The 288,358-nt window shown below is 41.9% G+C and overlaps 7 protein-coding genes, 1 long non-coding RNA gene, 1 other non-coding gene and 2 pseudogenes across 14 annotated transcripts; 5 read left to right on the plus strand and 6 right to left on the minus strand.

Moving 5' to 3' along the window:
• Window positions 1–19,342: 19,342 nt before the first annotated feature.
• MRS2 (magnesium transporter MRS2) lies at window positions 19,343–57,967 on the plus strand. Its single transcript, XM_070361467.1, has 11 exons — window positions 19,343–19,660; window positions 24,149–24,222; window positions 26,936–26,972; window positions 28,714–28,826; window positions 30,502–30,675; window positions 33,549–33,679; window positions 34,725–34,841; window positions 45,146–45,298; window positions 45,552–45,669; window positions 54,969–55,082; window positions 55,607–57,967. Exons 1-11 carry the CDS (start codon window positions 19,471–19,473, stop codon window positions 55,715–55,717), a joined length of 1,332 nt encoding a protein of 443 aa, XP_070217568.1. The 5' UTR covers window positions 19,343–19,470; the 3' UTR covers window positions 55,718–57,967.
• On the minus strand, window positions 49,208–49,318 carry LOC138985143 (U6 spliceosomal RNA). The gene has a single exon (XR_011462401.1). It is a non-coding gene; the product is annotated as a U6 spliceosomal RNA (small nuclear RNA).
• Window positions 57,968–59,567: 1,600 nt separating the features above from the next.
• GPLD1 (glycosylphosphatidylinositol specific phospholipase D1) lies at window positions 59,568–112,123 on the minus strand. 2 transcript variants are annotated; one of them, XM_070361465.1, is made up of 26 exons: window positions 111,902–112,123; window positions 111,355–111,437; window positions 108,807–108,862; window positions 98,675–98,753; window positions 96,860–96,957; window positions 96,261–96,371; window positions 95,165–95,213; window positions 94,247–94,301; window positions 87,762–87,869; window positions 87,507–87,534; window positions 87,259–87,398; window positions 85,386–85,451; window positions 83,502–83,622; window positions 80,182–80,318; window positions 76,761–76,947; window positions 71,665–71,775; window positions 70,245–70,319; window positions 69,986–70,142; window positions 69,156–69,297; window positions 68,267–68,372; window positions 68,086–68,179; window positions 65,487–65,663; window positions 65,001–65,161; window positions 63,403–63,429; window positions 63,256–63,306; window positions 59,568–60,588 (listed from the first exon to the last, which is right to left on the minus strand). In XM_070361465.1, the coding sequence occupies exons 1-26, from the start codon at window positions 111,925–111,927 to the stop codon at window positions 60,502–60,504; spliced, it is 2,532 nt and encodes an 843-aa protein (XP_070217566.1). In that variant the 5' UTR covers window positions 111,928–112,123; the 3' UTR covers window positions 59,568–60,501. The 2 variants fall into 2 exon arrangements, with proteins under 2 accessions (XP_070217566.1, XP_070217567.1); XM_070361466.1 differs by lacking the exon at window positions 111,902–112,123 and having other exon boundaries at window positions 111,355–111,538.
• Window positions 112,124–119,379: 7,256 nt separating this feature from the next.
• On the plus strand, window positions 119,380–147,238 carry ALDH5A1 (aldehyde dehydrogenase 5 family member A1). Its single transcript, XM_070361358.1, has 10 exons — window positions 119,380–119,764; window positions 126,936–127,019; window positions 128,726–128,896; window positions 130,641–130,757; window positions 132,794–132,937; window positions 135,950–136,093; window positions 137,675–137,833; window positions 139,494–139,663; window positions 141,991–142,049; window positions 143,660–147,238. The coding sequence occupies exons 1-10, from the start codon at window positions 119,438–119,440 to the stop codon at window positions 143,863–143,865; spliced, it is 1,581 nt and encodes a 526-aa protein (XP_070217459.1). The 5' UTR covers window positions 119,380–119,437; the 3' UTR covers window positions 143,866–147,238.
• LOC102285653 (putative ribosome-binding factor A, mitochondrial) lies at window positions 124,273–126,047 on the plus strand (annotated as a pseudogene).
• Window positions 127,135–128,641, plus strand: LOC138985085 (transcription factor BTF3 homolog 4 pseudogene; annotated as a pseudogene).
• LOC138985086 (uncharacterized) lies at window positions 137,840–149,350 on the minus strand. Of its 2 annotated transcripts, none has more exons than XR_011462348.1 (4): window positions 149,327–149,350; window positions 148,887–149,013; window positions 144,890–144,961; window positions 137,840–138,149 (listed from the first exon to the last, which is right to left on the minus strand). It is a non-coding gene; the product is annotated as an uncharacterized lncRNA (long non-coding RNA). The 2 variants fall into 2 exon arrangements; XR_011462349.1 differs by lacking the exon at window positions 137,840–138,149 and adding an exon at window positions 143,731–143,869.
• Window positions 149,351–150,706: 1,356 nt separating this feature from the next.
• KIAA0319 (KIAA0319 ortholog) lies at window positions 150,707–226,818 on the minus strand. 2 transcript variants are annotated; one of them, XM_070360987.1, is made up of 21 exons: window positions 226,494–226,818; window positions 194,585–194,742; window positions 189,369–190,111; window positions 186,846–187,023; window positions 184,431–184,529; window positions 182,256–182,353; window positions 181,229–181,316; window positions 179,978–180,070; window positions 178,453–178,585; window positions 175,026–175,254; window positions 171,776–171,899; window positions 170,997–171,129; window positions 169,718–169,866; window positions 166,869–167,020; window positions 164,546–164,684; window positions 163,699–163,858; window positions 161,551–161,693; window positions 158,824–158,946; window positions 157,539–157,629; window positions 154,057–154,148; window positions 150,707–153,770 (listed from the first exon to the last, which is right to left on the minus strand). In XM_070360987.1, exons 2-21 carry the CDS (start codon window positions 194,637–194,639, stop codon window positions 153,592–153,594), a joined length of 3,201 nt encoding a protein of 1,066 aa, XP_070217088.1. In that variant the 5' UTR covers window positions 194,640–194,742; window positions 226,494–226,818; the 3' UTR covers window positions 150,707–153,591. The 2 variants fall into 2 exon arrangements, with proteins under 2 accessions (XP_070217088.1, XP_070217089.1); XM_070360988.1 differs by lacking the exon at window positions 226,494–226,818 and adding an exon at window positions 224,657–224,725.
• An 8,232-nt stretch (window positions 226,819–235,050) lies between these two features.
• TDP2 (tyrosyl-DNA phosphodiesterase 2) lies at window positions 235,051–246,271 on the minus strand. The gene is made up of 8 exons (XM_070361064.1): window positions 246,154–246,271; window positions 245,834–246,029; window positions 245,664–245,749; window positions 241,685–241,864; window positions 240,852–240,943; window positions 239,018–239,136; window positions 237,519–237,689; window positions 235,051–235,717 (listed from the first exon to the last, which is right to left on the minus strand). The coding sequence occupies exons 2-8, from the start codon at window positions 245,996–245,998 to the stop codon at window positions 235,436–235,438; spliced, it is 1,095 nt and encodes a 364-aa protein (XP_070217165.1). The 5' UTR covers window positions 245,999–246,029; window positions 246,154–246,271; the 3' UTR covers window positions 235,051–235,435.
• Window positions 246,272–246,288: 17 nt separating this feature from the next.
• Window positions 246,289–259,810, plus strand: ACOT13 (acyl-CoA thioesterase 13). 2 transcript variants are annotated; one of them, XM_070361065.1, is made up of 4 exons: window positions 246,289–246,530; window positions 249,285–249,380; window positions 256,144–256,328; window positions 258,622–259,810. In XM_070361065.1, exons 1-4 carry the CDS (start codon window positions 246,444–246,446, stop codon window positions 258,815–258,817), a joined length of 564 nt encoding a protein of 187 aa, XP_070217166.1. In that variant the 5' UTR covers window positions 246,289–246,443; the 3' UTR covers window positions 258,818–259,810. The 2 variants fall into 2 exon arrangements, with proteins under 2 accessions (XP_070217166.1, XP_070217167.1); XM_070361066.1 differs by lacking the exon at window positions 249,285–249,380 and having other exon boundaries at window positions 246,298–246,530.
• Window positions 259,811–260,824: 1,014 nt separating this feature from the next.
• Window positions 260,825–274,635, minus strand: C23H6orf62 (chromosome 23 C6orf62 homolog). 2 transcript variants are annotated; one of them, XM_014480598.2, is made up of 5 exons: window positions 273,593–274,635; window positions 270,383–270,559; window positions 269,189–269,311; window positions 265,130–265,264; window positions 260,825–262,175 (listed from the first exon to the last, which is right to left on the minus strand). In XM_014480598.2, exons 1-5 carry the CDS (start codon window positions 273,632–273,634, stop codon window positions 262,050–262,052), a joined length of 603 nt encoding a protein of 200 aa, XP_014336084.1. In that variant the 5' UTR covers window positions 273,635–274,635; the 3' UTR covers window positions 260,825–262,049. The 2 variants fall into 2 exon arrangements, with proteins under 2 accessions (XP_014336084.1, XP_005903209.1); XM_005903147.2 differs by lacking the exon at window positions 273,593–274,635 and adding an exon at window positions 272,251–273,572.
• Window positions 274,636–288,358: the final 13,723 nt, after the last annotated feature.

Consider the following 288,358-nt stretch of genomic DNA (forward strand, 5'->3'; position numbering starts at 1 on the left):
AAACAATTAATAGAACCTAGTAATGCCGAAAAAGGCAAGAGAGTAACTTTTAAATTTCAGTGTGGAATTTTTTTTAAAGATAAGTGAAAGTCGCTCAGTCATGTCCGACTCTTTGCAACCCCATGGACTATACATTCCATGGAATTCTCCAGACCAGAATCCTGGACTGGGTAGCCTTTTCCTTCTCCAGGGGATCTTCCTAAGCCAAGGATCAAGGATAAACAACTCTCTATTAGAGAGTTTCATGTGGAGATTCTGAGATGCAGATCACATCTGATTTATGATTGCTTCACACATGCCACTTCTGGAAATCTCATTCTAAGGGGTATGATTAATGAGATTCTTTGGCCAATAAGGCCACTTGTAAACTACAGAAATCCTCAGAGGGATTCATCAATGCCCTGTATGCCTTCTGGAGGCATTTAACTAGCCACCTGGAGGATTCCCGTGTCTCTGGACAATTATTTCACAGCAAGAAAGAAAAAAATCATGTGAGGTTTCCAACCAGTCAAATTCACTGGAGTCAATAAACATGTCAGATTTAGGAAAGAGTTGTATCTATTTCACAGGGATGGTCTCAAGATGGATTTTAACTTGCTTCACTGAAAATGCCAATATATTTCAAAGTAGATTGGTTGTATAGTTTTATTTATACATGATACTTAAAATCCGGTTTTGAATCTTGGCTCCATCACTTAGTAGCTATGTCACCAGGGCTCTGGTGACAGAAGCTCTGTTACTTTACTTTTCTAAGTCTTAGTTTCCTCATCTATAAAATGAACAACCAAACACTACCCATATAGGATTAAGAGAGATAATGATGAATCCCTAGTGTTTACAGAAGTGTCTGACACTTTGTGTCCGACTCTTTGAGACCCCACGGACTGTGGCCCGCCAGGCTATGGGATTCTCCAGGCAAGAATACTGGAGTGGATTGCCATTCCATTCTCCAGAGGAACTTCCCAACCCAGGGATCAAATCCTGGTTTCCTGCATCGCAGGCAGGTTCTTTACTGTTTGAGCTACAGGAAAGACATATAGTATGCACCAAATAAATATCTCATTTTTTTAAGATAAATCTTTATTCTTCTCATGTGCAAATGAGTGTGGACAATTTTAGATATTACACATACAAAGTTTGGCCAAACTCAGTAGAATCTAACAGTCAAGTCGGTGGTGCTAGTGGTAAAGAACCCGCCTGCCAATTCAGGAAACATAAGAGATGCAGGTTCGATCCCTCGGGCAGGAAGATCCCCTGCAGTAGTATATGGCAACCCACTCCAGTATTCTTGTCCAGAGAATCTCATGGGCTGGTGGGTTGCAGTCCATAGGGTCACAAAGAGTCAGACAAAGTAAAGCGACTTAGCACGCATGCAGTAGAATATAACAGACCAGAGAGAAACAGTCCTGCTTAGGGTTTAGTCTCGAAGCCACTTGCTTCACTACCCTAAGACAGATAGTATCAGCACTCAGCCCAGTTCCTCTCGGATCCCTGTGACTCCATATGTCCTACCCCTGACTTCTATGTGCCACGCCTGTGACTCCTTTGCAGGCAACCTTGGGGTCCTGAAGCAGCAGCATTTGGACTGTTGAGAGCTGGAATGCCTGAGAGTTTACCCTTCCCCACCCCCACCTCCATCTGTCACCTACCACCACCCCACACATACCCTTAACCTGTGACTGACCAGTGCAAGAGTATGAAACCCCACCTCCCTTGCTTTAGGTCAAGTTAATCCTAAAGCATAAAGTACACTTCACGGCTCCCCTGTGGAATCAACTTGAAGCCACTCTCAGTGGGATATTGCCTGAAATCACACCCTTACCTGGCTTCTTACCAGTTACTTTAAATGACACTGCCCATTCTGACTCTTAAATCTCTGACCTGGACCTTAGCTGCCTAACGCATTCATTCACTCATTATCAAATACTAGCTCAGAACCTACTCTGGGCAAAGCTCTGTTTCTCACTTATGTAGTCAATATTCTGTCCTTTCTCCACATTCAGTGCACTAATTTCCTCTTCTTCAAAGTATCCCAAACATATTGGATTAGGACTCACCCTAATGATAATTACCTCTTTTGTTGTTGTGTTCTTTAGTCAGTCAGTCATGACCAACTCTTATTCAACCCCGTGGACTGTAGCCTGCCAATCTCCAGCCCATGGGATTTCCCAGGCAAGAATATTCGAGTGGGTTGCCATTTCCTTCTCCAGGGGATCTTCCCAATCCAGGGATCTTGAACCCAGGTCTCCTGCATTGGCAGACAGATTCTGAGCCACCAGGGAAGCCCCAATTATCTCTTTCAATTCAGTTCAGTTCAGTCGCTCAGTCGTGTCTGACTCTTTGCGACCCCATAAATCGCAGCACGCCAGGCCTCCCTGTCCATCACCAACTCCCGGAGTTCACTCAGACTCACATCCATCGAGTCAGTGATGCCATCCAGCCGTCTCATCCTCTGTCGTCCCCTTCTCCTCCTGCCCGCAATCCCTTCCAGCATCAGAGTCTTTTCCAATGAGTCAACTCCTCACATGAGGTGGCCAAAGTACTGGAGTTTCAGCTTGAGCATCATTCCTTCCAAAGAAATCCCAGGGCTGATCTCCTTTAGAATGGACTGGTTGGATCTCCTTGCAGTCCAAGGGACTCTTAAGAATCTTCTCCAACACCACAGTTCAAAAGCATCAATTCTTCGGCGCTCAGCCTTCTTCACAGTCCAACTCTCACATCCATACATGACCACTGGAAAAAACATAGCCTTGACTAGATGGACCTTTGTTGGCAATGTCTCTGCTTTTCAATATGCTATCTAGGTTGGTCATAACTTTTCTTCCAAGGAGTAGCATCTTTTAATTTCATGGCTGCAGTCACCATCTGCAGTGATTTTGGAGCCCAAAAAATAAAGTCTGACACTGTTTCCACTGTTTACCCATCTATTTCCCATGAAGTGATGGGACCAGACCATGACCTTCATTTTCTGAATGTTGAGTTTTAAGCCAACTTTTTCACTCTCCTCTTTCACCTTCATCAAGAGGCTTTTTAGTTCCTCTTCACTTTCTGCCATAAGGGTGGTGTCATCTGCATATCTGAGATTATTCATATTTCTCCTGGAAATCTTGATTCCAGCTTGTGCTTCTTCCAGCCCAGCGTTTCTCATGATGTACTCTGCATAGAAGTTAAATAAGCAGGGTGACAATATACAGACTTGACATACTCCTTTTCCTAATTGGAACCAGTCTGTTGTTCCATGTCCAGTTCTAACTGTTGTTTCCTGACCTGCATACAGATTTCTCAAGAGGCAGGTCAGGTGGTCTGGTATTCCCATCTCCTTCAGAATTTTCCACAGTTTATTGTGATCCACACAGTCAAAGGCTTTGGCATAGTCAATAAAGCAGAAATAGATGTTTTTCTGGAACTCTCTTGCTTTTTCCATGATCCAGCAGATGTTGGCAATTTGGTCTCTGGTTCCTCTGCCTTTTTAAAACCAGCTTGAACATCAGGAAGTTCACGGTTCACGTTTTGCTGAAGCCTGGCTTGGAGAATTTTGAGCATTACTTTACTAGCATGTGGGATGAGTGCAATTGTGCGGTAGTTTGAGCATTCTTTGGCATTGCCTTTCTTTGGGATTGGAATGAAAACTGACCTTTTCCAGTCCTGTGGCCACTGCTGAGTTTTCCAAATTTGCTGGCATATTGAGTGCAGCACTTTCACAGCATCATCTTTCAGGATTTGAAAGAGCTCAACTGGAATTCCATCACCTCCACTAGCTTTGTTTGTAGTGATGCTTTCTAAGGCCCGCTTGACTTCACATTTCAGGATGTCTGGCTCTAGGTCAGTGATCACACCATCATGATTATCTGGGTCATGAAGATCTCTTTTGTACAGTTCTTCTGTGTATTCTTGCCATCTCTTCTTAATATCTTCTGCTTCTGTTAGGTCCATACCATTTCTGTCCTTTATCGAGCCCATCTTTGCATGAAATATTCCCTTGGTATCTCTAATTCTCTTGAAGAGATCTCTAATCTTTCCCATTCTGTTGTTTTCCTCTATTTCTTTGCATTGATCCCTGAAGAAAGCTTTCTTATCTCTTCTTGCTATTCTATGGAACTCTGCATTCAGATGCTTATATCTTTCCTTTTCTCCTTTGCTTTTTGCTTCTCTTCTTTTCACAGCTATTTGTAAGGCCTCCCAGACAGCCATTTTGCTTTTTTGCATTTCTTTTCCTTGAGGATGGTCTTGATCCCTGTCTCCTATACAATGTCACGAACCTCATTCCATAGTTCATCAGGCACTCTATCTATCAGATGTAGTCCCTTAAATCTATTTCTCACTTCCACTGTGTAATCATAAGGGATTTGATTTAGGTCATACATGAATGGTCTAGTGGTTTTCCCTACTTTCTTCAATTTAAGTCTGAATTTGGCAATAAGGAGTTCATGATCTGAGCCACAGTCAGCTCCTCATCTTGTTTTTGTTGACTGTATACAGCTTCTCCATCTTTGGCTGCAAAGAATATAATCAATCTGATTTCGGTGTTGACCATCTGGTGATGTCCATGTGTAGAGTCTTCTCTTGTGTTGTTGGAAGAGGGTGTTTGTTATGACCAGTGCATTTTCTTGGCAAAACTCTTCATCTTTGCCCTGCTTCATTCCTTATTCCAAGGCCAAATTTGCCTGTTACTCCAGGTGTTTCTTGACTTCCTACTTTTACATTCCAGTCCCCTATAATGACAAGGACATCTTTTTTGGGTGTTAGTTCTAAAAGGTCTTGTAGGTCTTCCTAGAACCATTCAACTTCAGCTTCTTCAGCATTACTGGTTGGGGCATAGACTTGAATTACTGTGATATTGAATGGTTTGCCTTGGAAACGAACAGAGATCATTCTGTCATTTTTGAGATTGCATCCAAGTACTGCATTTCACATTCTTTTGTTGACCATGATGGCTACTCCATTTCTTCTGAGGGATTCCTGCCCGCAGTAGTAGATATAATGGTCATCTGAGTTAAAGTCACCCATTCCAGTCCATTTTAGTTTGCTGATTCCTAGAATGTCAACGTTCACTCTTGCCATCTCTTGTTTGATCACTTCCAAAATGCCTTGATTTATGGACCTGACATTCCAGGTTCCTATGCAATATTGCTCTTTACAACATCGGACCTTGCTTCTATCACCAGTCACATCCACAACTGGGTATTGTTTTTACTTTGGCTCCATCCCTTCATTCTCTCGAGTTATTTCTCCACTGATCTCTAGTAGCATATTGGGCACCTCCTGACCTGGGGAGTTCCCCTTTCAGTATCCTATCATTTTGCCTTTTTATACTATTCATGGGGTTCTCAAAGCAAGAATACTGAAGTGGTTTGCCATTCCCTTCTCCAGTGGACCACATTTTGTCAAATCTCTCCACCATGACCCACCTGTCTTGGGTGGCCCCACGGGCATGGCTTAGTTTCATTGAGTTAGACAAGGCTGTGGTCCTAGTGTGATTAGATTGACTAGTTTTCTGTGAGTATTGTTCCAGTGTGTCTACCCTCTGATGCCCTCTTGCAACACCTACTGTCTTACTTGGGTTTCTCTTACCTTGGGCATGGGGTATCTCTTCACGGCTGCTCCAGCAAAGCGCAGCCACTGCTCCTTACCTTGGACAAGGGGTAGAGCCACTATTTGGAATGGGGCTTAGGACTTCAACATATGACTTCCTAAGGAAGTATACAATTAAGCTCATAACATACATTATTTGTAATTCGAGTAGTGCTAATTCTAGCAAATCATCACTCTATTTTACACATTGTTCTAAAGAACGTCTAGTTCACATCTATTGGGCTTTCCAGGTGGCACTAGTGGTAAAGAACCCACTTGCCATTGCTGGAGATGTAAAAGACGTGGGTTCAATCCCTGGGTTGGAAAGATTCCCCTGGAGGAGGACACAGAAACCCACTCCAGTATTCTTGCCTAGAGAATCCCATGGACAGAGAAGGCTGGCAGGCTACAGTTCATAGGGTCGCGAGTCAGTCACGACTAAAGTGATTTAGCACACACAGGTCTTAGTTTAAACTCAAGCTGAGTTTAAAGCTGATGATGAATGGAAAACACTAACCATCAAATGTGTCAACAAGCCTTTAAATACTAGTTCAGCAGCATGAGGTACCAGTGAGGGATACCACACAATTGGAACTACAGTGATTTCCAATTCATTCAGTCAAGTCATTACCAAATTTACTCACGCTTTGATCTGTTTCAGTGTATCTGTTGGCAATATACATCATTTGTATCATCGATTTGTTTTGTTCTTATACACTAGAGTTTCTGGAGGTACTACACTATTTTACAGAAAACCAGAACCCCTTTTAGACTTGATCGGTTATGACAACTGAGGATGAGAGCAAAGAGCTTCGCTTTTGAAAGGATTTCTGCCTCAGTGGGAGGTGTAAGAAGCTGCTAGCCTGACTCTGTTTGTCTGTAGGACAGCTGGGAGCAGATATAATGTTGATACTTTTAAGTAATTCCACTTACAACACAATCTACTCTCTCCTACAAGGAGTCTGTTGTGATACTTTGATTCTTAGAACAGAAAAGCTGTTTAAACAAAGCACTTTCTCTTCCATGGTGATTTAACTGTCCAACTATGGGGAGAAAAATAAAGCTTTCACAAACCCAGGTAACTTAAGCTCAAAATCCTTTCAACACTTCAGGCAATTCTCCATTCCCTTCAACTTAAATGATTTTTGTCACTCTCAACAGGAGTAAGACTCCCTTTGATGCCAAGTTAATAAAAATTGTTAACTCATTTTCTTCAGCTTGATGCTACAAACTAGCAAATACTTGAAGAATGGTTTAACTATGCCAAACTAAGTTCGTTTTTCTATTTCCCAGTCCTCAATTATCTATATGCATAATCATTAAGTAACTGGGTATAACTATCTTATTTACATAAGTCAGAAGTAATATTTTTAAAATAAATGTGTGTGTGCTAAGTCACTTCAGTCATGTCTGACTCTTTGTAACTCCATGGACTGTAGCCCATCAGGCTCCTCTGTCCATGGGATTCTCCAGGCAAGAGTACTGGAGTGGGTTGTCATGCCCTCCTCCAGGGGATCTTCCCCATCTGTATCTCTTATGTCTCTTATATTGGCAGGTGGGTTCTTTAGCACTAGCGCCACCTGGGAAGCCCCAAATAAACCAATTTAAATATAAAGAAATAAATTTAAAATAAGTATATTTATATTTGAACATAAAGAAATAAATTAAAAATAAATAAAGCCAAACTTAGTAATCAGTTAATGTCTTCCCCCAGACCCCCACACCCCAAGGAATTCAAAGTACTCTGGTCTCTGACTAGCTTACTGTCTCTCCAAGTGATTATTAGATTTCATTAAAGTGAAAAGTAGAATAATGCTCACCTAAGGTTGACTTTTTTGTTGGTCAACCATGCTAATCCTTTTATAACTCAGATTTGGAGCACTACAAGAACAATGAAAGTCGGTTAGTTCTGTCTCCAACATTCCAGGGGTTTCTTTCATATTTTCACACTACTAACAGACTACATTTCTCCACAGATCGTAATTCTACACAAACTCAGAACAGTTCTCTTTTCTTTCCTTTTTCTTCATAACAAAATGAAAATCGCTGTCCTTTAACAACAACAAGTGAGCTTCAGTGGCTAAGTGCCTGCCTCTCTGGTCATTAAAAGGTTACTGCTGGGGAAATCTTAGATGTCTAGTTTGAACTAACAACTTTTTCGGTATTTTAAAGGATTTTCCTCAGGTTGCTGATAATTACTGAGGTAAAACAGTACTATCTCTTAGTACCTGGGGAGGGTTTTGTTTTGTTTTAGGATCAAATGTGGTATTTATAATAAATAGAAGATTTTGATGAAGGAAAACTACCCCCTGCTGTGAACAAGCAAGAGAGAAGTTAACCATTACAAAGGAACAATTTTGCAGGAAATTATGTCACTAATACAGAAGTTACTGGTTAACTGCAGTTTGGTTTCCGAATTAGTGGAAACAGCTGCATTAGGGAACTATGATGTTCTGATGTTATTTAAAGTTTGGGAATTCTAACTTAAAATTTTTTTATCGCTCACTAAGACCATGACTAGCATAAAAGCCAGGTGGCTCAGCGGTAAAGAATCCACCTGCCAATGCAGGAGACGTGGGTCAGGAGGATCTAAAGAAGGAAATGGCAACCCACTTCTGTATTCTTGCCTGGAGAATCCCATGGACAGAGGAATCTAGCAGGCTGCAGTCCATGGGGTCACAGAAGAGTCGGACACAACTTAGCGCACACACCACGCCATAGAGGATAGCATTATTAAAGCTAGATGCCCTAATGTTTTTTATTCACATATATCAATTTCTAACTTAGTTATAAACTACTGAGGTTTCAGTGATTGCACAATGTAACATTTTTTCAACTCTCCATTTTATGACCTATTTGATCACTTCCCAATGACATGTTCAAATAGTGGAACAAAACCGTACTAAGGGCAGATTTGAAAAGCACTTAAACATCCGTGTGAACGGAGGACAAGATTTAAATACCATTTAAATTAAAATGCAGTAAAAACTTTTCCTAAGAAGACCCCAGGGAATTTCCTGGTGGTCCAGTGGTTAGAGCTGTGCACTCTTGGTGCTGAGGGTCCAGGTTCACTCTCTGGTTGGAGAACTAGGATCTTTTGAGCCTTGTAGACAGCACAGTGTCTAAAAACAAGGATGAAAGAACCCAGCACACCCTGTGCTGTGCTTAGTCACTCAGTCATGTCCGACTCTTTGTGACCCCCATGGACTGTAGCCCTCCAGGCTCCTCTGTTTCCAGGCAAGAATACAAAGTGGGTTGCCATGCCCTTCTCAGCACACCCTGAACCCTGCCTAACTAATTTTTTCCCATGATTAACTTAAATTTAGTCTGAAAGAGATAAATGACAAAACAAGTTCAAAATTTTACTCAGGCCAGAAGGGAGAGGAAAAAAGAAACAAAAACCACCATACGACTTGTATTTAAGATGCATGTTTTTTCCCCCACCATCTTTTGTTTTTTCCCCCACCATCTTTGCATCTGTGAAATGAGGATGAAACAAAAATGGGGTTTAGCCAATTCACCATCAGCTAAATCTGAAAGCCATTCCCTACACTTTCTGGTAAACTTCAATTATGCTGTTCTGTATTATAAGCTGGATCCTGGGAGACCTTTCCCTGGGCATTAGGGTTATATTAAAAATGTCTGGATGCATGTCTATCAGTTTCAGAACTTCACTTCCAGGTCTGGTAAACTGGGAAAGGTCTAGAACATGCCCAGCCTTCCTGAAAAAGTGTGCTTAAGTTCTAACATCTTCCTAGATGATTCCTACCCGAACATGGCTTCCCTTAGTACTGGCAGAGGGTGTAAGAAGTGCAAGCTCAGTTCTTTAAAAGAATAAAATGGTAAAGTTTAACAAATTATACACCATGTCATGCAAGGTTTTAACTCTACTTAACTCTATCTCCTACTTTTAAATTTCTTGAGAGTAAATTTTCACCAAATTTGCCATATCATTCTTGTCTATTGCCTGGAGCCAATTCAAGCACACGACAGTATGAAGTACATTTATTTATGAAAGAATACAGAATAAGGTGTATTACCTTCACAAGCCAAAAGTGTAAACATTTTGACAGATGCTGAATGTTTATACAATTTTTTTAACTGTTGCTTTATATTAAATACCTTTTCAATACACCTGTAGTTAGTACTGGAGAAGGCAATGGCACCCCACTCCAGTACTCTTGCCTGGAAGATCCCATGGGCGGAGGAGCCTGGTAGGCTACAGTCCATGGGGTCGCTAAGAGTCGGACATGACTGAGCGACTTCACTTTCACTTTTCACTTTCCTGAATTGGAGAAGGACATGGCAACCCACTCCAGTGTTCTTGCCTGGAGAATCCCAGGGACGGGGGAGCCTGGTGGGCTGCCGTCTATGGGGTCGAACAGAGTCGGACATGACTAAAGCGACTTGGCGGCGGCAGCAGAAGCATAGTTAGTACATCAAGGTGGAGACTGCACCAGTTATCAGACGTTCACTATGTGTTTTCTCCAAAGATGGAAGTTCTAGCACTTTTATTCTGAGAAATCCTTTAAAACGTCTGTGTGGTGCCACAATCTTTCATCTACAGGGGTGCATGGACAGGCCACTCAAGATGGCTGTTCTCTTGCTCTCTGGCCCCACCGGGGCCTGCTTCTGCTGCTGCTAAGTTGCTTCAGTCGTGTCCAACTCTGTGCGACCCTGAGAGCTGCAGCCTGCCAGGCTCCTCTGTCCATAGGATTCTCTAGGCAAGAACACTGGAGTGGGTTGCCATGCCCTCCTCCAGGGGATCTTCTGGACCCAGGATCAAACCCAGGTCTCCTGCATTGCAGGCAGATTCTCTACTGCTGGGCCAGCAGGGAAGTCCCACCTACACCCTATTCACATGACTGACCTTCCTAGGAATTTAGCCCAGGCCCCAGCTACTGATAGCTTATCAAAAGGGCAGTGAGGGGCATGCCCTCTCCTGATTTCCCTGGTAACTAATAAGCCCAACTGGTAATAACTAATAACCCCTATAACTAGTAATCTCCCCTTCCCCCGACCAGATCCTGTCCCCCTTCCACAACACACAGTGGGATGCAGCTTTAGGACCTTGCTTCAGTCACATAAGCTACCCCATCCTGTAAACCTCTGATATCTCTGATTGCTGACATGGCTGTTTCTTAGGTCCTGAAGCTGGGCTAGCACAGACATTCTAGTGCTATCTTACACTACTGGTTTCAAAAAGTATAACTGAAAAAATAATTGAAATGGCAAGAGGGTCTGAGCTTAGATTTTAAAACTACAGATGTGGTTAGATTCTTGATGTGTAAACTAGTCATGGTGGTTGATTTTATTTGCCAACTTGAAACAGGCCATGCAAGTTAAACATTATTTCTGGGGATCTTCAAAGGTGCTTCCAAATGAAACTAACATTTGAATCAATGAACTCAGTAAATTGTTCTCCCCAGTGTGGGTGGATGTCACTCAATCCACTGAGGGCCTGATTAGAAAAAAAAAAAAGAATTCACCTTCCCCCGCCGCCGCCCCCCGCCTGCCTTACTATTCGAGCGGAACGTCTACTCTCATCTTCTCCTGCCCTTAGACGGGCATTTATAGCATTGGCTCCCCTGTTCTCAGGCCTCAGACTCAGACTGAACTGTCTCCCCAGCTTTCCAGGGTCTCCAGCCTGCAGATGGCGGTTCATGAGACTTCTCAGGCCTCATTATTGTGTGGGACAATTCCTCATAATAAATCTCCTTTTATCCTTTTGGTTCTAATTCTCTGAAAAATCCTAACTAGTATACCAGCTGTGTTTCTGATTTCTGTATTAGGAATTCCCTGCATCGCTGAACTCTGTGGGACAAACATGCATTAAAATAGTTAATAAATAAGCAAGCATAGGAATAGTGCTCCCTCTTGTGGCCGAATTTCTTGAAAAATTTCCAGCAAGGGAACGCGCGCCCTCTTGCAGACACCAGGTGTGTTGTGGACCCAGCCCTCAGAGAAGCCCACTTCCCATTATAGGTGCTAGATGTATACAGGAATGTGATTTTAAAAGCTGGGATTTGGATTTGGGATAATGGACACAAATCAGGACACACCTTTAAGTCATAAAAACAAGGAAAAAATGTAATTCAGTGCTGGAGTCTGATGACATTATATTTTCACTTTTTAATTTCTACCATATGTGAAGAATATGTCTGCTGCTGCTGAGTCACTTCAGTTGTGTCCGACTTCGTGCGACCCCATAGACGGCAGCCCACCAGGCTCCCCCGTCCCTGGGATTCTCCAGGCAAGAACACTGGAGTAGGTTGCCATTTCCTTCTCCAATGCATGAAAGTGAAAAGTGAAAGTGAAGTTGCTCAGTCGTGTCCGACCCTCAGCCACCCCATGGACTGCAGCCTTCCAGGATCCTCCATCCATGGGATTTTCCAGGCAAAAGTACTGGAGTGGGGTGCCATTGCCTTCTCCGAAGAACAGGTCTAGAAACATCAAAAAGGACATATCTTCTAAAGGCAAGAACAGTCTTGGGGTTTTTGGATTCTTCTCCTTATTATAAAATACAGTAAGTAGCTCTCAATGAGGAGTGATTTTTGTCCCCCAGGAGAGTGGTGATGTCTGGAGACTGGAACCTACTGGGTAGAGGATAAGGATGCTACTAAACATTCCACAAAATACAGGACAGCCCTCACCCACAAACTATCTGGTTCAATATATCAATAAAGTTGAGATTTAAAAAAAAAACTGAAATAAGAATATTCTTATGAACTCAGTCTCATATCTGACTACATACTTTTGGATTATGCATTTTGTCTTATAATCTAATATATTTACAATGTTTAGCCATTGTTCTTCAAAACAGAAAATATATTTGGACATGTTGGTTGCTAGCGATGGTGAGATCGAAATTCAGATATTCTTTTCTCAGCAAAATGCTTGGAGAGTGAAGTTTTTAAATTAATTCCAGGTGGGCCTGAAATATTTTCATTAGAAAAACTTCCCTGCTAGCAACAGATGCATTGAGAGCTGGAGAAAAGAGAGAGAAAAGATTGACTGCAACATGGTTAGCTACCCCTCTGGCAACCAAGGAAAAACAATTCGTTTAGGACCAGGAGCCCCAGTCTGGGATCCCTGAATCCTTAGGCGCTCTGAAAATAAGAAGAGTCTGAAAGCTATTTTCAACATTTTAAAAATGCTCTAATAACAGTTGAACATGTATAGGAAAATGCCAGACTAAAATGAAAACAGTATATAGATGCTTATCATACATACAAGTTCATCTCAGATATCTGACATGATATTGTAGGAATTTCAAGATCCTTGGGGACCAAATAATATAAGGAGTCCTTTGTGGTTAACAGAAAGTTAGAAACTACTGCCTAAGGAAACCTAGCAGTTGAGATAAGTGTGAAGAAGTAAAATCCTAATACAATATTGCACTGGTTTTTTTCCCTCTAGTTTACTATTTGCAGGGCTTAATCACAGTGCTCGGTTGTCGTTTAGTTGCTCCATCGTGTCCGACTCTTTGCAACCCCATGGACTGTAGCCCACCAGGCTTCTCTGTCCATGGGATTCTCCAGGCAAGAATACTGGAGTGGGTTGCCATTTCCTTCTCCAGGGGATCTTCTCAACCTAGGGATCGAACCTGCATCTCTTGCATTGGATTCTTTACCACTGAGCCACCAGGGAAGCCCAGTACAGTGCTTGGTATATAACGATAAATTCAAATATTCTGGCTTAAGCCATGACTTTAAAAAGAAGTAGAGCCACCTCAACTTCAGAATGGTGGTGATGGCAGTAAGAAAACTCCAAGGGAAACAACAGAGGGATGACGGAACTGACTCCTAAACCCATCACAGAGAACCCTGCTCTCACATCGACCCTGAGGATCTGCATTTGTTTTTAATCAAGGACCTATGGGTTGTTCCCTTGTGGAGCTTTAGTGAAATTTAGAGCTCTAGTAACTTCTAGGCCCTCACCATCACTGCTCCACCACCATAGTCAAAAACAGTGTGCTTTCAGGGTAACTCCACTGTTTTATTTGGGGTCACAACTGTTTAGGCCAGTACATGCTAAGAACAGGCACAGAATCCACCCTCAGTCTCCTTTGCTGACTCTTCCTCTGTCCCTCCAGTGTTGGCTGATGTGCCTTGGAGACTGTGATCTGGACACTTTTCTCCCCTCTTTATTATACCCACCACCCCCAGGCAATCTCCTGCCCTCCCACAGCCTCACTTACTACCCATGTGCCAAAGCCCTCTCATTTATTCATCTAGCCTAGACATTCTTCTTAGCTCCACACCAACAATCTATTAATAACTCTTTATTCAGTTGGATATTTACTTGGCATTCTCAACCAGTCCAATGTAGAATTCCCGATCTTTGCTCTAAACTATCTATTTCTCTAGGTTGCCGTCACTCAGTATTGCTGCTGCTGCTGCTGCTAAGTCGCTTCAGTTGTGTCCGACTCTGTGGGACCCCATAGACGGCAGCCCATCAGGCTCCCCCGTCCCTGGGATTCTCAAGGCAAGAACACTGGAGTGGGTTGCCATGTTCTTCACCAATGCATGAAAGTGAAAGTGAACTTGCTCAGTAGTGTCCGACTCTTAGCGACCCCATGGACTGCAGCCTACCAGGCTCCTCCGCCCATGGGATCTTCCAGGCAAGAGTACTGGAGTGGGTTGCCATTGCCTTCTCCGGTCACTCAGTACACAGCACTGTAATTCACTATTTTACTTCTCCCAGAATCAAGGATAATGGTTTAATTAAACACGTAGTTTATGCTCAATAAATATTTGTGAGATAAACGAATGCATAAGTAAGTAAATAAAAGAGGTACAACAGAGTCAGAGGTGCTGGGGATCACAGGCGCTTCACAGAGGTGCCAAGACAGGGTATCTGCAGCAGAGCCGGCCACCAGATGGCTCGTCAGATGCAGATTCCCCAGGGAACAGTCTGAGCCGCTGTCCTAGAGCTCTTCCACCTCCCATCCAGATGGAGGCTACAGAAGGATGGAAAGACTAAGGACGTAGGCACAGGTATCATATGGAAGATTTGCAAAAAGCTGTGCTTGGGAAATCCCACCACTATCATGACCATCAGGAGAGAGGGGTAGGGAGGGTGTTGTCCTCTCACTCCAAATCTAGTGAGAGGAACCTCTTTAGAGCACTCCAACAGCCTGAAGAGATCCTAGACTCACACCCGGGCAAGGGAGACCAACTCTGCAGAGAAGTAACTGCATTCCCTCTAAAGGTGCATAAAATCCTGCATGCAGACCTGACAACAGGAAGGCCAATCTGGGTGTTTTTTGTTTTTTTTTTATCTTTCTTTTCATTTTATTTTTTTAATATAATTTATTTTAATTGGAGGCTAATTACTTTACAATATTGTATTGGTTTTGCCATACATCAACATGAATCCGCCATGGGTGTACACGTTTTTAAAAGGATCCTGCCCCCCAAGAGCAGCATGGCCAGAAGAGGGGAACCTACTTGAGGCAAGAAGGGGCAGAAACTGAAAGTGATCAGGAGGGTCACTGCCCACATCAAAGGAATGCCAATCAGATGTGTCTGGGTGGTGGTGGGGAGGAGGGAGGGGGTGGGGGAGAGAGAGGGAGGTGGTCCTCTGAGATCTTGAATATGCCCACAAGGAAATCAGCTTAAAATCTGCCCTGCCTAGAGATAGCATGGAGCCATCATTCAATGAACACTTTTGGTTCATTCCTACTTTGCTTCACTGCCCAGCAGAGTCAGAAACAGCAGCCATAGAGTATGAAAGGTAGTGGGAAAGGGGTAGGGGGAGCTTCCCAGAATCTCTACCTATACCTCAATTTCCTGTTTGTCCCCAGGCCTGACAAGGAGTGTAGAATCGTCTTTCCTTTGAATGAAGAGTGAAGCAGCGATTAGTATACTGGCTCTGACAGTGTAAATTACTGGTTTATATACAGAGTGGATGTTTTATTTTTATTGAGGTAGAGTTGATTTACAATATATTAGATTCAGGTGCACAGCATAGTGATGCAAAATTTTTATAGATCATACTCCATTTATGGATATCATAAAATATTTGTTATATTCCCAGTACTGTATCCTGGTAGCTCATTTATTTTATACATAGGTGTTTGTACCTCTTAATCCCCTCTGCTTGACCTGCCCCTTCCTGCTCCCCTCTCTCCATTTTTTGTTCTTTGTATCTATGAGTCTGCTTCCATCTTGTTATACTCATTTATTTTTTTAGATTCCACAGTAAGTGGAAACACACAGTATTTGTCTTTCTCTGTCTCACCTATTTCACCAAATACGATAGGGAGTGGATGTTTTAAATTGCTGAATTGAGATTATAATGAACATAAGGACTGAGAGACCGGAGAAGTCATGGAACCTGCTCAAGTTTTCAAGAGGCAGGAGAAAGACCAGACCCACTCAGCAGAATTAAAGAGACAAAAAATAAAGTGGCTCCTGTGATTACATCCCATGAGGGCAACGTGCTCCAAGTACAAGTCACAGTGGTTTCAGGGATCAGTTACATAAACTGGGTTGGGCAGAGAAGGGAAAAAGGCCAGGAAGGCTCTGCTGGGAGAATATAATCATTGTGGGTGTAGAGTCTCCAGGAGGCTATGGTGTGCATAACTGGGATAACATTTCTGAGGTGAAACAGTTCTGGGTGAGAACCCAGTGTGAGCCTGGGATTAGATCACCGACCTGCTTTGAAGTTCAAGAGGTAAGAAAGGGGCTTCCCTGGTGGCTCAGTGGTTAAGAATTCACCTTCCAATGCAGGAGACTTGGGTTCAATCCCTAGTCTGGGAAGATTTCACATGCCAGGGAGCAACTAAGCTCATGCATTATAACTACTGAGCCAACGTGCCCCAATCACCGAAGCCCATGCGCCCGGAGCCTGTGCTCCGCAACAAGAGGAGCCATCACAATGAGAAGCCCTCACACCAAAATGAAGAGCAGCCCCCATTCTCTGCAACTGGCAAAAGCTAGCAGCAAAGAAGATCCAGTACAGTCAAAAGAAATAAATCTTAAAAAAAAAAAAAAAGATTACAGGATCTTAAAATCAAATTGTTATATAGATGCAGAAATCTTCTGGGATCCTTTCATAGCTTAGGATGAAAAGAAAGATGATGCTCAATTCCTCTGTGTGTGTACTCAGTCGTAACTATAGCCTACCAGGCTCCTCGGTCCATGGGATTTTCCAGGCAAGAATACTGGAGTGGGTTGCCATTTCCTTCTCCAGGGGATCTTCCTGACTCAGGGATGGAACCCGCGTCTCGTGTCACCTGCATTGGCAGGCAGATTCTTTACCACTGAGCCACCTGGGCGGCCTACCACCCTGTGAAAACTGCTCTTATCAAGATGACCAGTGAGCTCCACAGCATCATATCCTATGCAGGCAATTCTCATTTCTCACCTAGCAGTAGCATTTGATGTAACTGAGCACTTCATTTTTTAAACACTTTCTTCATTTGATTTCATGGATCCCACCCTCTCTAATTTTATTCCTCTTTCCTGGCCATGCCCTCTCATATTCTTCTGCTGGATTCATCTTCTCTTCTTAACCATTTAATGTTAGAAGACCTAGAACTGAATCACAGGAACTTTTCTCTTTGAGAGAAAACTTTTCTCCTAAGAGGAGACACATGGCTTTAAATATTTCTCTATAGTCCCAAATGTGTATATCTAGCTTCAAAATCTCCCCCAAATTCCAACCGCTTACTTGGTGTCTGTGCTCAGATATCTATCTGGTAGAGCTCTCAAATTTAATATGTCCAGAAACAGATGCCAAGCCACAGTCTGCTCTACATCTAAATTTGCCCCTCACCAAAATTCCCTATCTTGGTAAATGGCATCATGATGGCCCAGTTGTTTGAGCCAAAAAAATTTGAAGTTGACTTCTGTGCCTCTTTATTTACATCCCATCTACCAATCTTGTCAACTCAGCCTTCAGTTTATTGCACCAAACCCAGCCAATCTCCCCTCCTCCATCACCCCCACCTTAACCCAAACCATCACCATCTCTCTGCTTCCACATTTACCTTTCTATAGTCCCACACAGCCAAAACAATCCATTTAAGTGTAAATCAGATTTACATCTTTGCTCCCCTCCCATAGCTCCCACCCTCTCAGATTAAATTCCCAATCCTTGACATGAATTACAAGGCCATGTGTCTGGCCACATCCCAGAGTTTTTCTAAGGTTTTGTAAAGGTCACCTTAAACAGAGCTGTCTCATCATGCTGGTGACTTAAGTTTTAAGAGTTATCACATACCGTTTCAAGAAATGTCTCTGATGGCATGCACTGTTTTTGAATTTCATCATCTTGTATTTCATCATTGTCGCCTTAGTTAAATGAAAATTCTACCAGCCATGTACTATATACTTTCCAGAGTTTCTAAACCGCACTCCACCCCACCCCGCTGCCAAGGAAGCAGTGCTTCAAGTCCTCCTTTGCCCTCCATGCTCAAGTCGATCATCCCCTGTTAGGTGAAGCCTCTGTCTACTGGCCTCCTAATCACCTTCAGTCTCAGTACCCTACAGGGAGAAAAAAAAAAGATTCTCTCTTATATTTCTTTAGTTCTGTGTTCATACATAGTGATTGAACGGAAATCTGTGAAATTTGTGTCTACTGTGCATTTCTACTTGGAAGGGCAAGTCTATTAACTCACACTTTAAAAATATGCATATATGTTGTATTTAATCAATTCTAAGCCTCACTTTTTCTCATATTTTCAAGGCTGAAAATGAGGGCACTCTTAAATGATACAATTAGAGAGCAAAGTTTTTCAGCGACTTTTCCTTCTTGGTGGTATATAAAATAATGGCACCTTGAAATTGATACTAGCTGGGGGCTCAGAGGTTAAAGCGTCTGCCTCCAATGCGGGAGACCCGGGTTCGATACATGGGTCGGGAGGCTCGCCTGGATAAAGAAATGGTAACCCACTCCAATATTCTTGCCTGGAGAATCCCATGGACAGAGGAGCCTGGCGGGCTACAGTCCACGGGGTCGTAAAGAGTCGGACACGACTGAGCGACTTCACTTCACTTATATTTGATTAAATACAGAATATAAATCCTCCGCGTTTATGTTCCTCTGTCTTCACTAGCAAAAGTTTAATATATCATTCCATATGAAAGTTTATTTTTGTTGCATTAAACTTAATTATAAGTTTAGTTGGGAATGGGTAATAACTTCTCACTTCCAAATTGTAGATTGCATCTGTATGAAAATTCTCCAGAAATTGTAAAACATTATATATATCCTGCGTATTTTTTCACATTTAATGATTACTATTTAATAGACCGGAGAGGCAATGGCACCCCACTCCAGTACTCTTGCCTGGAGAATCCCATGGACGGAGGAGCCTGGTAGGCTGCAGTCCATGAGGTCGCTAAGAGTCGGACACGACTGAGCGACTTCACTTTTACTTTTCACTTTCATGCATTGGAGAAGGATGGCAACCCACTCCAGTGTTCTTGCCTGGAGAATCCCAGGGACAGAGGAGCCTGGTAGGAGGCCGTCTATGGGGTCGCACAGAGTCGGACACGACTGAAGCGACTTAGCAGCAGCAGCAGCAGCAGTTAATAGAAGTAATCAACACTTTCCGCGCCGACCAGACGATCCTAGGTCACGCAGTTCAACTCACGCAGGTACACGCGCCCCACCCACCCCGGAGCCGGTCCATACACGCTTTACAAGTACACACACAGGTGCAGAAGGCAAAGCTCTGATTGGCCGAGCGTCACGGGACGCGCACGCAGAGGCCCCTTCGGAGCATGCGCGGGAAATTAGACGCAGGCGCGGCGCCCCTGGCGCATGCTCAGTATGCCTCGGTCGCAGCTTGGGCGCCGGCGCGGGGTCGCGAAGTGCCGGCCGCCCCGCCACTGTCCGGCATGAAGGGCTGGGGTCTCGCAGCTCTCTCCTCCCCGCTCCAGCGCCATGGAATGCCTGCGGAGCCTGACCCAGCTCCTGCCCCGTGCGGTGGGGCTGCCCCGGCGTACCCTGTGTGCTCTGGCCTTGGGCCTGACCCCCGGCACTCGCCCCGTCGTCGCCTACGGCCGCGCCACCGAATTGCTCGGAAGGAGGCGGGCCGCGCCGCTGTGCTGGTCCCGCCGGCTCCCAGTGACAGGTACCGTTGTCCCTGCCCTGCAGTCCCGGGACGCCAGGCTTGCGGTGATCCCAGGGCCAGACCCGACCGCCCGAGCCCACGTGGCTGTGGCTGCCTGCCCCGCGGCCTGCTCAGTCCTCGGCCTCTGGGTCGGCCCTGGGCGCCAAGGGCCTGCCCTCTTGCACAGGTCTGCGGGAGGAGCTGTGTGCACCAGCTCCGAACTCGACTGAGCACCGTCCCCTGGGCCCTGCTAGAGTCCCGCCAGCCCTCTGTCCTCCCCACCGGTCCAGCTGCAAACAGGGCTGAGTGCGCTTGTGAGGTTTTTGAGAGTTTCGCCCCCATCCATCGTAATAGTGCTGAAACCAAGATTAGGCTTATCTACCTGGAATGTTTTTTATAAGTACTTCTCCTGTCTGTCTCTTTCTTTTGAACGGACACATTTAGACATTTGTCCAGTTGCTCAGGAAAAGGATAGTGAGGCTGAAGACTTCAGAAACTGCTTCTGAGAAAGATCTGACTTTTCTTCAAGTACTGTATAACCAGATAGAAGGGGATGGAGGTAGAAGTCTGAGGTGTTCCCCCCTCCCCCCCAAATGATAAACCACGATGCTACCTTGACATTTTCAGAAATGTGACAATGTGGGTGCTGATGCTAAGTCGCTTCAGTCATGTCTGACTCTGTGCAACCCCATAGACGGCAGCCCACGAGGCTCCCCCATCCCTGGGATTCTCCAGGCAAGAACACTGGAGTGGGTTGCCATTTCCTTCTCCAATGCATGAAAGTGAAAAGTGAAAGTGAAGTCGCTCAGTCGTGTCTGACTCCTAGCGACCCCATGGACTACAGCCCACCAGGCACTCCGTCCATGGGATTTTCCAGGCAAGAGTACTGAAGTGGGGTGCCATTGCCTTCTCCGAATGTGGGTGCTAATACTGCTCAAAAACCCAAGTCATGTATGGCTTCTCAAAAATGTTCTCAAACAAGTTTTCGCGATTGTACTCTAAAAACGCTCCTGAAGTAGCTCACTATCTCCACCTGCTTCCTCATGCTCATTAGGAGAGTCTTTCCAAATTGGGTTACATTTCACAGTCCCTTCCTTTGGTAACTGCCTGAGAAACCAGGCTTAGCCGATCTAACCTTTTAGGACAAGCATTGAGATTCAGAATCTCCCTCTGATACCTTAGGGTGAACGATGTCAGATTTGTGATCTCTGAAGAAGATTTAGTTTTGGGATCAGAGACCAGGCTTGACCCCTCAGGGCTCTTGTGTGGCAGTTTTATTAAAGTGAAAAAGAGACAGAGAAAGCTGACATAGACATCAGAAAGGGGCAAAGAGTGCCCCATTTGCTAGTCTTAGCAAGGGAGCTGTATACTGTTTTAATTCATTATTACAATAAGTCAAAAGACTGTCTCAAGGTTGTAAAGATCTTACCAGACCCACTCCCACAATTTACATTTTACGATAACGGGATTCAGTTCAGTTGCTCAGTCGTGTGGGACTCTTCGGGACCAATGGACTGCAGCATGCCAGGCCTCCCTGTCCATCACCAACTCCCGGAGTTCACTCAAACTCATGTCCATTGAGTCAGTGATGCCATCCAACTATCTCATCCTCTGTTGTCCCCTTCTCCTGCCTTCAGTCTTTCCCAGCATCAGGGTCTTTTCAAATGAGTTGGTTCTTCACATCAAAGGTGGCCAAAGTATTGGAGTTTCAGCTTCAGTATTAGTCGTTCCAATGAATATTCAGGACTGATTTCCTTTAGGATGGACTGGTTGGAATAACAGGATTAGAATTTAACAATAGAAAGATCTTACCAGACCCACTCCCATAATATACGTTTTAAGATAAAAGTATTAGTCAGAAGGTTTTCAGGAAGAAGAAACTGTCCTCAAGCAGGATATGTTGTTGTTATATAATCCTTAGTACAGAGCTTAAACTGAGTTGTTTTGTTTTGTAATCATCAGTTCCAGGCTTAAAGAAAAAAAATGTTTTATGTGACTAATACTAAGGAATGTAGAGCAGAAAAAAAAGACCTTTGTCCTTTCCTCCTCCTTGAGAACTCCAGACCCCTATCTCCTCTTCAGGAACCCCAGACCTGTCTCTCCTCCTTGGGGACCGTGGACTTCTTATCAATCTCCCTAGAAATTGACTTTCTCACCTCAGGTAACACTTGATCTAACTTGTGATGTATTAGCAAATGCTGATTTGTGGCGCTGTAACTTTTAGTCTATCTATCAGATCTAGTCCCTTAAATCTATTTCTCACTTGTATAATCATAAGGGATTTGATTTAGGTCATACCTGAATGGCCTAGTGGTTTTCCCTACTTTCTTCAATTTAAGTCTATATTTGGCAATAAGGAGTTCATGATCTGAGCCACAGTCAGCTCTTGGTTTTGTTTTTGTTGACTGTATAGAGCTTCTCCATCTTTGGCTGCAAAGAATATAATCAATCTGATTTCGGTGTTGACCATCTGGTGATGTCCATGTGTAGAGTCTTCTCTTGTGTTGTTGGAAGAGGGTGTTTGCTATGACCAGTGCATTTTCTTGGCAAAACTCTATTAGTCTTTGCCCTGCTTCATTCCATATTCCAAGGCCAAATTTGCCTGTTACTCCAGGTGTTTTTCTTGACTTCCTACTTTTGCATTCCAGTCCTCTGTAATGAAAAGGACATCTTTCTTGGGTGTTAGTTCTAAAAGGTCTTGTAGGTCTTCATAGAACCGTTCAACTTCAGCTTCTTCAGCATTACTAGTTGGGGCATAGACTTGGATTACTGTGATACTGAATGGTTTGCCTTGGAAACGAACAGAGATAATTCTGTCATTTTTGAGATTGCATCCAAGTACTGCATTTTGGACTGTTTTGTTGACCATGATGGCTACTCCATTTCTTCTAAGGGATTCCTGCCCACAGTAGTAGATATAATGGTCATCTGAATTAAATTCACCCAGAGGAATTGGGGGCAGGAGGAGAAGGGGACAACAGAGGATGAGATGGCTGGATGGCATCACTGACTCGATGGACGTGAGTCTGAGTGAACTCCGGGAGTTGGTGATGGACAGGGAGGCCTGGAGTGCTACGATTCATGGGGTCGCAAAGAGTTGGACGCGACTGAACTGAACTGAACTTTTATTCAGCTGACCCTCATAAGGTGGTTTGTACAGGGGAACCAACAAACCTCAGGTGGTAACAAATTATGTCTTTGAATGTATAGGAAAGAATAAGATCAGAAATGAGAATATAGCTTCATATTCTATGGATAGGAATTCTGCCCATGCTTCTTGTGTTTAGTACTGTGAACAGGGTCCTTTCTCAGGCATTAAATTTACTTGGTTATACTTGAGAGCTTTTCTTCAACTTAGTCTAATCACATTTTCAGGTAAAGGTTTGCCTTTATTCCAGTTCACCGGGGTCTTTATTCCAGTGCAGTGAAATATTTCACAAGTATTCACTCTAAAGTATATCAGTGGATGTAGAAAATGGACTTGTGAAAATGCTGGGTAAGGAGAGGGTGGGATGAATTGAGAGAGGAGCATCGACGTATACACACCATGTGTAAAATGCATAGTTAGTGGGGAGCTGCTGTATAGCACAGGGAGCTCAGCTCGGTGTTCTGTGATGACCGAAAGGGGTGGGACCGGGGCAGGGAGGCTCAAGAGGGAAGGGATGGATATGTACACATAGCTGATTCACCTACAGCAGAAACCAAGACAACATTGTGAAGCAGTTATGCTCCCATTTTTAAAAATAATTAAAAAAGCATATCAGTGGGGAAGAAATTAAATATAGAGTTAAAATCTGTAGGTGTCATAATTTATAGATTAATCAAATAGTCCTGATATTTGAAATGCTGAGAGGTCAGGTAGTTCTTGGAATGTATGTTTTCTAAACTATGTCTTCCAATGTAACTTTCATGAAAAACCCTTCTACATTGTATGAAAAGGAATAGGCGTTTTACTTTCATCTCAGAACATTGTTAACACATTTGATGTCCAACTACAAGATATAATAATTAGAAAGGAAAAGGGGCGATTGGAATCCATAAATTTTTCTAATGCCTCACCTAAACTATTACTTTTTAAAAACCATGTTTTGCCAAACCTAACATCAGATCAGATCAGTCGCTCAGTCGTATCCGACTCTTTGCGACCCCATGAATCGTAGCACGCCAGGCCTCCCTGTCCATCACCAACTCCTGGAGTTCACTCAGACTCACGTCCATCGAGTCAGTGATGCCATCCAGCCATCTCACCCTCTGTCGTCCCCTTCTCCTCCTGCCCCCAGTCCCTCCCAGCATCAGAGTCTTTGCCAATGAGTCAACTCTTCACATGAGGTGGCCAAAGTACTGGAGTTTCAGCTAAATGTTAAAAGTGTTTCTTATTTTCCTTCTGGGAAAAAAATTCAAAACATAGTGAAATAGTTTGAAGACCTCTACAGACTATGAGAGTTGTATCTTAGCTATATGTGAAAACCAATCGTATGCTCACAAGGAATTCTCTAATTCACTCTTCAGGTGAAATTTACCGGAATAGAACTTCGGATGTGTCTCAAGCCACTTTAGCCAGTGTATCCCCGGTGTTCACTGTGGTGAGTATGTGTGATCCATTTGATGACTTACAGAGAGTACGTACTTATTAAGTTAACTGGGCTGGACTGATCAGCCATGAAACTACTTACTTAGTTTCATAATGTATAAGTCATTGTCTTTTGTTTAGCCAATGACTTGAGTGCCAGCTAGATTTGCTGCATAGCACTCTTGAGTCTTTGCTAATATCTGCAGAGCTTGTCTTAGTACTAGAACGAGTGGCTCAAATCACAATTCAGAGCTTCCTAGTTGAAACTCAAGATTTCTCCAGAAATCTGTTCAGAAGTCCTTGAAGGCTATTAGCCACAAAATGGCTTGAACCTGTGCTATGCAACATAATACATGCAGAAGCATTTTGGAGGCAGCACAGGGTATTACTTAAAACTGCAAGCTTTGTTGGATCTTGATCTCTGCAACGTTCTCTAGAATGGTTCAGAGAAAAAAATTGAATAAAACAACATAAATGGTGTGTATCTACACACATATTTAGAGAGAGAAAAATAAGGCCATTGGGGCACATATTAACAAAGGGAGACTCTAGGTCAAGGTTACATGGAAATTGGTTGTAATATTCTTGTAACATTTTTGTAGGCTTTTAATTTTTTTAAATCTTAATTTTTAGAGAAAGTGCTTGCTCTGAGCCGGAGTTTGTAAATTCAGATCTCAACTGTGTCTCTTACTAACTAGACGGACTTGGACAAGTTACAATAATATCTTTGTGCCTTGGTTTTCTCATCTGTATAGGCTGGGAAAGATTGAGGGCAGGAGGAGAAGGGGATGACAGAGCATGAGATGGTTGGATGGCATCATCAACTCAGTGGACATGGGTTTGGGTGGACTCCGGGAGTTGGTGATGGACAGGGAGGCCGGCGTGCTGCGGTTCATGGGGTCGCAGGGAGTCAGACACGACTGAGCGACTGAACTGAAACTAGGAGTAATAGTACCTACCTTGTAGAATTATGAGATTTAAATGAATTTAAATATGTAAAACCCTTAAAAATAATACCTCACACATGGTAAGCGTTCAGTGTATATATTAGCCATTATATATTGTCATTATTATTTAGGCTTTTTAACATAGCTTTTCTTTATGAACTATACAGAACAAGACAACTCCCAGAACTGCATGGAGAAATTGTCACTGTTATTCACTCTTCTGGGAGTTAGCCAGTTTAATTAATTAAACAATACAAAGTCAGATGTTAACATTGAAAGAAGGTTCTTTGCAGGTGAACTCATTGTCTACCAAGAACACTTAAAATCAGTTGATGCTATTTGAAATAATGTGAGTTCCTTTACAAGGTAAACATTTTTTAAAAAACCAGTTTGTATGATCTCATTTTTTAATTAAAAAATCCCATTAAAAATGATACAGATAAATACAAAGATGCAAAAATTTTCATCATACATTGTTCAGTTGAAAGGAGAGGAGAGACTGCAAGGAAGTGTATGTAGCGTGAATGTATTTAGTAAGAATAAGTCTGGAAGGGCATTTAGTAAAATATTAGCATGGTTTTCTCTAAAATTTGTGACCAAATAGTTTTATTTGCGAATTTTCTGCAGCAGATGTATGTATTTGAAATAAGCTTAAGGAGGAAAGCTAGTATATATTACACAAAACAAAACTTTCCTTGATGTAGGTTTCCCTTTAACTCTGATGTTTTATGGTACTTATATATTCCTATTGATGTTATCTTTGCTCACAAGAAGCGAGCTGAAATATACTATGCAGTTTTATTGTGGTATTATTAACATAGCATTCATATTTAGGACTTTTGTCTTAGAGTGTGTCTTCTGAAAATACATATTTAAATAGTAATTAATGAAGCCCAGCACACAGTGATTCATTTAACATTATTTTGACATCTTCAGACTTGACTTGTGGACAAGTGTTACAGGAAAATGTTCCCTCTGCTTTATAGGAAGTAAATACAGTTTCTGCATTGTGTCCTCTCTGCACTATCAGAAGAGGTCTTTTCTGTAAATATTTATTGATTCTGCAGCACCCACCAGAGAGACCTCTTAGCATCCCACAGATATTAATACTTAGATTCTCAAGATAAGCCACGTTTGGTCCCAGTCTATTTAGAAAGCAAAAGGATAGGAAATTCACAAGGGCAGTATTTGGTGTTTTCTCTTCAAAAGAAGTCCTTCCAGCCATCCAGGGGGTGCTGTGGCCCCCTGTGTGACGCTCAGTACGAGGAGAGGATATTCTCAAAGGTGGGTGCGAGATCCACCTTGGCTTAGACCCCCTGAGGCCCTCTAGTGCCAGTATCTCTTGTCACTATCCCAGGGGCACATCCCAGGCTCCTGCAAGGAGCAGTCAGTTCCAAGAGCCACTGTCTTCGGCAAAGGCAGAACTGTGGCTCCCCTCCAGGTATCACGATCCATTCCCAGTCTCTCCAGTGCAGCCTGTTGAGCAGTGATGGGGCATTGTTACCATGAACGATATGGCCTAGTAACACAGCTGACACTCCTTTATCAGATCTTCTGAGGAACCAAGGTAGATGGTTAATCCAAGGTCAGATTTGTCCTGGCAAAGTAAAGGGGACTTTTTGTTTTAATCCTGAACTCATAACTGAATTTAACTTAAGAACAGCAGATATAGTTTATATCTTCATTATTTTAGAGTTATTTTCATCATACCATATGATATGATACCACAAATCATGTGCTGATATGGGAGAAAATAATGCTTTTATTATCTGTCTCCAGACAAAATTTGACAAAGAAGGAAAGGTGACTTCTTTTGGTGAGTATCTGTAATTTTCTTTTAAATCAACCCACTGGAAGTAAAGAAACTATTATATTTTGAGTAGAATATTGTTTGCCTATATGGATGTGTTGAAGATGATCTTTCTTAAGCATTTGTCCATTAGGCCTAATTACTGGCAGCATTTGACCTGTACTGTAATTTTTGGGGGTTGGGGGTGGGGGCTTAGAAGCCACTCACTCTAACAGAATGTTAAAGGAAGAGTTTTGGCTGGTATGCAGCCAAGAGAAAAACACTTTTCCCTCTTGTTTCTCTTCATTAGTCTCCCTTTCACTGCCCTGGTCCTCATGTTCATTTCCTCCTGCGCCATGTTGAAGGCAGAATCGAGTAATACCACTGCCGTTGCAGTTGCAGTGGGTGACAGCAGACAGGAGGGACAGGGAACTGGATGATAGTTATTGAAGCTCTGCCAGCCATGGCTCTTGTGGACGGTTACTTTTTAAAATGAAACTCAGCATTACTTTACTGTCTGACCTCAGGTGCAGGTTTGGGTCTCCCTGTCCTTCCTACCCTGTAGTCCTGTTCCTACTGTTGCTGAAATCCTAGTGGGGTATATTGGATATTTTTTGGCTCAGTATCACCTCAAAAAGTTGTTCTACTTAGAGCTCTATCACAGGTGTGGCTTGATACTATAAGAATAGATGCTCCCATTACCAGCATGATTTCTTGAGTTTCTTCATCTATTTTGCCTTTTCTTAGGTGATAAATTTAGTTTTCAGGTAGGAGAATCTAGTGATTTTATTTTCTCATTTTGTATTAGTCTAAGAACAAAGACAATTGGACTATCTGTTCATAGATTTAAAATACTGAACTTAATAATGTAGTAAGGAAAAAATAGAAAATGTAGTTCTGTACAGTTCATATTTAAAAATCCATGCATCTAGAGCTAGGAATTGTTACTGTAAGTTCTAATGATATATAACTATGGTTTTTATACTGGTCCCAAGGGGTGTCTCTAAGTGCAGAGAAATTTTAGGAAGTATGGTTAAGAGAAGAAAAGAAAAATTAGTTTGACTAGATTTAGCCTGAATATGTTTTTGAGGTAGAAATGGGTGTTAAAAAAGACCCATTTTGATTACTTAGCCATTAAAAAGAATGAAATAATGGCATTTGCAGCAACATGGATATAGAGATTGTCATACTGAGTTAAGTAAGTCAGACAGAAAAGGAGAATTATCGTGTGATATCCTTTATATGTGGACTCTAAAAAGAAAAGATACAAATGAACTTACAAAATAAAGACTCACAGACTTAAAGAACAAACTTACGGTTGTAGGGGGAGTGGGGAAAGTCAGGGGAAGGGATAATTAGGGAGTTTGGGATGAACATGTACACACTGCTATATTTAAAATGGATAACCAACAAGGACCCACCATATAGCATATGGAACTCTGCTCAGTGTTATGTGGCAGCCTGGATGGGAGGGGAGTTTGGGGGAGAATGGATACATGTGTATCTATATGGCTGAGTCCCTTCACTCTTCACCTGAAATTGTCACAACATTGTTAATTGGCTATACCCCAATGCAAAATTAAAAGTAAAAAAAAAGTGCAGTGGCATAAATTGCAAAAAAAAGCAAAAAGACCCATTTTAGCTCTTGTTTCTGGTAGTAATAGAAGATTATCTCAATGGTGTTGAGAGGGGTACTCTGACATAAAAATCTAAACTTTTTGGTTCATAAGTTTACCCACTCTTTTTATTGAACACATTTCTTTTTTAGAAAGGAAGAAAACTGACTTATATCAAGAATTAGGTCTTCAAGCCAGAGATTTGAGGTTTCAGCATTTAATGAGCATCACAACCAGAAACAATAGGATTATCATGCGAATGGAGGTAAAGGATTTTATTTCATTTATATTTCTCCCCTGCAGTCTTAAAGTTCCTTCCTCACTATCTTGATCAGTAGTTTAAAAGTAATTTGTAATAAAAAAATAGATGTGTGAAACTATTGTGTAATATAACGTGGTGTTAGGAGTAGAACTCCTTTTACGTGAATTGTATACCTGTGCTCAGCAGGTGTAGCACTGCTCTGTTAATAATGGAAAAGGTCTGACTGCGGTCTCCTTTCTCACTGTTTGAATTTAGTCTCTAGTTTCTGAAATAAGAGAAAGATTCTTGATTTATACCAGACTTTTTCAGTCATATACAGTATATATGTAATTGCATTGTAACTTCAGCTACTAAGAATATATTCTGGTTTTCAAAATAGCCTAGAAATAGCCTTTATATTTTATCATCTTTTGTTTTTTAAATATTTGTTTATTTGACTGCTGGATGTTAGTTGCTGCATGTGGGATCTAGTTCCCTGACCCGGGATTGAACTGGGGGCCCCCTGCATTGGGAGCACAGAATCTTAGCCACTGGACCACCAGGAAAGTCCCTAAAGTTTATAACTAGCATCTTTCAAAACTTTTTAAAAAGTGCCTCTTTAATAGAGAAGTATGTGATAAAGCAAACTATTTTATAATATAACATGTTAGGAGTAGAACTCATTTTACATGGATTATAGAAGAACGTTAATATAGCATCTAATTGGTATGTGTATAGGTATTCACTGTATAATTTTTCAACTTTTCTGAATAAAAATGTTCATATTACAGTTGACCTTTGAGCCTCATGGGGGTGGGGGCACCGAACCTCCAAGCAGTAAAAAATACATGTATACGTTAGAGTTCCTCCATCCCTGCTGTCCTCAGATTCAGCCACCGCAGATCATGTATTTGTGTGGTATTTACTGCTGAAAAACATCTGCATGTAAAGTGACCCAAACAGAATATGTTAGCCTTTCTCTTCAGAATAAATTTTTAACTTCATAGTGTTCTAAATTAGAGCACTAAGGCTACATTTTATCTTTATGATTTCAAATTAGCCTAGTATGTTTTGGTGATATTTTAAAAAGGAAACTTCCGCACTTCAGCCAAACCAATCATGATTAAACTAATATTTTCTAAAAGTCTGCTGAATGCTTGACTTTTAAAAAGACCTTCTCTTGTTTCCTTTGTTCTCTATATTTCTCTTGATTTCCTGGAAATCCTAGTAAATGCATAATTTGCTTAATTCTAGTTCTGTTGAGAGTGAGTTAGAGGTATTAAGACTTGCATTTATTTTAGGCTTCCTTTCTTTAAAAAAAAAATCTTGGTTTTTTGTTTTTGTTGATTTGTTTTTGAAAAACCAAATGAACAGTGATTTGATTTAGGCTTAGTCCAAAATTAATAGAGTATTGGGACTTCCTGGTGATCCAGTGGCTAAGATTCCTTGCTCCCAATGCAGGGCCTGGGTTCGATCCCTGGTCAGGGAACGAGGTCCCACGTGCTGCAGCTAAGACTCAGTGCAGCCAAATAAATAGTTTTTAAAAATTAATGGAGTATTAAATCCTAAATATTTTATGACTGTTACTTTTCCTCTACAACTTACATATATGCCTGTGTACATATATCTATCTACAGATATGTGTGCGTGTGTGTGTCTGTGTATATATATATATATTTTTTTTTTTTTTTTTAAACAGTATTTGAAAGCTGTGATAACTCCGGAGTGTCTTCTGATACTAGATTATCGTAATTTAAATTTGGAACAGTGGCTTTTCCGGGAACTCCCTTCACAGTTGGCTGGAGAGGGTCAACTTGTCACATACCCTTTACCTTTTGAGTTTAGAGCTATAGAAGCACTCTTGCAATATCGGGTAAGCCTGTGTTTGTCTAGCTTCTTGAATGTTTCCTGATTTTACAGTGCTATGGAGGAGGAAGACACTCTGGTTTTTTCTTTTTTTGGCTGTGCTGGGTCTTTGTTGCTGTGTGGGCTTTTCTCTAGTTGTAGCAAGCGGGGCCTTCTCTCTAGCTGTGGTGCACAGGCTTCTAATTGCCGTGGCTTCTCTTGTTGCTCAGGGTTTCCCTGGTGGCTCAGATGGTAAAGAATCTGCCTGCAACGCAGGAGACTTGGGTTCGATACCTGGGTCGGGAAGATCCCCTGGAGAAGGAAATGGCTATCCACTCCAGTATTCTTTCCTAGGAAATCTTATGGACAGAGGAGTCTGGTGGGCTACAGTCCATGGGATTGCAGAGTCGGACATGACTTAGCCACTAAACAAGACTCTTGTTTCTGAGCACAGGCTCCAGAGTGCTAGGGCTTCAGTATCAGTAATTGTGACTCCTGGGCTCAGTAGTTATGACTCCTGGGCTCTAGAGAACAGGCTCAGCAGTTGTGGTGCACAGGCTGAGTTGCCTCCCAGCATATAGGATCTTCCCAGCTCTGGGATCAAACCCATGTCTCCTGCATTGGCAGGTGGATTCTTTACGATTGAGCCACCAGGGAAGCACTGGTATTGTTTTAATGGCACTTGCCGTAACCACACCCTCCCCCCAGATAGAAGCATCTCAGGGTCTTATATGCGGAAAGTACTTAATTCTTAAACTTTATGACTCAAATAGATCTAAAGTCTCTAGGTATAGCATACAGAGTCTCTTTAACAGTCATGTTATGACATTGAGTGAAACACATCTCAGGTTGTCTATCCTGACATCCTGTTTAAGGATGCTAATTCAAAATACTTATCTTAAATATATAAATGAACATACCAAAAGGTTTTAGCTGTATGCCATTTTATTCTCTAACTAAATTGTATGTTGGGTAACTGTTTACACATGATAAAGTGAAGTGAAGTCACTCAGTCTTGTCCAACTCTTTGTGACCCAATGGACTGTAGCCCACCAGGCTTCTCCATGCATGGAATTTTCTAGGCAAGAATACTGGAGTGGGTTGCCATTTCCTTCTCCAGGGGATCTTCCCGACCCAGGGATCGAACCTGGGTCTCCCGCAATTCGGGCAGACGCTTTACCGTCTGAGCCACCAGGGAAGTCCTACACATGATAAATATAATACAAATATTTCATCAGATCATTCTGATACTTACCAACCATTCTTTGTACAATCCTTTGTCGAGGTAGCTAAATGATGCCTCTGTTTGAGACCTAGTTTGACGTAGGAATTGTGTACACTTCTCACAGCGCTTGTATTGATAATCACTGAGGGTCTGGGGATCCTGTCAAGCTCCAAACAAGGATGGTCACTGCTTTCTTGGCTGTGACAAATCTTTCATCATCTATTCTTCCCCCATCAGTCAGGATAGTACTGTTCAGGACCTGGCTACAAGCAAGAGCCAGTGCCATGAGCATCCTAACCAGAGTGGGAGAAGAGGAGAGAAGAGGGGAGAGTAAAGGGGGCATGAGGTGGGTGGGGGGTTGGTGGTACCTGGCACCCTTCTCTTTGTCTGCCTTGCTCTATTGAGGTAGTAGGAGATGGCTCCATTCCTTACTGGGGTTAATGAGGCAATAGCACCGGCTAGTACCAGCCATGGAGAAGGCAATAGCATCCCACTCCAGTACTCTTGCCTGGAAAATCCCATGGATGGAGGAGCCTGGTAGGCTGCAGTCCATGGGGTCGCTGAGGGTCAGACACGACTGAGCAACTTCACTTTCACTTTTCACTTTCATGCATTGGAGAAGGAAATGGCAACCCACTCCAGTGTTCTTGCCTGGAGAATCCCAGGGACGGGGGAGCCTGGTGGGCTGCCGTCTATGGGGTCACACAGAGTCGGACACAACTGAAGTGACTTAGCAGCAGCAGCAGTATCAGCCAGTGAGATGGTGGCTAGTTGAAGCCTACTCAGTAAGCAGGGAAATAATAGAAAGAAAGGAATGAAGGTACATGAACAGTGGTCAGCGGTGAAGCTACGCAGACTGAGTCAGCTCTCAGGAGCCCATGCTGGGGTGGAGAGTGTGTTGGAATTTACACTATTAATTAATTTCACTACTTAATTCAGCTACTGTTATGCTGTGTACTAACAGTTATTGGAAGTATTTTAATATTTTAACAGTATTTCTATATCATGGAGAAGGGCAACCCACTCCACTATTCTTGCCTGGAAAATCCCATGGACAGAGGGCTGTGGTCCGTAGGGTTGCCGAGAGTCTAACACAACTGAAGCGACTTAGCGTGCACATAAACATGTCTGTATCAGTGCATACCTGCTGATTAATCCTGCTGTGCCTATATTAACATGAATAATAAATATACATCCGACTTTTCAACTTTACTTTTTAGAGTTTAAGATATGTTTTGTTTTTTAAGAGCTTTTTTATTTTTTCCAAAAGAACTTTATTCATAGGAGTTTTGAACTACATCCTATTCTGTTACAAAGAACATAGGTGTTGTTTACCAGATGTGAAGTTCGTTTTAACCAGGGAATGGCAGCTTTTCTTTTAATCACTCTTCCATTCCTTTCATACTAAGTGTCTATAGGGGGAGGACTCTTACAGGAATTAATTTCCTGTCACCCAAATGGGAGCCTGGCAACAACATTATGCATGATTATCTTTTAACCTAGGAGATCCAGTTTTTTAATCATCTGGGATAGGCATTCCGACAGTAACCATGTTCTGAAATGTTACCAGCCTTCCTAGCTGTTTTCGATTTCTGTATTTAATCAGAGGATTCACTGACCCCGAGTATTCTAAAAAGATTGTTTTAATTCTTATGAAAGGTCATGTTGTTATCTAGATCAACACCCTTCAGGGGAAACTTAGCGTTTTACAACCACTGATCCTTGAGACGTTGGACGCTTTAGTGGATCCCAAACATTCTTCCGTAGACAGAAGCAAACTGCACATCTTGCTACAAAATGGCAAAAGGTAAATATGGGTGATTTACCAAGTTGGGAATTAGACACAGATGTCTTAAACTTCTCTTTCAGTAGTCTTAAGAGTGAAATGTTTAATGTAAATTCAGGTCCAAAATTAGTGTAATTATTAACTATCTTAAAAATACCAACTAGTCTTGCAAATGGTAATGACATTATTTACTTTGAAACTTACTCTCAAGGCCTTCATTGCCATATCTGGTTTTCATTATTGTTAAAAATCTGTCTTTCATAACTTTTAAGTAGGAAAGTAGCCTAGGTGGGAAGTTGAGCTAAAGGAGGAACACAAACTAATGTTTATTGAAAAGCTGTTTTCAATGAAATGCTGTATCTGTCTCTTTTATATGTGTGATCTCATCTCAACCTGTCATCAGTCAGGTGACAGGTCACCATGTCATCGACATGGTCCTCATTTTGAAGATAAGAAAATCGAGGTCTAAGTAACTTGTCTAAACTTTAAGAGCTACTAAATGACAGGTCTATATTCAAATCGTATTTTTTTTCCCTCCAAAGTTCATGAGGTTTTTGTTTGTTGATGATAATGCATTCCAGAATTTAATATATTAATTTGTATTACAGATTGAATGATCAGTCCCTCAGGATTTGTACCCCCTAAAATCCCTTCAAGAGTTAACAGTTAAAATTCCTGAGTCAATTTTTTGTCCAAAAATATTAGGATGTTCTTATCAAATAAAAGTAAATGGTCTCTTCTTGTATTATCACTGCCATAATTAAGAATAAAAGTAAATTTCTGGCCCCAAAAGCTTACATCACAGTGGTTGTATGTTTCTGAGATAAAGAACATATGCTGAAAATTATATTGTTGTTTAATTTTATCACTTAATATATTAACAGTCTTGTATTGGGAATTGATTCTCAAACTGCGTAGTAAATACCAAAAATTTTTTACAAGTCAGTGTTTATCATGAATGTATAAGGGAGTCTGCTTGATAAGACATTAGAAAGGTACTACTCCTGTAGGGAAATTTTTTTACGGGTTTATGTTATTGATCATTTCTATACAATTATTCTTACAGCCTGTCAGAGTTAGAAACAGATATTAAAATCTTCAAAGAGTCCATCTTAGAGATCTTGGATGAAGAAGAGCTGCTGGAAGACCTCTGTCTGACAAAGTGGAGTGACCCACAAGTCTTGTAAGTGAACAGTGATGCTTTGTTAGTTTTTCCCTTAGAATCAGTTGTCTTCTTCAGAGAACTTTTTATAAAGAAGAACATTTTTCTGGAATAGAGGGTGCACTTTTCATCCCCAGTTTCATTATTTCCTTTTCCGTATTGCATCTAACTGAATTTAATGAAGACTTATTAAGTGCTTGCTCTGTATACAACAACTATAAAGATAAACACGCCATTGCCTTTATCTTCAAATGCCTGACCAGCAGAGTGACATACACAGCTAACTGCTGGAGAGGTCAGCGGGAGAGATGGGGAAAAGGGTGGATGGAGTGCAGGGAGGCAAGTGAGACACTGGCACAGATTCTGTAAGTCTGGTTAATATAAAAACACTCACCTTACTGACCTTTCATCTCTTATGAACTTAAAAATCATGTATGCTTGTGTATATGCAAGTTTAAGTGCTGCCTTTTCGAATGTTTTTGTTCTTTGTGACTATCAGTATCAGAGATAATACAGGCACCTTTGTAATGTGCATAGTTTCTGTAGTGTGTACAGGTATTTTAATTGAGAGATTAGTTACCTATATCTTAATAGGGACGCAAAATAAAAAGGGCTTTATAACCCTTGATATTCTAACAGATAGATACAGTAGCAGAAACTCAAACACTTGAACCAGAGTGTTTCATTCCTGCTTATCCTCTTTGGTAGGATTGGGGTATAACTAAAGAGGGGGAAAAAACTATTAATTTTTTTTTTTACTGAAGTATAATTGGTTTACAGTTTTGTGCGAATTTGTGTTATACAGCAGAGTGACTCAGTTGCACACCTGTGTATATTCCTTTTTTAGATTCTCTTCCGTTGTGGTTTCTCCCAGGAGATCGGTTATAGTTCCCTGTTGTGTACAGTAGGGCCTGGTGTCAGCCATTCCATATGTAAGAGTTTGCATCCACTACAGACTCCCGGTCCAGCCCTCTCTGTCGCCTCCTCCCCCTTGGTAATCACAAGCCTGTTCTCTGTGTCTGTTTTGTGGATAGGTTCATTTATGCCACATTTTAGATTCCACGTGTAAACGATACCATGTATTTGTTTTTCTGACTTCACGTAGTATGATAATCTCTAGTTGTATCCACGTTGCTGCCAAAATGGCATTAGTTCATTCTTTTTATGGCTGAGAAGTATTCCATTGTACACACATACCACATCTTTATTCATCTGTCCGCAGACGTTGAGGTTGTTGCAATGTCTCGGCTGTTGTAAATAGTGCTGCTACACTATGCATATGCTACGTTGGAGTCCATATAGCTTTTTGAATTATAGCTTTGTCCAGGTATATGCCCTGGACTAGGATTGCTGGATTATACAGTAATTTTATTTTTAGTTTTCTATGGAATCCCCATAGAATACTGTTTTCCATAGTGGCCACACTAATTTTAGTTTTCTATGGAATCCCCATAGAATACTGTTTTCCATAGTGGCCACACTAATTTACTTCCCCACTAACAGAATAGGAGGATTCTCTTTTCTCCACACCCTCTCTAGCTTTTGCTATTTGTAGAGTTTCTGATGATGGCTGTTCTGACTAGTGTGAAGTGGTACCTCATTGTAGTTTTGATTTGTATTTCTCTAATAATTAGTGATGTTGAGCATCTTTTCATGTGCCTACTGGCCATTTCATGTCTTTGGAGAAATGTCTGTTAAGGTCTTCAGCCCATTTCTCGATTGGGTTATGTGGTTTTGGGTTTTTGTTGTTGTGTTGTATGAGCTGTTTGTATATTTTGAAAATTAAGCCCTTGTCAGTTGCATCATTTGCAAATATTTTCTTCCAGTCTGTAGGTTGTCTTTTGGGTTTTTTTTTTTTTTTAATTGTTCCTTTGGTGGCTCAGAGGTTAAAGCGTCTGCCTGGAATGTGGGAGACCCGGGTTCAATCCCTGGGTGGGAAGATCCCCTGGAGAAGGAAATGGCAACCCACTCCAGTACTCTTGCCTGGAGAATCCCATGGAAGAAGGAACCTGGTAGGCTACAGTCTGTGGGGTCACAAAGAGTCGGACACGACTGAGCAACTTCACTTTCACTTTTGCAGTGCAAAGCTTCTAAGTTTGCTTAGGTACCGCTTTTTTATCAATATTTCTGTTGCCTTGGGAGACTGACCTAAAAATACTGGTATGATTAACATCAGGTTATGTTTTGCTTTTGCTGTCTTATGTTTAATGATATCATGTCTTACGTTTGAAGTCTTTAAGCCATTTTGAGTTTATTTTTGTGTAGGGTGTGAGGGTGTATTCTAACTTCATTGTCTTACATGCAGCCGTCCAAATTTCCCAGCACTGCTTACTGAAGAGACTGTCTTTTTCCCGTTGTATATTCTTGCCTCCTTTGTCAAAGATTAATTGATGATAGGTGTGTGGGTTTGTTTCTGGGTTCTCTATTCTGTTCCATTGATCCCTAGTCTTCATTTTGTACCAGTTACCACATTGTTTTACTGTAGCTTCCTGGTATTGTCTGAGGTCTGAGAGAGTTTATGCCTCCTGTTTTGTTTCTGTTTCCTCGGGATTGCTTTGGCAGTTCTGGGCTTTTTATGGTTCCCTATAAATTTTTGGATTATTTATTCTAATTCTGTGAAAATGTCATGGGTAATTAGATAGGGATCTCATTAAATTTGTATATTACTTTGGGTAGTATTGCCATTTAAACAATATTCTTTCAATCCAAGAGCATGGAATATCTTTCCATTTCTTTGAATCCTCTTTAATTTTAACATTCCCTTTTCTGTATTTCATCGTTAGTGTAAAACTGATTTCTAAATGTTAATCTTATATTCTGCTACTTTGCCAAATTCATTTATAGATCTAGTAGGTTTATTTCCTGCAGTCCTTAAGGTTTTCTATGCATTTTCATGTCTTCTGCATATGATGGCAATTTTCTCTCTTCCTTTCCAATTTGAATACCTTTTCTTGCCATGGTTAGGACTTCCATTACTACACTGAATAGAAGTAGTAAGGGTGGGCCTCCTTGTTCTCTTATTCCAGATATAGTGGGAAGACTTTCAGCTTTTCACTGTTGAATATTATATTGGCTTTGGGTTTGTCATAAGTGGCTTTTACTGTGTTTTTATTATGAATGGATTGAATTTTGTCAGATGCTTTTTCTGTATCTGTTGAGACGATCATATGGTTTTTGACTTTTATTTACATGGTGTATTACATTGGGGACTCCCAGGTAGCACTAGTGGTAAAGAACCCACCTGCCAATGCAGAAGATGTAAGAGACTCAAGTTTGATTCCTGGGCTGAGAAAATCCCTTGAAAGGTATGACAACCCACTCCAGTATTCTTGCCCCGTGAATTCCCATGGACAGAGGAGCCTAGCAAGCTACAGTCCATGGGGTTGTAACTGACTGAGCACTGATTGATTGATTTTGCATATGTTGAAGCATCCTTGTGAATTTGTGATAAATCCCTCTTGGTTTTGGTACATGATCTTTTTTATATGTTGTTGGATTCAGTTTGCTAATATTTTGTTGAGAATTTTTATATCTATATTCATTGAAGGTATTTGCCCTATGGTTTTCTGTTTTGGTGGTATTTGTTTAGTTTTGTTATCAGGTGATTGATGGTGGCTTCATGGCAATCCACTCCGGTATTCTTGCCTGGAGAATTCCACGGACAGAGCATGGTGTCACAGAATCAGACACGACTGAGTGACTAACACACTTTCCTATTACTAGATAGAATGTCTTTGGGAGTGATCCCCCCTCTCCAGTCTTAGAATAGTTTAACAAGGATGAGTTTAAGAAGTTCTTTGTACGTTTGGAAGAATTCACCTGTAAAGCCACCTGGTCCTGTACTTTTGTTTGTAGGGAGTTTTTGTTTGTTTTTTTAAATTACAGATTCTATTTCACTTCTAGTGATCAGTCTGTTCAGATTATCTTGTCTCCTTGATTTAGTTTTGGTGGACTATATCTTTCTAGAAAGTTGTCCATTTCTTCTAAGTTGTCAAATTTGTTGGCATACAATTGTTCATAGTATTCTCTGAAGGGTTTTTTGTATTTCTGCAGTATCAGTTGAAATTTCTCCTTTTTCATTTCCTAATTTATTTGGATTCTATCTTTTTTCTTCTTGGTGAGACTGGCCAGAGGTTTGTCAATTTTATTTATCCTTTCAAAGACCCAGTTCTTGATTTTACTGAATTTTTTTTTTTAATTTTATTTATTTTGGGCTGTGCTGGGTCTTCATTGTTGCATGGACTTTCTCTGGTTCTGGCAAGTGGGGATTACTCCAGTAGCAGTGCACAGGCTTCTCATTGGAGTGACTTCTCCTATTTCGGAGCACAGGCTCCCAGGCACTCGGGACTTCAGCAGTTGCAGCTCCTGGGCTCTAGAGCACAGTTGTGGCATGCGGGTTTAGTTGCTCTGAAGCATGTGGGATCTTCCCAAACCAAGGATCAAACCCATGTTGTGTCTCCTACAGTGGGAGTTGGGTTCTTTACCACTGAGCCATGAGGGAAGCCTGGTGTTGGGGTGTTTTTTCTATTTTTTTTTAATCTCCGTTTATTTCCTTCCTGATCTTTATTATTTCCCTCCTACTGACTTAAGGTTTTGTTTTTTGTTTTTTTTCTGATTCTTTTAGGTGGTATGTTAGGTTGTTAATTTGAGATTTTTTTTCTTGTTTTTTGAGGGAGGTGTGTAATTTCCTTTTTGATTTCCTCATTGACCTGTTGGGTAGTAACATATGGATTTCTTTTCCTTTTGTTGATTTCTAGCTTCGTCCTGTTGTGAGGAAAAATGCTTGAAATAATTTCTTTACTCTTACGGTTGTTGAGGTTAGTTTTGTATCCTAGTATGTGGTCAGCCCTAGAGAATGCTCCATGTGCACTTGAAAAGAGTGTGTGTTCTGGGTGTTTTGGAAATAATGTCCTGAAAATACCAGTTAAGTCTTAACTGTTTTATCATTTAGGATCTCTGTTGCCTTAGTGATTTTTCTGTCTAGAGGATCTGCCCATTGATGTGAATGGGGTGATAAAGTCTTCTTATCAGTTTCTTCTTTTTTAGCTGTTAGTATTTTATGTGTTTGGGGCAATATATGTTGACAAGTGTAAAATCCTCTTCTTGTATTGATCCTTTTACCATTATATGTTTTCCTTCTTTTCCTTTATGGCTTTTGTTTTAATGTCTATATGTCTGGTAAGATTATTGTAACTCCTGTTTTCTTGTCATTTCCATTTGCATGAAATACGTTTTTCCTTCCGCTCACTCTGAATCTGTGTGTGTCCTTTGCCCTAAGGTGGCTGTCTTGTAGGCAGCATATCGTAGGCTCTTATTTGTTTATCCAGTTTGCCATTCTGTTTTGATTTGAGTGTTCAGTCCATTGACATTCAAAGTAGTTATTGATACTTACATATTTACTGCCAGTTTAAACCTTTTTTCCCAGTCTATTCTGTTTCCTTTTTGTTCCTTTGTCTTTCTCTGTTTTCTTTTTGTGGTTTGATGATTTCCTTTTCTCTTACCCTTGTATTCTCTTTGGTTTTTTTTTTAAACTATTGTATGTTTTTGATTTGTGGGTACCCTGTTTTTCAGGTATGTTAACCGTTTCCTATATCTGCTTGCTTTAGGCTGATAGTCATATTAGGCTCACACACATTCTAAAAAATAAGAATCCACATTTTCGTACTCTCCTTCCCCACATTTTATGATTTTGACGTCCTTTTTTACATCACGTCTTGTTTATCCTTTTACTGTTCCTTGTGTTTATCTTCCTTTCGTAAATAGGTTTTTTTCCTATTTGACCTCTATACTGGCTAACTTAAGTGATTTATTTTCCAACTGTGAGTTCCTCTTTACTGTATCTTTCTTTTCTATTTAGAGAAGACCTTTCAATATTTCTTTAAAATAGGTTTCATATTGCTGTATTCTTCATTTTTTGCTTATCTGAGAAATTCTTTATTTCCCCATCCTTAATGGTATTCTTGCTGGGTAGCGGACTTCGTGTTGCAGATTTTTCCCTTTTTAAACTTTGAACATAGTTTGCCACTCCCTTCTGGCTTGCATCATTTCTGTAGAGCAATCAACTGATAGCCTTCTGGCAGTTCCCTTGTAATTAACTCTGTCTTTCTCTTGCTACCTTTAGAATCCTCTCTAACTTCTGCTGTTTTTATAATATGTCTTGGTGTGGATTTGTTTCTTGTTTGGAACCCTCTGTGCTTTCTGTATCTGGATGTCTGATTCCTTCTTTAGGTTTGGATAGTTTTCAGCTATAATTTCATCACATTTTTCCAGCTACAGTTTCATCAAATACATATTTAATCCCCTTTTCTCCTTCTGGAATCACGTTTATGTGTAGATTGGCACACTTTATTCTGTTATCCCATTGGTCTCTTATATTGCTTTTTTTTTTTTCCAGTCTGGCTTTCTGTCTACTGCTTTGATTGGGTAATTTTCATGATGACACCTGAGCCTCAACACCCAGCCTCCACTTGTCCCATCGAAGGAACATCTGAGTCTGGGGAGTGCCAAGCACCCATACCAACCGACTATGTGGGTCTTTCCACTTTGCCCTCCACAAACCTGTTGCTGCGCTCTCTTCCAAGGCTCCCCACCTGCCTCTCCCCCATCCCAGCTGATCTCTCCACCAGTGAGGTGCCTTCCCCAGGGATGAAAACCTTTTCTTTTTCACTGTTCCCTCCCAGGAGCAGTCCCATCCAGTTCCCTTCTCTTTATCTTTTTCCCTTTTTCTTTTGTCCTACCCAGTTATGTGAAGGTTTTCTTACCGTTTTGGAAGTCTGAGATCTGCGGTGTTCAGTAGATGTTCCGCGAGAATTGTCCCAGGTGGATGTATCTTGATGTATTTGTGGGAGAACGTGAGAGCCACATACCGCTCCTCTGCTGTCTTGAGCTGTTTTGACTGTATTTACATTTTTCAGAACCAGTTTTCTTCCTCTATGGAAGTGATACTTTACATTTACCTTGGAAAGGACATGCTCATTATGTTTGTTTTTACTTTTTGGTTGTGTTTTACCTGATAGTGATCTGGACTTTGCACTAATTTGTCAGCATTCACATGTCTGGATTTTCCTGTAAATGGTAGTGTGTGTATTTGCATGAGTGTCCCTGGGTTCAGGGATGTGGAATACAGTAAAGCCTGTGTAGGGATAAACTCGTGTCCTTAACTTATCTGTGCCATGTTTAGGATCAGTTAGCAAAGCCACTCAGACTGGCCTCAATCACAATAATAGAAAAGGCAGAGGCTACTTTTTTGTGTGTGATACCTGAATTACTGTTGTTGTTCACTCACCAAGTTGTGTCTGACTCTGTTGTCACCCCATGAACTGCAGCATGCCAGGCTTCCCTGTCCTTCACTATCTGCCTGAGTTCACTCAAACCCATGTCCATCCAGTTGGTGATGCCATCCAACCATCCCATTCTCTGTCACCCCTTCTCCTTTTGCCCTCAATCTTTCCCAGCATCAGGGTCTTTTCCAGTGAATCAGGTCTTCGCATCAGGTGGCCAGAGGATTGGAGCTTCAGCTTCAGTATCAGTCCTTCCAATGAATATTCAGGGTTGATTTCATTTACAATTGGTTTGATCTCCTTGCAGTCCAAGGGACTCTCAAGAGTCTTCTCCAAGACCACATTTCAAAAGTGTCAATTCTTTAGCACTCCGCCTTCTTTATGGTCCAACTCTCACATCCACACATGACTACTGGAGAAACTATAGCTTTGACTGTTCAGAGTTTTGTCAGTAAAGTGATGTTTCTACTTTTTAATACATTGTCTAGGTTTGTCATAGCTTTTCCTCCAAGGAGCAAACGTCTTTTAATTTCAGACTGCAGTCACCATCCACAGTGATTGTGGAGCCCAAGAAAAGAAAATCTGTCACTGTTTCCATTTTCTCATCTGTTTGTTATGAAGTGATGAGACCGAATGCCGTGATCTTTGTTTTTTGAACATTGAGTTGTAAACCAACTTTTTCACTCTCCTGTTTCACTTTCATCGAGAGACTCTTTAGTTCCTCTTCACTTTCTGCCTTTAAAGTGCTATCATCTGCATATCTGTGGTTGTTGGTATTTCTCCCAGCAATCTTGATTCTTGCTTATGATTCTTCCAGCCCTGCATTTCACATGATGTACTCTGCCTAAAAGTTAAATAAGCAGATGACCGTAATACAGCCTTGATGTTCTCCTTTCACAATTTGGAACCAGTCTGTTGTTCCATGTCCATTTCTAACTGTTGCTTCTTGAGCTGCATACAGATTTCTCAGGAGGCAGGTAAGGTGATCTGACATTCCCATTCTCTTTAAGAATTTCCCACAGTTTGTTGTGATTCACACAGTCAAAGGCTTTAGCGTAGTCAGTGAAGCAGAAGTAGATGTTTTTCTGGAATTCTCTTACTTTTTCTGTGATCCAACGGATGTTGGCAATTTGATCTCTGGTTCTTTACCTTTTCTAAATCTATATGAAAGTTCTTGGTTCACATACTGTTGAAGGGTAGCTTGGAGGATTTTGAACATAATCATGCTAGCATGTGAAATGAGTGCAGTTGTATTGTAATTTGAACATTCTTTGGCATTGAAATGAAAACTGACCTTTTCCAGTTCTGTGGCCACTACTGAGTTTTCCAGATTTGCTGGCATATTGAGTGCAGCACTTTAACAGCATCATCTTTTAGGATTTGAGAGAGTTCACTTGGAATTCCATCACCTCCAGTAGCTTTGTAGTAATGCTTCCTAAGGCCTACTTGACTTCACACTCCAGCATGTCTGGCTCAGGTGAGTGACCACACACCATCATGGTTATCTGGGTTGTAAGATCTTTTTTATATAGTTCTTCTGTGTTTTGTTGCTATCTCTTCTTAATCAATGCTGCTTCTGTTGGGTCCTTTCCATTTCTGTGCTTTATTGTGCCCATCTTTGCATGAAATGTTCTATCTCTAATTTTCTTGAAGAAATCTCGTAGTCTTTCCCATTCTTTTGTTTTCCTCTATTTCTTTGCATTGTTCACTTAAGAAGGCTTTCTGTCTCTCCTTGATACTCTTTAGAACTCTGCATTCAGTTGGGTATATCTTTCCATTTCTCCTTTTTCTTTTGCTTCTTTTCTTTTCTCAGCTATTTGTAAGGCCTTCTCAGAAACCACTACACCTTCTTGCATTTTTCTTGGGGATGGTTTTGGTCACTAGGTCCTGTATAGATTCACGAACCTTTCTTTGTCCATAGTTTTTCAGGCACTCTGTCTACCAGATCTAATCCCTTGAATCTATTCGTCACTTCCACTGTATAATCGTAAGGGATTTGATTTAGGTCATACCTGAATGGCATAGTGGTTTTCCCTACTTAGTTTGAGCCTTAGCTGATTATCTGAGCCGTAGTCAATTCCAGGTCTTGTTTTTGCTGACTGTATAGTTTCTTCATCTTTGGCTGCAAAGAATAAATCATTCTGATTTCAGTATTGACCATCTGGTGATGTCCATGTGTTGAGTCATCTCTTGTGTTGTTGGAGGAGGGTGTTTGCTATGACCAGTTCATTCTCTTGGCAAAACTGTTAGCCTTTGCCCAGCTTCATTTTGTAATCTAGGACCATCTGAATTAAGTTTACCCTTTCCCGTCCATTTTAGTTCACTGATTGCTAAAATGTTGTTGTTCATTTTTGCCATCCCCTGTTTGGCCGTATCCAATTTACCATGATTCATGAACCTAACATTCCAGGTTCCTGTGCAATATTGTTCTTTATAGCATCAGACATTATTTACACCACCAGACACAACTGGGCATCATTTCCGCTTTGTCTCAGCCTCTTCATTCTTTCTGGAGCTAAGTCTCTGCTCTTCCCCAGTGGCATATTAGACACCTTCTGCCCTGGGGGGGCTCATCTTTCAATGTCATATCTTTTTGCCTTTTTATACTGTTCTTAGGATTCTCACTGCATGAATACTAAAGTGGTGTGCCGTTCCCTTCTCCAGTGGACCATGTTTTGTTAGGTCCTGACTAGCAAGAACATGCCCTCCATCTGTTCCACGTAGCCTGGCGCCCTGGTTGTCCCATTGCTGGTCCTCTTGAGTGTGTAAACCTTTACTGGCTGCTGGGTGTTGGTCAGCATACCGCCTGGGGACCTGGGCAAGATCCCTGAGTTGCTGGGAAGGGGGGCCCAGGAGCAGAGGGCTCCAGAGGGCTCCCTGGCCTCTCTGCTGCCGCTGGCCACCCTGGGGCCAATCTTCCACCCAGGAGCCACAAGGAGCCGAGGATAACTGAATATTGTATACTGATTCAGGAAGCTTTGTGGTACTAAATGTTTAACACATGTATCGAGGGCATGTTAGTCATGTGAACTCTTTTAATTAAAGTGAAAAGAGCAGCGCTGGGATTGACCATGCAGAGGAGATGGAGTTGCTGTTGGAAAACTACTACCGATTAGCTGAGGATCTTTCCAACGCAGCTCGGGAACTCAGGGCACTGATCGATGATTCACAGAGTATCATATTCATCAATCTGGACAGGTAAGAGGGTGTCATAGAAAACTATCCATGTTTTTTTAATAAAGTAGTTATTGCACAGTATAAAGTGTTTAAGGCTGGCTTTGTTTTTCCATTTTGGAAAGAATTATCCCATTTATCCCATCATTATCATTTATAACTACTACACGGGAGTGTCTTTTTAAGGTGTACGTTTAGCCCCTGTGATCTTTAATAGTGAATTTGTGGTGCTCGGTTGGTGGGCCCTTCTGATCTAAGCAGTTGTTCTCCTCCCCAGCCACCGTAATGTGATGATGAGGTTGAACCTACAGTTGACCATGGGAACCTTCTCCCTTTCACTCTTTGGGCTAATGGGAGTTGCTTTCGGAATGAATTTGGAATCTTCCCTTGAGGAGGTGAGAATGTATTATTTCAATAATCTAGGGATGGTTTTTAATGTTTTGAAGATCATTTCTTTTTCATGGATTTTGTTTTGTTTTCATTATTTACTTTACTCGGTCAGTTTTTAGCTGTGGCACTCGAAATCTTCATTTTTGCATGCTGGATCTTCTATTGTAGTGCATGGACTCTGTAGATCTGACTTGGAGGCTCCAGAGCGCATCAGCTCAGTAACTGAGACACACAGGCTTAGTTGCTCCAAGTCATGTGGGATCTTAGTTCCTGGACCAGGGATTGAACCCACGTACCCTGCATTGCACAGTGGATTCTTAACCCCTGGACTACTTTAATGGATTTTAAAAAGAAAGTTCTAACCTCTATAGTTGCTTATTGGGATAAAATATGTACTGTAAATCATTTGAAATTCAAACAGTATTGTTAGACCCTGTAATGTAGAATGGCCTAGGTTTGAACAAACCAGAGCCTGTGCTGGGATTCAGGAAACTGTCACATAGGGCAGTTTAGGACTACCTTATGTTTCTTATAACAGATAACTACACATGGGAGAGATTTGACAATAGTATTATACTGTGAGGCAGTGTTAATGAGGGATTTTTTTTTTTAACTTATATGTCAGGCAATGTGCCATGCAGTTGCATGCTTTGATTCAGTCATCAAAAGTCTGAAAATGAATGTATTTTCCCTGCTTTTTTTTTTTTCCTGAATATTTATAATTTTTATTTGTCAAAAACACTATGTGACTATGAATTTATACCCTCTATCAGTAATTCTCAATTTAGCCCTAAATATATGTATTACATATATATTTGCCTTGAGAAACAGGATCCATTATCCCTTATCTGACACCATTGGGGCAGATGAGCGCAGAATTCAGAATTTCTCAATTTAGAGTTTTGTATATTACTGCAGCACCTGTGCCTGATATTACTAACACTCCCCGCACAGCATCTCATAACCACATATAACATTTCTGCAGAGAAACTCATAAACATTCACACTAAGTAGGATAAATGAAGATCGCAGATAATCATTTTTGACATTATCCTGTTCCTATAAATTAGTATGTACATGTTTAAGGTCCTAAGACATATTTGGAAAAACAGACAAACATATCAAACCCATTTTCCCTTTTCAAAAGGAACTAATGGGAAATTCATTGTGCATCAGTGAGTCACAGCTCGTGGGCTCAATGCGGGGGCGGGGAGGGTTCCTGAATGATGCCATTTGGCAACAAGGACAGTCTTTACTGGTCAGGGCCAGCAATTTAAATGGAAAATGAAAAGAACTTGATTTATTCATTAACTTTTATACTAGAAACACAAAGGCACTGAGTTTCCATCACTAGCATAAATTTCATCGACCAGCCAAGCAGAGCCCTGCTGGGTGGCCACACACAGACAGAGAATCTGAGGTTTCCAGGATCGTTTAGCCCCTCAAGGTTCTCCTTCCAGCCCTATTGCCCAATTGTGTCTAGTGGCTGCAGCCCCAGAGGGAACCCTGAGCACCCTCAGCCTGGACACAGAGCTCTACTCCCTGTTCTGCCCACCCCCCACCCCAGGGTCTTCCCTCTGCTGCTGGGAGGGACTCAGTCTTTAGACACCAGTGGAGGAGTCAGCGGGAAGCCCCACAGCTGGGAGAACGAACCAACGTGGAGACCTCCTGCTCCCAAGGTCTTTCATCAAGTGGCCTGAACTCCTTTGCCTGGCCATGGTTTGTTTCCATTGTGTGTGTGCTCAGTCGCTCAGTCATGTCTGACTCTTTGCAACCCCATGGACTGTAGACCACCAGACTCCTCTGTCCATAGGATTTCCCAAGCAAGAATACTGGAGTGGGTTGCCATTTCCTTCTCCTTCCCTGCTTTTTTTAATAGGTAGAAAAACTGAGGCTCAGAAAATATAATTTGCCCAAGAGCACAGAGCTAGGAAACAACAAAACTAGGATTTAGACTCCAAGATTTGCATCCTTCACTTTGCTCCATATTTAACACTGACTGGCAGAGTTTTCATGTCCTTGTAGCCTGTACTTTCAGAAGATGTCCTACTGTGAGATTTTTTTCTTTTTTTTTTTTTTTTTTATTGAAGGTTAATTGCTTTACAGAATTTTGTTGTTTTCTGTCAAACCTCCACATGAATCAGCCATGAGTATACATATATTCCCTCCCTTTTGAACCTCCCTCCCCATCCCACCCCTCTAGTTCGATACAGAGCCCCTGTTTGAGTTTCCTGAGACTTACAGCTAATTCCCATTGGCTATCTATTTTGCATATGGTAATATAAGTTTCCATGTTACTCTCTCCATACATCTCATCCTCTCCTCCCCCTCCCCATGTCCATCAGTCTATTCTTTATGTCTGTTTCTCTGTTGTTGCCCTGTAAATAAATTCTTCAGTAACATTTTTCTGGATTCCATACATATGCTTTAGAATACGGTATTTATATTTCTGACTTAATTCACTCCATATAATAGGTTCTAGGTTCATCCACCTCATCAGAACTGACTCAAATGCATTCCTTTTTATGGCTGAGTAATATTCCATTGTGTATATGTACCACAACTTCTTTATCCATTTATCTGTCAGTGGACATCTAGGTTGCTTTCACGTTCTAGCTATTGTAAATAGTGCTGCAGTGAACATTGAGGTACATGTGTCTTGTTCAATTTTGGTTTCCTCAGGATATATGCCTAGGAGTGGGATTGCTGGGTCATATGGTGGTTTTATTCCTAGATTTTTAAGGAATCTCCATACCGTCTTCCATAGTGGCTGTATCAATTTACATTCCCCCCAATAGTGCAAGAGCGTTCCCTTTTCTCCACACCCTCTCCAGCATTTGTTGTTAGTAGACTTTTTGATGATGGCCATTTTGACTGGTGTGAGGTGATCTCATTGTAGTTTTGATTTGCATTTCTCTAACAATGAGCGATGTTGAGCATCTTTTCATGTGTTTGTTAGCCATCTGTATGTCATCTGGAGAAATGTCTGTTTAGGTCTTTTTCCCACTTTTTGATTGGGTTGTTTGTTTTTCTGATATTGAGTTGTATGAGCTGCTTGTATGTTTTGGAAATTAATCCTTTGTCAGTTGTTTCATTTGCTGTTATTTTCTCCCATTCTGAGGGTTGTCTTTTCACCTTGCTTATAGCTTCCTTTGCTGTGCCAAAGCTTTAAAGTTTTATCAGGTCCCACTTGTTTTTGTTTTTATTTCCGTTACTCTAGAAGGTGGGTCATAGAGGATCTTGCTTTGATTTATGTCATAGAGTGTTCTGCCTATGTTTTCCTCTAAGAGTTTTATAGTTTCTGGTCTTACATTTAGGTCTTTACTCCATTTTGAGTTTATCTTTGTGTATGGTGTTAGGAAGTGTTCTAATTTCATTCTTTTCCATGTAGCTGTCAAGTTTTCCCAACACCATTTATTAAAGAGGCTATCTTTGCCCCATTGTATATTCTTGCCTCCTTTGTCAAAAATAAGGTACCCATAGGGGCATGGGTTTATTTCTGGGCTTTCTCTCTTGTTCCGTTGGTCTACATTTCTGTTTTAGAAAAATATGGAATGCTTCACGAAGTTGCATGTATGTCATCCTTGTACAGGGGCCATGCTAATCTTCTCTGTATTGTTCCACTTTTAGTATATGTGGTGCTAAAGTGAGCACCTACTGTGAGATTTCTTTAGAAATGAATTTGCATTTGCGTTCAGCAGGCACACTCTGGTGCTAAATTTTGTGTCCTGATTAACAGGTGTGTGCTCTATGTCTGTTTTAAAGTGGTCCCTTTTAAAAAGTGGTCTTTAAAAGAAGCAGTTCTAATGGTCACTCTTCTGTGTAAAACTATTTGGGTGTAGGGGGGTGGTGTTGATTCTCCTTAAGATAGAAATCCAAACTCCCTGGCCGGTAAGGCTTTTCCTGGCCTGCTGTGCCCACATCCCCATCTTGTCTGCAGCCATCTTGTCCTCACTGTCCGTTGATTCATCAGTATTCTTACACTGCTTCCACACATCTCTTCTTACGTCCCACCTTTTTTTGCCTGGTCTGGTCTGTAGTTGCTAAGTCATTTGCAACCCTATGGATTGTAGCCCACCAGGCTCCTCTGTCCATGGAATTTCCCAGACAAGAATACTGGTGTGGATTGCCATTTCCTTCTCCAGGGGATCTTCCTGACCCAGGGATTGAACTTGCATCTTCCACGTTGGCAGGAGGATTCTGTACCACTGAGCCACCAGGGACCCCCCCTTTTTTTTGCCTAGTTAATGTCTATTTGTCTCCCAGGTTTCAACTGTTGTGTTATTTCCAAGGAGACTCTTCACTGACCACACCCCCAACCCACCTGAGTAAAATTACTCTTCTAGTTATTTATGCCAAAATAATCCTACACTTCCCTTTGCCATGATCCTCAGACTTGGAATTGCTTGTCTGCAAAAGATCATAGGTGGCTCAAGTGGTAAAGAATCTGCCTGCAGTGCAGGAGACCTGGGTTTGATCCCTGGGTTGGGAAGATCCCCTGGAGAAGGGAACGGCTACCAACTTCAGTATTCTGGCCTGGAGAATTCCATGGACACTACTGAACAACTTTCACTCACACACACCTGAGAAAGGTCATAAGCTCCCTGCAGCAGTGTTTGTCACCTCCTTATAAGATGTGAAAGGAAAGTAAATGCAGTACATTGATTCATTCATCTTACAGATACGGTGTTTGGTGCCTATTACACACTAAACACTGCTTTTAGCTGTGGGGGTGTAGCAGTGAATCCCTGCCCTTATGGTGTCTGTTTCAGTGGGGGAGAGAGAAGAAACAGATTCATGGTAGGTTAGGCGATAAGTACCATAAAGAAAATTTTCTAAAGGAAATCAGTCCTGAATATTCATTGGAAGGACTGATGCTTTGGCCAATACTTTGGCCATCTGATGCAAAGAACTGACTCTTTGGAAAAGACCTGATGCTGGAAAAGAGTGAAGGCAGGAGAAGAAGGGGACAACAGAGGATGAGATGGTTGGATGGCATCACCGACTCAATGGACATGAGTTTGAGCAAGCTCCAGGAGTTGGTGATGGACAGGGAGGCCTGGAGTGCTACAGTCCATGCGGTTGCAGAGAGTCAAACATGACTAAGTGACTGCATAAAGAAAATTAAAGCTAGGTAGAGGGAGAGAGACTGTTAGCAGGAGGAGAGACAAGGGGCATTGTAGAGATGGCGTGGTTGAGGAAGGTCTTTCTGTGAAGGTGACCCTAGAGCAGAGCCTGAATGAAAAGAGAACGTGGAAAGACCTGGGAGAAAGGGTGGTCTAAGCAGAGGGAACCACACATGTGAAGACTGAGGCAAGGGTGCACTGAGCTTGTTGAAGGAGCAGCAGGAAGGCCAGAGTGGTCAGAGGAGGGGTGTCAAGTGGAGGAAAGTGGTAGTGAGAGGTCAGAAGGACAGAAGAGGGAGAGCATGTTGATTTGGAGCTTGGTAAGGGTTCAGGCTTATACGAGGTATGATAGGAATCTCTTAGAGGCTTTTAAGCCCAAATCTAGTAAAAAGTCCAGTAGTTACCAAACTATCTTGTGCAACATAAACCAGCCCTGGACATCCTCAGAAGGTCCTTCCGAAGACCTTTGCCAGTTTCCCAGCTCGTGAGTGTGTAACTCTGTACAAGTTCCTGTCCTTCTCCCAAGTCATTCTGTTTATGTACATGCACTCTTTCTGCAGGCTAACTCCATCTTATACGCGTTCTAATGTTTTTTTCTAAATGCCTGTTGTTGTTGTTGTTAATTTTTTAAAAGAATTTTTAGAAATTCCTTTCTGATAGTTTCTTGTTTAAGATAATATCAAACTATTTCAAGAATAGTAAAAGAATTCCCATACAGCCTTTACCCAGATTCTTGAAACAGCAACATTTTATCATATTTATCATTCTGTCAGTATATATATACTTTTTCCTAAATCATTTGAGAATAAACAACACATATGAAACTCCTGATGTCTAGATATTTCAGTATATATTTTCTAAAAACACTGACATTCTCTTACATAACCACAGCTCACTTGTGAAAATCAGAAAACAGCATTGAAACAACACTGTTTTTCTGATCTGTGGACCCTGGTCAGGTTTCACCACTTAGCACAGTAGAGCCGTTTACCTCATAGAAAATCTTAAATGGTGTGTTGCGTGTATTAATAGTCATTGTGTCTCCTTAGGTTCCTTTAACCTAGGCCAGTTTTTCTGACTGTCTTTCATGGCCTTGATGCTCACAAAGAATGTAGGTCAGTTGTTTGGCTCTTGATTACTCTTCGTTACTAGAGTCTGGTTGTGACACGTTTTTGTCAGTGTTCTTCACATTGAATCCCATCAGGAGACCTTGGTGTCAGTTTGTCTCATTACTGGTGATACTAACTCTGATCATTTGGTTAAGGTGGTGTCTGCTGATTTTCTGTCCTATGAAGTTACTTTCTCTGTGGAATTAAGTATATTCTAAGAACCCTGCCATTCATCAAATTTGCACCCTCTAGTTTTTTTTTTTTTAATTAAATATAGTTGATTGTGTTAATTTCTGCTGTACAGCAAAGCGATTCAGTTATACATATAATACATTTTTTAATGTTCTTTTCCATTGTGGTTTGTAATGGGATATTGAATGCAGTTTTCTGTGCTGTACAGTAGAACCTTGTTATCCATTCTGTATATAATAGTTTACATCTGCTAACCCCAAACTCCACTCCAGTCTCCCCCAAGCCCCTGGCGAGCTCAAGCCTGTTCTGTATGTCTGTTTTGTAGACAGGTGCATTTGTGTCATATTTTATTTATTATTTTTTTATTTAAATTTATTTATTTTAATTAGAGGTTAATTACTTTACAGTATTGCATTGGTTTTGCCATACATCAACATGAATCCGCCATGGGTGTACACGTGTTAGATTCCACATATCAGTGACATCATATGTCTTTTTCTTTCTGACTTAGTGTGATAATCTCTGGGTCCATCTGTGTTGCTGCAAGTGGTGTTATTTCATTCTTTTTGTGGCTGAGTAGTACTCCACTGTATGTAGGCGCCACATCTGTATCCAGTCATGGGTCCGTGGATACTTGGCTTGTTCTCGTGTCTTGGGGCTGTCATGAGTAGTGCTGCAGTGAACACTGGGGTGCATGTGTCTTTTTGAATTATGGTTTTCTCTGGATATATGCCACGGAGTGGGATTTCTGGATCATATGGCAGTTCTGCTTTTAGGTTTTTAAGGAACTGCCCTCCTGATTTCCATAGAGGCTGCACCAACTTACACTCCTCCAGCAGTGTAGGAGGGTTCCCTTTTCTCCACACCTTTTCCAGCATTTGTTAATTGTACATTTTTTAATGTGGCCATTCTGACCAGTGCAGGATGGCATCTAATTGTAGTTTTGATGTGCATTTCTTTAATAATTTGCACCCTCTAGTTTTAGTATCTGCTGTTGATCCAAAAAATGCTTCATGCCTGAATCAGATACTACAGGGATGATTATCAATGGTCATTGCTAATTCCATCATTCTTCCTACTTTTGTTCTTTGTCAGATAGAGCCTTCCTTCTCTCCCAATTATTTATTCATTTGTGTCAGTATGGACTCATGGGATCTTATTTAATCAATGAGTTACAATCTGTCACACTGCCCTCATTATTTATCTTGATATTCAAATTGTTCCTTTCATACCATCTTCTAAGTACTTTTGACATGTCCCCATCAGTTTAGGGCTTTTTTAGTAGCCTTTGGCATACCAGGATGCTGTAGGTGTCTTATTTCTAAGGAGTAGATAGGCTAGACGGTGGAGATGAAGAGCTCAAAACACAGGTACTTATGCATGCCGTAATACTATAGGGAATACCCAAAGCGGGGGGCGGGCATTGAAAATCCAACTTTCAGACACATTCCCCTCCCTTAATTTCCTAGAGGTCTCACACTCTGCTCTGTGTATATTTTAATGACACATGGAATTTTTAACTTGCTTACCTCTCAAGTTCATCATATTTTAGCAATCCCAGGCTTCATTTATAGAGCATTACAGAACCAGTCTACAGGAAAGAACAGTAATCTGGGTATGCTAAATCTTATTTAAACATAATTTTTACTTAATAAATTAGGGTCTTTTTTAGAATAACTGGAAATGTATTCATCCAGGCAGTTAACTGACATTAGCACTTGTCTTCTTGATAAATGATGTCTAACATCTAACTTCATGTTAAAAGGAAGCAGATTTCTGCATCGTATATGGCTTGAATTTCCATCAGTGGTTATTGGTCATTTATGCAATGGCTATCTTGGAGGAAATTGGGCTCCCAATCATTGGAGACCAAGCCATTGTTGATAATAAATAATGGCATTTCTATAGCTTAGGCTCCTAACATGTGAGAGATTAAATTCTGTGATTCTGTATATTCACACATGAACTTGAAAGCCCTGCACTGCAAAAAATACAATTTTGAAAATGACATGGGAATTCCCTGGCAGAAACTAAGATCCTACAAGCCATGTTGCATGGCCACAAAGAAAGAAAATGACAGGGAAAATGTTTACTATAACTTTGAGGTTTCCAAACTTTCTTGGTTCATGATGCTTTTAGTGTTTGGGGCTTCCCTGGTGGCTCAGTGGTAAAAAAAATCCGCCTGCCAATGTCGGAGACGCAGGTTTGATCCGTGGGTTGGAAGATCCCCTGGAGAAGGAAATGGCAACCCACTCCAGTATTCTTGCCTGGGAAATCCTATGGACAGAGGAGCCTGGTGGGCTACAGTCCATGGGGTTGCTAGAGAGTTGGACGTGACTGAATAGCAACAACAGTTGTTTTACAGCATCCCAGGCCAAAAGTTCCTTTTATTATATTAGAGTTTCTGTCGTGTTACCTAAGAGTTTCTTTTATGAAAAACAGTTTAAGAGTAGCAGTTGTCACCGTGTTGCACAGATGACACTTGTGTTTTCCTTGAAAATTTAAAATACTCTTGAGGTGGCTGTAAGGCCAGGATACCTCACAGTTTAGCAAGGGTGGCCATAAGCAGAAATTTCAAGTTGTATGTCCTATATATTAAAATCTGTGAATGTAAACAAAGACTGGAAGGAAACAGAGTAAAAGCAGTTACATTGGTTCATTGATGATCATAAAATAACTCTTAAATCATGTTTTCCTTCCAGTTTATGTTCTGACTCTTGGTCTGAGTGCTGTTAGGGCACTTGTTCTTAGTTCCTATAGGAAAGAACAGCACAAAGTTTGAAAATTCCTTTTAAACTCGGGCAGTGACAAGTTCGGGAAGTTTTATCACGAAGGAACCTAGCCTTTGTGGTTGAAATTGACTGTGTTCTCTTCTAGGACCATAGAGTGTTCTGGCTGATCACAGGAATTATGTTTATGGGAAGCGGCCTCATCTGGAGGCGCTTGCTGTCATTCCTCGGACGACAGCTGGAAGCTCCCCTGCCTCCTCTGGTATGAAGGGTCAGACTCAGCGCAGTACGCAGACGGGCTGCAGTCCCCAGCACGAAGTCCTGTGGCCTGGGTTTAAGTTGTCACAGGCTTTGAGACACTGAGCAGGTTTTTTAATGTCTTTAAGCCTTGCCCAGCTTTCCCACTTAAGTCAGTGCCTCCTGCTTCATGTAGTTAAAAGGAGAATTAGATGTTATGTGGAAAGCAGTGGCGGAGTAAGTTAGAAGTTTATGGTGGAACGCTGTGACAGGCACTGTACATTTAGACAGGTGTTAGTAATTCCGGTGCAGGTTTGTCATGATCAAAATTGAAATGTAGACAGTATTTATCGTGTTAGGAAAAGATACAGTTTCTCTCTTTTTCATAGCCTTCTACTTGTAGTTTATACCCCTGGAGCAAGTACTCAAGACATTGATACATGGCTGGCAGTCCTTCCCTCATTTAGTGGTTAATGTATTGTTTTTATTGGTGGTTTTTCTTTTAAACCCACACAACTAAAATTATGAATTTTTTCTGCTTTTATTTAGATGGCCTCTTTACCTAAGAAGACACTGCAGGCCGACAGAAGGCTGGAAATGAAACACAGCTTCAGGCCGGATGGACTTGGATCAAGCAGGGGTATCCTAACAAATCGTTAGGAATAACCTGATGGAAACTGAACTATTTTTTTATGGTAGTTACAGGGAAATTCTAGTATCTTTTTATTATTTTATGGAGTCAGAGACTTGAAAGAAAATCACTGACACTTAAATTATAATGTCTGATGATAAAAATATTATGGCAGCCATAGTACTAGAACTTAACTGTATTGTCGTGCTTGCTTTGTAAAAGGCCAGAATTCTATTTCCTACAAACTTAAAAGGCTGTTTTTATAGATGTAAGACATGGAGAGATTAACTTAATCCAGGATTAGATTGTGGTATTGATTTTATTTAATTTATACATGTTAACAAAACTGCAGCCTCATGCCAAATGAAGCCTGGAAACTTGCCAAACCCATAGTTGTGAGATTAGGTAACCACAGTTCTTACTGTAAGGAATCATGTTCTTGTGAATTTCCTGACTCTCAGGTGACTAAAAAGCCAGCATAATATATATTAACCTTAGAACAAACTTTAAATCAGTCTTTGACATAACTGTATTTTCTTATATTTGTGCCCCACCCCCACCTTTTTTTTTTTTTTCCTTCTTCTATTCTTTGGCTGCATGCAGGCTCTTAGTTCCCTGACCAGGGGGAACTAGTTCCCATGGGAACATAGTTTCCATGCCCCCTGCAGTGGAAGTGTGATATTTCAACCTCTTAACTGCCAAGGAAGTCCCTGCCCCTATTTTTATATAAGGAATACAAAAAGGAAATGAGACATTAATATCAGCTTTGTATAGATTGCAATTATTCAGAATTTTACTTCCTCAACCTATGAAACTATTTTTCTTTGCAAGCCTTTGGAAATAGTTGAAAGTATTTCCATTCTGTTACTGTTTTATAGCTGTTTTGATCATTCCTTGGTTTTTAGGACAGACATGTAACACCAAAACGGAAAATGTGTAGCAGGATTAACTAGGCTACACATTTTTCAGCTGTTTGGCTACACCCAAGAGGCTGACTGATGGGCTTCCTAAAACAAGAGGGTAGATAAATTTTTAAATTGTGTTACCTTTTTGTTTTCACAGAGTTGAGTTTAAAACAAATGGCTAATATTTTTAGGTCTCAAGCACCTATGCTACCTGATATCTTCTATGTTTTTTATATTTTCTGGAGGTTAAAAAGTTACACAGTAGAATATTACAGTTACATTTGTCTCCAAAAGCAACATACATAGACAATTCTAGAGTCTAAAGCAGCTCTTACACTACAAAATTAGTCAATAGAGTCCATTTGCCAGGTGGGTAAAAATGAATTAAAATGCTTTTTCCAGTTGCTGATCTGAAAGAGACAAATGAAGTTTCCCATTTCCATGTGTGGTTAAGAAAGGACATTAGAACAGCATGAAACCCGCTGGGCTTGTCTTGGCGCGTGCTTTATGGTGTGGCTGTGGAATGTAAATGCCATCATGGATCTGTTTGATTTTTAAGATAAAGTATCTTTGACAATGTTTATATTTCACAGGGCACTCTTCTTTGGTATACCTCAGAGTACTATGCTGTTTTTGATCTTCAGGTTATCACTGTAAAATAGGTAATATTAATAAATATTACTTAACTGTGATGAAAACTTGGAAGTCCAAGAGGCAAAATGTGATTTGGTTTAAGGTCAGGTACAGGATAGAATTTTGGTCTTTTCTTTCTGATGTTACTTAGCTAAGTATCATCATTTGAGGGCTTAGCTAAAATAATTTTGAGTCAGTGTCTCATCAGTAAAAGGGGAAGTAAGGGCAACTACCTCATAAGTCTGATGTAGGGAAGGTACTAATGGTTTATAAAGTTCTTGAACATGGTTCAATCAAGTTAATTTCTAGATGTCTGCTGCCTCTGCTTTGGTGATAGCTCTTTAATGTAAGAAGCAGCCTGCTATCTATCAAATAATAAAACAGCCTGTGCCAAAAAAAAAAGTTCAGTTTTAAATATTGAATTTAAATAGACAGAGTATATAAATTATTTGTAAATAAGGTGAAAGAATACGAAATATTCAGTTATGAGTAAGCAGGCAATCGTATCCTCTTTAACATGTACAGGGAATGATATTCTTAACATGTCATTGTAAGACCTCTAAGAAAGTGTAGCAAAAATAAGTGTCATTTTAAGATACTATTAATACTTGCTTTACTCTTGATAGACTGATAACCAGTATATAATCATTAAAAAGCCGTATATTTTGGTGAGTTATTCCAAGATTTGTACACAGCTTTATGTTTTGGAAAATTAATATTAAATATTAAACTCACTTTAAATTCAGGATTTACTGTCATTACTTTGGTAATAGTTATGTAGTTGGAGCATGGAATAGGGAATTCAGAGACCTGAATTTATTCCCAAACTCACTTCAAATCTCTCTAGCTCTGTGATACAAAGGCATAAATCAATTCCAGTCTTGAAGCCTGTAAGACAAGACAGTCTTTGCATATACAGGTAATAGACAAAAATTGCAAATATGTAAATGTGTTCTGATATCATAAAGGTAATTTTGAATTAAATTGTTGTATAAGTTCAGATTTGTGTTCCTGAGAGATTTAAACCCTATAAAGTATTAAGTATGTCAGAATCAATTCAAAAGCGTCAATTGATGCTTTTGAACTGTGGTGTTGGAGAAGACTCTTGAGAGTCCCTTGGACTGCAAGGAGATCCAACCAGTCCATCCTAAAGGAGATCAATCCTGGGTGTTCATTGGAAGGACTGATGCTGAAACTCCAATACTTTGGCCACCTGATGCAAAGAGCTGACTCATTTGAAAAGACCCTGATGCTGGGAGAGATTGAGGGCAGGAGGAGAAGGGGACAACAGAGGATGAGATGGTTGGATGGCATCACTGACTCAATGGACATGAGTTTGAGTAAACTCCAGGAGTTGGTGATGGACAGGGAGGCCTGGCGTGGCACAGTCCATGGGGTCACAATGAGTTGGACCCGACTGAGCAACTGACCTGAAGTCAGACCAGTGCTTAGAATTAATTTAGTGTAGAATGGAAACTTAATCCACCTGTTAAGATAATACATTAGTCTGTTGGATATTAGATTTTTTTTTCTGTATGCCAGGTTTTTACATATTTTCCATATATGCAGTAGGATACAATTTATATAATTTCTTGATACAGGTTAGCATGGTTAAATATCCTATATGAAGATCTGCTTCTAACTTAGTAAATTTTAACCGTCTCCTCTTGCTGGTTGCTGTTATGTTTAGGCATTAAGAAAAATATAACTCCTCAGGTAAAGAACAGTCATGTTTAAACACTGGCCCGATCATTTAGTAAAGCGTAACACTTTGTTTAGCAGCCCAATGAAGGTACGCATCCTTCTAAATGAAGAGACGCAGTACGAGAGCATGCCTTTACTGAAATGCAGCATCATCAGCTTGGTCTTCACTCAGAATAAGGGAATATGAGTAAGGCGTTTCTGGTCCCCTAAAAATAAACTTTAATAAAAACAATTCTTCAAACAGGTTGAGCAGCCAATAGTTGTTAACCGAAAAGCAAGTGGTGTTTCTGTGCTTTGTGCTGCGCCGTAGGGAACCATGCGGCTAGTATACCTCTTTCAGAAAGATGAGATGGTCCTGGGAGTGAGCCAGAGGTCCCGTCTAGGTGTGAGCCTGGTTATGCTGTTCTCCTATATACACATTCACTATATCCTCACAGTTGTAATTCTACTGGTTTTTCCTTTGATTTCGAATTCAACTTAACTCTTCAGCCGAAACCCTGTGTCCTTTGACCAGTCTCTTTACTGCCCCAAGAGAAGCTAAGAGAAGGGCTCTGGTCATTTTAATTTTTTCCTGGTTTTAGAATCATTTCATTAGTGTCAGAAGAAAAGAGGTTCTACCCTGATAGAGAATCAACTAGTTACAGTTTACGGATAACAGTGCCCGCAGATTTTTAGTGAAGCTGAAATCCTGTGGTCCGTTCCTTCCCCTAAACGTGCCACCGTCCAGGCCTGGCAGATGAGACCTGCCCACTGAGACCAGCCCCGGAAGTAGGGAGGCCAAGCCTGCCTCACTCCTTTTGGTCCCACACAGTCACCTTCAGCTCAAGACAGGTCTCTCTCCTTCCTGTTCTGGTTCTGTTGGTGAGGCCTGTGGCAGCCTCGCGCTGCCTGAGGCTTCCTGAGATGACTTCAGATACGCAGATCACTAGGTGCATCGGCTGTTGGAACAATCATTTCTCCAAAAGCATCTGAGGGCACAGTCAGGTGATGTTTTACTCTTTATATTTGCCCTTCACTGTATGAAACACTGAAAATACAATAGTCCTCCTAAGAAAGGACCACATCATTTACAACGTGATTTTGGAGTTGTGAGGTTATGCCTCACCCCCCATATTGTCTCCTCGTTCTCTCCTCATGCTTTTTTCCTGTTTATTGTGCTTTCTGTTTCACTTTGATTGGAATGGGTCACCAGTTTTAAGAGGACATTTTTAGCAAGAATTGTGCTATAGGCATCAGAAAGACACAGGTGCTCAAGTGGAAGAGGAAACGGGTTTTGCAGCAGGTCTGAGCACAGGAAGCCAGTTAGGAATTAAGTTCAGGTGCACAGGAAACAAGTTTTGCAAAGGGACATGGCTAACCAGAGCGTCCACTGTTCCACGTGCTTCGGGTGCTGTCACCACTTCTGTGGCCTGTTGGCAGCCAGACTGTGTGTGTCTCCACCCCAGGAGCCCCCACCTGTCGTAGGGCTACCAGGGCTCCCCTGGATACGCCACTTTGTCCCCCAGAATGCTCACCCGGAAGATGACTCAGCATGAGAGAGGGGGACAGGTGAGGAAAATGGAGTGAAACCTTTAATCTTGGCCGAGCCTATAGATATGAAGCACCCCAGAGAGTCGGGCTCCCAGAGAACTCCTTCCAGCAGCAATGATGACTTGATTCTGTAGGAGACACAAAACAGGATTCATTCCAACCTGTGTCATGTTCCTGCTGTAGTCCAGGCATCATGTTATGCTCTGAGCTAGAAAAAGCAAGCTAGACATTGGCCAGACAAGGGCTTGAGCTTAAATGCCTTTTTCCCTGGGTTTAAATACCCTCTCTCAGCTCTGTAGGTTCAGAAAACCATAGCTGAGGAAGTTCTCGCTAATTCCTTCTCAGGTACACAAGAGAAAAGGACATCTGTGTGTGTCTGTTCAGCATGCTAGCTTGGTGCAGTGTAGACAGCATATCTGGAGTAATCTGGCTTTGTCAGTGTGTTCACACCACCTCTGCCCCTGCTGCTTTCAAAGTTGCCTTCAAAGCTTATACAAGTTTTTAAACATTTTTGGAAGTGGATTTTAGTTTTGAAACTACCAAGAGTATTTCTGGACCATGGCTGATAGGTGAGGTGTGGCTGATCAGACTGACTGACGGGTACAGCAGGGTGTGACCAAACCTGTGAAGTTTTTCACTGACTTAATTTTGAAACCTCCCAATGGAATCCAGATGTGTCAGGTACTATGCATAACCCTTTGCGTGTATCTTTTTAAATACCACAGTGTCAATTAAGAGGGGAAGAACAAAGCTGTAAACTCTTACTTGTGGAATTGCTCATTTACTGGATACATCTGTAGTTTGGCCACAAGCTGCCTCCTGTTTTCCTGGTTAAACCATCTTCATTCCTAAAATCAAATCTTCCCCTGCTCTTGCCCTCTCTCTGCCCAGTCAGCCTCCTCTGATTTCGGATCCACTCAGGCCCCAGGGGCGCTGCAAGGCCTTCCCCGACTCCCCCAGCCAATTTCCACTGATCTCTGACTGCCTTGGGATTTGGGTCATCATAAATGGGCCTGGATGGGCTCATGGGCATGTTTCATTTTTCCACTTAGATTCTAAGCACCTGGGGGGCAGGGGGCATGTCTCAGGTTTCTTTGTCTACAACACTGTTCCACCAGGGCTGGCAGGCTGGCTGAAGGCAGCCCCACAGGAGGTTCCAGAGACCTGGTGGCAATACCACAGAAGTAAGCGGTCCTCCTAATTCTAGTTGGTTACTTAATGCTCACACAGAGAAAGGAAGAGAGGAGTCTTCAAAATCGTAACTTTTACTCATGTCTTGGTGAGAGGCCATCCACTCATCATTCTCAGGTTGTGTCCATTTTTAAAACATAACCTTTGATTTATCTTCACACTCAAAAGAGTTCTTCAGGGCCCCCAGCCTCAGGTATGTGTTGGGAAAGTGGAGTAATTTTAATATCGACTCATGAACTGTAATTAGGGAGATGAATTTGCAGTGTTAAACAGAAAGGAATCAAATTATCTACACGACCCCCTTCAGTTGGTATAAACAATGGTTCATTATTTGTATACAGTTCATGGGTTCTTAGTAACGTCTGATTCTTGGAAAGTGAATAAAATTTAAAATGCAAACCAAATTTATGATATTCTTATGATCATGTCTTTTGAGAAGCCCCCCATAAGCTTATAATCCATCTCTCTTTTTGTTGTGGTTAAGCTTGCCTATAAATGAGTTAAAGGGCTACTTGCACTGTTGGCCAGTAGAGGGCAGTTTCACCACAGTGCCTTCAAGTCCAAGCCACAGCGCCTACCAAGCCCTGTAGACCTGGTTCTGTACTCAAAAATCTGACGGCTTCCCTAGCCTTTCATAGCACAGTTCACACTTCCAGTTAGCATGTATTACTATACTTGCTTGCCATTTAACTTCCCACATGTTAAATAAAATAAATCTTAGTTTTCCTCAAGAGCAGACACTTGGTCTCTTTCTCTCTCGTAGCCTAGCACAGATCTGTACAATGTCATGTCCTTAAATAAATGAGTGAAATCAGTGGTTTAGCTGTATGTTTTCAGATAAAATCCTTTAAATGTGTCATGGCTATTAAAATTCAAAGTGTGCATATCCTTTGACCTAGTTGTCTTCCAGAAATCTAGCCAGCAGAGATATTTGCACAATTATTCTAAAGTCATACAAAAAGAAACAAATACATAACAAATATATTGTTAGTATGTATTTGGTTCATTCCTAAAGAACCAAAATATATTGACAGTGCTTAGCCATTATGGCAAGGGTTGGCAGACTTTTTAACAGTGAAGGACCAGGATAATTTAGGCTTTGTGGGACATCAGTCAGCTGCAGTTGTGGTGGAGTATCAGAGGTAACTGCAGTCCATGGGGTTACAAAGAGTCGGACACGACTGAGCAACTGAACAAGCAGCAGAGGAAGAGAAAAGAATGAACGTGGCTATCTATATTCCAGTAAAGCTTGTTAGAGACACTGCAGTTTGAATTCTTATAAATATCTTGTGTCACAAAATATTCTCATTTTTTCCAGTCATTTAAACATGTCAATCATTTTTAGTTTGTAGATTACACAAAAACAGGCAGCCAGCTAGAGTTGGCCAACAGGCTGTAATTTGCCAACCCCTATTGGAGAGGATGAAATTGGAGGGGTAGGAAGGAGAATCTTTCACCAAAAAATTATGGGATTGTGTGTTTTCTTTTTTGTGAGTCCCTGTTTTTCAAATGAAATCTAAAATACATGCAAAATGAGAGCACTCTCAAATCCCAACCTTAGAACAAACTCATAAACACCAAAGCTGTACAGTCTTGGCACTTACCTTTTCCTTCGACCTCACAGTGATCACAGAGCTCCCAAACCTTGAGCCTGCCTGTGAAACACACGGTCTGTTAATGGCCTTTGAAAACATACCATATGATTTTATCAACTTGGGAAAGGGCATTTTTTTCTTTTAGAAGATACTTACTTCAGGAGAAATTAGTACATATTGGGCCTGAAAGAGAGTGATAAGAAAGGGAGACAGTGTTATTGCTGTTCACGGATTTTTTCTTTAACCGGTTTTAATTATACTCATTCAAATTTCTACATCTTAGAGAAGCCCTTTGTCACCAGAAATTCTTACAGGAATTTAGCTCAGAAAAATAGATGTATAAATATGTTTATGTGAATATTTATCTTACTATAACAGCAAAAATTTGAAATAGACTAAGTGACTAACAGTAGTCACTTAAATGGTTTATCTACAGATAAACTGCTAGGTATCTGGTAGATATATTGTGTAAGAATATAGAAAGCATAGAAGACTTATTACATTGATAGGTAGAACAAGATAAAGTTATAAAATTGTATACAAAATCATGTACAATAGGATCATATCCATTAATATATACACACAGACACGGTGTAACGGTTTAAGGGTGTGCTTCAGAATCAGCTCTTGGTTCAAGTCCCTGTTCTACCGTTTCCTAGCAGTGTGACCTGTAACAACTTCCTTCTCTGATCTTCAGTTTCTTTATAATGAACAAAATGCCAAGTTAATAACTTTGATGTGAATTAGATTTTATATGTTTATATAAAGCGCTAGGCATAGTGCTAGGCACTTCTTCAGTCCTGCCCAATTCTTTGACTGTAGCCTGCCAGTCCATAGGATTCTCCAGGCAAGAATACTGGAGTGGGTTGCCATGATCCAGGGATCAAACCCACATCTCATGCATTGGCAGGCAAATTCTTTACCACTAGTGCCACCTGGGAAGCCCAGGCACAGAGAGTAAATTCACAATGCTGCTACTAAGTCGCTTCAGTCGAGTCCAACTCTGTGTGACCCCATAGACGGCAGCCCACCAGGCTTCCCCATCCCTGGGATTCTCCAGGCAAGAACACTGGAGTGGGTTGTCATTTCCTTCTCCAATGCGTGAAAATGAAGTCGCTTAGTCATTTCCGACTCTTAGCGACCCCATGGACTGCAGCCTACCAGGCTCCTCCATCCATGGAATTTTCCAGGCAAGAGTACTGGAGTGGGTTGCCATTGTACATAAATGGTAGTAATTAAGTTCACAGAAAAAAATACTAGCAGGACACACATCAAAAGGTTACTACACATCTCTGCAGAGTGGAATTCTAGGTAGATTTTCATTTTCTTAGTACTGCATTTTCTAATAGTTTTACAATAAACTTTCCTTTTTCCAATTTGAAAATTAAATTTTAAGTTTAAAATAACAGCCAAGTGTTTTAGATCCAGGGAACTTAAGCAATGAAAGATGAAATAAAAAGAGCTGGAGTCTTCATGAAACTCCAGTGGCTATAGCCTGTTTTTTGCTGTGGGCTCCTAACCAAGAACCAGTAAGACACCACATCCAGCTGAACTTCAGCTCTGGGGGCAAACACTGCAGAACTGCAGGAAAGCAGGCGGCTTTCAAGCCAGCGACTGTGTTCTGACCTTAGGTATGGGTCAGGTTACCTGAGTCCAAGTAGAAAGTAAGTGTTCTAGAGTGGACATAATTTACCAAAGCATCAGCAAGTAGCCGTCCTTTCCCAGTTTGGTGTGGAAGTGTGTACAACACTTACCTTTTCTTCTGGACATGGAGTTACCCATGATTTGCATTTGCCTGTCACGTCACCCACGGTGATCTGTTTGCCATTAAACACATAAACACGGCCATCCTCTTCCCCCATCAGTCCCGCAGTTGCGTCTGTGATCCTCAGCGGGGCTGCTACGATGATTTCATCTGTGAACAATGAAAACCAGCAGAAGGAAGTGTCTTATTCCTTGCTGTCATCCTTTCCATTGTTCCACTGCTGGATCCTCACCCAGCCTCCCACTAATAATAATGCATCCTTCACTGGTCTACCCTGATTTCTTTCCAACGCAGTCAGAGGCTTTTGTTTTCTGTTTCATCATTCCTTGATGTGGGTAGCTCTCATGTCACCATGTTCAAGAAATACAACTCACTCTTGTACATCCGGCTCTGGTCTTGATTCATGAGGCTAGAACAGGGGTGATCCTATGAGGGGGACCCATCTTCTTGGCCAGAGCCACTGTTCCTTTCCTACCTAAGCCATCATTATCCAAGTCACTCAAGTGCAGAACGCCACCAAATCGGGAGAAGCGGCGGTTTCCACTGAAGGTGCTGAGCAGAGAAGGCTGTGAGTCAGGTGTCAGTTCATACATCCGAGTGCTCCCACCTTGGTGCAGGGTCATGGTCAGGAATGATACCTTAGACACGACATCTGAAATAAACCACGAAACAGTAGCTACCACCATCACAAGAACGAAGCGAGGACACAGACTTGCAGTGACACAGGAGAGACTATGTCAGATTTGTGAATGCCAAGACTTTACATATGATCATTGCAAAAGGTGTGGAAAACACCCAAAAAGAGTATAAAGAAGAAAATGTATATAATGCATATATTTGTTTCTGGAGAGTGATATATATGTACATATACACACACACACATTTTAATGGGGTTTTTTGCAGATTACAAAATTCCTTTTACAAAGTTTTGGTTTTGTAATTAATACTAAGATAAATGATATTTATGAATTACTATGATCCCTCCCCCTTTATTAAAATAAAATTTCATTTTCTGAGAGCAGATTTTTTAGAAGGGACCCATCTAGCATTGGATTTGGGGAATGAATATTAGTTTTAAGGCTCTTGCCATTTTGCCAAACCTCTTACTAGAGAAAGCACATCAGTTTACATTTCACCAGCAGTGTGTGAGTTCCCAGTCTCACCACCTTGCCATTGAGTATTCTTTTTCATACCATAAATACTTTGTAGCTTTTAATGAGTACCGTAAAAGCTCCACTGAATATTTAAACGGCTGTGCGTCATGGCCACAGTCGGACCCAGAGATCCTGCCGAGCCAGAGGCTGTGGGGAGAGTGAGGAGGATAGGCCTAACCCTAATTATTCGTTTACTCGAACTCACCCTGCAAGTGGGTCAGATTTTTCACATTTCACTCAATCTGTCCATAGAGCTGTGATTCCCCAACTCTACACGGAAACATTTCAGTGAACTCATGGGTATACTCAATTGTCTTTAATCTTTGCTGGTGAGACAGTGACATCTGTCTGATGCCACATGGCCCACCTGCTGGGGAAGGTCACAGTTTCCACACTAGATCCCTTCCCTACAGTCCTTTCAATGATGTCATATCTTTGCAAAATTGGAGTTTTATCATAACGGGTTGTTATGATAAAATGCAGGCACCACTGGAAAAGCAGTGCAGGTCAAAAGGATGATCCGATTCCAGGGTTTGGGAAGCGGCACAGTGCCCCAGAGGAGCTGTTAGGACAGAAACACACAGCACGCAACCTGTTCAGTCACTCGGGGCCCTGTGCTGAGAGGCCCTGTGTGTGGCTTTAGGCTTGTTCAGTTCAGTTCAGTCGCTCGGTCGTGTCAGACTCTTTGCGACCCCATGACTGACCTGCAATTCTGGATAATTTACTAGGTTTTTATTTTCCCTGGGCCCCTCAAATTACATGGGCAAAATACAAGTAAAAAGAGGAACATCTGAACAAGGTTGGTGGGTTATATCTATGTTGATAACATGCTTGTGACACTGGTTGTGGTTTGCAAGATGCCATTGGGGAAAGCTGGATAAAATGTAACGTGACCTATTATTTCTTACAGCTGCAGGTGAATTTATATGACTATCTCAAAAAGCATCATTTATATATCACATATATCATGATATATATAATTAACCTTTCTGTTTTACATTTTATACAGTATTTTATAATAGAGAAAATTACTAAGGCAGTAAAGGGGCCAAAACTAAGAAAATTTGGGATGCTCTAATTCACAGCACTCTGACACCAACAGTGGTGAGACAAAATTAGTAATGTGTGTTGCAGGAGTTTAACTAGACTCTGTAGCAAAAAAAAAAAAAAAAAAAAATTGCAGAGTTAGGACACAGCTTTATAACAAGTTGCTGACTTAACTCGTGAATTGAAAAATTTAACCATTCCTTTGCCCAATTCACTTATGCTTATTATTCAAGTACATTGTATGAAACAAAAATATTTCTGAAAAATAATTTGACAGTATGTATTAAGAGCCTTAAGACTGGGCCATCCGACAGTAAATGTTGGCATGTACATATGCAAAAAAAAAGTGATACAGGTATACTTAATATGAGAACATGCTCAAGATATAATATTAGGTGTGAAAATATATTTCCTTATATTTTCACAAATTTCTACAATAAGCATAATCCACTTTTATACTCTTGGAGAGAATCATTTTTTGCTTGTTTTGTTTCTAACTTTCCCATAAAGTAAACAAAATACTGTTTTATTAACAATAAACTCTCAGAGTGGACCTGTTCCCGGTGAACTGGTTTATAAAATTTGCTGTGTCTCCAAGCTCAGTGGGATAGGAGTTTTAAAAACACACCAAGTTACTTTCATGTGTGATTTTCAACAAATCTCTGAATGTGGATACTGTAAGCTGTATTTTGCATTCAGGGAGTTTAAAAGCAACTTCCCCCAAGGTAACCCAGGTTGCTATTAATGAGAAAAACAAATATTCAAACTCAGGTCCATCTGCCTCCAGAGCTCATAACTTTCCCTCAGTATGACATGGTCAAGGAGTGACACAGCTATTCATGAAAAAGTGAAGTTTCATGGCGGGTGACCTACCTTGAGTCGGGGCCCCCACCAGCAGCACTTGGGTCCGGGTCCCGTTCACCATCACGTGGCCACTAGACAGGGAGGTACCCAGTTTCCCCATTGCCTGTGAAATGCAGTAAGTCACTACAGTACAGCTGAGAAACTTTCTCTGTGGTGTCCACTTCGCTGGGGAGGGAGGGGGCCACCATACCTTGTCTCCGGAAATGGTAAACCAGCTTTGACAGATTGGCGGGAAATAGCCGTACACCCGTCCAGGGCTCTGTTTCTCATCACGAGTGCGGAACAAGTGGCCCTGACTGGAAGCAAGCACACTGGGCTTGGGTGCTGGGACACAGGATACCGCCCTGGGCAGGTGCTCAGGTCCAAGGAAAGATGACCCACATCTTCCCCACTCACGGCGCCCCCTCCACCCCATGCTACTGGTCCTTGTCATCGCTGTAGGGGAGCTTTCAGAATGAACCCCAATATCAAGGCTCTCCAGGTTAAGAGGTTCACATTCTACTTTCCAAATGACAAAATGGGGGGGGTACCTCCTGTTATGGGCTGGATTGTGTTCCCCAAAATTCGTATGTTCAAATCCTAACCGCCAGTACCTCAGAATGTGATAGCATTTGGAGACAGGGTCTTTAAAGAGGTAATTAATTATGCTAAAATGAGGTCATCGTGGTGGGGCCCAGATCCAATATGACTAGTGTCCTCATAAGAAGAGGGAGAGACACCAGGGATCAATGCACAGAAAAGAGGCTGCATGAGACGCAGGGAGAAGGTTGTAAGTGACAGAGAGGCACCCTGGAAGATAGCAACCCCCTCACACCTTGATCTCAGATCTCTAATCTCCGAAACTGTGAGATCATCGATTCCTGCTGCTTAAGCCATCCAGACCACCCTAGCAAAATAACAGAGCTCTCTCGCTCAAACTTCTAAAAAGGAACATTTGCAACTTGACCCAGTCTTTGCTTTTCCTTGAAGGGTAGGACTTTCAGAGCCACTTCCTGTGAACCCCACATTCAGTGGGCTCCCCGGGCTTCAGGCACCCGGCTCCTGTGTCACTGGTCCCTGCACCCCACATCAGGTCTCACCTACTGGTGTCCTTCCAGGTCGGGCTTCCAGCCAGGAGCAAAGTCCTGTTGTTGACATTGACACCGTGAAGGGAGTACCCCAACCAAGCAAAGTCCTCCTCGCCTTTCACCATCCAGTTGGCAGCCTCCACATTCAGCTTTTCTGCACAAGACAAGCAGTGCCTTCTACTTTACGTGGAAAGACTACAGGAATGGGAAGAGTGGCCCTTTGTGCAGGATAATGAGAAATGGGTTCAGTGGGCTGTTTTTGCCACAACTCTTATGTGCCCCCCACACCTGTCCCCAGCGCCCCAGCATCAGAAATGGGACTCACACTTCATACGAAAAATACATTTCTAGAGCTAGCCTCTGTGGAATGGAGGGTGCTGTTTAAAAAGAGGACCTGTTGGGAATTTTTTTGGCAGTCCAGTGGTTAGGATGCTGTGTTCTCACCGCCGAGGATCTGGGTTCAATCCCTGGCTGAGGATTCCACAAACTGCGTGCACCCCACCCCACCAAAAAAGGCCTGTTGGACAGCTGGAGCATCACTGGGATGCTTGAGTGATACTTTTGAAGAATGCTTTTCATCCTTCCATTGAGACACTATGAGGGTAACTATTGCCCACCCCCCTCCCCCTGCTTTGGATCCAGGTCGACATACTGGATCCTTCTGTATAGTCAGTAACTCTGTCCACATCACTTGCTGGAACATCTGGAAGAGTGTTAGAGATTTCAGGTGAAACCACACACAACAAGGAAAATAGGACCAAAATCCATATGCAAGAGAAGGCACCACAGACTAGAGCAGTGGGGATCTCCACCCACCCCACCCCAACCCTAGCAAGCACTACCTCGGTTGCTGTAACTGGAGCCAGAGTAAAATGCAGCCACAATTCCCTTCTGTTTCCCTCCACCTGGAGCAAAAGGGGAGCCAATCACCAGGTCCGGTTCACTATCTCCATTCACATCTGCCGCCAGGAGGGTCCAGCCCAAGTTACAGTAGGTATCCTGAAGAGAAAACGGGAACCCAACCACCTTTAATTCAGCCTTGAGGCAATTAGGATGTGGTGAGCTCTTGTTTTCTGTACCTGGTGAAGGTGGTCAACATACCTGGCAAGAGATGGTGACGTTGGGGGAAGAAGATAGTTGTCCTTGTTTGGAACCGAAGTAGACATACACTGCACCCTAGAAAAGGACAAACCACAGCGTGATCGTGAGACCCGGGAATCTTAAATAAGAGCAAGACAAAGATGACTGAGGATGAAAGAAATCACTGTCAGAGCCCTGTAGGGTCAGGAGCTCAGTTACTGACTGAAGTCAGTGTCCAGTCCATTGCATCAGTCTCTTCCATCAGATTATTAAGAGTCAGTCCCCAAAGCAGAAACCGTCATTTTCATCATGGTCTCCCCCACATCTTGCTCTGGGTCTGCCATCCATAATTGTTCACCATATTTGCAGAATGAGCTACTCAACTGCCCATGACCCTATCAAAGCCCAGCTCAGCTTCTGGCTCTTCCACGAAGCTCCACCACCACCACAACCCAGCCCATTACTTCTCTCAACACCAGTACATCTTGTCAGTATCACTCACTTGCCTTGGGACACAGGCCGTGCTGTTACTGTGTGATGAACCTGTTCCCATCTTACAACTTGCCTCTCTCCATCCCTCCTCCTTCTAGAATCATTTCCTTTCCATGGTGAGCTGAGGACTGAGTACACAGTGATGGATAAGACTAATCTCTACCCTCCCCAAAAGCTGGCCAAGGGGCAACTGTGACACTGCAGTGTGAGGAGCTACAAAGGGGCAGCGAGCACAGGACAATAGAGTCCCCTGAACCAAGGTTTAGATCACACTTCCTCCAGGAAGTGATGCGTTACCTGCTACAGGGGGGGAAAATGGAAAAGGGGTTTTCCAGGTAGAAGGAACTAGATGAGCATGAGTCCTAACATGAGGGCGCCCGATGGGTCTGGATGACAAATTGTTCCCACGACTCAAGAGTTGACGAGACAGGGAAGAGGTGAACCCGGTGGGAGAGGGTGACGAAGGGCTTTTGACTCCACAGCCACTCACGGTGCTCGGCTACGGTGAGGACTCAGGGGAGGAGAGCCCTGTGGGCCAGGACCCAGGATCTCTGCTCTCAGGGAGAAAAAGAGGGAATGTGCTGGATTCCATGCCTGAGAGGAAGGATCCAGGGACTCACCTCCCTGCCCCATGACAGGAAGCTGTGGATTAGCTGGAATTTCTGCCTCCCTTCACCATCTCTCAGCATCCCCGGGGGAGGAATGGAGGGAAGGAGAATGCAGGACCTGGTGGAATTGGAAAATCCCACCTGTGAAGCCAAACTGAGGCCAGGGAGGCAGGAACAGGATCTGCCAGGTAACCTGAGGTCACAGCAAGGGCCTGAATGGAGGGCCGGGATCATCTCCCCTCAAACACTGCCTGGCACCCCTTCTGCCTGCTTCTCTCCGGAGGCTCCATGGGCACCAGCCTCCACTCCCACTATCCTCCCCTCCCCACCAGCCTCCTTACTGTGTATGTGAGCTTCTCGGAGCCCACCGAGGGGGCTCCCACCGCCAGGTCAGGCACGCCATCCATGTTAAAGTCTAGCACAGCCACAGCCGAGCCAAATCGACCTGAGGGCTGAAGAGACACCAGTTACTCCCCCTGGGCCGAGCCACAACCTTCTGAAGAGCACACCTCACTCCCTGGGGACCCCATCGAGCACCCAGGACCGAGGAACAAGACTGTAGCCTGCTCGTAACACATCCATGACCCTCCAGATGGCTAGCTCACCCTAAAGATGTTTCTGGCACATCTGTCTGCCTCAAGGAGAAGAAAAGGTGCCGGAGAGAAGACTGTAGGTCCAAAAGATACACAAATGTAAAGAACAGACTGTTGGACTCTGTGGAAGAAGGCGAGGGTAGGATGATTTGAGAGAATAGCATTGAAACATGTATATTAACATATGTGAAATAGATCGCCAGTCCAGGTTTGATGCATGAGGCAGGGTGCTCAGGGCTGGTGCACTGGGATGACCCTGAGAGATGATGGGGAACACATGTACACCCATGGCTGATTCATGTGAATGTATAGCAAAGCCACCACAATATTATAAAGTAATTAGCCTCCAATTAAAATTAAAAAAAAAAAAGAGTATAGGTCCTTAAAAGTTCTAGGTTTTCAGAAAATGGTCTTGTGTATCCTTATTAAGGACTAGACTCCTCTTGGAAAGTACCCAAAATGATAATCACTTAACAGCAACTAATGTCTGTCTAATATTCAAGATGTTCTAGAGCTGTACTGACCAGTGCAGTATTCACTAGATAAATGTGGCTGTAACATTTAAATTACTTAAGTCAATTTTTCAGTTTCACTGGCCACATTCAAATGTTGAGAAATCAAAACACTTAGTAGCTCCTATACTGAACAGCACAGCTTTAAAGCATCTCCATCATTACCGAAGGGTCTATTGATTCTGCTGTAGACACTGTTCAAGCATTTTACATGGAATATTAGCCTCTAATTTCATGTTTTACAGATGGAAAATTCAGCCCATTCAGGTACCATTTTCTTCCAAGGTGGGTTTTCTAGATCTTCTATCTCCTGCTGTCTGGAATCAGCCTAGACATAAAGGTAACTGATGAGGTTCTCCTATCCTTTCACAGCTTATCTAGCAATGAAGAGTCTTGCACAAATGATGCTTGCTACATCACACACACACCCCAGAACCCACATCTCTTATTTGTTGGTTAATCTCTCTCTTATTTGTTGGTTAATCTCAGATGTGCAATGGCATCTGAGAACACAGCCCCTTTCTACCAGGAAGGGGGAGGTGTGGTGGGTACTTAATAAACGAGAAAGGATTGCCTGGAGATAGAAGCAAGCTGGGGCAGGTTGGGGACCCATAAGAAGGGGCCCCTGCCAGCTGAAAATAGGTTCATTTCATCAACACCAGCTCTACTAGCAAGCCCTCCTGCAGGGTAACTCATTCCAAGAAAAAGCATAGCATTCTAAAATAGGCAGATGCTTGATGGAATTCCAGCTGAGCTATTTCAAGTTCTAAAAGACGATGCTATTAAATTTTTTACTGCACTCAATATGCTAGCAAATTTGGAAAACTCAGTGCAGGCCACAGGACTGGAAAAGGTCAGTTTTCATTCCAATCCCAAAGAAAGGCAATGCCAAAGAATGTTCAAAATACCACACAGTTGCACTCATCTCACACACTAGCAAAGTAATGCTCAAATTCTCCAAGTGAGGCTTCAATAGTACATGAACCGTGAACTTCTAGATGTTCAATCTGGGTTTAGCAAAGGCAGAGGAACCAGAGATCAATTGCCAACATCCACTGGATCATAGAAAAAGCAAGACAGTTCCAGAAAAACATTTACTTCTGCTTTATTGATTATGCCAAAGCCTTTGACTGTGTGGATCACAACAAATTGGAAAATTCTTAAAGAAATAGGAATACCAGACCACCTTACTTGCCTCCTGAGAAATCCGTATGCAAGTCAAAAAGCAACATTTAGGACTCAACATGGAACAATGGACAGGTTCCAAATTGGGAAAGGAGTACATCAAGGCTGTATATTGTCACCCTGATTATTTAACTTATATGCAGAGTACATCATGCGAAATGCCAGGCTGGATGAAGCACAATCTGGAATCAAGACTGCCAGGAGGAATATTAATAACTTCAGATATGCAGACGACACCACCCTTATGGCAGAAAGCGAAGAACTGAAGAGCCTCTTGATGAAAGTGAAAGAGAAGAATGAAAAAGTTGGCTTAAAACTCAACATTCAAAAAACAAAGATCATGGCATCTGGTCCCTTCACTTCCTGGCAAATAGATGGGGAAAAAAATGGAAACAATGACAGACTATTTTCTTGGTCTCCAAAATTACTGCAGATGGTGACTGCAGCCATGAAATTAAAAGACTCTTGCTCCTTGGAAGAAAAGCTACGACCAACCTAGACAGCATATTAAAAAGCAGAAACATTACTTTGCTGACAAAGGTCCATTTAGTCAAAGCTATGGTTTTTCCAGTAGTCATGTATGGATGTGAGAGCTGGACCATAATGAAAGCTGAGCTCCAAAAACTGATGCTTTTGAAGTGTGGTGTTGTGGAAGATGCTTGAGAGTCCCTTGAACTGCAAGGTGATCAAACCAGTCAATCCTAAAGGAAATCAACCCTGAATATTCATTGGAAGGACTGATGCTGAAATTGAAACTCCAATACTTTGGCCACCTGATGCAAAAAACAGACTCATTGGGGAAGGCCCTGATGCTGGGAAAGATTGAAGGCAGGAGGAGAAGGGGACAACAGAGGATGAGATTGGTTGGATGGCATCACCAACTCAATGGTCATGAGTTGAAGCAAGCTCTAGGAGTTGGTGATGGACAGGGAGGCCTGGTGTGCTGTAGTCCATTGGGTCACAAAGAGTCAGATACAACTGAGCAACTGAACTGAATTTGAGATATCTATCTTAATCTTCCATTTTATAGATAAGGACCAGAAAGGTTAACTGCAGACCAAGAATGATGGCTACAAGATTCCCATCTTGTAATTCCCATCTCGCATGCCATATGTGGCATCTTCCCCATTACTTAAGGACACTGGGAGACAAAGGCATGGAGTTACCTCCTTCCTCACTCCAAGGATCTTGGATGGAGTTTCCCATCCACAGGAAGCAGCTGCTTCTCTTACTCCTTGTCTACAGGAGCCCAAAGGATTATACTTTACACCACAGTCTGACAGGGGAATGGCTTGGTGAAGAAGAAAGAAGTAACAGGAATGGGTTAATTTATTTTGGACCTTTTTCATGTGGTGTCAGAAGGGCCCAGAAAATGCTGTCCCTGTCCCTCTGGGACTGTGTGATCACGTATTCTGCCATCAACTTAGTAACACCTCTTGGACTCAGGGGCTCCTTCCATCAGAGCTTAAAGTGAAAGTGAAGTCGCTCAGTCCTGTCCAACTCTTTGCAACCCCATAGACTGTAGCCTGCCAGGCTCTTCCATGCATGGGATTTTCCAGGCAAGAATACTGGAGTGGGTCGCTGTTTCCTTCTCCAGGGGATCTTCTCAACCCAGGGATTGAACCTGGGTCTCCTATACTGCAGGCAGACTCTTTACCATCTGAGCCACCAGGGAAGACCTATCAGAGCTTAAACTAGATTATAAACCACTGGACTTTTCATTATTTAAAGTATGTTCAGGAGCACCATCCTATTTTTTCACACCATTAACTCCACAATGAAAGGTTTAGTGGGGTGTCTGGGACAAGTAAAAGTCTGACCCCCAACTCCCCTGATGCTTGACATTTGGAGTCTGCAGTGCCACCAAAGACCCCACACTCATCTGTGGTGGGTAACAGGGCTCAATCAGCCCCTCCTTACTTATCCCTCACGTAAGGACGAATACCAATCATGTCCAGGAGGAAAACTCTCCAGGTCTCTAGTGCTTCCAAGAGGAACTCATGCTGCCTTCATGTGGAACATCTATCTGTACAGTCACTGTGGGATTTTTCTGGTAATGAATAACCACTTAACACAAAGGAATAAAATCTGACCAAAGTCTAGAGTTTAGTTAATAGTAATTGACCAGTGTTGGTCTCCTAATTTGGACAAGAATGCCATAATTATGTAAGATGTTAACACAGGGAAAACTGGGTCGAGGGTACATGGGGACTCTCTGGACTGTCTTTACAACTTTTCTGTGAATTTAAAATTCTTCCAAGAGGACTTCCCTGGTGGTCCAGTGGTTAAGAATCCACCTGCCAATACAGGAGACATGGGTTCAATTTCTGCTCCAAGAAGATTCCACATGCTGTGAAGCAACATGTTGCTTAGTTGAGAAGATCCCTTGGAGAAGGAAACAGCAACACGTGTAACCCACCTGCTACAACTACTGCAGCTCGTGCCCCCCAGAGCCTGTCTCTCCAACAAGAGACACATGTGTCTGCCTCTTTGCAATCGCATGGATTATAGCCCATGAGACTCCTCTGTCTATGGAATTTTCCAGGTAAGAATACTGGAGTGGGTTGCCATTTCTTCCTTCAGGGGATCTTCCCAACCCAAGGATTGAACCCACGTCTCCTGCAATGGCAGGCAGATTCTTTACCACTGAGCTACCTGGGAAGCTCCACAATGAGAAGTCCACACACCTCACCTAGAGAGTAGACACCTCTCACTGCAACTAGAGGAAGCCCATCCACAGCAATGAAGCTCCAGCACAACCAAAAATAAATGTTTTTAAAATTTTTTAAATAAAATTCTTACAAGATAAAAAAACAATTTATATTAAAAAAAAACACCCCAACAAAACAAAACAAGGTTTTGTATTATCATATTATCAAGACATCACATCCTGATTGGTTATTCAAAGGCACTCGATAGTATGGGTGTTTAGGAAGGTGTCGGACAAACCATTAAAAGATAGAGAGACAATGAGATCAATGAAGTGAACATGCTTTTCAAAATAAAAGTCACTACACAGATGCAGGCCCCTGGCTGTTTGTTACTATCATTGTTCTCGCCATTGGACATTTATCCTGGAGAGTGTGCCGGGAAAGGCTGGCAGTGGCTTATCAACTTTGAAAGGGAAAATGTGAGATGCGGCCTCACCTGGAAACCCTCCAGGATCCCGTGGGCCTCCTTGTCCAGGTCCAGGTCGACAGGGGGCAAGCCCAGGTCATTGCCATAGATGAGGTACACGCGCCCCACGTGAATGCGGCCTGGGTGGCTGTAGCCAGGGGCACCCACCACCAGGTCACCATATCCATCCTGGTTGAGATCAGCTGAAGTCATTGCCCTGTAAGAAGAAGAGAGAACCCACGGCAGTGCTACTGAGAGCTCTGGGCAGAACTGTCTCCTGTTCCTTTCTAGATTTTAGAATTTAACTTCCTCTCATTGGTTTTTCCATCCAAAAATATTCAGAGGTTATATTCACTTCTGAGGTTATATTGTTTGTGGGATTCAGTCTTGTTCTCCGGAGGAAAAAAACAAAAGACGAAATTGGACAAATCAAGGCCTCGGAGCATTTCTGGACCATAGAACCTGAACACACAAAAAACACCCTCACAAAGCTTCTTGTTCTACATGCAAAACCCAGAGCAGACAAAGCACAATTCCAGGCTCCACCTGAGAACAGAGAGGAAACTCACCTCGAGCCAGTGACACAGATCGTTTTACAATTGGCTCGATGCAGCTCAGTTTGTCAGCTGATCAAAGACAAGCTTGTGGTAAGTAGACCATTTTATTTCTACCATAGCTACACAGAGTGCCTTATATTGGAAAAAATTAAAGAGACTTAGTGGATGTTTCTAAATAAGAGTCTATGACCTGCTGGTTAAAGAGAGGGACAAACTGAGTCAATTGTTCAAATGTCTCATTTGGGGCTGGAATGACCAAGTCATGTATTTATTTTGGCTCTGATGGCCACATAAAGAATAAATAGCAGGGACTGCTCTGGTGGTTCAGTGTTTAGGACTCCACCTGCCAATGCAGGGGACATGAGTTCGATCCCTGGTCCCAGAAGATTCCATGTGCTGCAGGCAACTAAGCCAGTGCACCACAACTACTAAGCCTGCGTGCTGCAACCACTGAAGCTCCCGTGCCTAGAGCCCCTGCTCTGCAACAAGAGAAGCCAGTGTGATGAGAAGCCCACACGCCACAACAAAGCAGCAGCCCCACTTGCCGCAACTAGAGAAAGCCTATGAAGACCGAGTGCAGCCAAAAATAATTTTTTTAAAAACAAGAAACAGCAGAACAGAGGAAAAAGAGAAGAGCAGTTTCTAACGGGTGTGACGCCTGTTGGATGGGGTCAGACACACACCATGGAGACACTGCTGGTCTGTATTCTCAAGGTGGGACCCTGGCCAGTAATGGCCCCCGAGAAGGAGCTCTGTGCTGCACCCCTGTCCATGTGGCAAACAGCCCAGCAGAAGGCCCTCATTTGGATTTTCAGGAAGGCGGCCAAGAAGAACCATTCATTATTCACAAATGAACAGCCAGTTAAGATAGCACTCACCCCCCATTCCTTGGGCTGGAGCTGAATACATTAGCAGCCTGAAGAGGAAGGGCTGTTGGTTTATTGTTCCAAGGAAATTGCAATGTTATTTGTATTTTAAAAGTGTGATTTTTTAAAATACATTTTATAAAAACCTCCAAAAAAAACACTTTTACATCCTTGGGCTGTTTGGTTGTGAAACAGAGTCCCCCTAAAACAAAGCTCCCTTATCAAGTTTATGATTAATCTCTCTATCCAAACCTTTATTCCCTTTCTTGTGCCCTCTGACCTCAATCCTGTGCTAACTGAACACTAATCAACCAGAGTAAGATGACTAAAACTACTATTGTCCATAACACTGTTAATGTACTGTAATTGATGTTGTAGATGTCATCATTAACGTACAAACACAGCTTGTTTCTTCAGGGCAGGATAAGCTAACAGATCCCCAAACCATGGACCACCTGGCCAGAGAATTGCAAACCAGAAACATCCTAACCCCTGAAATTATGATTAAGAAATGTCACAGGCTGTTGATCCCAGCTTCCTTGGTCTTCCCCTTTAAAACACTCTAACTCAGAGACCAAATTGGAGTGGACCTGAGGCTTATCCCCATCGCCCTTGCTTGGTGCCCTGCAATAAACGCTGTGCTTTCCTTCACCACCACCTGCTGTCAGTACACTGACTTTGCTATGCAGCAGGTGATGGAAACCTAAGTTGAGTTTGGTAACAGTTGTTCTTTAAAAATCAGAGGAATCCCTAAAATTCTCTTTATTATTGTGGTGTCCCAGGCTTTTGCCTTATGAAGTTATAATAGTCCTGTCAGTATAATAGCCACCCACTTTTATCCTAATGTCATTAGATGCCCAAAAACGTGTAATAATCTATCTCCAAAAAACACTGAAGTTTTAAAAATATTCTATAATGTAATAGTTTATTGCTGTGGTTATTTAATAAAGTCAAACTTCCTTATATTTAAACATGTTTTTTGGTCAGAATGACAATCATCAAAAAGTCTACAAATAATAAATGCTGGAGAGGGTGTGGAGAAAAGGGAACCCTCTTACACTGTTGATGGGAATGTAAATTGATACAGCCACTATGGAAGACAGTATGGAGATTCCTTAAAAAACTAGGAATAAAACCACCATATGACCCAGTAATCCCACTCCTAGGCATATATCCTGAGGAAACCAAAACTGAAAAAACATGTACCCCAATGTTCATTGCAGCACTATGTAATAGCTAGAACATGGAAGCAACCTAGATGTCCATAGACAGATGAATGGATAAAGAAGTTGTGGTACATATGCACAATAGAATATTACCCAGCCATAAAAAGGAATGCATTTGAGTCAGTTTTAATGAAGTGGATGAACCTATTATACATTAGATAGGATGAGCCTATTATACAGAGTAAGTCAGAAAGAGAAAGATAAATATCGTATACTAACACATACATACAGACTCTAGAAAGATGGCACCAAAGAATTTTTTGCAGGGCAGCAATGGAGAAACAGACATAGAAAACAGACCTATGGACACGGGGAGAGGGGAGGAAAGGGTGAGATGTATGGAGAGAGTAACATGGAAACTTACATTACCATATGTAAAATAGATAGCCAATGGGAATTTCCTGTATGTCTCAGGGAACTCAAACAGAGGCTTTGTATCAACCTAGAGGGGTGGGATGCGGAGGGAGATGGGAGGGAGGTTCAAGAAGGAGGGGACATATGTATACCTAAGGCTGATTCATGTAGAGGTTTGACAGAAAACAATAAAATTCTGTAAAGCAATTACCCTCAATTAAAAAATAAATAATTTTTTTTAAATCAAGGTTTAACAAAAAAACATTTTTTGAGCAATTTTAAGGAGATAGTTTTATCTTTACCATAAATTAAGCAATAAATTCATGTTTTTGTTGATAAACTGATTGGAAAATGAAGTGTTAACAGGCACCATGTTAAATACTTGCGAGTGACTGCTTGAAATTAATAGTGATGAAAACGTTCAGGAATTAGATACACTCATACCTACCAACCAAGCCTTGTGTAGGGAAATGACAAGTAGTAAGATGCTGAGGGGCTAGAAACATGTGTCAGTGGCTGAGAGCTGCCAATAAACATCTCCCGTATACTCCTCTCCAAAGACTTGTACATGAAGGATAAGGAATCCTGAAATTAAATGATTACAGACAGAAAAAGACATAGCATAATCAACAAAGCTACCACTTCATGTCAAAGGCATTAGACTTTAAGAAATAAGTTTGAGGTTTTTTTAACATCTATTTATTTATTTGGCTGCACTGGGTCCCAGTTGGGGCACACAGGATCTTCAGTCTTCATTGCAGCATGTGGGTCCTTTAGTTGCATCATCTGAACTCTTAGTTGTGGTATGTGGGACCCAGCCCCCTGACTAGGGATCAAGCCCAGGCCCCTGGGAGCACAGAGTCCCAGCCACTGGACCACCAGGGAAGTCCTAAGAAACAAGTTTTCACAAGTGCTGAAAAATAACTTATTGACTCCTATCAACATGTAAGGAGACTTAAGACTGGAAATTAGGAGAGTGAAATCATACCCGCAATATATGCTCAGGGATGGGAGTTCTAGCCTAAAGGTCAGGACCATCACGAGAAGAAAGAGTCAGTTGAGATTAACCTGAACCAACCAAGTTAGGATAGTCTATTAATGTGCAGGATGTAACCAAACAAAATAATTGTTAAAAAATTAAAATTTTTAGAAGGTAAGTCCACTCAAATCTAGAACTATAAATATATTTGTGTATATATATATCCACCTTTTCTCCCCACAAACAAATGAACTGGAATGCCACCACGATGCCAGAAACCCTCCCAACCATATTCAGATTGAGAGGCTGCTAGATTTGCTTTGAGTCCCAAGAAGCTGGGAAGGCATGAGGGGCTGGAAGCTGTGTGCAAGAGAAATGGGGGGACAGCAAGGCCCCCAGCTTAGGGTGCCGAATTGTTCTTAGTGTGGTTACTGCAGACACACACAGACAAGAGTGGGCCCAAGCAAACTGGCCAGGCACTAGATCCATCCAAGTTCAGGGAACACAACTCAAAATCCACCCCAGGTGACATAAGATCAAATGAGAACTGTCGGCTGCCCCAGAGCAGGTTCAGCTCAGAGCCGTGGGGAGCCCTGGACGCCCAGGCTCCAGAGAAGCACAGCTTAGAAGAGCCCTGCAGGAAGGGACTCAGCCTTCTGTTTTTCCAGTCTAACCTCTCTGGCAGGTCGCCCCCGGATTGCTCACCTGAGGCCCACTTTTGGCTTCCTCTTTCATTCAGAAATAGCCATACCAGGCATCACGCCAGGCCTTGGGAATGTAAACTCCTTCTCTTACACAACTTTTCCTTTCGTGAAGGAGACAGATACAAATAATTGCAGCATGCGTGATGTGTGTTTGGACAGAGCTTCCTGGTCTACGTCTCGGTACATCATTTGCAGAACTCATTGCAAAATGAAAATGCAGAGCTGCTTGTTCAAAAGTTATTAAGAATTTGACCCTCCTCCACTGCTGGTGAGAATGAAAATTGATACAACCACTATGGAGATGAGTATGCAGTTTCCTCAGAAAACTAAAAATGGGATTTATTATATGATCCAGTAATCCCACTCCTGGGCAAATATCCAGAGAAAACCATGAATTCAGAAAAATACATGCACACCAATGTTCATTGCAGCGCTATTTACAATAGCCAAGATATGGAAGTAACCTAAATGTCCATCAACAGAAGAATGAACAAAGAAGATGTGGTGTGTGTGTGTATATCTATTTACACACACACACACACACACACCAGAATACTACTCAGCCATAAAAAAGAACAATATAATGTTATTTGCAGCCAGATGGATGGACCTAGAGATTATCATACAAAGTGAAATAAATCAGACAGAGAAAAACAAATATCATATCATAAGCGGAATCTTCAAAAAATGATACAGGGAACTTATTTACAAAACAGAGACTAACAGACTTTGAAAACAAACTTACGGTTACCAGAGGGGAAACAGTGTGGGAGAGAAAATTAAGAGTTTGGAATCAACCCATACCCACTGCTATGTATAAAATAGATCATCAACAAGGACCTACTCTAGAGCACAGGGAACTCAATACTCTGTAACAATCTACACAGGAAAAGAATTTGAAAAAGAAGGGCTATATATGTACATGTATAACTAAATCACTTAGCCATACACCTGAAAGGAGCACAGCATTGTAAGTCAACTACACTTCAGTATAAAATAAAATTTAAATTTAAAAAAGGTAAGAATGTTAAGGCAATAACAGCAGAACATTAAACCAAATATGGGGAGGGACTCCTGGTAGTCCAGTAGCTAAGACTCCATGATCCCAATGTAGGGGCATCAGTTCAACCCCTGGTCAGGGAACTAGATCCCACATGCTGCAATTAAGATCGAGTGCAGCCAAATAAACAAATATTTTAAAACTTTAAAATGAGTAAATAAACCAAGTAGGCGGCCCTTCTAAGCACGACGAAGGGGACCTTCTACATGACTGCACAGGCGGCGCACCGTGAAGCGGGCTCTATGGGGCCCTCACCCAGGTCACAAAATCGTTTAAACCCTTCTCTACAATCTGATGCCGATTCCCCTTCCCGACTCTCGCAAGTACTTTGATTCCTTGTCTTGTGTTCCGGGCAAATAAGACTGCTCAAATTTCCAAACATCCTGAAACTTTCCTAACCCATTACCAGAAATACATGCTCAGTGACGAAAAACTATTAGTTGGCTACTATTTAAGGCCTAACTCAGATTCCAGCTTCTGCATGAAACCTTCTCTGATGACAGTTACATAATATTTTTTTAATCTGAGAGGCTGTGTCTCTCCTCCCACCAACCATGGTATAGTTGCATCTTACTCAGAAATGGTTAATTTTGTATTTATCACCCCATTAGACTAAAATTTTCTAAACATCAGAGACTATTTCCCTTTCATCTTCTATCGCCCCAGCAGAATGGCTGACACTTAAGATGATCTCATGGAGGAACTGGATAGGCAGTGGCATTCCCTTGGTGTGGGGCTTTGCACTATGAGCCTGCAATACTGCTGACACATTTTGCACCAAGGACAGAGCAGGAGTGACCCAAGGGCCACCTTGAGCTCCACTGGGCTTTCCAAAGGCCACTGAGGTTCAGACCTTCGACATAGGATGTCTCCAGAACAAACCAGACTTGAAGACCAAGGATACTTGTGAGCCTGGCTCATGCCCAGATGACTTTCACTGAACGATTAAACAGCCAGTGATCCTACAAAATGCAGTATCACAGGAAGCAGAATGTACCTCTCCATTAAAAGCAGAAAATTCTTACCATGGTCCAGGAATCCACACTAAAGAACACTCCTCTTTTGGTATAGTTTATATGCTTTCCAATATTTTTAGTTAGGGCTGCAGTCACATTTTTATGAAAACCATTTTTCTGTACTTTTGAGCTGTTAGAAAGAGAGAGGAATGAAATAGTTAAGACTGAGGAAATAGCAACTCACCCTTATTCAGGGTGAATTGAAGATGTAATCAAGTTAACCCCAGGTTAAAATGTCATAAAATTTTAACATCTGCAAGTTGAAGAAACAGCAACACAAAAAGCAAAATTTTAGAAAAACTTCTATAGGATATTCCACAACACCTTTTAATAAACCCATTTCCAAGGTTGAAAAAGCCAGTCCTTACAAAAATATTTTCTGTAGCCTCAAAGTTCTATAAGTGTATGAGTTTGAATTCTTTCCAGATTACTAAAAAAAAAAATCAGAAGTTAAATCAACATTTCATATTAATGGCCCAGAAATGGTCATAGCTATTCAGGAAACTGGTATGCAAGTGGACTGATTTTGCTTTAAAGACATGGGAGAATTAATTATACAATAAAAATACATTTTTAAATCCTATGTTTTCACAAGTCTACATATCAGATCCCTAAAAAGCCAGGCAGGTTTCAGAAATGCTTACAGATGGGCCACAGATGAACAAAGAGGGCCTAAGACATCAGCCAGTGTAGGGACCCCAACAATCTAGAGTTCTTAAACCCAACCTAAAGACATTCAGTTATATTAAAACAAAACTTGCCTGATTCGAATAACTTAAACAGTATGGGCTTCCCTGAACTGTTTTTTGTACACTTTCAATTCTCTTGAAGCTCTGAACTCTCTCCTTAGCATCTTTTATGGCAATGATTTTCTTTTTGAGTATCTAACACTTGCTCACCCTTAAATATCTTGGCCGAAGCATCAACTCTTCACAGGAAGTCTCCTGTGACTGAGTTAGGACACTCTGTGGTACATCATGAGAGCCCAGTGCTTGCCCTTCCTAACGCTCAAGGGTACTGACAAGTTCTCGTTCAGTGACCATCTGGCCACCCGCCAGGCCATCCATCCTCTGAGAGCAGAAGCTGTTTCTGTCTTGTTCACAATGAGGTCTCTAAATGCCTAAACTAGTTCCTGGTACCTAATGATGAGGAAATATTATAATTTGTACTATCTTATTAGTAATATAGTATCTATAGGATTAATATAGTTATTAAATGCATGAATAAATGGTTGGTACCCAACTCCAGCAGGGAGTACCACCTCATAGAATACAAATCAGACCCTCTGGCTCTTTTCCTCAGAAACTAACTGAAAGGGCTTCTCCCCACCAGTATCATTGATGGGAAGAATATGGTCACTAATGGCAATAATGGTGAAGATGATAATATGATTAGCTATCATTTACTAGTTAGTGAGCAGCTTAGTAATGTGGTTTGCTAAGTTGTGTCCAGCTCTTTTGCAACCCCATGGATTGTAGCCCGTCAGCCTCTTCTGTCCGTGGGATTTCCCAGGCAAAAATACTGGAGTGGGTTGCCATTTCCTTCTCCAAGGGATCTTCCTGATCCAGGGCTCAAACCCACATCTCCTGCACCTCCTGCACTGGCATGCAGGTTCTTCACCACTGGCACCACCTCGGAAGCCCTACTAAGGTGGTAATTGCTTTCTATCCATTCATGCACATACCACAACTCTGGGAGTATGGATATGTATTTTTTCCAGTTTTCCAGAGGAAGCTGAAGCTCAAAAAATAATTAGGCAACTTGTTTAAAAATCACACAATGGCAGCCCCGGAGCTGGAACCTCTGTCTACAAAGCCCATGTTTTCAGAGTCTACTGAGCACCTCTCTGAGTGAGATGCTCTTTTTCTGTGAGTCATTTGGGAGTCCACTTACCCATGGGTGTTGTTTTGTTGACCGCCACATGTGATGAACAGAGGGTTCTCAGGGAGGTTGCAGTTACTGGGGAAAATAGTCAAACGAGTTAGGTGTTTTTCTACCTTCTGTTCAAGCATGAATTTTTCTGAGAATCAGTGTCACATTTCAAGCCATCTCCCCAAAGTCTTAGTGTAGAGGTGTTTATGACTTAGCCAGACAGGACTGGTGAAGGGCCTGAGTCCTACTTGATAAGGGTAGATAAGCAGGTGGTGCCATGGTAACACAGGCCACCCCAAACCACTGGTCACCCCCAGACTCAGCTTCCCCTTCCTCCCAATTCCATCTGCTGAGTTCTCCCTGCTGACAGGAACCATCTCAGAGTTAGAGACTGAAAGAAAATCACTCCCAACTGTGTCACCTTCTGCCCATTGATGTTTGGTGTTATAATTTCTCAGTCTCATTCCTTTCAAAGCTAAAATTTTTTAAATTGCCTGGTGGGGATTTCCCTGGCTAACACTTCACAGTCCCTGTGCAGGGGGCCTGGGGTCGATCCCTGGTTGGGGAACTAGATCCCACACGCTGCAACTATGATCAAAGATCCTGAGTGCCACAACTAAGACCAGTGCAGCCAAATAAATGTTTTTTTTAATTTTTAAAATAAAATTCCCTGGTGTTCCAGTGGCTAGGACTCTGCACTTTCACTGCCATGGGCCCAGGTTCCATCCCTGGTTGGGGAACTAAGATACCATAAAGCCACTGGGCACAGCCAAAAAAACAAATAAAAATAGCTGCAGCGCTTCTAACCTTTGCTTTAATAAAAATTAAAAACAAAAATTTACAAACTCAATAATTAAGTAGGTAACTAAGTCTGCCTTTTTACAAGTAAAAAGGCTCTGATAGAATGTAAGACGTGAACTTTCTTCCTAACACTGAACAGACACACTAAGAGAGCGGGGATTACATAAGAGTTTATTCTAGGATGAAGACTATTTGGAGGGAGAGGAAGACTGGAAAATCCCCTGGACAGAGGAGCTGCCACAGACCCTCTTTCCCCCTGCTGGCTGATGCTTAAGCTGTCCTTTCCCTGCAGGAGTTCTGTCTACGGTAGTCCCTATCCAGACCCGGCCCTACCCTGCCCAGTTCAGCAGCATGGGAGGGGCTCCATCCTGAGTGGTGTGGTTGGAAATGGGTTCTGAGAGAACCTCGGCTCCCTCAGACCATGAACAGATCCTGTGAGAGCCAAAATGTCTAATGTTGCAGTTGGAACTGGGGACAAGACCCGTCTACCCTGGTCTGCATCTGAATCTCTGGTTGACATTCATCCTGGGTGTGCTGGGACAGAGCAGAAAAGGAGCTGGAGGTTGAGATGCTCTCCCATTGGGGCTGCATGTCAGATTCCAACAGAAGGCTGCGCCTTACAAATGCCTTCATTTCCGACTTTCTTTTGGAGTATGGGGCTTAAGTGAAATGCCCTCTGAAACCCTGGAGCCCTGAGTGCTCAATCAGTGTGGAGAGGAAGATGGCCGTATCCACTGCTGGAGCATGGGGAGGTGGGCACCCCAGCCCACAGCATGAGGTCTCCCAAAAGAAACAGATGTTGCACAGCTGGGGAAGCAGATTCCTTCTCACCTGAGCCATTTCTCCCAGGTCATGAACTTAGCAAAATCTACCTCTCCATCCCTAGGACAGGAGAGACAGCAGCAAACCCAACCAGATGGGAGTAAGTTGGAGTTTTGAAGTGACAGTTTCCATTCTTTCCCTGCTTCATTAGGACATGACAACACTTCCTGAGACTTTGTCCTCATTTGATCAACTGAAAAACCTGGGAGTTATGATGGGGATGGAACAGCAATACAGGGAGTGATTGGTAGGAGAAAGAGTAAGAATTCACCTGGTCCCGTTCTTTAACATGTAACTTGTCAGATGGTAAATATTAGTAGACCAAAACGCCATATCTTCCAGCCCTCCTAGGAAGTATTCTTGAAATTGTTCCACCAAAAATGGGGATTTTACAGAATAAGTGGGATAAAGCTATGGCAAAGAGAAAGAAAAATAATCTAATAAATAACTGAATCAAGTGCTTCTCATGGTATCTTTATAACACTTTCAATTCAGATTTTGAAGAATAAATGCCTTTACCTTGGAAATAGCTAACATCTCCGCATACCTGCAACATAAGCAATAATTTAGACTGTGAGTTGTGATTTCCACAAAGAAATGAAACAAATGAATGAAGAAAAAGTTCCAGCAACAGGTATCCACTATCACGCAACTGACTTTGAACAAGCAAAATCCATAAATCCAATACCCACACTCAGGCAGCTAAAGCATCGGAAAGTGTGTTAAGGAAGTCACAATAAAATCACTTGCAAATATTCCTCCAGTTACACTTACATTTCCAAGAACTGAAGGTATGAACAGTCAACAATGGCTTTTTTGGTGATGACTATTCGGCCGTAGAGTTCTCTATAAATTCCCAGGAGATCTTCAGCAGGCACATACCTGAGAAAAGCATTAGAATAAAATAAGGGCTGTTTTGATTCTGAAGTTGAAGATAACAACAGCAGTCACAGCAGCTACCAGTGATTCCAGGATTAATAGGTGCCAGACACCATGCAAAGGACTTTACATGCATTATTCATTTAATCTTGCCAACAACCCTGGGTGGTTGATACTATCACAGTCCTACTTCACGTACAGGAAACTAAGGCACAGAAAAATTCAATAATTTGCCCAAGGCTGCAGAGCAAACGACTGGCACCCTAATCAAATATTTATACAAAGATAAGAAACTATGAGTAGCTCTCACAGTCAACAAAAGGGTCTGAAATGTGGTACTTGAGTGCAATCTCAGAAATGACAGAATGATCTCAGTTCATTTTCAAGGCAAATCATTCAACATCACAGTAATCCAAGTCTATGCTCCAAACATTAATGCCAAAGAAGCCGAACAGTTCCATGAAGACCTATAGAACTAACACCTGTTCAGAACTAACACCAAAAAAAGATGTCCTTTTCATCATAGGGGACTGGAATGCAAAAGTAGGAAGTCAAGAGATACCTGGAGTAACAGGCAACTTTGACCTTGGAGACAAAATGAAGCAGAATAAAGACTAACAGTTTTGTCAAGAGAACACACTGGTCATAGCAAACACCCTTTTCCAGAAATACAAGAAAAGCCTCTATACATGGACATCACCAGATGGTCAATACTGAAATCAGATTGATTATATCTTTGCAGCTGAAGATGGAGAAGCTCTATATAGTCAGCAAAAATAAGACTAGGAGCTGATTGTGGCTCAGATCATGAGCTCCTTATTGCAAAATTCACGCTGAAATTGAAGGAAGTAGGGAAAATCACTAGACCATACAGGTATGACCGAAAGCAAATCCCTTATGATTATACAGTGGAGGTGATGAATAGATTCAAAGGATTAGATCTGGTAGACAGAGCGCCTGAAGAACTATGAATGGAGGTTCATAACACTGTACAGGAGGCAGTGACCAAAACCATCCCCAAGAAAAAGAAATATAAGAAGGCAAAGTGGTTGTCTGAGAAGGCTTTACAAATAGCCAAGGAAAGAAGAGAAGCAGGAGAAATATCAACAACCTCAGATACCACTCTGATGGCAGAAAGTCAAGAGGAACTAAAGAGCCTCTTGATGAGGGTGAAAGAGAAGAGTAAAAAAGCCATCTTAAAACTCAGCATCCAAAAAAACTAAGATCATGGCATCTGGTCCCATCACTTCATGGCAAATAGAAGTGGGGAAAGTGGAAGTAGTAACAGATTTTATTTTCTTGGGCTCAAAAAATCACTGCAGATGGTGACTGCAGCCATGAAATTAAAAGATGATTGCTCCTTTCCTCCTGTAAGGAAAGCTGTGACAAACCTAGACAGCATATTAATAAGCAGAGATATCACTTTGCTGACAAAGGTGCATATAGTCAAAGCTATGGTTTTTCCAGTAGTCATGTACAGATGTGAGAGGTGGATCACAAAGAAGGCTGAGTGCTGAAGAATTGATGTTTTTGAATTGTGGTGGTGGTGGAGAAGACTCTTGAGAATCCCTTGGACAGCAAGGAGATCCAACCAGTCAATCCTAAAGGAAATCAACCCTCAATATTCATTGGAAGGACTGATGCTGAAACAGAAGCTCCAATACTTTGGCCACATGATGCGAAGAGCTGACTCACCGGAAAATACCCTGATGCTGGGAAAGACTGAAGGCAAAAGGAGAGGAGGGTGGCAGAAGATGAGATGTTTAGATAGCATCACCGACTCAATGGCCATGAATTTGAGCAAACTCCAGGAGACAGTGAAGGTCAGGGGAGCCTAGCATGCTGCAGTCCATGGGGTCACCAAGAGTCAGACAGGACTTAGCGACTGAACAAGAAAAAATAAAAGGAATGTTTAGTTTTGTGAATTCAAAGAGCAATAAAAGATATTTTTATTCTTTTGAGTTGAATCATTCTCAGGAATCATTTTTCAAAAACGCTCCAAAATAACTCCTCACCCCAACATCCTACTTTCAGAATACACAGTGGTAGGCAGTAAAAGAGAATTCTAAGTCAAGTTTTTGATTCAAAGGTATTAGTCATTTCAGTTGGAGGAAGAGCCACATTTTAAAAACTAGGTTTATACTGTTATCTTTTATCTTTAAGAAACCTTAGATTATACCAGACATAAATATAAATACAAACAAAACCTAATTTAGTGTATCTATAAGAAGGAATCTATTGAAATGTCCATTTTTTACTTTACAAGCACACCAGAATGGTCTTCTCCATAAATATAGCTTAAAAGTTTAGCAAAAGGCCTAACAAAAATATTTTTTTAGATGAATCACCAAGTTAGCAAGAAAGTGAAACTTTGCCATGGCCCAAAATAAGTTGGAGCTGGAAACTTTGGCAGGTAAGTGAGTGGGAAAGCCAGTTTTTGCCCTGAAGACATCTGCTAAACCTGGAACTTAGGTGGTTTTTTTTTTTTTTTTTTCCCCCCTCAGGTAGTTGTATGGCATACAAGAGACAAGAGCTAAAGTATAGGAATCAACCAAAGTGGGCCATTTCCCACATGAAACTCCTCATTAAAGGCTATACCTTCTGCATGAATATTAGCCAGAAATAAATCCAACATACTAACAAAGACAGCAAAGAAACCTCTGTCTTCATCTTGGAAATGGAAGGAGAGAGGGAAAGCTATCTCGCCACTAAAATCGGTATCCACTACCCAACCCTATAAATGTTTGGTCTTGCATTCATGCTATCTGCGTAGTCAGAAAAACTTCTAGGGTTGAATATCATTTAAATGTGGTCCCAGTTAATGGTGCCTTGAGGTAGCCTGCAGAATGCAAGACAAGTCTTCCCTGGAGAAATGCAACTGTAACTTAAGCCTTGAGGAATTCAAGCACCACTGAATAAAACTGAAAGAAGACCAGATCCCGGATGATGTGCAATGTGAAATGGGCATCTCATCCAGGGCAGAGCACCCTGTGTGGAGAGTCGGTGGGGAACCTCAGGTCCCTGCTGCCGCCACCTCTTCCTGCGGCATCCAAAGGCCAGTTGTCCTCAACTGCCTTGAGAGTGACCTATTGGTTCTGGGTCTCCCTTAGTTCTGAGGCAGCTGGACCAGGAATGGGAACGGGCAACTTGCCAGGCCCCCAGCTCTAGTTCTTTGTTCTGTAAGCATTCCTCCCTGCTTCCAGCTCTCCATACTCAGAGACTAAGACTGAGGGACAGAGTCATGTCACCTCCCATCTGCTTAGTAAACATGTGAAGAAAAACAACAAAAAGAACAGTGTATCCAACAGTAATATCTGATAAATCGGACTTGAAGGCAGTAAGTATTGTAAAATATGAAGACAGCCACCAGATAGAAAATTCGATTCACCAGAAAGACATGAGATTTGAAAACGTAATACATGTAACAACATATGTTCAAACACATGTATAGCAAACTTTGACCTAACTACAAGGAGAAACTGAAAAATTTCATCATCATAGAAGGAGATTTTTAAATGAATTTCTCAGTAATTGTGAGACTGTCCAGATAAAAGTAGTAAGATTATATTATTTAAAACTTATGAATCTTCTGATTTGAGCAGTACATTTAAAAAGCTTGAGCTAATACATATATATATAATGTTAAACCACAAATTGGAGAATTAACATTCTTTTCAAGTTCAGATGAAAAATAAATAATAGATAATTAAATAAATGTTAATAGATAAAAATTAATCATTTGGTAGACCTTAAAGTCAAGACTCAAATTTCACAGGAACCAAAGAAGAGTAGAAGGAAAAAAATAAATATAAGAAAAAGTAATGAAAGAGAAAAAGAACATATAGTATTAATAGAAAGGATCAATAAAGCCAAAAGTTTTTTTCAATAATAAAACTGAAAATATTAGACATGATTAATTGTTTAAAAATATAAGAGAAGGCACAATAAATAACATTATAGATGCCAAACGAACAGAAGTACAAGTAAAATGAGAGGGAAAAATGAGGATATTATGAACTCCCTTATGCCAAAATGTTTAAACACTCAGACAAAATAGAAAAGTCCTAGAAAAATAATAAAACTCTTTAAGAAGAAACTGCAAAACAATACAGTCCTAAAACCAAAAGTCACTACTTTTTAAAACATCTGGCTTTATAGACGAGTTCTACCAAACATTCAAGAAATCAAAGTTACAATCTTACACAAACTTCCAGAAAACAGCGAAGGAAGGTATATTCCCACCTGATTTCACGAATCAAGTGAGGAGTATACCTTTGAAGAAAGGTACCTTTCTTCAAAGGTACATTTCTTCAAGGTACATTTGAAGAAAAAGGACAGGTTGGGAAATCAGCCCTGACAGATGTCAAAATGCATTAAAGCTGTCTTAGTTTTAAAACTCAGTATTGTTCAGGAAGAGTCGATTAGACCAATGGAACATGATAGAAAGCCCAGAAACTGACCCACATACACATGGAATTTTACGTTAGAGAGAACATTACAGATCAGTGAAGAAAATTAGACTATTGATAAATGGTTCTGAGACAATCAGTTATCTCTGTAGGAAAAAAATAAAATTTATATCACAGAATATACAAAAAATTAACTCCAGGTAAATTAAAGACATAAAGTTAATAAAGGAAACTATACTGTGATAACCTAGAAGGGTGGGAAGGGGTGGGAGAGAGGTTCAAGAGGGAGGGGATATATGCACACCTATGGCTGATTCATACTGATATATGATAGAAACCAACAACACTGCAAAGCAAGTATCCTACAATTTAGAAAATAAATTAGAAAAAAGAAAGAAAATGAAACTATAAACTATTTAGAAGGCTATGTAGGAGAATAACCTCATGCCCTCAAGGTAGGAAAGGATTTCTTAAATAAGATGTTAAAAGTACAAATTACAAAGGAAGAGACTGCTACATTCAACTACATTAAAATTAATAAACTCTATTTATCAAGATATACCATAAGTAAAAAGACATGCCACAAACTATTAAAAGATATGTATAACAAATAATTGATAAACTGACAAAAGATTAGAACTCAGAATATACCAAGAATACTCAGAAATAAAAAGGAAAGCCCAACAGAAAAATAGGCTAAAAACCAAACAAGGTTCTCACTTAAAATGAAATGCAATCAATAAAATAGGAAAGAATACTCAACCTTATTATAACAGTAACCTGGGAAATGCGAATTAAAACTTTAAGGAGATATCATTTTATACCAAATAGGTTAGAAAAATTTTAAAGCTGGACAATACCAAGTATTAGAGAATGCAGAAGAGGGAGAACAAAGCTGATGGGAGTATAAATTGGGAAGACCATTCTAAATGACAGCCAGGGATTATTTATTTAGGTTAAACATGCCGAAGTCCTATGGCCCAACAGTTCCACTTCTGGTGCCATTTACTTGAAAGAGATTCACCTCTAGTGCAAAAATGCATGTACAAAAATGTACATAGCAACATGATATATAAAGCAAAAACACTTAACACTACTTACACATCCGTCAACACTAGAATCAAGTCATTTTGGCAGATTTACATAAGGGAGGACCATACGGCGGTGAAAACCAATGCACTATCCCCGAACATATCAATATGATTAAATGTCAGGGAAATAATTTTAAACAAGAAACATTTTTAAATTAAATTCTAATTTAAAATTTCATTTTAAGCCAAATGCATGATGTAGAATTCTATTTAAAGTAAAAACCCAAATAATATTTTGCATACAGATATGACTGTGCTTATGTGCTCAGTTGTATCTGACTCTTTGCAACCACACGGACAGCAACCCACCAGGCTCCTCTGTTACTGGAATGTCCCAGGCAAGAATTCTGGAGTGGGTTGCCATTTCCTACTCCAGGGGATCTTCCCAACCCAGGGATTGAACCCACATCTCTTATGTCTCCTGCATTGACAGGCGGGTTATTTACCACTGGTACTACTTGGAAGCCCATGGATACGCCTACATGTAGTAAAACTCATGTAAGGGAAAAACAACTAAGTGATTAAGTGAACCTAAGGTTGTGGTTATACCTAGTGGGAGAAAACGTGATATGACAGAAGGAAAGGCAGGGAGCCTCTACATTCCAGCTATGGTCTACTTCTTAAGGTAGCTGGCAGCTATACAGTATGGATCATCTTATTTTTTATTTATAAAAAATACATTATTTTACATGTTTGGCATAATTCATAGATTTTTTCAAAGAATCTACTTAGACTAGTCTAATCTTTAGTTATACTTTCCAACATGTACAAATGTAGAAGGCTCCTTATTACATTGTAGGTTTTATTTTCTAAGGAAAAAAAGAGTCAAGCTCCTAACTGCCACTTGGGTATCACATATTTAAATGTACATTGCTCTTACCAGTGCCGTGAGAGGTAATTAAATTTAAACTCGAACTGGCTCAACACGTCTCCTCCTATGATATGAGAAAAATATTTGCTTTTGGAGAATTAATGACAATATATAGCAAGCTTCTTTGAACATAAATTTGCATGATCCAGTTTATTAGTTCTTCACACTGTTATAGGTTTCTGTTCATTATTTTAGTTGCATAAGCACATCTTTAAGAAAAAATGACCTTTTAAAATCTTAGTGAAACACATGAATTAAGAAAGAGAAGTAATTCAGAGAATAAAGAAACTCATATAACCAAAAGGTTTTTCACTTTAAGATGGACCATAAAGATTCTTCTATTTAAATAAACACTACTCACCAATACTGTGCATATTTAAAGGTAATTAAATATAGAAAAAGATGGAGTTTATCCATTTAAAGCTAAAGTATTAGGAGACACTAGGCAATGAATTTAAATCTGATTTTAAAAGTAATGCTTTTCTAAAATAATGGCACAAGTCAATGATAAAATATAATGGTGTTTTTTTGGTTGTTTTGTCCTTTTTTTTGGCTACACCTTAAGGCAAATGGAATTTCCCTGACCAGGGATTGAACCTGAGCTCGCTGCAGTGGAAGCACAGAGACTTCTTTACCACTGAACCACCAGGGAAAATCCCATTTTTTGTTTGGTTTTTACAAAATACATATATAATATTATATATTATATACATATATACATATATAACGCATTCATATATTTATAATCTTTGCAGATGTGCATCTCTATATTAAATGAAGAATTCCTGTACTCTAAACAATTGCAATGTTAAAATAGAAAGCTAGTGGCAAGAAACTAAAAGCATACATACATAGGGTTCAATAGTGACTACAGGTGAAATATAACTACCACGAAAGAAACTCTGGCAATATGTAAACAAGTAGTACCGAAATCACCAGCCGGATGTGCCTCGGGATAGGAGTTGTGAAAATCAATCTGAGGGAAAAAAGAGAACCATCTAGTATATATCACAAATTGAAGCCCACACTCCTACCCCGCAATGAAGCAAGGCGTGGGGAGATGATAGCCTAACCCAACGACTGCTGAGGACGCGTAGTGGTGACTGGACTCACTTTTCAAAGAAACATTTACTTTTATCATTTGTTAAAAAAAAAAAAATGATCCTGGCAGCTGAGTTGTATGCTTCATGTTTTAACAGATAAAGCTGCTGCAAACATTTGTATCTAATAGGATACATGAACAATCTCTAAGTGCAAGTTTATATTTTTTACAGGATAGTATTAACATCAATGAATAACCAGAGGGGACTTTCATCAGGTAAGGTCACAGTTTTCAGTGGGGATATGGCATCTTCACATAGAAAAGAAAAAAGGAAAAAAAAAAAAACAAAAAAACAAAAGCATGCTAACTTACTTTTAAATAGAAACAGATAGTAGGGCTTTATACCTCTGCTATTAAGATGCACAGCTTGAATAAAACATAAAATGCCTCAAATACTGTTTGTGACTAAACAGAATATGACATCTATGGCTGTTTTCAGGGCACATTAGTCAATCTGCCCACGTGGATGAATTTACCCGGGTAGCAAATGTGTAAGAGCAATGAACAAGAAGAGATGGAAATCTAATGAATACTACATTGGGCAAAGAGTCTTATTTCCATGTGAATCTGAATAACCTAAGTTTTTCTTTTCCTAAAATAGTCAGGTTTTAATAAATTTTTTTTAATTTCATTTTTTTAGCACTGAAAACATTTTGTATTTAGGTATAGCCAATTAACAATGTTGTGATAATTTCAGCTGAACAGCGAAGGAACTCAGTCATACATATACATGTATCCATTCTCCCCTCAACCCCTCTCCCATCCAGACTGGCACATAACATTGTTGATTATCCATTTTAAATATAGCAGTGTGTACATAACCTTTCCAAAGTCCCTAACTATCCTAAAAGAGTCACTTCTCAATCTTGGGTAGGACAATATCATTCCCACAAAGTCATTAACCTGAAGCTATGTACTCACGGCAGCCATCGTCCTAAGGAATCCTTGTTCAATACCCAGGCTATGCCAGTTGACATCAGCCACCATGTGAGACGTAATTCCAAACAAGAAAGCTACCAATTTCTCTGTGTCCTGCCAAATAAGCAAATTAGAGTTGGGGTTAGGGGGAAGGTAGTAATTTTATAACAATCTTATTAAAAGGATTAACAAATATGAATTCATTTCCATTACTGAGACTTAACAAAACATCAGAGACAGGTATGTTGTAGTTACCCGCGAACCACAAAGGACTTTTTTTTGAAATGTTTCTGAGTGCCTTGAAACTGCTTTCAGATTTATTTACTAGGGGAGCAAAATGACCACGTGACATGCCCCAAATTTTAAAAACATTGTTTATTGAAAATAAAACTGAAGATGTAAATTTTGAAAAATCATTTGTTTAACTGTTGACTAGCTATTTACTATGTCCCATATGCTGTGTTTGGTATTGAGGCAGAAGGGTGAGTAGCCCTCAGAGCCTGGATTAAGGGTTGGGGTTAGAAATGGAGTTACTGCAGGTGCAACAATAGTACTTGGCAAGTCTGGAACGAAGTATTTTTAGGGTTACAGGCTGTGCCTACCTCATCCCAGGGAAGAGGATAGTTCTTCCGGATATAATGAACACTTGCGTTAAGAAATGGAGTCCAGTGAGTGCTCTCTGACACGTCATGGAATTGTCCTGACAAAACAGAGGCAACCGTCAGAGCTCCTTCTTAAAAGGTTGGAGGTTCTCTTGTTTATACACACCACATCTTTGTTCATCCATTCATCTGTCAGTGGGCACTTAGGTTATTTCCATGTCTTTGCTAATGTTAATAGTGCTTCAACAAACACTGGGGTACTTGTGTCTATTTAAACAATGGAATATTACTCAGTCATAAAAAGGAATGAAAGTGGGTCATTAGTAGAGATGTGGACGAACCTAAAGACTATCACACAAAGTAAGTCAGAGAAAAATGTTGTATATTAATACATAAACATGCAATCTAGAAAAATGGTACACATGAACCTGTTTGCAAGGCAGAAATAGAGACAGAGATGTAGGGAACAAACATATGGATACCAAGAGAGAAGCAGGGGATGAACTGTGAGATTGGGACTGACATATGGACGCTAATATGCACAAAAGAGACAACTAATGAGAACTTGCTATATAGCACAAGGAACTCTACTCAGTGTTCTATGGTAACCTAAATGGAAAGGAAATACAAAAAAGGGGATATACGTATACAAATAGCTGGTTCACTTCAACGTACAACAGAAACCAACACAACATTGTAAAGCAACTATACCCCAATTTTTTTTTAAAGTTGGAGCTTCTCAATGAAATATTCTACCACCACCTGCTGTGTTGCTGCGTTCCTTCGCCTTCCCTCCAAACCTCTTAGTTTCCTGAGTCAATATTCAAAGGAAGCCTCTAGGAAGAACGGCCAGCCAAAAGAAAAAGGAGCCTTAACTGCTCATAGAATCTAGAAATAGCTGGGCTGCAAGAGAAGCTGGAAGTGTTAAGTTCTGTACCCTAAAGCTAAAGAAATAAGCTGTCCCTGTTTTTTTTTTTAATTTGGGTTTTTTTTTTAAATCTTCTTTTCCATCACAGTCAGCCTCCCTAATAGCACAAAAGAAAAAAGCAGATATTTCAACAGCTTTCAAGTATTTGAATTTATAATATTTTTAAATGGGGTGTGCTATATGCCTCTTTATTCCCACAGGAGGCAGGAGGAGTAAGTGAAAAAAAACAGGAACTGACATCTATTCTAAACCTTCAAGTGCCAGATTCTTCATGGAGTGTCACGTGACATAGAAGCAATCAAAAGCAAAATCCCAGAGTTCAGATCCCTCAAGTCAAATTTTTTATATCATTATTAAACTAAAAATAGCCTAACCACTTTTGTTTAAAGCATAACTGAAGCACATTTAACTTAATATTATCTTGGGTTTGCATAACACTTGACAAAATAAATAACATACGTTAATGCCAACAGCAATTCAGTATAGCAGCCAGGCCTGCGTTAATTATTACTATTAAATAGTAATTAATTTAGATATGGCTATGTTGCAGACATGGAAACTGAGACTCAGCATGGAAGGCGCTTTTTCAAGGTCACACGCTAACAGATAACATCCAAGGAATAAAAACTCGAACCTTTTGATTTCCTTCAAAATGTTCTCTCTTCTGCCACGAAGCAGGAGAGTAATTCAGAGTGCTTAGAATAAAGCTTTCAGAATTTTTACCCTTAAGCAAGTGAGTTTCGGTTAAATGGAAAACACAACCGAACTAAGTCATTGATCAACAACAGTGGAAAATATAATGTGTTGTTTGTTATTTTTTCGAGTCTGAGCTATTCCTATCAACCAAGGAAAAGCAACATCATCTGGTCTGTAAGTCTCCATCTTACCTCTCTCACAGATGCTAGGGTAAAATGAGTCAGGAAACACGGATCCAGCCTGATATGCATCCTGGTGCCTAAGTAACAGCTGGGGAGCAGGAAAATACAGAGGTTAGAGGGCAAGAGTCAACAGCCTGAGAAAAGCAGGCCCAGGTGTGGGAAGTTAGAATGATGTGATGGTAGGGGAGAAGTGATGGAAGGAAGAAGTGAAGGAAGGCAGGCATAAATAAATAACTCTTATATCAATATAATTCAAACAGCACCCTACCAAATGTAATTTCAGGTTCTTCCCTACCAAAAACAAACAAGCTGATTAAGTAGTAGTAAAAAAAAAAAAAAAAAAAATCACCTATTTAAATTAAATCTCTTGCTTTTGTTCTGTCCACCCAGAAGAATAAGATTTCTCCAAGACTATTTCACTGACCCAGAACTGGTGTGTGGTAAGTTTTTTGATGACCTAGTGACAACCAGTAAAATGAGAAAAATACAGACAGGTATACATATATATTTATTGGGGCTTCCCAGGCGGCGCTAGTGGTAAAGAACCCACCTGCCAATGCAGGAGGCATAGGAGATGCAGGTTTGATCCCTGAGTCAGGAAGATCCTCTAGAGAAGGAAATGGCAACCCACTCCAGTATTGTTGCCTGGAGAATCCCATGGACAGAGGAGCCTGGTGAGCTACATACAGTCCATGGAGTCACGAAGAGTCAGACACGACTGGGCAACTAACACACACATATATATATTCATACACATATACATGTATCAGTTCATATCTATTTGTGTGTGTGTATGTTTATAGTTGCTACCTGTGCTTTAGAGTAAGATGATATCCTTTATAGATTAAAGGTTAAGATTATAACCTTTTGGAGGGTTACAAAAATACCCTTTCCCATTTCCAAAAATGATGTGTAAGTCGATGGTAGAGGTTTTCTTCCCAGCATTCTTCCTTGGTGGCCTGGCTCACTCCATCCCATTCCAACCCCCTTATGGCTACACCCAGATGAGTGCTAGGGCCTAGAAAATGAAGACTACATTCCCCAGCCACTACTGAGGAGCCACTTCTCCCTTGTTTATTCCCAGCCAGCAGGAAGTGTTTGGCCTTTTGGCAGCAGCAGTAGAGGGGGCCCAGGTGATCACAGGCAGAGTAGAGGGCATCTATTTTGTTACTAAGGAACGTGGCTGAGGTGATGAGGTCCTGGAGCCAGCAGTCAATATGGCGGCTTCTTACTTTTCAAATCACACAGGAGACAGTTGGACATGGAGCTCGTGAATGGAACAGTGTCTGTTTGACTGCTTAGTGGCTCTGGCAGGCCAGTTCTGTGTGTTGTTCTGGGAGTCCTTTCTGGATACTCAACTCAATGGAGGAGGCTGCTCCTCCATTTCTCACAGTTTGTCAGCACTGAATCCCCTAATACGTGGTCTTGTACCCCTCTCCGCATAAGAGGGCTTTCCTCTTATGGAAACCCAGAGGGGTTTCCACTATCTGCAAATGAGCTCTGACCCAGTGGGCAAAGGAAAAGTCTGGCAATCCAACTTTTTAATTTTTCAATAGGGACTTACTAATAACATAGGCTAGATGTAGAAGCAACAAAGTATCTCAAATAACTTGAAACAGAAGGAAATACAGTATCACCTACTTTTTGTTTTTGCTTTTTCAAGCAATGTCTCATCCCCAGTCTTCTAAAGACAGAATCACTTCCATACTGAGCAGGTGAGGCAGACTGACCACAAGGGCAGTATATCCATTCCCACTACAGTATTTGGCTCAGAGATGTTTGCTTAACAAAAGCTACTTCAGCTAGAACGTCCCCCAAGACTTCTCAGCTAGAGCTGTGGGGAGAAGAAAGAAGATGCTTTCTTCTCCTCAGAGTTTTTGCTTGTTAGTTTAAGACATTCTTTTGTTTTTAAGATGATGCTCTCTCTCCGTCTTAATTTATTTATTTTTGGCCACATCTTGCAGGTAACTGGTATCTTAGTTCCCCGACCAAGGATGGTTGAACCTGTGCCCCCTGCAGAGACAGCGCAGATTCTTAACCACTGGACTGCCAGGGAAGTCTTCAACTCTCCAGGGATTTTAGACTAAGAAACTGAGTTCTGGATGGCCAGTGTCTTCCAGTGTCTAGGAGAGAGAGTACCACTTAGACCTCTCAGTCCAGCTGTGCCCCAGGCTTATCAGTTACATGAACCCTTAAAGTCTTTTTTCTAAAGACAGTTGGAGTTGGACTTTTGCCACTTAAAAGTAATAATTAACTTTGCTGAACATTTACCTTAGCAGCCACTGTAATGGTCACTTCATATGTATTAAGACTTGTTGAATCTGAATCTCCTGGTGAGATAGTGTTATTTAACAGGGGAAAATAATGCTAAAGCAAATTTTAAATAATTCTAAAGCAAATTTTAGAAAGTAAGGGTGTCGGGTGGGAGGGAAGCTCAAGAGGAGAGGATACACATATACATATAGCTGATTCATGCTGTTGTATAGCAGAAATGAACAACATTGTAAAGCAATTAAAATCCAGTTAAAAATAAATTTTAAGAAAAGGTGTCAGAAAAAAAAATCAGGAAACTGCTAGAGAGAAAAGAGTACAGAAGGAGGATATGTCCTTCAGATATAAAAATGCACCAAAAGACACAGATCAATGAAACAGAATAAAGAGTAAAGAAATAGATTCAACCATAATGCGTGATAGAGATGAATGAAGGATGGAGTAATTGACAATTGTGTTGGCACAACCCCACTGCAATGAACACTCCATTCTTGCAGGGAATCCATACTTAACCTATGTGACACTGACTTGAAATTGACATTATCAGTAACAGGTCACTGGATCCCTATCATGCTTTATGCGAAAATTAAGTACAAGATGAATTAGAGAGTTAAATGTCAAAAACAGAGCCATGAAAATAACAAGACACATTTTAAGTGAATAATTGTATAATCTCAGAATGGAAATGATGTTTCTAAGCAAAACATACAGGCAGAAACCATTAAAGAGAAGATTGATGCACTTAACTACACAACAATTTTAATGCTGTGCATGGTAAAAAGAACCAGACCGTGGCGGATGCATGTTGATGTATGGCAATACCAATACAATATTGTAAAGTAAAAAAATAAAAATAAATAAATAAATAAAAAGAACCAGAAACAAATTTAAGAGAAAAATAAATAACCATGAGAATCATTTGACACATGATAAGATGCTGTCTTTAGTAAAACAAAAAGTCATTCTTCACATCAAGATTAATATCCTAATAGAAAAATTAGCAACGACACAGGCAATTCATAGAAGAAGCAATAGAAATAGTCAATAAACACTTGAAAATATATTTAACCTCATTAATAATAAATTAATTATTTGTCAATATAACCTATAACAAAATACCATTTTCACATATTGGCAAAAATGAAAAAAATAATAAGAACAGACTTCTAAAAGTGAATCTGTTTCCAGAGCTGAAGATAAAGAAATTTCAATGAACTACAGGAACAATTAAGGATATTAATCCTTTCTTGGTCCCGTATGTCTTCCCTGTTCTGTTTTCGTTTTTCATTTGTTTCTGGGCCAAGGGGATTCAACTAGCAGTACCAGAGCTAAAGGGACTTGCTCCTTGGATTACCTACAAGGAGATCAAGCATGTCAGAACCAGAACTTGTATTAAGGATAATGGAGGTCAGGGTTCACTGTTGCAGAAAGGAGTTACAGATAAGAACCTGGAGAAGATTAGATTAGATCCTGTGCTGATGGATTGGAATTGGAGATGTTTTCCTGTGAATCCAGGGTTTTAAACAGACACAAAAGCCAACTTGAAATGAATTCTGGGACAATTGGAGCATCAGAATAAATAATATTAGTAATGTGATATAGGGCTTCCCTGGTGGTTCAGACGGTAAAGAATCTGCCTGCAATGTGGGAGACCTGGGTTTGATCTCTGGGTTGGGAAGATCCCTGGAGGAAGGCATGGCAACTCCAGTATTCTTGCCTGGAGGATCCCATGGACAGAGGAGCCTGGATGGCTACCGTCCTTGGGGTCACAAAGAGTCAGATATGACTGGGTGACTAAGCACTGCACATAATGTGATATAAACCATTGAATAAAAGAGGAATCCATGAATATATAATATAAAGAGATAGATAAATGGGGAAGAAGAGTCTTTACCTTATAGCAGAATCCAAATTTATAAATGTATAAGGAATGATAGAATCAGATGAACATTTGGCAAACATCAAAATTATTTCAGGCAAGAATCAATGGATGCTAAAAAGTTTAATGAGAAACAGAATATTTGCATTACCTCAATATATCTCCCTACAAAATATTTACTACTTAAAGAAGTAGAAAATATTTATTAACTTTCCAATGTAAAATGCGGCAGACTCCATCTTAACCAAAATTATCATCGATAGCAATAGGACTTCTGCTTCCAGGAAGATGGAGTGGGTGTACTTATCCCTGTTCTTTTTGCTAAATACAGCTGAAACCCTGGACATTGTCTAAGAAAAGAATATAACTTATGACTCAAAGGTGGATAAAAGTATGCACATTGAACAGGAGCTGAAGAGTAACACTGTGGTGAGTTCTGTGGATTTTCTTTTTGCTTCATGTAGTCCAAACTGGATATTGGAAAAGCCAGCTGCCTAGAAACTCCAATGGGTGTAGACAAAACAAAAGCCTGCAAACTCTCAGGCCACAAAACCAGGCATGGGACAGCCTAGCAAGACAGAACTTCTGCACAGTAACCTCTCTGCTCTAGACAAACACCAAAGAAGAAAACACAGACTCACGCTTCCTCACCACTAGCTAAGGTCTCGTGGGGAGCCTCGGCTTGCCCTCTCACCAGGCTGCAATGAGGTGCCCTGGCTCCCCCACTGCAGTGGTATCAGAGAGCGCTAAGGAGGGAGCCAGAACTTTCATCCCTGCCATCCTGTCCCCTACCCTATGGTATCAGTGAGACCATGAGGAGAGCCTGGACATCCAATCCCAACTGGAACAAGGGATTTCTCCCCTTCCCTGCTGTGGGAAGGGGGCAGTATAAGAAGAGGCCCAGGGGAGATCAGGACATCCACCTCCACCCAGGTAAGAGGCCACCTCTGCCTTCTGACATCAGTAAAGACCATGGTGAGGAGCAGCCATTAGGTATTCTTACCTATGCTAGCCAGGGAGGCATCAAGAGAGGCCCAGTGAGGAACCTTGAATTCTAACCCCCGTTGGCAGTTAGGAAGGAGTGTCCCCTGACTCCTTCCACTACCTGAGTGGTATCAGAAGAACACAACTAGAACAGGAAGTTTAAAGAAGATCCAGTCTCGTAACCTAATACCTAAAAAGTCCAGGCTACAATCAAAGATCACTCGTCATACCAAGAACTAGAAAGATGTAAAAAGGAATGAAAAAAGACAGTCATCAGGTGCCCACCAAGAGATGGCAGGAATTTCTGAATTATCTGACAAATATTTTATAGCAACCCTCAGAAAAATGCTTCACTGAACAATTGCAAACACATCTGAAACCAAAAAAAAAAAGAAGAAAGAAAAAAGTTCTCTCAAATAGAAGACATAAAGAACTGAATGAAAAATACAACAGCTGAAATAAAAGTTACATCACCAGAAATGGTTCAAGTTGACATTACGGGCCTTTTGGTAAAACACAATGAGAAGAGTACAGCGTCACTTCAGTGGTCTATCCTATTTCTGCCCAAAACTAACCTGCAGGAGAATCTAATCATGAGGAAACATCAAACAAAACCAAATGAAGGTGCGTTCCACAGAGTTACTGGGTTGTACTTTTTCAAACTATTGAGGACAATAAAGAGAAGGTAGGCCTAAGGAACTGTTCCAGGTTGAAGAAGCTCAGAGGGAACCAAACACATGCTTCCGTATCAGCCCTGAAACGATGAAGTATGTTGAGTTAACTGTTGAAATCTGTAAGAGCCTGGGATTGGGCAATAGTGTTATTTCTATGTTGATTTCCTGATTGTCATTATTATCATACTGTAGTTATATACACGTATATAGTAGTGTGTGTATATGTACACACACACATATATATAGTCCTTGTTTTTAGGAAATATAGTCCCTCCTTAACTACGGTTTTGCTTTCCTTGGTTTAGTGACCCAAGTCCAAAAATATTAAATGGGGCTTCCCTGGTGTTCCAGTGGTTAAGAATCTGCCTTGCAATGCAGAGGACACCCCGTTTGATCCCTGGTCCAGGAAGATCCCACATGCCATGGAGCAACGAAGCCTGTGTGCCACAGCTACTGAGCCAGCTCTCTCTGAGCCACAACTGCTGAGCCGTGTGCCACAACTATTGAAGCCCACGAGCTTAGAACCCATGCCCCACAACAAGAGAAGCCACTGCAGTGAGAAGCCTGTGCGCCACAAGAGTAGCCCCCATTCCTCATAGGTAGAGAAAGCCCATGCGCACCAGTGAAGACTCAGCCCAGCCAAAAATAGATCATCCCAGACGGAAAATTCCAGAAATAAGCAATTCCTGATTTTTAAACTGGCCACCATTCTGAGTATGATGATGAAAGCTCGCACCATCCTGTTCTATCAAGCCTCCCTTTGTCCACTATATCCTGCCTGTTAGTCTCCATCATTAGACCTGCGATTTAGGTAGTACAGTGCTTGTGTTCGAGTAGATCTTACCTTACTCAGTAATGGCCCCAAAGCACAAGAGGAGTGGTGCTGGCCATTTGGACATACCAAAGAGAAACTGTAAAGGGCTTTCTTTAAGTGAAAAGGTGAATGCTGTAGATAAGGAAAGAAATATCCTAGCTATGAAATTGTGAAGGAAAAGGAAATTTGTGCTAGTATTGCTGCAGCACCTCAAACTGCAAAAGTACAGCCACAGTATACAATTAAGTGCTTAGATAAAATGGAAAAGACAATAAATTTGTTCACTAAGTTATTTTGATAGGAAGACCATAGTTACATAATTTTTATTACATATATTGTTATACTTGTTCTATTTTTTAGTCACTGTTGTTTCTCTTACTGTGCCTAATTCATAAATTAAGCTTTATCATAAGTATGTACATATGTGTAGGAAAATATGGTATATATGAGGAACTTTTCCGGTAGTCATGTACGGATGTGAGAGGTGGACTATAAAGAAAGCTGAGCGCCAAAGAATTGATACTTTTGAACTGTGGTGTTGAAGAAGACTCTTGAGAGTCCCTTGGACTTCAAGGAGATCCAACCAGTCCATCTTAGAGGAGATCAGTCCTGAATATTCATTGGAAGGACTGATGCTGAAGCTGAAACTCCAATACTTTGGTCACTGATGTGAAGAGCTGACTCATTTGAAAAGACCCTGATGCTGGGAAAGATTAAGGGCAGGAGGAGAAGGGGACGACAGAGGATGAGATGGTTGGATGGCATCACCAACTCAATGGACATGAGTTTGGGTAAACTCTGGGAGTTGGTGATGGACAGGAAGGTCTGGCGTGCTGTGATCCATGGGGTCGCAAAGAGTCAGACAAGACTGAGCAACCCAACTGAACTGAACTGTCCACAGTTGCAGGCATCCACTGAGGGTCTTGGGACATATCCCCTGAGGGTAAAGGGAATTACTGTACACAAGGGTGCATTGAAGGGTAATTACAACCACTTCAGCAGTTAACTCTCAAATGGCTCAGGGGAAAATCATATGTATACATAGGCTCAGAAGGCAAATAGGATAAGTTATCAACAATTGGGGGAATTGGGTAAAAGTCATACAGAAAGTATTTGTCTAATTTTTTTCAACTTCTCTATCAGTTTTAAATTATTTCAAAATAAAAAGTTAACATAGGAAACTGGCTAAATAAATTATGGTACAAAGAATTATGTAATTGTTAAAAATTATTCTAAAGACTTCTATTAATATGGACATGAACAAATATATGATCTCTCTGATATAGTAAATTACCAAAAAGGCAAGTTTACAAAATAACGTAACTTTAAATTTTTTTAATGATCAGTTTCTATTAGTTCTATGATCAGAAAAGACCAAACCTATTCTACAGGCAGTGAGGGAGGAGCAGAGCAAAGAAAAGACAGCAACCAACCGAACACCATTGTTCTGATTTCCTGGTTAATACACCATATTTATTTATTTATCTAATAAATTATATTTATTCTTATAGAAGGACTAAAATCAGGGCAATAATGACCACCAAACTCTGGGAGATTGTGAAGGACAGGGAAGCCCACTGCAGACCATGGGGTCATAAAGAGTCAGACACGACTTAGCGACTGGACAACAACAAAATTACCACCAGTGTGAGATATGTTTGGTTTTTACAGTTCTTATACATTAATAAACTGACTTTCTCAGCTTTATGCATTAGTCTCTTATTAACTTGATTATGGTAAGTTAGCAGTGAAAGACGCTCAGTCGTGTCCAACTCTTTGCAACCCATGGACTGTATAGTCCATGGAATTCTCCAGGCCTGGGTTGGGAAGATCCCCTGGAGATGGGAAAGGCTATCCACTCCAGTATTCTGGCCTGGAGAATTCCATGGACTGTATAGTCCATGGGGTGGCAAAGAGTCGGACACAAGTGAGCAACTTTCACTTTCTTAATACTGGAGTGGGTAGCCTTTCCCTTCTCCAGGGGATCTTCCCAACCCAGGGATCGGACCCAGGTCTCCCGCATTGTGAGAGGATTCTTTATCAGCTGAGCCACAAGGGAAGCCCAAGAATACTGGAGTGGGTAGCCTATCCCTTCTCTAGGGGATCTTCCCGACCCAGGAATTGAGCCGTGGTCTCCTGCATTGCAGGTAGATTCTTTACCAACTGAGCTATCAGAGAAGCCATGGTAAGTTAAAGTCACTACAAATGCAGTCACCTCTGGATGGATCAGCAAAAGATAATCCCAGAACCAAAAGAACCCAGACCCTAAATGTGCAGGGCTTGCTGAGCACCACCAGCCTGTGGGATCTGTCTAGCATCCTTGGGGTAGCCTCCCTCTGGATCCTTTCACCAGACTGGACCAATGAGTCCAGCACTCACCAGAGAGCAGGTTTTAGTATAGAGAAGGAGAAACTTCAAAGCCCCACATACGAAGTTATAAAACAGATCCTCAATCTTTGAAAAGAGGTTTTCTGATAACATGAGAAAAGCTAACATAATCCCTGTCTTCATGAGTTAAAAGGGGGAGGTGTGTGTTCTCAGGGCACTCAAGCCGTTTCCAGTGACGACATCCGTATACGGATTAGGACCAGTGCTGAGGGGAAGGATGTGTGTCCATTTAACATGTTTTAAGTTAGTGATGCAAGCTTGAATACCTCTACAAGAAAATCACCCTGGGCACGCTCAGGATTGATTGTTCACACCATGAATGAGGCAGATTCTTGCTTCTCCTCTTTCCTACCACTTTCTATCAGGGTCAATGAAGACAACAGATATAAACGCTGTTTTTTTCCTAGCGGGCCTGTTAAATTGGTGAATAAGGAAGTTGAAACTAATGACAAAAAGCAGTTTATGAACAATGCTAGATTTCAGTTTTTGTATCATCCTGCGTTCCATACTGGATTACCAACACTCACAGGTAAATAATTTGATCCAATTCTGAAGTCATAGAGAATTTAACCACTCTTCTCAAAGGTAATATTTAAGAATCATCTTTGTCACAGTTTTATTTAGCTATAGAATTAGAAAGAGTGTATAGTGCCAGAATGGTTTCAACTAATTTGAAGATGGATAAAGGTGAGTCATCAGCTAGTTGTACTAAGAGCACAGTAGGCAGAAAAGTCTTAATCTCAAAGCACACTTCTCAATAAATACTTACTTCTTCCCATGATGATGCAGTTTTTACATAACACAGAGAGATAAGAAGTGGGAAAAAGTGGCTTACGTATAACTTTTCTTTACAAAAAGAAATAAAGTGTACCATTTTAAGAAATTCTCTCAAACACTGCTTTCAAATGTTTTTCGCACTATAATTTATATAAAATATTTCATTATTATATATATTCAAGTAGTGCTAAAGGAGATATACATTTTAACCCCAAATATTAATATTTTATAAAGACATAAAAAGGACTCATCTTTTTAATTGAAACTAAATATTTCAATATCTGTTAGGATTTTTGTCACCTATGAGAGGAAGCTAATGCCCAAGGAATAAAAGAAAAAAATCAAACTTTTTACCTCTTTGTAGTTAATACTCCCATCCTGAAGGTGGAGAAACTCCAGAGCTCTGTGTCCTGAAAGAATGAGTATATAAATGAATTAAATCCAACTATAACTGAAAACAGAACTGCCTGAAGATCATTTTAAAAGGAAAAGATAAAATTTTGTGCTTGTAACTGTCAAGGAAGTGGGATGTGAAAATTTAATTTGTACTAGTAATTTTCATTAGCTGATAGTTAGATTCAAACAATATTTATATTGTTATGATACAAATCAAAATTACAGTTTCTGCTTAACTAGCTCTTATGACCTTGGGTAAGTTACATTACCTCTCTAGGCTTCAGTTCCCCCCTATGTAAAATTAAGTAAATAACATCCACCTCATAGGTTTGGTGAGAGAATCACACAAAAAAAGAAAAAGGGCTAAGTGATGAGCTAATGACTGACACATGTCAAAAACTCAAACAGAAGTTATATTTTGCTTCAACAATTCACAACAAACCAAGTTTATCTGTACAATACACGGTGTAAACCATGGACTGAATTAATGACCCACAAGTGTTTTCTCATCATTGGACTATTTTAGAAGGAGAAAAAAAGTCTCAAAAAGCCATGTGCTCCACCTACACACCCACACCCATAAGATATGCACACCCACATCCTCAATCTTCTTAGTATCAATAACAGGAACACTCCTTGTGAAGAGACAGTCAAAGGTGACACCTTATTTCTATTGTAAGTCACATACACAAAAATGTAGCCACTACCATATTATAAGCATTTATATCATAAAGAGACAAAGTCGTAGCAGTCAGAAATAACAGGTAATAGGATTATAGAGGTTTACAGACTGAAACCAATGAAGGAGGCCAATTCTAATTAACTCACAAAAATGTCAATCATCCACACAGGCCTTATATAAGAAGTGAAAACAAGAACCAAGATATTTATTAAATCATGTAAGTTACTGGCAAATAATTATCAAAGTTTTAATCTCTTTGTATAAGAATCCTCACAATCTGTGCAGATTTGGAATTGCCTTCAATTATGTCCACATAAACATGTTATATTTATATTAACATATTAATTATTAGGGCCCTTGTTTGGCACCTACTGAAGAAAGGCAAGCAATTATCTGAATTTTAAAAATTTTGAAATTTCATCTGTCTTGCTAATTTTTTAACTCTTAACATTAAAAAGTTGAATATCCCCACTTATATTTGTTCCTCTTTGGCCCACTGCTAAAGTTTTTAGCAATTTCAGTTTCACAGAACTTAGATGTGCAAGATAATTTAGAATTCATTAAGAAGTTCAGCCCCCTCATTTTGCAAAAGAGAAAGAGAAAGTGAGTTGCCCAGAGTCACTCATGTAGTTTATAGCAGAGCTGGTATTAAAACCTACGCCTGAGTCTCTTTTCCACTGTCTCCTGACTTTAACATCTAACATTTTAGATGTTAAATGACTCTAACATTTTAGCATAGATGTTTCATGAAAGAATACTGGACCAACTGTTAGGATATGTAATTCTAGACTAGGTCACTAATGAGTTAGCTGTGAAAACTCTCTGCGATCAATTTCCTCTGTTGTAAAATAAAGGAACTATACTCAGTGACCTCTAGTATTCCTTCAAATCATAATTCTGTGATCATATAGTTCCTGCCCAGCAGAGCTCAATATTCTGTTTTGCACTGATAAATTTTCATATGTTCTTTAAATTGGGGAATAGTTGCTTTACAATGCTGTGTTAGTTTCTGCTGTACAACAACATGAGTCAGTCATAAATATGCATATATCCCCTCCCTCTTAAGCCTCCCTGCCCCCTTTCCAAATTTTCATTTTTCATTCATAATCTTGTTCTGCTTTGAACCTTCTAGAGGCAGCATAACTAAAACATTGTTACCGTTTTTATCCAAAGAGTAAAAAAACATTACGAATACATTTCATCCAAGAACCAACCTTTTGTGCTACCATCTACCTTTATCCAGATCACTCAGCCTTTGCCCCGAGCTCACAGGCATCAGCTTATTATATCCCCAGGCTCCCCAAATCCTGCCATCATTCTGGGTATCTCTAATACCAGGGACCATTCAAATTCCCCCACTTCCTTGCTCTCCCTGAAGCCAACCATCTTTAAAGCCGTTTGACTCAGGGGACCCAGTCCTGTGGCTACATGTGGTCCTTCACGTATACTTGAAAATGTAAAAACAAAAATAGATCCCTCTACTCCTACCACACTACCCCCATTTTTCTCTTCTCCTATTCTATCAGTTCTTCTGCTTCATGGGACGCCCCCCCGCCAAGTTTACCCAGTTCCTATTTCCCCATGCAGAGAAACAGCCCGAGACACAGTGATCAAAGCACCTTCCTGCTTCTCCATGGACTTCACTCCGATAGTCAGTCCCCAGCCCTGGACGACTCCAGCCTGGGCTTTCTCCCTTTCGCTGCCGCATGGCTCAGGGCAGCAGGGGAACTTGTTGTCAACAAGTGGGATAGATTTTAAATCCCCTCCTTAACGTTTCTGACAGATACACTGTCCTTCATACCACGACAAGAGGCTGCCACTTACCTATTTCTATGTGTGTCGAAATGCCACATGGTGAACTTCTAGGGCAGAGGAAGCCCAGTAGCATCAGCAGTCCTGACCAGAATCTGAAAGCAGACATGCTCTCATTACTCCCCGCTCCTATGGTGACGAGCAATGCTCAGAGCTGCGGCAGCACGGAGTCTAGAAGCCTGGCCCAGACCAGCTGCTCTCCCTCTAACCAGGTCACTGACACGGGAAACCCTGCCTCATTTCAAAATAATATCATTTCCCAGTGAAGTCAACTGTTTAACTACTGTTTAACTTCACCAGGACAGCAAACAAACTCCACCTGGGAGAGGAAAGGAGAAAAAAAAAAAAGGGATAAACTGAAATCTCAATGCCTCCTGGTATGAGCATTCCCATCACCGGACCCTGGTTTCTCCTGGATTTCTTTTTAATATGACATTTGGACGGAGATGCAAAGTGGTCTCCAAATATTCTTTGCTTTCTTTAAAAAAAAAAATATTGATAACCTTTATCTTTAAAAGTTATTGATTGTATTGATAATCCATATATTGGACCACCTCACCTCACAAGAGTCGATTTCTCTTGCATTTTTTCCGCACATATATCTGGTTGCCCTGCTTCCTCGGCCTCTGCAGCCACAAGTGCTGGGAAAGGTTTTATGATGATCAGTTGGAACCAGCTTCTCTTTCAGTATTTGGCAACAGATAATGACACTTGCATGGGATTACACAACAGCAACTTCTCCTGGTCTCTTTCTCCCCGGCTGTTCTTATAGCACTTATCCAGAACCTGCTGCCTGGTCAGATTCCTGCAAGCAAAGATGCTGATAACACTTTCAGTGGGGGAGAGGGGAGTGTGAGTGGAGAGCGACAGATTTTGGACCAAGAAAGAAGGATTCAGAAAATGAGAGGTTCAGAATACACCTGACGTTACAAGTATGCAATCTATTGCACTTAATCAATGGGAGAACTTAGGTATAACTCTTTGTAGAAGTGATGGTGATCTTAAAGCTCGAATGACGCATAACATTAGAAGCAGGAAAGTTGATTTTGAAAGAGGGGGAGGACACAGTGTTCATTCAGGTTAGCCAAATGGAAGAGAAGAAGAGAAGACGGGATGGTCTGAGACCCTCGGGTGTCTGCCAAGTTTCCTTTGCTCCTGCAAATCCCCAAGGAAAACAATGCTAACAGCTCTTCCCCAACCCCGATGGCATGAGGCCCTGCTGCTCCTGACTGTAGGTCAGAGGCCAGAAACTGAGTGTTTTGTTTGGCAAATGGATTGTTTTATAAACTTACATTTTTTTTTTTTAAAAAAACAGGAAAAATCTGCATATAAATCTAGATTTCTGGGAATTTGCTGCTGGTCCACTGGCTACGACTCTGTGCTTTCACTAGCTGAGAGCCCCAGGTTCAATTCCTGGTGTGGGAAATAAGATCCCAAAAGCTGTGCAGCACAACCTAAAACACAAACAAAAAACCTGACTTCTAGCTGTTTTTAAAAAACAAACAAACAAAGAACTGGCTTCATGAACTGATGCCCCCATGTGTGAGGACCATCAGCTGGACTCCATCCAGCTGGCAGGTCTCTGTCCCCAGCCAGAGGTACCCTCCCCACGTTCCCCCGTCCCCACCAGCCACACGATATGTGCAGACTACCGGACCCTTCTGGCCACCAGAGGCCATGGAATTTGCTCCCTTCTCACTCTGAGTTTTCTGAAGCCTGCATGTGAGAGGCTGGTGATTACAATTTAGGGCTCTGGTAAGCCCAGAAGAACTTTCCCTGGTGGCTCAGACAGTAAAGAGTCTGCCTGCCGTGCGGGAGACCCAGGTTCGATCCCTGGCTCAGGAAGATCCCCTGGAGAAGGAAATGGCAACCCACTCCAGGATTCTTGCCTGGAAAATCCCACAGACAGAAGAGTCTGGTGGGCTACAATCCATGGGGTCAAAAAGAGTTGGACATGACTGAGCAACTTCACTTCACAAGCCCAGAAGACTCAGGAGTATTCAGTGACTGACAAAGTAAGAGGTCTGCAAAGGGTCAACAGGGAAGATGAAGCACTGCCTGAAAACGATATCTAATCAGATTTAATAAGACAAATCCATCCACAAAGCTCCAGAGAAAGAAACAGGTTCAGGGATCCGTAACTAAGCAATACTGATCCCGAGTTTCTCATTACATATAATTTTCGTGTTTACGGTTCAGAATGACTTAATTTTATGTATGCAACAGAACGAGAGGTAATTACTTGCTTAGGCAGTCTAGTGTGATAAGTTATGAGATAGGGCCTTTACAGGACAATACTGCTTGAGCTTTTGTGAAGTTTGTATTACCTTTGTAACCATGAAAACAAAGATACGACTTTTAAAGGAAAGTTAAAATACAGTTTGCAATATTAAGAAAACTATCTGACAAATGTGTATGGAATTATTTTTCTTTCCACCCCCTGCCCTCTTTCCTAATACAGGTGGCTTCGTCATAAAATAGAGACCATGAGTCTACCATTCAGAGCTTTTCTATAAATAGAGATGCAAGTTGAGAAGTAAACAAGCAGGTCCATTAAGGAATGGGGGCAGGAAGTATAAGCTTGAGCACAAGGCCTTGGGTTTCATTTGGGTCCTTGTTCTACTGCCTTCTATTGGGGTGACATTGGACAAAGTTACTAGAAGTTTATTTGTCTCAGTTTCCTTACTTATAAAATTATCCATAAAAAATGGGAATAATAATACTGCCCACCACATAGGGTCGTCATGAAGATCAGATGATTAAATACAGTAACATGCTTAGAATAAAGACTGGTACACAGTTTAAGTGTTCAATACACGTTGGCTTCCCCAGGGGCTCAGTGGTAAAGAATCCATCTGCCAATGCAGGAGATGCTGGTTCTATCCCTCAGTCAGGAAGATCCCCTAGACAGGGACATGGCAAGCCACTCCAGTATATTTTGCCTGGTAAATCCCATGAGCAGAGGAGCCTGGCGGGCTACAGTCCGTGGCATGGCAAAGAGTCGGAAATGAGTTAGCAACTAAACAACAACATCGTCGTTCAAAAGAATTTGAATTTTGCCTTTCTAAAAGATATACCTAAGACTTCTATTGAGGGAATTCCCTGGTGATCCAGTGGCTGGGACCCAGCGCTTTCACTGTCGGGGCCCAGCTCGATCCCTGGTCAGAAACTAAGATCCCACAAGCCCCTCTCTCCCCCAAAAGACTTCTACTGTGTAACTATATTTCTTATTGAATTCAAAAATAAGAAAAATAATTTTACAGTCAACATATACAGCAATACATTTTTAATAACAATATAGATTTGTGTATAAATCCAGCACTGGGTAGGGCGTTTAAAGTGAAGCCGGATCTCCTTGTGTAGATAAATGAAATACAATTTTAAGGTCCAGAAACGTTTGAGATAAAGCAGACACTTTCAGCTCACATCTACACATTCTAATATGCTGCTGTCATCATAGTGTCCTTAGAGTGAAAGGAAGAGAGGATGGAGAAAGGTAAAAGCTAGGAGGTGGAGGTGCTCAGGACAGGGGAAAGCCAAGGGGAAAGGAAGAAAAGTCCCTGTCACTAGGTGGCCTTATCCTTTCAAGCACTGGTGAACACACCTGGCCAGCTCTGGGAGGTGTCAGAGCAGCCTAGAAGCAAGATGGGAGTCAGGAGGGAATCATTCCTGCTCTGAATGGGAGTTTGCAAAGAGCACAGAATAGTGGGGGAGTCAGGCAAGGGACATGGTGAATTTCCTAGGCCCTAGGCACTTTTGCCTTGGTGGGGCCTCCTCTTTCATAAGAATAAACATTTTTCTTTTTTAAAAAAATCACCTTTTACATCTGCATTGGTATCAAGGTTAATATCTTAATACTTAAAATCTTATTTTTTAATTCTGACTTTATAAGAAGGGAAACATTTTTGTGTTCCCATAAAAATACTATGGGCCCTATGCAGAGTGGACACCGTTTGAAATAGAACCTTGGAAAAATAAGAGTTATTTCAGATCAAGAGAAGCAACAAAGCCGACGTCATTATTCTGGGCCTTAGTTTGCTCAACAAAACAGATTTCCCCAAACCTTAGAAATCAACCATCCGTAGAGCTTCCTCTGCAGGCAGAAGATGGAAACACACCAGTTCCCCAGGCCAGTTCAGTTCATCTGCTCAATCATGTTCGACTCTTTGCAATTCCATGGACTGCAGCATGCCAGGCTTCCCTGTCCCAACTCCCCATCACCAACTCCTGGAGCCTACTCAAACTCAGCACTGCCTCTCATCCACAATTCCTTCAATAGAATACAAGATTAAACTCTGTTTGAAAGTGCAAGTAGCTCAGTTGTGCCCAGCTCTTTGAAACCCCATGGACTGTAGCCCGCCAGACTTTTCTGTCCATGAAATTCTCCAGGCCAGAATACTGGAGTGGGTAGGTGTTCCCTTCTCCAGGGGATCTTCCCGGCCCAGGGATTGAACCAAGGTCTTCCTCATTATAGGCGGATTTTTTTAACCATCTGAGCCACCAGGGAACCCAATGCTATTGCCATTTCTGCTACAAATGTGACCGACTCAAGAATGAATGACAGTAACTCAGCAAAAACCAAAGTCAAAATATAAAGTACAACCTCGGCCTTTCACAAAAAAAATCTAGAAAAAGTTGAAGAGCCCACTGTTCAGTTCAGTTCAGTCGCTCAGTCGTGTCCGACTCTTTGCGACCCCATGAATCACAGCACACCAGGCCTCCCTGTCCATCACCAACTCCCGGAATTCACTCAAACTCACGTCCATCAAGTCGGTGATGCCATCCAGCCATCTCATCCTCTGTCGCCCCCTTTTCCTCCTGCCCCAATCCTCCCAGCATCAGAGTCTTTTCCAATGAGTCAACTCTTCGCATGAGGTGGCCAAAGTACTGGAGTTTCAGCTTGAGCATCATTCCTTCCAAAGAACACCCAGGGGTGATCTCCTTTAGAATGGACTGGTTGGATCTCCTTGCAGTCCAAGGGACTCTCAAGAGTCTTCTCAAAACCACAGTTCAAAAGCATCAATTCTTTGGTGCTCAGCCTTCTTCACAGTCCAACTCTCACATCCATACATGACCACTGGACAAACTGTAGCCTTGACTAGATGGACCTTTGTTGGCAAAGTAATATCTCTGCTTTTGAATATGCTATCTAGGTTGGTCATAACTTTCCTTCCAAGGAGTAAGCGTCTTTTAATTTCATGGCTGCAGTCACCATCTGCAGTGATTTGCCCACTGTTAGGGAAACTAAATAGTCTTTAGATTTCAGAGACAAAGCAGGGAAGGCTTCTGACCTTGCTTCTAACCTACCTGGACACTACCTTGACTCTGAGTGCAAGATTTCATAGATAAGCCCCATACATAAGATAGGGGACCTACCTTCCCTGGAGGGGATTAGGCCAACCAAGCCCCAGGCTTAACAAAATTCCAAGTTTTACAGGACAAAACAAACAGCCTTAACATGAAATCAGAGCTGCAATTTGCTCACAGATTGATGATGATATCAGTTTATGTTCTGGGATTATAAGCAGGAGCCTTGAACTGTGAAATTAAAAAGAAATTTAATGAAATTAAGACACTTGCTCCTTGGAAGAAAAGCTATGACAAACCTAGACAGCATATTAAAAAGCAGAGACAATGCCAACAAAGGTCTGAATAGTCAAAGATATGTTTTTTCCAGTAGTCACGTATGGATCTGAGAGTTGGACCATAAAGAAGGCTGAGCACTGAAGAATTGATGCCTTGAAACTGTGGTGTTGGAGAATATTCTTGAGAGTCCCATGGACAGCAAGGAGATCAAACCAGTCAATCCTAAAGAAAATCAGCCTTGAATATTCATTGGAAAGACTGATGCTAAAGCTCCAATATCTTGGCCACCTGATACAAACAGTCAGTTCATTGGAAAAGACCCTGATGCTGGGAAAGATTGAAGGCAGGAGGAGAAGGGGACCACAGAGGATGAGATGGTTGGATAGCATCACTGACTTGATGGACATGAGTTTGAGCAAGCTCTAGGAGATGGTGAAGAACAGGGAAGACTGGCAGTTTGCAGTCCATGCGGTTGCAAAGAGCCAGATATGCGTGAGCAACTGAACGACTACTGAACTGTAATTTTTCACCCACAGAGCAGACTCACTTCCTGGGACATTTTCCCAATTGGGACTCCAGATGAGCTGTGTCATGGGACTTCCCAGTGCTAAGTCTGGATGTTGGTCAAAACCCAATTTGATGATGTATCCTCTGCTGTTTCTATTTCTTTTTTAATGTTAGTATATTGAAAGTAAGCTGGATAATTCTCTAATAAATATTGGTATTATTTGTTTGTATATAACGAGTGGCTTGTTAACAAATCCTTTGAACCTGAGAAGGGAAAACTTTCTGTGAAACACCACAGGCTCTATCTACCAAAGCCAGCAAGAGCCTCTCCTCTTAGTAGAAATATAGGGAGTTTTTTGGGACTAGTGATCCTAAATCAACTCAGAGAGTTAGGTTTCATTTGAACCCACAGACTCTGAGTATAGGCCTGCTATTTATATCCTCATCAAAGTTGAGGCTTCCTTGCTACTTCCAGAGTTTTAGGCAAAGTCTAATTGTGATCATACCTTGGTTGCTTGATTTTGACAAAAGGGTCCTGTTGACTCCCTGGTAGCCTAACTTTTGTCAGCTACAAATTGGCACTTGCCAAGAGCATTGTTAGCCACCAAACAAAAGCATTTGCCATGTGCCTCTGCAGAGATTGAACCCTCTGGTGCTACAGCTGTTGAACTTCAACACTCCCTGAGGGAATTCAGGGTGGAGGGAGGCACTCTGTGCTCCAGGGAATCTGGTGGGACAGGTCTTTAGACAGTTGGACATTTTCAGGAACTGATTTCATGATTCTAATACTTGCATCTCCTCATATCTAGAAAGGCGCTAAAAGCATTAAATCTCTTCATGGTGACATCAGAGCCTCCTGACCAGCAGTAAAGTGAAAGTCAAAGTCGCTCAGTTGTGTCCGGCTCTTTGCGACCCCCTGGACTCTCTAGGCCAAAATACTGGAGTGGGTAGCCTTTCCCTTCTCCAGGGGATCTTCCCAACCCAGAGATCGAACCCAGGTCTCCTGCACTGCAGGAGGATTCTTTACCAGCTGAGCCACAAGGGAAGCCCGACTAGCAGAAAACCTTTTGTAAAATGAGCACTTAATTGTATTGAACTCCCTCCTTCACCAAAATCTTATATACTGACCTCCCCCCTCTGCCTCTTTGGAGCAGTCTCTTAGAGCTGAGGTGCTGCCTCCCGGGCTGCAGTCCTCATTTTGCCCCAAATAAAACTAGAAACTCTCAAATTGTGCATCTTTTTAGTGGACATTTTAATCTCACTAGTTGTTTGACCCAGGTCAGCTAGCATGGATTTTAACACTGAGCTGAATTTAAGGTAGCAACTGTACCGAGCCTTATACCTTCTCCCACAACAAACCTATGGGGCAGGTTATCATTCCATCCCGCAAAGCAGCGGACCCAGGGTAAAGGACTTGTGGAAGGTCACACGGCTTGTCAACAAGAGATTCTGAGTTTGATCCAAGTCTGTTCCTCTCCAAAGGCGCTTATATCAAGGGCATCCCTGCTCCCAGTTAACGCAGAAATAGACAAGCATCCAGGCAGCAGAACGCTGGGCCACACTGCACCCCCTCCGAGAACACTTGCCCCAGATTCTAAATGCACAGGAGCTACGACAGTGAAGCATGCTGCTCACGTCCTAAGAAACTGGGGCTGACATCGGCACATCCATGGACCAAGCACTAATTCCAGCGGCGGGGAAAGCTGGTTGCTGGATTGGTGGTGAGAGGGAGCGGCGGAGGGGCTAAGGAATAGTTACAAAGCTGACGCGGGTCCGCAGGCGCCGCTACCAGCGAGCTTTCCCATTCGCATCCGCGATCCTTCCCCGGTCGCGCAGGAAGCCAAGCCTGCTGGCGCCCTCGGTCAAACAAGGTCTAAAGTTCGCGGCTGTGCGGCGCTAAAGGCGCTGCTCCGCGTCCCCGCCGCCCGGCGCGCCCCCGCCGCAGCCTGGGTCCTGGGTGCGCACGCTCGCTCGCCTGCTTCCTGCCGCCACCGCCAGGGCCATGGCGACCTGCCTGCGCCTGCGGAGCTGCGCGGCTCCGCACCTCCGGCGGGCACCTCCCAGCCGGATCTGCCGCCCCCGTGCCGACTGCCCGGTGGCCCCGATCCGCGGCTACGCCCGAGGCCCGGCGGGCCTCTCCTCGGCCCTGCTGCGCACCGACGGCTTCGTGGGCGGCCTCTGGGTCTCGGCAGCCGCCACCTTCCCGGTGCACGACCCGGCCAGCGGCGCCGAGCTGGGCTTGGTGGCCGACTGCGGGGTGCCCGAGGCCCGCGCCGCCGTGCGCGCTGCCTACGAGGCTTTCTGCAGCTGGAGGGGGGTCTCGGCCAAGGTGAGTGCGCGCAGGATCCAGGGGCGATAGGGGCTTTGTACCCTAGTGAAACCAGCTGTGTCACCTCTCCCCTCCCCAGTGCTCCAGGATACACCTTGTGGAAAGACAACAAAGAAGTTTGGTGCGGGCGTTAGGGAGCATGGCCCGGCTCTCGAGCCTCATAAAAGGTCGGGTAGAGGAGGAAGGTTTCCTGGTGGCTCAGACGTTAAAGCGTCTGCCTGCAATGCGGGAGCCCCAGGTTCGATCCCTGGGTCGGGAAGATCCCCTGGAGAAGGAAATGGCAACCCACTCCAGTATCCTTGCCGGGAGAATCCCATGGACGGAGGAGCCTGGTAGGCAGCAGTCCACGGGGGTTGCAAAGAGTCGGACACGACTGAGCTACTTCACTTTCACTGTCAGGGGAGCAGAACACGAACCTGCAATTATAAGCGAACAGACCGCTGGGGGAGGGTGGTTGGTTTCGGGAAAGGTGAGAGCACGTATGATTTCAGAGCATCTGAAGTACCTGCCTGGCTGCAGGAAAACCACGCAGGAGGCTAACAGGGTGGTTTACACGGAGGCTGGTAGTGAGTGCTCGGGCCAAGTCATGAACTGGGGAGTGAAGAGAACTGGGGGAAAAAATCGGGGGCTTTGGGCAAGGGAAGAGACAAGCCCAGAACCACCCTCCAGGTTTGGGGCCTGAATAGGGAGATACATCCATTAACTGACATAGGCAGAAGTAGAGAATTGGGGGTGGGGGGTGTCAGAGGGGGAGAGACTGTGGAGGATGTTGAGGCAGGGAGATTTCCTTTCTCCTTCATTTAGTTTATGACAGGTAGTCAGCCCAGAGGTCATTTTCTACCCTGCCCTTCAGCATTCTTCGTCTGAAGAAGACAATCCAGCAATGAGGTCCAAGTACCAAGGGAATCTAACACTGATTCATCCATCAGACATTTTCTGAGCACCTGTTATGCTCCGCACTGTGGGAGGTTCTGGGATACAGCAGTTCCACAAAAGAAACATTCCTGCCCTCATGGAGTTCACTTGGAGGTGAGGGGAGGGAGGAGATTTAAGCTGTGACAAATAGCATAGCTAAACAAGTCACTGCTCCTTTCCCCTGGGTCCTGGTGCACACAAGATGTGCTTGCTCCTTGGAAGAAAAGCTATGACAAACCTAAACAGTATAAAAAAGCAGAGATGTCACTTTGCCAACAAAGGTCCCTGTAGTCAAAGCTGTGGTTTTTCCAGTAGTCATGTGCAGGTACCAGAGCTGGAGCGTAAAGAAGGCTGAGTGCCGAGCAACTGTTGCTTTCGAATTGTGGTGCTGGAGAAGACTCTTGAGTCCTGTGGACAGCAAGGAGATCAAACCAGTCAATCCTAAAGGAAATCAATGCTGAATATTCTTTGGAAGGACTGATGCTGAAGCTCCAATACTTTGGCCACCTGATGCAAAGAATTGACTCATTGGAAAAGACCTTGATGCTGGGAAAGATTGAAGGCAGGAGGAGAAGGGGACAACAGAGAATGAGATGGTTGGATGGTATCACCAACTCAGTGGACATAAGTTTGATCAAACTCTGGGAGATGGTGAAGGACAGGGAAGTCTGGCGTGCTGCAGTCCATGGGGTCACAAAGAGTCAGACACGACTTAGTGACTGAACAACAAACAAATAAGTATGTTAGAAGTAATGAATGCTATGAGAAAAAGTAGAGAAGGCTAACAGAATCAGAGGCCAGAGAAAAGGGGCAAAATGTAAAGTAAATAGTGTGGGCAACTGTATTAATTTGCTAGGGCTGCCATAACAGAGTATCACAGACTCAGTGACTTAAATAGGAATTTCTTGTCTCAGGGTTCTGGAAGCTACAAGCCTGCTCTCAAGACATGAGGGCAGGGCTGGTTTGTCCTGAGGCCCCTCTCACCCGGGCTTGTGGGTGGCCATCTTCCCCATTGTCACATGCTCCTCCCTCTGAACTTGTCAGTGTCCAAATCTCTTCTTGAGAATACACTAGTTATACTGGGTTAGGATCCACTCTTATGACCTCATTTAATCTTAATGACCTCTTTCCAGAACCTATATCCAAATGCAGTCACATTCAGAGGTACTGGGGAGTTATGTGAATTTGGGGGGAACTGAATTCAGGCTGTAACCTCAGGGTAGGTCTCATTGAGGACATGAGAAGCAAAGACCAAAGGGGGTGAGAGAATTCAGCTGGAGCAAATACCGAGTCAGGAGAGTGCCTGACACACGTGTAGATCAGCAAGAGCCCTTGTGCTGAGGAGACTGACGCAGAATTAGGAGGAGAGGGCTGGATGGAGTGGGGTGTATAGCCATTCTAAGGACTAAGTGGGGTCTTACTCTAAGTGAGGCGGGGCTTCATTTCAGGGTTTTCAGAGAGATCTAACTTGCCTGCGGAAAGGATGCTCTGGCTACAGTGCTGAGAATAGATTGTAGTGGGGGCAATGGTGGAAGTCCAGGGACCGCTAGGAGGTGGTGATTTACATGGGAGATGCTGGTGGCCGGCACTAGAGTTAGTGGTGGGGGCGGTGAGGAGTGTTCTGATAAAGGATATGTTTTGAAGGTGGAAGACAGCTGGTTTCCCCAACAGACTGTTACAGGAGAGAGAGAGAGAGATGAAAGACAAGACTGAGGGAGGGGGAGGAAGGTGAAAGACAGGACTGAAGGATGACTCCAGGGCTTTCGGCCAGAGCCACTGGAGGGAGAAGGAAAAACCATACACTGGGATGGGGAAGGGGTGAGAGGAGCATGGGGCAAGAAACTGGAGCTCAGTTTTGGCCCCACTGAGTCTGAGATGTCTGTTAGATGCGAAGTGAGGGTGTAAGGGGGACGTTGAGAGGAGCGGAACTGGAGAGATAACGCACAGGAGTGCTAACAGCTGTGGGAGACACGAGCTTGCAGGAAGCGTGTGCAAAGCGTGTGCATCGAGGTGAGCCCTGGGCCCTCTGAAGTCCTTTGGGAGCTCCCCGACCCCCACCGGGGCCTGCAGCCTCAGCCTGCCCCGCTGGGGTGTTTCAGGGGCTCAGGAGCAATTCCAGGTTCAGTCAGACGGTTCTCTGGGGCCTTTCAGGGAACCCTTCCCGAGAAGACCTCGGAGCGACTTACTAAGGAAGTAGTGGGGTCAGCTTCCCACCTCTGCCGTCTGGATGGCGGGGTGCAAGCACAGCTTGTAAGGCAGCTCTCTTGTCCCCCCACCTCCGGCTATTTTCCACTCTCCTCTCTAGGCCCGTTCACGTCCCGGGTTCCTCACGGGTGGTGGCTCCTATATTACTTCTGCCAGGGAGCCCGTCGGCCCGCACAGCCTGCCGTCACTCTCGCTTCTCTGAGCCCGTGGCGTGGCCCCCACCTCCTTCCCCACCTTGTGCACCCCTGGAGGGGCTGAGAGAAGAGAAGGGAGCTGACGCTTGCTGACCGCCTTCTCACCTGGCGCATTCGCTTCCTCTGGCCGCTGGGACGAATCATCCCCAGCCTGAGGGATTTAACAGGACGCAACAACGTAAATACGCCCTGGAGGTCCGAAGTCCAAGAGGGGTTTGCAGGGCTACATTTCCTGGAGAAGCTCTGGGGTTTCCTGGGCTTTTCCAGCAGCAGCAGCAGCAGAGCCCTCCCTGGGGCTTCCCTTATAGCTCAGTTGGTAAAGAATCTGGCTGCAATGTGGGAGACCCAGGTTTGATCCCTGGGTCGGGAAGATCCCCTGGCGAACCCGGACATGACTTAGCGACTAAACCACCACCACCCCCTCCAGAGGCCTCCCTGAGTTGGTGGTCTGTGGCTCTGCACCACACCAACCTCTGCTTCTGGAATCACCCCACCTGCCCCGCCTCCGACCCTCCCCCTCCCTTTGGTAGCCCTCCTAGTGATTATATGGAGCCCACCTAGAAAACTCAGGCTCCGCTCTCACCTGACCTTAATCACGTGGGCAGAATCCCTTTTGCCTTGTGAAGTAATACATGTAGTCACAGGTTCTAGGGATTAGGAGGGGAATGCTCTCAAGGGCCACTCTTGTGCCCTCCACAGCTGAGCACAGTTCTTGGAGCTTCTCGTCCTTTCAGTGGCTGGCTTCCTTGGTGGCTCAGATGGTAAAGAATCCGCCTGCTATGCAGGAGACCTGGGTTTGACCTCTGGATTGGGAAGATCCCCTGGAGAAGGGCATGGCAACCCACTCCAGTATTGCGGCCTGGAGAATTCCACAGAGGCTACAGTCCATGGGGTCACCAGGGTCCAACTAGACTTAGCAACTACACCACCACCACCACTCTACAGAGAGGGTGAAATGACTGTAGTAATATTAAGAGCTGTCGATACCTCTTCTCTGGGGGTTTGAGATTCAGAAGATTCAACAACACCCTTGAGAGCTAAGATAACAAAGCATGTTAGCTTATCCAAAATAGGGAGGGGAAAGAACCCAGAGAGACAGTTGGCAGTGTTTCCACAGTCTCAGACTCTCGGCTCATGAGAGGTATGAGAAAATAATTTAAATCTTACACCTACTAAATGGATTAGAATGACAGAATGACAAACCAGGTTTGCTCGTTGCTATTGGCAGCCTCTCAGGCAGGTAGGAATAAACCACAGAGTCTCCTTTGCTTCATGTACACCTGTTAGATGCAGGAGACCAGAGCTCTGGGGACACCTTCCTTCAGGGCACCTCTGTGGTCTGCTTGACCTGGGTTCTCTGGGCTCTCTCTTTTGAATATAAATGAATTCTTTTTTCAAAAAAATATTTAAGAAATCATTTCTTCTACAATATACTTAATCTAGTTTATTCGTCCATCCTTTTATTTTTGAAAATTTTTAAAATTGTGGTAAAATGCACATAATGTAAAATTTACCATTTTAGCTCTTTGCAAGTGTACAGTTCGCTGGCATTAAGTACATCCACAGGGTTGTGCCTGGCCTCTCTTCTGAAGTGTGCAAAACCCTTTCCTAAGCGTCACAGACCCCACACCCTCCACCCCAGTCTATGGGACAACTTGCCAGGGAGTCATTAAAATAAAGACCTGGCCATTTGTCAGCGGTCACTGAGCAAAGGTGTGGGAGCTCTCAGGGGTCTGTGGGGGGCTCCATTCAGGGCTCCTGAGCGGTGCCCGAGGTCTACACAGCTCGCCTGTGTCCTGTGGCAAGAACCTGCTCAAGAAATTTGCTTCGAAAACCAAGTAATGTTCCCGAGTGGGGGGTCCTGCAAAGGGTGGGGGCTCCACCTGGGCGTTAGCCGGGCGCCCAAGCCCGCAGCCAAGTCTGTAAGCGCAGTCTCCGCTTGTGAAAGCCCACCCGTCACCGTTATCGTTTGCGGTTTTTCCACCCAGCCTTTTTTCTGTACTTGTATACAGTTGTGATGGTTTTAATTCTGCTAAAAGCAAAGTGAACTTTTAAAGCAAAGTGATGTTTACATTCCACCGTGGGTCCGAGGTTCCAAATCCTCGGATTCAACCAACCTTGGACTGAAAATGTTCTGCAAAAATTCCATGAAGTTCTAAAAACACAAAACTTGAATTTGCCTCACTGGCAATTGTTTTTGTAGCATTTACATTGTATTACGTATGGAGAAAGTTTTGGTATGAAGGTCCTTCCTTGGGCTCTCACTTGACCCACAAGCCATCCCAGTTGGAGTTCTTGATGAAGAGCACCACCAGGAGAACCCGAAGGAAGACCAGGGCGCCTGAAGGCGCTGAACATTCTCCTCTACAAAGCGCTCACAGGCTTGCTATGCACCCCGGAAGTGAGCCAGGAGCTGTGCAACCTGAACGCGGAGCTCAGCAAGGTCTCTCTGGCTTCAGGCTTCTCTGCCTGCCGCATCTTCTGGAGGGCGACCCTCTCTGAGGCCCAGAACGCACACCGGAGGCCGTCCTGCAGAGGAGCGCTGCGCACATGGGGCATCTTCTGATGTCCCAGCAGACCCCGAGGAACGTGCCGCCCAGAGTGTGTGTTCAGGACAAAAAATACGTAGCTATGGTGGAGATTGATCGGCTACTGGCAATTGCTGATTTTGGACCCCGGGATGACAAGACTTTGCACACAAAGTGATTTCAGCGACCCCGAGGCCCTGGACACTGCTTCGCCAAGTGATACCCAGGGCCCTGCGGCACACTCGAATCTGAGTGGGATTGACCACTAGGCACTCAACAAGCAGATCCTGGAGTACAAGAGGAGAGAGAAAGGGCACGGGACCGTGGGCCCCCTGTGGCCAGAGCACATGGCTGAGCTCAGGAAGCAGACGAGGAAGAGGAAGGCCAGACCCTGTGTAGATGATGATCTCTCCCAAGAACTACCTGCAGGGCGGGGAGTGATGACCGAGGGGGCCGCCTGAGGAGCGTTCCCCAGGCTCCAAGTGGGGCTCCAAGAAGCAGAGCAGGAACTGAGGTGGAGAGAAAGGATCAGAAGGGAGTGGATCGTGACCCAGCTCCGGGTGCCTGCGCACTGCTGGTGCCACCAGCGCCCTCCTGCAGCTGCAGGTGGTGTCTGCATCCTTTGTGCTGTGTTGCAGGAGAGGTGGCAAGGCCTGCGGGAAGGGTGTAAAACCCTTAGTGGAAAAAAATGTAAAAATAAAGAACTATACTTGAGGACACTGAAATAAGCCAGTCACAAAAGGACAGAGGCTGTATGATTCTACCTGTATCAAGTTCCTAGGGTAGTTAGATTCATAGAGACAGAAAGTATTAATAGAATGGTGGTTGTCAAGGCTGGGAGGAATGGAGAGACAGGTCCAGACTCTCAGTTTTGCGAGATGAAAAGGTGGTGATGGAGGGTGGTGATGGCCGCAAGACCATGTGAAGTGTTGTACTTAATGCCACTGAACTGTGTACTGAAAAGTGTTTGAGATGGTAAATGCTGTGTTCCGTGTATGTTACTGCAAAAAGTAAGGAACTATACCTTTGTGTGGTGAAATTCATTATTCGCATTTACTGTAAATAGTAACAGTCGTTCCACAAAACTTTTTTTCGATTTTACAATTTATGACTCAGCACACCCAATCTTTTGATATTACTCACTGAAGAAAGGTCTGTACCCCTGGAACAAATACAATATTGCATGTCAGTTATACCTCAATTTTTAAAAACAGGTCAATATATGTTTCCCCAAGAATGAGACTGCACAGCAAATATTTTAGGAAACTGAAGACTATTTAATAGTCTCTCTTACACTTGGCATTTTACTATTTTGTATTTCTTTTTCAGGAGAGGAGTTCTTTACTTCGCAAGTGGTATGACTTAATGATACAAAATAAGGATGACCTTGCCAAGATAATTACAGCTGAAAGTGTAAGTTCGGGACCTAACTTAGTACTTGAAGAAACTGTCCAAGAGTTCTTAGAAGAAAGCTTGGAGGAGTCTCTAACTTCACTGTTGTTAGGTAGCTAAAGAAAATGTGAATTCTAAAAAAAAAAAAGAAAATGTGAATTCTTTACTTCATGATCAGATATCAGTTATTATTTTCGGCACAAATTTTATGATTAAATCAGGCACACATATTTGCTAAATCAAAATTTCTATGTTGTAACTTACTCTTTAATAATATGCAAGAAATCGATTTTGAGTGGACTATGTGAATACTGCTTTTCCACCATTCTAGGTTTTTTTTTTCCCCCACATGACTGCTTTGATTTTTTATGTTGTTTTTGTACATTTGCAAAGGTACCAGCCTTTTGGTCACTCTGATAAATTACTTTCCACTGTTCACAACATTTAGAAATATCAGAAGGAAAAAAAATTTGAAGAGGCCATTCTAGGCACCTCCTCCTGATTGTAAACCTGTTAAGGAGACAAATGACGACTGTGGCTCAAGGTGACCTGGCAGGCTTCCTTCCATCACCATTTGTGATTCTGCTTTCAAAGACTCACACTGAGGCTAGAAATTTCTCCACTGCCCAGTGGGTTTTGTAATGGGAGACTTTGTACTCTGCTTGCAGCTTTGAAGAATTGAGAAACACAGAATTGCGCTTTTGTTATTAGAAGGTAATGAGTGGCTCGACTGAGGCAGCCGTCTTGCTCTTGCCGTGTGCTGGTGTTGGAGGACCCTCCCTGCTTCAGATTTACCAACAGCATGAATCAAGAAAAGTTAGCCAAACTTCAGGCTCAGGTCCGGATAGGGGGCAAGGGTACAGCTCGCAGAAAGAAGAAGGTGGTACATAGAACAGCTACAAGCTGATGACAAAAAACTTCAGAGTTCTCTAAAAAAACTGGCTGTGAATAATATAGCTGGTATTGAAGAGGTGAACATGATTAAAGATGATGGGACAGTTATTCATTTCAACAATCCTAAAGTCCAAGCTTCCCTTTCTGCCAACACCTTTGCAATTACCGGCCACGCAGAAGCCAAACCAATCACAGAAATGCTTCCTGGAATATTAAGTCAGCTTGGTGCTGACAGCTTAACAAGTCTTAGGAAGTTAGCTGAACAGTTCCCTCGGCAAGTGCTGGATAGCAAAACCCCAAAACCAGAAGACATTGATGAGGAGGAGGAGGATGTTCCAGATCTCGTAGAAAATTTTGATGAGGCATCAAAGAATGAAGCTAACTAAGATCTTTTCTGATTTTTGGAAGCTGGCATGGACTAGATTTAACAAATCAGCTATGTGGTTCCAAAGTTTTACAGACACAGAGAACATCAACTGTTACTAGTTCAGTAATATAAATATTTTGTATATTGATAATGCTGTTTGTTCAGCATTTTTTGGTCATTAATTTTGCATTTTGCACTTCCTCCCAGGATCTATTCTTTTGGACAAAATACGAAGTGTTGGTGCAGTTTGAGGGTCTTTGGGGTTTTAATTCTTGTTTTTTTTTGTTTTTTGTTGGGGTATTTTAGGTGTGTGTATGTGTGTGTGTGGGTATGTATGTATACAGTGGAGAGCAAATTGGAAACCAGTTTTATTTATCCTCCTCCTTACCCCAGTAGAAATATAGCAAATCTTTACATTTGTTAAAAAAAAAAGGTAATGAGTGTGTCCTCTTCTGATTTAATTTAGGGAAAGCCACTGAAGGAGGCACAGGGAGAAATTCTCTATTCTGCCAACTTCCTGGAGTGGTTTTCAGAGGAAGCCCGCCGTGTTTATGGAGACATTATCTCCACCCCAGCAAAAGAAAGGCGGGCTCTGGTCCTCAAGCAGCCCGTCGGTGTGGCCGCAGTCATCACCCCGGTATGTGGCAGGATCAGCGAGATCTGGGGGAGGCTGAATGGGGCTGGAGCAGCTGGGCTCATCCTGTTCTCTCTGCCACCTGTTCCTGGCTTCCTGATGCTGCTCCTGGAGGCGGGGGCGTGTTTCCTGGTCCTCTGTGATAATGAGAGGTGTGGTGGTGGCCAGTGTTTCCTAACGCCTGCAGGAGGGGGATGACCCACAGGAGGACCCTGGGGGCTTCTCTGTCTTGGCATTAAAGGCTTCTTGGCGTTGTCTATGCTATGCTAAGTCACTTCAGTCGTGTCGGACTCTGTGCAACCCCATAGACGGCAGCCCACCAGGCTCCCCCGTCCCTGGGATTCTCCAGGCAGGAACACTGAAGTGGGCTGCCATTTCCTTCTCCAATGCATGAAAGTGAAAAATGAAAGTGAAGTCGCTCAGTCGTGTCTGACTCTTAGCGACCCCATGGATTGCAGCCTAACAGGCTCCTCCGTCCATGGTATTTTCCAAGCAAGAGTACTGGAGTGGGGTGCCAACGATCTTCTGGTGTTTATCATTTTTAAAAAAAGACTTAAGATGTGACACTTTCAAAGTATTTTTGTGCCCTCCAGCAGGCACTGGGCCACATTCTGAAAGTTAAAAGGCTGAGAAATAAGATACTGCATCTGCCTGGATAGGACTGCAGTATCCTTGTGGGGCAACCAGCTTTCTCTACATGAGTTGCTTCTCTTGGGTCCATCTTCGGCTAGTTACCATATTAACTTCTCTACGGTGTCTGCCAGCTGGTCTCAAGACTGCTAGTCTTTCCCTGCTCACTACAGTCACAGAAACATTCCCCTCGCTGTCTAGACTGACTAGGCTTGACCCAGAACTCAGTCTCCACTAGCTGTGTGACCTTGAGGAGGTTTCTTAACTGCTCTTGCTGTCTCCAAACCTGCAAATGAGAAAAATACCAACCTCATTGGGTTGTGATGAGGGTTTAATTATAATAGTATAAAAGTACTTACAACAGTGGGCTTCCCTGGTGGCTCAGAGGTTAAAGCGTCTGCCTCCAATGCGGGAGACCTGGGTTCGATCCCTGGGTCGGGAAGATCCCCTGGAGAAGGAAATGGCAACCCACTCCAGTATTCTTGCCTGGAGAATCCCATGGACGGAGGAGCCTGGTGGGCTACAGTCCATGGGGTCGCAAAGAGTCGGACACGACTGAACGACTTGACCTCACCTCACGTACACAGTGCCTAGGTCAGAATAAGCACTATACATGGTTTTGTTGAAACAAAATATTACTATAAATATCCACAGAGAGCTATCTATGAATATCTAGAGAGGGAAGTAATATATCATATACCATCTTCAAAATCACCTTTGCTACTATTTTTCCCCAGAGGGTCACCAAACTACAGCCCTCAGGCCTGTTTGTAAATAAAGTTTCACTGGGACAGAGCCACTCCCATCTGTATACATGTTGTCTAGTTGTGACAGAAACTGGACGTCCCACAAAACCTAAACTATTCACTACCCAGCCCTTTACAGGGAGAGTTGGCTGTCACCCAGTGTAGATAATTTTATAGTGTTTTAAACCCTGAAGGTGTTTTTGTCTCTGTGAGCCCTTGTCTCCACAGTCCCTGGAGCCAGCAGGTGCCAGATGTTCTGAGCTCCCGTGTGTAAGAACACCTCTGCCAGGCAGAACTTGCAGGCTGGTGTCTCGACCCGCCTGCCTTTGGACCAGCCCTTCCTCTCACTCGCCTCCTCTCTTCTGATCCAGTGGAATTTCCCCAGTGCCATGATCACACGGAAGGTGGGGGCCGCCCTGGCAGCCGGCTGCACTGTGGTGGTGAAACCTGCCGAGGACACGCCCTTCTCCGCCCTGGCCTTAGCTGAGGTGAGCCGCTGCACTGGGTCCAAAAAACGATGTTATCTATCTGGGACACAAAGAAGCATTGTCGAAGCCTCTTCCTTTGCCTGCATCTCTTGTTTGGTGGTGCTGTGATTTAATTCACTAGTCATTATTTTAAGTCAGATGTTCCTCTTTTTAGAAAAAGTAATGGGAATTTTCTGACATCATTGTTTAGGCTACCCTAACAATGATATCTTGGAGAAGGCAATGGCAACCCACTCCAGTACTCTTGCCTGGAAAATCCCATGGATGGAGGAGCCTGGTGGGCTACAGTCCATGGAGTCATGAAGAGTCGGACACGACTGAGCGACTTCACTTTCACTTTTCACTTTCATGCATTGGAGAAGGAAATGGCAACCCACTTCAGTGTTCTTGCCTGGAGAATCCCAGGGACGGGGAAGCCTGGTGGGCTGTCGTCTATGGGGTCGCACAGAGTCAGACATGACTGAAGCGACTTAGCAGCAGCAGCAATGTGACTAAAAGCTGGGCATTTCTCACGTTGAGGGCACCTCTTATTAACCACTCCCTTCTCCAACTCAATCTGCGTTCAGTCAGATCTTGTTCTTCTGTTTAAAACCCTCTAATGGCTTCTCATGTCACGCAGAGTAGGATTGATCCAGACTTCCTGCAGTGGCCTCCACTTGTTAAAATTTTGAATATCTGATGAGTTCCTTCTATTGGGCAGATTCCCCTCCATCCTTTTCTTTCCAATATAATCTGTCTTTTGAGGAAGCTGGACATCTGACCGGTAGAGCTCCCCATCAACCAGGCTTTGCAGACGGCACATGAGGGACCACGTTCTTGTCTCCTGTGCTTTCCAAACTGGCAGGTGTATCCGCACACCTCATCAGACTCGGGTTCGATCCCATCTTGCGTCCTTTTGTCAGAGGGGGAATAAGGTCTGGGTGTCTGTTTTCACGTCTGCACTCACTGCTGTACGATGCTGCTCGGTCTGTTAATTCATTAGGAGTTGCCCAAATGGTAATATTTGAATTCTTTCCTTTTTCATTCATTTATTCACCAGACCACTTCTATAAATCAAAGCTTCCCATCAACTCTGTGGTTACCTGGCGGCGAATTCACAGAGGAAAGGCAGTATATTTGATTCTTTTTATTTCCCAGTTTTTCAAATAAATGAATCTATTCCTGTCATCTGCCAAAGGTTCCCAATTAGTTTGTTTTTTTAAGGAGCATTATGTGCCAATAGATTTTAATGTGCTGGTATTTGATGAGTTTCACTTTCTTGTGGTTATTATCCTTGATGAAGCTCCCACTGCTCCCACTTTTGGCCGATGGCAGCCTCTTGGAGTTGGCTCTTTTATCTTCTAACTCTAACAGTTTTTGAGACCTTCTTTGCTATCTAGTATGACAAGATGTTTTAGACTTATCATACGTATTTCTTGTCCCAGACCTGGGATTAACCATTTCTGCAGAAAGCCTTTATTTCCTCTGGTAAGAAATGATATTTTAAGGCTACATTTAGGGCACCAGGGATGGTCATTGCTACTGGCTGGTCACTGTTTCTAGGCCTTATTAGTGGCACAGCTGGGAAATATACATACATGTGTGTACACACACATGCATATGATAAAATACTGCTTAAAACTCATGCAGAAACTTGCAATATATTAATACCACATTGTCGCTCAGTCGTGTCTGACTCTCTGCAACCTCATGGAGTGCTGCCCGCCAGGCTCCTCTGTCCATGTGATTTTCTCAGCAAGAAATGCACTGGAGTGCATTGCCATTTCCTTCTCTAGATCTTCCTGACCCAGGGATCAAAGCCGGGTCTCCTCCATTGCAGGCAGACTCTTTACCATCTGAGCTACCAGAGAAGCCTTAATACCACATTAGCACTAGTAAGAATCTTATTTCGGTTCTAAATGTATTCTGTCCCCAAAGTCAGCCTATGGGTTTTTTTTTTTTTTTGCCATTACTTTCTGGGTTAAAACATTTATTTCTCTTTTCTGTTTTTCCAGTTTGATCATTTGCTGCCACATGTTTGCTGTTTCTCTTTATAGCTTGCAAACCAGGCTGGAATTCCCCCAGGTGTGTACAACGTGATTCCTTGCTCTCAAAAGAAGGCCAAGGAAGTAGGGGAAGCACTTTGTACAGATCCTCTCGTATCTAAAATTTCCTTTACTGGTTCGACAGCCACTGGAAAGGTATGTGACTTAAGTCTCAAAGGAAACAAGTGTCATTCTAATAACTTCTCTTTATACAGTATCAAAAATACTACTTCATCTCAGTCACCATTTGGAGGAAGGTTTCCAGCAGAGTGTTAGAAGCTCTGTCCCATATTGTAATGTCTGATCATCTTTCAGAAATATTTGGATGGTGTTCCTCATTGTGACATGATCTAGGTTCCTGTTTGACAAAACTGAAGGTTTAAGGGTAGACAAGGTTCCCATTATTTGTTGCATGTGAAGTAGCTGAAAGTCGTCCATCATATATTCCCATAACACTCAAGTGTGTGTTTCTTTCATAATCTAGAATTAAAGAAATGGATGCCTTAGAACAAAAATGTGTTTAGTATAAAGGTACTTACAGAAACAGAAAGGTCTTTTTTTTTTCTAGCTTTCTTCTCCCTTATATGTTGAAAAGTTCTTTCCCCAAAACCTCATTTGTGTGCCTATGACTGCATTTTTATTTATCCTTTTAAATGTTTAAAACAGGAAAAAGGCAGACTAGAACAAAAGTTCCTAATTATGGTGTTTCTCACCAGATAGTACACATTTTTCCTGCTAGTATTTATATACATACATGCATATGCTCATATTAGAGAAGTACATAAACGTATCAGATTAAAATAATAAAAATCTAATCTGAAAGTTCTGGTTAAACTGGTCATTTTTTGGATACCATGAGAAGCAGGAGAAAATAAACCAATTTTAGTAACTCCCAGCCGTAACCATGATTGTTATGCTGCAAACTCATACTTGGGAAGCCTGCCACTCATTCATTCATTTCAGAAGCGTGAATTTTTAGATCCATAAAGTGCTACCACCCTGATCCAGGGATCTTGCAGACAAACTTATTCTCAGTGGGTTTCAAAGTCGTTAGAGAAAAAGAGACCTGGGAGAAGAAAGGTTATAAACCTTTGCCACTGAAGCCAGAGAAGTACCCAGATACTGGGCAAAGACCAGCCACTCACTGCTTAATCTTACTTTGCTCAGCAAACTGTCCCCAACGGACAGACCCCTAGGAAAATGCTGACCGCGTTCCTGCCAAGTCCAACTGTCCTTTTAAGTTATTTACATGGGACAGTGCTTCGCTTCAAGTGGTTTAAAGGGAAGAGTGATAGAAATCCCTGATAAGTAGCCATTCTCCATACCAATAGCCTCTTCTGAGCTGGTCTTTGCAGAGAATCAGTGGCTCAGCTCTGGATCTTGGCACATAGAATCTTGCCTCTAACTGAACCCCCGTCGGTCAGCCTCTTCTGGAGATGCGGCCCTGCCCTTACCCCTCCTGGGGAGACCGCCCCTCCCGGGGCCTGTGGAGGGGACAGAGTACTCATCTGCTCCCCACAGAGAATTCAGCCATGAATGGACATTTGACCTGAGGAAAACAGATTCAGAGGCTGGCCAGTGACCAAGGGCCGGTGTCTCATAGAAAGGTAAGCTGGGCAGTCATGCTCCCTTTCTAAGGCTTTGGAGGCTGAAGTCCCGAGAAGTTCATCAGGGGGAATGGGAGCAGAAAAGAGTCCTTAGGACATAGCAGGATTGTAGGCGGCAAGGGCCATGCAGCCAGAGTCGGGTTCAAGCTCTCATCATGGGTGCTGAGTGGGAAGAAGACTCAGTCAGAGGACACAGGTGGAGGCAAGCAACCCAAGAGCAAGCCCAGTCGGAAAAACCAATGGCCTGGCAAAGAGCATTTCTTTAAAGTTCAAAAAAAAAAAAAATAGGTATCTTGAGTCCAATAAAGAAATAGGTTTACTCACACCAGTCAGAATGGTCATCATTAAAAAGTCTACAAACAATAAATGCTGGAGAAGGTATGGAGAAAAGGGAATCTTCGTACACTGTCGGTGGGAATGAAAACTGGTACAGCTACTATGGAAAACAGTATGCAGGTTCCTTAAAAAACTAAAAAATAGAGTTGCCATATGATTTAGCAATGCCACTCCTGGGCATTCATCCAGACCAAACTATAATTTGAAAAGATACACACACCCCTGTGTTCATAGTAGCACTATTTACACTAGGCAAAACATGGAAGTAACCTAAATGTCCATCAACAAATAAATGGATAAAGCAGATGTGGTACATATATACAATGGAATATAACTCAGCCACTAAAATGAATGAAATAATGCTATTTGCAGCAACATGGATGGATTTAAGAGATTGTCATACTGAGTGAAGTCAGAGAAACATTGTATGACATCCCTTATATGAGGAATCTAAAAAGAAATGATATAAATGAACTTATTTACAAAATAGAAACAGACTCACAGACCTAGGGAAAGGGATACTTAGGGACTTTGGGATGGACATGTACACACTGCTGGATTTAAAATGGATAACCAGCAAGGTCCTACTGTCTAGCACAGGGAACTCTGGTCAACGTTATGTGGCAACCTGGGTGGGAGGGGAGTTTGGGGGGAGAATGGATACATGTATGTGTATGGCTGAGTCCTTTTGCTGTCCACCTGAAACTATCACATTATTAATCAGCTATACTTCAATATAAAATACAAAGTTGCTTTTTAAAAAAGGTACATATCCCTCTGTGTATATAGCCAAATTCTGGATAGATATACCTTAGGATTTTATCAGTGGTAAACTAGGGGTTCTGGGTGATTTTATTATCCTATCTCTGTGATTGTTAAGCCTGTTTGTAATTTTCTGAGTAGGTCAGACATTGACATGGTTCAAAAATCAAGGCATTATAAACATGTTTATATTCAGAAGTTTCACCCTTACCCCATCCCTGGTTTCCTCCCTTTTATACATAATTATTTTTAGTTTCTTGTCATCTTCTCCATGTTTATCAAATATAAGCAAGTATGAATATATATATAATATATATCATTTCCCCTGTTTCTTATGCAAACTGTCATCCCGTATACACTACCGTGTACTTGGCTTCCTCCTCTATTGGGGACTTTTTTGAAACGAAGCCTTACTGGTTCCTGTTGTTGACTGGCGCTCATAGCATCCTCTGTCTGCTCCCAGGTCCTGTTGCACCACGCAGCAAACTCTGTGAAGAGGGTGTCCATGGAGCTGGGTGGCCATGCCCCTTTCATCGTCTTCGACAGTGCCAACGTGGACCAGGCTGTCGCCGGGGCCATGGCCTCCAAATTCAGGAACTCTGGACAGGTGAGTCCCGGAGCATTTTTCTGGGTTGTGTGCTTTACAAAGATCCTACCCCCTCACCTCCTGGGAGAAAGGGCACTTCTGGGTTCCTTCATTCTTCGTGCGTGTCCTCTTTCATCGGATGTTTAGCGAGTGCCCTCTCTTTGTCTGGGACTCTGCTAGGCTCAGAGGGTAGGAAGGGAAATAAGGTGTCTTCATCCCTGGCTTCGAGGAAAATTTGCTGAGCAGCAGATGCCTTTTGATCAAATCGTTCTCTTCTTTCATCTCCTCTTTGAATCTGGTTATTTTCATAGTTTCCCTTGCTGGGCTTTTCTCTGCTGAACAGGTTTAAACATCTCCTCAGATACAAAATAGCCTGACAGCTAGGGTCTGGAGCCCACAGTCTTAAGGAAAAGAAGGTTGGAAAATGTTGAGATGGTGCCTTGAAAAACTCAAAACCCTACTGCCTGGGTCTCACTCTTTGCGAGATGAGGAGGGCAGGACAGGCCTCCACTAGAGGGCCACACACACCACAGTGGGCCAAGGAGGGTCCAGCTTGTCCTAGGGAGAGTGGTGGCCTCCGCTCACACCTTCTAGGGAATCCCAGAGCATTAGATCCAGCAGGGACCTTTCAAGTTATTTCATACAAGGTAAGCACTTCATCTTAGAGTACCATCAATAAGCGATTTTAAATGCGTTCCAGAAATGGAATAAAAACTGGAAAGCTATCTAGGAGGAAAAAGGTGAAGTGTATAATATTCTTTATTAAATAGTTTTCATCCTGTTTTGACCATTGGTAATTAATTTTTCTCCTTTCACATAACCTAAATTAGCTTGGTTGTTTCTGAAATAGGTGTGTTTGCTTTTAGAAACACAAAATGCAAAGGTGTATAACCTTCAGAATTACATTTACAAAGCTACAACTTTGGGGTATGTTGCTTTAAGCCAATAAAAATGCACAGGGTACAAAATTATCTACAAACTGTTTCTACTAGAAAATACACAATTAAGAAAAAAGCCAAGAAGAAAATGTATCAAGGATAGCCTCATTTCCAATAATGTGTTTATATTTTATAACTTGAAAATATTAGGTCTAAACTAGAAAATATAATAAACAAAGGGCTTTTCAATAATTTAGACTGAAAGAATGGTCTTGTGTCCATTTTCAAAATGTTGGATTCTGCCAAGCTCTTGAAAAGTTCACTAAGCTAGAGGACATAAATTAGCCTTTGAATCCTTTTCCTTCTAGCTCTGCTCTCTGTCGCTGAGTATCACGTCTCAAGGAGCTAATTTCTTGTGTTGGTTTTCTGGTTCCAATATGAGCCATTTGAAAAAAACCTGGGTTAGTGGCTTTTCGCTCACAGATTATTTATGCTTGCTTACCTGTTTAACTACAGAGGTGTGGTGGCTGTGGAGGGGCCTGGAGAAGTACATGCTCTTGGCATGTTTCTCTTTAGGGCCAAGCTTGAGTATGGAGGTGGGACCCAGGACAGGGACCATCTGGGAAGTACATTTACATTCAGAGGTAGCAGCGATCATAGCTTTACTGGTTGGGTCAGTAGCTTCTGATGAACTGTCGACATGAGTTTGTTTCTTTCTGTCTAGACTTGTGTGTGCTCCAACCGTTTCTTGGTGCAAAGCGGTATCCATGACTCCTTTGTGAAAAAATTTGCTGAGGCAATTAAAACAAACCTGCATGTGGGTAATGGATTTGACGAGAGAACTACTCAAGGCCCGTTAATTAATGCGAAAGCTGTAGAAAAGGTAAGTTGGTCTTAGTATCTGTTCAGTGTCCTGGTTTCAGTATCAAAAACCACTCTGGTAAGGTGCCCAGCAAGGTGGTTTTGGAAACATGGAGAAATTAGAAACACTAGTGAATTTCTGCCAGTTTGTATGAATCAAGTGGCATCATCAGGTTATAAGCTTTTCCAGCTCTGTCATTTCGCTGAGCTCCCATGAGATCTGCCTCTTGCATTCTACTGCTGTCCCTAAATCTTCTCTTGCGGTGGTGATAATTCTGTCTCCTGCTGCTTCGGGAATTACCATCTTGAAATACAAAGTTTTTTCATCTTTGGAACACCTAAAAGGAGAGGAAAAAGGCTTTTTGTTTTTGCGATCAGACATTTCTAGGAATCTAATACCTTCCTCCGAGAGTTTTGAGAAGACAGGACATACTCTTGCCTGGAAAATCCTATGGACAGAGGAGCCTGGCAGGCTACAGTCCATGGGAGTCACAAAGAGTCAGACACGACTGAACATGCACACACCCACACAGGGGTGTATCCATTTTAGTGATAGAAGCTCTAGAAAGACTTGAAGTGGAAGAAACAGGTCTATCAAACAAATGCTAGAGGAAAACTTACCAGAGCTAGGGGGCAATAATTTAATTCTTCAGATTGAAAGGCTTTGCCAATTGCCAAGTATATAGAGTTAGAGTAAAGAGAAAACCCAGGTGTGTTTTGCTAAAATTTTAGAATGTTAGGAACATACAAAGAAGATTCAAGCAGCTTCTAGAGTGGGGGAAATCGACCCATAAAGGACTGAGAACTATTTCTGAGTTAGAATGTTCATTGTCAGCACCAGAAGTAGAGAAATATACTCAACACTCTGAAGGAAAATTATTTGGGGTCCAAATTCCATTACCAGCCAGTGCAAGAGAAAACAACCCGACCTGCAGTTATCAGAACATTCTGAATATAAACCATCTTCAGTGCACCTTTTTCAAAATAACTAGTACTCGAGGAGAAAATATTAGAACAAAGTGAAAGAGAAGTCCAGGGACAAGAACAGCGTGGGATCCAAGAGCCTGGAACTAACCCAGGAAGGCAAGGAGAGCAAATCCCAGAAAGGCAGCTGAGCATCAGGCCTGGAAAGACACAAGTGTATGTGTATTAGGCCATTCAGCAAACAGAAAGACCAAATAGCCAGAAACTCACAGAGCAGGGTTGCTGTCATTCAGTCACTAAGTCATGTCTGACTGTTTGCGACCCCATAGACTGCAGCACGCCAGGTTTCCTTGTCCATCACCAGCTCCCAGAGTTTGCTCAAGCTCATGTCCATTGAGTTGGTGATGCCATCCAACCATCTCATCCTCTGTTGTTCCCTTCTCCTACTGCCCTCAACCCTTCCCAGTGTCAGGGTCTTTTCCGAGGAGTCAGCTCTTCGCATCAGGTGGCCAAAGTATTGGCGCTTCAGCTTCAGTCCTTCCAACGAGTGGGGAGGAAGTAGCATTGTATATACGACCCTCCCTCTTGACTCCATATCTGTGTATTTGGTTCTTCCTACCTAGAAGGAACTGGGGCGTATGGTTTCAAACCTATTTGAAAAAGAAAGAAAAGCCCAGTTATAGTTTTTGACAGTTTAAACATTTTCCAAGTATCCTGGATTCCCTTTCCCAAAGGCTCTTCCTTTTCTCCTCACACAGGTAGAGAAACACGTGAGTGATGCCATTTCCAAAGGGGCCACCGTTGTGACAGGTGGGAAGCGACACCACGTTGGGAAAAATTTCTTCGAGCCCACCCTGCTCAGCAACGTCACCCGAGACATGCTCTGCTCTCAGGAAGAGACTTTTGGGCCTGTGGCACCTGTTATCAAGTAAGGCCATCCAGCGTGTAGGAAGACGGGAGGAAGAGTAGGAAAGGAAAAGGAAGGCTGGCGAGTAATCCAGTTCCTGTGTCGTTCGCGGCCGGCGGGAGAGGGAGAGGAGCAGAGAGTGGGGCTGTGTCAGGGGAAGGGCCAGGTCCAAGGCATGGTTTTTTAAACACTGGTTTTTGTTATTGCCAGTTTAGACCACAAAATTTACCAAATTCTCTACTTTGCTCCCTGCCAAACTCATTTTTCTTCATAACAGAGTACATCCTTCAAGACTTCTTTCAAGGGTGTCTGTGGGAAATGAACTATGTTCATATGGGACCGTTTATCCCACACTCACAAGTTAATAATCTACCTGTGTAAAAATCGAGCTTCACAAGATAGCACTCCTTGGTCTGCTTATTTTCAGGGTTGTTATTGAGAAAGCTGTCTGGTTCTTGTTCCTGTGAAGGGATCTTTTTCTCTTCAGAGATTCATGGCCTTTGATGTTCTTAAATTTTACCATGGTAGCTTAGGTACTGGAGAAGGCAATGGCACCCCACTCTAGTACTCTTGCCTGGAAAATCCCATGGATGGAGGAGCCTGGTAGGCTGCAGTCCATGGGGTCGCTAAGAGTTGGACACGACTGAGCGACTTCACTTTCACTTTTCACTTTCATGCATTAGAGAAGGAAATGGCAACCCATTCCAGTGTTCTTGCCTGGAGAAGCCCAGGGACGGGGGAGCCTGGTGGCTGCCGTCTATGGGGTCACACAGAGTCGGACACGACTGAAGTGACTTAGCAGCAGCAGGAGTAGCAGCTAGGTACGGCATACTGTGAGCTTTTTTCAATCTGAGATCCCAAGGCCTTTATTTAAAATCTAAGGTGTTTGTTTAGTCCTCGGAAATTCTTGGTCATTATTTCTCCAAATATTTCTCTCTCCTCCATTGCTAATGAAATTAATAGATTAATCTGACATTGGGAGAATGGACCACTTGGAGAATTTTCATCTTTTAGTAAAAAAATTTTTACCTAGAATATGAACTTGACATTTTCCAAAAGGATGCAGGGGTTAGGAATGTAGGCTTTGCTACTTTATACCTGTGTCCCCTTGAATGAGTTAACTTCTCTGAGCCCCAGGGTCCTTGATGGGAAAAGGACTAAAAACTAGTACTTGCCTCATGGCTTCCCAGGTGGAACAGTGGTAAAGATTCTGCCTGCCAATGCAGAAGACCTGAGAGACCCAGGTTCAGTCCCTGGAGTAGGAAATGGCAACCCACTCCAATATTCCTGCCTGGAGAATTCCACGGACAGAGAAGCCTGGTGGGCCATAGTCCATGAGGTTGCAAAGAGTCAGACATGACTTAGTAACTAAACAACAACAAAAAAACTTGCCTCACAGGACAGTTGTAAGGTTTAAATGATGTAATATACATAAAGCACATCACCTAATATCAGTGTGGTTGTTATTGTGTAAATAGTTCACACTCAAAAGGTGAAATCGTCGAGGATGTCCCACCTGATACTGTGATGAGTGCATTTTCGAGGGACACATAGGCAGTGAGGATATGGGTGATGCCCTGGTTTTTATTCTCTGGCAGATAGAACGGCTTGCTCTCTACAGTGGAGAGATAAGAACTGCTCGTCCTTGGAACAAGTGATTCTCTTGAGGCCCCCCTCCTCTCTCTCCCACACGTCCTCTCGCACTGACCGGGGTCTGCCAGCTCTGCCCGAGCCTTCAGAGGGCTGGCTGCTGCTGGGTCTCTGATTTGAGGAGCTGGGATACATAGAATGTTCTGCCCCCCATTTACAGTTCTGGGGCAATAGAAAAAGGCCTCTGAAATCTAGTTTCAGAAATAAGATCATCAAGCTGGAAGAGACTGCATTAGGCTTCCGCACTAGTAGTCTCATTTCCAAAGGGAACAGACCCCCAGCACCGTCACACTGCTCAGAGCATAAGCAGCGGGACCGACACTGGAACCCTGGGCCCCACCAGGCCCTGGCTGTTGTCTTTCTCCCACGTCATGGCTGCTTCTCAAGTAGTTATGATTGGCACACGTCTTAAGAGGGAACAAGAACAGTAACCCTTTTCTTAGGCATTTTATTCAACATTCTGAATACATTGTAGTTCCCTGCATGTCTCCTGTTCTCCTAGAAGAGATGAACTGGTGTTGATCCAAGCTCCCTAGCCTTGAACTCAGCGTGTGCAGTGAATGAAGGTGTTTTCCTCTTTGCTCCTTGCAAAACTCTGATTGACCCCTGGCTCTTACTTGGGAAACAGAGCAGAAGGAAAACAGCTGGTTTCCCTTCCCCTGTGGGATTTTGCTGATGACCCACCCTGACTTTCGCAGGTTCAACACAGAGGAGGAGGCAGTGGCGATCGCTAACACAGCCAACGTCGGGCTGGCAGGTGGGTGTCTGTCCTCGCTTAGCGACAATCACAGTCACTTCTCCAGCTGTGCCTTTTAAATGTCGCTCGGGGTTTTGAGAAGTCAGCTTCATTGCAGCACGTGTTTCATTGCTTTCCAAGGGGCGAGGGTGGGTTTGTGCCAGTCCAGGTTCTTTGCCGTGTCCCCAGGATGTGGGATGAGAGCTCCCTGGTTGGAGCTGGGCATGGTGGAGGGAAAAACAGCAGTGCCGACTGTTCTGGGGAGAACCACCCACACCCCTTAAGTCCCTGTTCCCAGAGGCTCGATGCCTGGAAATTCCAAGTGCTTCTCCTCGCATCCCTCCTGGAAGCGTGAACAAGAGAGATAGCGCTTGACTTCACAGAGAGCTTCAGGGCGATGAAGGAAGGGAAGACAGCACAGGCAGAGGGAGCCTCAGGGAGTGGCTCTGTTCTTGCAGTTTGGACATGGTCAAGGCGGCCTTAGTATGTACCCTGTGTCCCTGACAAAACTGTATGTGCATAAAGACACTCAACAAATCCATCTTTAGCATCCACTAGATTGGAGAAGGCAATGGCACCCCACTCCAGTACTCTTGCCTGGAAAATCCCATGGATGGAGGAGCCTGGTAGGCTGCAGTCCATGGGGTTGCTAAGAGTCGGGCATGACTTAGCAACTTCACTTTCACTTTTCACTTTCATGCATTGGAGAAGGAAATGGCAACCTACTCCAGTGTTCTTATCACACAGAGTCGGACACGACTGAAGCAACTTAGCAGCAGCAGCAGCAACAGTGAATGAAGTGTTGGCAAAGATACAAAGACATAAAGATACAGCCGTAGCTCTACAGGCGCTTCTCTGGGTGGACAAGAACTACTGATAACCAGAGGAAGGATGTGCACCCTGTAGAGTCCCTTATTCTACTACAAGGACTCGGAGTTGCTGACTCAGAGGGCCTAACGCTGGAGTAAGATGTGTGCACGAGTGCCCCTGTAACGCTGAGCCCAGCATTCCTCTTGTCCCTTCTTGATGGGATGATGGTGGAGGAAGCCAGGCCCTGGAGCAGGGCATCCATGCTGGGCAAGACTCTGATGGTGCAGATTGAAGGAGAGAGGTTCTGGGCAGAGGGGGACCTAGGGAGTTAAGTGAAAATAGGACAAGGAGAACTGGGTGGACGAGTTTGGTGGAGATGGTCGGTGACTGGAAATAATGGAAGATAAAGCTGGACATGTTGTTCGAAACCACATTAGGGAGAGTTCGAATACCCACCAGGAACTTAACCTTATTTATGGGTAACAAGGAGTTGCTGGAAGGTCTGGGTAAAAACATCACATGGATAACCTAACAGATGTGTGCAGGGTGAATTGATTAGGAGGCCATAGGAGCCGGGTTCATTGTTGTTACAGCCCTAGCTGGAGATGGTGAGAGTGCTAGCGAGAGTGGAACAGAAGCAACAAGATGATTTCTAAAGGTTGTGAGATGGAGACATGCACAGAACCAACTAGGGGCTCCACTTGGAAGCAGGGAGGTTCCAGCCCACGTGACTAGGCGGCTGGTCATCCATGGCACCCTCAACTGTGGACATGATGTCTTTAATGACTATTCTACATCTGTGTCCTTTATCCCCATGACAGGTTATTTTTACTCTCAAGACCCGGCCCAGATCTGGAGGGTGGCAGAGCGGCTGGAGGTCGGCATGGTTGGCGTTAACGAAGGACTGATCTCCTCCGTGGAGTGCCCTTTCGGGGGCGTGAAGCAGTCCGGCCTTGGGCGAGAGGGCTCCAAGTACGGCATTGACGAGTATCTTGAGCTCAAGTATGTGTGCTTCGGAGGCTTATAGGATTCTTCAAAAAATAAAAAGGGAGGCTTACCTATGTATGGGGACATGCCATCCATTATTTTAAATAAACCCATCGGGTAGCTGAACTAGGAATTTTAAAAAACAAATCATCCAATCCTTATAAGCAGATACAAATCCTGCCCCTTCTCCTAGCTGACCTGGGACCAATACATGCCACAAACCTGTGGCCACAGATCCCTGAGAACCAGCAGTGGGTTTATAGGATAAGGCCCCGGATCACCAGCCTCCACCCACCCCCCACCCCCCTGCCCACCCAACCCACGACCTCATCCGCCTCAGAGCAAAGTGCAACAAGCTGGTCCTGAAGCCCCCTCACCACAGTGGGACCACAGCCTGGGCAATGACATAGCCAGCACCCACGTGGCTCCAGAGCTAAGACCCAGAGGGCTGCGGGGGACATCTCTTGAGTGTGACTGACAGTCTGGGCAGGATGCCGCTGCATGCCTGGTGACCGCCAGCTGGGCATTCAGAGGTGTTGCTGCAGCGGCTGTATCAGTGGGTTTTTTTTTTTTTTTTTTAAAGAACTTTAGACACAGCACAGAATTGCCTGAATTTCTTTGAGAAATGAAAGAACCCCTCTCTCTTTTTTGACTAGTTTTTAAACTGAAGGCTCCATCATCCTCAACCGCTTAAAGATTCTGTGTTCAATTCTTTGCTGTTTTTCCACATCATGTTTCTGAGAGAAAATAAGCATAAAACAGAGTGTGGCAGCAGCGGCTTGGTGGGAGGATGACCGAGGTGTAACAGCCTGGCTGGGCTTTATCTGCACAGACATGCTATCTACCCCCAACACCCACCCCTCAGTACAGTGGAGATTCTGTTCATGCCTTACTTAGCTCCATGGGATACTGTGAACCTAAGAGAAAGCAAACATATAATATTTGCCAAAAAGTGAAAATTCGATGTTAAGTGCGGGAGTCATTGTTATTATGGGTAGCACCTCCCAGCCCGGCTTGGGTCTCCAGCAGTGGCTTTGCCAAGGTGAGGGGAGGCTGGTACCCACCTGCTCGGCATCTGAGCCCGAGGGCAGGCTGGTCTCCCACAGCCTGCTCTTTATGAGACGCTGCTCCTTCACCTGTAAGAGAGCGCAAAAGCACTTTGAGTACAGTGATCTCAAAAGGGAAAAGAATTTCCATAGTTGCCCGTTGGAAGAGGCACTTTTTATCCAATGAGTTTTTATAGTTCTTCTTTTAAGAACAAAAAGCCCAACAATCACTGTTTCCTGTTGCTCTGAAAGAAAATCTCTGACTAAGAAAACAGTAGGCTTTTCTGTACTGTGTCTCTAAACGTCCTGATATATGAGGAAAGGGGAGGCTGGTCCTGGTGGAACAGACAGGGACGAAGCTCCCCCTTTTCCCCTGTGTGTGTGTGTGTGTGTGTGTGTGTGTGCGTGCGCGTGCACGCACACTCCACTGACATCCTCTGGATGTTTTGGGGAGCAGAAGGAAAACGTGCTGGAGGCAGTTGCTCCTGGACCAGCCAGGACATAGCACCCCTCACTGAGCCATGGGCGCTGAGCAGCTAAAGGAAGGTCTGAGATGTCCCTGTGCACAGAGGTACCAAGGCCAGTCCCAGAGCTGCCTTCTGTTTGCCCTGGGTTACATCAGCCGTCCCCCTGAGGCCCAGCTAAGCAATCAGCTGAAGTCCACTCCTAGTGACAGGCACTGCTCAGACCCTGTCCACAGTCACATATACATCATATTGACTGTGAATTTGCTCTTACTAGTTCTGGGGTTGTTTCACGTAACATTTTAATTACTTAATGTTTGGATGTGTCCATCTGTTTTCTATTAACAATAAAAATGCTCTAAATAGTTTTAGAAGTCCAGAATACTAGTGCTTGTAACTTTGTAACTCAGTAGACACTTTGGCTTGATGGTAGATTTTGAGTTTTCTAGTATATCTGGTTGACCAGGTACATAAATTGAGGGCCAGAAACTCACTGCCATATCCTTGATTAATTCTGGAATTAAAATAATTTGAAAAGGAAATAGCTTACTGTTTAGTAAAATTGATCTGGGTTATGGGGAAAGACGTATTTTTAAATGAATGTTTTTGGGGGTTATTGTTCAGTAAGGTGATCAATTATGTGATGGAATATGTGATGGATTTGTTAAAAATGTGTGTTTTAACGTTAAATAGAAAAGGACCCTTAGACCAGGGATTGGTTCACAGGCCAAATCTTGCCTGATTTTGTACAACCCAGAACTAAGAATGGTATTTATATTCCCAAATGGTTAGGGGAAAATAAATCGAAAGAACAGTATTTCATGACACATGGAAATTTTCTGAAATTCAGATATCAGTGTCCATAACTCTTTGCGATCCCATGGACTGTAGTCCACCAGGTTCCTCTGTCCATGGAATTCTCCAAGCATTACTGGAGTGGATAGCCATTCTCTTCTCCAGGGGATCTTCCCAACCCAGGGATCGAACCCGGGTCTCCTGCATTGCAGGCAGGTTCTTCACCATCTGACCCCAAGGGAAGCCCCAAATAAAATGTTATTGGAACCCAGCCATGCCCAGTTACCATATGATCTGTGGCTACCTTCTAGGCAGAGCTGAGTATTTGCACCACAGACAGAATTGCCCACAAAACTCTTTGGCTTTTTACAGAAATAGTTTTCAACCTCTGATCTAAACCAAGAGGGAGATACTGACTTTCCCATGTTTGTGAAGCATTATTTCATTTTATTGAACACCTACTGTGTAAAAAGTACTTTTCCAGACCTTGCTCGGTGAATTCTCCCCAAGAACTTTCCAGCAATCATCACATAACTCATCCGAAATCACCCAGATAACGGGAGTCTGTTGGCCTTGAGAAAACAATTCTCAGTTTACTTTCCCCAGCTATGCAGGGATTCTCATTTTAAACCTTCTCTGTACCTGTTATCTTTATCCATTTGATCAGCTTTTAAATATAATTTTATGTCAAGTGTTGGCTCATCTACCTTTAATTTTTATGGAAAGACTCAGTGAAAGTAAAGATCAGAAGCACAATGGAGATAAATCTGTTTTATTGTAAACTTAGATCATTAACTTTAACTGTTCCACATGACTGCCTTCTCTGCAGGTTGAAGCCCAGAGCTTTAATTATTCGTATGCAGCTATGATAGATAGCATTTTACTTGAATAATATTTATGCTGTGGTTTTTTTTCATGCTGTATTTTGTGGGATAAAACTTGGGGATAAGTGTAGTTGGAACTGTGAAAACATTTTGTTTTTTAAAAATGTACATGTAATTCACTTTCCAGTTTTTGATAATTGCATATGTGTGTCAAGGCAGCAGAGTTGTGCGTGTGTGATTAATAAAGGTTGAATTAACAGAATTTCCTGTTTTAAGTAAAGGTTTCTGGTTTGTGGGATTTTTCTTGCCAGTTCATCATTTGAGTTTACTTTGGAGATTATTAGACAACTTTGGATATGTATGCCCCCCTCAAAATATGACTGTAGGAGTTCAGGACACGCTACCCCAAAATGTGCCACTATGGCATAAGGATTTTTGTGAGCTGAAGACAATTAAGTAGCAGATAAAAGAAAAGCACTCTGTCTTTTGTTACCCCTCTATTTGCCTAAAAGCAGGATGAGTGCTAAGTCACTTCAGTTGTGTCCGACTCTTTACGACGCAATGAACTGCAGCCTGCCAGGCTCCTCTGTCCATGGGATTCTCCAGGCAAGAATAGTGGAGTGGATTGCCATGCCCTCCTCCAGGGGATTTTCCTGATGCAGGGATCGAATCTGTGGCTCCTGCATTGCAGGTGGATTCTTTACCACTGAGCCCCAGGGGAAGCCCCAAAAGCAGGATACAAATTTACAAAAGTGCCCCCTTTCTATCAAGAGGAAGGGACAAAGGTTAATTCCCAGAGACAACTTCAGGCCCAATCAGCCTGTAAATAACAAATTTTACTAACTAGCCTTTGGCTCCACCCTTGAAAGCCTACAACTGTTTTCCTCTATCCTGTCATTTCTCCAGAGATTTATTGTTCTTTATTGAAGATGCTATGTAAACTGACACTTTAAGCCACTCTCAGTTATCACTTCTCTCTGAGATATACATGAGAAGTTTATTACAACATCTGTTTTTCTCTTGTTAATCTTTTATGGCAGTGGTCTCAGCCAAGAACTCAGAAAGGTAGAGGGAAAATTATTTCTCTGCTACATGTATGAACAATGCTCCTTTGATTCATCTGTGAATCTCTTGGGCAGGGAGCCAGCCTATGAAATTTGGTACCCTAACACATTCATACAGGAGGGACTGTAATAGCGAAGAAACTTATATTCTATTACAAGTTAATCAGACTTCCCTGGTAGCTCAGTGGTAAAGAATTTAATTTGCCTGTCAATGCAGGAGACATGTGTTCAACCCTTAGGTCAGGAAGATCCCCTGGAAAAGAAAATGGCAACTCACTCCAGTATTCTTGTCTGGAAAATCCCATGGATGGAGAAGCCTGGTGGGCTACAGTGTGGAGGGTCGCAAAAGAGTCAGACAAAGTCAGACACAACTTAGAGACTAAACAATAGCACCAAGTTAAGCTTAAATTATTTGTAATGGCTCATCTCTGAGAACCCTGCTTCCCAGGTAATAAGCATTAAGCTAAAATACCTTTGTTTAGCTCAGAGGAAATATCCTGACCAGGCCCATCTGTGAATGGCTGGAGGGAGGAAGAAACCTACACACCCTTTCACAGAGGCTGATGGAAACCAGGAAGTGTTTGAGTTTACTCTCTCCTCTTTTAGTATAAAAGAAGGCTAAATTCTAACTCAAGCAAGATAGTTCTTTGGAGCATGAGCCCACCATATTCGCAGCCTGCTGCCTTTCTGAATAAAATCATTATTTCTTGCCCCAACAACCCGTCTCTCAATTTTTGGCCTATGTACGGAGAGCGGTAGGAGCTTAGACTCTATTGAGTCTAAGGTTACTAAGTACAGGCTTACTGGGTCTAAGCCTGTCCCATGGCTTGGGCTAATTACATGCTTGCTGAATTAAACTGGAATTTACCTGGGTTTGCAGGTGTGGCTGCCTAAGAAAGGAGGATCCTCCAGCTTTCTCAAGTTCACCAGTGTCTCTCTGCTACACAGGCCACTGTTATCCATTATGTACTTTTTTCAAAGCTTGGGTTTTTTGGCTACAGAAATGTATGAGGAAGACATTTTTTGAAACCCTGCTATTCAGATAAAATCACTGTTAATTATTTAGACAGCATATCTTATACTTTCATGCAGTGTTCGATTATATTTTCAAAATTTTCACGTAGGCCTCACTGAATCCAAGTTACATCAGTAGGCTTTGAACAAAATAAGAAAAAATAGCATTCTTTGGAAAAAAGAACAGCATTCCTGGATACCCATCTCCCTTTATCATTCCATTTATTCCATGCGTTTCTCTTAATCTGCTTTTGATTTTTAAAATTACTTTACCAGGAAAAATGATCCACTTACCTCTTGTTGACCTGAAACAAACTTGGAGATACTGCTCCAGCCAAGATGGGTTTAGTTAGGACGAGCAGAGAACTAACCGTAACTTGAGATCTGCAACCATGGCCAGCTGCATCAAGTCAAGTCCCTGCACCTCAACAGAAGAAAAATGCTTTTATAGGGAGGAAACGGAAGTTGGGCTGGTTAAAGAGTTCGTGGCTTTTCATTGGCTGAGTCCTTATCAGGAAAGAGAGGCCTTCCTCCTGTCCGGCTCTGCTATCATCACAGTGCGTGAAAGCGCCCTCTTCTGGTCGCCTGACTCTATTGATGTTTCTGTTTATTTTTTACACTGAATTTGTGGGTTTGTTCCATGCTTAGTCTAGGCCTTCACTTGGAAGTGTATTTTCTTCTTCCTACTATTTCTAGCAGTAAATTTTCACCTGTTACAGTTTCTTTATCTCTGACTTAGCTTGCAACAAATTAAAATGCAAACTAGTGTGGTTTTCATTTCATTTTCATCAAACTAGTGGGAAATCTGGGGGAAAAAAATTGGTCATGCTAGGTGTGAATATTGAAAGGCTATATTCTATTTGTATGTTATTTATAAGTAAGTGGAAGTGGGTTTGGAAATGGGTGGTCTGTAAATCTACCTATAATCCATCCATTTTATCAGCTAACCAGGAAGGAGCGGCCACAATTTAGAGCACAGACAACACCACTGTCCCAGTGGGTTAGTGGGCAAGAGTTCAAGTGTTCTGTCAGATTATATTATATTACATTACATTATATTCTTAGGACACAGTCTCTGTTGAAACTACTTACCTCTACTCTTGTAGCACAAAGGAATGAATGAATGTGCCTGTGTTCCAATAAGACTTTATTTAGGGACACTGACATCATTGGAAGGACTGATGCTGAAGCTGAAACTCCAATACTTTGGCCACTTGATGCAAAGAACAGACTCATTGGGGAAGACCCTGATGCTGGGAAAGATTGAAAGCAGGAGGAGAAGGGGATGACAGAGGATGAGATGGTTGCATGGCATCACCTACTCAATGGACATGAGTTTGAGTGAACTCCAGGAGTTGGTGATGGACAGGGAGGCCTGGCGTGCTGCAGTCCATGGGGTTGCAAAGAGTCGGACATGACTGAATGACTGAACTGAACGGACATCTGAATTCCATCTGCCTTGTGAGTTTCAAGCGTCACAGAAATGTATGATTTTTTTCACCCATTTAAAAATGTAACACCCATTGTTAACTCACTGGCTGCACAAAAACAGGTCATGGGCCAGTCTGCTCCCTCCTCTCCGGGAAATGCCTCTACACAGAGGTATAAAGAATGAATATCACCCCAACCCACACAACAGCATGGAGGCATTACAGAGAATACAGACACCTTTATTCAGATTAGCACATACATTTAATAGTGTTATATTAGAAATGATACCTTGTCAATACATGGGGAAAAGACATTAAAACAAAAAAAAAAGTAAAGAAAACCAAGACTTCAGCCAAAGTCCATGATGGTTTGGTCACACACAGAAAAGAACAGTACTGCCCCTCCTCTCTGCCCATAAAGGAGGTGGTGTTGGCATGCCACATGGTATTACTCCTTACCTCACTGCTTCTTTTTCACCAAGTTCCTTAGTCACACACACGCTTGACCTCTTAATACTGTGGGTTTGAATGCTCTGCCATTGATTTTTTTAGCCAGCAACTAATAGTCTGGTCATCTTGTGAGCCCTGCCACTGGCCTCTCCCACATTCTTGGGCCCTGCTTTGCTCATCTAAGCTCCTGCAGAGCTTCATCTTCCCAAGACCCTTAATGCAAAGCACACAAGTGGGGAATGCTGGCTGCATTCCACCTCACGGTTGGCTCCTCTGATGAGAAGTGGGATAACAGGAGAGGACTCACTTTCTGATCGCTGGTGTGATGTTTATGTTTGATCCACCACAGATTCAAGATCCATGGGTGGTAGAAGGATCAAACCCGCTGGGCTGGAGACAGGGTCAGAAAGGGAGCAGTGGCAAGAGCAGTGCTCAGCCACCCAGAGGGGCAGCCTCGGGTATGATCCCGCAAAAAAGATGAAGTCTTCTCCCCCTTTGCCTTCTGCTCCCTTCACAGAGGGAATTCTTGGTCCTAGGAACCAAACTTCCAAAAGACCCACCAGAATTTGCCCTCCAATAACTGGGCATGGGAGTCCTTTGTGTATAGGTGAGGAGGGTGGAAGGTATGGACCTTGCAGCTTACAAAATCTGCATTCGATTCCTATATCCACCAGTGACTGGCCATGACCATGAGCAAGTTACTTAAACTCTCTGGGCCTTTATTATGTTCAATATGAGAATAATAGCTACCTTTCCAGCTTGATTATAAGGATCAGTAGAGTATGTAAAATACATATATTATGTACATAGATAGCACTTAACACATGATCACTCCTCCATCACTGCACTCTGCCGACATCATATTTAGGCTGCCATCCTCTGTGCCAGAAATTTCCAGTTGTGCATGAAAATAATATAACTGGCCACTGGGTAGGGCAGATTTTAAGTTTATGAAGCTAAATATTTATGGAAAAAGCATCACATTCTCCTTCTAACACCATCAATAGGACTGAACTGGCTGGCTAGACAGAAAGCGTACATATAAAGAAATGCTTAAAAATAAAATCATAACTGTATGCTTTTTACTTTTGCCATTTCCCAGAAAACAGAATAATTAAAAACAAGACGGTCTCAAGAGGATGCATATTAGCAGCGAGAACAACAGCACCGGAAAGCTTCGTGTTTTTCAGGGGCCCACGGGAACTGTGTTCTCTGTTGTCCTGTCCTGATGATTTAAACCTCATGACTTAATGGCCTTGCTTCTCCCCTTAATCATAGCAAAGCAATCCCGGTTTCCCTCTCCTGTGACAAAAGCTTGTGCAACAGAATATTGCTTAAATGTGGTCATGCTTGATGCCACAGCCCTGGTTCTGTCTGCGTCTCTCATGCTGATCTCTTCATAAAGAATGCCAAGGGTACCGCCCAGGCCATCAGCCTCAGGACCACGGTGGATGGCAAAGGATCAGCAGCCAGCTGAGTTCTCAGGCTACAGTTCACTGTAGTTCCTTGCTCTAGGATGCGGCTTTGAGGTTAGAGATGCTTTAATTTTTTTCATACATTTAAAACAAGCTATTTAGTAGAAAATGGTGGAATAAATATAGTTTTAAACAAATTAAGTGGATATCTATGTCATGTTACTAGGAAGAGTAACTACAGGGGCTGAGTATCAGAAGCATACCATTCTCATTAAGACTTGTGGTATTTCAGAGTTTGGGAATACACTCAGCCCTCTCCCTTACCACTTCTGCATCCACGGGGCCCACATCCCTGACCATGTATATTACAAAGCTGCTGAGTCTTTATTCCTACTGGTGGAGGTCCAAACGCATGGCCTATTGCACATGATAAACCACTAATGAATTACTAATCACTTTTCTTGTGTTTCCTGTAAACTGGAGCTGAGAGAGGCCTCAGCAATAGTTTGTTTTTCTTGGAGAAAGAAAAGGTAAAACCTTTTAAAATGTCATCTTCGATTTTCAACCCACAAGTCAGCAAACCCCACCTCCCTCTCTGTTGCTTCTGGTCCTCAGAATACAATTCTTACTGAGCTCTCAAACTTCCTAGAGCTGCTCGCTAGAAACAGCACAGAAATGGTGGTTGGCCGTCTCGAAGCAGCAAAAACAGGAGACCTCAGCTCTGTACGTGTGTCTCTTCGGCACAGGAAACTGGCCGGACAGAGGGCAACCCGCACCGCAGATAAATCAGCTTAATACACACAGACCTCAGGCTCCAAGGCTCCTATGACAGAAACCATGCTGGGAAAGTCCCCTTTAAAGGCAATTACTGCTCCTAAGAGAAGTCAGTCCTCTCTGCATCTGTACTGAACTCATCTTCCCCAGGTGTCTGCAGACAGAAACAGATGCACCTTTTTCTTAACATAGGAATACAACGCTGTGTTAGCTACAAAAACACAGAGCTCTTTTAAGCATATACCTTAGCGTCTTACCCCACCTTTACTCCTACTAACAAGCATCTCAGTGAAAAGAGCATTGTTTTCGTTCTGTGTCTCGAAAACCCCAAGAAGACAGGTCTTTTCTATGGGGACACACCTCCAACCCAGTGTGAAAGGACAGGAACACGCTATTCTAACAAGAGTGAGTTTTGTCTGTAACTCCCACCAACTCTGCGGGATTAAAGGATTCCTGTAGACGTCCTTCTGTTTCACAACCAATCGCTCCATTATCTGTCCTTTGAGCAATAGCTGAAAGAAACTCCGTTTCTGATGGATCCGTTCATGGAAACCTTCGGATTCCCTCGCTCCATCCTCTCTCGGCTGAAGATTGTATCCTGGTCACTGTCAAACTCGGACTCGGACACCATCAGGCTGGAGTTGTGCTCTGTGCTCCGGTGCTTGATACCTAGGGAGAAGCAGACAGACGCCTCTGGAGGGGAGCGGCATTCTCCCGCCCCGCCATCCATCATTCTGGTCCCGAGCACGGAGCCCTGCGCTCTGCACCTACAAAGCCATCACTTACGAGGCAGCAGGTGCTTGGGGTTTCCCTGCGGGTGTTAACAGGGACTGTGGAATCACTCCTGAGCTTGAGCCCAAGCTTTGTCACTCATCAGCTGCGTTCTCACAGGGTGACTCTTGGACGTCGGGATTAAACACTGGCAAGGCACTGGGAAACTGTCTTGGAGACTTACCATATTTGGGCCTCAGCTCCATTCTTTCCTGGTCGTCCATGTTGTCCAGGATGGTGTACTTTGTTTTCTTCCTTATTTTAGTCCTTTTCCGTCTGAAAAAGACAAAGAAAAAGGTCAACTCAGATTCTCAGAGAGATAGGTGGGATCCAGGATTTAAAACACGTGGAGAACACTAAAGGAAATGCTTTGCCTTTAGAATGCTATTACATTTTATTAATTGGCATCTTTTATTAATGATATGTGGGGCTTCCCTGGTGGCTCAGATGGCAAAGAATCTGTCTGCAATGTGGGAGACCCAAGTTTGAGCCCTAAGTTGGAAAGATCCCCTGGACAAGAGAATAGTAACCCACTCCAGTATTCTTGCCTGGAGAATTCCATGGACAGAGGAGCCCGGAGGACACGACTGAGTGTCTAACACACAAACAATCTTCTTTATTAATGATGTGTGTCACAGTCCAATCTGGGTTTGGTGAGTCTGAGATACATCATGTACCTTTTTTTTTTTTTTTTTTAGCTTTTTATTTGATATTGTTGTTATTTAGTTGCAAAGTCATGTCCGACTCTTTTGTGACCCATGGACTGTAACTGGCCAGGCTTCTCTGTCCATGGATTTCTCCAGGCAAGAATACTGGAGTGGGTTGCCATTTCCTTCTCCAGGGGATCTTCCTGACCCAGGGATTGAGCCTGCATCTGCATCTCCTGCATTAGTAGGTGGATTCTTTACCACTGACCCAACCAATTAACAATTTTGTGATAGTTTTGGGTGAACAGCGAAGGGACTCAGCCATACATATACATGAATCCATTCTCTCCTAAACTTCCCTCCTGTCCAGGCTGCCATATAACGCTGAACAGAGTTCCATGTGCTGTCCAGCAGGACCTTGCTGGTTATCCATTTTAAATACAGCGGTGTGTACCTGTCCATCCCAAAGCCCCTAACGATCTCTTCCCCCTCATCCTTCCCCCAGACAAACATAAGTCCATTATCTAAGTCTGTGAGTCTCTTTCTTATTTACGCCATGCATCCTGAAGAAACACATGTCAGAGTAGCACTGCTGTTATCACCTAACTGCAGGCTCTCACCTAAGCCTCAGGCTGAGGTGCAGGGACCTTTCCAGCAACTCTGTGTGTTGGCCCAGCAAGCTTTTCTCCATGAGGAATTCCTTCCTCAGAAAAAGCTGGATGAACAAGTTTCCCCCTGAACCTACACCTCCCTGGGATGTCCGAATATGCAAGAATGACAAGATGACATAACTAGCAATCAGAAAAAAAAATCAAGAGAAATTATGATAAATTCTCCCAAAGGAATAAGCAATAACTCAATCCTTCATTTTTTCACAACACATCAAGACACGCAGGCTGATCCTATGGACCTCACCCTATGCTTTAGAGGATAATTTCAAAATATACATCAACACTATGGTAAGATTTGTAGAGAACAAACAAAGGCAATATTCTGAGAACTTGGTGATTAAGAGCATGGGGTTCCAACTCTGGGTTTACTAGCTGGGTGACTGTGAGGCCATTTTTTGTCATCTCTTTGACTCCATGTTCCCACCTGTAAAATGGGAATAAGAACAGTTCCTCTCTCATATGACTGATGGGAAAACTCATAAGATAACACATAGAAAGCACTTAGAAGCATTCATTATAATGGCAAGCACTTAATAAATGCTCAGTCACTCTTGTCATCATTGTCATCTACTTGATACAAATGTCACAAAGCTGTAGAATTTGGAAAGCCAAGCACAGCAGGGTGACCTTCATCCCAGATGGTTCTGGGAAAATGTAATGGGATAGAGGCCGCTAGGTACCTCTTCCTATGCACTCGTTCACTGGTCCTACCTTTGGAAAATTAATCACAAATAAAACTACAAAAATTGATAAGTGATCTCTGAAAAATAACTATTATTATGGTATACCATTATGTTTTGTTTATCAAATCTTCTTCGGAGAGCATTCATAGAGTTCCATGTAGGAAAGTGGACCCAATGCTGCCTTCTAAGGACTTGAGTAATCATTATTCTTATGAATGTCCTCACAGAGGGTTGGGCATGGGGTTCTGGAAGGTTCGGATCATAAGGTAAGTCTGGGGCTCCTCAGCAATCAGCTTCATGGGAATAAAAAAAAAGAAGGAAAAACCTAAAGCAAAACTTCTCTTTGGTGATCAGATCAGATCAGTTGTTCAGTCGTGTCCGACTCTGCAACCCCATGAATCGCAGCACGCCAGGCCTCCCTGTCCATCACCAACTCCCGGAATTCACTGAGACTCACGTCCATCGAGTCAGTGATGCCATCCAGCCATCTCATCCTCTGTCGTCCCCTTCTCCTCCTGCCCCCAATCCCTCCCAGCATCAGGGTCTTTTCCAATGAATCAACTCCTCGCATGAGGTGGCCAAAGTACTGGAGTTTCAGCTTTAGCATCATTCCTTCCAAAGAAATCCCAGGGCTGATCTCCTTCAGAATGGACTGGTTGGAGCTCCCTGCAGTCCAAGGGACTCTCAAGAGTCTTCTCCAACACCACAGTTTAAAAGCATCAATTCTTCGGCGCTCAGCCTTCTTCACAGTCCAACTCTCACATCCATCCATGACCACAGGAAAAACCATAGCCTTGACTAGACGGACCTTTGTTGGCAAAGTAATGTCTCTGCTTTTGAATATGCTATCTAGGTTGGTCATAACTTTCCTTCCAAGGAGTAAGCGTCTTTTAATTTATGGCTGCAGTCACCATCTGTAGTGATTTTGGAGCCCAGAAAAATAAAGTCTGACACTGTTTCCACTGTTTCCCCATCTATTTCCCATGAAGTGGTGGGACCGGATGCCATGATCTTCGTTTTCTGAATGTTGAGCTTTAAGCCAACTTTTTCACTCTCCACTTTCACTTTCATCAAGAGGCTTTTGAGTTCCTCTTCACTTTCTGCCATAAGGGTGGTGTCATCTGCATATCTGAGGTTATTGATATTTCTCCCGGCAATCTTGATTCCAGCTTGTGTTTCTTCCAGTCCATCTTTGGTGATGGTGCCACTTAAAGTTTTGCATTTAGGAAAAAGAATTCAGGTAGATTTGTTGCTTCACAGATGTAAACTAATGAAAACCTACCGTTTGGATCAGTATATTCTAGAACTCCTTTCTCTACTGAGAGTGGATTAGGCCACTTAGGTAGTGTTCTAGTGAGTGTGATGTGAGACTGGTAGAAAAGAGGATTAGATTTGATACAGAAGCATTGAATCTTCTAGAAAATATGACAGCTGCAATGAAAAAAAAGTTGCCTCTAGTATTATTCCATTTAACTAGTAGGCACGTAAGCCCTGTGGGGGAGAATGTATTATCATGTGGTTTTAAACTTGAGTCTCTCTTCATAAAAAGAGGGATTGTCAAAAGTTGAGCAGTTTCACAAACCCGAGCAACAGCCCTTAAACCTATCATATCACCTTTAATGTTGCATCTTTATTTTCAAAGAAATAAATAAGCATGCCAGGTACCTCTTACAGCAGCAGATGCAAAGCCACGTCAACCCCCCTGTTAGCACAATGAGGGCGAGCGCCAATATTGTCACATAGAATACGCTCCACTCTGAAAAACAGGAAGACCAGAGAGGACATGTTACATACCCTTTGCAAAACAGCTTTATTTCAATAACTCTCAATGAATATTTCTGAATCCTTACAAGCAAAGGCCATCCATGGTGTTGTGACCACCTCACCAGGCTGGCTGCAGGGCCTGGTAAAATACTAACAAACCAAGAACAACTTAAAACCATCCTACATTTGTCCAACTGGTTCAGAAGAAACTGAAAAAAATAAACTCATCAATTAAGAAGGTTTCTTAAACACCCAGGTAAGGCACACCAAAACATTCATTCTAGAAACACAGAACTTCAAAACTGGTTCTGGTCTGGTTTCAATAAAGCAAATAAGGTGTTTATTTGTATGGCTGCCTGTGACATGAAGGTACTTATCATAGAGCCTGACAGTCATTCAGAAACGATTTCATCTTCACTTCTCTTCTTCCACATCCTTACAAAAATCCAGTGTAAAAAGCTTTGCAACAACCCAGGGAGAGAGAAACCAATGGAGCAAAGACACAGGGTTTAACTCCATTAAATGTTACAACACTACTTGGAATAATGATTCAAGGGCTGGTTATTTTCAAATTTTTAAGAAATAGAAACAGGAACATAATTTGGCAGGGAGCTCATCATAATTTTTCTGCCAATTATGTCCATCTGCATCCCCAAGAAGACAAAATGACTCTTAGAAACAGACTGGCATTAAAACACAGTTTCCTCCTCAGAAGAGACAGGCGGTGGCTCAGGCAGACGCTGGCTGAGATGGTGGCTCCAATGTCTGGAGCCTGCTTGGGCAGACAGCCTGGTGAGTGGGTCAACTTTCTTGCTCATCTGATTCCAGCCAGGTCCACACCAAGGGCCCACTTCACCAGAAGGTCACACCCAGTTCAAGCCAAGGCAGGTACAGTCTGGACATGGGGTCCATGTAGCCCAAAGCGACCTTCTCAGCAATGGTTAGCAACATCTGCTTTGCCGGGGTGAATTTCCTCAGCAGGAAGTTTTAAGGAAAAACCTTAAACACACCCCCAAGGTGAATTGTGGGAATATGTTGACCCATCACCACATGAGCTGGTGCAATGGGCTTTGGGTGAGAAAAGGGTTGAATTTACAGCTGTACAGTCAGGCAGGTCTTTCTGACAGTTCAGAATGATTTGTCTGAAGCCTCCTCTCCTGGAGCCACCCACCACGCCAGGACTCACCACAGTTGCTTTCCCCATCCCGGATATAACGTTGGATCAGGTTCTCCATCCACAGCTGGGAGCAAATACAGCGCTTTGTGATGGGGTCACAGTGACCATGGCCAGAACACTTCAGAAGGCATCCTGCAAGGAGGAGAGTGAGGCAGAGGTCATCATGGAGCAAAGGAGGCTCCCTGCCTTCAGCTGTGTCTTTTTCTTCCATAGACCCTGAAGAGAGGCACCTTGTTGAGTCAAGTGCCTCTTACTGTATGGACAGTGGTCCAGGGATGGTCTCTCATACTGACAATCTCATCAGGAAGTGAATGGCAGAAACATGTCAACACCGGCACCGTGAAGCAAAAGCCTTAAACACGTAGTGGAAATGCAGCACCCTCTGGCCCAAGAATGATAAATTCTAATGATTTATCCAGTGAAAATGATTGGGGATGTGCACAAAGGTTTATCTACATTGTGTATGTGTGTGCTCAGTTGCTCAGTCGTGTCTGACTCTTTGTGACCCCATGGACTGTAGCCCATCAGGCGCCTCCGTCCATGGGGTTCTCCAGGCAAGAATACTAGAATGGGTTGCCATTTCCTTCTCCAGGGAATCTTCCTGACCCAGGGATCGAACTCAGGTCTCCTGTGTTACAGGCAGATTCTTTACTGTCTAAGCCACCAGGGAATACTCTCTCCTCATTGGTTTCCAGTTGCTGCTGTAACAAATGACTGCAAACTTGAAGGCTTAAAACAACGTACCATTATTTAAAAATCAACCTGACAGTCTGCGAGTAGAGAATTAGTTGTATAAACTGTGGAACACATCCAGGATGGAGTGTTCACTATGTGACCACGAATATCTTACTGAGGGATAAATTCTAAAAGATTTGAGAAAATGATCGTAATATGGTTTGAAGCTAAAAAAGCAGATTTAAAAATATGTATCAAATTATCCTGATTGCATTATATGTGTCTAGAGATGGGGGAACTAGAAGGAAAAACATCAAATTATTAACAAAAGTTATCTTTGAATGGTGGGAATTCTAGACTGTAAAATCTAGAGGATTATACTAGGATTATTCTAGTTTTTTGTCTTCTTGTGTATTCCAAATTTCCTCCAATAAACAAAGATTACTTTTGTATCAAGAAAAAAGTTCTTAAAAATAATTTACTCCACATTACAAATAAAGTCAACTGTGGTTAGAGACACATCTGAGACAAATTAAATTTTACTATCCAAATATTATCACAGTCCCTAGTGTCTACTGAAATGATCCTTTTAACATAATAAGGTATTCATGTCCCTCGGAAGGTGGGGACAGAGACCTGGGATAAAGACTACATTTCTATCCACACACGTGAATGGATTTGGTACCAGGAAGAGGCGGCAAGCAAGTGGTTAGGAAAAGAGGTCCCACTGGAAGGCACTATAAGCTATCTTAAATTTCCAACGGGCTTCCCTGGTGACTCGGATGGTAAAGGATCAACCTGCAATGTAGGAGACCTGGATTTGATTTCTGGGTTGGGAAGATGCCTGGAGAAGGGAATGACTACCCATTCCAGTATTCTTACCTGGAGAATCCCATGGACAGAGGATCTTGGCAGGCTATAGTCCATGGGATCCCAAAAAGTCAGACATGACTGCATGACTAACACTTTTACTTTTCCTAATGGCTCAACAGTGAAGAATCCACCTGCAATGCAGGAGACACCAGTTCAATCTCTGGGTCAGGAAGATCCACTGGAGAAAGAAATGGCAGCCTACTTCAGTATTCTAGCCTGGGAAATCCCACGGACAAGAGCCTGGAGGGCTATAGTCCATGGGGTCGCAAAGAGTTGGACATGACTTAGCAACTTAAGAATAACAAAATTCCCAATAATCTACATAACATCTATTCACAACCTAAGCCACAGTGTCCCAGGTCAATCAATTTTCCAGCTATTAATACTTATCTGTCTTTAACAACATTCTGACTGTTTAAGTCTGAAATTTCCAACAATGACCAGGGTGTGAGACTATAGTTTTAAAAACGAACCATGACTTGTTTCTCTTCAGGTTCCCTCAAAGAGAAAGCACAGTTGGCAAATGTATGTTGCAGAAACCGACTTAAGAAGTAAATGCAAAACAAATCCCTGAATGCTAAAGTGAAGCTGTCCACATGTTTTCTTTCTGTGCCAGCAAAATGAAGCCCTGGTTAGCAAATCTGATTCTTTTAGAATATTCCCATAGGAGTTGACATGGAGAAATTAGAAAGATAATTAAATCCTGAACTTTATTTCCAATTAATTCAAAAAAGACTATGAGACCTGCTATAGTCCTGCCATATTGGAACCAAATCATATTTCACCTCCTCCAAGAAATCTTTTCCTTTAATCTGGTTAGGTACTTATGTTTCTGTGATATTACCATTGCGTTTAATTGGATGGCATGTCTACTGCATAGTATTTAGTGTTCGTCACTCAGTCGTTTCCGACTCTGGGACCCCATGGACTGTAGCCCATCAGGCTCCTCTGTCCATGTGATTCTCCAGGCAAGAATACTAGAGTGGGTAGCCATTCCCTTCTCCAGGGGGGTCTTCTCAACCCAGGGATTGAACACAGGTCTCCTGGATTCCAGGCAAATTCTTTACCACTGAGCCACCTGGGAAGCCGTATGTCTAGTCCAGTGGAATCCAATTCTAAATATACAACAATTATATATTTATATTACTTGACCTCTAAAAATAAAGATATTTCTGATAGGGGGCATACCTGCTGTGTCAATCCTCAAGACTTTGAAAAGCAAGAAATCAGCCTTTTCCTTTGAGAGCCGCCTGTGTAGATTTCGGGCCACTTCGGCAGCTTTGAGGACCTTGAAAGGTGGCCCAGTCTGTACATAAAACACAATCACGGTGCTGCAGAGGAGACAGAGAGGGGCCAGCCACATGGTTAGCCAGTGACCGGCGTGACATATCCACTCCAGCCATGGGACCTGCTGAGAAGGCAGACGGCCACAGCTCCATGGCCTGGCAAGGACACGGGTGTATCCTGGGGGCCAAGGAGTTGATCGGCTTCTCGTCACAAATAAAGGCTCTTTGGTCCCAGAATTCAACTGATGAGGGGAAGATCTTCAGATAAACGGAGCAATGTGTGACTGCATGCATGCTAAGTCACTCAGTCATGTCTGACTCTACTACCCCGTGAACTGTAGCCCACCAGGCTCCTCTGTCCATGGGGATTCTCCTGGCAAGAATACTGGAGTGGGTTGCCATGCCCTCTTCCAGGGCATCTTCCTGACCCAGGGATCGAACCTGCATCTCTTACATCTCCTGCTTTGGCAGGCACCTGGGGGGCCCAGAGCAATGTGTACAAACGGACACAACCACACACAGCATGAGAACCTTCAGATGCATCTTCATTTTTACCTTTTCGCTGAGACATGATATACTTATGATAAGAGTCACTGTTCTAAAGTAAGCGTGTGTCTCAGTGTCCTTTAGCGTATTCACAAAGTTGTGCGTTTCCAGAACGTTTCCATCATCACAGAGACTCCACACTCATCAGCAACCATTCCCAGGACTCCAGCTCCTGCCAACTACTCATCTATTTTCAGTCTCTGTGGATTTGATTATTCTGGACTTTTGATATACATGGAATATGCATGAGGCATTTTGTGCCTGGCTTCTTCCACTTTGTATAATGTGTTCACAGTTCACCCAAGTTGTAGCATGTATATCCCCCTCCTTCGAAATGCCAACTATTATTCCATTGTATGAATAGGTATCTTTTATCCACTTATCAGTCGATGACATTTGGACTGTATCTACTTTGGGGCCATATGAATAGCACCACTGTCAATGTCCACATCCTGGATTTTGTAAGGATATACGTGTATCCTTTCTCGTGCGTATATATCTAGGAGTGGAATTACTGAGTCGTATGGTAATTCTATGTTTAGCATTTTGAAAAACTGTGAAAGTGTTTCCCTCAGTGGTTGCATCATTTCACATTCCTACTGGCAACATATGGGTGTTCCAATTTCTCCATATACTTGCCAACATTTGTTACAGTCTCTTCTGGATTAAAGCCATCCTGGTGGGTATGAAGTGGTATCTCCACGTGATTCTGATTTGCTTTTCCCTACTAACTAATGATGCTCAACCTCTTTTCATGTGTTCATTAGCCACTTGTATATCATCTTTGGAGAAATTTCTATTCAAATCTATATTACTCTCCAAATGTTGCCATAAAAATCATACCACAAATTGGGTGTATAAAGGTTTTTTAAAAATTCAATTAAAATTATAAATCCTATAAGAAATCAATGCAGAGGTTGAACCTTACAGACCCTCAGGAGGTGGTTGGTGGTTTAGTCACTAAGTCGAGTCCAACTCTGGGACCCCATGAACTGTAGCCTGCCAGGCTCCTCTGTCCGTGGGATTCTCCAGGCAAGAATATTGGAATGGGTTGCCATTTACTTCTCCAGGGGATCTTCGTGACCCAGGAATCGAGCCTGGGTCTCCTGCATTGCAGGCAGATGATTTACCAACTGAGCTATGAGGGAAGTGTAAATCCAAGGTCCTCTTAGAGTGGGAGAAGTCTCAGCCCCATGAACATGAGGCACGAATGGAATCTGGCTATGAAACATGCCCTGGGCATGCCCCAGACCATTTGCATGCCCTCTGTTGATACCAGAACTAAAACCCAGCTCCCTCTGATGGTCCCTAACTCCTTCAGTCAGAACATTCTCAATCAGCAAACATTTACTGAGCCTTGCGGGAAGGACCTCTATAATCATGCCCTTGCTGCTGCCCTTTGAGGAAAAAAAAAAAAAGAATACAAATGGGATAAACGTTGTGTGGAAAGACACAGAATGAGAGAGGAGACCAACACCATCAGGCTGGACTGTGCGCCTCCTACCTGAGGTCTGAGTGGGCCTGAATCTTCTGAACCCTGATGTCTGAGTCCAGCACGTTCAGCAGCGCCGCCAGCTGCCTCACGAGGGTGTCCTTGTGCTGCTCCGTCAGCTGCCCAACGCCGACCTGCAGGATCAGCTCCACCAGGCCGCCCTTCTTCGGGTCTGGGGAAACGAGAAGACACAGGCTTTGTTTCCACTTGAAAACCCCAGGCTTGATAACAGGAGGCGCAAGGCCTGCACAAGAGTCACAGAGCTTTAAGTGACCCCTGTGTTGGGTTCTACACTTGGGTTCTACGGCTCAGGTCAATTCTCCCAAAAGCCACAGAGGCCACTGTCTGTGAGGACTTCTTCCCTGTTTTATATCAGCTCGCTGTCTACTAATTTTTCTCCAGATGATAGACAGGTATGCTTAGTCAGCCTTGGGGCTCACTTAACATTCTGGGACCTCACACACCTACCCTGACCCAGAAAGAGAACTCAGTCCCTGAGGGCTGTTCATGCCAGAGCTTGGTGTGGCCACCTCACTGGAGCTACCCTCCTGGCGCTCCCAGGAGTGAAGCGCTCATGTCCACCTCACGAGGTCTTTTGTCTTTGAAAGACCTCTTTGTCTTCTGGTAGGAAAACCAAAGTGACCAAGCAGTCTTGCTGTCAGGCCCAGTTCTCCCTAAGAGTTCAGAGGCTGGATCTGTTGGGGGATAGATGACCACGTGTAGAGAAAACCACAGGTGGGCTTGGCCTCCCACACTGGGTTCCATTGCCACCTGTAAAGAGCCCCAAAGGCAGACCCCTCCCCTGACCCCAGCTCACAGGCCAGCCCCACAAACGCAGGCCCAGAAGCCCAACGCGCACCTGGCCGCACTTCCACTGTGGCGGTGTCCGTGTCTGAGGCCCCCTGACCATCAGCAACTCGCAGGCGGAAAGTGTAGATGCCCTCCACCAGGTTGGTGAGCTGCAGGGCCGAGCTGTGGTCAGAGCCGTCGATGACATCCTGAGAAATAACACGTTCACAGTCCGTACTCAGCTCCCAACCCGGGCCTCTGCGGACCCCAAACCTCAGTCTCTCGTCTTTGTCACACATGCATGATTCTAAGGGACAGGCCGAGGAGGAAGTGGGGAGGGGAGGTTAGTGAAGGTCCGGGTAATCCTCGGTGTCTCTTCCACTGCTATTTTTATGCGTTTCTAAAAATTTTTATATTTTGGTCACACCTCAGAGCATGTAGGATCTTAGTTCCCCAACTAGGGATGGAACTCATGTCCCTTGCTTTGGAAGAAGAGAGTCTTAACCACTGGACCACCAGGAAAGTCCCTCTTTCACTTTTAAAGCACCAGGAGACACAAGACTCAGACAGGACTTTGTTACAGGAGCTTCCCAAGGGCTCTGCTGCTGCTGCTGCTAAGTCACTTCAGTCGTGTCTGACTCTGCGTGATCGCATAGACGGCAGCCCACCAGGCTCCCCCATCCTTGGGATTCTCCAGGCAAGAACACTGGAGTGGGTTGCCATTTCCTACTCCAGTGCGTGAAAGTGAAAAGTGAAAGTGAGGTTGCTCAGTAGTGCCCGACTCTTAGCAACCCCATGGACTGCAGCCTACCAGGCTCCTCTGTCCATGGGATTTGTCAGGCAAGAGTATTGGAGTGGGGTGCCATTGCCTTCTCCTCCCAAGGGCTCTAGGAATGACCAAATTCTACCCAGCAAAGGCAGAAACTCCTGAAATTAGGGCAAAGACCTGGAGTTTGAAGCACTCTCTCTGAAGAGTTTTCTGGGTCTTATTTTCAAAGACAGCTTTGCAGTGCGTAGGATTCCTCGTGGTGCATCATGTTCACCTTCTCTAATGACCCAAGAGCCTCAGTAGAGACATCTCTGCTGAAAACGTCTGAGAAGGATCTCCTAGACCCCTGCCCTGAACTTGCTAGCAGAAGAGGGTGTAACCAACGGTAACAAGTGCTCTGATCAGGGAGCTGTTATAATTACACTTAGAAGCCAATCCACCATCTGGCTGAACAGTATTCATTCCAGAGTTACTTTGGAAATTATAAAGCACTTTCAGTTCTTTCCCCGGGACCACTCCCTTGGTACATCTCCAAGAGTAAATTTTCATCTTTCAACTTCTTAGCAACAGTAGGAATAGAAGATGTACCTACATTTATAGCCAAAAAGGCAGGGTAATGTGGAGAAATGCCTGCTAGGAATGAAAAACCTAAGCCTATCTGGTTGGTTAAAGATGAGTTAATCAACTTTGGCCAAGTCACTTTCCATCTCTGCATCTGATTTTCTGTACTTATGCAATGGGAATGGCAATCCTGGGTCTAGTGACCTATCTGGTACAATACTGAGGAAAAGGAAAGAATCCACATGGATCAAAACAGGAATAATAGGAAAGCTGAGGAGCAGAATGAGTCCCGTGAGAAGATTCCAGGCTACGGTTTCTAACTCTATCAAAGTCTGGGTGGGGAAAAAGTCAGAAAGGACTTCAAATTTATTTAAATTGAATAGCAGCTTCCTGCACTCAGCCGTCAGAGGAAACCTAGAATCATAAACATCTTAGTGGGGCATGGAAAGGGAGATGAGATCATAAGAGACACAGAAATGGAGTTAACTGTGTCCCCTCAAAGGTTGAAGTCCTAACCAATGTGACTCTATTTGAGATAAGGTCTATTATGAGGTAATTAAGGTTAAATAAGGTCATAAGGAGGAAATGGGGAAGACAGGGGATGAGATGGTTGGATAGCATCACTGACTCGATGGACATGAGTTTGAGCAAGCTCCAGGAGTTGGTGATGGACAGGGAAGCTTGGTGTGCTGCAGTCCATGGGGTTGTGAAGAGTCGGACACAACTGAGTGACTGCACTGAACTGAGGTCATAAAGGTGGGGTCCTGATCCATAGGATTAGCGTCCTTGTAAGAAGAGACACCAGAGAGCCCTGTCTCTCCCCTCTCTCTCCCCTCCTTCCTCTCCCTCTCCAGCCCTGCTCCCATGTGAAGACACAACAAGAAGGCAGTTGGAACCAGTCATCTACCACCTTGATCTTGGACCTTCCAGTCTCCAAAACTGGGAGAATATAAATATTTGTTGTTGAAGCTGCCCCTCCTGTGGTATTTTGCTATGCAGCCCTAGCAAACTAACATAGACGTAATGATTACTGGTCCAGGGGCAATTCTCTTCAAGTACTCACTCCAGCTGCTGGACTCTGGCCGTCCCGGATCCACAGATAGGACACAATTCTTTGGTCATCAGTAGACCTTGAACCATCCAAAGTAATGGAGTTATTGGGAAGCACAAGAACATGTCTGCCACCAGCCTGGGCTCTGGGAGGACTATTATTTTCTAAGTCAAATACAGCAGAAATGAAAGCAAAGAAATTGATTTAAAATACTTGTGATAAGTGTGTCATAAAATATCCATGACTATTCCATCTTGCAGATAAGTAGATTTAAAATATCCAGAAAGCATCATCTCTTGCCCAAAATACCCATAAGATAAACTAAAGACTTTCTTTAAGATCCCTTTGCACTCAGCTACTTATAATTTGGAAGCCAATATGTTGGACAGTTTTCTATCATCATTACAGTTTTTCCCTTTTTGAAAAGGGAAACCACGATCTTATTTACATTTGGGATCTGAAAAATGAAAACATTTTGGTTTAAAATATGCTCTGGATCATTCTATACTGGTCCATGCTATCTGGCCACAGAAATATTTATGTTTCTAGTCATGCCAAATTTTGATTGTGTAAATACAATAAAGAACTTGAGTCAGAAATAATTAGACCTCATTGTTCTGACTGGGTATCAAATATAAGGAACAATGTAAAGCCATTTCGGATATAAAGAAGATGCTATGAGGCAGATGGGGTTGTTTAGATGGGATTCTGGGATTCAATAAATCAGTCAATAGAAAACGGGTGAGGATAGTCAAATATTGACCCAAAGGGTTAATTAACATCCCACTGGTCACTGGCCACTTTCGTCCTCAAAAAAGAGGCCAGAGACTGGAAGAGCCAATTGGTGCTATTTTTAGTTTGCCTTTTTGTCCACTCCGCTTCTCCACAAGCATTATCTTTTTAAAAATCCAAACCTTTCAGGTAAAAATGGCATGATGCTAGGTTTCGCCTCAAAATGCTTCAACCAGGATCAAAGAAAATGTGAACTGATAGATGAAATAAGAAGGGGAAAATGTTGCTAACTGTTGAAGCTGGGTGATGGGTGCATGATGGTCCATTAGGGCTATTCTCTCTACTCTTATATGTGGTCGAAAACCTACACGGTAAAACATTTGGAAAAAAACTCAAATTGATGTCACTGTGCTTAGAAAATTGCTTCATTCTCTCCCAAATGCACAACAGATAAAGTCCAAACTACTCAGCACAACACAACACACACAGTCCTTTATGGCTGAGCCTGGGGCTCGGCTGCCCTCCCCAGTGTTCGGACACTCTTGCTGGTCCCTAATAGCCAACCGGATTTTCCCACCCAGCCATGCTGTTTTACCTTTCTGAGCTTCAGTGCATCATAATCATTCATTCACTCACTCATTTACTGAAGTGGCCAACATTTATGATTTGCTGTGAGTCCAGCACCGCACCACATGGAGGACACAAATACCTACAATAAAAGACTTCAACCACTCACGGTCCAACGGAAAAGTCAGAGAGACAAGTACCTAAAGCAAGATGGTGTAAGACTGGACCACACATTTCATATTCATGGTTTCATGGAGCTTGAAACCACCTCTGCACTTAGATTTCCAAGGAAGAGAGAAAGCACCATGTGGTCACTGGGACTCAGGGCTGTAGCTGTCAGCAGTCACAGAAGAAGAGTGAAGCCATCAGAAGGTGCACTCCACAAACAAAAGAGAAGGCTATGTCCTTGCAAAAGGAGGCGGGAAAACAGCTAACGTGGACGGAAAAGGAATGACCTTTGTTTGGCCAAGCAGAGTTCAGCATCTGTTATGAACGAATAAGCAAACACCAGCATTTCTGGATAACCATGTGGCTAAGGGTTTGTGACATGGAACAACAGACTGGTTCCAAATAGGAAAAGGAGTACGTCAAGGCTGCATATTGTCACCCTGCTTATTTAACTTATATGCAGAGTACATCATGAGAAATGCTGAGCTGGAAGAAGCACAAGCTGGAATCAAGATTGCTGGGAGAAATATCAATAACCTCAGATATGCAGATGACACCACCCTTATGGCAGAAAGTGAAGAGGAACTCAAAAGCCTCTTGATGAAAGTGAAAGTGGAGAGTGAAAAAGTTGGCTTAAAGCTCAACATTCAGAAAATGAAGATCATGGTATCTGGTCCCATCACTTCATGGCAAATAGATGGGGAAACAGTGGAAATAGTGTCAGACTTTATTTTTGGGGGCTCCAAAATCACTGCAGATGGTGGTTGCAGCCATGAAATTAAAAGATGCTTACTCCTTGGAAGGAAAGTTATGACCAACCTAGATAGCATATTCAAAAGCAGAGACACTATTTTGCAAACAAACGTCCGTCTAGTCAAGGCTATGGTTTTTCCTGTGGTCATGGATGGATGTGAGAGTTGGACTGTGAAGAAAGCTGAGCGCCAAAGAATTGATGCTTTTGGACTGTGGTGTTGGAGAAGACTCTCGAGAGTCTGCAAGGAGATCTAACCAGTCCATTCTAAAGGAGATCAGTCCTGGGTGTTCACTGGAAGGAATGATGCTAAAGCTGAAACTCCAATACTTTGGCCACCTCATGCAAAGAGTTGACTCATTGGAAAAGACCCTGATGCTGGGAGGGATTGGGGGCAGGAGGAGAAGGAGACGACAGAGGATGAGATGGCTGGATGGCATCACTGACTCGATGGACGTGAGTCTCAGTGAACTCCAGGAGCTGGTGATGGACAGGGAGGCCTGGCGTGCTGTGATTCATGGGGTTGCAAAGAGTCGGACACAACTGAGCGACTGAACTGAACTGAAGGGTCTGTGAGATTGAGAAGTAGAAGGCGCCCAGCCCCCTCCACCGACGGATCCACCCGCCCTCTGCCCTGACTCACCCTTCTTCACGGCCACGGTGAGGGTGGTCGTGCTGCTCAATCCCTGCTGGTCTTTCACTGTTAAACGGAAGTGGTAGGTACCCACCTGAAGACCGCTTACTGTGGCTATAGCTTTGTCGAAGTTTTCCATCTCCACTGCGCTGGGGCCTCTATGAAACATGACAGTCATTAACAATGAGCTCAAGGTATGAGAGTCTGAGAATGGCAGGCATGTTGTTTGTTATAGATGGTCTTTTTTTTTAATGGCAATAATATATACCATCTAGAGAATTCTAAGATAACTTTTTACTCATTTAGATTCTTGAGTTTTGTGTAAGAGGCACAAGCTAAATTCTATTTCAGACAAAGTCTGCTGGATTCCTGGGAAGAGGATTTTGGGGTTCTTTTTTTTTTTTTAATTGAGCTGTCAGTGAAATGATCTGTTTTTAGAAGATGGAGCCTTAGAAACCACTCCTACTTCTTTCGTTCTTTTTTACTTTGGCTGTACTGTGTGGCACGCAGGATCTTAGTTCCCTGAGCAGGGATCAAACCTGCGTCCCCTGCAGTGGAAGTGCACAGTCTCAACCCGTGGATGGCCAGGGAATTCCCTCTGCTATTTCTTCTTTAAATAAAATCTGCTGAAATCCTCAGCTGTCTTTCAGGAGAATATGGAAGAGGAGGGATCAAGCCAGGTAACTGATTTAAGAGAGGAATTACAGCAGAGTTGTGAAGACTATATAGTCAGGAAGACCCAGGTTGACTCCCGGAGCTTGCTCAGCCCTGTGATCTCACTTATCTCTGCAAGCCTCAGTTGCTTTACCTTTAAAATGGGAATAATAGTATTTACCTCTTAAGAACTGATCTAGCATTCCACAAGATTAAGCATGTAAAGTACAAAAAAAAAGTCTCAGGATACAGGAATCCCCTTGAACTCTGCACTTCTGCGTCTATAGTCACTGCAGGTGGTTTGAGAGTATGTAGACTTGGGGGGGCTCTCATGAGGACACCCTCCAGATTCTCCTGCACCTCCTCTGTCAGGAAGCCCACCTCACCCCAAGACTGCCCTGTCCACCTGCCCTGCTGCCACCTCCCCTCCACTGTCAAGAAATGCCCATCCTGTCCATCCACGCCTGATGGAGAATTTAAACAATGGTGCCCCTCCACTTCTAGACACGAGCTTAAATCCTGACTCCTCAACAATCTCAAGTTGATTGCTTAATCTGGATCCTCCAGAGAACAGGAGTATTAGCACTGAGCCAGGGTGTGAACCCAGCTCTCAGTGACGAGATGGGCGGGCTACCTGACACGCTCCCAGCGGTAGAAGACAATGCCATGGTCATCGCTGCTCCTGCTCCCATCCAGGGTGGTGCTTTCCACTGGGAGGATCAGCTCCTTATCCGGGCCAGCCACAGCCACCGGAGGCCTGTTGTTTTCTAGAATTATAGAAATGGTGTGAAGAAGTAACATCTCTTTGCATGAAGTCTGCCATCCTCTGATTTCTTGATTTAAGCAAATTACTCATATTTGGATCAGGTGGCTACTAGAGTGTGCCCTGTCCTTTGGGAATCCTGGGGGGATACATGCAGTCTCTTAGCTGACCCAGGAATTAAATATTCCAAGTTTAGACTGGGATGACAGATAGCAAGAAATACTGTTCTGTAATGTGTACATCTCTGGTTTCTTGAAGAGACCTCAAAAGTCATGGAATGGAACTCTAGTCAATTGCCAAAGTCTGGCCACAAGCCTTCTGCGTATCAAGCCACACATACCTACCAGCCTCTTCAAGAATGCAATTGAGCTTCGCAGCAGAGTGGGACATGGCATCAGAGCCCACAGGGTCTCTGCAGAGGGCTCTCATTTGTCCCTTGTGCTGTAGTTTAGGGACACCGTCAGGACACAATTCAGAACCACGAAAGAAAACTGGCTTTATATTAAGATTTAGCTCCTGCAGCCCCAATTTCTTGACAGTTCGAAGGCTTAAGAGAATTTCCACCAAATTTGACTGGTCTGTAGCCCAGAAGCCCAGGTGTCATTTCTGTTTTAATCTCTGGGGCTAAATTCCTTTCCTATTTCACCTACCAGGCTGGACAGTCACGGTGACCACAGCCATGGACTGTTGCTTCGAAGAATCTGTCACCATCAGCTGAAACGTATAATCTCCTTCCTTCATTGCAGACAAATGAAGGTATGGTGTCTTTACTCCCTAAGTCATAGCAAATACAAAAATGAAAAGGAAAAAATAATATTAAAGAAGTACAAGTAATCAGCATGACAGAATGAAAAACTAGTGATTTTACTAAATGTGGAGAGCCTGCTTTTAAAAAATATATACATGTCCCAGGAAAATGGGACCTAAAGTCCACAGTATATCCTCAGACACAGTTTAAAGAATATAAATTAATATAGTCTTTTTGGAAGTCAATATGGCAGCATCCATTCAAATGTTAAAAGTACACACTCTTCAACCCAGCCTTTCTACTGAGTATCTACCCTAAAGAAAAGCTCATGTGTGTAATAATGGAGACTCCCCCATGGATGCTAAGACATTGCCTATAGAAAAAAAAGAAAAGGGAACATTCCAGATGATCATCAAAAGAGAAACGGCCAAGCCCACCATGATACACTATGGGAGGCTAGCTGCAAAGAAAGACGTTTAAAAGAATGAAGTAGATGTATACATTAAAAAGTGGAAAGATATCAAAGACATAATATGAATCAAAGAAAACTCTGCAACAATGGCTACAGTGTGGGAGATACTATTATATGTACTTTACACAGATACAAACACAAAGATTCTGGACACACACAGGTTAAACTCATCACAGTAATTATCTCATATAAAGGGACTTGGTTGAGGTCAAGGGGGGTTTCTGCTTTATCAGAATTTGAGTTTTTTTAACCACAGGAAATAAATCATGATCAAAAACAATTTTTTGTTATTTTCCCCCATATGTTATCATCTCTTGAATTTTTCTTTTTGTGCATGTATACTTTCTTTTTAACTTTTATTGATTATAGTTGATTTACAAAGTTTCAGGTGTCTAGCAAAGTGAATCCGTTACACATACACATATTCTTTTTCAGATTCTTCTCCATTATAGTGTATTACTATATTGATTAGAGTTCAACACCTGTGCTATTCAGCAGGTCCTTGATGTAAAATAACTTTTTAAAGTGCTAGGACAACAACACTTTTCAATAAGGTTTTTTTTTTCAGTTGAGTATACAGTAGTTTACTCTTGGACTATATCCTGCCAGGCTTCTCTGTCCATGGAATTCTCCCAGCAAGAATACTGGAGTGGGTTGCCTTGCCCTCTCCAGGGGATCTTCCTGACCCAGGGATTGAACCTGGGTCTCCTACACTGCAGGCAGATTCTTTACCATCTGAGCCACCAGAGAAGCCCAATATAGTAGGTCCTTGATGTAAAATAAATTTTTAAAATGCTGGGACAACAGAACTTTTCAATAAGGCATTTTTTTTCAGTTGAGTATACAGTAGTTTAACCTTGTTGCCTCCTGGTTAATACCCCTTTGGTTATTTTTGCTCCTGTGTTGCTGGAAATTTTTCCAGTTGTTGCCTAAGCTTAAAGTTCATGACATCCTGGAAAGGATTTTTAAATTTAAGTCCTATCATAATGTATTTACTTTCACAGATCCTACGATTATCTATAGATAAATTTCTGTTCATGTTTTTCTTTTAGTTTTAAAGGAAAAAATTTTTTTAAATAATAGAAAATCAAGTGTGTTATCACAAGGGGAGTTGCTGAAATTAGAAATGCATTCTTTTAAGACCTTAAAAAAGGGCTTTCCCCTACTTTGACTCAATAGAGCAAAGTATTTTTTTTTCTGGAAAGCTCTTAGAGAAAGTATAATCTCCGGTACATGACTCAAAATTAACATGGTTACAGGAATGCTATGCTTACAGTTAAGAGGAAGCTTGCAGCAAATGCGAACTGAGCAGACAAATTTACTGAGAATTTTTAGTCTAAGTATAAAGAAGTTTGGTTTAAGAACTTATCTTTGTGACTGTCCCAGTTCATAAAAAGCACTACTCCTTTCAACACGGTAGTCAACCACGAGGCAGCAGCATCCTTACTGTGGCTAATCCGAGAGTGTTTCCAGCAAGTGGGCAGGTGCACAGAGCAACGAAGTTAGCTCTGCAGTCCGGCACAAGTGACCTCCTGTGGATCCAGGTCCCGGAGACATGGATGCACTGCCCCATTAGCTCTGGGCACATCATTCTCAGAAATTAAGGGAAAGAAATTTTGAAATATTTTTTTAACTGAAAAAATACAAAATAGTCCATGTTCTTGTTTGTATCCAAACTCCTCTGAATCCGAATTCTTAACCCAACAGCTGCAAACAACATTTGCCACAACTCTCAGGTAGAGATGGACACTATACCATGTGCTCTCTAAGGGTATCCAGAGGACTCACAGCTCTTTCAAGTTCCATGCATCCAATCAGTCATTTTTAATTCATTATAATCACAAAGCTCTTCCCAGAAAGATCAAAAAAGTAAAGTAGGTCAGTCTTCACGGACTGTCTGACTTCATCACAAACACTAACAAGAAATTTATCTTGGACTGGTGAGACGGTGTTTGAAGGAGAAGAGGAAGGGTGCAATGTAAGGTACTATCTTTTTTTCCATTAAACTCTTAAATAATAACATAACTTCAAAGGTACCAAGCTGGTTAGCAACAAAAACCAACAGCTCTGGCCATCACCAAAAGAAGAATAAGTAAGCAGCTCACACACATGCATACAAATAGAGCAACATTTTATTGCTGTTTAATCTGTCTGTTATTACAGACAGATACATTAGAGATTGGAACCAATCAAAAAGTAAATACAAAGAGATCTCAACAAGAGACTGCTGGACCTAGAAACGATAACATGCAATTTCTAAAACTAGAAGGAACAAAAACACAGGAATTTTCTGATAATGAGGTTTAAACTAGATTACTTCTAATGTTTATCCTAATATGTACTAAAATGATATTTCTGGACCTCAAGATCAAGTTTTCAACATTTAAGGGCTACATTTCAACTAGGACCTGCTTAGTTGCTATTCTGGGCTTACATAGAGTGAGTGAGGGAAAGTGACACAAATTTAGAAGATTTGTGAGTTTAGCTACTCTCCTGATGGTTATAACAGGCAACTTTATAAAACATGTTTTCCGAATTTAGCTTCCCCCTTGTACCAATATTTTAGACGGATGGATGGATGATGGACAAAAAGAAAGACAGAAAGAAAGACGGACAGAATGAGAGACAGACGAACAGACAGCTAGAGAAATAGAAGTCTGAAGGCAAGATGAGAACATACCTGCATAGCCACCTCTTGGTTCTCACTCCCAGGCACCAGGGACCACTCATAGAGGACAATCTGGTGATCATCACTGCTCTGGTTTCCATTCAAAGTGATGGAGTTCTGGGGCAAAGTTATAGTCTGATTTGGTCCCGCATTGGCAACTGGTGGGTAGTCCACAGCGCTGTTGACTATTAGGGCTGCCGTTGTGGAGTTAGTAGCTCCGTCTGAGTCTGTAACAGTCAACCTAGTGAAAGGACAGGAGGCTATTATACTGCATGAATCTGCCAAATCTTAAGGCAAGTGGTCAGCCGAGTCTGCCTATGTTTATTTCTCAGAACAACTCAGAGCAGAAACTTGAGGATGAAGCTGAGGAAAGAAGAGACCTGAGGATATATTTTTTGCTGTTTATTTACTTTATTTTTAGCTAGCAATATAGTCACACGATAGGGTTTTCTTTTATGTGGATTTCTCATGATTCTTCCAGACGCTGGATGAAGAAAACAACCCTGGCCAACAGTAGTAAACTCACTGGTGATGTGGCAACTGGATCAGTGAAATAAGGCCACTATATCTTTCTGGAATAAAGATGTTAATTCAGAGTAGTAGTGCATGTTTACCAGGTATAAACAGGACTATGAGAATGAAGCTCTGGAAAGAATACAGGACATATTTGTAGGTAAGGTACTTACAGGGGGCCCAGGTATTCTGGGCCTCTAGCCCACATATTCCATACAACCAAGATCCGAACTCCAGTTCTCACTCTGACAGGAAACCAAACACCTAAGATCCTTCCTCCACAACCAAGTTTAGTCAGAATACATTCTGAGTCCTTAAATAAATGACTCGAAAATGACCCAAGATTCTACTCTAAGAAGTCATTAGTAGAAGAAAAAGAACAAAGTAAATCAAAAGTAAATAGAAGTAAGTAAATAGTAAAGACAAGAACAGAAAAGAACAAATTAGAAAACAAGCAAATAGATTAAAGCAGTTCTAGTTAGGTTCTGCTGCTGCTGCTAAGTCACTTCAGTCGTGTCCAACTCTGTGCGACCCCACAGATGGCAGCCCACCAGGCTCCCCCGTCCCTGGGATTCTCCAGGCAAGAACACTGGAGTGGGTTGCCATTTCCTTCTCCAATGCATGAAAGTGAAAAGTGAAAGTGAAGTCGCTCAGTCGTGTCTGACTCTTAGCAACTCCATGGACTGCAGCCTACCAGGCTCCTCTGTCCATGGGATTTTCCAGGCAAGAGTACTGGAGTGGGGTGCCATTGCCTTCTCCGTTAGTTAGGTTCTATGAAAAGATAAATAAAATTAACAAACCCCTTAATTAAACTAATCGAGAGAAAAAGAGAACATAAATCACCAATACTGGAAATGAAAAAGGGGTTATCATCACAGATCCTACAGACTTGAAAGGATAATATGAAGATATTATGAGCAACTTAATTTCAAAAAATATGATGATTTAGTAGGAATGCACAAACTTGTTGAAAAATACAATTTACTAAAAACTGACACAAGAAAAAACAGATACACATCATTATTAAACAACTGTATTCCAATATAAAACTTAAAAAAAGAAAAAGTAAAAAACAGAAAATCTAAATAGCATTACATCTATTAAAGAAATCAAATTTATTATCAAAACTTTCCCAAAAAGAAAATTCCAGGTCCAGACGATCTTACTGATTAATTCTATCAAACATTCAAGAAAAAAATGCCACCAGTTATTCATAAATAATTCAGAAAATAAAGGAGATGAACTTATTTTATTTGGCCAGTATAATCCTCACACCAAACCTTAACAAAGACAAACATAGAGGGAGAGAAAGACAGAAACCAAATCTTTCATGAGGACAGACATAAAAATATTTATAAAAATATTATCAACTTGAAGCCAATTTTATATAAAAAGAATATCATGATAAAATAGGGCTTACTCCATGAATGTAAGGTTGACTTAACAATCAAAAATCTCACACAGTATATAAAACTAACTCAAAATAGATCACAGATTTAATATAAAATCCAGAAATACAAAAACTTAAAGAAAGAAACCAGGATCTTTGCAATTTGAGGAATAAACAACAGCTACCTAGACAGAACACAAAAAGCATGAAACATAAAAGAAAAAAACTGATAAATTAGACAATCAAACTTTAAAACTTTTGCCCTTTAAAAGGTACCATTAAGAGAACAAAACTTCATATACTGGGAGGAAATATCTATAACATATATAAAATAAAGAACTTGTTTCAGAATGTATAAAAATTTTACAACTAAATAAGACAAACAATGTAATTTTTAAAATAGGAAAAAGATCTGAATGGAGCTTCACAAAAGAAGTTACATGAATGGCCAATAAACACCTACAATATTCTTAATATCATTAGTTATCAGGAAAATGCAAATTAAAACCATGAGATATCACCATCCATCAAAGTAGATAAAATTAAAAAGAATGATTACATCAAGTGTTGGTAAGGACGTGGAGGTTGAAAATTTAATATACTATGAGTGGGAATGTAAAATAATAATATACCCACTTTGGGAAAGAGCTTGGAAATTTCTTAAAACGTTGAACAAACTCAACACAGGACCTAATTCTTCCATTGGGGGGTATTTACCCCCAGAGAAATGAAAATATATGTCCACAAAAGACTTGTATGCAAATGTCCATGGCAGCTTTATTTATAATAGCTCAAAGCTAAAAACCCCAGAGCCCATATAGATGAAAGGATAAGTAAACTGTGGTATATCCAGTACACACTGGAATAGTACTCAGCAATTAAATAGAATATGCTATTGATAGAGACAACAGCATGGATGAATATCAAAATCATTTGCTGAGTGAAAGAAACTAAGAAAAAAGGAGCACATACTGTACAATTCCACTTATATGAAATTCTAGAAAGTTTGGGATAATTTAAAGTGGCAGAAAGCAAGCCAGTGGTTGCCCAGAGACAGGGATGGAGGGAGGAAGGGATTGCCAAGGGGCATGAGAAAACTCTGGGGATGATGGAAATGTTTATTATCTTGACTCTGACAATGGTGCAACAGTTATATACATATGTCAAAACTCATCAAACTTTATATCTTAAATATGTGCAGTTTATTATACTTTAGCTATACCTTAAAAAGCTATAAAAAGATAAATAGATAAATCATATAACTCTGCCTCACACTGACTCAGAAGATAGAAACTTTCTTTCATGTTTCTTAACACAGCAAAAATAGGTGCCACCCCATACTGTTACTGACAACGAAATCCAAAGGCTTCCCATGCATAGACACTTGTAGTTTATATTACTGATCAGAGTATAAAGTGGTTGCCAACCAAAACCCCCGACAAAACCAAATCTGCCCTGTTTCCTGATGAAAATGAAAAGATGCATCAATTTAAGGAAAGAGTCAAATGATCAGTGCTGGAAACTGAGCCCACTTGCCTGAAAGTATAGTTTCCAGGAACAAGGTTAGACAGATGTAAGACGGCGGAATCAGCTGAGGTCTTCTCTTCTCGGAAGGGCCCATTAACTTCTTCCCAGTGATAACTCACGATTTTAGTATCATCTGTACTTTCTAGAAAGATTGAAAATAAATGAAAACTAGAATTAAATACAAGGATATTAAAACATCAATTTCATGATTAATATCGAGTGTTTAAATTTGTATTTATTTGAAATTATTTAATTGCAAAGATTTCAATGGCCATACATTATGTGTTAAAAGGAAGATTTCTTCTTCTCCCTCAATTATCATCATGATTTTTCTCCCGGATTTCCACCAGATTTGAGTCAGGGTGCTTCCACTCAGTTGTGAATTTAAATGGCACAGTGACATGCACTATTGATTTTTTTTTTTAAACTCACTTTAACTACAGCACATGATATCTTACTGATAATTTAAGTAAGTATCTGACTGACAGATTCATAAAGAATTGAGAGGTGCTTCTATATAATTACAAAACACCTTTTACCACCCTAATCATTAAGTGTAAATCCAGAGAAAGACTGTACCCTACATGAAAACCTCCCACCTCTACTTCAAAAGACAGTAAACAAAATGTACTGTGCAGAATAACAGTAATTTAGACCTAGAAGGGAGCCAGTTTCATCTCATTCATTTAAGGAAAGAAACTTCCATGTGACAGATTAATAATCCTGAACAGTTTCCTGTAACCAAGCTACACTAAATTAGAGGAATCAAGACATAATGCGTCCTCTCATAAATATTTTCATTTAAAATGTGCTTTATTTTCGTTGCTAAGGGGGCAATAGAGACATTTATATTGGAAGAGATGCAAAAGACTGTGTCAGTGTGATATGTATTTATTTCTGTATCTGTGCAGACTTGCAAAAAGGAGCAGCTCTAGTGACTGACAGGTACTCTTCTCTAGGAACCAAGGCAAGTATTCTCACTCACTGGATTTGGTATTAGCTTTGTGATTTGACAGACATAAATGCAAATACCAGTGACACTGATATGGCTGAACATATTTTGAATATGGTGTCAAACACAGGATATGTTTTCATCTACTCTCATTTGCCTGGACCCACGAAGTTACACTGGGTCCCTTTCTACATACACTAATTGAAGGAATGAATTCTGAATTAAATGAACAAAACTCTGCCTTCCCTCACTAAAGACATCTCTTCTACCATTTGTTAAAAGTGACTTTCCAAAGGCTCATCACATAGACTGCATCGAAAGGAGAGTCTTTCCTAATTGCTTTAATTCCGATGCAATAGCTAGGCCCTAAAGGACTTTTCTCATAGACAAATGAGACATAACTGAAGGGAAATTCAGCCAAGGCAGAGAAGTTGTGCTAAAGGAGCTGAAGGACTTGAATATACAGACAGATGCCCATCTATTGATGAGTTAGCCCGTAAGTCCTCTCAGCTTCAGCAGAGAGCTCCCATTACATCTCATGGTTTGTGGGGCAAAACCCTTGACACGAGGCAGGGTACCCACGGCTGCCATCGATGAGAGCCGACACCAATGGCAGGGAAAGCTCCTGTCTCTCGGGAGAAGCGATTGCTGTGGGAGGCAGGTTGACTCTTCCAGCTGCGAGACAGAAAAAAATGACGCGGATTGAGTCATGTTGTATTCTGTATACACCACCACCGAAATAAACCATCTAACTTTCAAACACACTGGTCATCAATATCCTGTCCAGACAGTGCTTATCCTACAGGCCTTGAGTGTGCAGAGTGCTTGTTAATGTTTTGGGATGTTTCCATACATTTCAGGAGCATGTCCGCAGGTTTAGATTTTTGTACAAAAACCCCAGGCTCAATGAACACGTGTAATAACAACCAAGGGGCTGGTGACAGAGTTTGAGCAGCAACTGCAGAAGAGAAGCCCTGGAGTATGGTTCCAGCTCCTATGATTAACTGGATCTCCAATCTTTGACCGAAGGCTCCCTCAACACCCCTGAGGTAGAGGCTGGAGCGGGGGTTGGCACCCAGTTGGTCCACTGCCCTTATGTCCAGTGGAGGGGATGGAGGAGGTTCAAGACCACACCACGCTCCACGCACAGAGCCAGAGCCGTGCCCACCCTGACAAAGGGCCACTGTTTCTAACTCACACAAGTGCACTGACCCATGGGCTAGTGGTAGCCTGAAAGGACCAGGGGGCTTGAAAGCCCATGGCATGCATTTTCCTTGATCCCTGAAGGTGCTCAGTTAAATGTATTTGAAAAGCTTTCACCTAAGGCCAAGCTGAGTCACAGGGAACCAAGGTAGAAGAGTGTCAGATGGAGGAGGCTAAGGCACAGACAATTTGCCACTGACCTGAGGCTTCCCTGGTGGCTCAGATGGTAAAGAATCTGCCTGCAATGCAGGAGACCCAGGTTCAATCCCTGGGTGGGGAAGATCCCCTGGAGATGGGAATAGAAACCCACTCCAGTATTCTTGCCTGGAGAATCCCATGGACAGAGGAGCCTGGCCGGCTACAGTCCATGGGGTCACAAAGAGTCAGACAAGACTTAGAAACTCACACTTAAGAAGAGAAAGCAATAACCTTGCAACCCTGCACAGCAGTGTCAAGTGAGTACTAAGAACTATACTAAGAAAGCAGAAAGGGAAAAAAAAAACCCATGTCATCTTTGCATGGTCTCTACAATGGTGTTCAATGCAAAACTAAATAATATATTACCGCGTAGTTCAGGCACCAAAAGGCAAGGGAGACCTATACCACAGGTTCTCTTCCAGCCAAGCTTACCTGGCTTCACGGTGACATTTACAAATCCCTCTCCAAAGGCATTTTCACCAGAAACTGCTACTTTGAAGGCATAACGTCCTACTGACAACTGCAAGATAAAGAAAAGTTACACCAGCAAACATGCAAACAACAGGATGCGTCCACTGCCTAGAAGATCCTTAAATATTCCAGAAGCTGTTCTCCTGAAGTCAGCACAGAGCAGGGGCTTGGGACCTAGGGACACACTGCCATGTCTGAAGCCTGTAGTCTAGAACACTGACGATCAGCTGGGAAGGACTTCAGCTTCATTACAGATGTCCACAGGCCTTACGGAGGCATTCGTGAAATGGACCAGCCAAGGGCGGCCATTCGCAAAGTTGCATGTATGGGAATCCTGCATTTTTACCAAGTAGATCTGGTGGGTCAGCTGTCCCAGGTCCAGATGCCAGTCTTTGAGAAACAGCGCTCAGTGACAAGGGGATGGTGATGCTAACTTGAGTTGCACCAGGAGCTGTGCGGTCTCAGAAATGAAGACAACATAATCGTCTATGGCCATCTAAAACGGGGACATGTTTCCTCCTGTGATGGCTTACATCTTGGAGCAATATTTGGTAGTCAAACCATTTGTGAACTGGAATGAATTTTTGGCAATCCTAGAAATGTGCCTAAGAATCAGAGATGACTCTGACACTGCAAAAGGGGCAAGGGTTGGAACACAGGCTTTAACCTCACTACAGAGACCCATGTCAGCCTTCTTCCCCAGACTGATATGCCAAGTAAGTCAAACGAAGAAAAAATTCCTGAAAGCCCCTTTATTCACATCTGCCTGTCTACCTACACACTTGAAATATAATTCATTAATGTGTGTGCTCAGTTGCTCAGTCACGTCCAACTCTCTGTGGCCCCAGGACTGTAGCCCACCAGGCTCCTCTGTCCACGGCTCTCTTTTTAATCTTAATCATAACAGAGACTCTGGGTTCAACAGCTAAGAAAGTGACACTGAATTTTTAGGTACGCTGTCGATTAAAACCAGTCACCAGTTACTTACTTGAGAGACATTAAGAGCCTGCGTGTGTCTCTGTTTTATTTCTCCTTGGTAGTCTTCAGGGTGGCTTATTAAACTCCATTCATAGCTGTAAGTTGTTTCTGAGAGCCAAAGAGAAGAATGAGTAGTTATAAATTCTTAGAGGTCACTATAATTTGGGCAGAGGAAAGAAATTGAGAGTCGTCAATCTATTAGCAGAAATTAATTTAGGTATGTTGAACCCAACTTTCAATTATCATCCAAGTAAGGAATAATAAGGTTTATGTATCTTTTGAATGTAAAATTTATTTTTTATTATAAGAACACATAACTTATAAAAATTGAGAAAATGTAGAGAGTTTTGGTTTTTTTTTTAAGGGCCCTAATTTCATTGTTTGCACTTGATGACTTTCCTTCCCGACTGCTACACCTGACTATACAATATAAATTTTAACATAATATAATCCACTGTGCTATAGATTTTTTTCTCCTTTTAATAAAAAGCAAAAACAAAACAAAACAAAAATAAATAAAAAGCAAGAAGATTTTAATTCATCTGTTGTAGGGGTTTATATAAGGACGTAAGAACAGATTAAACCTCTATATGTTAAGACGAACCTATCTTCTACTTTGTGATACTAGTCATTAAGGCATGAGATACTTCAGCTGAAAGGGATAAATTACAAACGCCAAGTATCATCATTTATGCCTAAATTTTGATCCATGTGTGACAGGGAGAAACGAATAAAGGAACTAACCTGAATGAGAAATATTCAAACACCAGAGGAATGAATATATTTTGAGAAAGAATGTATTTGACAGGTCACAAGTTCAAACGTTTGCTGAACAGCAGAGTGCTGGACCAGCAGAAGAAAGAGCATTTTAAACAACGTGTTTTTGAACAGCTGTTGTGCACATGTGACCTCCCTCACCTGACAGGAGAATCATTCCAGGTTCTGTGGGCTGTGCGTGCTAAGTCGCTTCAGTCCTGTCCGACTCTATGGGCTGTAGCCTGCCAGGCTCCTCTGTCCATGGGATTCTTCAGGCAAGAACACTGGAATGGGGTGCCATTCCCTTTCCAGGAGATCTTCCTAACTCAGGGATCGAACCTGTGTCTCTTATGGCTCCTGAACTGGTAGGCGGGTTCTTAACCATTAGCGCCACCTGGGAAGCCCTCTTATTACAAGTCAAAAGCAAGCATATGGAAACCTCTCCTGTTCTAAGATTATCACTCTGTTTTACATCATTGGAAATGTAGGACTTGGGACTTCACTGGTGATCTAGTAATTAAGAATCTGCCTCACAATGCTGGGGATGCGGGTTCGATCCCTGGTCAGCAAACTAAGGTCCCACGTGCCGCAGAGAAACTAAGCCCAAGTACTACAACGACTGAGCCTGCGCATTCTGGAGTCCATGAGTAATAGCTAAAGAGTTCATGCACCCCAACAAAGATCCTGTGTACTGACACTAAGCCCAGTGCAGCCAAATAAATAGATAAGTATTTTTTAAAAGACATAATTCTCGACTTAAAAAAAAAAGAAAATGTGTGACTTTTTATTCTGAGGAATATACTGGATTTAATTCCTATCCTCTTACTCCGTTTTAAACTATTTCAACAAACTTTAAAGCTTATGATCATCAAGGCCTCAAGAGTGACATACCCAGGTTGTGAAAAGGAATCCAAGTGTAAAAACCCAGTAAAGACTCCTTAAGGACACACCAGCAAATGGGCCCCCTACTGGTCCCAGTGCGTTAGTCGCTTAGTCATCTCCGACTCTGCAACCCCGTGGACTGTAGCCTGTCAGACTTCTCTGTCCATGGAATTCTCCAGGCAAGAATACTGGAGTAGGTAGCCATTCCCTTCTCCAGGGGATCTTCCAGACCCAGGGATGGAACCTGGGTCTCCTGCATAGTAGGCAGATTTTTTTTTTTATCTTCTGAGCCACCAGGGAAGCCCATTGTCCCAGAAAGAGAGAAAAGTGAAGTCTCTCAGTCATGTCTGACTCTTTGTAACCCTATGGACTGTAGCCTGCCAGGCTCCTCCATCAGTGGGATTTTCCAGGCAAGAATACTGGAGTGGGTTGCCATTTCCTTCTCCAGGGGATATTCCTGACCCAGGTATTGAACCCGGCTCTCTCCACACTACGGTCTGAGTCACCAGGAAAGCCCACTGGTCCCAGAGGAAAGTCAAACTCTCACCTGCAGGTGGCGCTGGCACAACAGAAGCCTTCAGTTCAACTTCATCTGCTGGGGAAGTTATGACTATGTTCTCGCCAGCAGACACCATGAGTTGTTTCACTGAAAGTTAATTAGAAAAAGTACATTTCATCATATACTCTAATGATGCTATAATAGATTTTTTTAGTATCCATGAAATAAAATAACATACTTCTGTAATAGTTCTTCATCTGACTTTATCAAAGATACTTTTCTCCCCCTCTGACTAGTAACTGAACTGTACCCCATATTAGGCTACAGGGTAGATTTCATCCATTTAAAACTGTCTATGTGAGTAGGCACTGTGGGGAAAATAATGCTTCAGGTTGACTTAGCCAAGGTGTCAGTGACAAGAGTTGTGTGAAACAGGTGGGATACTGCAGATCAGGGCTATTTTTTCCTCTTGCTACCAGCTTTGCTTGACTCTCTAGTAGGTGCTATTTTTAGTCATAAAAAGATGGAGTGTAATCATAAGTGTTTCTGAATCATTATTCATATACCACTCAGTTCTTCTGATAGTAACCTCATGTACTGCTGCAATGGCCTTGCTCTTGGAACATTTCCAGGAGAAAATAAATCCAGGCAACCTCAGTGGTAAAAAGGCTATTTTAACTCAAGCAGTAGGCACATCCACTCTCACTAAATCAGCATTCAGAACAATGGTTCCTTGCTCTATAGCCAAGATTACATTGATACATTCAATTGACTGGACTCAACAGGACATCAGCCTCACTTGTAAAACACAATTGAGATACGTCAAGATATCACATAGAGAAAAGAAAAGATTAAAAAAAACAGCTGAGTGCTTTCTAGAGGTCCCAGCTACTTGGAGGTGTTAGAGAGACACGTGGCTCATTTAAATCCACTTTTCTCCTCCTGGTTTGTATTCAGTCCCTTGAGTGCCTTCCTAGACCAGCTATAGTGGATTTGCTGCCCTCTCTGGCTCCTCTTCCCTGTCTTACTCTTTTTAAGAAAGATCAGCAATTGTGAACTAAGAAAGGACACTGGTTCCAATCCCTCACTTTAGAAATTGAGCCCTAGAAAGGCAATGTGAGTTGCAACAGATATTTAACTAATTTAAATGTGTTCATTTGAACAGTCGCTTACTTACCAGATTGAACACTGCCAAGGGCTTTAAAATGATCAATTCATTTCATCCTCTAAGCTCTCTAGACAATAGATGCTATTAGAACCCAAGGATGCTAATTCCCAGGCCAGCTTCCTTTTCATTATAGTACTATCCAGCATTTCCTCCAGCATTGTCCTTCTCTCTACTGAAGCTCAGGATCAAAGTAAATAACCAAAGAAGAGAGTGAAAGTGAAAATAGCTCAGTCGTGTCTGACTCTCTGCAACCCCTATACAGTCCACGGAATTCTCCAGGTCAGAATACTGGAGTGGGTAGCTGTTCCCTTCTCCAGGGGATCTTCCCAACCCAAGGATCGAACCCAGGTCTCCCACATTGCAGGCAGATTCTGTACCAGCTGAGCCACCAGGGAAGCCCAAGAATACTGCAGTGGGTAGCCTATCCCTTTTCCAGCGGACCTTCCTGACCCTGGAATTGAACCAGGGTCTCCTGCATTGCAGGCAGATTCTTTACCAACTGAGCTACCAGGGAAGCCCAAAAGAAGAGAGGGTAATCCTGAAAGGATATCACCCACAGAAAGGCTCAGGAAATATGACAAAAGTCTCTAGTAACTTCTTGAGTATTAAATCTAATGGGAGCTTTTCAGTCGTCCTATAACACACAGACTCCTCATCACTCGGCTTCCAACGTGGAACCCGCTCCTCTCTCCTTCCGTCAGTCCACATCTGCTCGCTCGCTCCTACCTTTCAACCATGACCACCCGGTCAGTTCCGTAGGCTCCTTCTGCTCCCCAACTCCTAATACAAAGACAACCCCAATGTTCCATCCCTCAGGCCTCTCCCCAGCTCACCTCCCCACTCTCCCTGGACAGCCTTCAACGATCACCTCTCCACTAGTGACATCTAGCTCTTTATCTTCAGCCTGACTACTCAGCTAATTTTCAGTTCCAGGCGTTTATATGCCTCAGCGTGCTCTCTGCTCCCTTAGCAGCCTCTCACAGTATATTGTATGAGATCCTGTATTGCCATACTGTTTGCCATATGTATCAAACCATATATTTATCTGTTAGACTGGTCCTCTAGATCACAGACTCATGGAGGGAAAAGACAATATCTATTCATTCTTTTAATTCCCAGTGCCTAGCACTATTTCTGGCAAACAACAGATGCTCAACAATGTGCCCAGAGGGAATGGGCAAACTTTGAAAGTTGCCACCACTATGAATATAGTATTTATAGTATACGAATATAGAATATAGTATGAATACAGCATGTCTTCAGCACATTTCTTCCAGGTGTATTTTTTAACTTACCTGTCCTGGGAGCAGTGGGAGCAGATCTGGGCTGCTCAGATGGGACGGTGCTGGTGGGAAGGGTTGGAATGCTGTGCTCTGTGCTCCACGGGGTGACTGCGAGAACCAGGCTCTTCTCCACAGTGGCGGGGCTGACCTCCAGGCTGGCTGGAGGAGGATCATGGGATGGCATTAGGACCTAGGCGATCAATTACAAGGATAAGTTGTTAGAGGGGAAACAAGGTTGAATAGAGCCAGGTCAGTAAACTCAGGCTAATAGGACAGGGGACCAAAAGGGGAAGTTGGAGAGCAAAACCCACAGAAAGAAAAGCTGTCACTCAAACATTAACTGGAGAAGGGGCACTGGTATTTACTGAAAAGGTACTCACTTTTGCAGTTCACTTAGCCACTAAAAGGTGAAATGTGTTAATACTCAGTGGTGGGGGAAAAGAACACGGTTAACCTGTGATACTTTATTTTTTAATGGAAAGTCTTAAAGTGTTTAAGACAATTACAAGGACAGAAAAATACGGAAACTTTGAAAAGAAACATACATCAAAGCAGGGGAAAAAAAAAACAAACACTTCTGATAATATCACTACTTAAAAGACTGTTTAGCAATTTTTAATGGTTGAGATTATAATACACAGTCAATTCAATCCAGCTTTCCTTACTTACTCTAACCCTAAGCACTGATATCTTAAATAACATTCTTCTTTTTTTAAAAAAGAAGTCTTAATTGGTTTATGTTCCTTTATCTTCTGATGTGCCTTCTTGTACCTTGAAATACACTAAATTTTCCCATGACTTGTCCTCCAGTCACTGTATTGCGAGTTGCATTTGGCTTCCCCTGATCAACTCGCTCACTGCGTCTCACCGAGTCCTGGCCTTTCCCAAGCAAGCACCCTCTGGACTCTCAACTGTTCTCCCCACAGGGCAGCCTCCGTGTCTACCTCACTGAGCTTCTGCTCTTAGCACTTGAACCTTCTCTCTGCCTCGGTACGTCTTCTCTCCCAAAGGTTCCCATTCTTTTCACCTGTGTTTTTCATGGAAAGTTCCATACAGTTTATATCCTCTCCTTGGTATCTCCCTCCCCCGATCCAACTGATTCATATCACTAGTGAGTTTCTAGCAACCTCAGAACCTGTTGGGTCTTGAAGAAACTGCAGGGGGTTGAGAATACATCATCCCCAAATAAGACACTCTGGCAAACTGATTATTTTGAACTAAAGGTACTTGGAAAATTGTCAGTGTAAAAAGAACACTCTGACCCTCCTCTGTCCCCCTGAAAGCAAGAGGCAAATCTCCATGGGAAAGGGAACTTTCCTTTCAAGGATTATCTACAACTTAAAGCAGCTCAAAAAAATTTAAATGTGACTATAGGGGGAAATTTGTATTTTAGTGGAAAATAAAGCATTGTACCAGGAGGATAGAAGGTAACCTTTTCACCAGAGACAAGAAATTTAGGGCTGAGAAGGCTGAATAAACAAACCTTGTGTTAAAACAACAGGCCCAAAATAGAGTCACTTACGCCAAGTCCCTAAAGCAAGACTTACAGTTTCAGCTCTCCCAGAAATGGAAGCTTAAACCAGTCAATCAGGAATTATCTTAAGGTAATCTGCTTGATAAACTCCCACTGCCCTTTAAAGGAAAGTAACCTTGCAATAATCAATCCACTTGCCTGCCTTGTATAATTTCCTTGTTTCCAACTCCCTTCTGCCTAAAAATGTCTTTCATTTTGTACAGCTCCTCGGAACTCCTTTCTATTTGCTATACTGGATGCTGCCTGATTTGAATGCAGATATATTTGTTCAAACTCTTAATAATGTTAATATGCTTCAGCTTAATTTTTTAACAGATACTTATCTTTAACAGATATTTTGTCACCAATTTACTACCCCAAGCCAAAACCTCTTTGGCTTGTCAATTCTTCACAGATTTATTGTTTCTCCTGTTAACCAGGAGGAAAAAAAAAAAAACTTAGAAGAAAAAATTTTTTCTGCTCCTACAAAACCTACCACAAGAGATTTGCAAAGCCTCTGTCTATACATGCTGCATTATATGGGCTGGCTTCAAAACTTCTAAAAAACCCTCATTCATCTTAGATACCAGCAGAGGCATCTAAATCATCACTAGGTAGCTGACTTGTGAAGGCAAAAGAACTATTTGCTCTTTTAAACAGTCTGGTCATGAGAGCCCAACAGAGGAACAAGATGTTAGGTCTGGAAGGTTCTGAGAGCCATCTTTCTTGCCAATACCTTAATAGGTGCCCTTAAGAGGAAACTTCTTGTGTCCTCCACCTAATGAGACTGTGTGGTTTAGTTGCCAAGTCGTGTCCGACTCTTGGTGACCCCATGGACTGTAGCCTGTCAAGCTCCTCTGTCCAGGGGATTTTCCAGGCAAGAGTACTGGAGTGGGTGGCCATTTCCTTCTCCAGGGGATCTTCCCTGATCCAGGGAGGCGCCTCCTGAATTGGCACCACTGAGCCTGGCTCCAAAGTGAACTCAGCCCCTCCCCAGCCACACACACACCAGCCACACCCACCTCTTTCCCAGAGCTGTTGCCGGCTTGCCCGTGGAGCTGAGAAGTCTCTCTCTCCAGTTCTTCTCCTGGAGGTGGGGCAGTGACCAAAGGAAGCAATAACATCTCCGGAGAGGGTTTCGGAGCCAGGGTCCATGCTGACTCATTTGGCTTATGGAGCTCTGGGTCCTCCAGCTGCTTCTCCGCTGGTGCTGCAGGGCTGTCTCCAGCAGAGGAGTTGAAACCTCCCTCACCACCGGGCAGCAAGCCCCAGTCCGTGTACTCTGCACTCCCCCGGGGCTCCTGCTTGCTGATCGGCTGGAAGAGGTTCTGCTCCAGCTCCCTGTAGTCATCTGAGTACTCAGACATGTCCAGGCCCCGATCTTTGCCCAGGAAGGGTAGGTCCTTTCTGATATCCTCAAGTGAGTCCCCCCAGATTCCCGATGGGGCGTCCCTGTTCAGCATCACCTCCCCGTAGTCCAGCAGCGGTGCGGGCCTCTGGGCGGGCCTGAGCACAAAGGTCAGGTAAGACCTGATGGAGCCCATCTTCTTGGGCTCGCAGCTCTCTTTGTGCGGGCAGCTCACCAGGTAGCAGCGGCCCTCAAACCACCAAGCCAGGTCACAGCTGGACAGGTCACAGCAGGCGGATGTGCAGTCCCCCAAGGGGGTGGTCTGAGGCACCGGCATGATTTTGCTAGTTTCCAAGTTAGGAGAGATGATGGCATTGGAATACGTCCTCCCCTCACTGCACTGCGTCCAGGCACAGCCTGCAAACACGCCAGCCACCAATAAGGAAGCGAGGCAGGTCACTTCTGGCAAGCAAATAAACCACCAGCACCTCCTACAGGAAGTCCCCTGCCCTATCATACAGCCCACCCATCAACACCCCCATCAGTACACCTGTCCTCACACCCTTCCACCCCAACCCATCCATCTACAGATTCTTCCATGTGTCCATCTAACCTTCCATCTTCTCTCTTTATATGGTGTTACTTCACTTAGTGAAGAGAAGCGTTCTTTTCTATGTATGTATTGCTTTTACACTGTAACATTTTGTTCCTCACCCAAAATCCAGTTATAAAGGTTTACTTTAGGAACAATGTCTTATTGTTGTTGCTGTTAACTGAATTTTTAAACATCTCAGCTTATTCTGATGACAGGGAATTATCAAAAGAGAGAAAAACTCATCTGAAATATAGGTCTAGAATAACTAGCTTTAAGCTGATTCTAAATAATGAACCACAAACGTTGCCAATTGGCAAATCAGTAGGCAGAAGACTGGTGCTTCCTAAGTGCGATCTGCAGACACGGTGGGGCAGGCCACAGACTCTGTGACCAGCCCAAGGCGTGGTAAGAGAATCTGGGGCTTTTAGAAAACTTGGTAGCAAACTGTCATTCCCTGGCACCCAAGGACAAAATTACTTTTCTCCTTTTTTATGTTGTAAAACAAAGCAGATATTGGAATCTAAAAAATGGTGCAAATGAACCTATCTACAAAACAGAGTCATAGATGGAGAAAACAAACACCGTTACTAAGCGGGGGAAGATAGGGAGGGATACACTGAGAAACTGGGGTTGACATATACACAACTAACATATACAAAATAGATAACGATTAAGAACCTACCGTATGGCACAGGGAACTCTACTCAACACTCTCTAACGACCTATGTGGCAATAAAATCTAAAGAAAGAGGGGATATATGTATAACTGGTTCACTCTGCTGTACAGCAGATGCTAACACAACATTGTGTATCAACTACACTCCAATAACAATTAATTTAAAAAAATGAAGAATGTTGCCCAGCATTCGGTTCTGTAAGGATGAAGTCATTGCCCACTGCAGTCACTGACAGACAGTGTGCCCAGAAAGGAATTCAGGGTGAAAAGCAGGATGAGGCACTCTGTGCTTTGGAAAAACAGGCCCTTAGATAGTTGGACACATGTCTCAGGAAGAATTTTAATGAGCCCAGACTCTTGCATCTTTCCGTACACGGAAAAGCACCAAAACCGTCAGCTGAGACACCTGTTCCTCGGGACTAGCAGCAGCGGTGTACCAAGAGGTGTGCCTGGCTGCATGCATTCTCTTGCCCCAGACAATATACACACGGGCTTCTTCTCTCAGTTTTTCAGAGCAGTTCCCTCAGAGCTACTGAGATGCCTTTGCCTGGGCTATAGTACTCAGGAAGGTCCCTGAATAAAACTGAAACCTACAACTCTTGCATGGAGTGTTTTTCTTTCAGTAGACAACTTGTTGTTGATATTTTACCAAAGAGTCTGTCTGTGGTAGATTGGAAATAAAAACAAACTGGTCCCTCATCACATACAGTTCCAGGAATGCGGTTCTGCTGAACTCCGAAGAGCAAAAGATCTTTCTAGTGAGTGCTCATCACTGATCATTCTCTTAATAACTGTTACATTTTTCATAATGACAGTTAGAGATGACTTCTAACTGGAGGTAAGATAAATGGTTAAACACAGTACAAGAATTCAGGTCGTTTGGGACTTCCCTGGCAGTCAGTCCGTTGGCAGGGGCGCAAGTTCGATCCCTGGTCAGGGAGCTAAGACCCAACATGTCTTCCAGCCAAAAAACCAAAACATGAATGAGAAGCAACACTGTAACAAATCCAACACAGACCTTTAAAAAATGGTCCATATCAAAATAAGAATCATTTCTTTTTTTCACCTGTATACACATCATCACCATTATAAATTTTTAAGAACCATTCGGTACCAAATATTGACCCAACAGGAAAGTCTAACTGGTCTCATCCAATAAGAATTAGATGTAAATATGTATCTTTCCCAGTAAATAAGCAGGCAAACTGCTTTACTTCAACTGAAATGATATTTTCCCAAACCAAATCTATTTTTTTTTAAATCTCTTTAATAGTTTTAGCCTTTTATTTTCTAAAGAAAAGCTTAATCTTTTATCAGACATGGAGAGGGGGAAAACACTCTGTGCTGAACATAACAGAACAGTAATTATAATCAAGGTCAAGAGATGATAAAGGGATGAAATAGGTAGATAAATCTACAACTCCCAGCCCTACTCCCAAAAATACTGTCATTGCTTGTAAAGATATCACTGCTGCTGCTGCTAAGTCGCTTCAGTCATGTCCGACTCTGTGCGACCCCATAGTCGGCAGCCCACCAGGCTCCCCTGTCCCTGGGATTCTCCAGGCAAGAACACTGGAGTGGGTTGCCATTTCCTTCTCCAACGCATGAAAGTGAAAAGTGAAAGTGAAGTCGTTCAGTCATGTCTGACTCTCTGCGACCCCATGGACTGTAGCCTTCCAGGCTCCTCCGTCCATGGGATTTTCCAGGCAAGATTACTGGAGTGGGGTGCCATTGCCTTCTCCGAAAGATATCACTACATCCCTTTAAATGAAGCAGCCTTTAAACGAAGGTACTTTAAATGAGGTACTTTGGCCACCTCATGCGAAGAGCTGACTCATTGGAAAAGACTGATGCTGGGAGGGATTGGGGGCAGGAGGAGAAGGGGACGACAGAGGATGAGATGGCTGGATGGCATCACTGACTCGATGGACGTGAGTCTGAGTGAACTCCGGGAGTTGGTGATGGACAGGGAGGCCTGGCGTGCTGCGATTCATGGGGTCGCAAAGAGTCGGACACGACTGAGCGACTGAACTGAATTTAAACGAAGACCCAAGCTAGAAATTTCTTTCAAACACAAATGGCAGGATACATTTTATTTCCCTTGAACAACTGTTGGGTCACCTCCTTTTGAAAAATATGATTCATAAGAACTATCATGTTTCACTTCTGGCTTTGGACACCAGAAGCTTAAAAGTCAACAGTGTAAAATTGTGTCAAAGAAACCATTAAACAGGAACAAGGCTGTGACCCTGGAACAAGCAAATTGTTACATGTGGTTGAGAAGCTTAGCAGAAGTCTTCAACACGAAACTTAAAAGCAGTTTTCCCTCAGGCTGGCGGTGGTGGTCTCCATAAGCTTCTAGGGCAGATCATCATTTGGTTCTGCAACAAATCACCTGAATGGGCTGTTTATCTAGATAAATATACTTTAAGAGTGGATCTGAATATTAAACAAAGAAGTCTGAGAAGGTGGGTATCCTGACAACTAAACTATCTATTAGACTCACTCAAGAAAGTTCTTGCAGAGACAGGAGAACACTCACAGGTTTGTTCCCTCTACAAATCCCAGTCCAATCCATGAACACAGTAAGCACTCCACGGGTGTTGACAAATCAGCAAAACCAATGGTTAGCATCTTGTCAAAGGCAGAGGATAGAGAGAAAGGACAGACAAGCCCTAAACAACATTACTGGGGCTCAGTTAACTCAGGAATTTTGAATAAATGAAAAACACCCCATAAGAAAATGACAAAAAGCTGTGAAAAGGTAGGGATTTGAGAGGGGAAAAAAAAGAGCTCAAACATTAATGACAGCACTTTCCAGAGTACAAGAGTACATCAAGCATGGGATAAAGAATCATTTTGCCTTGTATACTAAGCAGTGGTGAGGTTAATAAGAAGGACATTTGGCATAAGGAGAGTAATATGCAGGAAATGATAAAGCTGTCCTGACTGTAGTATTTCCTCAAGTAGCTCTTGCATGACCTAAAAACTGTGTTTCTTAAAATCTAGATGCTTCAGGCTCCTGAGTCACACCCACGAGGAGTTCTGATTCAGTAGATCTGGATGGGGCCTAAGAAGACATTTTAACAAGGGTCACTCCCAGGTAAACCTCAGCATGGTTTTACTACACTGTGACAAACCCTGGATATAAAATCAGTTTTCCTAGCCATATCTCCATTCTCAGTCTTCGATAAGTTTAAAGGGGTCTGGCTGGCCTAGCTGGGGCATGGATCACCAGAGCTGATGCTGACCAAGGATTTTATGCCATGGTGTGTCCACAGTAAGTAAACAGACTATATGAAAATAAAGATTTAAGACAGAAAAAAGCCTGTTATTTGCTTTCTAAAAAAGATCTACTATGCAGTTCTTTGAAATAAATACATGAAGTTTTCCCAGTATATATGAAATGTGATTTTCTTTTTCCCAAAATAGTCATGACAAAAAAGTTAAAAACCTGTTTCCAGAAACCACTTATGCATGAGGCCTTCCTTTTCATATGTGAAATAAGTCTGCTGGAAAGCAAACACACAGCACCTTCATCTCAGGTTGATCTGAGTTGCTTAAGTCAGAGAGGAAGTTCAAGTGTGAGGCTGGTGTCTCCAGGGTACCGGTTTCCTACCTGTAAAGGTCACCAGCAGCAGCAATGAAGCGAGTTCACCTGTCGGGGGCGCCATTCTGCCTCACACAGTGGGTGCAGGCAGGCTTCGTAAACAGCCCTCAGAGGTCTTTGCTGCGGGCTTCTTTTGTGTTTCTTAGGAGCCAGATTTGGCCTCAGAACTTCAAAGGAAAAACAGAAAAGAGACAGGAAGGAAGAAAAGAATACATAAATGCAGAAACACACACAGTTATCTCTATCATTTATTCATGGCAAGGGGAAGCCTATCGTGGTAACACCCCAGGGTCATCGTGGGGTTCAGGGCAGGACACCCCTAGATGTGCCACTCTGGCATGTGGATTATTTCAAGATGAAAACAATAAAGCCCAAAGGACTCAGGATGATGCTCTGTCCATCCCTCTAACTGCCAAAAAGGCAGAGGACCTGTTCGAGGAAGGCAGCTATCACCATGAATAAATGCAGTATAATATGAGCTAGGTGTGGCAGACATGGAGGAACCTAGCAAAGTCTGCTTGTTAAAACTCCTCTCTGTGTCCCACTATCTCCTTAGGACACGGAAAACATCCATTTTCCAAACATTGGCTCTTTTTTATCTTCCTGTGAATTGCCTTCCTTCCCTTTGAAGTCCCAGATCCCTACCTGCTTCTCCTTGGTCCAGGAGGACAAATATACCTCATTATACCCGACTCTCATTTTATCTGGAATCTCTCACATTATGTGGATTTCTTATTAAATTGAAAATTTAATAGGCAATTAAATTTGGTTTTCTCCTGTTAACCTGCCTTATGTCATTATAACTATTTGACCAAACACACACAGAGGGCCCCTCCTGACAACCATTTCTCAGGCAAACCATCCACCTGAAGTTAGTTTAAACAGAAAGAACAGTTCCTAACAAGGGGCATAGGGTTTCTCATGCTCTCTCCCCTTATAAGCCCAAACCTAGGAAATAAAAAGAACTGGGCTCAGAGGCTTGAAAGAAACCAATGCGAAGCCCTCTTTCAGAAATGCTACACCCCCAATGCACACGACGACACAGAGGCAAGATTGTACAGAAAAAACACAGCTCACTAAAGGCCTTCACAAGTGACTCAGCAGCAATGCGCTAAGACTATCAGGAAATTTTAAAATGTCTTAATGTGTATTCACATAGATTTCCTTTTTGTATATGCCCAAGAATGACTCAGGAGAAAAATCTGCCTGAAGCAACCTCCCCAAAATCTCCTTCAGTGTGTAGAAACAGTTTACAGGATAAGAAAGGGATGTGCTATGGTATAGACAGGATTTTTTTTTCTTCCTTTGTGGTATTTAAAATAATGATGCATCTCCTAATTGCTAGTATCTTAGATTCAATGATCTAGAGCAATACAAGCATCTTATTTTTGCCTGGCACTTTATTCAATATGATCTTCACAATAACCCAGGTGGCATTATTATCAGTGCTTTAGATAATATGAAGATGATGAAACTGAGGTTCACAAAAGTTCACTGATTTGCTCAAGGGTGAAGAAGAACCAGTACAAGGAAGGTCTGGACTCCAAGCGCTTGTTAATGTAACAAGGCCCCCAGGAACAAGCACAGGTAGATAAGGGCTTCCTAATGAGTGTGCCAGAGCCTTGCCTTGAGCTGCAAATTGATACGCTATGGTCAGCTCGAGTTCAGTTCAAGTTCACACCACTCTCTCCCACCCATCCCTCGTTCCCTTCCCAAGCACACTTACACTCAGGCTTTTGGGAGAGAAAAAGACAGCTTACTTTTCTTCTTCCCGTCCCCTTTCCAGAAGCATCTCATTTAGAAACTTACGAGGGGAACAGGGATAACAAAGAGTGGGACACAATCCAAGGATTGAGGGAGTAGAGGGCATCTAAGCAGTGGACCAGTCTTAGATTTGGGGCAAGAATGAGTTTTATTGAACATCAGAAGCAGCATTGCTGAAAAAGGGCACGACGGACTAGGAGGTCAGAGATTTCCTTACAAGGCGAGCAGGTCCCATTTTCTAGGGGGAGGTGCTTGAGCAAATTAAGCTGAGCCGTCCTTAGTTGCTCAGTCATGTCCGACTCTTTACGACTCCATGGACTGTAGCCTACCAGGATCTCTGTCCATGGGATTCTCCAGGCAAGAATACTGGAGTGGGTTGCCATGCCCTCCTCCAGGGGATCTTCCCAACCCAGGGATCCAACCCACATCTCCTGCATTGCAGGCGGACTCTTTACCGTCTGAGCCACCAAGGAAGCAAGTTGAGATGAAGGCTTGCAATTGGTGTGTGTGAGGATTCCTTGACAAGCGTCTCCCATATGTGCAGGCGGACTGTGGTTTAGATTTGGGATGTGGACTGGGCCACTGAGGCAGCTGCCTTTTCGTACGTCCTGATATGTGAATTAGCTTTATCGGCGGGTGCTCAGTCACTCAGTTGTGTCCGACTCTGCAACCCCACGGACTGCAGCCCACCAGGCTCTCCTGTCCATGGAATTTTGCAGGCAATAATACTGGAGTGGGTAGTCACTTCCTTCTCCAGGAACTCGTCCTGACCCAGGGGGCGAACCGCGTCTCCTGCGTCTTCAGCATTGGCATACAGATTCTTTACCACTGAGCCAGAGAGGAAACCAGAAAGGACAAGGAGGCTGTCAACACAGTCAAACCCGGGATCCTACGGAAGAAGGGTTGGGGAACCACTGGACCTTGCTTTGAGTCTTTCTCGAGAAATGATTCAAACCACAGGAAGGCCTTCCACTGAACTGCGGTGATGGCTCTGTCACTGACCACTTGGAACAGGTTGCTGCACAGCCTACAAGCATCACTGGCCAGTGCCCACTGAGAGTCGGAGGCCTCCCTGGCCCCCGTGTTACTGAGCTGAGTCACATCAAAAGACTGGAAAGGAACCACAGTGAAGGTGGCCGTGGCTATATTCAGGAGGTTGTTTCTGTGTGTCAGGATAGCAGAGGCCATCAGAACACGAGCTTCCATAAGGTGAAGCAGAGAATGTGAACATTCAGAGTCCCATAAGCTTCAGGCCTAAAAACCCAGAGGAAGACCGCCTGCTGGTGCAAACTGTCTGCCACTAATACCTTTCTTTCTCTGAAGCAATGAAAATGTGGTTTGGGATGGGAAGTGGGTAGAAGAAAAGATTGGCCATATCCCGTCTGCAGTGATTGACCATGCCCTAAAAGGCAGGAGAGCAACTGGTCCTCCAGCGATGGCATTCAGCCTCCTGCCAAGACACTGCCCAGAAAAGCAGAGTTGCTATCAGCCAGGGGCAGTTGGCTGAGAACCCCATGGATCAAGACCAGGCCCCTGATGTACCATAGGATAACTTCAGACAAATTAATAAAAGGTGAATCTCTGGGCAGACATTGCTCCAAAGGCACACAGCCTGGTAAATGGGCCATGGACCAAATTTCCAACTCCTCTGGCAGATGCCCTTGTGCAACGTTCCTTGAAAACTATATCCTACGTGGAAAGCTCTGGAAAGCAATTATCTTAGAGCCAACTTATAGTGCTCAGCAACAGTCAGATCAGATCAGATCAGTCACTCAGTCGTGTCCGACTCTTTGTGACCCCATGAATCGCAGCACGCCAGGCCTCGCTGTCCATCACCAACTCCCAGAGTTCACTGAGACTCACGTCCATTGAGTCAGTGATGCCATCCAGCCATCTCGCCCTCTGTCATCCCCTTCTCCTCTTGCCCCCAATCCCTCCCAGCATCAGAGTCTTTTCCAATGAGTCAACTCTTCGCATGAGGTGGCCAAAGTACTGGAGTTTCAGCAACAGTAAGCATCTCCTTTTGTCAACACCTGACCTGCCTCTTGAGAAATCTGTATGCAGATCAGGAAGGAAGAGTTAGAACTGGACTTGGAACAACAGACTGGTTCCAAAAAGGGAAAGGAGCACATCAAGGCTGTACATTGTCATCCTGCTTATTTAACTTCTATGCAGAGTACATCATGTGAAATGCCGAGCTGGATGAAGTACAAGTTGGAATCAAGACTGCCGGGAGAAATATCAATAACCTCAAATATGCAGATGACACCACCCTTATGGCAGAAAGCAAAGAAGAATTAAAGAGCCTCTTGATGAAAGTGAAAGAGGAGAGTGAAAAAGCTGGCTTAAAACTCAACATTCAAAAAACTAAGATCATGGCATCTGGTCCCATCACTTCTTGGCAAATAGATGGGGAAACAGTGGAAATGGGGGCAGACTTTATTTTTGGGGGCTCCAAAATCACTGCGGATGGTGACTACAGTCATGAAATTAAAAGACGCTTACTCCTTGGAAGGAAAGTTATGACCAACTAGACAGCACATTAAAAAGCAGAGACATTACTTTGCCGACAAAGGTCCATCTAGTCAAAGCTATGGTTTTTCCAGTGGTCATGTATGGATGTGAGAGTTGGACTATAAAGAAAGCTGAGCACCAAAGAATTGATGCTTTTCAACTGTGGTGTTGGAGAAAACTCTTGAGAGTCCTTTGGACTGCAAGGAGATCCAACCAGTCCATCCTAAAGGAAATCAGTCCTGAATATTCATTGGAAGGACTGATGCTGAAATTGAAACTCCAATACTTTGGCCACCTGATGCAAAGAACAGACTCACTGGGGAAGGCCCTGATGCTGGGAAAGATTGAAGGCAGGAGGAGAAGGGGACGACAGAGGATGAGATGGATGGATGGCATCACTGACTCAATGGACATGAGTTTGAGTAAACTCCAGGAGTTGGGGATGGACAGGGAGGCCTGGCGTGCTGCAGTCCATGGGGTTGCAAAGAGTTGAACACAGCTAAGCAACTGAACTGAACTGACTGTCAACACTGTCTATGAGGTTCCTTCAGCACATTAATATAAGCAAACAATGGATCTCCATTTCCTCAACATGTAAAGACATACGGACTTCATGGTATCAAGTCTTCTCTGCTCTAACAATTTGCAGGTTTTGCAGGTATTCTTGATATTTCTGGCCTGATCTTGTTCTTTAAATATATATATAGCACCTCATGGATTAAATCATATTTTGACATGTATTTTCCCCTTTGATCCCTATAACTACTCTCTCTGAGATAGGAGGTTTTATTATCCCCACTTTACACAAAAGGAAACTGAGTTTTGGGGTCAGTCTTGAGACTCTAGATCTCAAACCTGCCCTGTAGCTGCCCCAGTCCTCCTCTATGGTTTCAGAAAGTAAGAACATTCTACTCTGGGTGACTGAAGAAGCCCTCTTTTACTTATTATTCAATCTCGGAACTGCTGGATTCTCTTGATAGAGTCTTGCCCTCTCAGCTGCTTGCCTTGCCTTCCTGTGGTTTTATGTTCTCATTAAACGAAAGAAAAGTATTGAAGAATTCACAGAGAAAGCCTCACTAGCTTCCTAAAAATTTCAATCAAAGGCAGCGTTGAATCTGAGCAGTAAAATAGGGCTTTTAAAATAAGGCTTAACAAGTTCAAAAGGCTATAAATAGTACAAATACATAGATCCTTACATAAACTCTGCATGGATCAACTTTATATATGTGAAGATCTGAAAGAAATGCCCCTCCAAGGTGAAAACTGGTGAGAATAATTTTTATTTCTTCCTTTTGATGATTTCTTGTCTATTCCTTTCTTCCTTCCTCTCTTATCTGTAAATTCTATTTTTTCATACACTAAATACATCTTTCCTTTGTATTAATAAAATACAATTGTATTTTCAGTTTTAAAGAAGGCTTAGGGGACTTCCCTTGTGATCCAGTGGCTAAGACTCTACACTCCCAGTGCAGGGGGCTTGGGTTCAATCCGTGGTCAGGGAACTAGATACCACATGTAGCAATCAAGAGTTCACATACTGTAACTAAGACCCAGCACAGCCAAATAAATAGACAAATATATATTTTTTTAAATTTCAAAAATAAAGCAAGCTTTGGTTGTAACATAGCATTTTTTTTTTAAGTTACCAACATGTATGTAAAGGCTATTTCTGATTCTTGATGCTTCTGGCCTGATTTTGTTCATAAGTGTCACCCTATCTCTGAGCTTCCTGCCAAGCATAACCATCCCAGAAGCCTCACACCAACTGTCCTTTCTCTTTGGATGATAGTGATGACATCACTGACTCAGAGATGATCTAAAGCTCAGGGATGGGGTCAGAGAGTGAATGAGCTGTAGCAATGGAGTGAGATCAGAGAGAGCTCTGAGAAATGTATTCAGCAAGAAATGATGGACCACATCTCGTCCTGGCCCAGGAAGGGAGGAGGGTCAAGGAAGCAGGAAGAGTGAGGCTCAAAGGTTGCTGCTGTCTGTTCAGTAAGTGTCCTCCCCTTCTTCCCTGGTAACAAGATAATTATTTGGGACACAAAGGGTATCCAGTTAAAAGACTATTTCCCAACACCCCCAGCAGCACCGTGGGGTTACAAGTGATTAAGCTCTGGTCAGTGAGATATTAATATAAAGGAATTGTTGGCAAGGACTTCCAGAAAAAGCTCCTTTTGCCCTCCTCCTCTTTTTTCCTGATAGCTGGAAGAGGACCTGAGGGCTAACGCCCCAGCAGCCGTCTACATCCACGTAGAGGCCCTGAGGAGGCGAGCCAGGTCTAGAAAGATCAAAGGTCCCTGATGATATGGAGCTGATGTATTGATCCTCAACTGCCAACCTGTGAGTTTTTCTGAGGAGGAAATAAACTTTTACCTCATTTAAGCCACTGCTTACATTGCACTTTCCATTATATGGCACCAGGTGCCATTTTAATCTATAAGTGACATTACTTATGGATTATTTTTTTTTCAGCTTATGGATTGTAAAATACTTAGGCTCAGGTAAGCTCAGTTGCTTCATGGGGATTTCAAATACTATAAAAGGCCAAACCTTTATATAGTAATTTAAAAAAAATTTTTTTTTTTGGCCACACTGCATGGCATATGAGATCTTAGTTCCATGACCAGGGATCAAACCTTGAGAGGGTAACAGGCAGGAAGGCCAGGGGTCTCCAAACGGAGGAAAGAGCCTGCAAGTGTCAGACATTTTTATCTCTTAAATGGCAGGAGGAAACAAGCGATATTTTTTTCCTTCTCTATACAAATTTAAAAGGAGGTTTCTCTTAAAATGCTGTGTTACCATAATGACACCTGGTTTCACCTGAAGTTAACCAATACCTTTTTCTTATGGAAATGTTTGTCTTAAGCTATGCTAATGTACTATGCATTTACCCCCAAACTCCGTCTTCAAGTCAGTTCCGCCTCTTGGCTCAGAACCTACTTGACGAACCAATATGTTAGACTCAGATATTGTTCCCCTAATCTATGTAAATGAAACTATTTGTATGGTGGTCTGCCCTTCTTCAAGATTCAAGTTCATCATTTTATGGCCCAGGATAAATCATTTGGTGCCGAGATTATCCCAAAATGCATCTTATGGGTGAGGGGCCTGGTACCATTCTAAATTTTAAGACATTCCTTTCTTTCATTAACAGACTGCTCTTGACTATATAACATCCAGCTGAAGACTAGCAGGGGGGTGCTCTTTCTGCCCCCTTCTGATGCCTATGTCAGAAGCTTTCTCTATCTCCTTTATACTTTAATAAAACTTTATTACACAAAAGCTCTGAGTGATCAAGCCTCATCTCTGGCCCCGGATTGAATTCATCTCCTCCGGGGGCCAAGAATCCCGGTGTGTTTGCGTGATTCAACAACAATCTTTCAACCTGCAGCCCCTGCAACTGGAAGCATGGAGTCTTAACCACTGGACCACCAGGGAAGCCCAATAACTTAATCATTTTTAAAGCGGCAGATATGCCCATGAAATCTGAAACCATTTATATGAGAGGCAGCATACACTTCCTTATAGGATTAATTAATTTTTCATGTATATTTTCTCTCTAATAAACTATAAACTTCTTGAGGAAAGATCATCAATCTTAAAACACAGCTTGACTATATTTTGACTTCAAGTTTACTAATTTCTCATCTACAACATTAACAATTTTAGGTTTTAAAAAAGCTAATGTTTGGAATCATGCTGTAATGTACAGAAATATCAATCACTATGTTGTACACCACATTTAAAATAGTACTGGAGGTTAATAATACTTCAAAAACCAAAGGCATAGGAAAAAAGGTCAGATCTGTGGTCACCAGAGGCAGGGGTTGGGAGGGGCAACTGCTTGAAGGTGGTCAAAAGGTATAAACTTCCAGTTATAAGAAACATCTTAAGTTCTTGGGACATAATGTACACGTGATTAATATAATTTACCCTGCTGTATATTATATGTGAAAGCTGTTAAGAGAGTAAATCATAAGACTTCTTATTACAAGGGCTTCCCTGGTGGCTCAAATGGTAAAGCGTTTTCCTGTAATGTGGGAGACCTGGGTTTGATCCCTGGGTTGGGAAGATCTCCTGGAGAAGGAAATGGCAACCCACTCCAGTACTCTGGCCTGGAGAATCCCGTGGATGGAGGAGCCTGGTAGGCTACAGTCCATGGGGTCGCTAAGAGTTGGACACGACTGAGCAACTTCACTGGTTCACTGGTTCTCATTACAAAGGGAAAAACATTTTTTTTCCTTTTCTTGTGTGTCTGTATGAGATGATGGATGGTTACGAAATTTACTGTGATTATCACTTCATGGCGTCTGAAATTCAAATCATGCTGTACACTTAACTTATATAGTGCTATATGTCAATATATCTCAATAAAACTAGAAGAAAAAACAAAAAAAAAAGAATGTAAAAGAAAAAATAAAAGAGCTAATATTTAATGCATTTTAAATAAAAATGTTTCTTTAGGTGAAAACTAGGTAAAGTGACAGATGATTTAAAAATTGCTCTCATGCATAACAAGTAACTTTTCAATCTCAACTGTGAACATAGAAGATACATTTGAAAATGTTTATTTTCAAACCTCAAGGAGCAAATGATTTTTTAAAAAATAGAAAATTAAGTTGCATGCAATTTCTCTTAAAATTTTACCATTAACAACAACCAGTTAGAATAAGAAATGAAAGAAAACAACAACAAAAAGGAATATAATAAAAAAGAATAGCAAACAACAACAAAAAATAATGAAGACCTAAGAATGAATTTACAAGATACTTGCCTATTTTAAGACAACTTTAAATTCTGGTGAGAAATACAAAAAAAAGCTTAAATAGACAAAAATATGAATAAATTATTCTTGGACAAAACGATATGAGAAATATGATCATTTTTCCCAAATTGACAAGTACATTTCTATGTTCCTAATAAAAACAGTGAATTTTTTTAATAAAATAGAAATTTATTTGGGCAAATGCAAAACTAGACAAAGATGATTCCTCAGATCACATGGAAGAATCAGTAAGAAGAGAAGAGAACTAAGGGGAAGCTAGTCCTACCAGACAGCAAAACATATTATAAAGTAAGAATCATTTAAATGGGACAGTACAGGTATAAAAATAGATCACTGAATGGACAGATATTCAAAAAATGAATCCAAATATTTAAAAGATTATAGGACATGATTAAAAATGCCATCTCAATCAGTGGAGGGGGTAGATTATTAAATAAATGATACTGAAAAATGAAGAGCCTTTTGAAAAAAAGTAAGTTGTATCCCTACCTCATATGTCATACCCAGATAAATTCCTAATGTATAAATAAGACCATAAAGGCACTATAAGAAACTGTGAGGTTGGTTTTTGACAAGGATGCCAGGACAATTCAATGGGGCAGAGACCAATACATATATATATTTTTTTCTATTATCTCATATAATGTATATGGGGTTTCTTTTTGAAACAGTAAATTCATAAGTTCTAAAAGATACTGTGGTGATGCTTGCCCAAGTCTGTGAATATACTAAAAGCCACTAAATTCTACAACTTAAATAGGTGAATTGTATGATATGTGAACTGTATCTTAAAGCTGTTTTTTTTTAAATGAAAAGAAACTATGGGAGATTGTATTTGTAATCTCTGAGTGGGGAAGGCTTAGGTATGAAATGAACTCAGAAATCATTATAGAAAACAGGAATAAATCATGTACTATGCTCTTTGAGATTGCGACCCTATAGACTATGGCCCACCAGGCTCCTCTTGCCCATGGAATTTTTCAGGCAAGAATACTGGAGTGGGTTGCCATTTTCGTCCTTCAGGGAATCTTCCTAATCCAGGGATGGAACTCATTTCTTGCATCTTCTGCATTGGCAGGCAGATTCTTCACCGCTAGTGCCACCTGGGAAGCCTGAAAAAATCATGTCCACTAACAAAAAAAATGGATAAATAAAGTTTTTCATGGAAGTAATACCATTTCTAAAGTCAAACTGTCAACAACATGAGAAATGCTGGGCTGGATGAAGCACAAGCTGGAATCAAGATTGCTGGGAGAAATATCAATAACCGCAGATATGCAGATGACACCACCCTTACGGCAGAAGGCGAAGAAGAACTAAAGAGCCTCTTGATGAAAGTAAAACAGGAGAGTGAAAAAGCTGGCTTAAAGCTCAATATTCAGAAAACTAAGATCATGGCATCTGGTCCCATCACTTCATGGCAAAGAAATGGTGACAGACTTTATTTTGGGGGGCTCCAAAATCACTGCAGATGGTGACTGCAGCCATGAAAATAAAAGACACTTGCTCCTTGGAAGAAAAGTTATGACCAACCTAGACAGCATATTAAAAAACAAAAACATTACTTTGCCAACAATAGTCCATCTAGTCAAGGCTATGATTGTTCCAGTAGTCATGTATGGCTGTGAGAGTTGGACTATAAAGCAAGCTGAGAATTGATGCTTTTGAACTGTGGTGTTGGAGAAGACTCTTGAGAGTCCCTTGGACTGCAAGGAGATCCAACCAGTCCATTGTAAAGGAAATCAGTTCTGAGTGTTCACTGGAGAACTGATGTGGAAGCTGAAACTCCAATACTTTGGCCACCTGATGTGAAGAACTGACTCCTTGGAAAAGACCCTGATGCTGGGAAAGACTGAGGGCGGGAGGAGAAGGGGACGACAGAGGATGAGATGGTTGGATGGCATCACTGACTCAATGAACATGAGTTTGAGTAAACTCCAGGAGTTGGTGAGGGACAGGGAGGCCTGGCGTGCTGCAGTCCATGGGGTCACAAAGAGTCGGACACAACTGAGCAACTGAACTGAACAGAACTGAAGTGGGAAAAATATTTACAGCTTACATCACAAAGATAATTTCCCTAACACATAAAGTGTCCTCTAATAGAAAAGTCCATCAATAGATACAACATTGAAAAATTTAAATGTATTTTAAATACCTCAAAAGATACTCAATTTCATTCATAAGAAGAGGAATACAAATTAAAGCTAAGAGATACCATTCTTTCATCTATGAGACTGTCACATATGGAAAAACATTCATACTTCACGGTGTGGGTGAGAGTTTGGCTCATTCTTACTGATGGGAATGTAAACCAGCACAATCTCTATGGAGGGCAAAGTGACACCAAGCACATTTCAGCAGCTCCACTTCCAGGAATTTATTCTACAGAATATACATAACCACTCATGAAATCATATGCACACTAGTGTATTGCTGGGGTAAATATCGGTATTAACAAACAGACTGGAAACAACCAAACTTTCATCAGCGGGGAAGTAGTTAATCAAATTAAGGCTGCCTATACCCCGAAATTCTCTGCATTTGTGAAGAAGAAAGAGGGACGCTCTCCACATGCTGGTAATATACCAAGACCTAACATTACATGACAGAAGCAACTTGCAGAATGGTATAAATGGTAGTCACCATTTGGGGGAAAAGAGAATGGGCTGCAGAAAAACATAAATATGAACTTGCTTGAAAATGCACTATCTCTAGAAGAACACAACCAAGAAACCGTTATTAATACCTGATGATGAGACAGGGAGCAGGAAGAGAGAGTTTTTTGCAACAAGCAGTCTTTTGTGCCTCTTGAGTCACGTGAATATCTTCAATATTTTACACGTAAATAAATAAGTTTCATATTCTTGCCATTGTGCTCAGTCTGGAGGCTTAGATCTACTGAGCATCAAGAACAACACAAGAGGTTCCATGCAGGAAAGGAACCTGGGCGTGTAACCCAGAGGGGGATGGGCTATGAGAAAGGCAGCCAGATTTAGCGAAAACAGACACAGGATTCCCAATTGAATGTGAATTTCAGATAAATAACAAATAATTTTTATTATGCAATATTTGGGACATGTCTACACTGTGTTTTGTCAGGCAGCTCAATCTATGAGAAAATGCCTGGGCTTTCCTGGGCAGCTACTTAGAACTACAACTAGTATACATCTCTGCTCAGAAGGTCTATACATACAACACTATGGAGAGAAAGAGCTGACATTTATACTTCACCTTAGAAGAAACTGTCTGACCCAGATTCAGACAGTATGCTGACTCCCCATGGATCTGTGAAGTCATTTAAGGTAAGCATGAACAACTTGTTAAGACCACAAGGAGTTACCATCATTTCAGGCAAAGAGGCTTCCCTGGGTGGCTCAGATGGTTAAGAATCTACCTGCAATGCAAAAGACCCAGGTTCGATCCCTGGGTTAGGAAGATGCCCTGGCGAAGGAAATGGCAACCCACTTCAGTATTCTTGCCTGGAAAATCGAGGCATGGACAGAGGAGCCTGGTGGGCTACAGTCCATAGGATCATAAAGAGTCGGACATGACTGAGTGACTAACACTTCACTTTCAGGGAAACAAACCAAAGTGAGGGGAAGACCTAGTAAACAAGTCACTGAAATTGGGGCTGTATTCATACTTTACTTTGCGACTGTTAAACTCAGTAATCTCTATTTCAGAGAGATAGAATTACCATGGTTCTCTGTGACAAATTACTTTTCATAGTCAGCTGACAGATTTCATCTCAGCTGGAGCTGAGTGTATGAAAAAGAGAAAGAAAGAAATCCTGTATGTGACAGCCAAAATCCGACATATCTGACATTTGCTTCCTAACTGCCTTGTTTTGTGGTAAGGTTTGCCCAGAATGATGCTATGGAGAATAGCAGGAAATATATTATTCATATATTTCTCTTTCCATTTCACTGCAGTTCACTTTTCATCTTAGAAAAACTCACTGTAGTAGCTGTGACCAATGAACTCAGTTCAACCAAGTAGGAACCACCTCCTGGCCCATGGCAGGTCTCCTAGGATGATGGTGATTACGTGTATGCTATTGGGTAGGCCAAAGAGTTTACCTGGGTTTTTCCAGAAGATGGTATGGAAAAACTTGAACAAACTTTTTGGCCAACCCAATACATAGACTGGTTCAAATGCTGACTGGAGCCAGTGTTACAAACTCCTGAAATATGCCAGGATAAACACCCTGGGAGAGGAGAGAAAACTCATCACAAGACCCTCCATGTCCCGCTCTTCCCAGTCTCCTTTCCAACGTCCACAACATCCTCTACCCTGCCTATATCCAGTTGAAAAATCAGTTCTTCAAAGAAGCCTTCCTCAAAACCAGAATTGAAAGAGACACATGTACCCGAATGTTCATCGCAGCACTGTTTATAATAGCCAGGACATGGAAGCAATCTAAATGTCCATCAGCAGACAAATGGATAAGAACGCTGTGGTACATATACACAATGGAATATTATTCAGACATTAAAAAGAATACATTTGAATCAGTTCTACTAAGGTGGATGAAACTGGAGCCTATTATACAGAGTGAAGTATGCCAGAAAGAAAAACACCAATACAGTATACTAACGCATATATATGGAATTTAGAAAGATGGTAACAATAACCCTGTACGCGAGACAGCAAAAGAGACACAGATGTATAGAACAGTCTTTTGGACTCTGTGGGAGAGGTAGAGGGTGGGATGATTTGGGAGAATGGCATTGAAACATGTATAATATCATATGTGAAACAAATCGCCAGTCCAGGTTCGATGCATGATACTGGGTGCTTGGGGCTGGTGCACTGGGATGACCCAGAGGGATGGGATGGGGAGGGAGGTGGGAGGGGGGTTCAGGATGGGTAACACATGTACACTCATGGAGTGGATTCAAGTCAATGTATGGCAAAACCAATACAATATTGTAAAGTAAAAAAATAATAAAAAAATAATAAAATAAAAAGAAGCCTTCCGATTCAAGTCAATGTATGGCAAAACCAATACAATATTGTAAAGTAAAAAAATAATAAAAATAATAAAATAAAAAGAAGCCTTCCTCAGCTTCCTGAACATAACCTCCAAGCTGAAGTCACTGTTCCCTCCTCTCAGGACATGTTCCAAGACTAGATTATCATCACAAGTAAACATTGTATAAAGTACAATTAACCTCTGTAAAAATTCCCATTTATTTCATACTGTCCCTGGCACTCATTTTAATCCTCTGAAATCCCTCCAATTGCATATTATCATCCAATGAAATCAAGGCTCAGAAAAACTAAAATGCCCAAGAACTGGAACCCAATCCAAGTGTGTCAGACACCACAGAATATGTTTTTGCCACTATTCTATATTGCCTTATGAGTTTCTCCATTAAAAAAAAAAAAACCTAATTGGGTTTTCTTCTAATGTATAAAAGCAATAATATCCAATATTAGGGTACAGGTAAATATAATTGTATATCCTATGGATATATAATACCCATGTATTAGTGCTATGAGGCCCATGGTCCAGTATTATCAATTCATGAAAGATGCATATTTTAAAAAGAAAATACATGGGGAAAGTCTAGATTTCTATGTCTAGCAAAACAGCAACACATACAACATTGAGATTTCTGGGGGAAAATACAACAGACACTTTTCAAATATATAACTGCACTCACAAGGAAATAAGGGAAATCCACTAAGGCTGAAAATGAACAGAAAGCTGGAAGTTGACGCTGAGCTTGTAGTTGCCTGAGATATCTGTTCATTTCTAGAACACAGAGACAGGAGTCTAATGGCTACAATACAGAAGTTGGAACCTTGGGTGCATTCAAGATGAGGGGTTGGAACTAAGGTGCCTTGGAAAACCAGGAACCTTTAAGAGATGCATCCTTGTGGGTGAAAGGATGAACTGAGAAAAAAATAAAAATAAAACCCTGGCCACTGTGCTCTGTGGGAAGTAATAATTCTCCCCTGAGAACTGACATTCTACAGGTTTGCTCCTCACAGGTCTGGGCTCCACTTTTCATTACAAGTTTGGTTCAATTAAAACCAAGGGGAGAAGTTACCTTAAAGTAGTTCTGGGCTGGTAGTACCCACAGATACCTGGCAGAGGCAATCACAAATCCTTTCTGGAACAATTCACATCAACCCTCAGGGAGAACTCAGATAAACATGAGCTTAGAGTTCCAGGAAGAAAGGCAACAGAAAAGAAAGATAAGAGAATCCGGTTCCTGAGATTTTAAAATAACAAAATACTGACCTACAAATATAAAATAAGACACTTAAAATTTTACAAAAAGTAAGATGTAAGATTACTACAAAAAAAAAAAAAAAAGACCCTGGCAGATTTGAAAAATCACCAAGCACAAAGATAAAAGTAATTAAGATACTTTTGCTGTCAAAAGCTCAACAGATGAGTTAAAGAGCAGATTAGACACTATTGAGGAATTCATGGACTCAGAAGGCCCTATGTGACATATGTATACCTATGGCTGACTATGTTGATGTTTGGGAGAAACCAACACAATTCTGTAAAGCAATTTTCCTTCAATCAAGAAAATAAATGTAAAAAAAAAAAAAAAAGGTCTTATTGGAGCCAAGTCTTAAAGAGATGAGACAATGAAACATGTGGACAGAAAGAAGAGTTCTAGGCAGAGGGGACCTGAAGTGCAACGGCTTTGAGGAGGGAATGTGCCTTGTATTCCAGAAACTGCAAGATGGTCAGCATGGCTAAAGGAAAGGTTATGGAGGCAACTGGAGGCCACACTGGTTCACAGGTCAATACAAGGATCTCCGGCTTTGCCTCTGAGATGGGAAGTGGTGCAGCATTAACTCTGTCCGCTGAGGCTTCCATGTCGAAGGGAGTGTAGAGGGCAGAGAGATAAGTGAGAAGCCCGAGCACTTATCCAAGTGGGGGGATGGCATCTTGCCCCGAGGTGGCAGCAGGAAGGGTCTGGGTCTCAAAACACCTGAATTATTTTGCAGGTAGAGACTGCAGGATTTGCTGCTGGAAGTGGTGGAGGGCCTGAGATGAGGACAAGTGGTCAGGATGACTGAGCAGCCGGAAGAATAGGGTTGGAATGACCTGAAGTGGGGAGCGACTCAAGACCGTCAGGTGGAGTGCTGATCAGGGCACTGGATAAACAGGTCTGGAGTTCAGAGGAGAGACAAGCCGAAGGTATAAACGGGGAGCCAGAGAGTGGGTTTAAAAGCCACAAGACTGGTTAACAGCACTGAGGGGGAGAAGTATAAACAGAAAGGAAAGAGAAGAGCGGGGAGAACTGCCTGAGTGATAAAGCTGAGCTCGGAGTGCAGGGACTGGCCCGTCTCCACAGGGGCCCATCAACAACCGCTCTCCCCGAGTCAGGTGGACCCGTGGGGAGGCCTTGATGTGCAAGGGGGAGAAACTTAAAATAACGCCTTCTGATTCGGAGAGCACCACATTTTGCTGTCAATGGGAGTGCAAATCCCACGGCAGCAGCTCCCTGGCTACTTCAGCCAGAGCAAACCAAACAGAGCTCCGGTCAGAAGAAAGGACTAACTGACAACATCAACCATTAAGTGGATTCCGATCACTGCCAATTCTACCACTACCAGATGAACTGATGGAAAACCCAGTTTTGTATCTCCTCCATTAATAATATACCACTGGGGGGAAAATTAGAAATTTATTTTTAATATATTTTAACAACATTGGAGAAGAGTAGGAGAGTCAGGCTTCATGAGCTTGACATTCAGTTGTGCAAAACTATGTAATTCTACTTCAGAAACTTTTAAAAAGGCATTTTGGTAAGGCAGGCTGCAGCAATTCAGAGCTTGGTTGTAATCTCAGCTTGGAAGATTCCAAATATGAGGGGCTCTGCAGTTTTTACCCTGGAGGGAATGCTGACAATCCATAACTGTGTTTTTGCTTTCTGTATCCTCAACCTAGCCCTAAGCCTAGCCCTAAGCCTAGCCCTAAGCCTAGCCCTATCCACCGGGCCTGTGCCTGCGCAGTACTCATCTTCCTGCTGCCAATCTTCTTTAGTATTTCATTTCAAAGCAAGAAACGGAAGTAACAAGAGATCAGCCAGTGAGTGTAGGCACACAATTATGCCTATCTCCCCTTTTGGGGGAAGGTGGGGGTGGCTTCTCTTGTAGCTCAGTCGGTAAAGAACCCGCTGCAATGCAGGAGACCCGGTTTGATTCCTGGGTTGGGAAGATGCCCTGCAAAAGGAAATGGAAACCCACTCCAGTGTTCTTGCCTGGAGAATCCCATGGACAGAGGAACCTGGAGGGCTGTAGTCCATGGGTTGCAAGAGTCGGACACGACTGAGCGACTAAACCACCACCACCACCCCTTTTAGGGTGTCTTGGTAAGGGTCTTCCCTTCCCCTCCATTGATCCCCTCCCTGCAGGTCTCTATAAACCCAAGCTTCCAGGCAAAGGTATTGGCTGTTTTTACTTGATTAAACCTTAAGGTCTTTTTCTTTATGCGGATGTCACAGGAGATTCCTGGTGACCAAAGGCTCTTTTAGGTATTTTTGACAGAAGGGTATGGGAGATAGCTGGAGGATAGGTGTCTGTCTTGTAGTTCTCTAATCACAGCTTCTTAACACACCCATTTTGTTCTCAAAGCAACTTGAGACAAGCCAGATGCTGTAGTACTAGACCAAGTCCCCAGGTGTTCCTTAGAGAAGGACTGTTCCACCCTTGCTGTTTGAGCTCTCCAAACAGGCAGATCCTGGAGATAAGGGTCACCATTATACCAAGAGACCCAGCCCACACAGCAAATATATTCACATGAATCTTCCTGGGGGGGAATTGGCTTCATTAAAAGGATGAGTTTCATTAACAGGATTAATAGGACTTGGGAGTTTTGAAATCAGCTTCACTAATAACTGAGGTCATGGTGGAGAGATCTGACAAAATGTGGTCCACTGGAGAAGGGAATGGCAAACCACTTCAGTATTCTTGCCTTGAGAACACCATGAACAGTATGAAAAGGCAAAATGATAGGATACCGAAAGAGGAACTCCCCAGGTCAGTAGGTGCCCAATATGCTACTGGAGATCAGTGGAGAAATAACTCCAGAAAGAATGAAGGGGTGGAGCCAAAGCAAAAAGAATACCCAGCTGTGGATGTGACTGGTGATAGAAGCAAGGTCCAATGCTGTAAAGAGCAATATTGCATAGGAACCTGGAATGTCAGGTCCATGAATCAGGGCAAATTGGAAGTGGTCAAACAAGAGATGGCAAGAGTGAACATCGACACTCTAGGAATCAGTGAACTGAAATGGACTGGAATGGGCGAATTTAACTCAGATGACCATTATATCTACTACTGCGGGCAGGAATTCCTCAGAAGAAGTGGAGTAGCCATCATGGTCAACAAAAGAGTCCGAAATGCAGCACTTGGATGCAATCTCAAAAACGACAGAGGGATCTCTGTTCGTTTCTAAGGCAAACCATTCAATATCACAGTAATCCAAGTCTATGCCCCAACCAGTAACGCTGAAGAAGCTGAAGTTGAACGGTTCTATGAAGACCTACAAGACCTTTTAGAACTAACACCCAAAAATGATGTCCTTTTCATTATAGGGGACTGGAATGCAAAAGTAGGAAGTCAAGAAACACCTGGAGTAACAGGCAAATTTGGCCTTGGAATACGGAATGAAGCAGGGCAAAGACTAATAGAGTTTTGCCAAGAAAATGCACTGGTCATAACAAACACCCTCTTCCAACAACACAAGAGAAGACTCTATACATGGACATCACCAGATGGTCAACACCAAAATCAGATTGATTATATTCTTTGCAGCCAAAGATGGAGAAGCTCTATACAGTCAGCAAAAACAAGACCAGGAGCTGACTGTGGCTCAGACCATGAACTCCTTATTGCCAAATTCAGACTGAAATTGAAGAAAGTAGGGAAAACCACTAGACCATTCGGGTATGACCTAAATCAAATCCCTTATGATTATACAGTGGAAGTGAGAAATAGATTTAAGGGCCTAGATCTGATAGATAGAGTGTCTGATGAGCTATGGAATGAGATTCGTGACATTGTACAGGAGACAGGGATCAAGACCATCCCCATGGAAAAGAAATGCAAAAGAGCAAAATGGCTGTCTGGGGAGGCCTTACAAATAGCTGTGAAAAGAAGAGAAGCAAAAAGCAAAGGAGAAAAGGAAAGATATAAGCATCTGAATGCAGAGTTCCAAAGAATAGCAAGAAGAGATAAGAAAGCTTTCTTCAGGGATCAATGCAAAGATATAGAGGAAAACAACAGAATGGGAAAGACTAGAGATCTCTTCAAGAAAATCAGAGATACCAAAGGAACATTTCATGCAAAGATGGGCTCAATAAAGGACAGAAATGGTATGGACCTAACAGAAGCAGAAGAGATGGCAAAAATACACAGAAGAACTATACAAAAAAGATCTTCATGACCCAGATAATCACGATGGTGTGATCACTGACCTAGAGCCAGACATCCTGGAATGTGAAGTCAAGTGGGCCTTAGAAAGCATCATTACGAACAAAGCTAGCGGAGGTGACAGAATTCCAGTTGAGCTATTCCAAATCCTGAAAGATGATGCTGTGAAAGTGCTGCACTCAATATGCCAGCAAATTTGGAAAACTCAGCAGTGGCCACAGCACTGGAAAAGGTCAGTGTTCATTCCAATCCCAAAGAAAGGCAATGCCAAAGAATGCTCAAACTACCGCACAATTGCACTCATCTCACACGCTAGTAAAGTAATGCTCAAAATTCTCCAAGCCAGGCTTCATCAATATGTGAACCGTGAACTTCCTGATGTTCAAGCTGGTTTTAAAAAAGGCAGAGGAACCAGAGACCAAATTACCAACATCCGCTGGATCATGGGAAAAGCAAGAGAGTTCCAGAAAAACATCTATTTTTGCTTTATTGACTATGCCAAAGCCTTTGACTGTGTGGATCACAATAAACTGTGGAAAATTCTGAAAGAGATGGGAATACCAGACCACCTGACCTTCCTCTTGAGAAACCTGTATGCAGGTCAGGAAGCAACAGTTAGAACTGGACATGGAACAACAGACTGGTTCCAAATAGGAAAAGGAGTACATCAAGGCTGTATACTGTCACCCTGTTTATTTAACTTATATGCAGAGTACATCATGAGAAATGTTGGACTGGAAGAAACACAAGCTGGAATCAAGATTGCCAGGAGAAATATCAATAACCTCAGATATGCAGATGACACCACCCTTATGGCACAAAGTGAAGAGGAACTCAAAAGCCTCTTGATGAAAGTGAAAGTGGAGAGAGAAAAAGTTGGCTTAAAGCTCAGCATTCAGAAAATGAAGATCATGGCATCCGGTCCCATCACTTCATGGGAAATAGATGGAGAAACAGTGGAAACAGTGTCAGACTTTACTTTTCTGGGCTCCAAAATCACTGCAGATGGTGACTGCAGCCATGAAATTAAAAGACGCTTACTCCTTGGAAGGAAAGTTATGTCCAACCGATAGCATATTCAAAAGCAGAGACATTACTTTGCCAACAAAGTTTCGTCTAGTCAAGGCTATGGTTTTTCCTGTGATTATGTATGGCTGTGAGAGTTGGACTGTGAAGAAGGCTGAGCGCCAAAGAATTGATGCTTTTGAACTGTGGTGTTGGAGAAGACTCTTGAGAGTCCCTTGGACTGCAAGGAGATCCAATCAGTCCATTCTGAAGGAGATCAGCCCTGGGATTTCTTTGGAAGGAATGATGCTAAAGCTGAAACTCCAGTACTTTGGCCACCTCAGGCAAAGAGTTGACTCACTGGAAAAGACCCTGATGCTGGGAGGGATTGGGGGCAGGAGGAGAAGGGGACGACAGAGGATGAGATGGCTGGATGGCATCACTGACTCGATGGACGTGAGTCTCAGTGAACTCCGGAAGTTGGTGATGGACAGGGAGGCCTGGTGTGCTGCGATTCATGGGGTCACAAAGATTCGGACACCACTGAGCGATTGATCTGATCTGATCTGATCTGAATAACTGAAAAGAAAAAGAAAACTTTCTAATTCCAAACTGCAGACTGGATCGATAACATCTATTTCCCCTCTTTCTTACATTTCTACTGAAAAATGAAAATAAAGGGGAAAGGCGGCAGGACATATGAACAGATGGGAGAAAAGAAACCATAAAACCATAACATTGGAAAAATAAGAATGAGAACTACTAACAGACCAGAAACTTCAAAGAATTCCTGGAAGATAGGAAGCAGGTGGCATGGAACCGAGGAGATAAAGGAAACCCATTCTCTAGAAACTGGGGAAGCACAGGACTTTCAGGGGGCACTGGAGGAGCCCTAAGCCCTGAGCCCATGAAAGCCAAGACAAGATGGGCCAATGTACAACCTCTGTGAAAGCCAGATCTCAAGCTTATGCCAGGAATCTTCTCTCTTAACAAAGAGAGACCTGGGACTTCCCTGGTGGTGCAGTGGAGAAGAATCCGCCTGCCAATGCAGGAGACACAGGTTCTACCCCCGATCCAGGAGGATTCCATGGGCCAAGGAGTGGCTGGGCCCCTGTGCCACAACTACTGGCCCACACGCTGCAATGATTAAAGCCCGTGCAGCTAGGGCCTGTGTCCACACGAGAGCCACCGCAATGAGAAGCCTGTGCACAGCAACAAAGATCCAGTGGAGCCAAAAATAAATAAATATGTAATTTTTTTTTTAATCTCTAAAAAAAAAGAGAGATTGGTCCTCATAGGGTGTCAGTGGCAGCAGAGGGCCTATGAAAAAAGCAGAACCAAGAGAATGTGAAGACTGTCCTGGAAGGAAACATATACCATTCCCAAGCCATGTACCTCAAGAGCAGAGCTCTCCTCCTCATGGCTACCTGGGGAGTCCCTACCCACCTAGACTGGAGGGAAATTTTCCCACTTTTCAAGTCGTTGGCTTTCAGTGCAAAAATGTTTTCTGAGCAACCTTACGTGTTCCTGTAGCCTGGAAGTTCTCTTCTTTAAATTGTTTTAATATGTTGTGTTTGACTCAGACAAAAGTTCTGAAGCATCATCATCCTGGAGGGGCTTAAAAGCCTGCCCAGGTCCATAATGATAATGCCTTGTCCATTCTATGCACCCATCAGATGATCATCATAGTGGTTATTTACTGACTATAACCCTTGCTTTTCACATCTGTGTTAGTTTCCTGGAGGTGCTGTTATAAAGCACAGCAAACTAGGTGGTTTAAAACAGTAGCAATTTATTCGTTCACAATTCTAGAGGCCAGATGTCTGAAATCAAGGGGTCACAGCCCCGCTGAGACTCTGGGGCAAATCCCTCTTTGCCTCTGTCACTGATATTCCCGGCGTGCAACTGCCTCATTCCGGTCTGCGTCTGTTGTCAAATGATGCTCTCCCAAGCTGCCTCTGTGTCCAAATTTCTCTCTGCTAACAAGGACACTAGTCGTACTGGATTAATGATCTCATCTTAGCTCAGGTACATCTGTGAAAACCCTATTTCCAATAATGTCACGTTCACAGGCACCAGGAGCTGGGACTTCACCTTATCTTTTGGGGAGGACACAGTGCAACACACAACACCATCCTTTGTCCTTTTCAACAGAAGGGCTTTTTGAAATGTTCCTACTTTGTCCCATCACTGACCCCACAGAGTACCTAAAACAGACAGCATTTTCTAAGTTTAAGGGTGGACCAAAAAAAAAAAAAGCCAACTATTTTACAGGGAGAAGAAAGAATAACTCAGGTCTTCACACACTGGGGATTTTCTTTCATCTCTGCCCAAAGGAAACCAGTCAAGTCAGAACCAAGGTAGGATGAATGGTAAAGGACTTCAGGGTATTCCAATCCAGACCATGATACACTGTAGCCAGAAGTTACAGACATTGCATGGTGATGGTTTATTATGGCTGCTGCTAGTTTTTGAAATGAAAAGCCAGAAGGAGCTATGAAAGATCAACTTCGTGATGAAACTGCTGTTCCTCCGCGGCTGCCATTTTTCTGTGCTAACATTTCTGATCAAAGGGAAAAGTTTGTTTTTTAAAATGATATATTACATAAACCCAGGAGAACTGGCTTTTATTACATTGTTGTCTGTGTCTCCAACCTCTGCCACACTGCCCGGATGGAGGCTGAGTGAATAAAATAACTCGTTTTTTAACTACGATGACCAAAATGTACACTAAAAACACTGCAATCAAATCACACTAATGAATGGCTATTTTCTCTTTCCAGGCTCTCCTTCCATTTATTATATATACATGTACTTCACCAAAGCTATTCTCTTAGTGAAAAATAGCTGTCATTTTCATTTCACATTCTATCCCTCATTATCCTTCATTGCTACTTTCTTATTCATTATTCTTTTCTGTTATTTTGCAATATCCCATGGAGGTGATTATTATAACTGACTTCACCATTTCCTTGTGAAAGTGAAAGTGTTAGTTGCTCAGTCTTGTCCGATTCTTTGGGACTCCCATGGGCTGTAGCCCACCAGGCTCCTCTGTCCATGGAATTCTTCAGGCAAGAATACTGGAGTGGGCTGCCATTTCCCTATTGCTGGATGATTGGTTGTTTCTGATATGTGGCCTTTATCAATAATGGTGCAGTGAAATGCTTCTACAGGCTCAGAAAGAAAACAAGCTCTAGCATGTCTGCTTGAGGGAAATGAAAACAGCTCAAATGGGGCCTCATTTCAAAGACCTCAACGGATCTTCTGGACAGCATTTTCCTGTGGGCTATTCAGGAACAGGCTGTGTTTATAGCTGGTCCTGTTTGCAGTTAACTGGCTAGCAAAAGTAGGCTGGTAAACTCTAGCTTTTCAGAGCCAGTGAACTCAAGCAAGATAAGCTGTATTTTGCTATTTCGACTTAGCCCCTGGGAGCTGCTGGAGGTGCTCTATTTGTCATATTATTCTTATACCATCTGAGCCTCCAAGCTTTATCAGTCACTACTGTGATAAAAGCTGTCTTTGCTGAGGCAGTCTTTATCCACAGGGGTGACTGCAGGCCCTGGGCTACCATCTGAGCATCTTGCACTCAAGGAGTCAAAGTGACACTAGAGAAGAACATGGTGATTTCCTGGAAGTAACTGGATAAAACAGTCAAGAGAACCATTCAAAGGACGGGTGGCTAGTGAAAGGCTGTATGTGAGGAGAAAGAAAAGGTAAAGAGAAGTTATATTTACTTAGGTACTGATTCCTAGAGTAAACCATCTTTTCTGAACTTCTGGAAATGGACACACTGTCTCAGGGTCCTCATATTATAAATAACACCAGACACTGGTATTCCTGGAGATACTATTCCTACATTAAGGGAAAATGTTTCAGAAGGTGAAACCTTGAGTGTACATCTTGGAGCTTTAAATAGTCTCCCTAATTATGGGAATAGCTTAGCTTTCAGTTGGCTCAGCATTTTTGTTTCTCCCTAAATTTAATTCTTACTAATGGGGTCAACACTGCTTTCTAAATAAATGCTTTGTCTTGTGCTCTAAAAATTAAATCATCACCTTTAGAGAGCATGCACGAGGCAAGGCCAGGAAGAGTACAGACACCATCTGCCACCCACTGTAGGGGAAAATCCAGTCAGTGCTCAGCGATGTTTAAATTCAGATACTAGAGGTTTTGTGTGTCAACGACAGTGAATCTGCTTTATGCCAAATTCTAAAGACAGGTGATGATTACCAAACTTCGGAAACTGGCAAACTGTTCATCAATTCTGAGACTGTTCATGCCCTCAATTCTATTAATATTTATCAACATGTCTATAATTAGCTGGTCTAAGAGTTCTTTACACAACAAAGATTTACTATATAGAACAGGGAACTATCTTCAATATCTTGTAACAAACTATAGTGGAGAAAGAATTGAAAGAAAAGATTCAAATCACTTTGCTGTATACCTAAAACTAACACAATATTGTAAATCAGCTATACTTTGTTTAAAAAAAGAAGAGTTCTCCTTTAGAATTTAACTTTCTGGAATTAGGTAAATAATTATTCATTTATTCCCTATGAAAGAAAAGGAATAAAATAGAAAGAAGGTAGAATATTCTAGGTTAATAATCTATCCTATTAATAACAAGAAAAATGGTTTGTAATATTCATCATCACCATCACAATATAACAGCCATTGATAATAGTCCTTTTATTCACAAGGCAGTTTTACATACTATTTTCATATTATTTGAAGTTCCCACTAAGAATCTGAGAGAAGTAAGACAGATACGTGTCATCCACAAAAGGTATATAGAATGTTCTGGTTGAATTAGCTGAAATTCTGTGGTTTATCAGTCAGAAGTTAGTTTCCAGTTTCTCCAAAGCAAGTCTCTAAGTATCAATGGGTAAGGAACACAAAGAATGAAAAAGAGTCAAGGTTGCTTTCTCCTGATCTTTTTCACTTTTAACACTGCCTTTGCCAAGGCAGTTGATAAACTCTTCATGAGTCACACTCCTTCACCCTGGACCTGCCTGAGCCTGGAGAGAGGACTTGAAGATTAAGCAGCTCAGAAAGTACCTGTGGAGGAAGCTTCAACCCGCTGCTCTTGCATCTACAAAGGGCTCTCAAGGCCTCAGATCTTCACCAACAAACCAAGGAAGAAAGGTAGTGGAGGAAGCCCAGACATGATTAGATGCCAGGCCAGGAAGGTAAAAACTTCGCAGTGTTTCAGTAAGGTAATCTATGGTCTGAATTTCTCCATTGAAAGAGGATAAAGTAAAACTAGTCCTAGAAAAAACCTGTGCTAATCTACACAGAGGATTACCCAGGAATTTACTGGCAACAGAGATAATGCCTTACAATTATAGTATAAAATGATTTCCTAATAGGCGATCAAGCAGAATTAAGGGAAACATGATCCAAGACTGGTTGGTAAACCACAGGATGGGCATTCATGCAGAATGGCGAGTGAACAGATTCTGTGATGCTCCAAAGGGTAGACCAATAAATAGGAGGGAAAACAAGCCAAAAAAAAAAAGGAAAGAAAAGTCAAATCGCTCTTTTAATAATGTTCTAAGAATCAGATTATTAAGGAGACAGTGAAGAGAATACACAAGATGTTTCCTCATCATTAGACACATCAAATTAGTGAAAGAAATATCAGCACAAGGGTTACTACAACCAGGCTGGTGACGATCAGCAAAGTTCTTTGAAGCAACAGCATCTCTATAAAGCAGACAAATACACAGATAGAGCACTAATTAGAGAGATCCCATTGCTAGGCATGGCCAGAAGCATTAAAATATGCAAAAAGACTCAAAATGTGAAGAGAATCTATTAAAATACAATAAGAAAACTCTACTGGGAGAGAGAACAGGAGATACAAATACCAGGGGAGGGAAACCTTGTATAATCTGAAAAGACAATAGACATTAAAGATAATAGTACTGTTAACAAAGAAACAAAAAATGAACTAAAACTCAACAGATGGCTTTAAAGTACTTAACAAAATTCATTTGCAAAAAAACAAACAGGCAAAAGGATATTTGGGGAATAAAAGAAGAGGTAATGGTAGATTCTAAAACTCATTGTAAAATCAAAAATCATCTATTAAAATATATGTGCTAAAATGACTTTTTATTAGGGCTTCCTCTATAATGGGGCTTCCCTTCCAGTGGTAAAGAATATTCCTGCCAATGTAGAAGACACAAGAGACTTGGGTTCAATCCTTGGTTGGGAAGATCCCTGGAGGAGGAAATGGCAACCCACTCCAGTATTCTTGCCTGGGAAATCCCATGGACAGAGGAGCCTGGCGGGCTACAGTCTGTGGGGTCACAACAAGTCAGACATGACTAAGCATGCATGCACTACTCACTACATCTCTATAACAAACCAGGAGTAACAAAACAGTGGGATGGGAATTACTATTTAAGAAGTGCCATCATGATAATGAATATATGTTTCCAACAAGGAGGAAAATTTACTTGAATGTTCAAAAGACAAACAAAAAACTTAATGGGAATAGTTTTTAAAAAGAAAGAGAAGGAAGGAAAAGTACAATATTAGTTTCAAACGCAGGGACAAAATTAATTTAGATCAATTAAGGAATTAGATATTATCAAAGACTAATGCAGCAGAAAAGTAGCTGAACATCTATTGACATTATAAAATATTATGAGGAGCCTCACAAACACCACTGTAGCCTAGAAGAACTAATGCATCCTAGGAATAGGGGCTAGAGGAAACCAGAGGCATGCCATGACAAGACTGAAAGAAAACAGAGGAAGATGGCCAAGATGTACCTCTCTATGGGGACTTCCCTGTAACAACCTGGTACAACGCCAATTTATAAGTTCCATTTCCAGGCTAAGTGGACCACACATATACGTAAGAACAACAAAACTTTTTATTAACACAAAGCTAAGTGCCGAGGCAGAAGCAAAGCAAAAATCTGTTTAGAGGGACAGTCCTGGATACGAAGCACATAGAACTCCACCAGAAAAGCAATTCCCATTGAAAATGAACCACCGTAATAACAAGAGTAATACACCTTAGGGAACAAACCAGTACAAAGGAGAGGTGGCAGATGTTAACACATGAGAGCAAGAAACAGAAGTAAAAAGTGTACCAAAGAGACACTACAGAGTAAGTATGTTTGAAGTGGTAAAGCAGATTAAAGTGAAAAGAGGAGACAAAAATTAAAAGACATAGTTTAAAAGATGCAATCAGAAGTTGTATAACTAGAAATAAAGTCATTGGAGTCATGTCAATGTATGGCAGAAGCCACTACAATATTGTAATTACCTGCCGATTAAGATAAATTAATTAAAAAATAAAACTCAATGAAATGAAATGGAAGCTGTAACTCAAGAAATAACCTGAAACGCAATTCAAAGAAATAAGCTGAAAATGCAAAGGACAGAATAAAGTCCTGAAGTAAAAAAAATGGCCCAATATACGTCTTCTGATGACTCCAAAAGGAAAGAATAAAAAGAATTGGGAGGATTAAATAGCTATACTCCAAAACAAAATAAAATTTTTTATAAAAGAATTGTGAAGAAACAAAATGTAAAGAGAAAACAGCCAAGAAGGTTCTGGAATCAATGAAAGACAGAAATCTTCATATCCTGGAAGTACAAGAAGTTTTGAGCAGGTTGAAAATAATTCTATTCCTATTCTCCCTGAAATGAAACTGCAGAACTGGAAAGACAGAGATTAAATCTTGTGAAACCATCCCCATCACCATCCCCAGAATTTGTCATTATTCCAAATGGAAACTTTGTGCCCATTAAATCATAACATTAGCCACTCGTGGCAGTTTCCAGTAATCACTATTCTACTTTCTGTATCTATGAATTTCACTCTTCTAGATATTTCAAGTAAGTGGAATCATACAATATTGTCCTTTTGTATTTGGTTTACACCACTTAGCATATCTTCAATATTCATCCATGTTGTAGCACAGTTACAATTTCCTTCCTTTTCCAGACCAAATAATATTCCATTGTATATAAGGATCACATTTTGATTATCCATTTATCCACTGATGGACATGACACTGAAGATTCTGAAGCAGAAGTGTGACATGTTCATATACCTACTTTACAGTAATCCTAGGAGGGGACTGATGGAGGAGGCAATGGCACCCCACTCCAATACTCTTGCCTGGAAAATCCCATGGACGGAGGAGCCTAGCAGGCTGCAGTCCATGGGGTCGCTAAGAGTCAGACACGACTGAGTGACTTCACTCTCACTTTTCACTTTCCTGCATTGGAGAAGGAAATGGCAACCCACTCCAGTGTTCTTGCCTGGAGAATCCCAGGGACGGGGGAGACTCGTGGGCTGCTGTCTATGGGGTCGCACAGAGTTGGACATGACTGAAGCGACTTAGCAGTAGCAGCAGGAGGGGACTGTGATTATATTTGTGAACCAAGAGAAGATTTTGTTTCAAGAAAGTGAGAATAGTAAGAGGTCTAGTAAAATGAGATCAGAAGAAGTTTCTCCAGATTTGGGAGGAGCAGTTGCTGCACAGGAGTAGTTAGGAAATTCTGATATAAACGAGTGAAGACTAGTTAGTTAGCAGCATACTCCTAAATATGTGTGTCTTTCCCACAGGATAATAAAATGTTGAGCATTTGGCACCTAGAATTTGCATGTCTTGTAGTTTTAAGATAAGGAGGCTGAAGACACTGAATTAACAAAATATTTCAACCTCCTGATAAGTAGAAATACAATGAGAGAGAGTAAAGACAGCAATTTTATTGAAAATAAGTCATCTTAAGAGGTGGTTTTTGAAAACATTTTTAAGAAAGAAAACTATGTTATATTGACCAGAAGACATCCTACTCTTTATTTTAATGAGGGGGATAGAAAATAAGTGGTAAACTATGCTGATAATCACAACCTAAGAATAACAGGATCTTTATCCTAGAGAGGAGTAATACATACTTCCCCATCACATGAAAAAACATACCACACACACTAACATTTAAAATTTGTAGGTGGGGACTTCCCTGGTGGTGTAGTGGCCGAGACCCCACCCTCTGAATGCAGGGGACCTGGGTTCTATCCCTGGTCAGGGCACTAGATCCCATATGCCACAATTGGGAGCTTGCATGCAGCTAAGACTTTTGCCAACTCAAGGTGCAAAATTGAGTTAATTTACCCTCCATACTTAATAATTCTTTAAATTATAGCACAGAATAAAACTAACTTTGAAAATTTATTTTGAAATCGGAATTATCCTGTCTCTAGCTACATTGCTTAAATTAAACAGATGTTTCCTAGAATCCCTTGCTTTTATGAACTTAAGGAAAAGAATGCACAGCAGGCTAGACATAATACCACTTTCCAACAGGTAACATATTCTACCAATGTTATTTGGAAGGGATTACAGTACAACACCGTATCTTTAATCTATCTGTGTGTCATTTAAGAAGACTTATTTTGAAACCACCACCTATGGTTAAAAGACTCTGTCAAATGATGCAAAAATAGATGCTATTTTGGCCCACCCATATTTACTACTTAACAGAAATAAAGCTTCTCACTATGGAATTCACATGAATAGTGTCTAAAAATACACATTTAAAAAAAAAAATAGAGCAATAACTCACCAATTACTCCATGCCCATTACAGCGAAGCTCCTTCCTTATAGTATCAAATATAATTACCTGAAATTGACATGCCTTTAAGATTGTGATTATATTTATTATTGTTGTTGTAAAGATGCTACAAAGAAATATTTATGCATTTCTGATGATTTGATATTACAAATCAGAACAAGTTTTCTCATATTAAAATATTTCTATTTTTAGTGCCAAATTATCCTGAAGACATAGAAAATATTTTTTGAAAAGAAAACTTATGTTGAGAACAATAATAACAACTAAATTTTACTGAAGTGGGCTTCCCTTGTGGCTCAACTGTAAAGCATCTGCCTTTAATGCGCAAGACCTGGGTTCGATCCCTGGGTTGGGAAGATCCCTTGGAGAAGGGAAAGGCTACCCACTCCAGTATTCTGGCCTGGAGAATTCCATGGACTACACAGTCACAAATAATCAGACTCGGCTGAGAGACTTTCACTTTCACCTTTTACTGAAGTGTTACTGCATGCCTGGCAACGAGTAAAGAGCTTTATGTATATGTATTGTATGTATATGCATTGCTTTAATTCATTCTTATAGGAATTCCATTAGGTTGTTCCTATTATTATCCCTCTTTTACAGATGAAAAAATTGAGTCTAAGAGAAAGTTAGGAATTTGTCAAATGTGACACAGCCACTAAGTGGCAGAGCAATGACCAAACCCAGGCCATCGGACCTGGCAATCTACATCACTGCCCCAGAAATAGTCATGCTTGACTCTACAAATTTATTTAAAGAGAATGCATCTTCTCTGGTAGAAAAAAATGAAGAAAATTTAACAGTATATCCATTCTTTTACAATTAAAAATTATTGAAGCTCTCTTTTGACTGGTTTCATTGCATAGTGAGTTTGGCTGAATTATTTTTGTTATTCTGAAAGGAAATTAATTTCCTAAATTAGCATCTTAGATGGCAAAGGTGTGATGAATCTATCACCTGAGGTCCTAAAAAAGTCTTGATATATATTTGTAATTCTCTTTTTCAAATTTTTCAAATTCAAAGAGGAATTCAGCTTTCCATATGAAACAAAAGTCTACAGCTGAACTGATATTTCCAGTTTCCCTTGTCTATATGAAAAATCAGGTATAATAATAAGCACAAGATAAAATTTTACATTTGGCATAATTTCAGGAGTCTCCATGATTGTGGTCTTCTTGTAACGAACAATTTGAAACATCTGGACAATGAACATACATTTCAGGAATAAAGAAATAAACACTAACACTCCCTTCAAAATTTCTTGCTCTTTTGAGGGAGTTGTCTGAAATTGACTTTTTCTATTATTATCAAAGATATCATTCAATGTTTCTATTTAAGTACTGGAAAAAACACTAACATTTTACCCACAAACAAACATGTTTAGATGAGAAATCTAGCAACAAAAATGGATGAGTGTGTATATCATATTCTTTTCTCACTCCATATACTTAAGAGAAAGAATGATGGAAAGAATAATGACTTTCACAAACGAGGTTTATGCTCTTGATTAATAATATAGTGATGAATATCCATTCTGTAGAGGAAGTTCAAAGGGAAGGAAGAAAAAGCCATGAAAAGGTTTTTAGCTTCAAATTATGGTTAAGATACACAGACAAAATGAATTTAGCAAATGATAGTAAAGATCACATAAATAATACCAAACGAAGTTTAAAGAAAACCGATTCTACAGGACTAAGAAATGCAATTCACGAGATTGGGAAAAGATGCAAATTTTCTCGACTCCACCCTACTAAGAAACAATCAATCGGTGCAGCAATCAAGAATAAGCCCTTTCCTAGATGGCCAGAAGAACCTTAAGAAACTCACCTCCTAACTCAGGGCGTCTTGATTTTATTTTTCTTTGGCATAACCTGCCTACTTGCTGCCCTCTCTTCCCATTACTCGGCCAGAGGGTTGGGAAGGGGGATATTTTATCGAGGCGCTGCTGGCCAGGAGAGACTCTTGCCCAAACCGGAGACGGGATGAGGCTACTGCTGCGCTTGTACCTCCAGCAGTGACAGCGACTGTGGTCACCGCTTCTCTGCGCGAGGCCAGTCAGTCCCGCCGGGATTGGCACGGGTCTAGCCAAGATGCAACCAGGAAGGCCCCCGCCCGCCCCCGCTGCAGCTTCTGCTGGAGCTGGGATAGCGCGCGCCCGTGATTCAGCGCCTTTCTGCTGCGTGGTTACCACGGCGACGCGCGCGCACGCGCACACGTGCCCCAGGGATGGGAGGGCAGCAGTCCTTACCCAGCTCTTGGCTCCCAGCTCGTGCTCCAAAAATGGGTACGCAAGCTACCCGGACTCCCACCCCGCAGGGGACCAAGCAGAAGGCTTTTGGGCAGCAGGGTGGTCTGCATTGCTCCACCTTTCCTTCACCAACCCCTCAGGCCACCTTGGTCCTAAATAGCCTGAGGAGATAAATACCTCTTCCAAATGCCCAGGCCAGGTTCAAGGGAGGCGTGACCACAGTAGTTGGGTCAAAGACCCTTTGCAAATGTCTCCCCCAAAGCAAAGTCACCCCAGATGCACACGTCCTACTCCTCCAGCGGGAGCCTCTTTAGGCTTCCCGCTGATTTTGAGCACGTGTTGCTTTCTAAAACGAGGATGGAAACCGGTGTTAGGAAGTATGGCATTATGGGAAGGTGATCATTTGACAATAGAACTCCTGTGTAAGATTATCCCTTGCATTTATAGTTTCCTTGTAAGAAAGATGCACACATCGAGGTGTGGCAATGTCAGATCAGATTAGATCAGTCGCTCAATCGTGTCCGACTCCTTGCGACCCCATGAATCCCAGCACACCAGGCTTCCCTGTCCATCACCAACTTCCGGAGTTCACTGAGACTCACGTCCATCGAGTCAGTGATGCCATCCAGCCATCTCATCCTCTGTCGTCCCCTTCTCCTCCTGCCCCCAATCCCTCCCAGCATCAGAGTCTTTTCCAATGAGTCAACTCTTCGCATGAGGTGGCCAAAGTACTGGAGTTTCAGCTTTAGCATCATTCCTTCCAAAGAAATCCCAGGGCTGATCTCCTTCAGAATGGACTGGTTGGATCTCCTTGCAGTCCAAGGGACTCTCAAGAGTCTTCTCCAACACCACAGTTCAAAAGCATCAATTCTTTGGCACTCAGCTTTCTTCACAGTCCAACTCTCACATCCATACATGACTACTGGAAAAACCATAGCCTTGACTAGACGAACCTTTGTTGGCAAAGTAATGTCTCCTCTGCTTTTGAATATGCTATCGAGGTTGGTCATAACTTTCCTTCCAAGGAGTAAGCATCTTTTAATTTCATGGCTGCAGTCACCATCTGCAGTGATTTTGGAGCCCAGAAAAATAAAGTCTGACACTGTTTCCACTGTTTCCCCATCTATTTCCCATGAAGTGGTGGGACCAGATGCCATGATCTTCATTTTCTGAATGCTGAGCTTTAAGCCAACTTTTTCACTCTCCACTTTCACTTTCATCAAGAGGCTTTTGAGTTCCTCTTCACTTTGTGCCATAAGGGTGGTGTCATCTGCATATCTGAGGTTATTGATATTTCTCCTGGCAATCTTGATTCCAGCTTGTGTTTCTTCCAGTCCAGCATTTCTCATGATGTACTCTGCATAGAAGTTAAATAAGCAGGGTGACAATATACAGCCTTGACATACTCCTTTTCCTATTTGGAACCAGTCTGTTGTTCCATGTCCAGTTCTAACTGTTGCTTGCTGACCTGCATACAAATTTCTCAAGAGGCAGATCAGGTGGTCTGGCATTCCCATCTCTTTCAGAATTTTCCACAGTTTATTGTGATCCACACAGTCAAAGGCTTTGGCATAGTCAATAAAGCAGAAATAGATGTTTTTCTGGAACTCTCTTGCTTTTTCCATGATCCAGCGGATGTTGGCAATTTGATCTCTGGTTCCTCCACCTTTTCTAAAACCAGCTTGAACATCAGGAAGTTCACGGTTCACATATTGCTGAAGCCTGGCTTGGAGAATTTTGAGCATTACTTTACTAGCATGTGAGATGAGTGCAATTGTGCGGTAGTTTGAGCATTCTTTGGCATTGCCTTTCTTTGGGATTGGAATGAACACTGACCTTTTCCAGTGCTGTGGCCACTGCTGAGTTTTCCAAATTTGCTGGCATATTGAGTGCAGCACTTTTACAGCATCATCTTTCAGGATTTGGAATAGCTCAACCGGAATTCCATCACCTCCACTAGCTTTGTTCATAGTGACGCTTTCTAAGGCCTACTTGACTTCACGTTCCAGGATGTCTGGCTCTAGGTCAGTTGTCACACCATCGTGATTATCTGGGTCGTGAAGATCTTTTTTGTACAGTTCTTCTGTGTATTCTTGCCATCTCTTCTTTTTTTTAATTTTATTTTATTTTTAAACTTTACAATATTGTATTAGTTTTGCCAAATATCGAAATGAATCTGCCACAGGTATACCTGTGTTCCCCATCCTGAACCCTCCTCCCTCCCCATACCCTCCCTCTGGGTCGTCCCAGTGCACCAGCCCCAAGCATCCAGTATCGTGCATCGAACCTGGACTGGCAACTCGTTTCATATATGATATTATACATGTTTCAATGCTATTCTCCCAAATCTCCCCACCCTCTCCCTCTCCCACAGAGTCGATAAGACTGATCTATACATCAGTGTCTCTTTTGCTGTCTCATACACAGGGTTATTGTTACCATCTTTCTAAATTCCATATATATGTGTTAGTATACTGTATTGGTGTTTTTCTTTCTGGCTTACTTCACTCTGTATAATAGGTTCCAGTTTCATCCATCTCATTAGAACTGATTCAAATGTATTCTTTTTAATGGCTGAGTAATACTCCATTGTGTATATGTACCACTGCTTTCTTATCCATTCATCTGCTGATGGGCATCTAGGTTGTTCCATGTCCTGGCTATTATAAACAGTGCTGCGATGAACACTGGGGTACACGTGTCTCTTTCCCTTCTGGTTTCCTCAGTGTGTATGCCCAGCAGTGGGATTGCTGGATCATAAGGCAGTTCTATTTCCAGTTTTTTAAGGAATCTCCACACTGTTCTCCATAGTGGCTGTACTAGTTTGCATTCCCACCAACAGTGAAGAGAGTTCCCTTTTCTCCACACCCTCTCCAGCATTTATTGCTTGTAGACTTATGGATCGCAGCCATTCTGACTGGCGTGAAATGGTACCTCATAGTGGTTTTGATTTGCATTTCTCTGATGAGTGATGTTGAGCATCTTTTCATGTGTTTGTTAGCCATCTGTATGTCTTCTTTGGAGAAATGTCTATTTAGTTCTTTGGCCCATTTTTTGATTGGGTCATTTATTTTTCTGGTGTTGAGCTGTAAGAGTTGCTTGTATATTTTTGAGATTAGTTGTTTGTCAGTTGCTTCATTTGCTATTATTTTCTCCCATTCTGAAGGCTGCCTTTTCACCTTGCTAATAGTTTCCTTTGTTGTGCAGAAGCTTTTAAGTTTAATTAGGTCCCATTTGTTTATTTTTGCTTTTATTTCCAATATTCTGGGAGGTGGGTCATAGAGGATCCTGCTGTGATGTATGTCGGAGAGTGTTTTGCCTTTGTTCTCCTCTAGGAGTTTTATAGTTTCTGGTCTTATGTTGAGATCTTTAATCCATTTTGAGTTTATTTTTGTGTATGGTGTTAGAAAGTGTTCTAGTTTCATTCTTTTACAAGTGGTTGACCAGTTTTCCCAGCACCACTTGTTAAAGAGATTGTCTTTAATCCATTGTATATTCTTGCCTCCTTTGTCAAAGATAAGGTGTCCATATGTGCGTAGATTTATCTCTGGGCTTTCTATTTTGTTCCATTGATCAATATTTCTGTCTTTGTGCCAGTACCATACTGTCTTGATAACTGTGGCTTTGTAGTAGAGCCTGAAGTCAGGTAGGTTGATTCCTCCAGTTCCAGTCTTCTTTCTCAAGATGGCTTTGGCTATTCGAGGTTTTTTGTATTTCCATACAAATTGTGAAATTATTTGTTCTAGCTCTTTGAAGAATACCATTGATAGCTTGATAGGGATTGCATTGAATCTATAAATTGCTTTGGGTAGTATACTCATTTTCACTATATTGATTCTTCCAATCCATGAACATGGTATATTTCTCCATCTAATAGTGTCCTCTTTGATTTCTTTCACCAGTGTTTTATAGTTTTCTATATATAGGTCTTTAGTTTCTTTAGGTAGATATATTCCTAAGTATTTTATTCTTTCCGTTGCAATGGTGAATGGAATTGTTTCCTTAATTTCTCTTTCAGTTTTCTCATTATTAGTGTGTAGGAATGCAAGGGATTTCTGTGTGTTGATTTTATATCCTGCAACTTTACTATAAGCCATCTCTTCTTAATATCTTCTGCTTCTGTTAGGCCCATACCATTTCTGTCCTTTATCGAGCCCATCTTTGCATGAAATGTTCCTTTGGTATCTCTGATTTTCTTGAAGAGATCTCTAGTCTTTCCCATTCTGTTGTTTTCCTCTATTTCTTTGCATTGATCGCTGAAGAAGGCTTTCTTATCTCTTCTTGCTATTCTTTGGAACTCTGCATTCAGATGCTTATATCTTTCCTTTTCTCCTTTGCTTTTCGCTTCTCTTCTTTTCACAGCTATTTGTAAGGCCTCCCCAGACAGCCATTTTGCTTTTTTGCATTTCTTTTCCATGGGGATGGTCTTGATCCCTGTCTCCTGTACAATGTCACGAATCTCATTCCATAGTTCATCAGGCACTCTATCTATCAGATCTAGGCCCTTAAATCTATTTCTCACTTCCACTGTATAATCATAAGGGATTTGATTTAGGTCATACCCGAATGGTCTAGTGGTTTTCCCTACTTTCTTCAATTTCAGTCTGAATTTGGCAATAAGGAGTTCATGGTCTGAGCCACAGTCAGCTCCTGGTCTTATTTTTGCTGACTGTATAGAGCTTCTCCATCTTTGGCTGCAAAGAATATAATCAATCTGATTTTGGTGTTGACCATCTGGTGATGTCCATGTATAGAGTCTTCTCTTGTGTTGTTGGAAGAGGGTGTTTGTTATGACCAGTGCATTTTCTTGGCAAAACTCTATTAGTCTTTGCCCTGCTTCATTCCGTATTCCAAGGCCAAATTTGCCTGTTACTCCAAGTGTTTCTTGACTTCCTATTTTTGCATTTCAGTCCCCTATAATGAAAAGGACATCTTTTTTGGGTTAATATAGGACCGAAATGGAGAAGGCAATGGCAACCCACTCCAGTACTCTTGCCTGGAAAATCCCATGGATGGAGGAGCCTCATAGGCTGCAGTCCATGGGGTCGCAGAGGCGGGCACGACTGAGCGACTTCACTTTCACTTTTCACTTTCATGCATTGGAGAAGGAAATGGCAACCCACGCCAGTGTTCTTGCCTGGAGAATCCCAGGGACGGAGGAACCTGGTGGGCTGCCGTCTATGGGGTCGCATAGAGTCGGACATGACTTTAGTGACTTAGCAGCAGCAGTAGCAGCAGGACCGAACATGAAGCCAGGGCACTGCTGAGGCCTTCTTTGTACATTCCCATGACTATTAAGTTTAGAGCAGTGCTATTGGAAGCAATGACTTTGGGAGAAATATTTCCTGTTAATTTTGCTTCTGGGTTAATCTGTACCTGTCCTCCCAGCCTGATCAACTGGTATTTCCACTCTTTAAGTCCTGAGTAGTTTTTGATGAACAATCCCCTTCTAGGCTATGCCCTTGGCTATGGCTGGGCCTTGAATGAGTTACTTGCTAAACCTTTCTTGTCAATTATAAAATACAGATGGTAATAGCATTTGTATAAGATGATTGTGGGGATTTGAGGAGTGCACAAAGAACAAAAACTATTCAGGACTGAAAGAGTGGAAACACCAATTGATCAGACTGGGAGGACAGGTACAGATTAACCCAGAAGTGAAATTAACAGGAAATATTTATGCCAAAGTCATGCAATAGCTGCAAAATGACATAACAACCTCCTCTTAGAATGAGTGCTTTCCTACCAGCCGCCCCTTTTTGCTTCACTATTTCTGTTAGCAACTAGTGATACCCCATTGCTGAATTCTCCTTCCCCCATGACAGCGCCCAATCCATAGTTAATCCCTGCTTCTCCCAACCTGCCTCTGAAAAAGAGTAACCCAACAGGACCAATCTGATTCCAAGACCCTCCTTCAAAGGAACCCAAACCTTACAAGACACTCCATCCTTTCTCTTCTTACAGTGGCATTCCATTGTACCCCCGAGTGCCCTTTCTCCCCACATCAAAAAATCTGATGTACTCAGACAATAAGGCTGTTCCCAGGAGTCTCTAGATAAAAATTAAGTAATTAATATATGGGCTTAAAAATCTTTACATATATGCTTACATATATATGTAAGTTTAGCCTAGACTTCTAAACTCAGAGTCATTACAATGAATATCTATTTTGATATATGTAATACATATAATCAGAGAACTTAGCTGGTGGCTTAGACAGTAAAGCATCTGCCTGCAATGCGGGAGACCTGGGTTCAATCCCTGGGTCAGGAAGACCCCCCTGGAGGAGGAAATGGCAACCCACTCCAGTACTCCTGCCTGGAAAATCCCATGGAGGAGCCTGGTAGGCTACAGTCCATGGGGTCGCAAAGGGTCAGACACGACTGAGCGACTTCACTTCACAATACATATAATATCTACTTTCATACTGAATTATGAAAATATTAGCTGCCTCTCTAAGACACAGATGAGAGGCCACTGCCATTTCTCTTCAGCATTTATTGTGCTCCTGCTACACGCCAGACACTATCATAAATACTAAAGATAAAATGATGTATTTTTAGTGCAGCTTTCCAGATTTACCTGATCTTTATATGCTGTTGGTTGGGACATTTGTTCTTACTGAACTGCACAATAAAGGACAAGGACATACATTTTTTTGAAGGCGGGACCAACAGGTCTGCATGATTCAAGTACTTTCCCTATCAGTGGCAAAGATGCTGCTTACCACATTGATACCTAAGATTCTGAGTTGGAATTTCAACAAGACCGGAAATAAGGTACACAAAGCTACTATACTGAGAAAACCTGAGATTCAAAGTAAAAACTCAAACAGGGGCTCTGTAATAACCTAGAAGGGTGGGAATAGGCAGGAGGTGGGAGGGAGATTTAAGACGGAGGGGACGTATGTACACCTATGGTTAATTCATGTTGTTGTAGGACAGAAATCAAACCAATACTGTAAACCAATCAACCAAAAATTAATATTAAAAAAAGATACTGAGTAGTAGTAGTGTCTTTATTCTTGCATTAAGAACCATTGCCTATGGAAAGCAGATGAAAAGTAGTTTTATTGTTTTTTTAACTTCCAACTTGTTTCTTAGATTGTCACTATAAGCAGTAAATGGGAGGATATTTAACTTGGATGCTGAGTCATATTAAGGAAATGATATTCCTTTCCAGTTTTTAAAACAATTTGGTAATTATTTAATCTAATACACAGTACATTTTTTTTTAATATTTAGCCTGTCACTTATCCAGATTTTTTTTTTGGTAATATGAAGTGTGGTAGAGTTCTCCTAATTCTTCTTTCAAGTGAATAAGCAGTTTGTGCCCCAAACATCCTTTTCCCACAAAAATGAACTATAGCTTCCATAATATATGCTAAAAGATTAGCATTAATTCTCATTTTCTTAAATGATTAACATATACACCTCTTTTCCATTATGACAAACCATATGTATACATTCAGTGTGTCTTTTTTCAGGTGTTTTGCTTGTTAATTTTGACCCTCCTGATGAAAACAAGGTTCTGCCACTTCTCTTTCCAGTTATTTACCACCAGTTTTCCTCTCTGTATACTGAGGAAGTCAATATATTCTTGGTAATACTTGGCAGAGTGAGAAGTAATGTAGAAAGCTGCTTTCTTCCACACAAAGGTGAAGCTGCAGTAGCTGTGGAGCCAGAAGTAGGAAGCAGGTAATGATTTCAATTCCATCATGAGCACAAAAGCATGTTAAAACAAACTATAAATGAGCAAAATTCTTTATTTAGAGTATACTCTCTTATGGGGAAAAAAAAATGTTTCCTTAAAGCAGAGAAGTGTTCCTTATTCACCTCCTGAATTTCTCTTTACACATTTTTCTCTTAGAAAAAAAGCCCAATGCCTCTGGAAAACTGACTTTAATCATTATCAAGCCTAACTTTGCCTCTGTTCGGCGACATAACTACAAACACAAGTTTTTTAAAGTTAAGGAATTTTAAATCATGAGTTCATTTCTAGCTTACCAATTAGGCACTGTTAACTGACAAAAAATCTGATGGACAATAACTATCAGATAATCTGGATTTATGAAATAGTATTAAGAGATCCAATCCCAAGGACCCTGTAATCTTTTTTTTTTTAAGACTTATTTAAAATATAACTATTTTGGTACCTGATTTTAAAAAGTAATCTAATATAAAGGCTAGTCCACAGACAAAATGTGGCCCTGCTTGAAATCCAGCCAGCAGCTACCAGCACTATTAAAAGCTCTGGTAGCCACTGTGACCTTGCATTAAGAAGCCTCATGTTTTCAACACAGGTATGCTTTAGTTTAAATGAACATTAAGATTTAGTTCTGAAATCTGAGGCCACAATACAAAAAATAAAATCACAGTAGTTTTTCCTTCTGTTACAATGATCCAGTTTATAATTCCTCCTTGTTAAACTACCTTTCCAGGACAGATAGAAATTATAATTGAAATTATAATCACAGAACAAAATCCTTTCAAACATTTAAAACTCATATTTGAAAAGCAGTTCACAATATTACATCTAAGGTGCACAGAAGACCCCAGTGATCACTGGGAAATCTACCACAGTCCAGTTTTTCCAGCCCAAGCAGGTCCAAACTTTGGGGAATAATGTGGCCACCTTCTGCTGCAGCTCTAAAAAATATTCGATCAAAACGAAGTTTACAATTAGCAGCTATTCCAAGATTAGAGTTCATTTGTGTATCCCATGTATACTGGCAATGCTTAGGTTTGCCCAAAAACTCCCAGACATCCAAAATGTTGTTGGGTAAACCACCACATTTGGTAACCTGAAAAGAAAAACAAAGAACTCTTTTCAGTCTTTTTTCCCTTAAGTTAAAAAGGCCTTTACCATGACTGCATCTAAGTACAATTTTTCCAATCAGAATGCCCCAGATTATTTGCTGATGCACAAATGCAAAACTGGGTACAACTAGATATTTTATAAAAGTATTTTACTGCATGATAATAAGTAGGTAATAAAGATATCAAGAGAGCCAGAGAGGTCTGAAATTTGCCCTTTCTCTTCTGACATAAATAAATTCCTAATTTTGGGTATCAGATAAAACCCAGGAGACTGAAAACCTATGGCCTCAGTTATTGTTATTAGTAGTTTTTAAAAAATGAATGTAAGTGTAGAGAGGGCAAAACTGTTACTCTAAGCTATAAATTTAGATGTATACCATTTTATACGATCTAATAATGTCAAATATCTGCAGTTTTATTTGAAATTTACTAACAACATTAAGTTTTCCTCCCATTCACTCTAGGATTTAAAAGAAACTTTTATTGTGGTAAAGTATACATAAAATGTATGACTTTAACACTACAGTTCTATGGCATAGGGTTCCAATTTCTCCACATTTCTGCCAACACTTGTTATTTTCTTTTTTTTTTTTAAATAATAGTCATGCTAATGACTGTGAAGTGGTATCTCATCATGGTTTTGATTTGCATTTTTCTCATGACCAATGATATTAAACATCTTTTCAAGTACTTATTGGCCATTTGTATGTCTTCTTTGGAGAAATATCTTAATCTTTTGCCTTTTTAACTTTTTATTTTGTATTGGGATTTGGCCGGTTAACAATGTGATAGTTTCGGGTGAACAGAGACGGGATTCAGCCATACATATACATGTATCCATTTTCCCCAAACTCGCCTCCCATCCAGGCTGCCACATAACACTGAGTAGAATTCCATGTGCATTTTACCCATTTTTTAATGAGGTTTTTTTTAAAACTGTAGGAGGTCTTTGTATATTTTGAATATCAATCACTCATCAGATATATGACTTGGAAATATTTTCTATCATTCCATGGGTTGTCTTTCACGCCACTGATACTATACTTTAATGCACAAAAGTTAATTCTGATTAAGTCTACCTTATCTATTTTTTCTTTTGTTCTCTGTGCTTTTGGTATCATATCTAAGAAATCACTGCCAAATCCAATGTTATGAAGGTTAAAAAAAAAAGGTTTTTAAAATCTCAGTAGGAAGAGTTAGGGAAAACTAGGCTGGTTCAATCTTTGTTCTTCTCACCTTGCAACTAGAGAAACTGAAACTAAAGCGACCTTTGCTAAACTCTTCTAATATTATTTTCTCTACACCCCTCTTTTTAATCAATATATATTGTTTTGTGTTGTCCTTTTCATATGCAATATATATATATTTCACTAATAAAGTAACAGCCTCTTCTGCCTCTGCCTTCCCTGTGCAAGGCAAATAGTACAGTCTAAATAATTATTCACTGAACTGCATCTGCAAGGCCACTTACAAATAATGAACAAATGAAGGTCCTAGTTTTAATAGCTTTAGTCAAAAGACACGTAGGGGACTTCCCTGGTGGTCCAGTGGCGAAGACTCTGCGCTCCCAATGCAGGAGACCCCTGTGTGATCCCTGGTCAGGGAACTAGATCCCACATGCCTCAACTAAGAGTTTGCATGCTGCAACTAAAGACCCCACGTGCCACAACGAAGATTCACTGCAGCCACGAACAAAATTAAAAAAAAAAAAAAAACACAAGAAATCTAAAGGAATCTCCACAGCAATAAACTGCCCATAAACACTGAACTGACTTCATCACTCACTTCTTGATCCCTGAGATTCGTATCTCCAGCAAATATAACTGTAGCTGATCCTGGAGCCTCTTGCATTTTCTCTAAAACCATTTTCAACTGATTCATTCGTTCCTTAGCGTGCCCTCTGGTGCTTTCTAAATGAGAAGTCATAAGGCAAAGTTCATTTCCTGACACACTCACCTGCAACAAGATAAATAAATGATGAGAGCTGAGAAAATGATCCACTATTAACACTGAACTTTGTTACTAGAATCAGTAATTATTCAATTGATTGGTTACATATTAAGATTTATTAAAGTGAAACTGTATCATTAGCACTGGGCTTATCTCTAAAAGGTCAAAGAAGACTCCCAAAGAATACTGAGCAAGTATCCACTAATACTGCAAGACCTAACCCCAATGTCCACTCCACTGTGAGCCCTTTCCCAATGTCCCAGGTCTCGGTGGCTCCCTCTTCTATCCTCCTACAGCACACTGTAGACTGTTCATGAGGTCCCGCAGATTAAATTGCAGCACAATTACCTCTCTCCTACAAAGCTGTTGAATCATTTCAAAGCAAAGAAGGCTCTTTTATTTTCTACTATAGTATCGAGAGCTGGGCACATAGGTAATTCCAAATAATGTCAGTTAAATGATGAATGAATGAATGAGAATCACATACCATTTACAATGAAGATACCAACAATGTAAGACCTGTCAATATTTCAACTAATTGCCCGCAGAATCAAGTCCAAATTCTTTCATACTGGGCATTCATGATCTCTTATCATCTGGATTCAACCTACTTTACTAGCCTCTCATCACACTACCCCTCTTTGTACTCTCTACACTCAACTGAATAGATGCTCATTTCGAGCTATACATGCCCTCTTTCATATAAACATACTCTGCTATTGGCAATTTATACAAGTTTGCTCATGGTGGTTCTGCCACCAGCACTGTTCTTAATGTCTATATTTTACATATTTTTCAGGGCCCAATTCAAATACAACTTCCCTCATGAAACCGTCACTAAACAATGCGGCTGAAAGTCATCTCTTCTTTCTCTAAGCTTTCAAGGCACATGATTACAGCTCTCCTACAGCATTTATGCCTTTCCTTTGTTTTAGTTACTATACATATAATCTCTCCCCTGCTAATATGGGAATTCTATGAGAGCAAGACCTATTTGACTAATTTTTGAAAGACTCACAGAACGCAACACAGTACCAATTACAGTGCATTTAATTTAAAAAAAAAACTAGAAAGCAAATGTGGAATGTTAGCAAACTCATATATTAAGAAAATATCAATGAATCAAGGATCTTATTTTTGCTAATTTGTTTATATTTGAAATGTGTCTAAAAATTTAATTTATAAAGTTCTTTAAGACTATTTAAAAGAATCTGTAAGTGAGGAGTAAATATTTCTCTAAATACAATGTTTTATTTTTTTTAAAGCCATCATCAGGGAGCTGTGAAAAAATTAGTTCATTCTTCTTTTTAAGTCAATTAAAAAAAATTACTTACATGAACACACAAAAGGTTTCTCATCATTTGCGTATTTGGAAAAGGAATAATTTCTTGGCTTTTAAACTTCACTCTCGATTTCTTCAACATTATAGCTGTGAAATATCCTTCTTCACGACCTTCAGGTATTTGTGGAAAAGAATGTAGGCTGAGAGGTCAGGGGTATTTGCAGTTTACCCCAAGTTCCCCTACTAAAAATCCTATTTTAACAAACAGGTACAGATTTTAAATGGATCTACATGTTAAGAGTAAACTATTACTTCAGAATAGTTGAAGATGGCCAACCAAGTCCCGACATAATTGAAGTATGGAAGAAATACAAAAATGTAGCTGGAAATATGAAGAAATACAAAAATAAAAATGAATTTACATAAATGCCCCAAACAGTTAAAAGTGCTAATACCAAATATAAAAATCTGAAAAAATTTTGAAAGGCAAGAGTATGAGACAAATTGAGGCAACTTGATAGGAAGTTACTTTTAACTCTGAAAGCACCAGAAAAATCACAGTAAGTGAATAAAAAATTTAGAAAGTAAAAACTTGCAAGAAGAAAAGAGAACAGAAGTGGAGGGGCAGTGAATAAAAGCTTCCAAGTTTTTCAGAAAACAAAGCAGATGGAGAAGGGGTGACTGGTTTATCAGAATAGAGGGAAACCAGGAAAAGAAGAAAAGGGACAGATGGGAGGAAGAGCTGGAGAGGGAGGGGCAGGGAGGAGGGCAGCAGACTAGGAAGACAGCAGCTGGGCAACGCAGCCTAAGGAAAGGAGGAGGGAGACGGAGGGAGGGATGGAGAGAGAGAAAAAAGAGTTTTCTAGAACCGAAGGTTATGAACCTCCAGATTGAAAAGTCCTACAAAGTGTTAAGCATAATAAATGACAAATACACTGGATTTAGAAAGAAGAGGCTCAAAGTTTCCTGAACAGGAATTAGAATGGCATCAGACTTAAGATCATCAATAATGGAAACCAGAAAATACTGAAATCAGGCTTTCAAAATTCTGCAGGAAAATGACTTTCTACCCAGAAATCTACGTCCAGTTAAACTATCAAAGAACTCTGAGGATAAAATACTGGCACATGCAAACAGGATGGGATTCAACACTTCACTCCCCTCTGCTACTTCTTAGAAGTCACTAGAGGAATGTGCTCCAACAAAATGAGGAAGTAAGGCAAGAAGGGACAAAGCGTGGGATTCAGAAAACAAGATAACAGAACACAGGCAAAAGGAATCCCCAAGAGAATGCAGAAAAGTTGTCCCACAAAAAGAGAGAAAGACAAAGAGAATTCTCCCTTCAGCAATTCCGGATTAAAAAGTAAATCAAAATTGAAATCATATACTAGGCAAAAGTGAAAGTCAAAGAAAACATGAGATTTAGCCAAAAATCATGAAATGAAGCCAAAGTGGTACACTAAATGCACTTAAATAAAAACAAAATAGATGAAAAGTCAAAAACTTAAATATTAAGAGCAAAAAGGTAGAAAAAGAACAAAAATAAATAAAAAGAAATTGGTAAAGACTCTTTGAAAAACATAACCACAATGAGATCATCACACCTGAACATTTTCTAACAATCTGATTTCACCAAAAAGCTAATCCATGCCTTAAATTTTGGCAATTTACATTTTTCTGAAAAATCATCCATTTTAACCTCTTCTTCACATATATAACATCTTCTCCTATGATTTTTTTAGTATCAGGGAGTGTGACTTCTTTTTCTCAAGCTTACTTTATTTGTGCTTTTCCCCGCTATGTTCCAATTGTTTAACTTTGATTTATCTCTCTCCTTGACTTGTTTTTCAAAAAAAAGACAAGTTAAATAACAGAAAAATTGTTACCTGTAATAATCTTGTAACTACTTGCTTTCTTCTTTATGTAGGCATAATATGGGGGAATGACTTCCTGTAGAAATATCACATCAGGGCTGTACCTAATTAAACACATCAATTCATGATAAGTACCAGTACCAGGTATACCATTTGCAGCTACCTATTAGGAAAATATTACAGCATAAAAGAAACACAGAATTATAGTCCTCTAGGACACCTACTATTTGATGTTTACATTGATCTTTGATAACTATAAAATGAGAAAGATCTGTGTTACTTAACACATAATACTGTAAAGGTCAAATTAAAAAAAAACAACATATATATGACAACCCTTTAAAGTCAGAAGAACTGGAATCACTGACAGTAGACACCCAGTAATATTAAGAGCTTCCAATTGTCTTATACTCTAATAGATGCCTGAAGAGTTGTCTCTTTCTGTCCTCTTGAAACAGTTATTATCCATGATGAAGAAAATGGAGCTCCGAGCTCCAGAGAATTGAAGTGGCTCTCAAGTGGTTCCACAAGGTCACAGAGCCAGTGTGTGGATCAGATTCGGATCACACTGGCAATTTTCTTTTCACAGTAATAATTATATAACAAATTTAGTAAGTAAAACAGTACCAGAAGGCTTCAAACAAAAGTTAGTGTTCCCTCTGAACCCCAACCCACCGTCCTGCTCCCAGAGGCAATCACTCCTGATTCTTTCTGATATTTCCTCTGAGAGCTGGACTTTGAAGTTAGGACCAATTGCAAAGCCCATAACCTTGATCTACTACCCTCCTTGTAGGCAGGTAAGACACATTATCACACTATCATGAAACAGATGTAATAATACTTACAAAGTTAAATAGGAACACACCCCTCGAGCCCTCTCTAGGAGATTGTTCATGTCCAATCCATCAATATTCCAGGTAATAAAAGAGAATACACTGCCATCTTCTTGCTGAACACTTTTATCTTCAGATGTGCTGGTTTTAGAACTAATGGAATCATTTGTTTCTTCCTTGGTTAGGTCAACACTGGCAAGAGCAGAATGAAACACAACTCTGCAAATAATCTAGAAACTGATTAACTTAAAAATCATTTTTCAAATCTTTGTAGCCCTCATTTTACAGGTAAGTAAAATTCTCTTGCTGAAATTGTATTTACGTTATTTTTATTGCAATTCATGATCAATTTTGGATTTCACATTTATTCTTAGTCTTCCTCATTGCGAAGTTGGGCAGGGGTAAGTACATTTTAAGAGTCCTAAGACTATCTGCCTATGGAAGACCAAGAGTCTGATGACTACAGAAAACTAGATTCTGTGTTATGCAAAAGTCTGCTCACTTAGAACCAACTTGATATCCCTCAATGATATAGGTCATTAAAATAACTTTATAGACTACAACCCCAAATTAGATTGAGTACGTAAGATTTCCACATTTACTTGGATTCATTTTAAACCATATTTGAAATATGGTTTCACTGTGCCAGATAAGGAACGGCTACAATTCTGCTATTTGCCTCACTGAGAGGTGAAGTCCAATGAACATCCTTCTCCTTGAATCTGGGCTTCAGTGACTTACTTGATCAACAGAACACAGTGAAAAGGATATTCTTGGATTTCTGAGGCTTGGACATTAGAAGCCTTGCAGCTTTCACTCCAGTCTTTTGGAACCTCTGTCCAAGAACCTTGAGCTCTCACAAGAGCAGTCTGACTGCTCTGTGACTGCCATGCTGGAGAGACCACATGTGTGGCTTCCAGTCCTCAGGCCAGCCTGACCCCACCTCTCCCATCAAGGCTTCGACATTTGAGTGGAGGGACAAACATTACTAAAAGGTGACTCCTAAACATTTATAAAATACACACAAATTTAAGAACTAGGGTTTTGTATTTATAATTTTAATGTATTTAATGCCAGTATTTTAACTTCTTTTAGAAAATTGTTTTTTATTTTATGGCCTTGCCACGCAGCTGGCAGGATCTTAGCTCCCCAATTAAGGACTGAACCCCAGCAACAGCAGTGAAAGCTCCAAGTCTTAACCACCGGACCACCAGGGAACTCCTCTCCTATTTTTCGTTTTAATCGAAATATAATTAACCAGGATTGGGGACGAATCCATATCAGGTGCCTCCTGATGTAATGCACTGAGGACGACACCCTATCACTTCTGTGCCACACAGTATAATGTATATAAACATCATACCAGTTTCAGGTACACAATATAATGATTCAATATTTGTATACACTGCAAAATGCTCGCCACTCTAAGTTAACTATAAACTTTCTTTGGAAATAATTTCAGACTTTCAGAAAACAGTAAAAAGAATTCTATTCACCTTTCATACAAATAAACGTTAACATTTTACTTATTTAACATTTACCTGCTTTACTTGTTATTCAGAAATATTTGCATAAGTATTTTGAATGCACTGATCCCCTGGAGAAGGAAAGGGCAATCCATTCCCTATTTTTGCCTGGAGAAGCCCATGGACAGAGAAGCCCGCGGGCTACAGTCCATGGGGTCAAAAAGAGTTGGACATGACTGAGTGAGCAAACACACACACCTAAAGATAAGGACATACATATATACCGGACATGACTGAGTGCTCAAACACACACACCTAAAGATAAGGACATACATATATACCCTAGTACAATTATAAGAAAAGTAACAAAGGAGGAAGAAAAAGGTTCTAGGCAGAGGTAATAAATACCTTTATAACAGCTGAAAGGCAAGAAAAAAAAGACCCACTGGAGAAAAGTTGGACATGTCTAGAATATGAAGTCAAGTGGGCCTATGAACAAAGCTAGCTGAGGAGATGGAATTCCAGTTGACCTATTTCAAATCCTAAAAGATGATGCTGTGAAAGTGCTGCACTCAATATGCCAGCAAATCTGGGAAACCCAGCAGTGACCACAGGACTGGAAAAGGTCAGTTTTCATCCCAATCCCAAAGAAGGGCAATGCCAAAGAATGCTCAAACTACCACACAATTGCACTCATCTCACAGGATAGCAAAGTAATGCTCAAAATTCTCCAAGCCAGGCTTCAACAGTACGTGAACCATGAACTTCCAGATGTTCATGCTGGATTTAGAAAAGGCAGAGGAATCAGAGATAAAATTGCCAACATCTGTTGGATCATAGAAAAAGCTAGAGAATTCCAGAAAAACATCTACTTAAGCTTTACTGACTACGCCAAAGCCTTTGACTGTGTGGATCACAACAAACTGGAAAATTCTTCAAGAGATGGGAATACCAGACCACCTTACCTGCCTCCTGAGAAATCTGTATGCAGGTCAAGAAGCAACAGTTAGAACTGGACATAGAACAACAGACTGGTTCCAAATTGGGAAAGGAGCACGTCAAGGCTGCATATTGTCACCCTGCTTATTTAACTTATATGCAGAGTACATCATGAGAATGCTGGGCTGGATGAAGCACAAGCTGGAATCAAGACTGTCGGGAGAAATATCAATAACCTCAGATGACACCACCCTTATGGCAGAAAGTGAAGAGGCACAGAAGAGCCTCTTGATGAAGGTAAAAGAGGAGAGTGAAAAAGCTGGCTTAAAACTCAACATTTAAAAAACTAAGACCATGGCATCCAGTCCCATCACTTCATGGTAAATAGATGGGGAAACAATGGAAACAGTGACAGACTATTTTCTTGGGCTCCAAAATCACAGCACATGGTGACTGCAGTCACGAAAATAAAAGATGCTTGCCCCTTGGAAGAAAAGCTATAACCAACCAAAACAGCATATTAAAATGCAGAGACATTGCTTTGCCGACAAGGTCTGTCTAGTCAAAGCTATGGTTTTCCCAGTAGTCATGTATGGATGAGAGAGTTGGACCATAAAGAAAGTTGAGCGCCTAAGAACTGATGCTTTTGAACTGTGGTGTTGGAGAAGACTCTTGAGAGTCCCTTGGACTGAAAGGAGATCCAACCAGTTAATCCTAAAGGAAATCAGTGCTGAATATTCATTGGAAGGACTGATGCTAAAGCTGAAACTCCAATACTTTGGCCACGTAATAAGAAGAAATGACTCACTGGAAAAGACTGACGCTGGGAAAGATTGAAGGCAGGAGGAGAAGGGGACGACAGAGGATGAGATGGTTGGATGGCATCACCGACTGGACGGACATGAGTTTGAACAAGCTCCGGGAGATGGTGATGAACAGGGAAGCCTGGTGTGCTGCAGTCCATGGGGTCGCAGAGTTGGACACGACTGAGCGACTGAACCGACTGACTGACATGCCTGGAAGTTTTGTGGGGTAGGAAAGAGAGCGTGACAAGAGACGAACCCAGAAAGAACAGGCAGTGGTCAAACCGTGGGGAAACCTGTAAGGCACACAGACTTTAAGAGCAGAAGTGCAGGAATTGGGGAGGGAGCACTGGAATAACAGAGGCGGATGTGCATTTTATAAAAACCATTATCCTGGCCGGCCAGCAGAGAGTAAACAAACAACAGGACGCAAGGAGACCACCAAGCTACCATTCTTTAGTAGAGGATTTTGTGTCTCATCCATTTCGAAACGCTCGCTTACGTATTCCCTACACCTGGAGTAAAAAATTACATTTCTGGTATTTCTCCCTCGGACTCCAAAGTACATCCGAAGTGACACAGCCTGGACTTCTCGGGAGAAGCGTGAGCCCCGCGGCTGGGGCAGATCTCATCTCCACCAACCCTTCTTCTCCGGCTACTCAGACCCGAGGCCCGTCTCTGCGCAGACCCGCCGCCTAACTCGATGGCAGGTCCCGCATGCCCAACGCAACCTGGTACCCGACCGCCTCCGCCCGAACGGGTCCCCGGCCCGTCGTCACTCACCAGGACCCGGGCTCAGAGACGGACTCGGGACGGCTTTCTGAAGCGCTCTCCTCCACGGCCGGCTCGAAGTAGGAGTTCAGCGCTCTCTGCAAAACAAAAACACAGGGATGGGAGGTACGCCTACATCACCAAAGTGAAGAGCCGGCAAGAGAGAAGTAGCGAAAGCTTACTTCCATCTCCCAGTCGTTCTCGGCCAGGTAGCACTGAGCCACAGCGGCGTCACAACTCGCGACCGAAGCAAACTCCACACACATGAGTTTCCGCTTCTTAACCTCGGGCTCCCCCTCCTCTAGCTCCGCCTCCGGCCCAGCCTCCGGACCGCTGTTCCGCTCCATCGGTTCCCCGCAAGTTCACTGCACCTTGAACCTGGCCCGGAGTTGGTGGGGTGGGTGGTGGAAAGGGCGGGGACGGTCAGGCGCCAGACTCTGCACAGGCGCCCAGCGCCCCCGGTGCTAGCCTATCAACCACCGGCGGGGAAATAAACGCTCACCTCTCGGAAGACCGTAGAGCGCATGCGCAGCAAGAAAGTCGGCCCGGGATGGCGAGGGCCAAACGGCACATGCGTGCGCTGTCTCAACGTGGGCTGAACGTCAGTGACGAGGTGCTAGACGTCAGTGCGCCAGCTGCTGGGGAAGGGACAGTTGTGCGCTTGGCGGCGGACCCGGAACGCTTTTCGGGTCCAGAAGGCTGTTGACCTTGTTCTTTTGCGAACTTCAGGGCTCCCCTGCTCTTCCAAGACTCAGTCTTAAGTGGGGCCTGGGAGCCGGCGAACGGTCCACGATGATCTGGGTGAAGAAGGCAAAGACTCTGCTGGAGTGGCTAACGCACTCAGGCAAATTTAACGGTTTCGATAGAAACTTGGAAAAGGTATTAGAGGCGAAGGCGCGGTTTCTAACGAAGGGAAAGAAAGCGCCCTTCTTGGTTCGTGGGTGAACGCTTCATAAGTTCTCTGGCTAGATTCTTTTGGATTGAATCCCTAAACTCACCCTAGCAGTAATGATTACTGCTTTGATGGAGTAGTTATGTGGTAGGTGTGCCTACGTTGATCTGTCCGTTTTATAAGTCAGCAAAATGGGTTTATCTCAGGAATGGCAGAGGAGTTACACCTTGGGACTTGCAAACTGAGGCTAACCATGGGCAAGTCCTCAGCTGTTCTTCTATAGAGAGAATAGGAGACAGTCGAGAGGGGCTGTTTTGAACAAGTTCCTTGGAGGAGAGAAGAGTCGGGTTTGTGGTGGTGTCTCATTGGTTGAGTTGCGGAGGTATCTTAGCTTGTTGCTGATAAAATCTTCGTTTTTCCTGCTGGGATTTATAAAGTAAACTAGGAGGAGTGTTAAGTGGGGGAAAAGTTCCCCCTTTAGGGCTTCACGACCGCCTTAGAAAGGAGGTGTTTTATAATAATTTTATAATCACAACATTGTATAATTAAAAAGAAATGTTAAATTAATTTTAGTAAAATAGTTTAACATATCAAAAATATTTTAACGTAGTCAATACAAAGAGGGCTAACTTTCTGTACTTTGCAATCTCGTGTGAACTGTAGAGCATATCTCAGTTCATACTAGCTGTGTTTCAAGTGCTCACTACTGACAGGTGACTATCATATTAACTGCACAGATTGGTATCATGGTAGGTGCTTTGTGTGTTAATTTGATCAAAAATGGATTTTGCAGTTGTTTCGTGTGGGCAGATTTGCTCAGGCTAAATAGGTTTATGCATGCTGCTACTGCTAAGTCGCTTCAGTTGTGTCCGACTCTGTGCGACCCCATAGATGGCAGCCCACCAGGCTCCCCCATCCCTGGGATTCTCCAGGCAAGAACACTGGAGTGGGTTGCCATTTCCTTCTCCAGTGTATGAAAGTGAAAGTGAAGTCGCTCAGTGGTGTCCGACTCTGTGCGACCCGTAGACGGCAGCCCACCAGGCTCCTCCGTCCATGGGACTTTCCAGGCAAGAGTACTGGAGTGGGGTGAGGTTTATGCATAGTGATCTGTAAATCTAGTCATGAACATGGTTTCTTTTACAGTGAGTTTTAAGATAATGGGATCTAGACCGGCGGTTCTCAATTGGGGGTGGTGAGAGAGAGTGAAGGGGTGCTGCCAAACATGCCCAGTGCACAGATTCCCTCCCCCGTCCCCACAGCAGAGAATGGCCCAGTCCAAACGTCAGAAGCGCTGAGACTTTGAAAACTTGACTTTAAACCATGCTCTTAATCATTCACTTTGACCTAGGTCAAAACTAGATAAATTGCTACTCTTATTCTGCTGCTGCTGCTGCTGCTAAGTCGCTTCAGTCATGTCCGACTCTGTGCGACCCCATAGACGGCAGCCCACCAGGCTCCGCCATCCCTGGGATTCTCCAGGCAAGAATACTGGAGTGGGTTGCCATTTCCTTCTCCAATGCATTAAAGTGAAAAGTGAAAGTGAAGTCACTCAGTCATGTCTGACTCTCAGCGACCCCACGGACTGCACCCTACTAGGCTCCTGTGTCCATGGGATTCTCCAGACAAGAGTACTGGAGTAGGTTGCCATTGCTATATACATATAAACCATGTCTTTGCACTGGACTTAGAGTTGGCTGTTCAAATCATATGATTTCTTTCTCTAAATCTCTGGTTAGTAATTCTCTAAAGTCTCTTTCTTAATAAAAGAAGTGTAGTTTTTGTACCTTACGGGATCTTGACTGATAAAATCATTTTACTTCAAAAAATTGTCCCTTTGGTGATTTAAATATGACACCAGATATTCTTCAAGGCAAGAAATGCTCTTCTAAGTACAGGATTTTAAAATGCAAGATTACTGTTAAAATTAAACTGGAGTAAAAGATGTACACGGTCTCTCAGACACACTTGTCCTCTTTCCCCATTGCTTTTGTGAAGACTAGAAGGAATAATGTTTCTGGGTGTAAGAAGCAAGTGAGGTGTACAGAACTATTGTGTCAAGTCTGCCCCATTACCCACTCCCACAAAGTCAATGAATCAAATACAAAAACACTGGAAAATCTGGCTGATAATATTCCAATTCCAAATATTGTTTTTTGGACAGTTGTTTGGAGATAGCATATAGAATCTGATAATTGATGGTGACTTTTTGTCCCTCTACAAATGATCTGTTGAAGAAAGCAAATTGAAAATTAGTTCTGGTATAGATGTCAAGTCAATGCATGAGATCATACATTGCACTTCTTTATTTTAGCCTGTCCTCTTTGTAAAAAAACCCTCTGTTTTATCAGTGTTTATAAACACCCACAAAACCTATCTTTTATAAAGCATTGATACAGAAAGACTAACACTCAAAATAAAGTCCTGATCTTGCTATAAGATCACTTTTAAATCAGTCAACAAAGTACTATGAGATTATAAAGAAATACCCATCGACTTCCCAGGTGGCACAGTGGTAGACTATCCACCTGCCATTGCAGGAGATGCAGGTTCGGTTCCTCAGTTGGGAAGATCCCCTAGAGGAGGAAATGGCAACCCACTCCAGTATTCTTGCCTAGAAAATTCCACGGGCAAGAGGAGCCTGACAGGCTACATTTTATGGGGTCTCAAAGAGTCAGACACGACTGTGTGCATGTACACACACACAAACCACACACTCCCCATCACAATTCCTCACCCTCCAGGAGTTTATCATCGAGGAGAAGAAAAAAGTGGGTTCCAAGGAACAGTCCCATCATGCCAGAATCCAGCTCCAGCAGCCAGGGATTCAACCTGAAGGGGTGAGCAGTGTCGGCGAGAACCTAAGGCAGCCTCTCAGTTTTCTTGGACTGCCTATTTATTTCAAGCTTATGATTCTCTTTTATACTTTGACAAAAGCATTAGGTCAGAGGTTTGATATTTTCAGTTCCCACTGACCCAGATTTGTTGTCTCCATAAATCATTGTTGCCCCTCAAAAGGAGTTTCTGCCTCAGCAATTCTCTTATCTACTTTTTCTCATGTGTCCTTGTGAATACTGTAACTCATGCTAATGTCTGGGCTGCATACCACATTCCTCAGTTTATTTCTTATCTTTTTAAGTCCTGTTTGCCCCTAGTATCCTAAGCTCACTATTTCTTAGAAAGGGCTTCTAGCTAATAATATCTCTAAAGTCCCTAATTTCTATAAGCTATAGAAGAATATGCTAACATTACAGCATCCCTTAAATCTTTAGCTTCTATTTTAATTATTCCTAAGCCCTAAATTCAGCAAACTCCTTTGCCATAAACACTTTCCTCATAAATAGGCTTCAGATAGCAATCCCTCCCATGGTCTCAAGCTGCGGCCTGTGTGCTCACCCTGGAACACTTTTTTGTAAAAGTCCTTGAACAAATGTCAGTGATTAACTTTATAAATTATTCTCTGAGCACAGCTGCAGAAGGCTTTGTGCCTTCTCATGCTCCTCTCAAAAACAATAAGCACCTTAATATTCCTTTTCAGTCAACTCAGCCAAGGAGAGGAAAAGACAAGTCAGAATTACAAGGCCTAACTCCTTCATCCCGGGACCATGCCTGCGGAATGAGGAAACGGGTCTGGGGCTGTGCCTCCATTTTGTCAGTAATGCCTAACGTGGCTCCCGACACCATCAGATGTGCCCTGAGGAGGAAAAAAAAAAGTCCCCAAATAATTTCAGAAAACATGGATGTATCCCCGTTTTTAGAATTGTGGTATAATACACATATTTTACCACATGGGGCTTCCCTGGTGGCTCAGACAGTAAAGAAGCTGCCTGCAATGCAGGAGACCTGGGTTCAGTCTCTGAGTTGGGAAGATCCCCTGGAGGAGGGTGTGGCAACCCACTCCAGTAGTCTTCCCTGGAGAATCCCCACAGACAGAGGAGCCAGCCAGCTAGTCTTTGGGGTCACAAAGAGCTGGACATGACTGATCGCACACACACACAACATAAAGTTCACCATCTTAACCATATTAAAGTATTCAATTCAGTAGTAATTTTTGCATTCACATAGTTGTACAACGATCACCACCATCCATCTCCAGAACTCTTTCCATCTTGCAGACCTGGAACTCTACCATATAGGCAATAACTTCTCATTCCCTTTTTTCCCCAGCCTTGCCAACCACTATCTATAGTCTGTATCTCTGAATTTGACTACTCTGTGTACCTCATATGAATAAAGCCATTGCATCCCTTTTATATATTAAAGCTTTCAACTGCTGCTGCTAAGTCGCTTCAGTCGTGTCCGACTCTGTGCGACCCCATAGACGGCAGGCCACCAGGCTCCCCCGTCCCTGGGATTCTCCAGGCAAGAACACTGGAGTGGGTTGCCATTTCCTTCTCCAATGCATGAAAGTGAAAAGTGAAAGCGAAGTCCCTCAGTCATGTCCGACCCTCAGCGACCCCATAGACTGCAGCCTACCAGGCTCCTCCGTCCATGGGATTTTCCAGGCAAGAGTACTGGGTGGGGTGCCATTGCCTTAATCTGAAAGCTTTCAACTAGTTCTGCAGTAAAGAAACATGTTTCACCTTATGATGTTTAAGTTACTTGCCAATGGAACTCTCACCCCCACAATAACACATGTGAAAGTATATACTTCAAGAGTCTCAGGTGAGATCTGGAAATACCAGGTGAAATCCAACACACAAAGAAATAAGCGCAGGCAGTTCAGAAGCCAGGTTAAATTGTGTCACGTTATCCTTGTGGAAATGAGAGGTAAAGTATAGGTGAATGAGCTGTCTCAAGAGGAACAGCACAGACTAGAGAGAAGCATTAAGGATTTAAGACTGAACCCGAGGACATACAGGGTTGAGAACAGTAAGTAGCCTTTGAAGACTATAGAAGTGGTTAGGAAAGTAAGAATAGACCTTACACTTACTCGAAAAACTTTGAAGCTTTGGCTCTACCACAAAAGGACAGTGTTATTACTTAAAGTTTATCAACGTGATATGCCAACAGGTATACTTAGACTACTGTTGCTCGGGGAACAGATTATTTAGACTTTGTTGCTGTTGGATTTGTGATTTTATCATAATGGGCTCATCATATTTACATTCCTGCATGGCATCACTCCTTCCTGGGAATGACTCTATTCCAGTTCTATATACCAAACTAGATTAGCTGCAAAAATTCTCCCCAAGTTTGTGCTTTCCCTCTTGAGAGGAGATCTAGAGGAGTGAAGAGACATCACCCCAGTCCTCAGTCTATAGGTGGTGAGGAAGGTCTTTCCCTATTAGCCCCTCTTTTCCAGGTTGAAGGCAGCAGGGAGCTGTAATTGAGAGAAACCTTGCCAACGTGATTATTGTGAATACAGACTTTCATAGCATCTACCTTTGTAGGCATTCTAGAATGATTCGATAAAATCTGCCATTTACCAGCCTTTGGGGAAAAATACTGCTTATAATCCTGCTTAGCACATCTCTCATCACCATCACCACCCTGCCAATGAACATGAGTGAAATGGTACTTCAGCTGGTTAAATCTTCAGGGAATATTTAAATTCTTCTGAACTCTTCCCTAGGGCTTTGTTTGCCTCCCATGGCACCCATTTGTTAACTTTTGTTTTTGGTCTTCTCTGATAGTCTCTACTGGTTCCTCAGCCAGTTTAGTCGCTCAGTCGTGTCCAACTCTTTGCGACCCCATGGACTGCAGCACACCAGGCCTCCCTGTCCATCACCAACTCCCAGAGTTTACTCAAACTCATGTCCATTGAGTTGGTGATGCCATCCAACCATCTCATCCTCTGTCGTCCCCTTCTCCTCCTGCCTTCGATATTTCCCAGCATCAGGGTCTTTTCAAATGAGTCAGTTCTTCAGATCAGGTGGCCAAAGTATTGGAGTTTCAGCTTCAGCATCAGTCCTTCCAATGAATATTCAGGACTGACTTCCTTTAGGATTAACTGGTTGGATCTCCTTGCAGTCCAAGGGACTCTCAAGAGTCTTCTCCAGCACCACAGTTCAAAAGCATCAATTCTTCGGCACTTAGCTTTCTTTATAGTCCAGCTCTCACATCCATACATGACTACTGGAAAAACCATAGCCTTGACTAGACTGTCCTTTGTTGGCAAAGTAATGTCTCTGCTTTTTAAAATGCTGTCTAGGTTGGTCATAGCTTTTCTTCCAAGGAGCAAGTATCTGTTAATTTCACGGCTGCAGTCACCATTTGCTGGGATTTTGGAGCCCCAAAAAGTAGTCTCTCACTGCCTCCATTTTTACCTTTATCTTTCAGTGTTCTTTTCAAGTAACTCAGGGGAGGCAGGTTTACTTAGTGGACCTGAGTCCAGTGGAGACCAAAACACTGTCTACTTGAAAGATTTGTGAGGACTGAGACGGTGTCTCAGTGCCTGTAAGACATGCATATACATTTCTGAGCATGGTCTCTAACACAAAGTTAGCTACAGTTAATAACCAAAGAAATACATGTGCTCCCTACAGCCTGTATCATGACTGAAACCGAAATCTGTTTTTTTTGAAACAGTGTCCTCTCCTCAGCCCCATTTGTCAACAGAGAGGTAGTTATTGGTTTCTCCCCACAAGACATGTTTCTTAGTTCTGGGAAGTTGGGTAGCGAATCAGTCTTCTGATTCGAAAGAAGAATCAGTCTTCGTTGTTATCTTCCATTGGTTTACTTACTCTACTTGGGGAGACAAGAACTGGTAACACTAGGGATTCCCTGATGGTCCAATGGTTGGGACTCTATTTTCACTCCTGAGGGCCTGGGTTCAGTCCCAGGTTGGAACTAGGATCCCACAGGCTGTGCAACAGGGCTGGAAAAAAAAAAAAAATTGGTAACACATAAAAGTATTTCTCTGTCATATCAGAGTGACCAGTGCAAGAGTATCTCTATTCCAGTATACATTTTCAGCCAATTTTGTATCTTAGTATAGCCTTTGGCCTTTCACGTTGGGTGGGTGGGTTTAGTCGCTCAGTCATGTCCGACTCTTGGCAACCCCATGGACTTGTGGCCTGCCAGGCTCCTTTATCCATGGAATTCTCCAGGCAAGAATACTGGACTGGGCTGCCATTTCCTTCTCCAGAGGATCTTCCCAACCCAGGGATCGAACCAGGATCTCCTGCATTGCAGGTAGATTCTTTTTATTTTCCATATGATCTCCCTTTATGTAGAACTAAGAAAAACAAAAGACAAACAGAGCTCAGAGATACAGAGAACAGTTGGTGATTGCCAGAGACAGGAGTGGGTGGTGGACAAAAAGTGAAGGAGTCAAAAGTTACAAACTTGACAATATACAACCTTGTTGTACTCCTTTCCCAATTTTCAATCAGTCTGTTGTTCCATGTCCAGTTCTAACTGTTGCTGCCTGACCTGCATACAGGTTTCTCAGGAGACAAATGAGGTGGTCTGGTATTCCCATCTCTTTAAGAATTTTCCACAGTTTATTGTCACAATAAAGGCTTTAGTGTGGTCAGTGAAGCAGAAGTATATGTTTTCTCTGGAATTCTCTTGCTTTCTCTATGAGCCAGTGAATGTTGGCAGTTTGTTATCTGGTTCCTCTGGGCAGGCAGATTCTTAACCATCTGCGCCACCAGGCTGGGGGAGAAGGTCAGTATTAAAATCAGTATTCTTCAGTAGAAAGTGAAATTGACATTTGTTTTACTTTTTGTCATCCCAGCCAAAGTTAGATAATCATATGGAACACTAAGAACTGAGCTCTATTAAATACATTGTACCTTGAAATTATACTAAACTATCTTTGGTGACTTGGAGAAGGAAATGGCAACCCACTCCAGTATACTTGCCTGCAAAATCCCATGGACAGAGGAGCCTGACGGGCTACAATCCGTAGGGCTTGCAAAAAGTCAGACGTGACTGAAAATGCACACACACACACGCACCCACCTTTGGTGACGATGAGGCTTTCCTGAACTGCCTAGCTTTTTCAAACTGTCTTTACCTGGCTAAATTCTGCCCATCCTTCAATGTGTAAATAATTTCACAGATGCCTTTCTAATGTCTCTTCCCTGAAAACATACTTGGATGAGTAAGATCCTTACTTCCAGCAACCTGTATTTATCCTCTCGGCAGTCAGTCACTGTACTGCAGTGTGCATGTATTGTTCCTATAGACTGGAAACCCCTTAAGAGCAGAGATTTGATCTTGTTCATCTTTAGATTGCAGTGCTTCAAAGAGTCTAGTAAATGCCCTAGTAAGGTGAGTTTATATCTTGGGTCTCCTTGGTGTGCATTATTAGTTAATGAGGACATCTTATGGCTAGATCATTTATTGAATGATAATGATCCCATTCTGACATTCACTTTTCCATTGATTTACCTGTTAAGCAAAACATATTATTTAGAATGGTTTGTATTTTATGGTTCTGTTTCTGTTTTATATCAGGGCCTTGTAGAGGATAAACAACAGCAAACAACTCAAGTTAGTTTGTGAAGTTCCAAAATGCCTTCCTGGTGGGAGCATAAAAGCCACTGTATATATCTAGAGATTCTACAGTTAGCAACAAGGGAGATTGGGAGGTGAATAGACTTAGACCTGAATCTCAATTCTGTCATATCCTTGGTGATCTTGAGAGTAAACCAGTCTGAATTTAAATTACTACGAAATGGAAACCATCTCTCCCTTATTACATAGTGCATGGACAGACTGGCACAGTGCCTGGCTTACGAAAGTGCTCAATAAATGGTAGTTACCGAGAATCGAATCGTTTAATGCAGGAGACACCCCTTCCTCCCCCAAATACAGCAGACGCCTCACACAGGCATCCATATTCTGTCTGAAAACCTCTAGTGACAGCAAGAATTACTGCACTGGATGCAACGCATTCCATCCACAGTTCAGTTCTGACTTCTAAATGTTAGATATCTATGGTGTTTTTTCCTAGTAAATTGAATAGGATATAAGAAACACATTTCTGTTATTTTTGTTTCCTTTCTAAAGATGTTTGATATAACATTCTAAATTCATTGTTCCACATTTTATCTTTTATGTAATTTTTTTCATAATGATACTATAAATGGGGCAGGACCTTAAAAGCAGCAATTTAACTTTGCTGGATTCTATTAAACTTTTTTTACACTAAAATAGGTTTGTGGTATAAGCTTGTTCTCATCCTGTATTGAATTTCTTTCAGCCTATTTTAAACATTGTTTTAAACCATTCATCATGAAGTCATTCTGAAAATTACTTTGTGCAATAACTAGGGAACATCCAAATTAAAACTACAATGGACTATCAGATCACAAGGACCACCTGACTTAGTGCAGAATTTCTGAGAAGACATTAAGAGATGCCAGGTTGCTGTACATAGAGTTCAGAAGCTCAGATGGAATGTTTGATTTATGCAGAGTAGTGGAGATTAAGAAAAACTACTCCTGTTTTCCCCTAAATATTCCTTTTTATTTCAAAACAATTTACTCCAGAGTTCATTTCTATCAAGAGAGACTGGTAACTTCATTTTCAGTTTCTGAATCAACTTTTGGGGGTGGCTTGGTTTAATCCAATGATAGTTCTTGGTAGAGCTGTTTGTGCTTTTCTTAATACCACCAAATATTCAAAAAAAATTTTTTTAACACTTAGGTGACTCTCGTTTCTGCTGCCCCTGGGAAACTGATTTGTGAAATGAAAGTGGAAGAGCAGCATGCCAATAAAATGGGCACTCTCCATGGCGGCATGATAGCCACCTTAGTGGATGTCATATCATCGCTTGCTCTGCTGTGCACAGAAAGGGGTATATCCGGAGTCAGTGTTGATATGAACATAACGTACGTATACAAACTGTACCCCAAATAACTTTTTTCAATGTGATAACTCATTTCAAACAACTGAGACTACACACATTTATAACAGAAATAAAGCAGGAGTTGCCCTTAGCTGGTCATCCTTAAGTGCAGCTACAGATTTGCCTTAAAAACATTCCATGGTTTTAGAATCTAGAACTAAAAGGATTTCTAAGTACAATATATATTAGTAATAATAATATAAATAATCAGGGATATATAATCAGTGATAAAGGGAAGTCAAGTAGACCTTAGGAAGCATCACTATGAACAAAGCTAGTGGAGGTGATGAAATTCCAGCTGAGCTATTTCAAATCCTAAAAGATGCTGTGAAAGTGCTGCACTCAATATGCCAGCAAATCTGGAAAACTCAGCAATGGCCACAGGACTGGAAAAGGTCAGTTTTCATCCCAATTCCAGAAAGGCAATGCCAAAGAGTGCTCAAACTACCACACAATTGCATTCATCTCACACAATAGCAAAGTAATGCTGAAAATTCAAATCCAGGCTTCAACAATATGTGGACCGAGAACTTCCAGATGTTCAAGCTGGTGTTAGAAAAGGTAGAGGAACCAGAGATCAAATTGCCAACATCCACTGGATCACAGAAAAAGCTAGAGAATTCCAGAAAAACACCTACTTCTGCTGTATTGACTACGCCAAAGCCTTTGTGTGGTTCACAATGAACTATGGAAGATTCTGCAAGAGATGGGAATACCAGAACACCTCATCTGTCTCCTGAGAAATCTTCATGCAGGTCGAAAAGCAACAGTTAGAACTGGACACAGAACAACAGATTGGTTTCAAATTGGGAAAGGAGCACATCAAGGCTGTATATTGTCACCCTGTTTATTTAACTTATATGCAGAGTACATCATGTGAAATGCCAGCCTGCATGAAGCTCAAGCTGGAATCAGATTGCTGGGAGAAATATCAGTAACCTCAGATATGCAGATACCACCACCCTTATGGCAGAAAGCGTAGATGAACTAGAGTCTCCTGGTGAAAGAGGAGAGTGAAAACCTGGCTTGACACTCAACATTCAAAAAACTAAGATCATTGCATCCAGTCCCATCACTTCATGGCAAATAGATGGGGAAACAATGGAAACAGTGACAGGCTTTATTTTCTTGGGCTCCAAAGTCACTGCAGATGGTGACTGCAGCCACAGCTTGCTCCTTGGAAGAAAAGCTATGACCAACCTAGACAGCATACTAAAAAGCAGAGACATCACTTTGCCGACAAAGGTCCGTCTAGTCAAAGCTCTGGTTTTCCCAGCAGTCATGTATGGATGAGAGTTGGACCATAAAGAAAGCTGAGCACTGGAAGAATTGATGCTTTTGAAATGTGGTGTTGAAAAAGACAATTTTTCCACCTAAGCTACAGAAGATATGATTTTTGTTGGCAGGTGAGGCAGAAGTTAGGGTGGGAAAGCCAACGTTATTTGACATGAGGTCAGTGTAAACCATGTCAGTCATCAGGTTTCAATCTAAATCTTTCCTTAGGCTAACTTAACATTTAGTCTGTCTTTACTATGGAAATGAGCATGCAGTAAGCAAATCACAAGATTAAAATGCAAAGGGTCTTTTGAGATTAAGATGAACAAAAAGAACTGCTAGGGCACTGAGGCATGTATTCAGCAGTCCTTCCCTTATTCCATGTGATGAGGGTTAGGACCGTCTGACGACCCTGCTTTGCCTCAAGACTATTAGGAGCAGAGATCTTCCAACCTGGCACTGCACGTCATGATCTTCCAAAATACTGCTATTACAACCATAAAGCATCTTTAATAAGCCAAACATAATTTTGGCCTTTCAAAGTCTGTGTGGCCGAAGTTTTGGCCACCATCAGGAGCTGCCTGAGATCCAAGAGGGCCTCAATTAATTCCTTATAGTTGTTTTTAAATCATTTTAGAGCTGAGTAACTTCTGAATATTGATAACCAAACAGCAAGTATTACCTCATGTTGGAAGTTAAGCAAATTAAATGAAAGCTTGGGGGAATCTTTCACTAGCCCCAGATAAATATGAAGTAGGAAACCTAAAAACAAAGAAGGGCCGCAGGGCTGGGGAGCAGTTGAAAACTCCTGTTTATGGGAAAACAAACTTGTGTGCATGTAAGGAATCAGTAAGAGAGAACTTGGGTCAGGATCTGCCATTCAAATGAGAAAGGACAGAAAGTTTACTATTATTCTTGAACTATCTAGGAAAAAAACATAAGGCTGTTATGAGATGCACTTAAAAACTACTGTTAACTAAATTTAAATATTTCCTTTTAAGGTACATGTCACCTGCTAAAGTGGGAGAAGACATACTGATTACAGCACACGTTTTGAAGGAAGGAAGATCCCTTTCATTTGCTTCTGTGGATCTGATGAACAAGGCCACGGGAAAATTAATAGCACAGGGCAGACATACCAAACACATGGGAAACAGACCACCCGAAGGCTCCGTGAAGAAGTCCAACAATGAGTAATTTTCAAAGTAGCACAACTAGAAGTAGCCAAGAAATAGTCTTTGGGGAAAATGCCAGAGATCAAGTGGAATGCAGGACGGGGGTTGTCTATATTCTTTGATTTCGAGCCTCGTAAAAGTTTTAGTCTGTAATCATACTGTAATACTTGGATGAAAACACTCTTAGCTCAGTGTGTTTTGAAAACAGGTAAAGCAAAGCTCACAGGGCCATTTGAGGTAAGATTACCTTACAACTAAAACCTAGTATTGAGCTGAAGGACAAATTAATGATTAATCCTTAAATTGTAGGTCATTCTCAGCTCTAAAATGCTACATTTTTTAAAAACCCAATTCCAAGATTATGGAACTTCAAAGCAGATGAACCACAGGCCACACTGAAAAATAAGAGTGAGCAGTCCTCAATAAACTTTAAGGCAAAGCAGATTAGTGATAAACAGCCCAGTGGGATAAATAGCCCAGTTCATGATTAGTATATTTTATAGTGGTGGTAGTAGGGAGAGCACAGAATTACCTTTTCCAGTACCTAGAATAAAACCATGCAGATCTTCAATCTCCTAATGCTTGCTATTAGAAAGACCAAGTTCACACATTGTTTAGTCAGTTTCTCAGATTTCTGTCAACTGTGGTATTTATAATTGGTTTCTGTCATCAGGGTCTTAGTTCTAATATTTCACAACTGATGATCATAAAGAAAGGAAGTAATTTCCTTTGGAAGTTGGAAAACAGTTAACAGTTAAAGGCTGATGATCATTTGGTTGTATTAGAATACAGTATACACATCATAATACACATAGCTCTGTTTGCTGAAGGGCAGAAGCAGACTTGAAAATAGCAGTGTACACATAGGAAACCCATCTAGTATTGCCCATGAAAAGTAACTTGGGATCCTTGGAGAAAGAGCTGATTTCAGAGCTGGGGGTGGGATAGGGAAATAACAAGATGAAACTATCTTGTATTTGAAAGTAAGTGCTCAATAAAACAAGGCGTGAAACAAGGCATGAAAAACAATAGCAGTGTATGACGCAGAGAGCTCAAACCCAGTGCTCTGTGATAACCTAGAGGGGTGGGAGGTGGGAGTTCATGAGGGAGGGAACATGTATACCTAGGGGTGATTCGTGCTAATGTATGGCAGAACCCACACTTGTAAAGCAGTTATCTTCCAATTACAAATAAACTATATAGCACTGAAAAGAAATGAGTCCATACTGTTTAGGTAACAATAAATGGCTGAGACAGGAGAGCTCTTTCTTGTTAACAGAATGCTGGCACATGTAGAGGAGTAAATATAAAACAGTAACTATCAAATGGGGAAATAGGACACCACCTTCACCAATGAACGTGGACATCAATAAAGAGCACACGAGCAGTGTTTCTGGATATTAACTTCAGGGGGTGTAACATCACTCACAATGGGCAATGGCCAGGATACCTAATCCAAATTTAACCACAAAGGAAATCACTCAAATACCAAATAAGGACGTTGTTTTTTTAAAAATTGGCCTGAACCCTTTAAAACTTGAGTATGGGGGCAAGTTCCTAAACCTTTGCACCTAGTTCCACTCAGGGTGGTTAGATAAAGAGTTTAGAACAGTCCCTGACCATGAGAAAGTGTTCATTTCAAATAGATTCCAATTGTCAATTGATAGAAAACATGGAAGTGCACTGTGAATTACGAGTATTTTTGCCTTTCCACGAAGCCAGGTATAAGGTCAGGATGGTAACTGTTAAAAGCTGACAAAATGTCTTTGATTCCCATTCCTGTTGAAATTACAAACCCAACTTCTCTTCTGAGTTTACGGTTTAGCCATGGGCTAAGAGTCTGAGTGAACTCCGGGAGTTGGTGATGGACAGGGAGGCCTGGCGAGCTGAGATTCACGGGGTCGCGAAGAGTCAGACACGACTGAGCGACAGAACCGAACTGAACTGAAGGTCTCAATAATAGGTACCCAAGTGACTTATAAGAAAAGTTACCACTTCGAGTTTTGTGTATTCACCTGAATAGTCAGGGAACTTTCACCTATTTTATTTAGGTTTTCATTTATTCAAATTCCAACCAGAAGCTAAATACAATTGGAAACCGGTAAGCACTAACTTTTACTCCAAAGGAGTAGGATCATTCAGATTTACTCCAATAAAAGTATGCAACCCTTAAGCAAAGCTTTTCTTCATTTAAAGAAAAATAAAACAAACAAAAAAACTATACAGTAGTCTTTCCTTATGTTCATTGCACAAAATGAGTTCTGCTTTTAGAACTTTGACACTCAATGGTGCTTTTTTTCCTCCCCGCACAATTTAAGATCCCAACTTTAATAACTTTTCTACATCAAAAAAACCCTAAGTTTTCCTTTAGGATGGTGTAAAAACCAGTATTTCTGCACAATTCACTGGAATTGTTTTTCTTTATAATAAAAATCTCTTCTTTTCAAAACCAAAAAACAAAAACCAAAAGTCCTCTACCTATTGTGGTTTCTGCAGCTATGAATGTATTTCTCAGTTTCATAGCCGTTTAGCTACTTCAGACTCCAGATCTGCTTTTACGTGTGTAACTGTGCACACTCGGCAGAATACTCTTTCATAACAGCAACTTGGGGAAAGAGATCTGGAAATAAAACACATACATTTATGAGTACCAGGAAACAAACATGACCCAGTAATATATGAGGCAAGACTGCCTACAATGAGATGCTCTTTAAAGATTTCTTTCCCATGGTTGTATCTTCTTTTTCTTTTTTAAACAACCACTTTTGGCCATTAGAATGAATCTGACACTGCTCTGAACAACGGTGATTATAGCAAAGCTATAAGTTTTAAAAACGTTTATACCTGTTACATTCACTTCTCACCCTCCAAATACTGATGACAGGTGTCAAAGAGGCCAACACCAGCACAAATGGAAAGACCATCAAAAATGAGTATCACCTTGTGCTTTCAGAAACATTTAAGCATTTCAGTGTACAATAGTCCTTTCATTTCACATTTTTAGTAAGATGCTGATGCAGTACAGCAAATATGCAAAGCATCTTCTTTCACACAGTCTGTGCAGAAGACATCTAATTTAAGTTCTGAGATACAAATGATTAAAAAAAAAAATCCAGGATGAACAAGTTTCAAAATGCATAGTGTTCTGTGCATGAGTCCATTTTTCTTTAAACTCTGAAAGAATCAAGTGGTAAGAAAAAAAAAAAAAATTGCTGCTGCACTCTCTGATCTTCTCCATTTTGCTGGTCAGCACTCTATTCTGGCATGTAGGGATGGAGGTGATCCTCAATGGTGCCAACTGCCCAGTGGGTAAGCTGTTCCTGTGGCAGGTAGAGGCAGATGCTGCATAACTTGAAGATCGTAGCTTTGTTTTTTGGAGTCTGGAAGGGGAAAAAATTTTTAGAATATTCTTAAGAAGGACCTCAACGTAACTGGCCAATTATCACATGATAATCTCCCACAATTTATTAAGCACTTAAGAACACAGTAACAAAGCATATAGAGTAAGGCAAGAAATTATGGTCCCTATTCATAGGGAACTTGGTCTAGTTGGGACAGAACCTTGACACACGAAATACAGAAAAAGAGTCAACATGATACTAAATGTTTACAGAAATTTATGCAGACTTTAAAAAGTTATGAAAATCAGACTAGCTAAAAGAAATTAGGATTAAAGGCATATCATGGAGATAGATTTGAATAGAGATTTGCAATCACATTTGTATACAGAAAGACAGCAGATGTGGTGAGAGCAGGAGGTAGAGAAATCAGAAATAGGTTAAGAGATTTAAGCATATCCTGGGGTAAAGGACAAGGCCAAAGTATTAACAGATAAATCACACTCGTTGAGTATTTTTAAAAAGCAGTTACCATTTTAACATCTAACTTCTGATAAACAAGTGCAAGGTACTTCCACAAAAAACTATGGCTAGTCACAAAAAACTATGGCTAGTAAGTGGAAGCGGAGAAGGCAATGGCACCCCACTCTAGTACTCTTGCCTGGAAAATCCCATGGACAGAGGAGCCTGGTGGGCTGAAGTCCATGGGGTTGCTAAGAGTCGGACACGACTGAGTGACTTCACTTTTACTTTTCACTTTCATGCATTGGAGAAGGAAATGGCAGCCCACTCCAGTGTTCTTGCCTGGAGAATCCCAGGGACAGAGGAGCCTGGTGGGCTGCCATCTATGGGGTCACACAGAGTTGGACACAACTGAAGTGACTTAGCAGCAGCAGCAGTAAGTGGAAGATGAAGTCTGAACCCAGAACTGCCTTCAAAGTTTTGCATCTTTTCACTATAGCACCTCTTTAAAAAAAGGCAAAAGGAACAGAAGGTGGACTTTGCCAATGTCTGAAGCAGTCTATATACCTATGTACATAAATGAACCCAATACATATATTTTTTGATTTTAACTTTTAAAACCTAGGACTTTCATTTACTACTTTTATAGAAAAGAACATGATCACAGAAGTTATTTGTCCAAGGTCTCATGGCCAGTAAGTTACTGCGTGTATGTTAGAATCCGAATTCTAGGCATGAGCTTCTATACCACCAACCATTCAAAATTTTTTTGGTCTAGCCCTTATCATATACATTATGTTAGAACATAAAGGGGAGATCTCTGCTAGATGATTCCAATCAAATTTCTTAATTTCCTTAACTATAAAATAGGAGTAGTAAGATCTATACATCAAAAAACTATTAGGAGGATTAAATGAGCTCATACACAGAAAGTATTGAGTTTCGTGCATAATACAGTTGACCCCTAAACAACATGGGTTTGGGCTGCTCAGGGCCCACACATAAGTAAATTTTTTCAATAAACATATTGGAAAAAATTTGAGATTTGTGAAAATTTGAAGAGATTCACAGATAAACCACATAGCCTTAAAGTATCAAAAAAAGAAAAAGGTTATATCATGAATGCGTAAAATATTACGTACAGATGACATGACACTTAGACACAGGGATTGGAACACAGACCCTAAATGCAGTTGAAAATCTCCATGTATAATTTAGTCTTCCCTCCATATATACAGTTCCACATCAGCTAACTAAACCATGAATTCAGCCAACTGGACTGAGCAGTTATGTATTTATTGAAAAAATGTCATGTATAAGTGGACGAGTGCAGTTGAAACCTGTGTCATTCAAGGGTCACTGTAGACACTAGTTGAATATCCTGCTCTACAGTATTTTCTAAGTAACTCAAATGAAAGTATACTATAAGCAATTAAAAAGGATAAAAGAGTCAATCAAAAAATATTCACCACAGGAGCACTTAGGTAAATAAGAAACTAAAAACAAAAAAGGCCCAAAACAAAAAACACCCCACCTAAATTGTATGCTTTTCTATCAGTTTTATCACATGCTTCCAGTGAAATTAATTTTCTTAACTCCCAGTTTCTTTTACTTATAACTACACCATAAAATTACTTTCTATAAGGTACAAAATGTACAATCTTCCCAAATAGCCTATCAGCTCCTTGAAGGTAGCAGTATGACTCCCAATTCTAATTCTCTAGTACCTTGCACAGACTTGCTCAAATAAAAACAAAAATGTTCTGCACAATGCAATTAATATTGTACTTAAAAAAAAAAAGTATTTAAAATCACCTTCTCAATGAGGCCTTCTCTGGTGACATTATCTAAGAATTCACACCAAACAGTGTAATTCCCTCTTTTCTCTTAGTATTTATTACTTACCTACTTCTAGGTTCCCCACAATGAAATGCCAACCCATAGAGCAGGAATTTCTAACTTGTTCACTGATATACAATATCTGACACTTAGCACTTATCTGTTGAATGAATGCTAAATAAATTACAATGATGCTATTTTTAACAATTAACAAAGTATCTATTACCCACTATAAATTCTAAGTGATGACATTTATTAGGCTTAGGTCCATAAGAATAAACATTTTACCCAATAAAAATCAATTTGGAATACTTGGACTGCTACTTAAATTGGAAATACTTAATTTAAAATACATGTGGACCTTTAAAATACAGATACGCTTTCATCCTTTTAGATATTTAAAAGATCTAGGCCAGTACTTCTCAAAACATAAATGTGTTATCAATCTCTTGAGGATTTTATTCAAAATACAGATTCTGATTATTGCAAACTGAATTCATGACTTTTAGCAGTTTGGGAACCAGTGTTCCAGGTTAAGATCAGGACATCTGTTTCTTGGTTTTTAAATAACTTCAAAAATAATGCAATACTGAAGGGGCAAATCAGAATTAAGTAACATACAGAAAACAATTTACTAACCAGTAAACTTTTAAAATGCGCCCTTGTGTGGTTTACAAAAAAAAAAAAAAGTTTACCTGCAAGTGCTGTCTGTCAATGAAGAGAAACACCGACTGGTTAGGATTGTTGACAACAATTCCAGTCTTGTCCTTTCGGCTCAGTACATGCAGAAACTGTTTTTCATAGTCACCGTGATGAAACTCAAATTTGGCCTACGAAATAAGACATTCACATGTAACCGCAAGCATGTTACACTACCGAAAACATCTACTGCACCCACACGCATACAGGTGTGCTCTCCAATATGGTAACCAATAGAGGCTACTTACATTCATATTAATGAAATGGAATTGAAAACTCAGTTCTTTAATTGTACTGCCCACATTTCAAATGATCAATAGTCTCATTTGGTGGCTGGTGGCCACCATTCTAAATAATCTCTTGGGATACACAAGATTTCCTTGATCACAGAAAATTCTACTGCGTAGCACTTCGTAATTTGACCTTCTAGAAAAACTATACCGAAGTGACTAAATTTTAATACTCCTTTTAAGCCAAATATCATTAAATGAGATGTTCAGACCTACTCAGCTCAAGACTCCTACTTTAGTACTTAGTCCAATAACACCATCCATCTTTCTCTTATATAACAAAGAATGCTACAGATGGCTCTTGGAAAGAAATCTATTTATATTCCAATCCCAGGTGCACACCTCACTACTTACGTGACCTGTGCAAATCCCTTAACTTTTCTAAATTTCAACTTCCTCACCTATAAAATAAAAGGGCTCTAACCCATCAGTTAAGAGGAGTAAATGAAACATAAAACCCACACCTGAAATATACTTCCAGGCCTCACAAAGGTGAGTATCTAAGGATACAGGAACCCCTCAAACTAAAAAAAAAAAGTTTTTTATACACATTTTTTTCATATTAGTAAAGTTTTTTACATTATGAAAAACAGTTATCAAGTCACTCATAACATTTTTTTGATTTTTTAACATGAGGAAGATTATCCAACAAAATGTCTATGGAGAAGCCAAATGACAGGTGAAAAGACCAGGCTAACAGGGAATTCAAGAAACCTGGAAACCTTACACAATCTGATATTTTAGAATAGTGAATTGTAAAAATGATTATTAGCCCATTTGGTTCAAACAATCTTTATTCTCCCATTATGTCAAAGACAGTAGAAAATACTAACATGGAAAAAAAGTCAGACCTTGCTGTCTAGGGTTTTACTACCCAGCAGTTTTTCTCATAAGCTATAACATAAAATATGGTATCCCCTACACATGACTCTACATAAAATATTGAATTATACTTTTGCACAATTCAAATAGTTATTGAACTCAATACGAAAAGCATGTTATTAGATAGTGACAAATATAAATAAGATAATCTCATTCTTAAGGGACTCACATACGCTGAAGAGGAAAAGCAACATAAAAACGTAAATCCTAACTTACTTCAAACCTTTCCCAGAATACGATGTGGTTATTTGTAAAAAAAAAAAAAACAAAAAAAACCTTAAAATGGGTTCTTACTGTTAAAAGCACCATGAGAAGAAAGAATAACTTAACAGTAGACAATGAGGGCAGTATTAGCAGATGATTTTGGATTGGGCCTTGAAAGATGACAGTAATTTTCCCTGGGGAAAATAAAAATGGTAAGCAATTTGGAAAATGCCATTCTAGGAAACAACCTACACAAACACAAGTGTGTCAAAATCAAGACGATGCTCAAAAAAGACAGCTTCAAGTGTTTCACTATGGCATATATCAAGGTGGATGGAAGAGGCCAGTAGATACCACACTGACAAGAAATTTAAGTGAGACTGAAAAAGGCTCTGCGTGTGTTTCTGTAGCAAATCAATTCTATCCTGCTTGAATAGAGTTCCCAGAGTTTTGGGAAGAATGGTCCACACGAAAAAGAAAACTAATAGGCAGCATGTAAGAAACAATTCCTGGAAGGAAAGTAATGAATGGTATAAGAGCGTGATGAAGAGCTAACCTGAGCAAAAGCATTAGGAATGAAGAGAAAAGAGTAGACCAGACCAACTTTAATAGTTCCTCCCTGTGCTTCACAGTACTATGAATATAGTGGAACTCAATATTTTAAAACAATCTTTACTGTGGTTTCTATTAAATCTCACTACTGAAGTATTCTGATTTTAAAATGCTTTTGAGTCAGAAAAAAAGGTGTGTGAGTTAAAGTTTGCCTTTCCTTCACCTATCTTGAGAGAATAAACTCTGTTATTTTTATTTAAGGTTTCTCATTCAGGATATTTATATTAAAATTACTTCAAAGAAGTATGTTTGTTTTTACACTGCTAATTATAAAAATATTATCTAAATCCTAGATAATCCTATATCCTACTGCTTATATTCAGTCCATAATTTAAGGTTTTATCATTCAGGGAACTTTCCACAGTACACGGTAGTGAGTTAAGAGCATAGGCTTTATAGTCAGTCTAGACTTAAGTCTTGACTACCACTTAACTGCATGACCTTGGATTTTTTACCTATATGACAGTTTCTTAGCAAAAGGAGGTTCCTATCTACCTAGTTTAAGGACTGAGATTCAACATACATCAAATTTTATTTGAAAGACAGCCTAGCAGTCAACACTCAACATAACAGCCATGATTTTAAAGAAAAGTAACACTTGAGAAGACTATTTTAATACAACTATTTTTTTAAAACAAGGTCTGAGAGAAAGACAGGGTACTAGAAATTAAACGTACTGCGATAAGCAGATCTAAGTTTTTCAAATGGGAAATTCTGAACTGAAAAAAACAAAAACAAAAACCTAACAGGGCTCTGGAGAGCAGCACCATTAAGGTGTAAGACCTGCCCTGATAACATGCCTTTTCCATTTCTGTCTTCTATATTCAGCTTAAATTCTCCAGCACATTCATCTTAGTCAGATGTCATCAATTAAAACAACGCAAACAGAGGACGTTCACCTCTAGCCTATCGGCAAATGAACCTTAGAAAAATGACAACTTATTTGAGCTAATGTGTAGCAACATTACCATGGGGACAGAAGGAGGATACCAATTAGTCTATTACACCCAAAAGCACTATAAAGACACTTCGTTAGACTGGATAAAAGCAAAATTTTTTCAATGACAATTTTCACTGTCCTAAGCAATCAGTTCAAAATAAGCCTTGTAAAATTTAGCTTGGTATACTTAGTCTTTAAATAAACGTTAATTACTTCTTAGTTTGTCTGATTGCTAAGTATGTTCATAGAAATTTATTAAACATAAATATATTTAAGTAAAAAAAGAAAAGTTACCTATATCTGACCTAAAACTAACCACAATTAACATTTTGGTGGATCTTGTACTTACAACCATGCACACACAGACAAATTACATCAACACACAGATAAATTCCCTTAAATAAAACATTAGAAATTGTCAAGCACATTAAATGACAAGTCAAACATAGCCAAATGTCAAGGAAAGTTAGTTAAGAACCACTACTAAATTCTTTTCTCCTATGAAGCTTTATATGCAAATCAACTCCTAGGAAAGGGTTTCTTCATTCATTTCTTAGATGAGATTCCTTTAAGAACCAGAGTTAAATACAAAGTATTTTAGAAGCGAGTGTGGTGGAGGGGAAGAGATTTCCTAAAGTTTATCTATGGGCCCCACTATAAACAAAGAAAGTGAAAGTGAAGTTGCTTAGTCGTGTCCGACTCTTTGCGACCCCATGGACTGTAGCCTATCAGGCTCCTCCGTCCGTGGGATTTTCCAGGCAAGAGTGCTAGAGTGGATTGCCATTTCCTTCTCCAGGCAATCTTCCCGACCCAGGAATCGAACCTGGGTATCCCGCATTGCGGGCAGACGCTTTACCGTCTGAGCCACCAGGGAAGCCATGTCTACCTTAAAACATTTGCTCTGACCATAATTTCAAAGACACACTGGGTAGTCAGAACCACCTCAATCTCATGCGATTCTATAATCCAAATGCTGTCCATTCTTACAACAGTCGAAAGGCCAGGAGGGACTTGTGAAGGAGAACCTATCAGAAAGCATATTCCTAAGGAATTTCTTAAATTGGACCCTACTCTCTGAGTTTTCAACTTATTTATGTGTTCACCACACTTATTTTAGAATAAAATACCTGAACAGGCCTAAAAGGCTCATCAGATTCCTTCCACCTAGAGAACAGGAGACAGACAATTTTTTCAATATCATTCCGAGGCCAAAGAATGAAATCCATCTCCTGAGTACAGCCAATTACATCCTGTAAAATGCCACACACAAAAAAAAACATTACTTTCAAATAAACAAAGCCATAACAAGCAATATCACAAATTACAGGGTCTGACTACAAAAACATTTTCAAGTGCAAAAGGTCCACTATACAGCTGACCCTTTAACAACCTGGGCAGGAGAGACACCGATCAGAGTCGAAAACTGTGCATGTAACTTTATAGCCAGCCCCCCATATCTGTAGTTCTTTACCTGTGGATTCAACCAACTGTACACTGGGTAGTACTGTAAATTATTTATTTTAAAAAACCCACTTATAAGTGGGCCCTGACAGTTGCTGCAAATCCATGTTAAGGGTCTACCACATATTATGTCTTTTAAGAGGTGACAGTAATAGGACTGTATACAATCTGAATAGTTTATGACCTAATCTTAATTTTTATTTTTTAGAGTTCACATATAGTCAATCAGTCCAATATTCATCATATTGAGATCTAAACTCATCAGTGCACAGTGAAAACTGCCAACTGAACCTCTCATTTTTTGTCTTTTAAGTTCTTGTACCATTATTTCCACTCTTAAAATCAGACCCTAATTAATAAAAGGTGTCCTGGAACTTCTAACTCACCTTATTACAGGTGAAATGCAATTTTTATCATATGCCAATTATTGAGGCCAATTAACCTCTTCCAGACCATTACATGGTTATCTCCAGCTGCCCCCCAAGCATACTAATGATGGGGCCCTCTTGTTCAAGTTACTTTGCCCACAGTAACTTTCAATGAGCTGGAGAAGTTTAGACAAACCGCCTCAAAAGTTCCTTATTTACAAGGGGCAAGATATTTTATTCTCCCCTGAAAAAGGAAATCTCATACATGAATATGTATATCATACATATTACAAAAGTAATATCATACATGAATCACAACAATGTACACCATTACCAACAGAGTAATGCCTAAAAAAGTTAAACATGGCTTTATTTAAATTCCGTTTTTAAAGAGACTTACGATCACCGTTCACTACCCATTCTCAGGAGGGAAAAAAAAACAAGTTTAACTCACAAAAGCCTACCCAATCAAGACCTAAAAACAGAACTCACCCTTCTCATAGACTGGTATCGAGGAGCATGGAGCTGCACCACATCTTTCTGTAAAAGCTCTATGGAACTTTCCAAAGAATAACTGGAATCTCGCACCCCTTTCAGGATATTTTCTTCATAATTATTTGTCATAACTGGTATAACCTCAGACACTTCAAAAAGTGCTGATTTTTTCTTCTAAAAGGAAAAAAAAAAAAGTGTATTAACCTACTGGTAGCACATTGTCTCTTAACACCCAGAGTTCATAATACAATGTTTTGTAGCATTATTCTAACACAGCAAAATTCTTAACTGAAGCCATTTCCATACAGAAAACAGATTTTCAAACTAGGTGGATCCCTCTGTTCTTCCCTCAACCCCCTTACTTCCCAACCACACACAAACAGGCTATTATCAGAATGTTTAACTGCGTTTTTTTAGCATTACGGTAACCATACCAAGAACTTGTTTTGCACAGTATTCCTTAAACAATGAGAAACAAACACCAGACACCCCTGTGGTTAAAAAAACAAAACAGTGATTTACTCCTGATCCAAGTTCACTTAACTGGTTCTACGTACAGCAAAATCAAACTCTCAGCAGCTTAAAATCAAGGCTCTAGGGTCAATTTCCATTATCCCTTCTGGGTATTATGTAACTACAAATGTCAATATTCAAAAGGAAAGGAAAAAATGTCCACCAAACCTTCAAACTTAGTTAAGATCAAGAACTCATCAATTTAGGTTATAAAATTCATGAACTGCTCAAGACAACTGTCTGGATACTGGTCCAGTCAAAGATTTCCATAGGTGTGAGAAGAGCTAGATGATATAATTTTCAGCATCTGATAAATTAAATTCAGAGATCTAGTCTATTTTTATCTCATGTTTCTAGTGAACCTACATTGTAATAGTGTCTATTAAAATCTAGTCTTTATCAATTCTGCAATTAACGAAAAAAGAAAAAAGCAAATCTGTGATATTCAATCTTGAGACAATCATTTCAAAACAAACCACTTTCGAAACCACTTTTTATGCTGTACCTAGCAGCTACAAGAGTTCTTAAATACTAATAACTTTAATACTGGGAATAAATACGTGAGAAACTTTCAAATTAAAGATATACCATGCCAAGATGGTGTTTTTGATGTGAAATTAGCTCACAACTTAAGCACAAAATCAAAGCAGTGTTTCCTTAATATTCAAAACCTAACCTCATGTTTAATAGAAATTGATTATCTAAGAAACTGTCCATTATTTTAAGTTGCCAGAAGTTTTTATCATGTTTTCCGTGACTGCTCACAACTCATTATTTGCTGTTTTACTGTGGGATTAATTCTAACACCAAAAAAACTGTACACTTCTTTTGGTCATGCTGTACTTCTAAAGACAAATTAACCGTTACAGTAATTAACTGCTCCTAAAAATAAAAGTGCATTCTATTTCACTAAATGTACTGTGAGAAAAGGTAAACTACAGCATGTAGCTTGACCAGAAAGCTTTCAGCAAGTAAACATTTTGATTTCAATTACTACTTTCAAACATTCTATATACCTAATCTTTAAATTCAGTAACCAAGTTCTCTATATAACTCCACGTAAATAAAATTTATTATAAAACAAAAATGCGAGTTTTACAATGCTACTCACCCCATGTTAACTAAAAGTGGATCCTGATACTCAGCTTTAGAATTACGTTATTTCCAAACCAATGAGCACACAAGCCTTTCATTCATGGTTACACCCTAACTCCTTTGACTGAGGTTAAAGTTAAAGTGCCAAAGTTAAAGCACACAAATGGAGACTTTTGTTCACCACTCTTTAACCCTAACCATGTAATATACACTTACAAAAAACCTTGTGCTAAATCACATTAAGAACTTTAAATTACCTTCTCCTTGAATACAAAGGCAATATACATCTTGAAGTCAAACTGGTCAGCTAGAGATTCTTTTTTCTTTCTAAGCTGAGCACGTAGTCTGTTCAGAGCTTGTTTCTTCCGGGAGTTTGGGTCCCCCATTTTGAAATACAGGTGGTACTAAAGCCTTTGGAAATTGTCACTAAACTATGGGCACTTTTTCTTAAGACTCAAGTACAACAGAAACAAGTCATTTTTTTTCCTGCTAATATGATTGTATAGCTAAAATCACGACTGCAACCCAAAAACTGCACCTTCTGGCAATATTAGGAGACTGTCATATTACAGGGTCAAGAAACAAAAGCTGCTGTCCAGTCATGTTTGGACAAGAATGGTTTGGGGTCAGATGGGGAAAAGGAAGGGAAGGAAGGAAGGAAAGAGAAAATACTTGAACTAACTTTTTGGAAAACACATTTGGCTTAACTGCCAAAATAAAGGTGGGGGAACGGATAAACCTATTAGTAGGATTTAGGTGTGCAATGAAACACAGTTGACACCAGTCCAATCCTTAAAATCCATCCGGATCTTTTTTTCCCTCTTTTTAGAAAAGGAATAATGAAAAGAAATGAGGGGGACTGTGATCCTTACTTTCCAAATATCAAAAAGGAAAAAAAAAAAAAAAAAGCCACCAAAATAACCTCCCCCCAAAACCAAACAGGGTAGGTGAATGAAACTGAAATATCCAATTGAACTTTACCCAGCCAGATTCATGGCTGTAGTACCTAATTAATTCTTAGTTATTTCAGATTTCACTATTGCTATGTATTATCAGTGCGTGTTATTGATTACACTTGGTGGTGAGCAAAGAGAAAAGTGCAAAATCGGTAGAGAAAGAAGGGGAGAGGTTCAGGGTTTCCCTGCAATCAACTACAGTGTATACCGGGGGCGGGCAGCTGTTGCCCAAAGGAGCCATAAGAAAAAACAGCGGAGTCATTACCAATTTCCCCATCACCCACATTTTCACCATCAGGCGGCTGCTAATGCTGCTGCCAAGGAGAATCATGATGGCAGAAGAAAAAGGGGTATATATAACACGATATAATAATGATTCCGGCTCTGTGGTTAGACCTGATTAATGCCCGGGATCCCAACACCCCAAGTCCTGCAATGAGTCCTACATTCCCCGAGGGACCGTTCCCTATGAATCTGCCCGCGTGCAAGATCGTGGGGAGTGAGACTTATCTTCTTGTAAGCATTGCTGAGGCAAAGGTGGCGGGTTCTTTCTCCCAAAGCCCAGGCAGTGCCCGGGGACCACCTGCCTTCCACCCCCCGGAGGTCCCACCCCCACCCTTTGCCTTCAGCGGCAGCGACTCACTCGCACCACGGGAGACACTGGATCACTCGGGTTTTCACTCATTTCATCGTGGAAACAATCCCCGCCCAGGTAGAGGAGGCGGGAGAGGGTAAAGGGGAAGGATCAATGGGAAGAAAAGAAAATAATTGCGTTAATATTAATTACTTTTTAAAGTATGCCCACCCCACCCCACCCAAGAAAAGAAAAAAGAAAAAAAGAAAAACTAAGTTCCCGGATTCCGGATTCAGCTCTCACGTTGAACAGACCATGTTTCCCGAGTTTGGATGGTTTAGGGCGGGGTCGTTAGTTGGCTTCCCGAAGGAACAGGGGGGGATGGACTGGAGGCGGCTGGGGCGGGGTGGGTGACGGGGAAGTCCCCTCCCTGTCCCCGCGGAGACCGGGACTGGCGGACCGACTCTCGGGCGGGGTTCGGGCCCTCTAGCCGCAGCCTGCGGGCGGAGCGGTGGCGGCGGCGGTGGGGGCGCTGCTCGCAGCACGGGCAGGAGCCATGTCAAGAGAAAACCACCAGCCAACTGAACCCCTCCATCCCCGCTGCAGTGCGCACTGTGACCGGGCCGCCCGCGCTGCTGCCGCCGCTCAGCCCCCACCTGGGACCCATAGTCTGGCTCGGCGCCCCGGGCGGCGGCGGACGGGAAGAACGCGGGGACGGCGGCGACGGCGAGAGAAAAAGAGAGGAGGAAAAACGAGGAGGAAGGGGGAGGGGGGGTTGGATTTGTACTGGCGGCGGAGAGGGATGAGAGGAAGGGGAGGGGAGCCCTGCGCTAAAGGGGGTCTGTCAGCGAAGAAAACCCCCCAAAATAAAAAGTTATTTCAGTTCAAGCATCTGCTCTGGAGTCTTTCTTCTCCGCACGGATCGAGTTCCGGCTCTCGGAAAGAAGGTCGAGGAGACCCGGAGGGGGGAGAAGCCGAAGCGGAGGGTGAGCGTCCGCGGTGGCACAGCCTGGTTTCCCCCCCACCGGTGGCTGCGGAAGCGACAGCGGCGGCCTCGGCGCCTCCCAGGTCCGGGGCAGAGTCGCGTTTGAGACGAGAAGCGAGAACAAACAACTTAAAATGGCAGCGACGGCCGCTGCGTCACCCGCCCCTCACCGGCACCGCCCCGAACGCTCTGCGGCTGCGCACCGCGCGGGCCGCCACCATCTGCGCAGGGGCGAAGGGGGAGAGAAAACGGGCTGGGGGGAAGGTTTACATGGTTCTCAAGGAGGGAGAAAGGAAGAGCAGGGGCAGAGGGTGTACGCAAGCTTTGAAATGGGTGACTCTCGGAGCTGAAGCTTCTTGGTTAACACTCCTGCCTCAAAAGAGGAGTTTGAGACTAGACATCTCCCCCTCTTGTCCAGAATGCAGTTTCTATGGGGCGTGAAAGGGCCGACCCAATCTCCCTCCGCCCTTTCTGTCAGGAGGGCCCGGCTCTCGAGCGGGCTCCTCGCCCCGCCCCCGCAGTCGTCATAAAGCCACGCCCTTACGCCCTCCCCGACGGAGCACCCGGATGGAATCGCCCTGCCCTCATTTCGTGCTCCCTATGACTCTACTGGGGCGCGGGAGAGGCGGAGCCGGTGGGCGGAGAGAATGCGAAGGTGGGGCGGGGTGGAGGAGGAAAAGGGAAGTGTTTGTGCGGAGGGGAGGTGGAGACGCTCATTTCAGTTCGTCGCGGTTTTGTTTCTCAACCACTGATTGGCAGGCTTTTTGTGGGTCTGCCCCGCGGTTTCCTGCAGCTGAGCGTTCGTTTCCAATACCTGGACTTGAAACGGCTAAGCCGCCGAAAATGGCTTATGTTGGTCTCACGTGGCTGTCTGTTTTTCACCTTTCCACGTGCGCAGAGAAGGGAGGGGGAGGGTCCTCAAGCTCCGAAGAAGGTCAAAGACGCCGTTGGAGCGTTGCTCTTGTGGCTTAGGAGGAAAACTGCGGAACCTGCCCCGTGCATCATTTTAACCCTACTTGGAGAACACAATTTCTATGACAGTTCGCCACTCAGGACCTTAGACCCTGGGACCTGTCCCTTAGGTGGTTCCGCAAAATATGAAGAGCGTATGTGTTGGACGGACCCACACGTCTTCGAATCACACGTCTTTGGCTCCAAAGAGCGATTAGTCCCATATTTCAGAGCTCTAATGTACCTATAAAACGAAGCTATATAAATAAGAAATCCGCAAAGGTCAACATTCAATGAAAGCAAAAGCAAAATACTCTTTTATGCACTACTCTGTGATGAAATTTTAGAACTCTGTTGGTTCCCCAAATTATTGCTCTTCACTTGGTAAAATCAAAATAGATTACCTGTAATGACTCCCCCTTTTAACCCATGAACCAAAAGATTAATTATACCCACCCTTCAAAATAAATTGCAACTAAAAAGTGATATTTCTGGATTTCCAAATTATTACTGTGTGTTTTAGTCGATCAGTCATGTTGGACTCTTCGCGACCCCATGGGGTGTTGCCCACCAGGCTGTCAATCCATGTGATTTTTGAGGCAAGAATACTGGAGTGGGTTGCCATTTCCTTCTCCAGGTAATCTTCCTGACCCAGGGACCAAACCCGGGTCTCCTGCATTGTAGACAGACTCTTTACCGTCTGAGCTACTAGAGAAGCCTTAACAATAAATACAGCATTTTGCTAGTGCTTCCCTGATTGATTTTCACAATCACAATTTTTTTGATTTTCACAATTGATTTTCACAATTTTTCTGTAGTAATAACTACAGAAAACTCACAAGGATAAAACAGGATTTCAGGTAGTTTAGGACACTGGTTTTAAAGAAAGACATTTTAAAAATAGCAAAGGTTCATGTCTTCTTGATCTGGGCTTGATTTGTATCCATGATCAGCTCCTTCTCCTGTCTGACTCTTTGTGACCCCATGAAGTGCAGCACACCAGGCCTTGCTGTCCATAACCAACTCCTGGAGTTTATTTAAACTCAAGTCCATTGAGTCGGTGATGCCATCCAGCCATCTCATCCTCTGTCGTCCCCTTCTCCTCCTGCCCCCAATCCCTCCCAGCATCAGAATCTTTTCCAATGAGTCAACTCTTCGCATGAGGTGGCCAAAGTACTGGAGTTTCAGCTTTAGCATCAGTCCTTCCAAAGAACACCTAGGACTGATCTCCTTCAGAATGGACTGGTTGGATCTCCTTGCAGTTCAAGGGACTCTTAAGAGTCTTCTGCAACACCACAGTTCAAAAGCATCAATTCTTCGCACTCAGCTTTCTTTATAGTCCAACTCTCACATCCATACATGACTACTGGAAAAACCATAGCCTTGACTAGACGGTCCTTTGTTGGCAAAGTAATGTCTCTGCTTTTGAATATACTATCTAGGTTGGTCATAACTTTCCTTCCAAGGAGTAAGCATCTTTTAATTTCATGGCTGCAATCACCATCTGCAGTGATTTTGGAGCCCCCAAAAATAAAGCTCCTTAGAAGATCAGCTCCTTAGAAGAGTTTTTTTTTTTTTTAAAACAGCTTTATTTGAAATATAATTCACATACCACAAAATGTACTGACTTAAACTATACATTTCAATTGATTTCACTATATTCACAGAATTGTACAGCCATCACCAGAAATTTCGAACATTTTCATCACTCAAACAAAAAACCCCATACCCAGTGGCAGTCACTCAGCTCCTTCCTCTTCCAGCCCAACCACTACTCTATGTTCTGTCTCCATAGCTTTTCCTGTTTTGGAAATTTCATATAAATGGAATCATACAATACATGGTCCTTGTGACCGGCTTCTTTACTTGGCCTAATGTTTTCAAGGTTCATCCATGTTGTAGCATGTCTCAGTACTTTTTCTTATTGCTTAATAACATTCCATTGTATGGCTCTTCCATATTCTGTTTATCCATTCATCAGTTTAGGGACTTTTAGCTTATTCTGCTTTTTGACTATTAAGAATAATCTTGCTATGAGCATTTATGTAAATGTTTTTGTGTAGACGTTTATTTTCCGTTCCCTTGGGTAAAATTATAGGGGCAGATGTTAACTTTAATCAGTTGAGAAACTGCCGAACTATTTTTACAAAGTGATGACACCATTTTACATTTTGGATAGCAGTGTATAAGGGCTCTAATTTCACCACATCATTGTTATTATCTGTCTTTTTTATTATAGTCATCCTACTGGGTGTGAAGTGGGTATCTCAATGTTGATTTCCATTTGCCTTTCCTTACTGATCATCAGAGAAGGCAATGGCACCCCACTCCAGTACTCTTGCCTAGAAAATCCCACGGACGTAGGAGCTGGGTAGGCTGCCGTCCATGGGGTCTCTAAAAGTCGGACACGACTGAGCAACTTCACTTTCACTTTTCACTTTCATGCATTGGAGAAGGAAATGGCAACCCACTCCACTGTTCTTGGCTGGAGAATCCCAGGGACAGGGGAGCCTGATGGGCTTCCATCTATGGGGTCACACAGAGTCGGGACACGACTGAAGCGACGTAGCAGCAGCAGCAACGATCAATGGTGTTGAACATCTTTTTGACCATTCTTCTGTCTCCTTTGGAGAAATTTCTAATCAGAGATTTTGTCCATTTTGGGAGTTGGGTTTCTTATCTTTTTATTATTGAGATGTAGGAGTTCTTTTCACTTTCATGCATTGGAGAAGGAAATGGCAACCCACTCCAGTATTCTTGCCTGGAGAATCCCAGGGACAGAGGAGCCTGGTGGGCTGCCGTCTCTGGGGTCACACAGAGTCGGACACGACTGAATCGACTTAGCAGCAGCAGCAGCAGCAGGAGTTCTTTATTCTAGCTACAAGTCCCTTATCAGATATATAATTTGCCAATATTTGCTTCCATTCTACAGGTTGTGGGTTTTCCCTTTCTTGATGATGGTCTTTGAAACACAGAAGTTTTAAATTTTGTTGAAATCCATTTTATCTGGTTTCAATTTTGCTACTTGTGCTTTTCGTGTCCTAACTATGAAACCACTGAAATTTTTTTATACTACTATGATAATCGTTTCCTTCCAAGGAGTAAGCCCAACCACTACTTACTTTAATTTCATTTCACCATGAAATTAAAAAATTACTCCTTGGAAGAAAAGTTATGACCAATCTAGACAGCATACTAAAAAGCAGAGACATTACTTTGCCAACAAAGGACCGTCTAGTCAAGGCTATGGTTTTTCCAGTAGTCATGTATGGATGTGAGAGTTGGACTATAAAGAAAGCTGAGCGCCAAAGAATTGATGCTTTTGAACTGTGGTGTTGGAGAAGACTCTTGAGAGTCCCTTGGACTGCAAGGAGATCCAACCAGTCCATCCTAAAGGAGAGCAGTCCTGAGTGTTCACTGGAAGGACTGATGTTGAAGCTGAAACTCCAATACTTTGGCCACCTGATTCGAAGAGCTGACTCATTGGAAAAGACCCTGATGCTGGGAAAGATTGAGGGCAGGAGGAGAAGGGGACGACAGAGGATGAGAAGGCTGGATGGCATCACCAACTCAATAGACATGAGTTTGAGTAAACTCCGGGAGTTGGTGATGGACAAGGAGGCCTGGCGTGCTGTGGTCTGTGGGGTCACAAAGAGCTGGACACGACTGAGTGACTGAACTGAACTGAACTGATTATAATCATGAAAAAAATAAGATGGAGCAGATGTTGAGGTAAAAAAAATGAAGTTTTTCGTTTCCGGTACCATGAAATAGAATTGGAGGCACCTGGTCACAAGCTGAACAAATCCTCAGACACTGTGTGCTGTGGGTCTGTGTTAGGTCTCCCTGAGATGGACCAAGAAACAGCAACAATGTGTCCTGGAGGAAGGAAACACTTCTGGCTTGGTTTTCTTTATAACTACAATCATGGCTGGAAAGCATACTACCTGTTTCAGGAATTCTCAAATATTTTGTCTTCCTTCATCAATGCTGTTAAGTCTATCAGACATGGGCCTTCATTGTGTATGGGTCATTTGTATGACTGATAGTTTAATATGCATGATAAGCATCTATATAGAACCAGTTTAGACTTAAGTCAGTCCATGCCTAGAGATCTAGTTCTGAAGCTCTCCAGTGTGATCCTAAAAGCAGCACACCATGGGTCTGTCTCCAGATTTCGACATTACAGGTGTACCATCTAAGCTAACTGATAATATGGGGCAATAAAATTCCACAGTTCAGTAGGGTTTATTCACAACACCCACTTTGGTACATACAACTCTCCCATCCACAAGAGTGTCATGTTTACATAATTTTTAAACAGAAATGATATAGAAAGGAGAAATTCTATTCGTTTTGAGGCCTTTTCAGGGGGTGGAGAGGAGCATAAGAAAATAGTTAATTTCTCCCCTGAAAAGAAAGAATTAGTTACTCAGTCATATTTGACTCTGCTGCCCAATGGATTACAGCCCTTCTCCTCTGTCTATGGAATTCTCCGGCAAGAATATTGGAGTGAGTAGTCATTCTCTTCTCCAGGCAATCTTCCCCACCCAGGGATCAAACCCAGGCCTCCCGCATTGCAGGTAGATTCTTTATCGTCTGAGCTACCTCTTACCTTAATTTCACATAGGCTCGAATCTGTGGAGGCTGGTACTTATTTGTGGCCTAATAGTTGAATATTTACTGAAGGCCTAAAGTGAGTTACAAGTTTGGAAAATAAGATTTGACCAGGTAACCATCATTATCCTTATTTTGGGAACACAGTTAAGAACCAGGGGAATAAGTTAGAAAGTACCTATACTGCACCACAGGTTTTCTTTAGTGTTTAACCTCTTCTTCCTCCCCCAGTTTCTTTCTTTCTCTATCCTAACTTTGCTCTTTCTTTTCCACTTCTCATGCTTTATGCCTACAGGTTTTAACCAAAAGTATTACTGAGCCCCCTTCTGTTTGTTTATACTTAGAGTTAAAGCTGAATTGTGAGTGACAGGTACAGAGTTGGATAATAGAAAGATGAGGGGGTGGGGGTCCATGAAAGCTGGATTAAACAGATGGGATTCATGGAGGAAGTGTACTCAAATTAGCTTCAAAATGGGGAGGAATTTCATTAGGCTTAGATGGGAGAAGAGAGGGATGAGAAGAAGGAAGTTTCTGGAAAAGAAACACAACTGAGGGCATGAAGGTTGATACTAGATTGGTGTATCCGTGAGACAGTAAGGATATTGACCTAAATATAATGGAAGATGCCCACTTAGAAAGAGAAGGAAATAATTTTTAAAAGATAGATGTGAAAGTCACTCAATCATGTCTGACTCTTTGCGACCCCATGGACTATACAGAGCATGGAATTCTCCAGGCCAGAATACTGGAGTGGGTAGCCTATTCCTTCTCCAGGGGATCTTCCCAACCCAGGGATCAAACCCAGGTCTCCTGCATTGTAGGCGGATTCTGTGCCAGCTGAGCCACAAGGGAAGCCCAAGAATACTGGAGTGGGTAGCCTGTCCCTTCTCCAGGAGATCTTCCTGACCTAGGAATCAAATTGGGGTCTCCTGCATTGCAGGCAGATTCTTTATCAACCGAGCTATCAAGGAAGCCCCAGTAGATAGATGCTTTGGTTCAAAATAGCAGCCTGAGCACATTTTGTCTCCCTCCCTTATAAAACACAATTTGAAAGACCAGTAAAGAATTTTTTAAGTGAATAAAGCTATAAAAGCTAAGAGAAATGAGAACAAGACAATAAACAGAAATATGTGTAAATACTGATGAACTAATGCTAAGGTGAGTAGCAGACACCAAGTAAACCCTGCTGTCTCTGGCTCCTTCCTTATCCTTTCCTTGTAACTGGTTAGCAAGCTGTGCTCATGAACACAGAACTTCCTGTTAATCTCTTCTGTTTTCTGGGCAATTAACTAACAGCCTGATATATAACAGTAGAGAAAAAAAGTCAGCCTATTTCCTCTTTTTCAAATATTTTTACAAAAGCACCCCACATCACTGGACACACAAGGGAAATTAGCTGCATAAACTAGGATTTTAAAAAAAAACTAACTAAGCAAAAATAAAAGCTGACCTCACAAGAACCAATTTAGTTAACAGGAGAAGATTGTTTTTTTCAAACCTCCAATTAATATTCTCAGAGGTATTCTAGACGACAATGAATACCTAATGTAAAAAAAAACAGGGTGCTATAAATAAGAAACCAATGGAAAACAAGAAAGTCAAGAACAATGACTTGGAAATTAAAAATATGCTGCCGAACTGAAAAGTTTTCTAGAAAGAAATGTCATTAGAAAAAAAAAAAAAAGACAAAAAATAAAGTGAAAAATGAAGAAGTAGAAGTCCAATATTGATCCAAGATCTAACCAATGGGAGTTCCAGAAAGAAAGCTCAGAGAAAGTGAACCATAGAAGTTGCCATAGAAATCATTGAAGAAAATGTGCCAAAGCAATGATAGCCATGAATCTTCAGACTGAAAAGGTATACTGAAAGATAAGCAAGATAACATTAGATGTACTAAGGAAAAGAGAAGATGCAGAAAGCACTCAGAGATGAGGGAAAATAGGTCACCTTCAAAGGAAGAAAAAAAGAAAGGCTTCTTCCCTAGAGATCAGAGAAAGCATGCCCTTCCCACACCTTGATTTCAGACTTCCAGAACTGTGAGGGAATAAATGTACGCTGTTTTACACCATCTAGTTGGTGGTGATTTGTTATGGCAGCCCTAGGAAACTAGTATACCTCCTAAAAAAGAAAAAATAATCACTAGGAGCTGTAAGAATAATTAGAAAGTGTCCAAATATGGAGTGAACTAAAGTATGGCAGATTTTTGCAGTGACAGAGAAGAGGGTGCATTTGTATGGCTGTTAAGAGCGCTTTATTTCGGATGGCCCAGGGACTGTTAACAGTGGCTCCTTTCCCCCACTTTTTAAAAATTACATATGGACCTTTAAGAAACATATACGATGAATATATACCGAACATATGCCAAGAATATATCACTATTCAGTAAAAAAAAATCTATCCTAGTTTTTGGAACACGTATGTGTCACAAACTATCTTGCTTCTAGTCTCTAAGAACAGTGGATCTTAAGGAAAAAATGCACTCTTGTTACAAGCTTTGGCTCAACATGGAGGCTACACCTGGCTGATTGGCCTGGGGTTAGGGCAGAGGACTGTTCCTTTTTGTTAGTAGTATTTATATTTTTCACGTGGGCTTCCCTGGTGGCGCAGAAGTTAAAGCTTCTGCCTGCAATGAGGGAGACCTGGGTTCGATCCCTGGGTTGGGAAGATCCCCTGGAGAAGGAAATGGCAACCCATTCCAGTATTTTTTCGTGGAGAATCCCATGGACGGAGGCGCCTGGTGGGCTACAGTCCACGGGTCACAAAGAGTCAAACACGACTGAACGACTTCACTTCACTTTCATGTTTCTTACACACATGAATGGCTTTGATAAAAATACCAAAAGAAAAGATAAGGTGAGTCATTATAAGGATAAAAACAAGGCAAGGAAATTTAGATTAATTAGGATCTGAGAATGGCACTGAGAATGGTGGTAAAGAAATAGATTTAGACATTTAATAGGAAAAGTCTAGAAGACTAAATGTCTGGATAAAAGATAATGGAGATAAGTCAAGAAGACAACAAAGTTTTATCGCCTGGGTGACTATAATGAATTAAATTATGTTCTTTCCAAATTCACATATGGAAGTCCTAACTCCCAGCACACTTCAGAATGTGACTGCATTTGGAGGTAAAGCCTTTAAAGATGGTTTTTAAGGTTAAATGAGGTCATTATGGTAAGCCCTAATCAGATAGGACTGATATCCTAAAAAGGGGGAGACACAGGGATGTGTGTGGATACAGAGAAGACCATATGAAGACACAACAAGAAGGCAGCTGTCTGCCAGCCAAGGAGAGAGCCCTCAAGAGAAACAAACCTGTCAAAACCTTGATTTCAGACTCCTAGCCTCCAGAGCAGTTAAGAAAATTAACTACCGCTGTTTAAGCCACCTTAAATTTCTGTTGTTTCTGGCAAACAGCAGAGACTAAGAAAATGATGGTGGCATGACCAGAAGCAGGAAAATGGGAAGGAAGGCCAGTTTGAGACAAGAGATGTGCTCAAATTGAAGTACCAGTGAAATATCCAGGAGTAAATAAGCAGTAAGCGATGGGGGCCTTTGGGCTTCCCTGGAGGCTCAGCAATAAAGAATCTGCCTGCGATGCAGGAGACGCAGGAGATTTGGGTTCAGTCTCTGAGTCAGGAAGGTTCCCTGAAGGAGGGCGTGACAACCCATTCCCGGTATTCTTGCCTGGAGAAACCCACAGACAGAGAAGCCTAGAGGGCTACAGTCCATAGGGTTGCAAAGAGTTGGACACACTGAAGTGACTGAACACTATACAGTAGAGGACTACAATTCCTGTGAGAAAGTAACACAGACCTTTGTTAGCACAGAAGTAATTGTTGAGTCCTGCCCCAAGGCCACAGATGCGAGGCCTCGCACCAAGGCCTCAGAAGTGGAGCCCAGAACCAAGGTCACCTCCGAAGCTGACGAGCCCCTTTGTAACCTTGCCAAAAGCACCTGAGAATAACTTAACAAGCTTCTTGGCTCCCAACGCTATAACGTCCCAAGCAATCACCTAATGCTAACCTTCCAGCAGAAATTTTCTTTGTCTTGAGACTGTAAAAATTGGCTATTAACCCATGAAAACTGTCAACTCTCCTTGGTCTGTCAGGAGTTGTCAGCTCGCTGTGCTCCCAGTGCCCACTTAATCTCTGTTCTTCGTTCTTAATCAACTCACTCCCTTCTGAAATACTCTGTGTCTGGAAATTCTTTTCCAATCCTGCGTTCAGAAGCTGATGTGACCTTGAAAGAATAAAGAACTTAGGGAGTCAGGGACTGGGGAAGGGGAATATCCAGTGAAGGGACAGCAGGAGGAACCAAAGGCAATAAAAAGAGAAGGTTGCTGTTGTTCAGTCGCTCAGTCGAGTCCGATGCTGCCACCAGCACAGACTGTAGCACAGCAGGCTTCCCTTCCTTCACTATCTCCCGACAGAAAAAGAGAAGGAACTGCTAGCAAATAGAACGAAGCCAAGGAAGAGAGCATTTGAGGGTAGGAGTAATTGTCTTCTAAAAATGCAATACAGAGGTCAAGAGAATGAGGAACCAGAAAAGAATCATGGATTTAGCTGAAAAGAGGTCATTGTTGATCTTTAAGGGAACAGTTTCAGTGTAGCTGTGGGGAAAGAAACCAGACTGCCAAGTATGCAGTGGGTAAGATCGAGGACGAGAGAGAAAAGAACCCCAGGGCACATATCCCAAGTTTAAGGGTTAGATTGCCCTAGGGAGGAATAGCGAGGAGGGAGTGGGAATTGATCACCCACAGAGTGGGTGTCACACAGTTCAAGATGAAAGGGGAAAGGAACCAATGAAGCAGTAAAACCAGAAAGCCTGTGCAGACGTGAAGTCCTCTAGGGTTGTATCGACAGGGTGTGAGCACTGTGGATGAATTTATTTCAGAAAGGAATGTGGATTAGACATCCAGGGAGCTAGGAGGGAAGATGGCTGTGAAGAACTACAGGAAATAAGGATTAGAATAGTTGTAGGAGCTTGAGGGTTACTAGGAAGTCAATGAATAGCCACTGCCTTGAGTGGAGAGGGAGCTGAGGAAAGGTCTGTTAGAGAGATTACAAATTTAGTGGACGTCAATAAGAAATCAGTTCAGATCAGATCAGTCGCTCAGTCGTTTCCAACTCTGCGACCCCATGAATTGCAGCACGCCAGGCCTCCCTGTCCATCACCAACTCCTGGAGTTCACTCAGACTCACGTCCATCGAGTCAGTGATGCCATCCAGCCATCTCATCCTCTGTCGTCCCCTTCTCCTCTTGCCCCCAATCCCTCCCAGCATCAGAGTCTTTTCCAACGAGTCAACTCTTTGCATGAGGTGGCCAAAGCAATAGTAATACCCAGTGACTAACAGGAGCTTGAACATTTAGAAGAATAAAGAGCTACTTGGAGCAGTTTATGTAACCCATGTGTGTGACCTCAAGAAGCTCCTTCCTGAATCATTTTCTGTTATTGCATTGCCATTTCCAGTGTTCTGGAATTCTATGCCACAAGTGAAAGGTCATTTATGTAATCCGAAGCTGGGAAGACTCTCTGCTAGGGAGTTTTTTAGTACAAAGTCAACTCTTCTGCTCTGCAAGTGAAATATCTAAATGGTCTGCAAAGGCATTACATGGTTAAAAGCTTTGGAGAGGAATATTTTGCTAAGCAAGATTAATCATGGCCTCTTTGTATTATAGGCCTGAAGAAAGAAATGAGAGTTGCAAGGAAAGATATGAGTCACTCTGCAACTCGGTAGCTGGCCTTCATTCGGCAATGTCATCAGATCTCAGGCTCCTTCCTTCTGTCGGCCAGCCCTTATTCTTGTTGATTGACGAGCACAAGATGGTTCCCAGAGCTCCTAATATCACAAGTACCTTCGAAGGCAGAAAACAAAGGATAGGGTAAAAGCCTTTATCCTCCTGGGGCTGCTCTTATCAGGGGGAAAAAATGATATTTCCCAGTAGCCCTGCAGTAGATATCCCCTAAATCTCATTGCCCATATAAATGGGTCATATACCTGTGCATACAAAAAAAAAAAAAAAAAAAAAACTATCTACCTACCCTGAGGAGATTCAAGATGGAGAAGAACAGGACTCTACCCCTAGATAGCTAAGATACACATTAAGGAATAATGTCAATGAGCCCAGACTTTTGCATCTTCTTACACATAGAAAAGTTCACCAAAATCATGAACTTGAAATGCCTGTTTTTTTGTGATTAGCAGTCATCTTTTGCTGTTTGACTACATGGGTTTTGTTTTGTTTTGTTTTTTGGTGGGGCGTGTTTTTGTTTCCCAACAAAAAGTCCTGTATATCCTGGCTCCTACTTTACTTCTCTGGAACATCGATCAGAGCTATCTGAGAGGCTGTCTCCTGAGTGCTAGTCTTCAGGAAGATCCCTGATTAAAACACAACTTGAAACTTTTAGGTTGTATGTTTTTCTTCAGTAAATTCCTGGCTACTCTTAGGTGTAACGGGTGCTGACAAAAGGACTCAGAGTACCCATGTTTGGCTTAGCCAATAGTGACTCATCCCATAAGGCTGGGTACGTGCCCCACAATAAAAGCAGGGTGGGCACCCCCACCCCCAAAAAAAAAAAAAAAAAAAAAACGGAGAAGAGGCCAGTTGGGTAGGCAAGCCCATACACACATATGTTGGGTCTTAATTCTGCATCACATTTTGTGTAATGTTTTCTAAATTGGTTTTTTTGGGCTCATTTAGGGTGTTTTGTTTTGTTACTGTTTAAATCTTTGACTACTTGGACTGAATTTTCTTCTGTAGCTATGGATGTGGGTGCAGGTAGGTATGTTTTCTTATAAGGAAATACATATTTGCATTTTTGTTCTAGTGGTTATCTTAGAATACAATTATAGTTGATTTACAATGTTATGTTAGTTTCAGATGTACAGCAAAGTGATTCATATGTATGAGTGTATATACACACACACATATATATATACTCGTTTTCAGATTCTTTTCCCTTATAGGTTATTGCAAAATATTGAGTATAGTTCCCTATACTATTAGTAGGTCCTTGTTGATTATCTACTTTATATATGCTTCTGCAAGTCGCTTCAGTCGTGTCCGACTCTGTGCGACCCTATAGACGGCAGCCCACCAGGCTCCGCCGTCCCTGGGATTCTCCAGGCAAGAACACTGGAGTGGGTTGCCACTTCCTTCTCCAATGCATGAAAGTGAAAAGTGAAAGTGAAGTCACTCAGTCGTGTCCAACTCTTAGCAACCCCATGGACTGCAGCCTACCAGACTCCTCCATCCATGGGATTTTCCAGGCAAGAGTACTGGAGTGGGGTGCCATTGCCTTCTCCAACTTTATATATAGTAGTGTATAAATGTTAGTCCCAAACTCCAATTTAGTGGTACCTGTATAAGTATACATTTATATAATACACTTAATCTTCTATTCTTTCTTTAGATATGACCAATTCACCCCATACTATCAGCACTGATGAAATTAGTATATTAACACTTCTTCCCTGTTTCTGCTCTTTTTAGTATTTATCTTTACATTTTTAAATGTAGTTTCTCCACTACTTTTGATTGATCAAATAAAAAAATTATTTTATTCCTGGCTATTAAATGATCAAATCAACATAATGACCTCTCTCTTTCTGTCACTTTTCATCTCCCAACTATTTTTTATTACAGTATATATTTCCTGTATTGTCAGATGGGGATTGGGATGGATGTAGGCACTTGGGACTTTCAGTGACATACAAGGGAGATTTTTCTTGCTTGGGAGATTGGTAAGAAGATGGCTTTTCACTTTGGTAATGGAACTAGATATATGGGCTATTCATGAAGGAAGAACAAACTTCTGCCCCGGATTTATCTGTGTTAGTCTTTTGATATAAAGTCAGAAAAAGTTGTTACAACTGGGCTACCATTTCATAATAAATCAGGCATAAAAGATTAGTAATTAATTTAGTCTCTAGTTAAATCAAAAGTAGATTATAGTCACAGGGTATATCTTTTTAAGGACTCTTTCCTTAATTATTTTAGTAAATTCATAAGAATGAAGCCCCATCAAGATTATTTGATTATTAAAAAATTGTGATTGGTATCCTTTAACTAGATTTTTGAGGAAATTTGATATAGAATGTGGAATGGAAAATAAAAAGGGCAACTGTTTTATTTTTAAAAGCCAACAAAATCTAAAACCAGTGTATTTGTGACTTGCTAATAATATCATCTGTTTTACTTCTGTTAAATCTGGAACTGCTACAGTTTTACCATATTTGGTAAATAAAAAAAAATTATCTTGCTTTAAAGTAGTTCCT

The sequence above is a fragment of the Bos mutus genome, chromosome 23, assembly GCF_027580195.1.
Source record: "Bos mutus isolate GX-2022 chromosome 23, NWIPB_WYAK_1.1, whole genome shotgun sequence".
In the NCBI taxonomy this organism is placed as follows: Eukaryota; Metazoa; Chordata; class Mammalia; order Artiodactyla; family Bovidae; genus Bos; species Bos mutus.

What these genes read in the sequence shown, in the direction of transcription:
- MRS2 (XM_070361467.1), top strand. Translation starts at nt 19,471, where the DNA reads ATGGAATGCCTGCGGAGCCTGACCCAGCTCCTGCCCCGTGCGGTGGGG. An exon ending in TGGAGTGACCCACAAGTCTT is followed by an intron (nt 34,842 to 45,145) that starts GTAAGTGAACAG and finishes TTTTAATTAAAG; the next exon opens with TGAAAAGAGCAGCGCTGGGA. An exon ending in ATATTCATCAATCTGGACAG is followed by an intron (nt 45,299 to 45,551) that starts GTAAGAGGGTGT and finishes TCTCCTCCCCAG; the next exon opens with CCACCGTAATGTGATGATGA.
- GPLD1 (XM_070361465.1), bottom strand. Translation starts at nt 111,927, where the DNA reads ATGCAAGAGAAATCGACTCTTGTGAG. An exon ending in CCCTAGCATCTGTGAGAGAG is followed by an intron (nt 96,958 to 98,674) that starts GTAAGATGGAGA and finishes CTGTTTTGTCAG; the next exon opens with GACAATTCCATGACGTGTCA. An exon ending in AGATGTTAGCTATTTCCAAG is followed by an intron (nt 87,399 to 87,506) that starts GTAAAGGCATTT and finishes TCTTTGCCATAG; the next exon opens with CTTTATCCCACTTATTCTGT.
- ALDH5A1 (XM_070361358.1), top strand. Translation starts at nt 119,438, where the DNA reads ATGGCGACCTGCCTGCGCCTGCGGAGCTGCGCGGCTCCGCACCTCCGG. An exon ending in GGAGGGGGGTCTCGGCCAAG is followed by an intron (nt 119,765 to 126,935) that starts GTGAGTGCGCGC and finishes TTTCTTTTTCAG; the next exon opens with GAGAGGAGTTCTTTACTTCG. An exon ending in ATGCGAAAGCTGTAGAAAAG is followed by an intron (nt 137,834 to 139,493) that starts GTAAGTTGGTCT and finishes CTCCTCACACAG; the next exon opens with GTAGAGAAACACGTGAGTGA.
- KIAA0319 (XM_070360987.1), bottom strand. Translation starts at nt 194,639, where the DNA reads ATGGCGCCCCCGACAGGTGAACTCGCTTCATTGCTGCTGCTGGTGACC. An exon ending in ACCAAGAGGTGGCTATGCAG is followed by an intron (nt 171,900 to 175,025) that starts GTATGTTCTCAT and finishes GCTATGACTTAG; the next exon opens with GGAGTAAAGACACCATACCT. An exon ending in CACCGTGGCCGTGAAGAAGG is followed by an intron (nt 167,021 to 169,717) that starts GTGAGTCAGGGC and finishes TATTTGACTTAG; the next exon opens with AAAATAATAGTCCTCCCAGA.
- TDP2 (XM_070361064.1), bottom strand. Translation starts at nt 245,998, where the DNA reads ATGGAGCGGAACAGCGGTCCGGAGGCTGGGCCGGAGGCGGAGCTAGAG. An exon ending in AGAACGACTGGGAGATGGAA is followed by an intron (nt 245,750 to 245,833) that starts GTAAGCTTTCGC and finishes TTTGTTTTGCAG; the next exon opens with AGAGCGCTGAACTCCTACTT. An exon ending in GAAACCTTTTGTGTGTTCAT is followed by an intron (nt 237,690 to 239,017) that starts GTAAGTAATTTT and finishes ATCTTGTTGCAG; the next exon opens with GTGAGTGTGTCAGGAAATGA.
- ACOT13 (XM_070361065.1), top strand. Translation starts at nt 246,444, where the DNA reads ATGATCTGGGTGAAGAAGGCAAAGACTCTGCTGGAGTGGCTAACGCAC. An exon ending in TCGATAGAAACTTGGAAAAG is followed by an intron (nt 246,531 to 249,284) that starts GTATTAGAGGCG and finishes CTCACCCTCCAG; the next exon opens with GAGTTTATCATCGAGGAGAA. An exon ending in AGTGTTGATATGAACATAAC is followed by an intron (nt 256,329 to 258,621) that starts GTACGTATACAA and finishes TTTCCTTTTAAG; the next exon opens with GTACATGTCACCTGCTAAAG.
- C23H6orf62 (XM_005903147.2), bottom strand. Translation starts at nt 272,379, where the DNA reads ATGGGGGACCCAAACTCCCGGAAGAAACAAGCTCTGAACAGACTACGT. An exon ending in CCTTTGTATTCAAGGAGAAG is followed by an intron (nt 270,560 to 272,250) that starts GTAATTTAAAGT and finishes TTTTCCTTTTAG; the next exon opens with AAGAAAAAATCAGCACTTTT. An exon ending in AGCCTTTTAGGCCTGTTCAG is followed by an intron (nt 265,265 to 269,188) that starts GTATTTTATTCT and finishes CTTATTTCGTAG; the next exon opens with GCCAAATTTGAGTTTCATCA.